General features: G+C 43.2%; 1 protein-coding gene, 4 long non-coding RNA genes, 1 other non-coding gene and 1 pseudogene across 8 annotated transcripts; 5 read left to right on the forward strand and 2 right to left on the reverse strand.

Annotated features, from left to right (window-relative positions):
* The first annotated feature begins 13,128 nt into the window (after positions 1-13,128).
* LOC114672011 (small nucleolar RNA SNORA72) lies at positions 13,129-13,257 on the forward strand. The gene has a single exon (XR_003722214.2). It is a non-coding gene; the product is annotated as a small nucleolar RNA SNORA72 (small nucleolar RNA).
* A 28,726-nt stretch (positions 13,258-41,983) lies between these two features.
* Positions 41,984-45,077, reverse strand: LOC114671891 (uncharacterized). Its single transcript, XR_013402615.1, has 2 exons — positions 44,981-45,077; positions 41,984-43,412 (listed from the first exon to the last, which is right to left on the reverse strand). It is a non-coding gene; the product is annotated as an uncharacterized LOC114671891 (long non-coding RNA).
* Positions 45,078-50,942: 5,865 nt separating this feature from the next.
* LOC106993107 (high mobility group protein B3 pseudogene) lies at positions 50,943-51,639 on the forward strand (annotated as a pseudogene).
* Positions 51,640-87,631: 35,992 nt separating this feature from the next.
* On the reverse strand, positions 87,632-133,839 carry LOC106993104 (uncharacterized). 3 transcript variants are annotated; one of them, XR_001439262.3, is made up of 4 exons: positions 133,737-133,839; positions 92,762-92,908; positions 92,486-92,671; positions 87,632-87,903 (listed from the first exon to the last, which is right to left on the reverse strand). It is a non-coding gene; the product is annotated as an uncharacterized LOC106993104 (long non-coding RNA). The 3 variants fall into 3 exon arrangements; XR_001439264.3 differs by lacking the exon at positions 133,737-133,839 and adding an exon at positions 131,919-132,062 and having other exon boundaries at positions 92,762-92,865; XR_001439263.3 differs by lacking the exon at positions 133,737-133,839 and adding an exon at positions 131,919-132,062.
* A 74-nt stretch (positions 133,840-133,913) lies between these two features.
* LOC144333684 (uncharacterized) lies at positions 133,914-215,085 on the forward strand. The gene is made up of 2 exons (XR_013402613.1): positions 133,914-134,196; positions 209,428-215,085. It is a non-coding gene; the product is annotated as an uncharacterized LOC144333684 (long non-coding RNA).
* POU3F3 (POU class 3 homeobox 3) lies at positions 134,742-149,512 on the forward strand. Its single transcript, XM_077958957.1, has 2 exons — positions 134,742-148,755; positions 149,104-149,512. Exon 1 carries the CDS (start codon positions 136,133-136,135, stop codon positions 137,633-137,635), a length of 1,503 nt encoding a protein of 500 aa, XP_077815083.1. The 5' UTR covers positions 134,742-136,132; the 3' UTR covers positions 137,636-148,755; positions 149,104-149,512.
* Positions 215,086-231,643: 16,558 nt separating the features above from the next.
* LOC144333932 (uncharacterized) lies at positions 231,644-233,478 on the forward strand. The gene is made up of 2 exons (XR_013403082.1): positions 231,644-231,910; positions 232,871-233,478. It is a non-coding gene; the product is annotated as an uncharacterized LOC144333932 (long non-coding RNA).
* Positions 233,479-288,358: the final 54,880 nt, after the last annotated feature.

Consider the following 288,358-nt stretch of genomic DNA (forward strand, 5'->3'; position numbering starts at 1 on the left):
AGGTAATTTATTAGCAGTGTGAGAACAGACTAATACAGTAAATTGGTAGTGGTAGAGTGGGGTGCTACTGTCAAGACACCTGAAAATGTGAAAGCGACTTTGGAACTGGGTAACAGGCAGAGGATGGAACAGTTTGGAGGGCTCAGAAGAAGACAGGAAAATGTGGGAAAGTTTGGAACTTTCTAGAGACTTGTTGAATGGCTTTGACCAACATGCTGATAGTGATATGGACAATGAAGCCAAGGCTGAGGTGGTTTCAGATGGAGATGAGGGACTTTTTGGGAAATGGAGTATGTCTTTATTAGCAGCATGAGAACAGACTAATACTGTCTTAAAAAGTAGTATCATCATACTCATCAAGAATGTTGGCAGGACATGCTGGTACTACATTTTCAGCCTAACTTTGCTCCAGGTACTCTTCTGAGAGTTTTACAAGTACCCGTTCATTAATCCTCACCACAACTTTTTAGTAGCTGCAATATTTCTTCCCATGTTACAGATGAGAAAACTAACAATTAAAAAGATGTAGTACTTGCTGGAGACCTCACAGTATAAATCCTGGCAGAGCCGGAACCCAAATGGATGAGTTTCTCACACAGCTCATACCCTTAATCATCAAGCATTACCACCTCCCATATTCCTAAGAAAGAAAACATCAAATATGTATGGGTTGATCCACAGTTTTTGTTAATTTCCAAATCAAAATACTGATGGAATTTTTAAATTCTTGACAAAAAATTCCTAAATTGCATTGACACGAGTTAACCTATTAGTATAACCACAGCACATTTTAGAAACAAGAATGCTAAAGTGTGATACGGATCCAGAAACAGAAAGATCAACGAAAGAGAATAGGCGATTCAGACTCAGGTGCATATAGGAATTCAGCATATGATAAAGTAACACCTTCAGTCAGTGATAAGGAACAGATGATCCAAATAGTGTGAGGATGATTGGATTACTATTTGGAAAACACAAAGTTGGACTCTGAATCCATATTATATTCCAAAACACATTACAAATGGATTAAGTCCTTAATGTAAAAATAAAGCCAAAATCTGCACCCAAAAAATTACTGAATATTTCCATAATCATAAAGTAGAGAAGAACCTTTAAAATTAAACTCCAAAAGCAGTAGCCATGACAGAAAAAAAGTAAAATGTTTGAGTATGTAAAAAAAATTTAAAACTTTGCCACGACCATCTTTCAAAAAGATAAAATATTTAAAAAGCTTTTATAAATCAATATGGTAGAAATAGACACACCTAAATAGAGAAAATGAACAGAAATTAAAAAAAAATAAGAAGAAGAAACACCAGAATTGGATAAAGCATTCAACTAATAAAGTGCAAGTTAAAATAACAAGAAAATAGCTTCATTAACTAAACTGACCAAAATTTAAAGGATGCTAATATCTAATAAGGGGAAAGTTTGAGGAAACCCTAACTTCCAAACCCAAGGTAAAGACTGTTGTTTGTCTCTTTCAGTATCCATGTCAACTCCCTCCTAGTGTTCCTTCCTCTACTGCAGAGGCTGCAAAGCTCAAAGTTGTGTCACCCATATTCCTTGTAGCTAAGATATGAATGTGATTTAGGATCCACCAATCATAAACACTCATCAGGTAAAGACATTAACCTGTGTGGCACCGACCTGGTTGTTGAAATAGACTTTGCTGCAGTGGTAAAAAAAATTACTTTCTCAATCACAATGGAAAAATGGCGATCCTAGACCTTACAAATTATTCCTGGGAGCTTAGCTGGAACATCATCCACCGCCATTATAATGATTTTGAAAGACACTTAACACAGTGATAAATACAATACCCTTCAGATTAATCTACCCGAGATGGCTTCTTTTGTCTGTAACTAAATGCTAATCTGTTGAGTAACTGGTCCCCACCAAGTACTGAGTAACACGCAGAGAGTGGGAATCTGGGATTAGATCCTGTTAATATAAAAGGACAAGACACTGTAGTTCACAGTAAGCAATGACAAAACATTCACATAAATTGTCATCTGTGGTCACCTGGGAAGGCAAAGCTCTGGACAACTGAATGCCTATTTACACAAGCCAGTGCCATCAGAAATAGGAATGCAGGGGCTGTGGGGTAATGGACTAGAGCCTTCTAATCAGCTAGAGAGCTTAAAGAAAGACATGCCGCATTCCGGGCATGGTCAGAGGACCCTAAAATAATCTCTTTTCTTGTAGCAGGCCTAGAATAACCCAAAATTGGAGCAGAATCTGGGCCTGATGGTTGTTAAATTATAGTAATTGACAGCCTCACAATGTCTCTTATATAAGTGTTAGAGAATTGACTGCAAATGGAGGAATCCCAAGAATCGGCATAGGGAATTTTGGGTGGACTTGAATGACTCCAAGTTACCTCAATCCCGAGAACCCTTGCCAAGAGATGTAGGTCCTCCTCCACTGTGGAGGGAGGCGGTTCCTGCCTTGATTGAGGACGCTGTAATGACCTCTCCCGGGGTTGTTATTTTGTAAGAAGATGCCAGTTCTCCTCGCTCCCTGCCTACTATCTGTATTCCTTCCAAGGCTGTAACTAGATAATGGGGAAGAGTGGAGATGAGACGGGGAGCATCATCCCACCAAGGAGATGGAGGTTTACATGCCAAACGAATGGAAAAGAGTTAAAGAGTTGTAAGGTTTTCTAACTGAGACAATCAGAAACTTGGAGAAAAGTGTGGAAATGAACTGTGAGAGGGCCAGACCGTGGAGGGAGAGATAGCACTTGATCTTGGGCCAGATTTACTAATATAAGTGCACTTGCCGAAGATTCATTGTGCTGTCTCAAGCAGCTGGGCTGGTTGGTTCAGTCGTATACTAGGCAAAAACAAAAACAAAATAAAAACAAAAAAATGATTTTTGGTACACTGTGGAAAGAAATAGAAAGACATAAAAATATGGTAATCATGGAGTGGATTTATTGCATGAGACTCACCCAGCTCCCCTTTCACTACATTTCCAGAGAAACCCAGCAGAGTTCCCACTCACAAAGGCATTCAGACATGTATTGCCAAGGGACATTTCCAAAGCCTCAGAAAATGCTATATTGTAGTGACTGTATCTGCATGCGAGACAGAAAAGTGAGGGATGCTGCCAACAAAATGGGCTAGCTGGTTTCACCAGGCATCATGAGATCTCAGATTTACAGAGGCCAAGCAACAGCCCTTCAACTGCTAAGTAAGAGGCGTGGCCACCATGATAACCAAATACAGCCAAGATGACAATCAAATTACTGTGACATGATGGGTTCTTTGGCAGGAGCTCATAAAGAAGGGGCCCCTCAGACTGAAATGAATTGGGAGCCCACTATGATCCTACTTAAACTGTATGTCACTCCTCCTCAAGCTCCAAGAAAACCCTCTAAATTTGGTTAACAGATGTCCAACTGGAGCAGCAAGATGTGGAGTCAGATCAGCTTTTTCCACTTTCAGACTAAATTTGTTCACAAAGCAAGAACCCTTGTATGCAGAGAATCTGGATACTCTGTATGCAAGAACCCTTATATGCAGGGAATCTGGATGCGGAAAGAGGCTATCATAATACACAAACATATGCTGTATGCATTCTTCTTGCATCCCTTTGAAGAGCCTATAACTTCTGATTTAGTTGGCTGTGCATTGAGGAAAGAAATATCCTCAGGCCGAGCATGGTGGCTCATGCCTGTAATCCCAGCACTTTGGGAGGCAGAAGCAGGCAGATCACCTGAGGTCAAGAGTTTGAGACCAGCCTGGCCAACGTGGTGAAACCTCGTCTCTAGTAAAAATACAAAACTTAGCTGGATGTGGTGGTGCATGCCTGTAATCCCAACTACTCGGAAGGCTGAGACAGAGGAATCTCTTGAACCTGACTGGCAGAAGTTGCAGTGAGCTAAGATTGCACCACTACATTCTCGCCTGGGTGACAAGGTGAGACTCTGTCTAAAGAAAAGAAAGAAGAGAAAAGAAAAGAAAAGAAAAGAAAAATACATCTTTCAAGGATTATGAGATACTGGATCTGAGCGAAGATCAATTCCTGGAGACCCAGAATGCCATTGTGGTCCACCAATCAACTGAAGTGTAATGAAGATGAGGTGAGAGTAGGTCTTTAAGCCCATCCTGTGGTTAGGATCTCTATTCCCAAGTGTATAGCTGGAACAGATATGCTGGGAAATTGAACCACAGCATAAAGAAGGGCCAGGTGGGAACCTTTGGAACTGTATTCTCAAGCCATGTCTTCATGGAAAATAACAAACCAAAAGTAATGCTACCATACATGACAGGTGGAATGATGGAGATAGGACCCACCATTACAAACCCAAAAGGTTCAAGAGGGTTTATTCTCACCTCATCCTTATTGAATTCACCTATTTATTCTATAAAAAAGGAAGATAGGCCTTGAAAAATGATGTTGGATTATTGCAAACTTGATCAGATGGTAATGTCAACTGCTCTTTCTGTTCCTAAAGTCATCTTGTTACTGAAGCAAACCAACAGATCCTGGTACCTAGTATACATCTGTCAATCTGACAAACTTTTTCTTTCTCAATAACTATAACTAACTAGAAGCAATTTGCTTTCACCTGGAAGAAGTACACCATCACCATCTGATCTCAGGGTTACGTCTGTTCTGACTTTTTCATAATTTATCCCACAGATACCTTGATCATTTCACCATGGCATAAGATGGAATGTTGATAGTAGTTGATAGTAGTTATCCTAGGTCCCTTGGTAAGACACAGGAGTACCAGAGAATAGGAGATAAAAATCCAAAGACTTGCCCCCATATCCAAAGCTCATCCGCTCTAGTTTTCTGGGACGTATCAGAGAAGCCTCTCCCAAGTGCAAGAAAATGTGCTGCATCATGAACCCATTACCCCAAAGAATGTGGCTTCTTTGAACTTTAGAGGCAATAGATACCATATTCATTTGTGCTGCTTCGATCCATTCACCATGTAACTCATAAGGGCACCACCTCTTAGGGAGGCCCAGAAAGAGAGAAGGCTCTTGAGATGGCCCAACAGCTGCAAACATTTGGACCTTCAGATACAGCAGATCCCATTGTGCTTGAAGTGTCTAAGGCAGAGTGGAATATTGGACAGAGCCCATGGCAAACCCTGGTAGGGAAATAAACAGTCAAGGTTCATAGGACTTTGAAGCCAAGTTACATTCCCAAGAACATAATTACTGTTCTTTTGAGAAACAGATCTTGGCTTCCTTCTGGATCCTGGTAGACAAAAAACCTGATTATGGGGCAACAAGTAAACATGTGCCCTGAGTTGACCATCCAGAACCAAATGTTGTCTGAGTCATCACACCATGAAGTTCCATGTGCCCAGTCTTCAAGTATGTCAGGCTCAAGCCTCATGGGGAGTTCAGTATGGACAGTTGGTTAAAAAGAAAATAACAAAAAAGTAACTTGGTTTACAGTCCATTCTACATGATAATATGAGTAACAATCTTGAGTCAGCTTTTCCGATTGCAACAGCACCCCCAAAAAATGATGGAAAAGGAAGCCCCCCATTAGGCAGAACTTCAAGTAGCACTTCTCATTTGGTTTGGTTTGGTTTTGCTTTGTACCTTGTCTAGAAAGAGAAATAACCAAAGGTACAGATCTATACTGATTCATGGGAGATGGTTAATGGTTCTGCCATATGGTCAAAAGTTTGGAAAAACCAAGAGTGATGGATTAGTAACAAGGGAGTTTGGAAAGCAGGTATAGGAGTGCATACATTACAACAGACTCAGTGTGAGAAGTGAATCTTCTTCAAAAGGTCTTCTTGAGAAGGATGTTCTCAATAATCAGGAGAAAAAGATGAGTATCCTGTGGGTGTCCATGATGCCTTTCCCCAACTACCCTAATGCTTTGCCATGGACTCATGAATTAAGTAGCCATAGTAGCATGAATGAAGGCAGCATATAGATTGCCTTTCCCAAGGCTGATCTAGCTGGCCTCATAGCTCAAAGGAAGGGTCCAGCCAACCACTAAGTAGCAGATCAGTTAGAACTGGATCCCTTCCAAAATGGCAGGGGCAGCAATGTCTTCCCTGGCATGGAGACATATGGATCTGAATGTTTACTTTGCTGCCTACTTTGCTTCTGCCAATAACTCTCCATGACTTAATGAATGCAACAGTCACAAACACAGTGTCCAACAATGCTTCTGATTAAGGAATTGATTTTATAGTAGAGCAAGTGAGACAATGGAACGCCACTTAAAGAATACCAGAATGTCCTATTGAAACCTCAGTTGTGGCACTAACTGATAAACAACAACCTTGTACAGTTAAGGTGCTATCCTACAGTTGCATTGTGTGCTCTGAACCACCAACTAATATAGGGCATTCTTTCTTTCTTACTAGAAAACATTGGTCCAGAATCCAAGGGCAGAAAGTAGAGCTGACATTCTCACTTTTCCACTGAAAAATGCCCCCCAAAAATCTGCTTCCTGTGCCTGCAGCTTTGGGCTTTACTTTTCCAAAGCCTTTAATATCCAGGAATGAATGCTTCCAGAGGGTAATTTAGCTATGGCATAATGCTGTGGAACTTGAGACTGCTACCTTGCCACAACTCCAGGGGCCTCTATGCACCATCCTTGGTGACCATGATAAGGTATTTGTTTGGTGGTATCGATTTTAGTGGAAGAAGTTAGGGTTTACTACCAGCAGCCTCCTGATATGGCAGAACTGGCTGCTTAATCGTGGCACAGGTAATTAAATTCCAAGGACTAGTTGTTTCCGTAGAAGCTTAGCCTAAAGACAGGTCCTCTAGCCCTCCAACAATTGTAAACACCAAACAATTAGTAATAAATTCCTTTCCGTTTAAACTGGCCATGTTGGTTTTGGTTATTTGCAACTGATCAATAATCAAATGGTGGAAGTACATGTTCTAATATGTATCAAAAAACCCTTAAAATATGTATGCTTTTTATTGCAGAATTCTCTTCTAGAAATTTATCCAAAGAAAATAAGTGGACAAGCACACAAAATTCACATGCACAAATGTATCTTTTTCTAATTCCAAAAAAAGCTGAAGTCACTACCAAATGGTAATTGATAAATAAACAAGGGTAATCAGTATGATGAAAACCATCCCAGAAATGTCATAATATTTTACCTTTCAATAAAGAAGAAAAATCTCATGGAATGTAGAGTGAATATGTGTTTCTCAAAGAAGATGCAATCCATGAAGACATGTAGCTTAGCATTTAACTTTCCATAAATGGTTATTCTTTTGTCTTATATTTGGAGAAGAGGAGAAGAAATAGTGAATAGCAGGCAAGACTCTAAAATGCTTTGAATACAGCTTGCCAGATTCCCAATTAGAAAGTGAAATATGCATTTTTTGCCATTTAAATTAGGAACTAAAATTATAGCACACATTTTGGTCATTATCTATTTCACAACCACTTATTGAGTGCTGGGACGACCAAGATGAAAAAGACATGGGCCTGTTTTCTGGAGAGTAGGAGGGACTGAACTTAATGGTTAAATTTCAAAAGTTGGTCCTAAATACACTGGTGCTCTCCTGGCTCTCACCCTTTCTGCCCAGTGGGCATGTTATAAGGAAGCTGCAGGTGATATCAGATGTGGTCACAGTTCAACTGTAGCACATGACAAATGTCTTCAATTATTTTCCTCCTGCTACATTTTAGATCTAGTGATGTTGCCACATAAGACCTTGAAATATTTTCCTGGTCTTTACTTATTCATTATTTTTATAGCTCAGGACTTTATTCACATGTTTATAGCCCCAAACCCCCATCTTGTCTCACTCTGGAAGCTGACTGCCTTGGCACAGAGTAAATGCTAGTGCAATTTGGGCCATGTCTCCAGTTGTGAGCCCTTGGTCCAAGCGGGTTAGTTTCAGCTGACTGAAGCCTCCAATGCTGTATTCCATGGAATACATCCTCAACTTCCAGGCATGCCTGAAGCTGAGCTGAGAGACACTGAAATCTACCTGTGCATTTGAAGGTGTAGAGGACCACTATAAATAAGGATTTTTCTAACTATTTTTAGGTAATAAAGTCTTCCTGGGTCAGATTTCCTCAGTCACTGATTCACAACCAAAATTTTGTGAGATGAAGAAAAGAACTATGTCATCACTCTGTATTTGATTTTTTAAAAATTAACACTAAAGAGTTGGAATGTGATATGGTTTGACTGTTTCCCTGACCCAATCTCATCTTGATTTATATAGCTCCTCTAATCCCCAGGTGTCATGGGAGGGACCTGGTGGGAGGTAATTGAATCATAGGGGTGGGTTTTTCCCATGCTTTTCTTGTGATAGTGAATAAGTCTCCTGAGATCTGATGGTTTTATAAAGAGGTGTTCCCCTGCACACACTCTCTTGCCTGCTGCCATGTAAGACATGCCTTTGCTCCACCTTCACTTTCCACTATGATTGTGAGGCCTCCCCAGCCATGTGGAACTGTGAGTCTATTAAACCTTTTTCCTTTATAAATTACACAGTCTCCAATATGTCTTTATTAGCAGCATGAGAACAGAATAATACAGGATGTATCAGAGAAGAGGCTGGTGCAACCATCCACATTCTCCTCACAAGAATTTGAGTGCTTCCAGAAATAAAAGTATTTCCTCTACGTTCATAGCTCTATTTTTTTGAAGGACAACCAATTAGTATTTATTTTTCACATAGCCTGAACCCTGCCCCATCCAAGACATTATTTCTATGCTTGAAGACATTCTAGCAGCTTGAAGAGGACTGAGACACAGATTCTAACATTGCACACAATTATTAAATTCCAGGATAAGAAGGCTCAATCTAGATGAATCACAGAGATAGAGATGGAGAGATGGGGAGAGAGATCAAGAAATCAATATGGAATAGAGATAAATGGGCTTGAGGGATAGACAAGGTATAGATAGGCAAAGAGAGGAAAGATGTCCAAGGCAGAGGGAGACAGCAACCTCAAAGACCCTGAACTGAACGTGATGCAGGGAGCAAGGAAACACATTGAAGAGAGTCTTCATGACTTCCCTAAGTCTCTAAGCTTGAGACTCTGTCTCAAAGTCCATTATTCAGAAATAGCCAGTATGCTGTAATTATGCCAGTCCCTGTGTTCTGTGCTTTACCCTTGTCCTAATTAATCCTCATAATAACACTTTGAAGTTGGCATTAGTACAAAAGAAAGAAACTGAGGCTCAGAGACACGAAGCAGTTTAGCCAGAAGAACTGAAATTCAGATGGGTCCTCCTTCAAATCCTGGGCCATTTTCCCCTCTCTTCACTGCCTCTCTAGTGGCACCCTAACTTTCCATGCCATAAAACCCAAGTGTGAGAGGACTCTTTCTTGACTGTCATGGCAGAAATCAGAACCATCCTACTTTCACAGAAAGGTCAGGGTCTGCCCACATGATGAGAGTCTGCCCACTGCCAAGGTTGTCCAAGGGCAGAACTTGAAGGAAACACACCTGCTGATAATGGTTTCTAGGTCTAAGCCTGTCTCTCAGAGCTCAGTGTGGAAGTTGGAGATGCCTTCAGAGACACCTGCTTCAGTCTCTAAGCTACAAGAGAAGAACCATTTCACTGCATCTCCCTCGGCACTTCAGGGAGCAAAGGAACCCATTAATGTTCATCGTTATGGTTGATACAGTTGTGGAAGTGCTAGGCTGCCAGCTACAACTCTGGGCTCTAATGCTGATGTTTACTTAGGAACTCCATGGGCCAAGGGAGCCTTATGTCTCTCCGCACAGACATCAGGAAGGAAAATATTACCACATAGAGGAGATGTAGACAAGTTTAGTTATCTTATCACTCACTTTCAAAAAAGGACTCTAGTCCCCACCCTAAAAATCTGCAAAATGAGACAACCTAAAATAAATTGGTAGGATTTTTACTTTTAGCTAGTATGGCCATAAGACTTTTCCAAAGCTGGACACTTCTAAGAGTGAAAGAGGGTAGCATTAATTTAAAAAACAGGTGTAAAATAGTCTTCCTTCTACTTCTCAGATTCTCTAGGAAAATTATCTTTAAAAAATGCACTCACGCTTGTAATCCCAGCACTTTGGGAGGCTGAGAAGGGTGGATCACAAGGTCAGGAGATCAAAATCATCCTGGCTAACATGGTGAAACCCCATCTCTACTAAAAATACAAAAAATTAGCCAGGTGTGGTGGCTGTCACCTGTAGTCCCAGCTACTCGGGAGGCTGAGGCAGGAGAATGGCATGAACCCAGGAGGCAGAACTTGCAGTGAGCCGAGATCGCACGACTGCACTCCAGCCTGGGGGACAGAGCAAGACTCTGTCTCAAAAAAAAAAAAAAAAAAAAGTATTAGTTGGCTACCTGATAACTGCTATTAATGCATTATAATGTGACTTAAAAGAAGGAATAGGATTTGGATAAAGGAAATGGAGATAGGATAGTTCAGCCAAGAGAAGCAGCCACACTAAAGTTATAGTTCATGCATAAGTGTGTGATAGGTCTAAACAGCAGTAACATTGACAAGTGCAAGGAACAGAACACACAGAATAACTGATAGCACAAACAAGTATAATTTTGTCCAGATTCCTTTGCAAAGAGAATCTATTTTCACATGGGATGGTGGTTGCTACACTTCTAGGTTTTCATTATTTGCAGGTAATACAGCAGTCAGGTTGCCAACTCTATCAGCAATCTACTGCTGCATAACAAACTGCCCTAAACTTTAGTGGCTTAAAACATAAACATCTATTATTGCACAGGTCAGGAATTCAGGCCCAGCTGGATGGATCTGGCTCAGGGTATCTCATAAAGTTGCAGCTGAGATGTTGGCTGAGGCTGTATCATCTGAAGGTTTGACTGGGGCTGGAAAGGTTGTTTCCCACACCCACTCACACAGCTGTTGGCAATGGGCCTTGTTTCTTCCCTAGCTGTTCTTCACTGTGTGAACTTCATTATAGGACTGCACACAAAATGGCAGCTGATTTCTCCCAGATCCAGTAATCTAAGAGAGGGTGACCTCAATAGGAAATAATGCCTTTCAAAAACCAGTCTCAGAATTGACTACCATCACTTCTGCTACATTCTGTTGTTCACACAGACCAGCCCTTGTACCAATCCTACGTCCTTGGGCAAATACCACCACATAGGGATCACTGCAGACAATCTTGGAGCCCAGCTACCACACCAACTTTTAATTGTGCTAAATTTTTAATCATCATCTGATATAACAATTATAAATAAATATAAATAAAATTTTGATTCTAAAATACTAAGAAATATATAATGTTGGCATAATGGCAATTTTTTACTTTAAAACTCCTATGATTATACAAAAAATATAATACATTTTCCTTATTTTTAAAATTTCACGAAGAATAATCATGTATCTATTTGTTTTATTTACCATTGCTTATCTCCCCCAACTGGAACTGACATTTTATCTGTCTCATTGATATCCCCAGTGACAATAACAGTAACTGACATAAACTAGGAGACATGTAAATATTTGTAGAATAAATGAATGATGAACACTTCACTTGGATTGGTAATTAATAGCAGACTAAGGCTTGGACATAAAGATCTTGGCACCCAATCCTGAAGACACGCTTTTTGTTCAAAATGGCAGAACTGGTCCAGTTGAATGTAAACATGAATGGCAAAACCATGGCACACAGCCTCTATTTAGAGGAACAAGCTGCAGCAGAGGCAGAAAGAAAAGCCAAGCATGAGGTAACAAGAAACAGAAACTTTTCTATGGCTTCAAAAAGTGAACCCCCTTAGGAATAACGTTCATGAGATTAGTCTTTAGAGGGAACCGGGGTTAATGACAGGTGGAGATATTGAGAATGACAGTTTCTTGTCGTTGGCTGAATTTCCATGCCTGATGGTACAATTGAGGCTAGAATGGGTTTCAATCTTCACCCAGGGTCACAGAGCTGGATTCCAATGAGGTCAATGGTTTCTCCCCCTCAATATTCTTTGATAGTCTTCACCACTGGAATAATGACCATCCTCACCCCACCCCACTCCCACCTTCATTACTCCCACTCCAAGACAGAAAGGCTCAGCCCAGGACGGCCATGGGCTCCACAGTACATTCGACATCCCCTTGGCCCCACTCCCCAGTGGAAACCCAAGGAAGCTCATACCACCAGGACTTCCCTGGAGGCCCAGCCTCTTATTCCAGACAGGAAATGGAGCCAGTGCAAACATGAGCTCAGCATTTTTTGCTGACTAATTCTTCCTCCCATAAAAAGGCTTGGTAAATATGAGTTCTAATGTAACCTAAAGACTTGCTTAACAAAGGGGAAAACCCACCAGCATTTCTTAATTCTAACACACCTTATGTTATGCAACAGGTATGTTTCTTTAAAAAAAATGAACTAATTTTAAGACACACACACTAGTAATTTAAATTCACTAGAGAGTTAGCTATTTAGAGGAACCCTGTTGTAAATCCTTTCACAAACTGAAGAACATTTAAGTAATTACCCTCTAATTTATGTGCTCTGTAAGGTCAACTATTTAAATGTCTGGTTTTCTTAATTCGAGGCACACCCGCATTTATAGAATGTCTTTAAAACTCATTATGGCTGACAAATGTATTTCTTTGTTTTCTTTAACAGACAAAACTGTATTTTGGTGAAATAGGCAGAAGATACTTATTATTCTGGAAACAGTTTAAATACTCACTTATTGCAAAAAGGACTTCTGTGGAGGTGATGGAGAACTGATATGATCAAGAATCAAATTGTCTTACATTTAAGAACATATCGCGAACACATACATGTGAAGTCCTTGTAATTTGCATGCAGTCTGCAGTCTTTAAGTCTCTGTAATTTATATTCAATCTAGTCATAATTTATTTGATGGTTAACTATGTGTTTTTAATTCTCAGTGAACTTGACAAAAAAGCTATCAACTAATATAGGTTAATAACAGGAATGTTTTTAATTGTTTGAAATATTTTGATATTGGAAAATATTCTTAAAAATATTTAATGAATAAGTTGTCTTTTACATGTTGTTAAGCCAAGATAAAAAGACTCAATGAAAACTTTTCTCCTTATTGGAGACAACATGGCTTTACATGCTTAGTGTTTACTTGGTTGAAGCAAGTGTGCTGGGGAGCGGTATGCCAGAATTCACACGCTCAAAAGGAACACACCGGCGGGTCGGAGGAAGCTCCTCCTGAGAATATCTTGCTGTTCTGACTTTGTAATGGGACAGGCTCTAAAGATTGGCTATATTAAGGCCACGCATGTGTCCCCAGACCTAATTCTTTCCCTAGGTCTGGTTTTACAAACTCTGGTAATAAACCAGGTCAAGAAGAAAGTGTTGCGCTATCAGTGTGAATAGCTTGGAAAGAATGTCAACAGATAAGAGGCGGTGCTCCCAAGCTCTGAGAGCAAGGCTGCAAGTGCTGGGAGAGCTCAAATCTCACCTGTGACCTGGCCAAGGGGCAGAGCCCCAGGCAGCAGACCAGGGCCACCACGCATGCCTACAGGAACCCCATTCACCCGGAGTCCAGCACGAATGGCGCCCTCTAGAGCACAGTGCAGGGATGACCTCTCGCATAGGTAACCCGTGTCCCTGGATGCCCACCACAGCCTTGCTAGTCCCTCCTCACAGGTTCACTTCCACAATACTGTGGTCTAGATACAAGCTGAGGAAAGAGGATTGGCTTGACCCTTCCCAATTCAACCTGGCCATACTTGTTAACATAAAATGCTGGCTACCCTAGACAGTGGAACTTTCTAACTCTTCTATGCCACAAGCAACTTCTCCACGCCAAATGTCAGGGCTGCCTAGTAGATGTCACCTTCCAGGGTGAACCCAAGAAGTAGTTGGCAAGGCTAGAGATCGTAGAAGGAGTAATAACCAAAGGCACAGTGCCTGTAATTTATATTAAATCTAGTCATAATGTATTTGATGGTTAACCATGTGTTTTTATTTCTCAGTGAACTTAACAAAAAAGCTATCAACTAATATAGGTTAATAACAGGAATTTTTTAAACGTTAGAAATATTTTGATATTGGGAAATATTCTTAAAAATATTTAATGAGTAAGTTGTCTTTTACATGTTGTTAAGCCAAGATAAAAAGACTCAATGAAAAATTTGCTCCTTATTGGTGACAACATGGCTTTGCATGCTTGGTGTTTACTTGGTTGAAGCAAGTGTGCTGGGGAGGAGTATACCAGAATTTACACGTTCACCTGACTCAGGCAAAGCCATGTATTTTAAAAGTCTGAACTGTGCAGGGACCAGATTCAAACTAGGGGTTGCCAAAAACCGGCTGGTATCAGGGGACATCAGGGGTCCATCTATAATACATGACAGCTTCCTAAGAGAGAGACAAACATACTCAATCTTGTAGATGAGTATGTAGATGGCTGGTTGGTTCTTTTTGCTCCATATAATAATAATAATAATAATATCATCATCATCATCACAGTTGACAGATCTTTAGCGGTCACATATATCAGCAGTGTTCTGAGCACTTTACACACATTCATTTTGTGTAAAATGCAAAATGATTTGCACACCAACCCTGTGAATTTCTACCTCTAATCCCCCCAACCTCCTGTCTCGTTCCAACCACTGCTGCATGATCAGCTCTGTACGGGCTGCAAGCATTTCTGCATGGGTACAGCCCTTCATGACAGGCTCTGCTTCATGACTGCTCCTTGTGCTTCTTACCTCCTGCCCCAGGGATGCCCTGGTGTCACATGGAAACCCACGGAGTCCTGCTCAGCACTCCCACGTGGAGCTGGGAAGTGCAAGGGTATTGCCCACTGAAGATGAAAGGTGCACAGTTCTGAGGCATGTGTTGTAAGGTCTTAGGCACCAAGCAGCCCAGCCATACACCATGGTCACCTCAGTTAGTCCCTCCCTCCCTCCAGGCTTCTCTTTCCCAGCTCTTTACTCCTGTGCACTAAGATCTCATTCCCATAAGCTACTCACATGTTAACCTTTGTCTTGTCCTCTACTTTCAGGGGATCTAAGTTAGGATAGCTGGCATTATGGAATGAATGTTTATGTTACCCCAAAATTCAGGTATTGAAGTCTTAACATCCAACGCGACTGTGTTTGGAGACAGGGCCTTTACAGAGGTAATTAAGGTGAAACGAGACCATGGGTGGGGCCCCAATCTGATAGGATTAGTGTTCTTATAAAAAGAGAACTCAAAAGGTGAACTCCTCTCTCTCTCTCTCTCTCTGCATCTCTCTCTCTCTCTCTCTCTCTCTCTCTCTCCCTGCTCCCACACACATGCACCAAAGAAGAGTTCATATGAGGACACAGTGAGAAGGCAGCTGTCACAGGAAACCAAGAAACCCATCCACCCTGGTAGCACCTTGGTCTTGGATCTCCAGCCTCCAGAACGGTCTGTTGTTTAAGCCACCCAGTCCGTGATATTTTGAATGGCAGTCCTAGGAGACTAAGGCAATTGGTAAAAGGATAGCCCTGGAAATAGCATGCTCAGAATAAAATACTAGAGCTGGGTCACTGACCAATCAATCAGATGGCCATAAAGATGTCACTGCTGGGGTGAGTGGGTTTGTAAAGTCAGTCTCTGCGACTCTTGTCTGTGATTGATTGGGATGGGGGACAGGTGATGGTGAAGCATCAGGTTAGTGACAATCATTAAAAAGGAAACCACACATGTCATTCATTCTGCATTTATCACACCCATAGAATGAGCAGCATCAACCTTGAACCCTGATGTAAAGCATGGACTTCAGTTCCTAACGATGTATCAATATTGGCTCATTCGGTTGTAATGAATGTACCCCCCTAATGTAAGGCATTATTAATAAAAGAACTGTGCATGGGGGTAAAGGGAGGGGTACATGGGAACTCTCTGTGCTTTCCTCTCATTTTTCCTGTGAATGTAAAATTACCCTTAAAAAAGTCTATTAATTTAAAAGATAAAATATCTTTGAATATGAGGAAGTTAATAAGAAAGAGAATGACAGGCTCAGATGAGTCAACTCTCACCTCAATGTAGGCTCAAAATCATAGTCACGGCCTTGTGAAGAGAGGCAGAGGTGCACAGCAGACTGTGTTCACAGCCAGGACGGGTCTGCTGTGTGGAAGTCAGGGCACTCATAGGAAAGCACAGGTCCCTGAGACCTTGTAGAGGCCAGGGAGGCTGGTGGATAAGCTGAGTCTGAGAATTTTGAACATCAGATCCCCTGAACTCTGCACTGGTACAAGCAATGCCCTGGTCTGTGGTGGAAGAGAGCAGCCTTCCCCACCTGGATCCCTGCGGACATCTCACCTAGAGCATGCTTCTCAGATGACAATCCCTGTCCTCCTCAGGATCTGTTCCCACCCCACTCCCTTTGCCTCAGCAGAGCCTGCGCAGGAAAATAAAGTCTTTGATGTGAATGGAAATGACTCACACACTGAAAGGATGGCAGGACTTGGTGGATATGTACCAGCAGAAACCAGAACGTAGAGGCACAGGGCAATCGGGTTGTAGGGCTGGTTGGGGAGGAATTGTTGATGTGGGCAATCACTTGTGAGTTCCCCTATCTGCTTTTGATGATTCCTTGAAGTTAGGACAGGGTAGGTAGTGACATTCAGCAAAATAAGGGAAAATGACCCAGCGCGGTGGCTCATTCATGCCTGAAATCCCAGCACTTTGGGAGGTTGAGAAGGAAGGGTCACTTGAGGCCAGGAATTTGAGACTAACCTAGGCAACATAAGGAGACTCCAACTCTACATAAAATAAATGAGCTGGGCAGGGGTGGTGCACGCCTGTAGTCCCAGGTACTGTTGCAAGCTACTCGTGAGGCTGTGCTGGGAGGATGGCTTGGGCCCAGCAGTTCAAGGCTGCAGTAAGCTATGATTGTGCCACTGCACTCTAGCCTGAGTGACAGAGAAAGGCCCTGAGAAGAAAGAAAGGAAAAAGAAAAAGAAAGAAAGAAAAAAGAAAGAAAAAGAAAGAAAGAAGAAAGAAAGAAAGAAAGAAAGAAAGAAAGAAAGAAAGAAAGAAAGAAAGAAAGAGAAAGAAAGAAAGAAAGAAAAGAAAAAAAGAAAAGAAAAAAAGAAAAGAAAGAGACAAGAAGACATGGCAGAACATGTGAAAAGGACACAGTGAGAACATTATGAAAGATTGATTAAAGTGAACAGCCTGGTGCCATATGCAGTGTCTTCACAAGACAGACCAAGTCCTCAACATTGGAGCAATCTGTCTCCCACAGCAGTGGCCATCCTAACACACATCCTTGAGTTGGCCTTCCTTCTGACCCTGTCCCACCTCCCCTGTCCCTCTCTCCTGCTATCTGGGATCCCTTTCTAAGATAAGCAACTCAGAGGACAGATCCCTTTGTTCACACTCCACCTTGGGGAGAACCTGGGCTATGACAGATTCTGTCGTTATCCCCATTTTGCCAATGAAGAAGCTGTAGCACAGAGAAGCTGAATAACTTGACTGAAGTCACACAGCTAATGAGTGGCTGAGCAGGGCTATGACTCCAGGCCACCTGATTTTCAAATCTATACCTTTCACCATTATGCTTAGTTAGTCAAATAAGACAGGACAAGTTGGAGAAACATAGATCTCATTCCTGCATATCCTAACTCATAAATTCTGAAGTCTTGAAACAACTTTCTCAATCATCCCAGTCTAAAATTTTTCAACTAATTTTTAAAAAGTGGAACTCGTCTTAAATCATCTAAATAATTATTCCTTTGCGTCTCTTCTCTTTGACTCTATAGATCCGGTTTCTCTTATCTCTCTGATACTTTACCACATTCTCCTCAACAATGACAAAGTCATTAAAATTATTGCTAAAAAATTAGAACTTTAAAGCAGCTTGGAAAAAGTACTATTCAAAGAGGCAGAGCAAGTATTTGGAGCAACTAGACCATCACAGGTAGCACTGGGTATATGACATGGGTATTTATTGATCTAAACCAAGCCCTAGGATCAAAGAATAAATTAATTTTTTTCATTGAATTCCCTTTGAAAACTTATTTCATAAGAAAAAGTCTTACAGAAGAAAAATAAGAATTACTCTCATTTCAAAAAAAGACAGCAAAAAATGTAGTGGCAACTGTCTGTATCAATTGGAAACTTCTTCTTTGGCTTCCTGATACCACTTTCTCCAGCATTTGCTCCTTCATTATTTTCCTGGACTCTTTCCCTCCCTTACACTGTCTCTGACCATGACCATCCCTCAAATATGGGTCCACCTTGGGAATCTGACCCCAGTGCTTGTCCCTATTGTGCTCACTAAGAAGTCTTTCAGCTGGACGAAATGACTCACACTTGTAATCCCAGCACTTTGGGAGGCCGAGGCAGGAGGATTGCTTGAGCCCAGGGGTTCAAGACCAGCCTGGGCAAAATAGAGAGATTCTGTCTCTATCAAAAAACAAAACAAAAAAAAAATTAGCTAGGCATGGTGATGCACACTTGCAGTCCCAGCTACTTAGGAGGTTGAGGTAGGAGGACTGCTTGAGCCAGGGAGGTTGAGGATGCAATGAGCTATGATCAAACACTGCACTTCAATCTGGGTGACAGAGTGAGACCCTGCCTCAAAAAAATTTTAAATTTAAATTTAAAAAAGACGCCTCCTGTAATACACAAACACACACACACACTCTTACACACCCTCATACGCTCATTTCAGCCAAATCCAACTACTTACTAAGACACCAAACTCCTCCATGTCTCGGTTCTACGCAAGAAAACAAAAAGAGATTTCTTTTCTTCTTCCTCTTTAATTCTTATGTATGAGCCCCAAGGTCTACATGCGATTTCAGGGAAAAAGTTCATTTTAAGGACAAAGAAGGTTTTTCATCTCTCATACAGTAGTCCTGCACCTGCATGCTCAAAGCCAGTTGGTCTCCGGCTGCTCTGTAGTTAGGCACCAACTACAGGGAAGGCTGTGTGTCAGACCCGGGGCCTAGAAATGTCTCCTGTCCCTTCTGCTCACATTCCATTGGAAGGAACTCAGACACACACCTGCAAGTGGCTCTTGAAACACAGTCGCCAACTGAGAGGTCACATATTGGGCTACAGCTAGATCATTACCTTGAGAGAATGGGAAGATAGATTTGCTGGGTAGCCAGCCATCTGGCCACTGGGATATGTCTACAATTCTCGGGTTCATGGTGCAGCAGAAACTTTAGTCCACTTCCCACAAAAGAAATAAGGAATAAAGGGGAAAGGAAGACCTGATTAATTCAAATACACAATAAACAAAAACTATTTTACCTATGTACAAGATTGTGAGCCTGAATGTTCCACATATTTTCTTTCGATCTCTGTTTTACTTAGAACCACTTTTTTGAGAATGAAAGGCACAACACCTTTCTAAGCATATGGCCATGGGACTCATCTAAGAAGAGTAATAATGGATAACGAAAATGTTTCTGCGTGACACAGAGGGTCAAGGACATACCCAGGATGCCTCCAAATCTGAAAATGATGCCAAGTTGGAAATCAAAACAAAATCTAAGACTCTCCAAGGCAAAACAGAAGGGCCTTAGACACACATATGGTTTCCATCTCTCGCTGAAAGAGCTGGATCTAAACGGAGTTTCAAAGCACATATGCAGTTTCATAAATAGAATTAGGTATATCAGGATACCTTCCAACCCAGAAGTTTAGCAATGTCCTTTGCACAACTAGAGATCTGCTGTTCTGAAATCTAGTCTTTACTAAAGTTTCCTGGCTGGTCTTGAATCCTCATAAAATTCGGTTTTCACATGTGTTGGGGAAGCTTTAAAGACTTGCTTTGTGAGAAGGCTAATGAGAATGCCAGAATTTTCATTTTGGGGCAAAGGGTATACACTAAGCCATCCATAATTTGAACATTTGAAAAAGATATCCAAAACATGTCTTTTGGGGGACTAACCTGTCAATAAAATGTCCTTTCTGTCCAAACAGTTTGACCAATGAGACAGTAATCACAGTTAAAACTAAGCCACCGCCATAGTCAAGAAGAATTTACAAAATCTAGAGTTGTAGCTGCTTCAGATTCTATTGTCAAAATGCAATACCTGGCCTGCATTATGACCACAAATTTGAAAACATAAAAGAAAATTTAAAAAGTGTGAATCTGAAGGGAGAGCCTCATTGTTTCTGTTTTCTCCAAATTTATTGAGCCACTGGTCGAGTCTCAGTTTTATCAAGGTAATGGCACACACATGGGGAAGGTCCTCATTGAGAGATTTTTGTTTTCAGAAATTTCATATCCTGCCTATTTCATATTATAAGATGTGCTATATATACACACTGCTTCCCGTTAAACCTGTTTGAGGTGGGGTGTTGTGATGGTTTACTTTTCAAATACTTTCGGTTTGGGATTGGATGACTTATTTGCTCAAACTCATGATAAAATTCTTCTAATTGCTGTGGTCCTAGGGAAAAAAAAAAGAAGAAAGCTGGAATCATGTTTGTCCTTCAAATTGGTCAGTTGACCCAACTTTTGTAATTTTTCTAATTTTTTTTACCCAACCAGCACTAGATAAATAGAATAGTTACTTACATTATTCATGAAAACAATTCCACTTGAGGGCTCTCATTTTAATATATAAATTGTACAAAAAAAATAAGTTGTACAAAAAAAAAAAAATTCCTCCAAGAATTTCCAACCTGCTCCTTTGTTTGACAGTAATTGTCTGGATTAGTTAACCTACTCTGTGAGGAGAAGGCTGGAAGTCAGCCAGTGTGCAAGCCTTGCGGTTAACTTCTTGAAATTGTGTTTTCCATATGAAATCAAGATAGTGCAATTGCTAGGTGAATTCAAAATTCCTTCAGACTCATCTACAAAAATATGGTGAAGGATGTACAAATACTTTTTTTGCCAATGTACATGTTCTTCTCTGGAGCACAGCTTCTCTTGACTTACAGGGTTTGACAGCTGGAAGCATCCTTCATTCACTCTCTCACTTACAGTTGATGACAATGAGGTTGAGAGAGGTGAAGTCACTTGCCCTGTAGCGTTCACAGTGCTTTCTGACTCCCATTCCAGTGCTCCTTATCATACAGTCTGCTGCCAAACTAGTCCCAATATTCATCCTGAGGAAAGCTAGTTGTGGGAATCCTGAGATCACATTGCTAATGCCAGAATAACTTTAGTTTGCAGTTAAGCATTTGAAAAGCTGATAGGAGGTCACAGAAATGGAAAATGTGGCCATCACAAGACACTAATGAAGGAAGAGGAAATTCTCAAGGGGAACAGGCTCATACACAGGCTGCTCTTCTTCTGAGTTAAGCTAGCAGGAATTTTCCTGGAGAGCATCCTGGAAAGAAAAGGAAAGATTTCTTTGCTCATTTTTTCCTTTCTCAATAAGACTAGTAAACGTTGGCAACCCACCAACACGGAAAATTGGCAGAATAATTCCAGGACCCCTCACATATTCACCTGTCAGAGATGGGTTACTGAACACAGTTGGTAGTACCTGAAGTTCCTTGTTGAGGGAACAAGTCACGACCAACCTTTCCCTTTCCGAGAGGTTTCAGATGAAGGAGGATCCTCTCAGTCTTTGAAGATGAAGCTCCAAGAATCAGAGAAAGGTGGCATTTAGTTAGACAGGACCTCGGGCCCTTTGGTTGGGAGTATTAGAAAGAGGTTTTCTTTTAACAAAGCACATCCTCTTATATCCCAACGCTGGTTTCATGCTGCTTTCTAATAAAGAGGTTTTCTAGAAGCAGCACCTGTAATACACCAGAGCAGGACTTTCACTTGCATTTTCACAGTCTGGTTTCTTCAGGAGCCTCCAAATGTGAGCTGCTGTTCTGTGACTGGAGCGTCCGTGCCCACAGGAATTGGATCAGAGAATATGGAACAGAAGATTAAACTACACACATCATATGCAGACTTAGCTGCCCCAGACCTTGCCATGTGTGTGTCAGGTGGTGAGCTGCACTGGATGGTACTAACCAACTCTCTTTAGAGCCAGAATCTCCACTGACAACTAGTATATTCAATATCTTAGCTTATTGTCACCATTGGTTCAATAAATATTCACTTTACACTTTATTAGGCACTCTGTTGGGCACTCATTAAGCTTCCAAGAGTAGAATACGTGAACTCTCTGCTTTCCAAAACTTGTTGGGGGTTTCCTTCCCTTCTCCTTCTTCTCCAACCTCTTGTCCCATTTTACCAATATTACGAACAGATTCAGAGTAAAACAGAATGGACACAAAGTATCTTCCAGGGATTTTTGAGCCTGGTGTGATATATGTTTAATTGTTATGTCTGGTGATTACTAACGGAGACAGAGCCTCAGATTCTCTGCTGCTTTGAAAGGTGGAATGGTAGCATATGGATTCCGCACCGCATTCTCCTTTTAACTAACCTGCGGGAGCACCTGTGTCAGGCTGAATTGTTCCAGAACAGCATATCAATTAGGCAAGCAGAGGCTTGAGGGGTTTTATGCAAACCATCCTACCGAATGCTTCTCTCCAATTTTGTCTGTTGGCATTTCTACTTCAGTACCTGTCACTTTATTACCTAGTCTTTTTGAAATAATGACCACTTAAGAAAAAAGCAACAGAAATAAGTAAAGAATACAGAAAATCATCCCTTTCTTCTTCCAAAACACCCCTTAACCAGCAAACCTTTGGAAGCTACTAAATATCCAGAAATATCCCAGTGGCAGAGCTGAGTAAAAGCTATATATATTTCCATATTATCTGTGTTTGTTGGAACACACTCTGCTATGCTATAGTAACAAATAAAGTAGCAGGGGTCCAACCTAATAGAAGCTTATATCTTGCTCATGCAAAGTCTGATGCAGGTCAGCAGGGCTCTCCTCCGTCTGGTGCCTCAGGGATCTAAGGTCTTTCCATTCTGTGCTGCTACCATTTCAATACCTGGCTCCCAGGGATACAGCAAGCATGGGAGACTCTTAACTGCCTTAGAACAAAAATGATATGCCTTTTTACTCAAAGTCCACTGGGCAGTGTTGGTTAATTGATCTTGAACTACTTTCAGGGCAACTTGAGTCTTCCCATGTGCTCAGGAATGAATATCCAGATGTGGTAAGCATTAGGTATCTCTAGGGCTTTCATCAATGGCCCAACGCATACACTGTGAAGCAGGTGTTTTCATTACAACCATCTTCACAATTGTTAGCAACTGCCACATCTGACAAGTAGCCAGTCCCATTGCTTCAGAGCCAATGACCTCACCATAATCTCAAGGCCCTGCCTCCCAGGCCCACATGAGGGACCAGCGTTTCTCATCACCACTTTCAACAGCATCATGGCATTGCTATTTGACCTGGAGATTGAGATTAACTTCTGCTGTACCAATACAGTCACCAAAACGTCAAGAGTAACAAGAAAAGGAAACTTAACTCTCCAGGATCTCTTACAGTGTAAGAAATCAGGTCTTGGTGAGAAAAATACTTTCATAAATTGGTTGCGTATAAAATTCACAAGTGTTGAGGAATCATGTGTTAGACATAAAACTGAAGTTATCCCAGAGGAGGGAGAGAAAAGGCAAAAAGGGTGGCGTTTTCTAGTAAAAGACTGGGGGGATTCTAGAAGGGGGTCCTATCTCAGAGAATGATTCTCCGATAAAGCTGCTAAACTGAGAAACAGGCTTCAGAATGACCTTTCATGAAAAAAATGGCGTGGACTAGGGAGGTGACATTCAGGCACTGAGGCGAGGGGAGGCTGAAGGAAGAACGTACTAAGGAAAAGAAATTGCAGGAAGGACTCTGAGTTCTTCCAAGGCCATGGAATGAGGATTCTAGTCAAATTTGACCAGATCCTCCGGGGCAGGAGACCAGCTGACACCTGGCTCACATAGTAAGGACCTTAACTCGACTGGGTGTGGACTGGTGAAGCCCTCCAGCCACGCCACAGGAAAGGAGGGGTAGCTGGGGCAGAGTAGTTGACTCGTTTCATGCCACCCTTTAGGTGTCTCAACCTTACATCTCCTGAACACCTGCAGTGAAAGTAACCTACTTTCACCTCTTAGAAAACATCCCAGTTGGCCTTATATCATAGGAGAATTGTGTGTAGCTTCCTCCAGCTCTCCTCCCCTCTGCTCTACACACACGCCTTGAGAACTAGGACCTAGAGAAATGTGCCTTCTCCCCACGATTCAGCACCGTGTCTGGCCTACCATGGAAACTTACTCACCTTCTTCCCTAACCTATAAGGTGGGGGTGGCGACAGAGATCACACAGGATACAGGAGAGGTAGTGTGGCATAATGGTTGGCAGCAGGGCTAGAGCATAGGATCACACTGGTGTGTACCACAATTTTGACCCTAATTTCTAAGAAGAGCAATCATCTCAGGACTGTGCTAGAGACTACGTGAGAAAAAGAATATAAAACTGAGTGTAGGAGCTGGCATATTGTGAGCCTCAGTGACTGCTGTCTGCTTTAACAGGTAACGCTCTCTGAGAGCGTGGACAGCAAAAAAAAAAGTATCTTGGAGGTGAATCACCCGGAAATCAGCTCAGCTCAACTGAGGAAATACTGGGAAAAAAACAAATCAGCACTGGGAACCCTCCAAGTGACCTGGAGCAAGAAGGTCTCGGCACGAGAAAGTCCTCTTCGTCTTAGTGAGAGACTTAACAACTGTTGAGAGATGCAGGGATCAGCTAAGTGGACTGGGAGATGTGGGAAGGTAGGGGAAGGCAGAGGCACTTCCCAGAAATCTGGAAATTACACAAATGGCAGAGATCATCAGTGGTAGCCAGCATGCTTCCCACTTCTTTCATAGTACTTGTTTTTTGCAGGCACTGGCTGACAGAATAGAGACAGCTAGGTATGGCCCTAGACCAAGGCCCAGCCCATGGGATGTAACTGAAAGTGTGTGATGCAGCTTCTGGGAACCTTCTTTAAGAGATAGCAGGTGTCTGCCTTTTGCCACATCTTCCTCATTCCTCTTTCTTGCTGGCGGGAATGCAGGCGTGATGGGCAGCGCTACAGCAGTCTTCTTGGACCTAGAGGTGTCCTGGGGAATAGAAGCCCATGTGCAGCCACAAGAAAGAAGAAGCAATGAGCAAGGGAGGCCAGACACCCCAGCGTGCAGGGTGTTAGATAAGCAAAGTCGCCCTTACTCCAGAGGAGACAGAGAAAAGAGGGAGGGTGGTGTCCAGATTTTTATGTGAGAAAGAAATAAACCTCTATCTAGTTAAAGCCACAGTTATTCTGGATCACATTTTATGCACAGTCCAACTCAATCCTCAAAGGTAGTAACTTACTCTACCTATGTGGCTGTTGATGATATTTCCACTTACCAGCCTTGGCTGTTCATTATATTCCTATTCAATTGTTCTGGGATGCTAGCATTTATTATAACATTAATCTTATTTTAACAGTGTTATAATCTCACTCCCATTTAACTGCTCTTCAAAATGAAGATTAAATGTCAGTTCTACTATTTGTCCATCTTGCCTGGATATTGTAACAGTTTTCACAGACCTTTTTTTTTTTTTTTTTTTTTTGAGACGGAGTCTCGCTCTGTCCCCCAGGCTGGAGTGCACAAGGTCAGAAGATCGAGACCATCCTGGCTAACACGGTGAAACCCCGTCTCTACTAAAAAAATACCAAAAAAAAAAAAAAAAAAAAAAAAAAAAAAAAAAAAACTAGCCAGGCGAGGTGGCGGGTGCCTGTAGTCACAGACCTATTTTAAAACAAGGGGGGATTTGGGGAGCTGAAACAGAGCTTCACAATTTTGCCTAGAGCTGGCCTAAGGAGCACCTTATTCAGCAGTGGGAACACATACAAAGAAAATCTTATTTTAAAAGGACTCTTGCTTCCCTTCACCCAGAAGAACTTCATCTCCTAACACGAAGTTGGCATTCTCTGTTACTCACCCAATGTAAATCGGTTTTCCTTCTGGATGAGCACTGATTTGCAGAGATCACTGGGTGCAGGGCAGCTCCTGATCCCGAGCCGCGTTGGCAGCGGCCGCTCTGCACCTTCAGACAGCTCCTCTGCCTCCGCACACTGGGAAAGGGCGTCTGCTGGCTCTCCGGACCGTGCTACCGACCCAGGCCGGGGAAGGAGAAAGGAAGGCAAGAGAACTGATCCCAGCCAGGTGGTGCTCGGCACTGCCACATGCCATTGTCCTCCTGACTGATGGGAGGTCACCTGGTAAGGGCTGGGGCCCCCACCCCTCTGCTGTGACTGCTGCTGTCCGTATGCTTGGGATTCGAACTCATCTACTAATTAGTTGGAAGGGAAGTTTTTTAACACCTTGTGTGTTTCCGCTGCTTTATTCTTTCACCAGCCTTCACAGGTATGAGTCTAGGTAATCTTCATAACAGCTTTTAGAAAGTAGGCATGGAAGACACTGTTCTCAGTATTTCAAATGCAGGAAATCAAGGCTCTGAGAGTCGCCTCCTATAACTTCTGTAGCTGGAGCCCTGCTACCTCTTGCCTGGCCCCAGGACAGCCGGGAAGCTACACAAGTGCATGGATAGCAGCTGGGACGGGAGGCTGGCAAGGGGCTCTGGGTTTCTCCCCGCAGGCTGCCTTCCCTGGCCCCGCCTCTGCTTGGAGTCCCCAACAGGCAACGTCAGCCCCACGCAAGACAGAGATCTGGGGCCTCACACTTCACCTTGCCTGCCCCTCCGAGGGCCCAGCAATTACTCGAGAATCTGACTTTGGTAATTTAATTGCTTTTCCCTTAAATATGAGAAATAGATGTAATTTCTCCTTTTGTTCTTTTCCTACAGCCGGAGTGGTAAAAGCTACCTACTGCCAACAAACACGGGCATCCACTCTCTCTTCAATGCCTCTTCCATGACACATTTGAACTACAATAAGAGGTGTATCATGTAGAATGAATAACCAAGGGGGCCAAGAAAGGCCTAGACTGAAGAAAGAAGTCAACATGTGAGTGTTCTCCGGCACAGGCCCCTCCATGGAGTCGGCAGTCGGCTATGCAGCTAGTGGACACAGATCCACAGCTCTCGGGCGGATTCAGGACTGCACAAGCACCGCAGAAGCCAGGGGGGCTGGTGTCCTGGGCATCCTGGCAGTTCTTTTCATGTGGGCACAAATGAGCAACGCGCACCAAGCTGCGCCATCTCCTCTGCTGCGATTTCGCTGCCGAAGAGCCGAGGAAGGTTTAGGATGCAATTAACAGAGCGGAGTGACCTGCGACGGGGTTAACCTGCGGAACAGAGGCAGCCATAAATCAGCGTCCCGGCCTCACGCACGCGCCAGCAGAGGAAGTCACGCAAGGGCTTTAAGTCAGCCAAATCGACGCGTCAACAGATCTAGACGGTGTTTTCTTTTCTAGAACCTAGAATAGGTCTTTAGAGACAGATGGACGCTTGGTTTCCGAAAACTGCAAAGCGGGGAGGCAAGATGCAATATGCACAGAGAATTAACGTCAGTTGTGTTTATGGCTTTTTTTTTTTCTTGCCAAAAAAGAGTAGATTCCTTATTCTCATGTGGTGAAAGATGTGCTCTGTTTTCTTTAAAATCTAATCATACTTTTGGTAACAAAATGGAAAAATATGAACATTCCTTTGGGGTTTTTTGAGAATTGATAAAAGCTTATCTATGAACAGATATTAAATAACCGTGATGTCAAAAAAGCAAGCCCATTTGTTGAATGCTTATTATGTGCCAGGTATTAACCTACCTCACCTCTTTCATTTTTTCACACTTTTCAGAGGTAGGTTTAGTGGGGACCATTTTACAGATGATGAAACGGAGGCCCATAAAAATGAAATAGGTTTTCTAAAGTCACACAACTAATTAGTGTAAGAAATAGAATTCCAAAGCTCAGAAGATACAAATTGAAAAGTTACTATTTACCATGGAATTTTCATACTAGTTCACATCAGTATTGGTAAGAATTTTACACAGGGTAAAGGTGTCATGGTATAAACTACCTAACTGTTTTTTTAGTTAGTTAGTTAGTTTGTTTGTTTGTTTTTGCTACAGGGCCTCACTCTGTCGCCCAGGCTGCAGTGCAGTGGCACAATCTCAGTTCACTGCAACCTCTGTTTCCTGTGTTCAAGTGATTCTCCAGCCTCAGCCTCCTGAGTAGCTGGGAATACAGGTGCCCACCACAATGCTCGGCTAATTTTTGTACTTTTATTAGAGACGGGGTTTTGTCATGTTGGCCAGTCTGGTCTCGAACTCCTGGGCTCAAGTGAGCCACCCACCTCAGCCTCCCAAAGTATTGGGATTACAGGCATGAGCCACCATGCCCGGCCATCCTGACTGTTCTTGAGGACTGATCCTGTGTGGATTATCTGACTTGCACTGTTTGAGATAGTCATCAAATCATCCCGGTGAGAACTCAGCATGTATTGTTCTTGCTACTCCTTCATGAATCCCTCTTAACACCCCTGCTGCCTCTGTATTTCCATACCCACTGTAGAGGTAAAGAAAGTAAGGCTCAGAGTATGTAACTTACCCATTATCTCATACAGCAAAGAAGTGCCAGAGCCAGGGACACACTGAAATGCTCTCGAATTCTAAAGCCCACATCTCTCCCACTTCTTCACACAGATTCCATCAATAATTAAAAACAGAAGAGAGCCTGTAGCTATGCGTTCCAGACTCCTTTATTTACTTATTTTAAAATAGAGTTAAGCCGGGTGCAGTAGCATGCACCTGTAGTCCCAGCTACTCAGGAGGCTGAGACAGCAGGATCGTGTGAACCTAGGAGTTCAAGGCTGTAGTGAGCTATGATCACATCACTGCACTCTAGCCTGGGCAACAGAGTGAGACTGTCTTAAAAATAATAGTAATAATAATAACAATAATAATAATAATAATAATAGAGTTGACCAAAGTCAGAAGTAGGTAGGGAAAGTAGACTCCAGTCTTGTGAATGCCCGGTGGCTGAATGTCCAGGAGTTTCCACCACAAAGAAGGGAGGCCAGTACCTTGGGTGTTGAGGCTGCAAAAGGAATATCACAGCATTTCATGCAGAAAACTACACATGGATTTAGGGAAAGAAGATTTGGATAAAAAAGGATTGGACCTTTGACGTGAAACGTGAGCTCCGAAAGGCTCACAAGTGGCCAGGGTTACTAAATAATTAATCGAGAGCAGGCGGGTGGCAGTGTGAAATGTAAATGGGATGGAGGAAGGTGTGATGCTGTCATTCAGCAGAGGCTCATGTGGCTGGAGCACTGAGCCACTGCACCAGCTCCCGGGAAGGCATGGGCACAAAGGAGCAGCGAGGCCGTCCGACAAAGGGCCCCAGAACCCCTAATTCTTGCCTTTGACCTGCGGTTCACTTTCATGTCCCTGTCCCCAAAGAGATGTTAAAAAATGATGAAGAACTGGCTAGGCATGAGGGAGGGGAAGCGAAGCCATCTAAAGAAATGGTACTTGTGTCAGGCAGCTGACACACTTGTGAACACCTTCTATTTTCCTTACATTTTCCTGCTTCTTGAAAAAAAAAAATGCACCTTTTGTCTGTCCTCTCCCCCTTTCTTCCCAAATTCTCTAGAGTTCTTCCTGCAAGTGGTTCTGTGTGACTCAAAGGCAGACAACAGCTGCAAGCAAAGGAACCAAAAAGAAGATTGACAATAGGAAAAGGGGCAGGTGAGAGAGACTCCCTTTACCTTATCAAACCAGAAAATGCCGTGGCTTAAATAGCAAGAAAATAAAGTCTGCAGAAGATGAAATATCTCTCTTCTGACTAAACAGTGATCAAAAATCTCTGTTCTAGAAAAAATATGACTGCTTGGCATTCAAATCACAGCGTCTTAGATCCGGAAGTAACGCTCATGCCTAGCATAGCCTGATACTTAGTGGGTGCTAGATGTATATTCATTCTTTTTCTGTGTCCCTTTCCTTGTCTATTACACCTTCCTGCACAGGCCAGCCAGCCTCCCCTTAAATCGGCTAGTCTCTCCAAGCTTCAGTGTAAGCGCTGGAAAGCAGAGACAATCCTGGTGCCCACCTGGTAGGGCTGTGCATGTCAAGGGCTGAGCCCATGCCTGGCACGGGTGCGAGGTGGAGTAGTGATTGTTGTGTGTGTTATTCCAGACTTAGGAAGCAAGATGTGCACTCCTTGGTTTTGGGGGGGAAACTGCCAACACTTCTGGGCAGCAAAAGCACAGGGTTCCAGGCAGCGGGGGCAGGAGAAGCAGCTAGTGAGGAGAGGTGAGCCAGGGCATCTGCTGTGTGAGAAGGGACTTGCTGAGGCCTGCGGAGGTTGGAGGGGGAGGCAAGGGTGGCACAGCCCACGCTGGAGAGCAGGCTCAGGAGGTCCTCACTAGGTGTCCTGAGGATGGGCATGGAGGGAGGGAGTGGAGAATGTAAAGGACGCTGAGGAGTGGGGCCATTTATGCTCCCCAGCGCCACCTCACTGCCTAGACCAGGTGCAAGGGGACTGGGAGGAGTAGGGGCCACACTGCCAGCTCCTACAGGGGCTGAGTCTACGGAGGAGGTTTTTAGCAGCCCGGAGGTAGGACTGGTGTTTACTGCTTCTTCTCCCTCCTGACAGCTGCTCCCTGCCTCCTGCCCCTTTCCTTCCTCTCCATTCCTCTCTCTCCCCGTCTCCCTTTCTCCTCTCCCTTGCTTTAGCTTTCTTACCTTCTCTTGCAGAACAAAATCAGAAATGAGTCCCTCCCCTAGAAATCCCCACCCACCATATGGGCATTTCCATTCATTTTCCTGACATTTCTGCATTTTGCAGGAGGTTGTGACCATGCAGGCCAGGGCCGGGGGCAGGAGCAAGGGCAGCTAAAAGGAGGCAAGGGTAGCTCTGTATGGTTCCAAGGGGTTCTGCTCCCATCCCACCTCCCTCTCTTCACCCTGCTGCACCCATGCCCATTACTTCAGATATTGGCCAAATGGAAACCTGTTGACTTGCACAGCTCTGGCTCCTTTCTGAATAGGATCTCATAGAAACACACAAAAGTAATCCATAATGGAAATAAAAATAGAATAGAGCCAAGTGCTATAGCTTCTCCTATTATGTAGTACAAATTGCTATGATGCAAACATTGTTCCAAATTTAAAATCCTAGTTCTTAATGCCTTTCCATTCAGGGAGACAATATCACCTAACTCTTAAGCTCACGGACACTTCCTTTCCAAGAATTTATTACATGTGGTGTTTATTGCTTTAGGAAGTTTATCTACTTCATAATTTTAAGAGTCTATAGGCCAGGACTTCTAAAACTCAGTAATTTAACTATTTCTGCCATAAAATATACATACAGAAATTGTATCAGCTAGAAAAATATTAATTTTGAGAAATTGAAAGTTAAGTTAGATTTGATTGGGGGAATATTTTCCAAACAAAAGAAAATAATCCTGAAGTCAAAACTCTGAGCTTTTTATTATATAGCAAGGAAAGCATGTAGAGGAATTGGGTTGTTTAGTGTGTGTGTGTATGTGTGTGTGTGTGTGGGTGTCTACTCAAAGAAGTGTAGATTTACACACAGAGCATTGTAACCAACTTCATCCCCATCTAGTATGCAGTGAGAAGTTTGCAGCTTAACCTTGAGTGAGGAGGATTTAAGTTCAATATCAGAAAAAGAGTTCCTGGCAATGAGGGTTGTAAGGACATTTGTAGAGGCTGCCTAGAGGGACTGGCCCACCCTTCCTTGGAGAGCTGTGCCACTTGTGTAGATTCAGTCTAACGTGAAAGCCAGGAGAAAATTTCCCAGGTTATCTTAACCCACAAACCCTCCCCAGGACCGCCTGGACTTCCACGTGGTTTAAAGGGTAGATTGAGTGCACCAAGGCCAAAGGCCAGCCCAGACACTTGCCAGCATGGGATCTTGAGCAAGTCATATGCTCAAAATCAATTTTTCAGTTACAGGAGAAACATGGTAAGAACCGTACATACCTCCTAGGTTCGTGGTGAGGCTAACGAGGGTGGAAAAGTGCCTATCAGGGTGGAGCCTCCTGCAAGTGTTGGTCACTAGTAGGTGCTGCATGAAATTCACAGATGGAAGGTTGTGATGCCTGCCCCCAAAGGGATTAAAAATCTGCAGAGGTCCAAGGTGGGCGGATCACAAGGTCAGGAGTTCGAGACCAGCCTGGCCAATATGGTGAAACACCATCTCTACTAAAAATACAAAAATTAGCCGGATGTGTTGGCGGGAGCCTGTGGTCCCAGCTATTCAGGAGGCTGAGGCAGAGGTTGCAGTAAGCTGAGATCGTGCCACTACACTCCAGCCTGGGCGACAGAATGAGCCTCCATCTCAAAAACAAAAACAAAAAACCTGCAGAGGTACTAATAAAGTTTGCAAGTCCTTGGTCTAAGTTGCAAATTTTTTCCCCACACCTGAGAAATCTGTTAAGTTGTACAAATAAGTAATTCAATGGCCGAAGTACCACATATCTCATCTTAAGTGATCGACAAGTTCACGCCAAACCCCAACAGCCCAGCGCTAAGGAAGGCCACAGTGTCCATGTGAGCAGTGACTCCCAGCTAAACTTAGACTCAGTATCTGTCCTTACAGAGGACAGAGTTCCACCCCAGAGTTCCACCAAACTTCCCTGACTGACCCCATGAGTAGGACCCCTCGGTGACATTCCCGCTGTGAGAAAGCCTGCCAGACCCATCAGGGTCTTCATGCCAGAAAGGATGGAGCTCCAGGAAGTCCTGGCTCTCGTGGCCAACTCTGAGGTGGCAACCCCTCAAAATCTGACCAGAGAAAAGGCCAGTGCAGCAGTGCAGGCCTCATGAGCAAACACCACCACCGACTCGCCTTTGGAATGCACTTCCTCTTTCTCCTCAACATCCCTGTCGTTAACTGACTGAAAGCCACACTCACAATGAGAACAATATCTAGGTGTCTCTGGTCATCATTTCGCTTTCCTCTGAAGCTGGAATAATTATCCTACAGGTGTCAGCTGTGGCAGAAGGTGCAGGAGTTTGTACTACAAGAATATTCCCAGGGATTGCAGTGAGCCGAGATGACGTCACTTCACTCCAGCCTGGGAGACAGAGCAGGACTCCATCTCAAAAAAATTAAAAATAAAAAAAAGGAAAGACAAATATCACGTGTTCTCATTCACATGTGGGAGCTATAAAGGCCACCTAATGGAGGTAGAGGACAGATGACGGCTACCAGAGGCTGAGGCTAGGAAGGGTAGAGAGGAAGGAGGGATTAAAAATGGGTTGATTAAGGGGTACAAAACCACAATTAGATAGAAGAAATTAGACCTGGTGTTCCATAGCACAATAGGGTGACTATAGTTAACAATCATTTATTGCATATTTTGAAATAACTAGAAGAGTAGAACTGAATGTTCCTAACACAAGGAAATGATAAATGTTTAAGGTGATGGATATCCCAATTACTATGATTTGATCATTACACATTGTATGCTTGTATCAAAATATCACATGTATCCCATAAATATATACTACTAAGATGCATTCATAAAAATTAAATTAAAATAAAAGAATATGTCCAGGGATAGAACCTCAGAGGTAAGGTAGTATCTGGATGAGAACTTACTGGGCGCAATAAGTTCCCCGCCCATCTTGAGGATGGAACTGAGGACAAAGCTGACCTAGCTTGTCCCCACTGACCATCCCTTCCCTGTTGCTGGTGTCTTTCCACCACATAAGGCTCAGGCCCCTGAGATGGCAAGAAACCTCCAATTTACAGGAGCCACAGGACACCCCTCCAACACCCAGTGGAATGAGCCCCCACCAATTCCCAGTGCATAGACACAGGGAGGCCTCACTTTCTGGAATCCAAGTACGGTACACCTACCATCTTCCACCAGAGCCATCTCAGGTATCTCACTCTCATCACTAAGAATTTAAAGTATGATGTCTTTTTTGCATAAAGTAAAATTCAGGACAAATAAAAATATTTACGGTCTACATATTTTTAGGAGTTATATGTAAAATACACATATACAGAATGTCTTCAGTACATAGGAAGGAAGGGTAGCAAAATGCTTCCTTGGTGGCATTGCCTCCTCCACCAACTGCTCACAAAATAGTGAAGAATGAACATCCTGCTAGATCCTTTCCTGAGGATATGTGTGGAAAGGATAGAGGACTATGTCTCTCTCTCAACCCCAATCCAGGACACCAGCTGCATGCACATGGCCTCAGATGCCATCTCTCTGGGTCGGCCTCTGTCTGTCCTGGGCTGGTAGATGGTTCCTCAGCCCCAGCCTGGCAGGGTCAGCTCCAGCTGGAGACACAGTTACTGCTCAAACTTGAACGAGGGCTCCACCACCTGAACTGAGGTTTTTGCCCCTGAACTTACTAGATCGATGTTTGCATTCCTAAAGCTTGATGACTGCATGTTGCCTATCACTGTTATAGACAAAAGATATTCCTGACACATGCCATAACCTACTTGAATGTGAGACATTTCCGTTTAGAAAGAGCCCATGAACTCAGCCCTGGCCCTCTCTCTACCTGGTACCTCTTCCTTGAGCTTCCCCAAAATTCACACTCCTTTGCCAAAGTGCCTAAAAAGAGTGGAAAATGAAATCATTAAAACTCAAGAACTCAGGAAGAGGTCGTGGGCCAGACTATAACGTGTTCTGTACTCAGAATCCAAATATCAGAGCTCAAAAACCACACTCACCCATGACCAACGGTGCAATCAGGAACCAGCCTTTTTACCTGAGTCCCAGTTTTCCACGCTCATAGCACAGATGTTCCCAAATTCTCTCTGCCTTCCAAGGATCTAGGGGTAAGGCTTAGATAAGGTAAAGCACTTGGTCTCCAGACCAGGCCACACCCCTGCACAAAGTGCTCAGTACAGGTTGATTGTAAAGTACTGAGGGAGCATCTGCTAAAATCACACCACCGATGACAGCAATCAGGGGTTTAACGCTGCTAAAAAGGCCGCACCAACCTGTAAAAGAGATGGCAAGATCCTCGCTCTTCTCTGAAGCCACACACTTTGCCTGTCCCTGGAGCTTGCTCTCTGCGGGGGAACCTGGAGCTGGTCTCCAGAATACAACTTCTCTTAGCCTTTAAAGCCAGGGCGCAGAGAGGCACTACCAGAATACCAGATTACTGGGGAGGCAGGGCAGCCCAGGCTCCAAAAGGGAGGAGGAACCCCTTGCTCACAAACCAGGACCTGCTGCCTACCTGGAAGGGCTCTAGCAAGAGATGAAACCCCTTAAGCCACAGTTGGGGAAAAGGATCAGACAGTAAGTTCCTCTCTGGCCCAAAGCGCAGTGAGGACAGGGACCACACACGGATAGGAGTGCTCTCCTGTGACCAGGACAGAGCTTGGCACTAGGAGGTGCTCACCAAGTACTGATGAATGCCTGAATGCCCTAGGTAGAGGACGAGTCGCTTATGCCAGCCCCAGGGTACTAATGGAAGAGCCACAGAGAGCCCCAGGATCCAACTGTCCGCAGCAGTGGGCAGTAGAGGGAGCAGGGCCTCCAGGGGAGAGAAGTGGCCAGAGAGCCTCTGTCTGCTTCCTGCCACTGCCCACAGCCAGCCTTGCAGCAGCGTCCCTGGCTCCCTTCCTCAGCCACATTGCTGAACAGGCAGGCCCGGCTGTGGCACAGTCTGAAATGCCCAGGCGCAGCACAACTGCTAAATTCTCGCACTCCCTGGACTCAGCTCAGCCCCACACCGCGCGTTCTTACTCTCCTGTTCTGGGGACAGATTTTACAGCCCGTTCGCGTCTTCCCAAGCCTCGCTCAGATCTGGGCACACGGCACAGGAAAAAGTGCCGCTGAGCGGATCTAAAGAACAGCGGGTGTCGGGGAGCCGGAAAGCAGGAATCATCTCAACAATCCGTCTCTGGATTGGGAGGAAGAACATGTTCCTAAACACATTTGCTCACTGCTAGGGAGGCGGCGCCTCTTCTGAAGGAAGCCACTCCCTCTTCCCTCAGCCTGCTGCTGGCTTTACTGCTCCTCTCAGTCACTGCCGTTGCTGTCACCTCTCATCAAAATCTGCCCCCTTCTGTCTCCCTTATTCTCTCCCCTCAGTCCTGCCTACCTTATTAACACTTTCCAAACGCGTCTCCCAACCACTCCTCTCCCTCTCCCCAGCTCCAGGACACCCTCACAGCTGCATCTGTGGACTGCCTCAGTGTCCTCCCTGCTGCTCCTGCGGCCCACAGCTCGCCAGCTTCCGTCCTTCCTTCTCATCCGTAGACCAAGATGTCCCAAAACGTTCTTTGTAAACAGTGAATCTAACAGTGCCTTCCGACGACTGAAGACCATTTGCGACTTTCCACGGCCCCTGTTCTCAGCCCAGGCTTCCCTTCCCCCAGCAACACCAAACTATCACCTTCTGAGCACTCACCAGAAACCCTGCTAAGCGCTTTCATGAAACTTCCCATCGAATCCTCGCAACATCACTGGAAGGAGGCATTGCCGTCTGCATTTTACTTGTGAGGAAGCTGAGGCTGGAAGGGCTCCATCATTTGTAGACAGCAAGGCAGTAGCCCAGCTGGGATCCTCAGCCAGGCAGGCCCAGGCCTCCGGGCACTGGCCCTTCCCACCTCCAGTGGCTCCCAGGGCCACTTAGAAGTTTCAAGTCCTCCCCAGCTTCCCAAAGTGAACTGTAAGGAGTTCCTCATTCCCTTCCAGGTGTCCCCATAACTAAAGCACGTGTCCCTCTGCAGCTTAGTTGTACGTCTGTTTTTCTCCCCAGGCTGGATGCCTTGAAGATAAGAATCATCTGGAGTCCCTAATGCTTAGCACAGAGCTGTACTCAGGAGGGTGAATCGAATTAATTAATGGTCAGCAAAATGAATGAGTGGATGAATGAATATCACACATTCAAGCGATCACATTTCCCCATCTCTTCCACAATCAGGCTCAACTGATTGGCTTGGCCATGTTAGGTATGTTGCAAATAGGTTTACTGGTTACAGAAGAGTATCAGGGCAAGGTGAAATTTTCAACATTTAAAGGTGGAATCGCCCTTACAATAAATGTGTTGTGTTTTTGTCAGCATTGTCACTGTTGTTGTTTACTACGGAATGTCACCATGCTTGAATCTTAAGCAGATGGGCTTGGGTTCCATTCATAATTTTCTTGCTTTAGAAAAACTTACGATCACAGAAGGGGACCTTAGCGCTTGCCAAGTGCAGAGCCCAACAGCGGCTTTGGTCTCAGCACAGGTGGATGTGATTTTCTTTACCGGTGACCTGTCCACGAACTGCCTGTGCAGTTTGTCCCACTGACAATGTGGGTGAAAGATGAAGCCAGGGCTCACCCTTCTAAGGGGGACATTGAGATTCCTGGGCATTGTACCAATTCAGCCATATGTCACCCCAGAAAGTAACTGCTTTTTCCATATATGATCATAACTAATGTTGCAAAGCCTGTTTTGCCTGGATCCTTTTACAGAACCTATGCAAAATATGCTGTGCGCTTTCACTCCAGATTTCTTTCTTAGGATGAATGGCTCTGCGCATACACGGGAACAAGCTCTTATTCTGTTCATCAGGAATGATCATTATTCCATAGGCTAATTCCCTGTGCATTAGTTATACGGGGTGAAGTTCTGGCTTATACACAGGAGCTGATGGAAACAGAGATCCTAGTGGCCAAATACGTCCTAATATTCTCCTTTCAATTCTTTCATTTATTCTGTCTTTACCTTTTAGAAAATGTTAATGTATTCCTGATGAATTCAGTGTGAAAAAAATATGTTTATCAGCTTGAGTTTAAAATTTTTATTCATAATAAGAATATAGTAGCACTGCCAAGACCCTCCAAAGTCAATCCTCAGATCTTCGCCAGCTCTTTGGGGGCATCGTAAACAAGCTGACCATGCAGAAGAGTTACAAGAAAGGGGTTCCCATGCCAAAACAATAGCAAGTGTGTTTTCTTTAGGTATTGATGCTTTGTTCTTGCCATGAGTGAGGGCTGAGGGAAGTGTGCTGTGGTGGCAATAACCCTGCAAGTTGTCACGTGGTAACTGCATAAGTTGTGCCTTTAGCCAGGGCCAAATGGATGATAAACTTGTCACTGTTAACCGGCTCTAGTTATTTGGAGCAAACCACCCTTTTTCTTGCAAAATCACACACTCGATTTCTTGACTACGTTTCCTCGTCTATAAAATGGGAGAGAGGTAAGATAAGCTCTGTGGCCCTTTTGCACTCTGCGATTCCGTAAGTGCCTTTGCACTTCCATCCAGCCCCGCCCCACCCCATCCCACCCGGATGGTGGATGCCCACAGTCCCCCACCCCAGCTCTGCCAGCATGGCAAAGCCTGCTGAGGATTTGCACAAGTAACCCCACCTCAGCAGCCTCACTGCTCCCCTTAGTAAATAACTGCATACAGAAACACTGCAGGTTCTCAGGCTGAAGCCAGCGCCACAGCTGGGTTCTTTAGTTTGTTGTGAAAAGAATTCCAGCATGACACAGCTCCTCTCAGCACAAAGACATGCTGAAGCACTAGGAAAAAAATTTTTTTTAAAGAATGCTTCTGAAAGCCAGGCAGCCAGGAGAGAGATGTAGGCTCGGACCAGCCTCCTCCCTCCCGGGGCCTGGACCTGTTGCCTGGGCTCTGCTCCTCTCAACGGTAAACAGAGCCGTCCACAAATCACCGAGGCTCAGAACGGCAGGTCTGGCCACAGGGGTGCCTCGGACGCCTCCCAGGCATCTGCGGCAAACAGTGCCGCCTGCACTGTGGTCAGATCGGGGACAGTCAGTCCCCCCATTGTTTGATTTCTAAACCTGCCTCCACCTCCCCAAGGCCTCTGAGAGCTCAGGGCTTGCAAATCAACACAACATTTAATTAACTGCACATTAAAGTTTCCGTCTTTCAAAGAAGGGAATTAGGGACATTGCACTTTCTGAAGCACTCATTAATGAAAAAATAAATTGTAAAGCCTCCCGAGTTCAGGGTGGTCCTTACCATTCTAGGTGGCTTCCTGCCTTAATGCTCAGGGCTGGGCAAGTTTCCTCAGATGAGCTGCAGTCTTCAGGGTCCCCTTCCAGACAGGCGTTTTTAACCCTCTGAGAGCCAGCCTTGGTTTTCCCCACACCATGCAACTTGAATAATCCTTAAGAGTTTTCAGGAAATAGCCAGAAATATTTCCAATTATATTGAATTATGAATACTTTTTTAATACAATAAAAGGTATACAGATGTTACTTTTAAGAGAGGCATGAAAAATATAATTAAACAACTGTCTATACTACCTATGGAATGGTTGTAAGTTGCTATTGCCCTTGAGAATGACGGAGGCACATGCACTGCTGGCATGGAGGGACATGGCCATCAGTTTGACAGTGGGGAAGGAGACCAAGTGAAAGACAGACCTAGGCCAGGTGTGGTGGCTCATGTCTGTAATCTCATCATTTTGGAAGGCCGAAGTGGGTGGATCACTTGAAGCCAGGAGTTCGAGACCAGCCTGGCCAACATGGTGAAACCCCGTCTCTACTAAAAATATAAAAGTTAGCTGGGTATGGTGGAACATGCCTGTAATCCCAGCTACTAGACAAGCTGAGGCAGGAGATTGGCTTGAACCTGGGAGGTGGAGGTTGCACTGAATCGAGATCGTGCCTCTGCACTCCAGCCTGGATGAAAGAGTGAGACTCTTTCTCAAAGCAAAAACAAAAACAAAGACCCAAAGAAATCCAGTGCAACTCATCTCAAGCAGCATAGCTCTCCATGTGCCAATTCAGGCTGTAGCTAGACACACACACACATACACACACACTCTCATCACTCACTCACACATCCTGCCTGGAGGCAAAACCAAAAAACAAAACAACAACAACAACAAAAAAAAAACCCCAAAAAAAACAGTGAATGGGAAGAACTTTGCTCATGAGGCCATGGGTGCTGCTCCTGCTTCTACCACAAATCTACTCCCCGATTCTTCTACTCATCTGAAAAATCATGGTACCCCCCTGTACCTGTATCAAGATCATCTGCAGCTCTTTCTAAGAGTTGCATCATTTTTCAAAGGAATTACGTTGCAATGCTTTCTTTTGTTACTTATCTGTGTACATGGCTCTTCCCAATATTGCCAAGTTTTGAGAAAAAGAAAGGGATCTGATTTCATCTTGTATTATGCCTTGTGTGTATTTAGTCATGCTACACATTTTGCTTCACTTCTATTATGTGCCAGACACTGCACGAAGCATCAAGGATATAGATGCTGGTCCTGCCCTTCTAGAGATGGCAAACAAATAGCAGATAAATGAATGGATTGCTAATTAGAATTATGGTTAGGTAGGGACAAGGTCCTGAGATAACAAATGATAGAGAAGAGACCAACTTCCAACGAGATGCTTCAGGGCAGCCTCTGGAGGGAATGTTTTGGGTCATCCCATAGGAGGAAGAGAAAGTGCTAGCTATGCAGCAAGGACAGTGGCATCCCTGGTACAGGTATCTTGCACATGACAGACACACAGTCACATGATTTGTTGGTAACAGTTAATATAATGCATCTAATACATTCAAATTACTAACACAATCTAACCATGGTAGGCTTGTGTATAGAAAAAGCACCCAGTGAATGAATTCTTTGTTATCCAGGAGGTGACAGAGCCTTGTGTAAACAATGGCCTCCCTCAAGGAAAGGGATCACTTAAGATCACTTAAGATGGGTTCACTTAAGACACCAAAACTCACCAAGCTCAGAGCCCTTGTACCCTCAACCTTTTCCTTTTCCTCTCATCTCAGCTCTCCGGTCAGTGCCCAGCCTTAATTTACGCAGTAACTGGAACACCAGAGGATTCTAGGTGTTCATCCATAATTCCCTTAAATTCACTATTTCTATCCTGTCTTTGGATTTTTCTCTCCAGTGTGATATCATGGAAGAGGCAGCATCTCAATTTCTTACACGTATTCCTCAAGTAGCCCGCAATGTCATCACACATTGCAAGAACACAGAGCGAGGGTGTGTCCTCATCAGACACCATAGCTTGTGCAGCTGGCTGTGGGTCATTGAAATGTGTGTCCCATCTTGTGATGAGAGAGGGAACTGAATGAGTCCAAACTGCTCAGCCACTTGGCTCTCAGGGCACAGGTGCTCCATTTCCCCAGCCTCCCATTAGGCTTTGTCAAAAGGGGAATGTAGGTGGAGGCAAGGCAGGAAATATCTAGTGAGGTGAGTTTTCCTGGCTGGACCCTGACTGATACAGCCACCCAGAAGATGAGAGCTCTTCTTATCTTTTCTCATTACTTAATAATTGTTGCCTGTGTGCCCAGGCTGTCATGTAGCCTTTGGGGTAGAAGAAGGAAGGCAGATAAAGACTAAAAAGTCTGTATCTGTAGTCACCTGATGTGCACAAGCAGCATCTGGCTGGAAGCTGTGCCCACCCACCCCTGGAAACAATCTGATGCTATTGTTCTCCTTCCCCATACCTTCCTTCCTGTCTGTCACCAACCCTTCCGGGGGCCTTCTCTGTGTCAAGCCCTGTGTTATACTGTTAGAACCACACATATGATGATGGACACAGTCCTTACTCTCAAAATTCCAGTCTAGTGGGGATGCGTGAGCAGATGACGGGGACAGATTGAGAGCTACTGTTATCGAGGTGGGCAAAGGGTATGAAGGGGACACAGGTAGTGGTCTCATTATGTAGCCCAGGGGGAGCTGATGGTGGGCTTCTCAGAGAAGTAGAGGCCAGAGTCAACTTGTGACTGATCAAGAGATAAGACTGACACTGAGTAAACAACAGGAAAATGTAAGAGGTGCTACATCAGCAGGCACATTACTGAAATGTATAGTCCTTATTGGTTCCCACACAGGCCTGGGGATTGGTGAAATGGATTCTGATGACTGCATCGGAATCAGGGAAAGTCCCCACTCCCATCCAGAGAATCTAGTCCAGTGGGTCCATGTTGAAGCTCAAGAATCTATTCACTTGTTTTAAGTCTCTAATAGGGGTTGTATAGGTGCCTGGTTATCTCATACTCGTAACATTCCTTTGAGAGTCAGGGAACTACTTCTCCCTATTGAAACCATGAGCAGGGATCAGCCAGTACAATGAATATGAGTCATTCAGACACCGGAATAGTATGATTGAACCCCACAAATGGTAGGCCAAATGCTTTCTGCTGCAAAATTTTGATGGATGATACTTCTTTAGCCTGGGCAGAGATTTAATTTGTGTTGCAACGGAACACTTTCAATTGTCAACGACAAAAAGCAATATTTCCAATACTCCTTGAGAATAGACTTCAAAGGCATCAGCTCTTTTTTTAAAAAGCATTTCAGCTTTATTTTGATGTGGCAGAAAAGTTTTGCATGCATCCTCGCATCCACTGTTGTGACAGCTGCGTTTAATGAGTGCAAAATGATCAGAAAAACATCCTTTGCTGTGGGTTGCCAGTTGGTGACAGGGGAGAGGTGATGCTGTAATCGGAGCAGTAAAGTCAGGTACACATCTGCGGAGGTGACATTCTGCTGTCTGGTCTGTACTGGGCGGCTCAACACATGGCCTCAAATCCAAATGAGACCCATAGACCCACGTCCCATGGTCCCCTTCCTCAAGCAGCAGGACAAAGACTCAACTGGACCACGTCTGGCTGTTTTTTCTGGAAGTTCATGCAAAGTCAGGTGTTTCTAAATCTTCTACATACTTTTCCTAAGGAGAGAAGATCTTTCTGGCTACTCATAACAAACTCAGGGGAAAACCAAAAAAAGCAGGAAGGGGCAAACTTGAAATAATTCATGTGTAGAGGCCTACGTCAGAAAGTAAAGGACTTTCTTTAAATATAGTTGTGATAGATTAAATGATTGTTTAACAAATATTCAGTACCTCTCCTGCCCCCAACACAGAAACATACTGGCCTCCAATGGCAAGAGTTGACTTTCTCACCCTATTGATGGGACTCTTTTGGCCAGTGAAATGCGGGCAGAAACGACCATACATCAATTTGGAACCTAGGCCTTAAGGCATTGCATGTTTACACATACCACTTTGAGAGCTGCTACTCGCAACTTAAAAAGGTTGTAAATCAGATAGCTCTATGCCCTGTGATGATCACTGCAGAATGAGACAGATAAAATAGATCTGAATACAAACTGTGGCTTGAAGGAGAGTTTTTCCAACTGACCCGTGCACCTGCAAGGCATACCTGGAGGAGAGGTGCCTAGCTGTACCCACGTAGATCACCCACGCCACAGCTGACCTGCAGCCCAGGAAGCATGAGCATAGATGATGGTTAATTTAAATCACTGAGATTTAGAATTGTTTGTTATTCAGCATCATTGTGTTGCTTCATAAGCTTTTGATAGAGATTACCAACAATGAATGCCTGATTATGTGCCAGAGAAATTTTCCCAGCTGTGCTAAATTCCTCCTACAGCTCTGTCGACATGGTGGGAGGGTGCTTTGGGTTAAATGCTTGTGTCCCCATCAAATTGTATACGTTGAAGCCTTAACCCCCAATGTGATCGTATCAGGAGGTGGAGACTTTGGGAGGTGATTTGGGTTAAATGAGGTCATGAAGGTGTCACTGTCACTATGAGATTAATGACCTATAAAAAGGGGAAGAAACCCGTCTGTCTGTCTGTCTCTCTCTCTCTCTCTCTCTCTCTCTCTCTGCAAACCAGGAAGAAAGTCCTCACCAGGAACCTTGATCAGCCAGCATCGTGATCTTGGACTTCTCAGCTTGCAGAACTGTGGAAATAAATCATCGTGTGAACCCCCACCCCGAGTCTGCAGTGTTTGTTATAGCAGCCGAAACTAAAGCAGAGGGAAAGTAGAAGGAGCAAATACTCAAGTCAATCCATCAGATTTACACAAAGCAAGACAGGTAACAACTCCATGCTGAACTACATTTTTCAGCTTTTGGTTCCATTTTGGGGTCATGGAGTCAATCACACTTTACAATTAATGAAAGTGCAGCTTCAGGAAGGTTGCCAAGGCAGCTCCTTGGTACCAACATTCCTTACTGGTTATTACCTTCTTGCATCTTATCTTTTTAAATATTTTATTTAGAGACAAGCTCTTGCTCGCTCTTACCCAAGCTGGGGTGCAATGATGCAGTCCTGGCTCACTGCAGCCTTGACCTCCTGGGCTCAAGAGATCCTCCAACTTTAACCTCCTGAATAGCTGGAACTTCAGGTGCACACCACTGCGATTAGCTATTTTTTTTTTTTTTTTTTTTCATAGAGACAGGGTCTCTCTATATTGCTCAGGCTGGTCACAAACTCCTGGTTTCAAGCGATCTTCCCACTTCAGCCACCCAAAGTGCTGGGATTACAGGCGTGAGTCACCATGCCCAGCCCTTCTTCTTCCATCTTACAGGTGAAAACTAAGAGTAACTACTTGTGTCCATCTCTTTCCCTTGAGTCTGTTTCATTTCTGTATGGCTTCAATCTTCTTTTTCTTCAGTCATGGAAAGACAACAAAAATAAACTGTCACTGAGAACCATTATGACAGTTTACTCTTGCAGGGAGAATCCTGTGGGTGTCTAAAAGCTTACGCTAAGTTATATTTGCTTCATGTATGCTTCTATTGACGAATAATTAGGGCAGCAATTAATTTTAAAATGCAAATGAGCAATGGGTCTCACTGTTTTGTTTTGTTTTGTTTGAAATATCCTTTGTCCTCAGTTCTACTGGTATCTGAATGGATTTAGTTTAGCAAAGGAATGAAATTATTTTTTCTAATGCTTTATTTACTTGATTGAATCGGGCTTTTTATCAAATATTGACTACAAATGTTTGTTCAAGATCATATGCCACAGAAGTTAATAGAAATTAAAACCTGGAGTAGAGAACCACCATTTTTTACATGTCTTGTGGGTGATCTGTCTGAATGATGATCAGTGACAGTCAGAAGAGGTGATGGCCTTGTGCCTGGCTATCTGAACTAATCGTTGTTTTGTAGTCAAAGGGAAAATTCTTTATCTTTGAAAATGTCTTATAGATATTTTTTGAGAAAACTTTCCAAACATAATGATAAGTAAAATTATTATTTATTTCTTTTATATCCTCCATTACTGGAAGGATTGGAAACATCATGAGAAGTCCACTAAATACGCCTTTCATTTGCTCATTCATTCAAGATTGACTGATGTGTAGTATATGCTAACACTCCACTCTATGCTAGATTTACCATCTCTGCTTTCAAAGAGTTCCTAGTCTACGGGGAAAGTCAAACAAGAAAAACCTCTGTTGTATCTTTGTCATGGCACTTTCTGGCATCATTTCCCATGAACGTCTATCATCTTTCTCCTCACCTGGAATGTGAGCCTCAGGAGGGCAGGAACTGTGTCTGTATTCTCACCACGTGAGCAAAGACCTACCATGGAAGAAGCACTCGGTAAATATCTGTGGCTGTTGGAAAAGAAAATAAGTGATACTTTAGAGATGTAAATAGGAGAAAATGGAAGCTCAAAAGGCAGATACCTTTCTCAGCATAGACTGTGGTGGAAGGCGGGCTGATTGGAAAGGTATCGAGGAGTTGATGAGGATGGGAGCAGGGAGCCCCATGAGGGCATTACAGTAGGTTGCCCAAGGAACAAAATCTGGAAGCACACAGCAGGTGTGAAGTCACGGAGGAGTGGGCCATCTGCATGAGACTGGGAATGCGGAGGAGGTTTCACTGGAGCATGCGATGTTGTGGGGAATGGCAGGATCTGGGGCTAGATGGGAAGCGAGGCCTGAAGTAGCAGTCATCTTATACCCAGGTGAAGACGCTGTTCTCTGTAATCAGTGTTGATTACCAATTGACTGAAACATTAAAATGCCAAATTATTAACTAGTGTGAGCATTTAAGGAAAAAAAGTCTGGGTGCAGGGATTCATGTCTGTCATCCCAACACTTTGGGAGGCAAAGGCGGGAGGATCACTCGAGCCCAGGAGTTCGAGACCAGCCTGAACAACATAGTGAGACCACCCCCATCTCTACCAAAAAAAAAAAAAAAAAAAAAAAAAAAAAAGAAAATTAACTGGTCATGGTGGCGCAGGGCACACACCTGTAGTCCCAGATACTCAGGAGGCTGAGGCAGGAGGATCAATTGAGCTCAGAAGGTGGAGGCTGCAGTGAGTTGTGAATATGTCATTGCATTCCAGCCTGAGTGACAGAGCAAGACCCTGGCTCAGAAAAACAAAAAAAAAAGTTGTCCACCTTAGACAGAAATCTGAATCCCTCTTTTATAATAAACCTCGAATGCTTTCCACTGACATGGGACTTAGTTTGAGGGTACAGCCAAGACATCATCCACTATCCCAAAGAAAGCACTTGGTCACAAATCACACACATCAGCTGTGGCTGTTTTTGTTCCATTATCTAAATATTTACAGAGAAACCAGCACTTTGGTCTGAATTATCTGAATAATTCCACAACTCACCATTTGTTTTTAGTAGAGATTCAAGGTTAAAATAGTAATAATAGGTATCTTTAAGACTAAACATTATTCATACGAAAGTCTATTTTTAAACAACATCCAAATTATTTGCCTCTGTTTTTCACCCATGTAAGAAAATATTTGATAATCAGGAATGAATAAAAGACCATCACATGGGTTGTTGTTTTTTTTGTTTGTTTGTTTTGGTTTTTTTTTGGATTGCTTTTTCTTGTTGTTTCATGGATTTTTCTGGTTTTTTAGGAAAAAACAATTTTTAGGAGCACATATGCAGATCCAATCACTGCCTCCCGCCTGCTGCAGGTGGAGGTCGTGAGGAAGTGGTGGCAGGTTACTTCTCATTTCATTACGAATTCCTCTCATGTGGACACAGACCTCAGCCGGGGATGACAAGGATTTTTGAACTTCAAAAAAAAAAAAAAAAAAAAGAGGAAGAATCATAATAAATATTTTACTGTCTAGTCAACCCAATTTATGAAACCTGATTATCTAGCTCAGCCTCCGGAGATTGCTACCGGAAATCTCCCCAGATGTTCCCCCTTCTAACCCAACTCTCCACTGTCTGGCAGGAAGGCGGCCGGGCATCTGCATTCCGGAAGCCCAGCTGCCTCGGAAGAGAGAGGGGCCTGCACGTCACTCAACAGCCCTGCCTGCTAACCACTTAACCAGTTCTCAGTTGGGTTCACGGACCCATGAGCAACCCAACTTTCTTCCGCCCAGGTTGATACTGTGCTCCAAGCTGGGGTGCCCAGGGAGAGTGCCTGAGGCAGCAGTGAGCTGATCACCCTCACTTCTGAAGTCAACCGGTATCCTGAAATGGCGCTGTTTGAACCACATTGGGCAAGAACATGACGAGTGCTTCTGGGGTTCTTTGTATGGTCCCAGACACGCTCATTTCTGTTTCTAAGTTACACAGCCCCAGGATTTTGAGGAACGATGGGATTCTGTTTATTTGTGTTATTTTTTGTTGGTGTAACTTTGACAATTCAGCTTATAGTATAAATTTCATTATATTATATAAAATATATAGCATAATTCTTTTTATATGGGCACTTGTTCTTCCTTTTTGGAACACACCTATATATTTTAGTTTGCCCTTCCACCATCTAGCCCTTGGCTGTGATCCCAGCGGCTATACTACAGTATACACTAGTGCCATGAAGAACTTGGACCTCATGTGAAATTCGGCAGAACCTATTACCCTTAGGAGGGATCATCCAATCACAAATAGCCCTTGGGAGTCAGACCAACCAAACTAGGATTCTTGAAAGAGCTGTTCCAGAAAATCTCTTGTTTGGGATTTTTTCAAGCCACAGAGCCAAAAGTTTGAAGGTGAATTTGATACTCTTATTGCCTGGCTGCATGAAATAAGTGCACAGTGACCTTGTGACAAAGAACATCATCCTTGCAGTGCCTCAGCAGGGTCTCTGAAGGCCATAACTAGAATCTGAAGGGCAGGTAACCTGAATTCACACTGGAGATCAGAGTCTCAGCAAATTCAGAGGGTTCACATTTGCTTGGCAATCTCTGAAAAGATGAGAATTTGGGGTTGTCCTGCATATTTCATTTTTTTCTAGCCCAGTTTTCAAAAGATGAGGAGATTTTAGTGCTGTATGTGATGATATATCACATATCATATACTGACCAAGGCTTCAAGGTACATTTGTGTCTGCTAATGATCAAGTTTCACCAAAAATAGAATTGAAACATGAATGAAATATAAATCATTTTATAAGACACTGGATTTCTGTGTGTGTTTCTCATAAGAAATTCTGCATAGACCCCATAACTTCGAATTATCAAAACCAGAATTTTATAATACTAGTACAAAAACTGAGCTACTTTACCCACAAAAATAAGTGTAAAGTAGACATTTATGTACTTGGATATTAATGAAGGGGAAAAAGCTTTTGATTAACAACAACTAAAAAAACCTTCTCAAAAGAAAAAGGTAGAAAAAGATCCAATTGCCAATTTACCTAATTAAAAGATGTCCAGGCCAGGCACGATGACTCATGCCTGTAATCCCAGGACTTTGGGAGGCCGCGGCAGGCGGATCACCTGAGGTGAGGAATTCAAGACCAACCTAGCCAACATGGTGAAACCTCCTCGTCTCCACTAAAAATACAAAAACTAGCTGGGTGTGGTAGCAGGGGGCTGTAATCCTAGCTACTCCAGAGGCTGAGACAGGAGAATTGCTTGAACCTGGAAGGCAGAGGTTTCAGTGGGCCCAGATTGTGCCACTGCACTCTAGCCTGGGCAACAGAGTGAGACTCTGTCTCAAAAAAAAAAAAAAAAAAAAAAAGTCCCAACTAGAGTTTTGAATTTTTTCAGCTAGCATTCACGACCCTCTGATACAAAACTTTATGCAAATTTTTGCTTTTAGACATGTCATTTTCATTAATACCACTGTGATATAAACCTATTAACAGCGAAATGTGATGATGACAGTATTTAGAAAATAATTGTGATGAGACAGCATTTCGTGGTTGACTTCATGCTACTCCTTTTGTGTTGCACGCTTTGTCTCTGCCCACTCACGACCTCTCCAGAAAGCAGAACTTAGGAATCACAAGTATTAGAAAGGACAAGACATTTCTCATGCTTTGGGTTCTTTCCATTTTGTTCCATGCTGTTTTCCCTTCATTTATGATCTAATTCTTTAGACATTTCTCTCTGAATGGAACTGATTACACCTATAAATAAAGCATTGATAAAATGGCCTGAAGTTTTAAAAATATGATTTGACTTTTAAAATAAAACTGCTACCCTGCCAAGTGTCTCCTAGGTCCAATTATCATTTTGTTCTGTTTTGTTGCTTGACTTTTTTTTGCACCAGTAACCAAGGCTATTCTTACGGCCTGCATCTAAGTTGCATAGGCTCAGAAAATATTCAAGATGAAGAGATGATATTGGCATGCATGAGAATGTTGAGTTCTGGTTACTATTGTTTTAACATTGGCTCACTGTGAGTCATCATACTGAGAAATTTCACAGAAAAGAAAAAGGTTTCTGAATAAATTTTCTGGGGGACACAGAGGAGTTTACCTAGGGATTTAAGAGGAGGCTAAAAATAGGAAAGAGGCAAAAGAGAACTCAGAGAAAAGTTTTATAAAATAAGGGCTACATGATCACACTTCTCTGAAACAAGGCTTAGAATGATGGGTGCTGGAAATATCAAATCTGTTCCAAAAATTAATATATCACAACGTATAAAATACTGATAAAAATCCTTACTGGATAATGAAATTATTGCCAAGGAGCTAAAGATTAGAAGGGAAAATTTAACAGGATTTAGGAACTATACAAAGAATGGCAGAATTATACCACATTAACAGAATGAAGAACCAAAAAGTTATTATTTTCTTTAATGATGCAGAAAAAGTATTTGACATATTCTGTACCTTTTCATGATTAAAAAAATACTCAACAAACTAAGAATAGAAGGAAACTACCTCAACATCATAAAGGCAATATATGAAAAGCCCACAACTAACGTCATACTCAGTGATGAAAAACTGAAGTCCTTTTACCCTGAGATCAGGAAGAAGATAAGGATGGCTACTCTTGCTACTTCTCTTCAATAGTACTGGATGTCCTAGCCAGAGCAATTAGGCAAGAAAAATAAACTAAAAGCACCCAAATTAAAAAGGGAGAATTAAAATTATCTCTATTCACAGATGGCATCATGTTACACATAGAAAACGCTAAAGATAATACCAAAACTCATAACTTTTAGAACTAATAAACAAATTCAGCAGTTGCAGAAGGCAAAATCAACATACAAAAATCAGTTGCATTCCTATACACTAACAACGAACAATCTGAAAAGGAAATTAAGTAAACAATTCCATTTACAATAGCATCAAAATAATAAAATACTTAGGAATAAACCTAAATAAGAAGGTGAAAGGTTTATACACGGGAAACTACAAAACATTAATGAAAGCAATCAAAGAAGACTTTCAAATAAATGAAATGACACCTCATGTCCATGGATTGGAAGACTTAATATTTTCAAGATGTCTGTACTACCAAAGCAATCTATGTATTTGACGGAATTTCCACCAAAATCCAAACGGCAATTTTTGCAGAAATAGGAAAAAAATATTCTAAAATGAAATCTTAAGAAACTTCAAATAGCCAAAACAATTTTAAAAATGAAGAACAAAGTTGTTGTATTCACATTTCCTGATTTCAAAACATATTACAAAGCTACAGTAATCAAAACAGTATAGTAATGGCATAATGACAGACATATAAACCAAAATAATAATAATAAAAATAATAATAGAATAAAGAGCCCAGAAATAAGCACTTGCCTATATGGTTAAATGATCTTCTGCAAGGATGCCAAAACCACTCAACAGGGAAAGGTCAATCTCTTAAACAAATGGTGCTGGGACAACTGGATATCTACATACAAAATAAGTAAGTTGGACTCTTACCTTATATCTTACGCAAAATTAACTCAAAATGGAGGAAAGACCTAAACATAAGATCCAAAGCTAATAAAACTCCTAGAAGAGAACATAGAGGAAAATCTTCATGAAATCAGATTTGGCAATGATTTCTTGGATATGATGCTAACATCATAGACAACAAAGGCAAAAATAGATAAATAGTATTTTATCCAAACTCAAACAAAAACTTTCATGCACCCAATAATACAATCAAGAGAACAAAAAGGTAACATACAGAATGGGGGAAAATATTTGCAAGTCATATATCTGATAAGGGGTTAATACCCAGAATACATAAAGAACTCCTACAATTCAACAACAACAACATCATTAAATAATCTGGTTAAAAATAAGCAAAGAAGAGGCTCTCATGGAGGCAGCCAACCCGAGGCTAGGGAGCACTGAGCTGCACGTTGTGCCCTGCGCTGCCCAGGCTAGTGAGCAATACAGTCAGGATGGCTAAATGTGATCCCAAGAAAGCAAAGGGCAAGATGTCTGTTTATGCCTTCTTTCTGCAGACGTGCAGAGAAGAACATAAGAAGAAAAACCCTGTCAATTTTGCAGCATTTTCCAAGAAGTGGTCTTAGAGGTAGAAGACAATGTCCGGACAAGATAAATCTAAATTTGCTGAAACGGCAGAGGCGGATAAAGTGCACTGTGATTGGGAAATGAAGGATTATTGACCAGCTAAGGGAGACAAGAGAAGAAGAATCCTAATGCCTTCCAAAGGCCACAGTCTGGATTCTTCCTTTTCTGCCCGGAATTCCACCCCAAGATCAAATCCACAAACCCTAGCATCTCTATTGGAGACGTGGCAAGAAAGCTAGTGAGATGTGGAATAACGTAAGTGACAGTGAAAAGCAACCTTACATCACTAAGGCGGCAAAGCTGAAAGAGAATTAGGAGAAGGATGTTGCTGACTACAAGTTGAAAGGAAAGTTTGATGGAGCAAAGGATCCTGCTAAAGTTGCCCAGGTAAAGGTGGAAGAGGAAGATGAAGAAGATGAGGAGGAAGGGGAGGAGGAGAGGAGGAGAATGAATAAAGAAACTCTATCTGTCTCCTTGTGAATACCTTAGAGTAGGGGAGCACCATAATTGACACATCTCTTATTTGACAAGTATCTGTTGCCCTCATTAGGTTTAATTATAAAATTTGATCACAAGCCTATTGTAGTCTCTCAAAGTGCTCTAGAAATTCTCAGTGGTTTACGTCAAGTGGCCATGGGTGTCTGCAGCACCCTGAAACTGTATCAAAGTTGCACATATTTCCAAACATTTTTAAAATGAAAAGTCACTCTCATGTTCTCACTCTGTGCACTTTGCTCCTGGTGTGACAAGACATTTAAAGATGTTTCTTGCATTGTTTTTTATTATTATTTATAAGGTGGTGTTAACTACATGGTTATTGGCTGGAAAACCTGAGTTATCACCTGTATATATCTATCTATAGTTTGTAAAAATAACAAAACAAGCAAGACAAACTCTCGATGGTCCTTGCTCTGCGTTGAGGCTATGGGGAAGATGCCTTTTGGAGGGGCTGTAGCTCAGGGCGTGCACTATGAGGCTGGATCTGTTGACTCTGCAGTGGGCATCCATTTAGCTTCAGGTTGTCTTGTTTCTGTGTATAGTGACATAGCATTCTGCTGCCATCTTAACTGTGGACAAAGGGGGTCAACTGACATGAAAGGTTTTATTTTGTTTTTGTTCTTAGTTAAGTGCATTAGTTTTTAAACTGTTTGTTTTTAAACAAACTGTAGAACTCTTCATTGTCAGCAAAGCAAAGAGCTACTATGTTAATGAAAGTTCAAGAACCTTCTGTACTTAAACATGATTTGTAATGTTCTGGTTTTTTTGTATGTTTAGAATGCCGAAATGTTTTTGAAGTTAAATAAATAGTATTACATTTTAAAAAATAAGCAAAGGACTTGAATAGACATTTCTTGCAAAGATGATATACAAATGGCCAGCAAGCGTACTGGGGTTTGACGTTGCTAGTCATTAGAGACATGTTCACCAAAACCACAATGAGATATCACTTCACACCCATTAGGATGGCCACTACCAAAAACATGGAGGAGGAGAATAACAAGTATTGGGGAGGATATGGAGAAATTAAAAACTATGTACACTGTCAGTGGGAATGTCAAAAGGTACAGCTGCTATGAAAAATAGTATGGAGGTTCCTCAAAAAATTAAAAATACAATGAAATATCACTTCACACACATTAGTATAGTCACTACCAAACAAACAAACAAAGGAAAATGACAAATGTTGAGGAAGAATCCTTGTGCACGATTGGTGAGGCTATAAAATGGTGCAACTGCAAAAAATACTATAGTAGTTCCTCAAAAAAATTAAAAATACAACCACCATATGACCCAGCAATTCTACTTCTGGGTGTATATCCAAAAGACTGAATTAAAAGCAGGATTTTAAGACACAGTTGCACACTCATGTTTATTGCACCATTATTTACAATAGCCAAGAGATGGAAGTATCCCAAGTGTTCATCAAAAGATGAATAACTAAAGAAAATATGGCATATATATACAATTAAATATTATCCAGCCTTAAAAAGAAGGAAATCCTGGCACATGCTACAACATGGGTGAACCTTGAGGATATCATGCTAAGTAAAATAACCCAGTCACCAAAGGACAAATATTATATGACTCTACTTCTATGAGGTGCCTAGAGTAGTCAAATTCACAGAGACAGAACGTAGTACGGGGGCTCCCAGGGGGAGAGAGAGTTGTTCGATGGGTGCAGAATTTTAAGTTTGCAAGATCACAAAGTTCTGGAGATCCATCTCACAACAATGTGAATGTAATTAACACTATGAAACTGTACGCTTAAAAATGGCTAAGATTGGAAAATTTTATGTCATGTATTTTTCACCAATTTTTTTTTAATTTTTGAATTTCCTTTTTATAAAAGATGGATGGCAGTGGGGAGAAAACCAGAGCAAGTGAAAGTTCATTTGTGGCAGCAGGGAGGGGGCCAGAGGAACTGACAGATTTTGAGGCAGTAAGAAAAAAGGAAAACTTGTGTCCAGCAATGAAGAAGCACCATGATGAAACAAAGTCCCAGGAAGGCTGGACCTCCTGCTGGGGACTAGCAAGGCTCCAAGTGTGCTGGATGGAGGAACTGCTAGAAATGGCATGAGGATGTTTTTGTCCAAAACTTCCAGTTTTCAATTTGAATAAATCAGTGAGACAATACACAAAAGCTGAGCCTTGGCTTCCCTCTATCCCTTCCCCCAGTTTGGAAGAAAATCCACCTGAGTGTGCACTAAAGTGCTATTTCAGACCCAAAAGCAGTGGAAGAGGTCCTCTGATTGGTACCAATCCACGACAAAATTTGTGTCACTCATTCATTCAACAAACCTTTCATCTGTGCCAGGCACTGCCCTCAGTGCTGGTGTAGGGGTTGGTTGGAAGACTCTCTTCCCCCATGGGACTTGCATCTTAGAGGCGCCCATCAGGTGGGCTCCATTCTGTCACACATTTCTGCTGTGCAGATACACACTGGTTTAGTATCTCTGTCTCCTTGCTTTTCTGTACCTTTAAAGAGTTGGAAAAGGCCTGGCACGGTGGCTCACATCTGTAATCCCAGCACTTTGGGAGGCTGAGGCAGGCAGATCAGGAGGTCAGGAGATCGAGACCATCCTGGCCAATATGGTGAAACCCCGTCTCCACTAAAAATGCAAAAATTAGCCGGGTGTGGTGGCACATGTCTGTAATCCCAGCTACTCGGGAGGCTGAGGTGGGAGAATCGCTTGAACCCACGAGGCGGAGGTTGCAGTGAACCGAGGTCGTGCCACTACACTCCAGCCTGGTGACATAGTGAGACTCTGTCTCAAAAAAAAAAAAAAAAAAAAAAAGGATTGGGAAACTCCTTGAGACCTTGGGTTCATCCTTTCATGACCATTCACTCTTGGCTATAAAAACCAAGTTTGTACAGCTGTGGGCAAAGAAGTCCAAGTCTCCAATGACTGAGGATGCTGTGGACTTCTAAGCAGGGGCCTAGCCCATGAAAGAGAGGAGAAGGGCTGGAACTTCAGGCATCACTTAGGACTTGGTCAGCCAAATATGAGTCCTAATCAAGAAACAGAGATCACAGGAGGGCAAACAGAAGAGCCTGTCAGTGAAGAAAGACATGAAAGAAAGAGTGAAAGAAAAAAAAAAATCTTTCAGATTATTTGCAGCACCACCGTATCTCCTGTGGACCTGGTGGGCAGCTAGCTGAACCTGGGCAGATCACCGTGGCAGGAAGCCTTGTCCTTGAGCAGGGCCAAAGAGTTTGTAGTGCTCTTGAGACTTTTAAAGTTAGACTTACGAAGCCTTCTCCATTTCTGGTCTACTAGTCATCAAATCACCTCCACGAAATGCAGAAAGAAAATATTAGAACTTCTATATGTATTTTTTAAATCTCATCTTTTTTAGTTTTTTACCTTTTGTTTATTTCATAACATATATAATCTACTAATACAATAGGAAAGGTGCACAACTTATAAATACATAAATATGTAAAATACATATGCACCTAGTTGCCAACCTAGTGAAAATGATGGACATTACATACCTTCAAAAATTTTACTTAGTTTTACTAGTTAGAGATATTAAATTTAACATTATAGCAATAAAGACTTGAAACAAATCCATATTTCAGAGCCATGGACTTAAGTATGCATAGGTTGGGACTTCATGATCAAAATATTTCAGTGATAAGGGTGAACAATCAGAAAAGTTTGGCAATCACAGCTCTAGGCAACTTATTCTTTCTCTAATTAACTTCTGTATCTGTAAGACCAAAAGCACCCAGCATTTTGAAATCTCCATTGCCTTTTTTATCAGACCAGCAGGATGGAAAGAGGGTGGATGTAAAGTGGAGAGGGGGTAGGCAGGCAGGCAGGGGCATAGTTAGTGGGTGGAATTGGTTCTGAAGGAACAGAAGCAGTGGACAAAGCCCCAGGAAGAATAGGAAAGGAAGTGTGATAATTTGCAAAGTGTTTCGTAGTAATTGTAGGGTTTGTTGCCAAATAGCAAATTTCATCAGACTTATCTGGTTTCCCTTGGCATCCACATCCCATGCTGTCCCATTCAGAAGATAAAGGGATCCTACATGTGGAAAGGTTTTATCCTTAGGGAGAGAAAGATTATATCCTTACTTGCTTTATTAATTCCCTGAGTCTATCTTAAAAGGAAGCAGTAATTTCTCTAATAACTGGGGTGTGGCTGCATCTTCAGCTGGATGTTAAGTTCTCCTAGGATATTATGCTCACACACAGGCACTCACACATGTGTACATGCATACAAACATGCATCTGCATGCATGCATATGTGCACATACATATGTGCAGGCACACATAGGTATACATGCACACAGGCTTATATATGTGGACACAAACTTAAGTCCATGGCTCTGAAATATGGATTTGTTTCAAATCTCTATTGCTATAATGTAAAATGCAATATATTTAACAAGTAAAACTAAATAAGTCAAATGTTGAAAGTATGTAATGCTGGCCAGGGATGGTGGCTCACGCCTGCAATCCCAGCACATTGGGAGGCTGAGGCAGGCAGATCACCTGAGGTCAGGAGTTCGAGACCAGCCTGGCCAACATGGTGAAACCCCATCTCTACTAAAAATACAAAAATTAACTGGGTATAGTGGCACACACCTGTAGTCCCAGCTACTCGGGAGGCTGAGGCAGGAGAATCACTGGAACCTGGGAGGCGGAGGTTGCATTGAGCCAAGATTATACCACTGCACTCCAGCCTGGGCAACAGAATGGGACTCCATCTAAAAAAAAAAAAAAAAAAGTATGTAATGAAAATCATTTTCACTAGGTTGAAAACTAGGTGTATTATTTTACATCGTAATGGATCCAGGAAAAGTGTTTTTAATAAAAGAGAAAAGCAAACATATTCACCAGCCTGATTAAGAACAAGGAGAGTACTTATAATCTATATTAAAGTTGAAAATTCTACCTCTTTTGCAACGGCTTCTTTGAGATTCATTGTATGGCTATACCACTACTTGTTTCATCAAACCTACTGATAAACACTGAGATGGTTTCCAGGTTCTCACTGCAGCGAAAAACACCTTTATGTTAGTTTTCTGTAAGTTAAATGTCCAGAACGTGAAGCCGTGTGGTCAAAAGTCATATACATTTCAAAATGTGATCTCTACTGCCAGATTTCCCTCCAAAAATATTGAATCCAACAATGTGGGGGAAAAAAAAAAATCCCTTTCTCCATATCCTTGCCCTCACTGGGGATTCTGAATTTTTTTTATTATCACCTCAGTCAAGTCAACAACGATAAAAATGACGTCATGTTTAAATGTACAGTACATTTGTATCAGTTATTTACTAGATTGAACATTTATAGTATCATGCTTACTGCTCATTTGCAATCACTGCATTATTGCCGGTTTCCACATTTCCCCCTTAGTTTGGACTTTTCGGAGTCTCATTCACTGAGAAGAGGTTTTTACTGTTGAAGACACTAATTTTTGCCTACAACAACAACAGCAACAAAAAAATACTTTTCCCAGGTTCATTTTGTTCTCTTTCAAGTTTTACTTACAGTGCTTTTGCCATACAAAATTTTACATTTCAAGAAATTGTATCAAATGGTAGCCATGGTAATAAAATTTTTGCTTTTTATTGTCTTTTTTGTCAAACTTAAAAGCATCTCTTTATACAAGATTATTAAGACAGTCATCAGTATTTTTTCTGGTATATTCACAGTTTCTTTTTTAAACATTTAAATATTTTATTCCTCTGAAATTTATTTCGAAGGAGTAGAGTAATCCATATCTTCTCAAATGGTCAGAAGCACCACCTCTGTCCTGCGTTTCTGTGCATTTCTCAGCCTTCCCATCATTTCTATGACCTGCCTGCCTCAGCACTGGTACCATATTCTTTCACTTTTATTGGTCCATGACATACTGTACTATCTCATAGGGCAAATCTTCCCCAATCACTCCTTTTTTTTTTTTCAAAATCTGTGTAGCATTTCTATCATATGTATTCATCCAGCTGAAGCTTAAAATTATATCATGATACAAAATAAATTTTTTTGAAACTTTAGAACTTCCACACTTTCATAATAAAGTTCCCCAAAAATATTATTTATGACAGGGATCAACAAACTTTTTCTGTAAAGGCCCAGACAGTGAATATTTTAGTCTTTCTTTGCAGGCTGTTATGATTTGTGCCACAACTACCCAACTCAGCCATTGAAATGCAAAGACAGCCATAAATAGCATGTAAGTTAACGGGCATATCTACATCAAAGAAACTTTGGAGAGGTTCAATGGCCTATTACTCAGCCACAAAAAGAAACAAAGAAATACGTTGGTGCAAAACCCGCAATTACCTTTTCACCAACCTAATACGATATGAATGAACCTCAAAAACATTATGTGGAGTGAAAGAGGCCAGATACAAAAGGCCACATGTTGTATGGTTTCATTTACATAAAATATATAGAATTGGTAAATCCATACAGATAGAAAGCAGGTTAGTGATTGCCAGTGGCTAGAGAGAGGGAAGAATAAGGAGCAATTACTTACTATGTATTATACAAAGTAGTTTTCTGGGAGAGGTGATGGTTACATATCGTTGTGAATGTACTACTGGCTTATATACTTTAAAATGGTTAATTTTATGTTATATAAAATTCATTTCAATTAAAATGAAACAGCAGAGGGCTGAATTTGGCCCATGCGCCTTACTTTACCAACTTTGATTTATAGGATAAACAAAATAATAGAACTTAAAAAAAGGAAGTTTCATAAAGAAGGAGCTTGCATTTGACAACATAATCACGTTGTCAAAAAAAATCATTTTTGTGTCTAATTTTTGCCCCATGGAAAATACAGCCTACCCGAAAAGGAGCTGACAGGAAGTTCCAGGTGAGAGTAGAGGTAGACACAGTTAAATACAAACATCAGTGTGGATTCGTTAGGATAAGATAGGCTGAGTAACAAATAAACCCCCATGCTTTGGTGGCTCAGCACAACAGAAAGTTAGTTCTTGTTCATCTAACTGTCATGTAGAGGTATTCAAGTTGGTAGGGCAGTTCTCCACCACGTGGTCATTCAGGAACCCAAATCCTTCCATTTGATAACTACACCATTCTCTGGGACTAGGCTATTTCTTCACAAACTTCAATGTGCGTCTTTTTAAAATGAAGACAATGACTCAGTAGGTCTGGGTGGGACCTGAGAGGGTGCATCTCTAACACAATCCTGGGTGGTGTGGATGCCTCTGGTCTGGGAACCATACCTGAAGTAACAAGATAACAAAGATGTTATTGCCAGCTGCATCCTAACAGCCGCAAAGAGAGCAGGACGACACACCTGCTCTCCTAAAAGGCTCAGCCTTGAAATGCATGCTGCATTTACCTTTACATTCTGTTGGCCAATCTGCATGATGCCACCTAACAGCAAGGGAGGCTGAGCGACAACCCCGACAACAGTTCTTTAGTGTGGAAAGAGAAAGCTAACTTCGGTAAACACTTAGCAGTCTCCACTCTACACATTTTAAATACATTAAAAGATAAAAGGCCGGGCGCAGTGGTTCATGCCTGTAATCCCAGCACTTTGGGAGGCCGAAGCAGGTGGATCACCTGAGGTCAGGATCTGGAGACAGGCCTGACCAATATAGTGAAACTCTGTCTCTACTAAAAATACAAAAATTAGGCAGGCGCGATGGTGCGCGCCTGTAATCCCAGCTACTCAGGAGGCTGAGGTGGGAGAATCGCTAGAACCTGGGAGTTGGGGGTTGCAGGGAGGCGAGATTGCGCCACTGCACTCCAGCCTGGGCCACAGAGGGAGACCCTGTCTCAAAAAAAAGACAATAATGCTGAGATTTAACCAGATTAGCTAGTGCTTCCTATCAAAATAGAATGGGTTTTTTGAGTTACAGGACCTTAGAGAAGTGCCAATCAGACCCCTGGCTGTATTAAAAGAACTGAAAATTACGTGGTGGAGGAGACGCAAACTACAACGAACTAAGATAAATAAAACAATAAAAAGATTTTATTTTGTTTTGTTTTTTCAAAGAAAAATTGGTTTAGGCAATAACTTAAACAAAAGAGGGTAAATGGATCCACAAGTAAAGATTTGAAAAATGGGTACATTCAAAGAAAGATCTGAAAACAAAAATGATGAGTAAATAGTAACTGAGTCTCAGAGAGGAAACTGAGTAAAAATTTATCCAAGATTTTTCTGCACAGAGCCCAAAAGATACCAGCCAAACAGCCAAATCAGCAGGGCAAATGTATCCTGGGAGGGCATTAGCTTTCACCTGTGATAAAAGAAATGAATGTTAGACTCAAAAAGATCCCCTGCTTGAGAAGGGTACCAAGAGTACACAATGAGTAAGGTCAGTCTCTTCAACAAACAGTGATGAGGAAACTGGATATCCACATGTAACAGAATGAAGTTGGGCCCTTACTTTAGACTATATACAAAAATTAACTCAAAATGGATTAAAGATCAAAATGTACAACCTAAAATTCTAAAACTCCCTAGAAGAAAACAGGGAGAAAACTTCATGACATTGAATTGAATAATGATTTCTTGGGTATGACACCAAGAGCACAGAAAACAAAAGCAAAAATAAAGCAAATGGGACTATATCGAACTCAAAAATTTCTGTGCATCAAAGGAAACAGTCTACAAAGCAAAAATGAAACACACAGAATTGGCCGGGCACAGTGGCTCACGCCTGTAATCCTAGCACTTTGGGAGGCCCAGGAAGGCAGATCACGAGGTCAGGATATCCAGAACATCCTGGCTAACATGGTGAAACCCCATCTCTACTAAAAAATACAAAAAATTAGCCTGGCATGATGGCAGGTGCCTGTAGTCCCAGCTACTCAGGAGGTTGAGGCAGGAGAATGGCGTGAGCCTAGGAGGCGGAGCTTGTAGTAAGCCGAGATTGCACCACTGCACTCCAGCCTGGGTGACAGAGTGAGACTCTGTCTCAGAAAAAAAAATTTTTTAAATAAAGAAAAATAAAGAAACATACAGAATGGGAGAAAATATTTGCAAGTCATATATCTGATAAGGAGTTAATATTCAGAATATATAAAGAACTCCTATAACTTAATAATAACAAAAATACACTTAATTTTAAAATGAACAAAGGGCTTGAGTAGACATTTCTCCAGAGATTATATACAAATGGCTAATAAGCATATTAAAAGATGCTCAACATCACTAATCATCAGAAAAATGCAACTCAAAACCAGAATATCACCTTACAGCCATTAGGATGGCCACTATTAAAAAACAAAACAAAACAAAACAAACAAACCAAAATAAAGTGTTATGAGTGTTGGCAAGAATATAAAGACATTGGTACCCTTGTGCACTGTTGGTGGGATTGCAAAATGGTGCAGCATGGAGGTTCCTCAAAAAATTAAAAATAGAATTACCATATGATCCGGCAATCTCACTTCTTGGTACATATGCAAAAGAATTGAAAGCAGAATGTCAAAGAGATATTTGCACTCCCATGTTCATTGTAGCATTATTCACAACAGCCAAGGGTGGAAGTAACCCAACTGTCCATCAAAAGATGAATGGATAAACAAAATGTGGTATATCTGTATAGTGGAATTTTATGTAGCTTTAAAAAGGAAATAAATTCTGACTCATGCTATGTGGATGAAACTTGAAGTCATTATGTGAGTAAAATAAACCAGTCACAAAAAGGATAGATGTATGATTCCTGTGGAGAAATAGGAACACTTTTACACTGTTCGTGGGACTATAAACTAGGTCAACTGTTGTGGAAGACACTGTAGTGATTCCTCAAGGATCTAGAACTAGAAATACCATTTGACCCAGCCATCCCATTACTGGGTATATACCCAAAGGATTACAAATCATGCTGCTATAAGGACACATACACAAGTATGTTTATTGCTGTTTATTGCGGCACTATTCACAATAGCAAAGACTTGGAACCAACCCAAATGTCCATCAGTGATAGACTGGATTAAGAAAATGTGGCACATATACACCATGGAATACTATGCAGCCATAAAAAAGGATGAGCTCATGTCCTTTGTAGGGACATGGATGCAGTTGGAAACCATCATTCTCAGCAAACTATCACAAGGACAGAAAACCAAACACCTCATGTTCTCACTCATAGGTGGGAAATGAACAATGAGAACACTTGGACACAGGTCGGGGAACATCACACACTGGGGCCTATCATGGGGTGGGGGAAGGGGGGAGGGATAGCATTAGGAGATATACCTAATGTAAATGACAAGTTAAAGGGGGCAGCAAACCAACATGGTACACGTATACATATGTAACAAACCTGCAGGTTGTGCACATGTACCCTAGAACTTAAAGTATAATAATAATAATAAAGATAGTGTATCATTCCACTTATATGAACTTATATGAGGTACCTATGAGAAATCAAATTCAGAGGGAGAAAATAGTACAGTGGTTCCCAGGGGCTGGAAGGAGGGAGGAATGAGGAGTTGTAGCTCAGTAGGTACAGAGTTTCAATTTTGCAAAATGAAAAGTTCTAGATCTGTTGCATAACAATGTGAATATACTTAACACCACTGAACTCTACACTTAAAAATAGTTAAGATGGCAAATTTTATGTTATGTGTCCCTTTACAATTGAAAAGAAGAAAGAGGTTGGGTGTGGTGGCTCACGCCTATAATCCCAGCACTTTGGGAGGCCAAGGCAGAAGGATCACTCAAGGCCAAAAATCTGAGACCAGCCTGGGGAAAATCGCAAGAGCCCACCTCTACAAAAAAGAAATAAATTATCTGGGCATGGTGACATGCGCCTGTAGTCTCGGCTACTCCAGAGGATGAGGTGGGAAGATCGCTTGAGCCCAGGAGGTGAAGGTTGCAATGAGCTGTGATTGTACCACTGCACTCCAGCCTGAGTGACAAAGTGAGACCCTGTCTCAAAAAAAAGCAAAGAAAAAGATAAAGAAGAAACTCTTCAGGTCTTGGTGGATCAAAAATCTGTCCTAAGTCTGGATCATGAATATGAAGAGGACAAAAGAACTTAGGCAGGTACTAGAGCCAGACCTGTGTCCTTGAAAAGGAAGGGCCAAAACCCATGTTCACTGCTGTGTTGCCTGATGCCAGAACTGGGGTCTAACGCAGAGACAGAACAAGTCAACCAAGGTCCCCAGTCAATGAAAGGACTGAAGAGCAGGGCACAAGGTAGTGGGAAAGAATCTTCAGGAGAAAAGAAAGTATAGCAGGGGTTACAAGGGAGAAAACTCCACCTCTCTGAGGACCAGCAATGGTGATGGGTTCTCAGCTTCCTACCTCTGCCCACCCCAATCACCAGGGGAGCTCCTGAAACCGCTGCGCAGGCCACAACCCAGAACAAATCAATCAGCGTCTCTGCCAGTGCGGCCTAGGCTTCAGTATTTGTCAAGGCTGCCCTGGTGATGATTATGTTCAGTTACACTTGCAACCCTGGGGCTTTAAAAATCCCATCCTCGGCGGGGATGGAGATGGATTTATTTTGATGGGAATAAAACATAAGCATCATGTCAGGGTCCCTCACTTGCATGGGTCCCAGGAGTGCTAGCGATTGCCAGGGGTTGGGGCAGCCAGCATGTGAGCAGGATGTGTCTTCATACAGGTGGCTCAGGCCAACTGCTCACCGAGAGAGAAAGGCCTGAGGGGACTGATTCTCAGTGTTCATTCCAGACCTACCGACTCAGGGAAGAGGCTAGCAATCAGGGAATTAGACAAGGTCCAAATTATTCTTATCAGTAAAGGTTGGGAAGCCCTGTACTAAAAATAGTTTACACCCAAAAAGCGAACATTTCCCTTAGTGTGTACGTGTCTGTGAGACAGAGAAAGAAAGAGAAGAGAGCGAGAGAGAACTGCCTCTGTGCTCACACTTGGTACGGGCCGGGGATTACAAAAGACACATAAGGCATGATGTCTCCAAAGAGGACTGACCCTCATACAGCAAAAGAAAAACTCAAGCTCTCATTCACCACTGCACTCATTGCACCACTGCACTCCAGCCTGAGTGACAAAGTGAGACATGCTTGCTCTCCTACAAGAGAGCACGCTGCAGCGTCCCTGCCATCTTGCTCCCCTGTGGCCCAGCTAGGTTGGGAGGGCTTTTCCAACTGCAGAGCTCAGAGCGTGTAACTAACTTGCATTCATTCCCCTAGTTAGTGGGTCAGCCAGAATCACACCCTGTATTTCACCTCCCGGACCAGTGCTCCCTCCACAAAACTGTGATATTTGGAGCCACAGTCACTGTACAGGACCTGGGCTCCCCTAAAATATTTTGCCATAGTTGAAATGAACATCAAAGAGAAACTTGCAGTGGGGAGAGCAAGCATGTACACACAATGGCTGGGGGCTCTTGGTGATGGTCTGAAGTCTGCCTCAGGGCACAGATGCAGTGGACCCACCATTCTCCCCAACAGCCACTCCCCAGCAGCACCCTGATGGCTGTCCGCCCAACAGCACAGGGCCCAGTGAGGCAAGGGGCCAGTTCAGTGGCCAGAAGCTTCTGATCCAATCCAAAGTAAAACAGGAGACTGTGGATGCCCTCTGACCACGGGATCAGTACTCCTGGCTCACTCCTCTCTCAGAACACGCCGCTTGCATTCATTTATGCAAACACAGGGTAACTGTGCACTCTGAGCAGGGCTGTGAAGACTCAGTAAGCAAAACAGGCCAATCACGGGGCTTCACTTAGCTTATAGTCTGAAGCCTGGTTTCTCCAGCCTTGCTACACTACCTGAGAGCTGTCGGAAAGACAGGATCCAGGCCCCATGCCATATTTACTGAACCAGAATCTGCATTTTAACACAGCTCGACGAGATCTGAATGCACATTAAAGTTAGGGAGCACTGATTTCAATGCCTGTTTCAATGAGTGAGAATCAGAGCATGAACTCCGAGGAAACGCCATGTGAGTTCCCTTCCCTGGGCTTTCAGTGGGGGTGGGTATTGAAGAAAATAACTCTTCAGCTGTTAGTTCTCAAAAAGATCTGACAGTTCACCTAGTAACTTCGTCCTTTTACAGATAACTAAGTCAAAACCCAGAAAGGTAATACTGTTTCTAAGAGGAAAAGCTGGGATCAGAACCAAGGATTTTATTCCCAAATTCAATGTACCCATCACATGCAAAGGCTCCTGCAGACCATCCAAATCTTGGGAAGGCGGACGATGGTCAGGTAGTAGTGTCTGTGAGAACAAGGGAGACGAGAATGAACCAGGGAAGATGGGGGGTTGCACCACTGCATATCCTGAGGGATCCCTCAGAAATGGAGGTGGGGTGGGGACAGGTCTGCTCCGCAGCCCATTTTCAAGTTGGCTTTTTCACTCACAAAGTTGGTCCTGATTGGTTGGGGTTTTTTTTGTTTTTGTTTTTTGTTTTTTTTTTTTGAGATGGAGTCTCGCTCTGTTGCCCAGGCTGGAGCACAGTGGCACGATCTCCACTGCGACCTCCGCCTCCCAGGTTCAAGCGATTTTCCTGCCTCGGCCTCCCGAGTAGCTGGGACTACTAGCATGTGTCACCACGCCTGGCTAACTTTTGTATTTTTAGTAGAGACAGGGTTTCACCCTGTTGGTCAGGCTGGTCTCAAACACCTGACTTTAAATGATCCACCCGCCTCGGCCTCCCAAAGTGCCGGGATTACGGGCATGAGCCACTGCACCCAGCCCCCGATTTTAAAAATACTGAACAGGAGATCGAGACCATCCTGGCTAACACGGTGAAATCTCGTCTCTACTAAAAATACAAAAAAATTAGCCGGGTGAGGTGGCGGCGCCTGTGGTCCCAGCTACTTGGGAGGCTGAGGCAGGAGAATGGCGTGAACCCGGGAGGCGGAGCTTGCAGTGAGCTGAGATCCGGCCACTGCACTCCAGCCTGGGCGACAGAGCGAGACTCCATCTCAAAAAAAAAAAAAAAAACAAATACTGATCCCCCTTGGCTTCCCATCATGAAAGTGCTCTGACGTGAAGGAAGGTGTTCCAGCCCCTGAAACCCACAGCAGCACAGGAAGATGACCACCGAGTATCATTCTGCACACACATTCCTCCAGCTAGGCTGGACCCCAGAGGCCAAGACATACTTTCTAAGGTTCACCCCAGGCCTTCAAAATGCTTGGCTGGATCGTTGAAAACTAAGCAATATCCACTTATTCAGAATGTGTATAAATTATAGCCCAATGTGTTAAGACAAGCTTCCCCACCAAAAGCGCCCCTTTAAGTCTAAGCAATTGAACAGATTGTCAAGGAAGCTGATGACTCCGTTCCTCCTCCTCTCTACTCATTTTAAATATTCTGCACTGCACTGCTTTAAAACTCCAACTGAAATCAACTTGAAAGATTCTTCCCCAAGAACCAGCACATTTTGTCAAAAACCAGAGAGATTTAAAAGGAACACACACGCCCACTACCCCTCGAGTGGTACCCAAGCACAGTTGTCTGAGTCTCGGAGTGAGAGACGGGCAGATGGGGGCCAGGGGTGTGTGATCGGCCAGTGACTTCCTTTTCTTCCCACTCCAATAATAAATAATCAATTTCATAAAGTTGATAGAAAGAGGCAAGAGTGGAAAGTATGCATGGCACATTTCTAAGATGGATTTTTCCTGGGCTTCTTAAGTATAGTGTCTTGATTTTTCTCAGTTGTATTAAACATAGGAGAGAACACCTGTTTCATGTTATCTACCCACAACTCGGCTGTGTGACTAGATGGAGCACACACTATCAAGAACAAAAAATATTTGCGCGAAAGAATGGCTTGACAAGTTAACAAAATTTTTTATGTTCTTTCCAATTCAGAGAGAGAGAGAGAGAGAGAAAGGAGCTGAATTGCCAGAGGATAGAAACACTTTGTTTCTAGTTGAACTCTCATAAAAGGCTTCTGAATGCGGTTTTTGACATTGGAACGGAGGGTATTTTTATGATGGATTTTTTTAACCTTTTCCTCAAAAGCTGAGATTTTGCAATCACAGCCCTCTGTTTCCCAATGGTGATGACTTAAATAGAAGTAGCATTTCTCAGCCCCACAACCTGATGTTTCCACTGAAGCCAAAGGGGTTAAGGATTTGTTACTTGATCTAATGGCGATGACTTTCCAATAGACATGCACGGAATCATTGATCAGTGTGCCCTCTCCTTGTTTGCACTGGAACACTGTTCAATTTACACCAATTAAAGAATGCTTGGTTTGGGTATTGAAGAATAATTAAGAGATGCAAATCCCCAAGGGCTTCTAAAAATGACATCTGACTAGAATGGTGATTATGGCATGAAGCCGGCATTAGTATTTAAATAGTTTGACTGATATACAAAATCATTACAACGTCTCTCCAGGAAGAGTGACATTAGGTCAATGTGTGTACTTGCCTGGTCACCCTAAACAAATTTGACAAGTCTAATTTTAAGTAATTGCTCAGAGTTTAGTGGCAGCCTCTGTCCCCACAAGGGCAGCTGTCCAGACCACATCATGTAATTGAGATGTGTCTTTAAACTATATGTGTCAACCCAACATGCAAATGTTCTCTCAAAAAAAATATTAAGGGTTAGTGACACTCCAGTGAATTATTTTCCAGTCAAATTTCAACTTTACTGTAGCTTTTTGAACTTTACTGTAGCTATATGAAAACTTTACTGTAGCTATTTGTTAACTTATCAAGAAATTCTACCTCATCCCCCTATAGGGACGATTGGGTTTTCTAGCTAGATTGGGCTCTAGCGTTTATCCAGGAACCATTTCAAGGTGTGGTCCCTGGACCAGCATCCCGGGCAGTACCTGGGCACTGGGTAGAAAGGCAAAGTCCTTGGCCCCACCCCAGGCCCGCTGAATCAGCAGTTCTGCAGATGAGGTCCCACAGTGATGCTTTAACAAGTGTCCCCAGTGACTCTGAAGCCCACAGATTCACTATCTGGGTGATTAAATGGAGGCCCAACAGTTTAGGTAATTTGCCTGAACCACACAGCTCACTTGAGAGTGGAGGCTGGGGTTGATCATATCATGTTCAAAATGTTTAATTCTTGAACCTTGGTCCAACTGAAATGTTCACCTTAGATTTGTATTGTAATAAAACTCCAGCCAACGAAGTAAGATTGATTTTTATTATTCAGCTAAAGTCTTGAAAATGTTTTGCTCGTCTGGTTCTTATTTAACTCCCTGGGTATCCCTGAGAAGGTGCGCAGCATCTGTAGCGATGGCTGGTTGTCGTCTTTCTCCTGGTCATCAGAGGCTGAGCCTGTGCGCAGGTGTAGTCATTGGATTTGTTGTAAGAGGAAGTATCTCCAGAGCCAGCGATTTGATGACCAGTGTGAGAGCCTCATGAGGTCCCCTCTTCAGTCCTTAGAGATCATCTATGCATATGTAGAGAGTGGTCCTCCCTTGCTCCAAGCTCCTGCATGACACTGATGAGCAGGGCCCTTGCTGCCCCTTACTGGACATAGAGTGAGAGTGACAGACTTTGGTATATGAAGCCACTGATATTTGGGGAATGTTTGTTACCACTTTACAACCTGGTATATCAGAGGATCCTTTGGGACCTCCAGACCATCCCTTTGCACCATTAAAAACAGGCAATGGGTAGGACAGAGGGTAGGTGGAAGAAAAAAACTTCCCTATGTAGAATATAACTGAAGAGAATGATATATCCAAGAGGGCAGAAGAAAGTGAACTAAATTTGAGTTACCAACCAAAAGATTTCTAATTTAATTTTCTGTTTTTCATCATCATCACCGTATCTTTTGCCACTTACCCCAGCCTGACAATCCTTGAGCCACATAGAGCCTGTATTTACCTAACTACAAGTGAGTGAATCACATCAAAACTGAAAAATAAGAGTGGTCTCATTTGCAAGCTGCACAAGTTCGCCGTTTCCAGTGTCCTGCCAAGCAGCTCAGCCATACAACTGAAGTGTACAAAAAAGGCTTCTTCCCCTCTTGCCCAGACTCCCAACAGATGGAGAAAGCCTATCTCAGATGCCTGTCCCCCTCCCTCTCCCTACTCTCCTTTTCTTCCTGAGCACCCTCACCACGCAGGTGAGCCTGTGGACCCAGCACACCCCTTCTCGCCCCCCTTCCTCTCCATCTCTCTCCCTCCGTCCCTCTCTCGGCAGTGATGATGAGTCGTTCAGCCATTTCATCCCTGGGTTCTCTGTGCAGGGCGAGAATGTGCCTCTGAATGGGGAGGAGTAGACAGGGTGGATTAATGGCAGCAGCAGAAGAGTGATACAGCCGAGCAGAACAAAACGAGGGCGACCCGGACAAAACAAAGCGCCACAATAGATCATTTCTGAAAAGTCATCCGGGCAGCTTTGAAACCCAGGGTTGTGTGTTCCAACGCAGTGTCACATCCACCGGCTTTCAAGAGACATGAATGGAAACGGAACAGTAACTCTTTTTCATGCCCCTTTTCAGGGCTCTTGTCAGCAGAGAAGGATTTACCATTCAATTCCCATACTTTATGTGGGAAATTAGGAATTTGCTCCTTAAAAAGAAATTGCCTTTTAAACTCTCATAAATTGTGGCGATTTTATAGATTTACCAAAACTTCTTCCTCCTTTTCCTCTTTCCACTTATATTTCAGTTTTAAAAATACTCATAAACACCAATATGCACATACATACACACAATTCCTATCTTCTCCACTTTTCTTAGGAATCTTCTATTCAGAAAATCTTTAGCTAAAGAGCTATTTCATCTTTCTGCTTGATAAAGTACTTGGTTTCTGTCCTTAATGATTTCATTTTGTCACATTTCATCATACATTCAACTTCTTTTCAGAATGAAGAGACATGCGTTAGAAATTATTTATCACTGTGTATTGGAAAGATTGGCATTTGTTGGGCTAAGGTGGTGAAAAGGTCAGAGGCAAAATAAAATATGACCCTCATTCATTCACTGATCAGCAGGAGTTAACTAAGTAGCCACTGGTGAAACTTCCTCTGACTAGCCCTGAATACATCCTACTTTTGAATTGTCTAATAAAAATAATCAGGTTTTACTGGAAGAGAGCTCGATAAAACGTCCCCAGCTGGAATGGACTGGCCCGTAGTTTCCCCGTGGACAGCACGTATCTGGCCCCTTCCTTCTCAGAAACGCACAGCGTTTTGCCATGTTAATCTCATTAACCTTCCCTATCAGTTTCAACGGGACAGAAATGAAGACTTGAGAACGTAGAGTTCCTGGCCGGAGAAGTCAAGCTTTGGCTCGGAGCCAGTACATTTGATCTGGCTCCCCAGGCCTCTTCCAGGGGCTTTTTTTTTTTGGAGCAGAGGAAGAAAGCACAAACAAGGGAACCTTGCCATAGGAAACCCAGCCATGTGTGATTCCTCGCTGCCGTCTTCCCTCTGCCTGCCCCCAGGAGAGTCCCCATTCCCGTGGAAGGGAGCAGAGCGCAGCTGAGCTGACGACGGGCCATTCTCCAGGGGCGGTCAAGCATGCCCAGACCCCCGGCCCATTCCCTCCGAGGAGGCTTTGGGGCAGGCAAGAGATAGAAAGGAGGGACAGGGCAGGGGGAGGGAAGGGAAAAGAAGGTTTTCCTCCTCAGCAGGTCTGTAAGGCGAGACTGGGGCACGCTAACCATTTCCTGATGTGCAAACGCAGAAACTTGGACTTCTTTTCTTGTTAGATTTCGTAGATATGCAAAAACCTAACCCAACAAAAGCAAGTCTTGAAATAGATTTAACTTGGACCGGTTCAGACCGTGGTGTCACTTCTCTGACCAAAAAAAAAGATAAAAATCAATTTCCTATTTCTAAGGGCAATATTTAAAACCTTAGAAAGAAAACCCCAATACTAACTTCATCAGACTCCGCAAATCTGGGAACGGCGTCATTTCCTTCCCTGTCAATAGTTATGTCAAAGAGAGTCAGGATGTTGCTCTTTAGGAAAGCAAATCCCCGTTAGGAATTAATATTTGAAGGGATGGTGGTTCTTAAACACGGACCTCACTTGTTTGAAAAACAGAGGCAGCTTTAATGATCTGGGAAGGTTTACTTTATAATTAAAATATTTAACTATATTTCATTTAAATGTATATTTAAACTATAATTAAGTATATATTCAAATTACATTTAAATATTTAATTTAAAATTAAAATATTTCCAGTTCCTTCTTTGCTGTCTCTAAATGAAGAGCAGAAATTCCAAAGACCAGGCCGCTCACAAGCTTTCTAAAGCCCCATGGCAACAACTCTTACAAGCCCCAGAAAGAGCTGTGCCCAGTGCCTCTGGGGAGACGTCCTTTTCAACAGCCTCACCCACAACCAAAAACTACAAATACTGACAAGATGACAGCACTAACCTCCAAACCAGCGATTCCCAGCCTGTTTGGAATTAGGGCAGCATACTATTTAAGAAACTCTCTTCCTGCTTAACTCTTCAAAAACAACTGACTTACATTTATTTTTAAAAACTTAAATTGCTTTCAAATATTATTACGTGATTAGAAAAATGTTTTCCGTGATTTTTCTTAAAACCTGTTCCAACCTCCACTGCCAGGATCACTAAGGCCTGTGGCAACTATATAAACTCTTACCTTTTCCCTGTCCTTTCTCCATCAAGCGGTGAAAGTTATCCTGAAATAATTAAGTGAATTATCCCACCTCCCACCTCCATCACTGGCTTAAAACTCTTCCACCAGGGAGCTTCCTGATGCACTGAGGGTGAAACTAAGACCTGGCTCCCATCTACAATGTCAGTCTTCTGAGGTGCTTCTCTCCCCGCTTCATTCTTGTGTTCAGTTCCTTGTGCTCAACTTGCCCCAGGACCTTTGCACATGCTCCCCTCTGCTTGGACTAGTGTACTCCCACTCCTGGCATCCCTGGCTTCTTCTCTTCCATTAAGGCTCAACTAAAACACCACCTCTTCACAGGGACTTGCCCTGACTGTGCTATCTAAAGTAGCCTTCTCTCCCCCATTCACATCTGTCCCAGCCCAAGTTTTTGTCCTTTGCAACACATATTCCAGTCTATAGATGTTTTAATTTTATGTGTGTCTACTTGTTTTTGTCTGCTTCTTCTTACTAGAATGTAGGCTCCATGAGAGAGGAACGTGGCTTTTTTGTTTACCATCACCGGCAACTAGCATATTGCCTGGTACAGAGTCGATGCATGTAAATATTTGTGGGAGGAAGGAAAAAAGGAAAGAAGACAAAATAGTGACTTGAAGTCAGTGTTCTACTTTCTAGCCTGGAGCTATTGTGCATTATTCAGGGTCAAACTTAAGCTCTTATATTAAACCGACCCCAAAATAGAGTAGCTCATAAGGTCAAATTGAGTTTGTTTGTTTGTTTGTTTGTTTGTTTTGAGATGGAGTCTTGCTCTGTTGCCCAGGCTGGATTGCAATAGCGCAATCTTGGCTCACTGCAACCTCTACCTTCCAGGTTTTAGTGATTTCCTGCCTCAGCCTCCCAAGTAGTTGGGATTATAGGCACCCACCACCACGCCTGGCTAATTTTTGTATTTTTAGTAGAGATGAGGTTTCACCATGTTAGCCAGGCTGGTCTTGAACTGCTGACCTCAAGGGACCCACCCACCTCAGCCTCCCAAAATGCTGGGATTACAGGGTGAGCCACCTCGCCCAGCCCGAATTGATTTTTCTTTCACATATATTATGGAGTTGTTTGCTTTAGGCTGGCAGGATGTTCTGTCACACATAATAATTAAGAGATCTAGATTCTTTCTCTTGCTCCTCTGTCCTGCGGGGCAGTACTCATCTGCTTGGTACAATGGGATTGCCAGCACATCAGGTGCCCACCTGTTGGAGGGAGAAAGAGAGCACGTCCAAGAAGAGTGATTTCCATTTCAGAGGGGAAACAGGAGTTGCACATATCGCCTGTGCCCACATTTTAAAAGCAACAGTTTAGTCTCATAGCCTGCAAGGGAGGCTGGGAAGTATAGTCTCTAGCCGAATCGTTTCATACCCAGGAAGAAAGGAAACATGGATTTGGAGGAAACTAGCCATTTGCCACATATTCCTAGACTTCTCTTTGGGTATAAAACATTCTGTGACCTGCCCCAGAGGACTGGAGCCTGTGCATAGACTCTGTCCTTAATTGGACAAGGAAGACGTCCACCCAGGATCCTCTCTAGCACACTGCAGAGCTCATGGAGCCAGAAAGGCAGCATAACTTAAGGGTGGCAAATGGTTGCAGCCACCTTGAATACTGAGACTCCAACATACTCAACCTTTCCCTTCCTCTCTTAGCTCTAAGCTTAGAAAATATCCAGATGCATTTTTGTCTTAGCACCTATATTCTGCCAGTCAGTTCTTCACTCACAGTGTAAGAAGAACATGCAAAATGCAATTGCCCAGAGTGCCAGTGATTTTCATTTGTAAGGAACAAAACAGATAGGCAGACCTCTTCCGCATCCCCAAAACAATCCCAGCTCAGTGGTTTCCTTCTGGGTGATCTTCAACAGATTACCGAATGTCCTTAAGACTCAGTTTGCTCACTTCCAAAATGGGAGCCAGAATACCTGTGTCATATGGTTATTAAAATGTAAAGTCATGAATGCATGTAAAGTTCTTTGTTTTTTAAAAAGAAATGCATGGCCAGGCTTGGTGACTCATGCCTGTAATCCCAGCACTTTGGGAGGCCAAGGCAGGAGAATTGCTTGAGGACAAGAGCCTCCACAACATAAATGAGACCCCATCTCTACAAAAAATAAAAAAAAAAAAACATTAGTTGGGTGTGGTGGTTTGAAACTGTGGTCCTAGCTACTTGGGCAGGAGGTTGAGGTGGGACGATCACTTGAGCCCAGGAGTTTGAGAGTGCAGTGAGCCATGATTGCTCTGCTGCACTCCAGCCTGGGAGATAGAATGAGACTCTGTCTCTAAATAAATAAATAAGTAAATAGAAATACCTGAGAGATATGTATTTTCTTACAATTAGTGACTTTTCTTTTGCCAATTTCCAGCCTGGTAAACTATCTCTCTTCCTCAAACTAATCAAATTCCTCCGCACTATATTCAATTCCCCTGCTGCGTAAAGTCTTCTCGGAAGTAGTCCCGTAGTCCTTGTCTCTCTCTGTTTACTCAATTCCTGTCCCATGAATGTTCACATATTTATGCAATGTCCTGGGCTATCCTCTGATTGTTTCATAAGTATTTACCTCATTGCCAAGACTGCACGGTCTGTGAAAGTAGCAGGAACCACGTTGGTGGATTCTGGTAGCTCCTAGCGTCTAACACAATGGGGGCTACATCATATCCATGCAACAGACACTCTGTTGAGTTATTGAAATGGAGACATCAACAAATTAAAGTTAAGTCTACATGATCCTAGAGAAACAAATTAATTTAGCAGATTAGTCCCAAATATTGGTTGATTCCAGATTTCTTTTTTTGAATAGTTAAATCTGCTGCTTATCTGAACTGAATGACTAACTTACTATCCCAGTGCAGAAGAAGCTGAAAATGTTGCCTAAAATTATATTACACACGGGGACTTCTGGTAACTCACGATACTGCCTTCTGGGTGGTGTTTATTCTATGCCACAAACACCTGAATTACTGAAATTGAAATCCATCCAGGTTCTCTGTTTGGGGTTCCAGCACTTTGTGGACTGGCACACGTGTCTGACAAAAATCTGGGGAATGCTTGGCCTTTCATTCCTCTGAGAATTATGCCATTTTCCAAGAAAAGCTAAATAGCTCATTCATGTTTCACCCTCTGTTCTTCCAGGCTGGTTTCCTGAGGATATTTTTTAGCCAGACTGGTGTGTTTTCTTTTTTTTTTTTTTTTTTAAATAGGCTGCTATACATTGAGAATTTTCAACTTAAACTGATACTGAATGGTTCTTAAGTACATAGTTAAATGACGAATATTATCCTTATTTCATCGATTGCAGATGAAAACAATATACACATTCGTGGTGTCCACTCAGTGACGTATGTTGACAAATTCTCCCAGAGTATAACTCAAAGGCACATGAAACCTCTCAGTACTGCTTCTGAGGGAAGCTAACTCATAAGTACCATCAGGTAATGAAACTGTTATTTTTTTCTTTCTGCATCACTTTTATCATCAAGAGAAGTGAAGAATTTCACGTTTCAAGGGCTTTTTGCTCAGGAAATTCTAGTGTGGCCTTAACACAGATTGACGTCTCTAGGGGGGAAGTAATGGAGTAACCTGAAAAACTTGAACAGAGGAGCAAAGCTCCTTGACCGGATGGCATCCATCTGGGGCTTCCAGAAGGAAACTGGTAAGTCTATATACCACCCGCAAACATGGAGCAAGCTCTAGACCATCTGAATCCTTGGAACGTATTTTCAAAATGGGGAGATGCATGAACTGCAGAGCTCTGAGCCCAGGTTCACTCCCCAAAGCTAAGCAATAAGCTTAAATGCAGACAAGGAAAATACTGGGTTTGGCTTACCTAGCCGGTTCAGGCCAGTGTGACCTGGACAGGGGAAATAGCCCAAGAATCTATAAAAGTTACTTAGAAAACAAAAAGGCCATCAACTGAGATGGCCTGGTGATACACAAATGTGTGTCTCCCAAAGGTAAAGGGAAAGGCCCCCCACTTCTTTGAAATGATGAAACCAACGGAGGTTTCAGAGAAGAGGACACTTGAACTGGGTCTTTACTCACAGCCAAATAAGATCACGAAGTAGACTAGGAATGTACTACCTCGTGGCCCCGTGAGCACAGAGCAAGGGCTGGGCTGACAGGGACAGGAAGCAGAGCTGGGCAGGAAGGTTCTCGGGAAACATGTTAAGGTGCTGGGACACCACCTTGTATAGACTGCTGGGAGTTTGTTGAACTGGGCTGTGGATAAATAGGTCTTTATCTCCCCTCGCACTACATGAGGAGCTGAGGATTCACCAAGCGTCACAGAACATGGTTGCTGCCTTCAGGACGCATTCAATGAGGGTTCCCTTGCTTTAGAATGTACGATGATGGTGAATTGTGCAGCTTATCAGCATGTAATTGAACCACAGGACAGCAATGCAACCTGATGCTAGATGACACTTAGTCCAAACGTGGCAGGTAAGAACAAGTAATATTACTGCAAAACTGGGGGTGGGGGGACAAAATGACATTTTTCCATAGCATTTATCACCATCTAAGCTACTGTGGCAGTCAGCACCCCTGTGGGAAACAGGTGGCTCATTCAAATGGTAAACTGGGGTGACACTAATGAAGGATCTGTTTACAGAGGTGGAGTGAGGGTTAAGAACACCAAAACGGTGGTGAGCAGTTATCACTCCTAAGCTGGAAGTACCACTGTTAAGGGCCAACTCCCTCCATTGTGGAGATTGAAAGGAACTGGCCTTTCCCAGTGGCACTTCTCCACAATTGGAGAGGGCTGACTTCCTCCACTGGGAAGGGCTGATTCCCACCTTTGGGGAGGGCAAGTTTCCACCATTAGGAAATACCAATTCCCACCATTAAGGAAAACTGACTCTGACCATTCGGGAGGGTCGATTCCCTAAATTGCAGAAGACTCATTTCCTCCCTTGGGGAGACCTGATTCCCTCCACTGGCGAGGGCTGATTCCCACCACTGGAGAGAGCTGATTCCCACCATTAGGGAGGACTGATTCCTACCACTGGGGAGGGTAAATACCCACCATTAAGGAGAGCTGATTCCCTCCATTAGGGAGAGTGGATTCCCACCTTTAGGGAGGACTGATTCCCACCACTGGGGAGGGTAAATACCCACCATCAGGGAGAGCTGATCCCCACCAATGGGGAGAGCTAATTCCCACCAATGGGGAGAGCTGATTCCCACCAATGGGGCGAGCTGATTCCCACCAATGGGGAGAGCTAATTCCCACCAATGGGGAGAGCTGATTCCCACCAATGGGGAGAGCTGATTCCCACCAATGGGGAGAGCTAATTCCCACCAATGGGGAGAGCTGATTCCCACCAATGGGGCGAGCTGATTCCCACCAATGGGGCGAGCTGATTCCCACCATTAGGGAAAACAGATTCTCACCATTAGGGAGAGTTGATTCCCACCACTGGGGAGAGCTGATTCCTGCCATTAGGGAGGGCTGATTCCCACCACTGGGGAGAGCTGATTCCTGCCATTAGGGAGGGCTGATTCCCACCACTGGGGAGAGCTGATTCCCACCACTGGGGAGAGCTGATTCCCATCATTAGGGAAAATGGATTTTCACCATTAGGGAGAGCTGATTCCCACCACTGGGGAGGGTAAATACCCACCATTAGGGAGAGCTGATTCCCAATATTGGGGAGAACTGATTCCTACCAAAAGGGAGAGCTGATTCCCAACACTGGGGAGGACTAAGTCCCACTATTGGGGAAGACTGATTCTCATCATTGCACAGGACTTACTCCTAACTCTGGGGAGGGCTGATTCTCACCATTAGGGAGGGCTGACTCTCAACATCGGAGAGGACTGATATGCAACATGTGGGGAGAGCTAATTCCCAACATTAGGAAGGGCTGATTCCCAACACTGGGCAAGGCTGACCACACCGTTAGGGAGGACTGATTCCCAACACTGGGGAGGACTCATTCTCAATATTGGAGTGGGCTGAGTTCCTCCCAAAAAGGAGGCAACTGTGTTACCCTTAGGCCATCAAGAGGGACAGAGCCATCGGGAGGCTGAGCTCACTGTTGTGCTCTTCAGTCTCAGGTTACTGACCCAGGTGGATTCTGAAAGGCAAGGAAACCATTGATTCCCTCTTTAATGACCTATGCCCCACAGGTTCTCTACAAAGCAGGGCAGAAAAGGATATAAAGGAGGTATGGGGAGGCAAATGGAAAATGGCCGGCCCACATGCTGTGTACTTTACTTTTAGATGTTCATTGACTACCTTCCCCTATTAGAAAATGAGATTCTGGAGGACAGCAATTTAGCCAGTTTCATCCCCTGCTGTGTCCCAAGTATCTGCAAGCCGTGAGCATGCAAAGGATATTCGTTGAAAGACTGAAGAGGAGCAAAGAAGAAAACTGTTTGCCCAATATTTAACAGGAATTAAGTAATAAGAGACAAGCAGTATTTTTTATAATGAAAATATTTCTTAACGGAATGTTTCCCTATGGTATACTGGGTCTTATTTTGGCCATTCTGCCCAAAGCAATATAGCCAAGATATATAAGAAGGAAAATATAATGGGGTACCAAATTTGCTGAAAAGATTGTATTTATGCTTTGCTTGGAGTGAAGAAATGTTGAGACTGAAGTATTTTAAATTGCCTTTTAAAAAAATACAAGAAATACATCTTTCTCCCAACTTTTCAGACCTGTGGTCTAAGAATGAGAGATCGTTGCCAGGATTATTAAAGAAACTGTGTTCAACAGGAGAAAGATGTCAGGTTGTGGGATTTTCTGCCAGGAGAGGTTTTAGAGACCAACATTGTCTGGATTTGATGACAGGTAATGACATTAACTAATTACAAAACTAATCACATTTGGAGCAGTGGAAGCTGAGATCATGATAAGCGTAATCAAATCCCTGACTTCAGGGCTTTGGGAATCGGAGGATAAGCTTTCTTCTATTGCAAAGCTTGACCAGATGACTTTCAGGGCTGTTGGTCTGAATATTTTGGAAGCTGCTGATACCAATGGAAGTCTGAACGAGGGCGCTGAACTGCAGCACTCCGTAGCCTGATTGGCAGTCAGCGAGGGGACTGCGCTATAGGGACTCTGCGTGAGTCCCCACTGGCTGAAGATGAGTCCTGCTGACTCCGTTGTCAGGAGTTCCATCAAGGTAAATTCCTGGCCCCATTTCTCTTCCCCTAAAAGGTACAGGTCTTTCCCCTGAAGACCTGTACCTCCACACCCATATCTCTGGTTGGGTTGCCTCGAACTAATACAATCCGCAAGCAGCTCCGTTTCTACCTCTACAAGTAGACAGATAAATATCTTTCCCATTGGCCTCAACACATGGATGTAAGAATCTGGTGAAACGTAGTCTACTTCCCATGCTATAAACCTCTCTAAATAGAAAACATATTGTGAGTCTTAAGCCAAAGTAAAGGCCCAAGTGCCTATATTATGGGTCCCTCAATCACCAAAAAGGTAGGAAACTATTCCAGTTAAGAAGCTGGCTACCTTCTAATGGTCAGTTCCTCTGCCATGTTGTCCCCTCTTCCTTCTTGTTGTCTCTGGCCTCCTGGGAGGAAAGGGATGAAGTCCAGCTCCTTCAAAGCCTTTCCAGCCCTTTAAGGAGACAATAAGGCATGGAGCTGTGCTGTGGAAATGCCCTGGTCATTCTTCCCGTCTACTCACATTCCTTCAGCCCCTGATGTAAAACTTGAAAGGAAATGAAATCCTAAATGTAAACATTATCTTTCAGTCACTTGGAAAATTATCTACCTCTCCTTTCTCTCTCTTAGCAATTCACTCACCCTCAATTAAAGCCGTCCTTTGAGTTCAGCCTCACTTTTCAGAAACCAAGCAATCACTTAAGAAAGAGAAAAACATTAAGAGATCCAGATTTCAATTAACTCTGCCATTGATTTTTGTGTAATTCTGGGGGAGGCATTATTCTTTTGGCAAAGTGGGGGCGAAGAACTCAAAGATTAATGAAGGTTCTAATGACAGCAGTGGGCAAGGACTGAGACATTTGCAATCCTGTCCCTTAGGCCCTGCTGAAAAGCAGAAGCAAAACGAGGAGGAAAATGGCCTGGAAGTGAGGCCTGTGAATAGTCCACCACAATGTCTGTCATTCAGGTGGAAAGGCTTCGGTGGTCAGTGCATACAGTGTTTTCTTTCTTTCTCTCTTTTTCTTTTCGTTTTTGTTTTTGTTTCTTGAGATGGAGTTTTGCTTTCATTGCCCAGGCTGGAGTACAATGGTACAATCACTGCAACTTCCACCTCCCAGGTACAAGTGATTCTCCTGTCTCAGCCTCCCAAGTAGCTTGGATTACAGGCATGCGCCACCACGCCCAGTTAATTTTTTTGTATTTAGTAGAGATGGGGTTTCACCATGTTAGGCTGGTCGTGAACTCCTGACTTCAGGTGATCCACCTGCCTCAGCCTCTGAAAGTGCTGGGATTACAGGCGTGCACCACTGTGCCCAGCTGGATACTGTGTTTTCTTGTACTTTTTCATTTTAATGTAATTTGTGTATTTGGTGTTTTACATAATTGTGCCTGGGGTTTTTTTTTAACTGATCAATAAAATATATATATCCAACTTTGCCTTTTTAAAAGCTGCAATTATTTCATAATTTTGAATATATATTGATCATAACCAGGAACCAGTGAGTTAGCACAAAAGAGCATGCATGTACACACACACATACATACCACATAAATACAATGGAGGAAACCACTGATACAGATATAATTTTTAATGTGTTATGTCATTGGATGTCTATCAGAGGAAAAATTCTCTGCGAAAATAGATTTAAAACAACAGGCAGTTTAATCAGATAAGTACACGGCATTCATCTTTGTCCACTAGCAATATGATTGTAGCATAATGAATGAAGGGTGGGAGCTCATCGGAATATGTCTCTTCTGAGCAACAGAGTGAAACCAACTGTCATTGAGAATCCTTTCCTGTGGTGGGAGCTGGAGTAGAATCTGCTGCTGTGATCATTATCATCATCATCATCAATAGCTAAACTATTAGACTTGAACAAAGAAAATAAATGATGCAATTTGGGATTTTATGTTAAAAGGTTTATTCCAACTTTATGCAATGTCCTAATGGGGAATTTAGGGTTGCAACACAACTCGCCAACTTTTGGAAGCCCCAACTAAGGTGGAGCAAGGGTTCCCTTCTGTGGGGAATCAGTGAAGAGAAACTACCTTTCAAGGAAGTGTAAAGGGAGTGAATTGGAACAAACATCCTCCTCTCAAACCAAATGCAAAGAGTGAGGTTATTCAGTTACAAGGCAGCCTAGGTAAAGCTATGCACTTGTTGCTTGCTGCTCTGCTGCTCTTGTGCAGAATAAATAAATAAATAAATGTTAGATTTGTGCCTGGCTCTGTAGCTCAGTCAGAGTAAGGCTGATGGCCGCTGTCTCCCAGGGAACAATAGGGTTGGTGAGGGAACCTGAGGGAGCCAGCACACCCCGTGGCCCATGGGAATGCCCATGCATTCATTGACTACCTGCTATGAGCCAGCCCCGTTGAGGGCTTTACCCCTCACATGACCTTGTGACCCTGTGAGGCAGGTCCTGTTATTCCCTCCATTTTCCAGACAACGCAGAGAGACATGAAATGGGTTATTGGGTTTTAAAGATGCATTCAAAGCCACACAGCCAGTACTGAGAGTACCAGGTAACCACTACGTAGCTGCTCAAAGGAATTGAATTTAATGGAATGAAAAATCAGAGAAGTGGTGGGCTGAAAAGAAGACAGGGAATGATTTGGCTTAATTGTAATCATCTCCAAAATAAAAACTGATTTGCCCAGTTCCCCCTCCATATCAGCAGTGTTCAGCAGCATTTCCATGAACGCCACCAACAGACAAGTGTCCCGTCCCTGCCCTGCCTTCCAGAATCCCTTTCTACCACCATGCCTCCAGAATCCACCTGCATGGTAAAACCAGTCCCAGGACTGACACATGCCTCATAGATTGCTAGAGAGAATGGGGGCCAGGAATGGAGGTCAGTCAAGACCCTGGAACTGTGAACCCAGCAGCTACGCCCCATCACCCAGTCCTCAGGCATTGGTTCACTCAAACTGCCTTGGACACCCTCTTGTTCCACCCATGTGGCCTTTGCCCTGGTATCTGGAGAACAAGGACAAGGCTGTTTCTCTCTTGAGACCCCACAATCATGACCATCACTTCCCTGCAGACCTGCCTACTGCCCTGGGTGTGTGCTCTTATGTGCTCAGCTGGGCTCTGAGTCCTCTTTGCTCCCCTAAGGACTGGGACTGTTACAAAACAATGTCTTGGGTAAGGCTTGCCTATGGATGACTATATAAGAAACCCCAACAACAATGGCTTGACCAATAACATTTATTACAGGACATAAAAATATCTGATACAGTGCTCAAAGACACAAGCAAGGAGCCAGGCTCTTTCCATCTTTCAATCAGGTCAGCTGTGCCCTGACCACTGCCTACCTTGGGAGCAAGAAGGAGCTGGACCTGGAAGAACAGCCGCGATGGACTGTGGGTGGCCTGCAGCTCATGGGGTGAGCTACTGTGGGCATCTGAGCACCCCAGTTTGTAGGGCAGATGGGAAAGGGAGCTTTTGGCTTTCCAGCCTCCACAGCAGGAGGCTAGTTAGAGTAGGGATATTTAAATGCCAGTTAGAATGGGAATTGCAGAGGGGACTGAGGGAGTCAACCTAAAGAATCTGTGACACACAGGAGAAGACTCATTTTCCAGGGAGTTTCCCTCCCCGAAGCCCCGAGCAGGCAGTGGCCAGTTGCTTGAATGAGGTAGAGGTGAAAAGAAATACTGAGTGGTAAAAAGGTGGATAATGCTCATACAATATTATGCCACCTCATGGGTTCAAGAACACTGAGGTCTGGGTAGGCGGCCCAGAGAGAGCTCACAAGCTGTGTGTGGGTCCACCACAGAACCCAGACTGGGAGTAAGACACCAACACCTCCGATTCCAACCCCTGCCACTCACTCATGGGCACCACGACCTACACCAAGGGTCTCTATTTTTGCATTCTGACCCTGGCTTGGCCTAAAAGACCCAACAGGCACTTCGTGAATACATGCCAAGCCAATGAAGCTCCCACATTTGTGAATGGAAGAGGCTGGACCAGAACACTGCAGGGCCTTGCTTCCCTGACATAAATGACTCCAGGAGGCCTAGTCACCTAGCGGAACCACAGAGGCCCAGCCATTCTGTAAAAACTGTGTGCTACTCAGCTCTTTAAGGGACTTCAGAAGGGTCAGTTCCAGGTTCGGTTCAACTGCAGAGATCCAAGGCGCCCTCCAACCCCTTGAGCTCCACGTTCATTCTAGCTGCTACCTGGTGTGGCAGAAAGTCTGACATGCTGAGCCCATCTCTTCATCTGTAAAATGAAGACAGTAATGCCTACCTCACAGGGCTGTATGAAGATGAGAGATGATGGATGCCTGCCCACCCAGGCCTTTTTAGTCTGCAGTATTGGCTCTTCTCACAGAAGACCCTGGGGACTTGGACTGGACCAAGAACAGAATCCAAATCAGTGCTGACTGCTAGAGATGTGAAAGGGAACATTCCCACCTGGGTAAATCTACCTCCAGAAGCTCCTTCAGAAGTTGGTTTTTTATGGGGAAGGGTTGGTGGTAGGCAGGGTTGACTGAGAATGCTCCCCAGGCTGGCATGGCTGATTGGTTCCAAACTGTGGGAATTGCCTACTGACCTCAATTCAGCATAAAACTGTGAATGTTGATGTGCCCTGATGTGGGGTGGCATTTTCATCTTTTACCTATAATGATAGCATCTGCAAATAGATTGACTCTTTCAGGCTCTTTGGGTACCTTTAAAACTATGAGCTTCTATATAGGTATCTATACCCAAGTATAAAAGAGCATTTTAATCAACACTCAGCATAAAACAAATAAAAATGATGTGTTTGGCAAAAATAAATAAAATAAAATAAAATCCATCTCTGGCAACATTCATGAAGTCAAAGTACTGTGTGTTTGAGCAGACCATACCCGAATTTCTGGTGCATTCTGTGAGCTGCCTTGTAAGGTGAGAGGGAGGCAAACTACAGCTTATCCAGAGCAGGGGGCTGGTGTGGCCACCAGACACAAAAAGAAAACTCCTCCACAAAGCCAAGTTGAAAAAACTAGGACTGTTTTGCCTGGGGAAAAAAAAACAGATAAAAACAATCTTCAAATATTTGGAGAGAGCTTTCATGTATAAGAATGAGCCTTATTTTATGTACATCAAGAAGGAAAGCTACGCCTGTAATCCCAGCACTATGGGAGGCCAAGGTGGGTGGATCACTTGAGGTCAGGAGTTCAAGACCAGCCTGGCAAATATGGTGAAACTCCATCTCTACTAAAAATACAAAAATTAGTTGGGCATGGTGGTGTGCACCTGTAATCCCAGCTACTAGGGACTGAGGCAGGAGAATCACTTCAGCCCGGGAAGCAGAGGTTGCAGTGAGCCGAGATCACATCACTGCACTCCAACCTGGGCGACAGCAAGACTCTGTTTCAAAAAAAAAAAAAGAAAGAAAGAAGGAAAACTAGAGTCAATCATAGAGCTACAAGAAGACAAGTTTTTCCTCCAGTGGGAGTTGAAAGTGCAGCCCTGAGGGGCAGCAGGATCCACAAGCTAGCAGGATTCAAGACTTTAAGATGAAAGCCTGTTGAAGACATCATATCCCCCTGCCTTGTGGAGTTGTGGTGCCAACTAAGAAGACCATTGTCTCAGACCCCCCTGCCAGCTATCTCTCAGGTGCCAACTCTGCCACATTGCCCAGGGCCATTGACCAGTTGTTCACCGCAGCTGCCTTACAATAGACTGTAGAGCACATGATCCCGCAGAGCCTCTCCTTGGGTACCTTGCCTGGCTTCTCTCCTCCCACCCTGGGGCTTCTCTGTTGCCCCTGAAGCATGAGATATCCCAGCAAAACTCAGTGCACAACCATGCTCAGTCCAGAGGTAAGAGGAGGAAATAAAGGAAGATTAATAACCCATGGCAAAAGCCACTTACCAATCAATCAGAGGCTGAAGCTGGCAAACAAATTCTTTTCCCTTCGTCACTCTCCCTCCACCCAATCAGTCTGTCCTGAGATTTAGTCACTTATGCTCTGGGAGGATGGTCCCTGTATTAGTTTCCTGTAGCTGCTGTAACAAATTACCACTAACTTGGTGGTTAAAAACAATATAAATGTATTATCTTATAGTTCTGGAGGCTAGAAGTGTGAAATCAGTATCACTGGGCTCACAGCAAGGCATTGGCGGGGGGTGTGCTCCCTCCAGAGGCCCTAGGGGAGAATTCCTTCCTTGCCTACTCTGGCCTCTGGTGACTGTGGCTTGGCTTATGACCACATCACTCAGATCTCTGTCTCCTTGATCACACTGCCCTCTCCTCTTCTGTGTATCAAACCTGCCTTTGCATCCTCCTTGCAAGGACATTTGTGTTGGGCTGTAGCAATCACCCAGAAAACCCAGGGTAATCTTGCATCTCGAGATCCTAAATGGCATCTGCAAAGTCTTTGCCATATAAGGTAACATTCACAGGATCCAGGGATTAGGATGTGGATATTTCTTTAGGGGCCAATGTTTAGCTTACCACAGCCCCAGGTGATGGAGCAGTCAGCTACATGTCATTTGATGACAGCTACATGTCATCAAATACATCAATAACACACCATTGTATTTGCTCCTTGCATTTCAGCCACACTACCCTTTCTTCCGAACTCCTACTCCTCTGGGATGGAACTCTCCACGAAAGAGGCAGCACATGAGATTTTCCTCAAGCTCTACTTTCTGGGAAACTCAGTGTAATAGACTTAAGCCATTAAGAACAGTGCACACAGTAATGATAGTCATAGTCATAGTAATAGTAGTAACACAATACAGTTTTCAAAGAGGTTTAACTTTCTTCCACAGTATTGCGCAATCATTAAAAACAGACTTACACACATTCCATTGCAGTGGAATCTTACACTCTGTTGAAAAATCTATTTCCCCTCTACAAAACGTTGCCAATGTGGTGACAATTTTTTCAGTAGAATACCTGCTAAGTGAATAGAATTAGAAAGAAGTGTGCTCCACAGCAAATGGAAGAAAATTCACTCTGTTAGAAGAAAGTTAAATAAATTAATGTTGATGACTTCCTTACAGACAAAATGTCTTATCTGTAGCAGCACTAAGTCCTGCTAAGGATATGCCTTTTGCATGATGAAACAAATTATGTTTCTTAAAACAGCAGTGTCCTGGGTCCTAGGAATATCTGAGAGGTGGCATACTTTATGGATGAATCACAGAATTGATACTATCACCTCCATATTCAGTCAGCAAAGCTGAGACTGCCTTTTGTGGGGGAAACAAGGAGAGTAAGGCAGAACTTTCTACAGGACCGCTCAGAGGTCTTTGTAGGTGACAACTGTATAATGGAAGATTCTGGAAGGTTGTTTTTTTCATTAGGCAACTTCATTGGCACCTTTGTTTTAGAGAATCATATGACTTTTAGGTTCACCAATAAATCTGATAAGAACAAGTGATACAGTTTATGTCCCCACCATAGCCCATTGTAGTTCCCATAATCCCCATGTATCATGGGGGGGACACATGGTGGGAGGCAACTGAATCATGGGTGCAGTTACCCTCATGCTGTTCTCATGATAGTGAGTGAGTTCTCATGAGATCTGATGGTTTTTAAGGGGCTTTTCCCCCTTTGCTCAGCACTTGTCTCTCCTGCCACCATGTGAAGAGGGACATACCTGCTTCATCTTCCACCATGATTGTGAATTTCCTGAGGTCTCCCCAGCCACGCAGAACTGTGAGTCAATTAAACCTCTTTTCTTTATAAATTACCAAGTCTGGAGTATCTCTTCATAGCAGTGTAAGAACAAACTCATACAACAAGTATCTAGTAACATTGAGTATAAGGAAAATATTGGCAAACTTCCCCCACTAAAAGGGCAAATATCAAAATCAGAAACCTTTAAGTACTTCTCTTACTATGACAAGGCAAATCCAATATTTTGGCCGAAGCTGCTTCCTCCAGCAGGTTATCATCTCATCTCAAAAATTACAAGACACATCATTGAATAAATATAATCTGAATGAAGAACTGTATTGAACGGTATGATAAAATAAGCCTATATCTGCCTCACTCTTGTTTAATATATGTTGCTTACCTGGGTAATTCACATCTGAAATTTCTTTGATATGGATTCACTTGGACTTTATGTACAAAATCTTAGCTTTCACATTTCCCAAGCCTGGATCATTTTCATATTTTAGTTGCTGGAACAATGTGCTATCAACATTTCAGTATCTCTCTTTCTCTCTCCTCTCATGGTATGTGCACTCAAGAGACATGCAGATGCACACAATGTAAAACAAGGTGTCAGGCAACATTTTTAGAACAATAGGATTACTCTCCCTCTCCAAGTTCATCTACTTTCTCTTTCTTCATGGCACAAATAAAAGCCAACTCCTTGGACAGCACAGAAAAAACCAGAAGAAGAATCTATGGACTTCTGGAGGATTCCAGCCACAGGAGTCTAAGAGCAAAACAACTGAAGCGTTACAACTCATCTTTATACAGTCATCACTCCCTGGAAAATTTCAGCTCTTTTTCTAGCTCATACAAGGCTCCTAAATGATGTTAAATAGCAGATGAATGAGTGAACCAGTGAACTAAAAGACTGAACATTTCCAAAACTATAGAAAAAGACATGATGTAAAGAAGCATTATGGTATACCGGAAAGAGCAGTGACTTAAAGCCAGGAGAAGTAACTGCCAGCTGTTCTACTGGCTTACTATATGATCTCGGGCATGCTACCTAAATCACATTTCCTCGCATGCCAAATAGGGATGATAATTTATTCTAAAGTTTTATAGATAGCATCTATACCACAAATACAGTACCTATATGATTTAGAAAACACATGGATTCACATTCTCTCACTTGATCCGCCCAACCACCAAATGGTGGGAAAGGATGTTCATCTTTTGTCCTGGAAGCAGAAGTCCACAATGTTGACCATAATGCCTTGATGTAGTTAATAAAGGTGTGCTCCAAGCTAGAAATCCCAGATATGTGTACACCTTCTTCTCCAGAGAGCAGGCAGAGAAAAAGATGGCCATAATCAGTGATTTACCCCTGAGACAATAATGGCAGAATCTTATCTCTAATCATGACTTCTTACCTTAAATCATTCTTGCTGCCTGTCTTCCATATACCTGCTCCGAATACTCATAAAATTAACTCACAGCCAAAGGCCCTGAGCATTTCTTCAAATAAGTACTACGTAAAAATACCTACAAATTTATTTCTCATTATGGAGAAGGTATTGGTAATGAACTGGATGGAGAACATCAGGAATTGGCAAACTTTTCCTGTCAAGAGCCAGAGAGTAAATATCTTAGGCTTTGTCGGCCATATGGTCTCTTTCACAACTACTCCATGTTGTGGAGCGAAAGCAGCCATAGATAATACAAAACAAATGGGTGTGTCTGTGAGCCAATAAAACTTTATTTACGAAAGCAGGCGACAAGTCGCACCTAGCCTGATTGGGACTTGTTTTCCAACCCTTAGACTGCATCCACTTTGAGAAAAGTCTTGTCAAAAGCATCATTTTAGCACTTTCTTTTAGAGGCAGGGTCCTGACAACTCTTGATTAACACACACATCCAGGCACTTTGTCTCTCTTCCTCCATCGTCCTTTGATAAATACCAACCAGCAGAGGGGACACGGAGCATTTTTCCTTCAACTGCAGTGATTCTGAAAGACAAAGCCGGGGCAGAGATTAAAACCAGACCCAAGGTCTTTATGCCATGCTCAGCATATCAAGTGCCCCTCTTCAAATTGTACTGAGCTAGTTGTATACCTTAATAAAGAAAATAGAACTATTCTTTCACTTAATAGTCTTTTAGTGAGGGTATGGGGGCCAGGTTTACGAAAGCCCTTATAAAATACCGGCTGAAAGGAAATAATGCTCCTTGGCACCACAGAATCTTTTTCATGTGAAGCTACATGATCACTTTTCATTTTGTTTCTCAAGCACTCCGTGGCACCCATCCATGTATTAGGCTAATAACTGCATGAATCTAGTTAAAAGGAGCCAAGCAATTATTTTAATTAGAAGAGAACAAAAATAATGCTCCTGGCTTCTGTTTTAAGGGGCAAGAAGGAAGTAGTCAGGGTTCAAAAAGATCCCACAAAATATTTTTGTGAAAGGAAAAATAATTAAGGCCAAATTTAGAATGTACTTGCAATAAATGGGCCAAATAAAATGAATGGCATCACTGTGCAGCTAGAACCCATTCATAGATAAGAGCCCCAGAAAGTCCGTTTCTACGTGATACCATTTTGAGGGTATAGCCAATTTTACAAAGTGAAAGTGAATGACTAGCCGAGACTTAATGATCCTTGTGAATCTCTCACATGATTTCATAAAGAGTGTCTGTGTAAACTCTTTTATTAATAAGAGATGGGGGGAGGATATTGGTCAATTTGCTTCTTGGGCAGGATTTTTTTTTTTCCATTTAAATTCTTAAATTGCTCAAATTTGTTTCTCTGGAAAAATCTATCTTCACAGCAAATCCTTGTTGCTAATCCATTCTATAAAAAGCAGATTCCACCATAAGAGGATTTTAATCAGCTAGACTGAACTCAGTTATACAGGAAGAGATTGTATCTACAGATCTTCCCGAGCCTTTCCCTTCCTGCCTCCCTTCTGGTCATGGCATTTTGACCATTTTATTCCATCTCAGCCTTCCAAAAAGAAATGAAATTAGATTCAAAATAGTCAATTAGTCACCATTCTTCCTTCTGTTTGGATCTATCATTGTTTATTGAGCACCTGTTATCTACCAGCAAACAGGAAATTATGGGTGTACATAAGTGACTAAAATCCAGACCTTGCCTGCAAAGAGCTCACAGTCCAGTCTGACAGACAGACACATGGGCAGAAAGGAGAGGCAAGGTGCCCAGCTGGGTGGAGGGCAAGGTTACCTACCCTGAGCTGGCTGTTAAAGAATGGATTGTCCAGAAGGATATGGATAGTCTATTCCAGGGAGAAAGGTCAGCACAGGAAAAGGCACAGGCACAGAGAACCACAGGGAGCACACACAGTTGAACCAGAAGACAGAGTTGCAGGAATGTAAAGCCAAAGACTAGAGTGAGACAAGAGAGCAAGAGCCTCTTGCTCTCTTGAAGAGGTGAGCAAGAGCCAGGTACTATGGTCTGAATGCTGGTATCCTTCCAAAACTCATGTTGGAACCGAATACCTGATGGGATCATATTAAGAGGTAGGGCCTTTGGGAAGTGATTCAGTCATGGGGGCTCTCCCATCATGAGTAAGACTGGTGCCCTTATAAAAGAAGATCCAGGGGACTTCCTTGCCCCTTCCACCATGTAAGAACGCAGCAACAAGGTGCCATCTATGGAGTCCTACAAGACACCAAATCTGCTGATGCCTGGATCTTGGACTCCCCCGCCTCCAGAACTACCAGCAATATATTTCTATTGTTTATAAATTACCCAATCTAAGATATTCTGTTAAGCAACCTGAATGGACTAAGACACCAGATCATGCAAGAACCTGCACCACATTGATAAACCTGAACTTCATCTTGCAGAGCAATACAGAAATCACCTAGTTTTCAGCAAAGGACTGAGGTGGTTAGCTTTCTATTTCAGAGTCAGCACCTGCATGGCTGAGAAGAAGATGAAATGGAGAATAGTATCCCATAGATGCCATTGCCCAGGCAAGAGGTGACAAGGCCTTGAACTGGGACAATACTAAGTAGAAAAGGAGATCTGGGATGAGGAATGAGATGCATGCTACTAAAGGATATTTTAAAAATAAAAATTAAAAAGTCTGTGGAGCAGTGACTGATAAGGTCAAAAGTCAGAGATTAAATTGGCCTAGAAAATTCTTGGCAGGGATCAGATATTTTATCTGAACACTTGTCATATGTCCAAAAAGGTTTCTCAACTGATGAGCCTTGATTATGGGTTTGAGGATTGAGATGCCGTAACAAATTTCAGCCTTGGGCACATGAACATACTGCTGAGTGCCATATGGAAACTCCTAGAAGATAGCCTAATTCCTATTTATTTTCCCATGCAAAACTCACACAAAATCAGCTTCTTGCTAAAAGTCTAAGTTAAAACACACAGGAACATAGAAAGACAGAAAACTGTAGTGAGTCCTTCTCAGGATAAATTACATATATGTTTAATTACTATATGAGATTAGACTCATTTATGTTTTAATTTCTAAAAGACTATATACTTCTCAACTTGTTTTATGAGCCAATGGAACCTTGATAACACATTTGACAAAGACATTACAATAAAAGAAAGTTACAGGTAAATTTCATTCATAAACATTTCTATAAAATTTTTTTTTAAATATGACCAAAGTACATGCAGCAATACGTAAGATAAGTATTACATCACACCCAAGTTGAGTTTAATCCAGAAATGCAAGATTGGTTTAACATTCAAAAACCCATTGAATAACTCACCATGCTAACAGAATAAAGGAAAAAAGTAAAATGATCATTCTATAAAGAAGTGGATGCTTAATTTATGACAAAAGTGTCTCTGCATAGCAATGGAGAAAGGAAGTCTTTCCCATTCATCATGAAGGGTAAGTAGATATCATGGAGTAAAGAACAAAACTTGATCCCAACCTCACACCATATACAAAAATCAATGCCATGTGGATTGTAGATCCAATTGTGAAAGGTGAAACAACACAACTTACAAAAGATAATATGAAAGGATATTATCATGGCCTTGAAGTAAGCAAAGCTCTGCTAAATAGGACACAGAAAACATTAACCATCAAGGAAAATAGACTATATTAACATTAACATTAAAATCAGCTGGGCACAGTGGTTCATACTTGTAATCCTAGCACTTTGGGAGGCTGAGTTAGGAGGATCACTTGAGGAGTCCAGGAGCTCAAAACCAGCCTGGGCAACATGGCAAAACCCCATATCTATAACAACAACAAAAAAATACAAAAATTAGATAGGCATGGTGGCACATGCCTGTAGTCCTAGCTACTCAGGAGGCTGAGGTAAGAGAATCACTTGAGCCCTGGGGATTGAGGCTGCATTGAGCCATGATTTAGCCACTGCACTCCAGCCTGAGCAACAGTGCAAGACTCCTATCTCAAAAAGCAAAACAAAACAAAAGAAAAAAGTTAAGATTTTCTATTCATCCAAAGACACTACAAAGAGAACGAAAAGTCAAGCTCAGAGTGGTACATATTTTTAACATATATAACCAAAAAGCTATATCCAGAATATATATCTCCTACAAATCAATAAGAAAAGATGAAAAGTCCAATAGAAAAATAGACTTAATATGACTATTTACAAAAGAGAATATCCAAATAGCCACTATACATGAAAAAGATGCTCAATGTAATAATAATCCAAGAAAATGGAATTAAAACCACAGTGAGACTCTATACATACCACCAGAATGACCAAAATCAAGAAGACTGAGAATGCCAAGTGCTAGCAGGGATGTAGAACATCACTCACTGCTGGTAAGAGTGGAAATTGACACAATCTCTTTGGAAAACTCTTTGGCATTATTTATTAAAGTTGAGCATAGTCATGTTCTACAATTTGGTGACTTCCCCTTTAGTCTATGTATAGACTAAACATAATGCATATACACAAGCATTGAAGACATGCACAAGAAAGTTTCTGGCTGTACTCTCTGAAAATAGCCTAAAACTCAAAACAACTCAAATGTTCATCAAGGGTAAAATGGATAAACTGCCGAGCATGGTGGTAATCCTAGCACTTTGGGAGGACAAAATGGACAGATCACTTGAGTCTAAGAGTTTGAAAGCAACCTGAGCAACATGGCAAAACCCTGTCTCTTAAAAAAAAAAAAAAAAAAAATGAAAATTAGCCGGGCAGGGCATAGTGGCATGAGCCTGTAGTCCCAGCTACTCTGGGTCTGAGGATCACTTGAGCCCAGGAGGTCAGGGATGCCATGAGCCAGATCATGCCACTGTACTCCAGCCTAGGTGACAGAAGGAGACCCTATCAAAAAAAAAAAAATGATAAATTGTGCTATATTACTTATATAAGGATATAAGGGAAGAAAATATAACAAGGAAAACATACTATTAGTACACCCAACAACATAGACACAAAAATAATGTTGAGAGAATGAAGACAGACAAAAGAACACCTATCCATGTTTAATGTTCTTATCACAATAAAGATGAAATTTAAAAAAGAATACCTATCATATGATTCCATTTACATAAACTTCAAAAAAAGCAAAACAAATATATGGTGTCAGAAGTCAGGCCAATGGTTACCTTTGAGGGAAAGGGGCCTTCAGGAGCATTGTTCACATTCTCCTTCTTGTCCTGGGAGAAAGTTAGAGGATGTGGTCACTCCAGATTAATTTATCAAGTCACACACTTCTGCTATTTGCAGTTTTCCATATGTGGAACCCCAATAAAGCTTCCATTTAAAAGTTTCAAATGTTGATTTCCGTTTTCCTTTAAGTAAATAAAGAGAATAAGAAAATATTATAGAATATCTTCATTAAAATCAATCAATTTTAATTTGCTAACCAAGCTGGCTCTTACCTGTGTTCAGTTTGCTCCCCTGATGTCAGCTACAGAGCAGGAAAGAGGAAAAACCACACATATGATTTTCAGGCCGCTGGAGGAAGAGGAAGTGAATGCCTTCCCTGTGAGGGAGAATGAATGAAACTGGGACCCTCTGCAATTTAGCTAAGAGGTGAGTAATGCATAGAGAGGAAAAAGAAAAAGAGAGAGAGAGAGAGAGCTGAAGGTCCAATGTATAAAATAATGACAATAATAACGGGCCTGCTGGAGGCTCATATATTTCTAGCCTTATATAAAATGGGATTAAAACGTAACAAATTTAGACTGGCTACAAGAAATGCTTTTGTGTGAAATGTATAATTAACCTGTAGCCAACGGTTTAGTAAAATCCAACTCCTCCCATCCTCCAAAAAAAAAAAAAAAAAAGCTATTTATAGCAGCCAAACCAGCAACATTGACAAGTATTGTATTACAAAGACTCCCCTGCTTCCAGGCAAAAACTGATCACCAGCTGGGGTCAGGAAGAAAATTTTCCCTTTGGTGTAGTATTTCACGGCTCTGTTATCTAATATTGAACAACTCTCCCGGGCTGAGTAGCATTTGCACCTCCATTCACGGCACCTGGCTCTGGGATCCAGGATGGAATATTGAAATAGGCTATTGTTTTAATCCCCGGATGGCAACACCTGTATGCCTGTATTTAGGCAACACCTTGTGTTTCCAAAAAGTAAACACAATGAATATAATCAAAATTGTTCCTAACACTACTGTTTTTATATCAACAATCTATAAATACATGGAAGAACTCAATATATGTGAGAAATAAACAGAAGGCATGCCTACATTGAGGTAATTCAAAAGATGGCTCTATAATTTACCAGCTTGAATTTCAATTGTTGCATTTTTAGGTATGAAACATTACGAAAAAAGAGATACTATTCATCAAAGTGATTGTCCTGTGCACTTGTATACCTTATATAATTTATTTTTTTCGGGGCTTTTTACTTCAAAGAAATCACCAGCTAATGACATTTCAGACTTTAGAAATTTTTTCTGATAGCACATCGGAATTCCCCCAGGGACAGAATTGTGAATAAGTGGATTTTTTTAAAGATCATTAACAGATATTACAAACCAATTCAAACTGAGCATTTTCTTTGCAAATTACCTTTAACTTTTAAAGCCATTGGAAAAAAGAAAAAGACAGTGAGTGATTTAATTTACTTAACCTGTCTACAAATTGCAGCTTTGTGCTCCATCGGCGATTGCATTTTCAACCAAAAAAGAAAAAAAGAAAAAGAAAAAACGTCCCTAACTATCTCTAATAGGGATATTTTTCTAAATTATCACACCCAATGAGTGATATTTCAAAAGAAAGTAATGTTTATTTTTTTTTTCATTTAGCAAGTTGCCCTGGAATTGAGAATGTTTATTCTATTGATATGTTTAAAGTAAAAACACAGCCCTACACTGTCTCTATCTGTTGCTTAATTAAAACTCTCCAGCAATTAGCAGGTTTATCATCTCCAGAGCAAATGGATGGTGGAGCTTTGGTGGTGGATTGTGAGAGGAGGGGAGTGCTCTTTTATTTAATGATCAAACCATAGTTTCTGGGCTAAAGAGCTAATATTTGGGGTGAGAAGCACCTTTATTCCTCGCATACATCAGGCCTGATTCTTACTGGCATCAACACCCCGTTGTGTATGTTTTCCATTCAAAGAGTTCCCATGGACTTCAAAGGGAGTTGCCTGCAAGGATGGGATATGTGGGAGTCCTGACAGGCCCCAGAACAGGCCCAGAGCTGGAAGAAACCATGCCAAGAGTACCTCACATTGGAGCCCCCCCAAACCATGTCACAAAATTAAAGGGTATCCCCTGCCTATGCCATCCCACAGCGCACATGGGAAACGTCCTCAGGTTTGCCAAGCACTGCTCTGACTCTGCAGGCTACTAACTTATACATATTTGATCAGTAGAGCTCCATTTATAAGAAAGTATGTTAATAAGAATATTCTTTGAGAATGGTGTCCAGCGCAGACTTTAAAAGGGTCGTTGTTTGAGGTACCAGAGGTTTCCTTTTTCCCCTTTTAAAGTGCAAAGTCAACTTATTATACACCAAACAAAAGAACTGCACATCCCTTTGGATGTCCCATCAACAACAAATGGGTAGGAGTCTATTCTGAAGAATGTTCTATTTTTGGAGTGATTAATTAAATCATTAAGAGTAAAGGGGCAGAGAAACTAATATTTCTTGAGTGTTTCTTATGTGCCAGGTATTTTAATTCCTCTCTTTTAATCCTCACAAATATATTATGAGGTAGATGATATTATCCCCCATTTAAAAGGTGATAAAAATGGGCTTTAGTGAGATCATGAAAATTGTCCACTCCAAAGTCCTGTGACGGCAAGTGAAAAGCATGTGGAACCCAGCCCTCCCCATATCCAAATCCCATGTTTGTCTCTTTACATTACACTAACTCCTCATTGTCTGCTGATTTCAAATGCCAAGTTCATGTCTTAGGGCAACCGCCATTTTTCTAAATGGCTAGAAGTCACAGACTGTGGGTTCTTTCCATTCAAGCTCAGACAAGAGATACTGTATTCCAAATGCTGAAGATTAAGTTGCAAAAGTATTGTTTTGCTTCAAAGAATTACCAGTGGACTCCTGCCAGGAAACATAGAATGGAAGGTAGTTGAAGATCTACACTAGCTATTCTGAATGTCACACGTGTCCCCAAATGCTGACACACCTAAATGAATCTCACATGATAAGGGGTGATCCTAGTGATCACAGTAGACTCCCTTGGAAACAAGTCCAAGGAGGAGACTGGGCCAGGACTTCAGGATACCAGAGGACCAAGATGCTCATCAGTAGACAGTTGGCATATCCAGAATCATTCCAGTCACAAACATTTAAGTGTAGGGATGGGGGAGACAGCCAGAACTTCCATTGATCTTTTTGGTCCCTCCCCAACCTCAGGACTTCAGAGTCCTAATGAAGTTTAGGATGTGGACACCCAGTGGGCACAGAGTGTGGTTAGGGAGATGGAGTCTCCTGTCCACCTGATGAGCAGGCACCAACCAAGGACTTAACTGTGTGGAAGTGGTAAGGGGAGTGGGGATGGTCTATCAGAGCCACCCTAAGCTCCTTCCCGCTCACCACAGACTCCTCCAGCAAAGGCCTCTGAGGCCACTGCTAGGAGCCCAAGTAATTCTGAATGTGGCCACCGTTTGCCTCAGGCTCACAGAAAGCTCACCAGAACACAGGCACATGTTCCAGAGACCTTGCCAAGTCTTTTCCATTCTCCCAGGCTCTGCATCCTTACTTTCAAAGTGGAGACTATATGAATACCTGCTCAGCCTAGCATGTCTGGTGACGACAAAGGGGACAGATTGGTTCGTGAAAGCACTTCATGAGGTCCAGGCAGTGGGAGGGCATCTCAGGCTGCGTCCCTCTAGCTGCAGGCACGTGGCTACACACCAGACCCTGTTCTCCCCACTGTAGCTTGGTCTTGCAGTGAAAACAAATCTAAATGGAAGTGACTTTTTATATAATAGAAATCGAAACCAAAGTTTAAAAATAAAATAAAATGGAATGTTTCTGAGCATGCAACATCCATCTACTGTATTTGTTTTTTGCTCATTCAGCGCATTTGTAGTAGGCGCTGAGTGGAGGCAGAGGCGCTCCATCGTTGGATTTCTGAGCACACTACCTACCCTTTGCATTTGGGAGAAGGTCAAACTCCTGAACGGGAAGCCAGCCTCTCACACCCTACCCTTACCCAGCAGCCCAGCTCATGGCTCTGCAGGCGAACAGGACACGCGCCAGGCCCACCTCCTGGGTCTCCTTCATCCCGCTATTCACTGTCAGCCCCTCTGCTTCATCCTTGACTTGCCTGAAATATCCTCTGCTCAGAAAGACCTGCCAGAGAGCGCCTCCGGTCCAAAGCGGTCCTAGCCCTGATCTTCACCCTCATGCCTAGTGGGTTTCCTGTGGAGCCGTCACTGCCACGTGTGGCGATGCTCTGTTGGTCCGGGATCTCCTGTACCATCTGTCTCCCCAGCTCAACTGTGACCTTCAGAAGGGCAGAGGCCACCTCAGCCTTATTTCTACACTTCAAGCCCCGGCACAGTGTCTGGCCCATGAGGGACACAGGAAACAGGGTTTTGCCTCAAAGCAGCTCACCTAATATAAAGCAACACAAAACCCCACACAGCCAGGGCTTTGTTTCACCTGCTGCAATGGCAGCCCTTGAACTGAAGGAGAAGAAAGGTTTTTCCCTCCTCCACCAAGCTCATTTTTTTTTTTTTTTTTTTTTTTTTATTGAGACAGAGTCTCACTCTGTCACCCCGGTTGGAGTGCAGTGGCATCATCTTGGCTCACTGCAACCTCTGCCTCCTGGGTTCAAATGATTCTCCTGCCTCAGCCTCCAAAGGAGCTGGGATTATAGGCACAAACCGCCACGCCCAGCTGATTTTTGTATTTTCAGATTTTGTATTTTAGCAAACTCCTGACCTCAGGTGATCCATCTGCCTCAGCCTTCCAAAGTGCTGGGATTACAGGCGCGAGCCACCGCACCTGGTCCCAAGCTCAAATTCTTTCCCCTGCAATTGATTTGTGCCTCCTCCCTGCAAGGTGGCCACCCTCACCTGATCTGGCAGGAAGACCTCTGTTTGCTCCCAGCCCACAGAAATGTCCCACCTGTTGGTCAGGGTCCTTCCTGCCAAGGAGGCACAGCTTCCCTTATTACCTAAGTGTCCTCTTATCTAAGTGTAAGATGGTGATAAGCCTGGTGCCCTGAGAGGCACAGGTGTGACTGTCAGATGGTCCCTAGGACTCCCCTGCCAGAGTTAGCCTGGGTTCCAGTGACGGCCCAGAAATTTAGCTCCCATTGCCTCGTGAATTCCCCACGCTGTGTGCTGCAGAGTGGATGACGGCAAGCAACACTCACAGCATAGTTTACATTCCTTTAATTTTTCTTTATTTTCAAACTAGAGAAGTACTATGTACCTACCATAACAAGCAAAACAATACTTAAAAAGGTGAATAAAAGCAAATATAATTATTTCTTCCTATCCCACTTCATTATCACTATCTCAAGAATACCAAGGGCATGTGTGTATATGCCTGTATCCATGTATAATATATAAAGAATAAGCCAGGCACGGTGGCTCATGCCTGTAATCCCAGCACTTTGGGAGGCCAAGGCTGGCGGATCACCTGAGGTCAGGAGTTTGAGACCAGCCTGGCCAATGTGGTGAAGCCCCGTCTCTAGTAAAAATATAAAAATTAGCCAGGCGTGGTGGTACACGTGCCTGTAATCCCAGCTACTCGGGAGGCTGAGGAGGAAAATCGCGTGAATCTGGGCGGCAGAGGTTGCAGTGAGCCAAGATCATGCCCTTGCACTCCAGCCTGGGCAACAGAGCGAGACTCCATCTCAAAAAACAAATAAATAAATAATAAAATACATATCTAATATATAGCATATATATTATATACTCTACACATATCTTATGTATCATTTTACATAAGTGGGATCATACACAAGCTGGGGGAATTTTAGTGCCGTATTTTGTCTTTATTTAATTATCTATTTTGTGTGCCTTTTGCAGGTGTGATTCCTCCAGGGACTCGTTGGAAAGCGTGGACGTCCTGTGGCCATGGGACAACACCTGTCTTCGGTGGCACTGTTTCCCTATTTGTTCTTGAACACGCCTGCTGCCTTGGTTACACTGGCCTACTGGTGAGTCTTCAGAGAAGTCGCACTGCAGTTTTTTTCTTTTCTCCGTTGGTGGTTTTGGGACATTTGAGATGTCTCCTACTCCCACTCACTCTCTTTTATTTTCTGCAGTTCCTCTGGCCAGTCTTGTTCCTTGCTCTTTCTAACTGGCTCTCATTTCCAGCCGCCAGACCCTGCATTGCTTCTGACCTTGTCTATTTCCAGAGACCTTCCCAAAGTCACAGATCTCTTGACAAAAGGCCCCTTTCCCTTTCTGTACATGTGCCTCTCCCTATCCCTCCTCCAACAAATCTTACGCAAGCCTTCACCCAGTACTCAGCTCATTTGTCAGTAGAGACCATTCTTCCTGACCCTTCCTCTACCAGGTCACACATTTGATCAATACATTTGTGTATTGCTTTGTAGATTTCAAATACATTCAAATAAATTGCTTCAACAAATTCTTACAACAGCCCTATGAAACAGAAAGGGGTAAGTCTATTGCCTCTCCAAATATATAGGTCTTAAAGAACATTAACTGACAATTTGCAAAGAAGACATTAAAATGACCAGACTTTTTAAAAACTCAGTTTCACTATTAGTAAAAGAAATATAAAGTATAAGAACACTGATATACTTTTGCTTATGAAATTAGCAAATATTTAAAAGGATGATAATACTGTTTGGCAAAGGAGGATAGTGGTGGTACACTAGATTTTTGCAAATAGGAGTGAAAATTGGTGGCCCCTCTTTGATTAATACCTTGCCAACACATATTAAATTAGAAAACCATGGAGCCAGGCAATTCCTCTTATAGAAATGTATCCCAAGGAAATAAACAAAGCTACGTAGAACATTTTTGCTACAAGTATAATTTCATACGCAACTGATTAAGTTGAAGTCCAGTCATGCAATGAAATGCTCTAAAACATGTTTTAATGATAATGTGGAAGAATATATAATATCATGCAAAGCATTTTGATATAATGAATAAAAACATTATACAATGACACACACGGTCAAGCTATATGATAGATATATATATGGATATCGATATCATTCACTCCAAAATGGCAAGGAAGGTTATCTCTAAGAGATGGTGTTGTGGGTGATTTTTATCTTCTAAATTTTGTTTTTCTCTACTTTCTAAGTTATTTTCAATAATCACATATGCTTTTGTAAAAAGAAAAACAAGAAAATTATAACATTAAAAAATGATTCTTGTTTAAATGGAACCAGTTCTACATTTGGTTCTTTAATCCACTCACTCATTCATTCGACAAATATTTTTTAACTCCTACTATACACAAAGCACTCTGCTAGATGAAAGGGGTATAGTAATTAAAAATTTTTTAATGTTTTAAAAAAGAACTAGCGTCTACCCTGGAGAAGGGGTTCTTGGTAACTGGGAGAAAGCCAGTGGAGCTCATTAGGCATTACTCTTCCCTAAATCCAAGAAATGGCCTCAGAGGATGTCACTGCATCCAGTCATGCTTAACTGAGACTTGGCATTGGAACTGGACCTGAAAAAGTGGTTTCTGAGAGAGGGTTGGGAGTGCAAAATGGAAAGAATACATGAGAACGAGAATCACCCTCACTCTGAGTGCTCCCAGCTACTGCGTCTCCTGGCAGCTTGAGACAAATGGTTGGAGTGGCCTGGCAGTGGTAGAAATGGCCCCATGGGTTGCATAACTTCAGATGTTAATCAGAAGGCCCAAAATGATTCTTATTTTAGGTAAGTGACTAGCAAAAATTCAACAAAATTCTACTAAAGTGTCCCTCTGAGTCTGCATTTTGAATAAGCATTCAGCCTCCTACTGTTATTAGTTGGCACTCCCCTTTAACTGGTAGGATTGGAACCTCCCACACACGTCAATCAATTTTCCCAGCAAGGAAGCCACCCCCACGAAGTGTGGCACTTGGCACAGTCTGCAAGAAGTCCTTACAGCCTCTGGGGTACCATTTTGTTACCCCATAGGATCGTTGTCATATTCCAAATTAACTCAAGTCATCTGCTTTGAGTTGTTTTTCCCATAAATGGTGAAAAATTTTGTTGATTCTTTCCGAAAAGGCCATTTGTGACCAGTGGCCATTTGGAGACCTGACTGGGGCTTGGAGGGGGACCACGATGAATGAAGCAGCCCTCTTGGGGACTGAACCCATGACCTCATTAGCACAAGGTTCTCATCAACAGAGCCACCAGGCACATACCTCATTTAAGACACTGAGGCAGTAATTTGCTAAATGTTAATTCTTAGATTAACTACAGATGAGTAGAGTTCCTAGGGGGAAAAAATGAGAAAGATTTGTTCATTCTTGAAAGGAAATTTAGGTCATCAGTTTTGGATCCCTTTGGTTAGTTTTATGGTATAGTTCCAGAATCCTAAGATGATGTCCATCAGGGTCTATGCCCCATGATTTTTTAAAAATCGATATCTTGGTCAGGAGACTTTCAAAGAAAATGCAAATCGTGTCACTTCTGCACTCGCAAAACACCACACAATGCTTTTCGATAGACACCTCTACAGCTTCTATTTCTCATGCACAACACAGGTGGCAAAATAAAGAAATGAGATTCATATCTGAGTCAGAGATGGTCCTCCCAGAGCAGGAAGGGCTGGACCCCATTACCACCACCACCGCTCAAAATCCTAAGTCCTGTGGATGCAAGATCCCCCTCCATGGAGAAGGGGAGCCCTGACCTCCAGACCTTTCTCAAGGCATGCAGGAACCCAACCCACTCGCCTTCTTACCTTATCCCCCAGCCAGTCCCTGAGGAGCCAGTTTTACAAACAGCAAATATGGTTTGGAACAAAGTTTTGACACTGACTTGGTATCTTGTGCTCATATTACGTTTCTATGAATATTCCACCGACTTTTCAACTCCAAAGAAAAGTTTCCGCTCCAAGGCTACATTTAACATTCAGACTATTTCAACTTCAGTTGCTCCCACCCCAACAGCGATCTTTGAAACTGATATGGCCCTGAAAGCAGCCAGAATAGCTTTGTAAAAATGTTAATAATAATGGGCTAGGTTCCCAGTCTTTGTAATCTTGTGGAAGAACCTCTGTGAGAAAGCACCCTGGGAATTGAATTGAGTGTGTGCCCACGCTAGCTTTTCCATGGAAAGCCTGCTTGAAATGCATGGTTGTTTTGCAGGAGCATTTCTACCAAAGTGGAGCAGAATGGGAATGTAGCCTTGCATTGGTCACCTTTCATCCCAGGAGCTTTAAGACCACAATGAAATACCCAGGCTGCTGCCTGTTGAGGGAGAGGTCCCCTACATTTGGCGGCAAGACCCAGCCATGCCATGTCAGGAGTATACCATTCTGCCACTGTTGGTTAGGGGCCTGTGGGAAAGCTAGGTATCCTCTCTGAGTTGTCAGTTTCCTCACCTGCAAAATGATGGTAATTGTAGTTACTACAAAATAGGGTTGCTGTCTCCACCCAAAATAATGGACATAAAATCCTTTAGCTTATTGCCTGGAACATAGCACTTAGTAAGCACTCATTAAAACTTAACTATTTCTGTTGCCACTATCTGCCTCCTGAGAAAAACATAGCCATCTCAGTGTAATGGGTTGCATTCCAAATATCCCTTCCTTTATAAATCCAAAATGAAAATTAAATTGGTACTACAGTTGTGCATCCACGAAGAAGTTCCTAACCGTAAGCTGAACACAAACAAGCTTTAATAGCATGCGCTGATCACAGTAGCTAAGAGGGAGCAACCTAAAATGAAAATAGCCAGCTAGCCCTGATTTCTAAATAATTCTTAACATTCTTAGAATGTGTTCTTATGAAACGCATTGTAAAATGGCACAAGGAACTTTCCAAACTCGCATGACCAAAATATATGATCTTAAAATCACAAAGCTCTACAACACAACAATTTTTTAGCCAACCTACATTCACAGGAATTTCAAATTCTGAATGGGTTAAAAAAAAAAAAAATCTCCACTAATTCAAATAATCAAACCAAGTACATTTTTATCTAAAATTACAATCTGAGGCAACTCCATCTTATAATCAAGAAACACTCACAGCATTTAGTAAGCTACGATGTTGAACTTCTATTCAAGTTGAAGTTGACAGTTAGGAGCAAAACAAATAGAAATTAAACTTCTGAATTGTTATCTATCTTGTAGTTACGGGCTCAATTACTACTTTAATCTCCAGCAGGGACAGCTATTAGTTCAATAAAATAAATATTTTTAATTTCCTTTATGCATTTCCTCAAACCATGCCAATGCACTTATCTATGGCTCACTTAAAGAGTTTGATTAAGCAGCCTCCGCTTACTTAAAAGACAATGTTTGATTTCCCTATGAAATGAAGAAATGGACGTGGGTGCTCGTTGTTCTAATGCACTGAGCCCTTAATCACTTCCAGTTTTGATTCATCAGAAAAGTTGTACTCTTGAGGGTTTGGGGGACTTTTTTGGTCACTAAATATTGTCTTTCATTTTGGGATATTTATTGCTTGCCAGAAAATGATACTGTATTTTCCCCTAATGATGAAGGATGAAAGATGGAGCAAATTCCATTTGGTGATTATTGAACCACAGAGAAGTAAACTGATTCAGAAAACAAATCCCCAAAAGAAAAATAAATGTATTATGTGAGGTAGGAGCATGGGATTCTTGGCAAATATTCAATTGGAGCCAGGATTGGTAATTTAATAGCATCCTTGTCTTATTAATATTTGAAGGGGGAAGGGTAAAGCTCTTGGGCTTTTAGCCATGGGCCAGAATCTCCCTATTCTTCACCTCTCCACTGCTACCTGAGCCTGCATGGATGTTAAAGATGCAAATGCCTGGGAGCCTTGCTAAGAGTTGTTAAAACTGCATAGGCCATAAGCAGGGGTCCAAGATGGCATCGCTCCTTACATAAGCCACAGGAAATAACACAGCCTTAACGTCTACAGCTCAATGGGCAACGCGAATAACCTCCAAGCCCACTCTGAACACTGTTTCCAGAGGCCTGGAGCATCAGACCCAAATCGGAGCAGACAGGTGAGTTCATAAAGTGACATCTGCCAAAGATGATTCTGCCAAATCACGCCAATTTGGTAAATGCATCATTCTACTTTCAGCTGGTCCTTCTAGTTTCCCCTTGCTGATTGGCAGAGTTTGGCAGGAAAAAAAAATAAAAATAAAAATGAAGCCCTTCCTTTGGAAATCCTGGCCACATCTTTGCACTACAAAGGGTCATCCCCAAGTGGTATAGATAGGAAAGGGGTTAGAAGTCAGCACTGTAGTAACACACAGCCGCTTTCTAGGACTGCATGTTATGAAGTGTAGCATTTTTGACCTTTGGTTCTCTTTCAAGTTTAAAGGAGGAGAGAAGGATATTGAAAAACAAAAAAGAGGCTGGGCACAGTGGCTCACACCTGTAATCCCAGCACTTTGGGAGGCCGAGGTGGGCAGATTATGAGGTCAGGAGTTCTAGACCAGCCTGTCCAATATGGTGAAACCCCGTCTCTACTAAAAATACAAAAAAAAAAAAAATTAGCCGGGTGTGGTAGCATGTGCCTGTGGTCCCAGCTACTCAGGAGGCTGAGGCAGAAGAATCACTTGAACCAGGGAAGTGGAGGTTGCAGTGAGCTGAGATCATATCACTGCACTCCAGCCTTGGCAACAGAACAAGACTCCGTCTCAAAAAAAAAAAAAAAAAAAAAAATGAAAAAGACAAAGAAAGAGAAAGACAAATTTAGTCCAAACCCAGTCCCCGAGACGGCTCTGAATTGCCAATTTTCTGCCATAAACCTTTTTAATTCTTGGATTATGAAATGTGTAGAAAAAACAAATTTAATTGCCAACAATCTTACCCAATTTTATGGTCCCCATTGGCGTCTGAAAAGAAACATTATATGGGTCACACAAGTGTATGATAGATGGTGGTATTAGTGGTGATGGTGATGGTGGCAGTAGTGGGGTTAACAATGACACAGGTGATATGCTGGTAGTGGTGGTGGTGGTGGTGGTGGTGGTGGTGGTGGTGGTGGTGATGGTGGTGATGGTGCTGGTGATGGTGGTCGTGGTGATGGTGGTGGTGACAGTGATGATAGTGGTGATAATGGTAGTGGTGATGATGGTGATGATGGTGATGGTGGTGATGGTGGTGGTGATGGTGGTGTGGTGATGGTGATGGTGGTGGCGATGGTGATGATGGTGGTCATGGTGGTGATGGGGGTAGTGGTGATGGTGGTGGTGGTGGTGACGGTGGTGGTGGTGATGGTGGTACTGGTAATGGGTGGTGGTGGTGATGGTGTTGGTGGTGGTGGTGATAGTAGTAGTAGTGATGGTGGTGGTGCTGGTGATGGTGGTGGTGACAGTGATGATGATAGTGGTGATAATGGTATGGTGATGATAGTGGTTGTGATGGGGATAATGGTGGTGATGGCAGTCATGGTGGTGATGGTCATGATGGTGACAGTGGTGATGGTGGTGGTGGTGAAGGTGGTCGTGATGGTGGTGGTGGTGAAGGTGGTGGTGATGGTGGTGGTGGTGATGGTGATGGTGGTGGTGGTGGTGGTGGTGGTGGCGATGGCAGTCATGGTGGTGATGGTCATGATGGTGACAGTGGTGATGGTGGTGGTGGTGAAGGTGGTGGTGATGGTGGTGGTGGTGAAGGTGGTGGTGATGGTGGTGGTGGTGGTGGTGATGGTGGTGGTGGTGGCGATGGCAGTCATGGTGGTGATGGTCATGATGGTGACAGTGGTGGCGATGGTGGTGGTGGTGATGGTGATGGTGGTGGTGGTGAAGGTGGTGGTGATGGTGGTGGTGGTGGTGGTGATGGCAATGGTGGTGATGGTGGTAGTGGTGATGATGATGATGGTGGTGGTGATGGCAGTCGTGGTGATGGTCATCATGGTGACAGTGGTGGCGATGGTGGTGATGGTGGTGGTGGTGGTGACACTGATGATAATAGTGGTGGTAATGGTAGTGGTGATGTTGGTGGTGGTGATGGGGATAATGGCGGTGATGGCAGTCATGGTGGTGATGATTGTGATGGTGACAGTGGTGGTGATGGTGAAGGTGGTGATGATGTTGATGGTGGTGGTGATGTTGGTAATGATGGTGATGGTAATGGCGATTGCACTCAAATCCCAAAATATGAATTAAAGACTTTAACTGGTATGTTAGACACTTGAGAAATCTACTCCACCTATCTTCTCTGAGTCTTAATTCCTATCCCTCAAATGTTGATTAATATGATTACAATGATGTTGTTCTTTGATTAAAACTTGAAAGCACATTGGAAAGAAAGAAAAAGAAGTGAAGTTAAAACAGCTGCTTGAGGGATGTATTTCTCTCCATGGGTGAGTTTTTAATTCTTTATTATTATTTTCATCACAGTCCTTGTCACTGAAAGGATTTCAAAGTATCGATAGTCCTTGAGGCTGCTGTATTATAAAATTCCAAGGATGTAGGAATTTCAGTTCATGGAGGCTATTGTGAAGCTAGATGACAACACTTTTTTCTACCAATGTAGAAACGTCTGGGGCAGAGAATTTCACACTAGCAGCATTAATTATCATAAACACAGAGAAACCCCTTCCCTGTGCAGTTATGTCTGAAAGATGGTGGGACACAGAACAGTTTCCCAATGCTTTGCAGTTAGGCCTGGTCATGTGACTTTCTTTGACCAATATAATGTGAGTAGCAGGGACAGGTGTCACTGCTGGACAGAGGCTTTAGGAGCCAGTGTGAACCTCATCATGTTGCCTTCCTCCTGTTATGGTGAATATGGAAGCAGGTGGAGAGGGGGCCTCTATCACCCTAGTTTTCTAAGTGTCTATGACAGGTAAACCCCCTTCCAACCCATAGTGGACATGCAGCAAGAGCAAAAAATAAACTCTTGTTGTTTTAAGCCACTGCAATTTTGGTGGTTCTTTTCTACCACATCATAACCTACCCTATCCTAATAGATACAGATGGCAAAGAGCCAAAACAAGGAAGTTAGAAGTCACCTGTGGTCACTTTGGGGAAAAAGGAATCTACATATCTCCCGTAATAAACCAAATCCTCAAGGCTTCCTGTTATCCAATCACGAATTCCAAGACATTTAATCATTCTCCAGTGAAGATCAAAAAGCGTTTCTGGACAAAAAGTGCCTAGGAAAAAGGTATTCCATGACCTGCAAGGAACTGAAAGTCACTCACCCACACAAGGTCTGCAAGAATTTGGAGATCTCTTTTGGCCGAGTTCTATTTCAGACAATAAACCACCTTCTTACCATTATCCAGGCAGACAGGCATAGATCTCCTTATCATTTGCAGAACTGTTCATTTCAAAATTGCACTGCTGAAGGGATAAGCCTCCTTAAAGAACTCTACTTTTAAGAAAACCAAATCTCATAAAAGTTAGTACATTTCCACATTCGAAGTGGGGCAGCAAATGTGAAAAGCCCATCTGTGCCCACCCTCCCCTCCACCCCACAAACTCTACCACCACCCAGAGCTGGAGCTGGGCATGAAAAATCTAACACATGCAAAGTACAGAGGCTCTTTGAAAATTGGGCCCAGGGTGTCTTATATGTGAGTTGCAGCCTTACAGAGTCTTGCCAAAAACAACAAAGAGGAAAGAAAAGGAAAGGTTTTCTTTTCTCCGGACTTGGGAATGAAACATAAAACTCTTCTTTTCTGCAAGGCCGAATGGCTCCAATTTTCCACACTCAGGATGAGCTCTTACTGGCCATTACCTTCATAATATCCTAGTGGTTTTTCAGTGGGCATTTCTTTCCTCCCAAATGAATCGCGTGGCAGCAGTGGCCCAAAGAGATGCCCCAGCTCCCTACTGAGAAGCCTGTGGTCCTCACACATCCCCCGGGTTGTTGTGAAGACAAAATGAAATGGATGATATGAGTGTGCTTTCAGGTATTCAAAGTGTTACGTTAATGGTATTATTTCTACCATTCCTAGCTTCTGCTGCATCTACCATGTCTATTGGGTCTAACTTATACAGTTTTAGGTTTTTCTGGGGTCTCTACCCAGGTAAGAACATAGAGGATTAACAGTCACTGGCTCTAACTGCAAAATTCCGCAAAACCCTATGAGGTGAGCACTAGTGAGTCCAGGAATGCAGAGAGGTGCAGAGAATTAAGTGGTTTACCCAGGGGGACACAAACAGTGGTAAGTGGAGAGCCCCTGTTTGATCACTGTCTGAGTGCCCAGAGACACAGACGGTGCCAACACACACATGATGCCAACCTCCCGTCTAAGCAGTCTTGCTGCTCCCAGACAAGTCTGCTCCAAAAAGAGTGACTGTGAAGGTGCCACCTATTTGGTTGCTGAGAATGTACTAAGCTCCCAGGTTCAGTTGGGGAGGCAGGACTCTCAACCTAGATTTTCTTAGATGTGACCAAATCCTACCTTACAAAGAAAGAGCAAAACAAGCAAGTAAGGAAGAACAGAGACCTCTGCTTAGGAAGACAAGGCAAGACTGAGCAACTGGGGAAAAGAAATTCAGGAGCAACTCCAATTAGTAAGATAACGAAAACTGTATAAAAAATGTGTTGTTCATCAACATTGGTTTGAAATTTCCAGTAGCTTTATATAGAAATCTCTATAGGAAAAGCACAATGTACGATAGCTACAGAAGCAAAGAGAATAGGGAGACACTAGGGCAACATGGACAAAGGATAATCAGTAGATGCTTAAGAAATAGGGAGAAGTGGACCGGGCGCGGTGGCTCACGCCTGTAATCCTAGCACTTTGGGAGACCGAGGCAGGCGGATCACGAGGTCAGGAGTTCAAGACCAGCCTGGACAACATGGTGAAACCCTGTCTCTACTAAAAAAATAAAAATAAAAATAAAATAATAATAATAATAAAATTAGCTGGGCATGGGGCACGTGCCTTTAATCCCAGCTACTCTGTAGGCTAAGGCAGGATAATTGCTTAAACCTGGGAAGCAGAGGTTTCAGTGAGCCAAGATCGTGCCACTGCACTCTAGCCTGGGCGACAGAGCAAGACTCCGACTCGAAAAAAAAAATCAAGAAATATGGAGAAGGAAAGGGAATGTGAGGTCGAGAAGAAATTCCAGCAGTATCACTGGAAGGAAGGGAACCAAAGAGTGAAGCAAAGAAGAAAAAGCATGGAAATGGGAGATTAGTTTTAAATGCAAAGAGGGAAAAAGGACAAAACAGAAGAAAATCCAAGGAGCAAAGAGCAATAAACCAAAACTGAAAGACTGGAAGGAGTCAACATTATTTCTGCAAAAAGTAAATAAATACTATCTCCTTAGAAAACAAGTTGAAATTGGCATCAGAGGCACCAGAAGAACCATCAAGGACCAGCTCATCTGACTCAGGTTACGAATGCTGATAAATATATTAGCTACTTAAAAAAAAGTGTAACCAAAATAAAAGAAAGGAAAGCCTTTCATTATTCAAAACACATGTAGGCTTCTAAAAAATATTTTTGTTGTAAGCCTCCAGATTTTTACTGAAGACTTTTTCTCCATTTATTTTCCTACTTTATATTCCAAGAAAAGTTACATATTCATCTCAAATAATTACAAAAGATGTTCTGTGACATCTTTGCAAATGGCCTCACAAGAAATTCTTCATTTCGGGGGCTACATCCATATTCCTTTACAGCAATCTTTGATTTTGATCTATCTACTCGAACGATCCAATTCATTTTTTAAAATTTAGAACTACTTAATTCGTTTACTGAGTTAACTGGTTCACCAACTTAACTGGAATTTATAGCTGAATATATCATTCATTTCAGTCCAAATGGGCCAGCCATTTAAGCATACAGACACATAATGTGCTTTCTTCAATATTAATTAATTTGCACTGCTTCCTCACAGCGGATTATTGGCAAAATGGCTTTTCTTAAGATCTGGATCTACAATATGAACATTCATTATTGCACTCACCAACCCATAAATTCCCAAAGTTAGAGGGATAATTTTGTAGCTCATGTATTTTCTTATGGAGAATTATACCTTTAAGAGAACATTTCCTGATCTCCTTCAGTAATTATTTCCATCAGCAAAATCTTCCTATTGACAATATGATGAAAACAGGAAATTTGAGAACTTCTATAGTATTCTTAGAACAACTAGTGAAAAAAAAAAAGGAATTGTTCCTACAATTTAAAATGATAACATTTTCCAGCCCCAAACAAAAATACAGCTTACTGAAACTGTGTTGGCTCATTTTTGTAATGCTGCGGTCATATTTTCTAAATAGCATCTGTAGAAGAATCGTTTAGAGTTCTGGTCTCACAGATTTTGCTAGAGAGGAGAAAGGTGACAGAACATTTAATTTTTTTTTTTCATTCAGACAGGATGTTTCATATTTACTTCATAGTTAGCAAAACTGCCCTGGAATTCACATAAATAATGAATTAATGAAATAACTGTGAAAGTTCATGAGACATAAAAAAGTATTCTCTGGGCATATCCCAAAGTAGAAATCTGAGTTTAAGGCTCTCAATTCTCACCTATGCAAATACATAACCTCTCCAAGGTAAAGTTCCCAGTTCTCAATCATAATATTCAACCAAAAAAAATTATCACGATACACAAATGGTATTTCCAAGTTAAAATAATTTAGTGCAGCAGGAAATGCCAGGGCCCTAGCAAAGGGACTTGGAAAATTTGAATAAGGTGCGTGGCGAAAGAGTGTGTCTGAGATCTTCTTTTGTTTGTTTATTTCTATAATTTCTATATCACCTTCCATTTCATGGGATGTCTTATGATCTCCAGCTGTGGCACAGCAACACTGAGTCACTGTGAAAGTAACAATAGTTTTGACTTATAAAGCAGTTTTTTCTAAGGAGCTTTTGATAAACTTATTTCATTTCTTCTCCCAAAGTCTTTATGCTACTGAAGTCCAGTGGTACTACCCTTGTATACATGCATGTGGATAAAGAGATATATTGTTGACTGATAGGGTCATGGTTAAACCTAAGCCAGCTAACATTATTGATGGCACGCCATTCCACTTTATTGTGGATGCTTTATCAATGATATGCTCAAAAAGCTTCTCAACCCAAGAATATTCCTAGGTAGAAAGCCGGAGTGTAGTTTACACAGCAACAGAAGAGCTGCACTCGTGTTGACTGCCAAACAGGAGAAACTCTGCTGGGGTGGCTGGAGAGAAACAAAGAGCCACAGGACCTAGAGCTCTCACGGGACAGGTCATTTCACATCTCTCCTAATGGAGACAAAATGGCATCAAAAGTCAGCATTCTTTTACTGCCTCTCCTACCAAAGATGAAAATACAGTATCATTACCCAAATTTACTCTGAACTTTTCCACCTCCTCAGGTTGAGTCAATGTATCTTTTCATCAAGGTCAATAATGTAAGAGGCAGATTGGTAACTGAACTGCTTAAGGAAAAATTCAGGGCAGGATGTATTTCTGGTTTTGACAAGGCTTTGGATCATTAGAAATATGGTCCTTCAGGGGAAAAAAAGGTACACATTGGCCGGGTGCAGTGGCTCCCGCCTGTAATCCCAGCGCTTTGGGAGGCTGAGGTGGGTGGATCACAAGGTCAAGAGATTGAGGCAATCCTGGCCAACACGGTGAAACCCCGCCTCTATTAAAAATACAAAAATTAGCTGTGCGTGGTGGCGGTCACCTGTAGTCCCAGGAGGCTGAGGCAAGAGAATCACTTGAACCTGGGAGGCGTAGGATACAGTCAGCCAAGATAGCGCCACTGCACTCCAGCCTGGTGAGAGAGAGACTCCATCTCAAAAAAAAAAAAAGAAAAAGAAAAAGAAAAAGGTATGTATAAGCTCCGGGGTTTTTTTTGTTTGGTTTGGTTTGGTGTTTTTGTGACAGTCTCACTCTGTCACCCAGTCTGGAGTACAGTGGCACGATCTCATCTCACTGCAACCTCCGTCTCCCAGGTTCAAGTGATTCTCCTGCCTCAGCCTCCTGAGTAGCTGGGACTACAGGCGCGTGCCACCACACCCAGCTACTTTTTGTATTTTTAGTAGAGACCAGGTTTCACTATGTTGGCCAGGCTGGTCTCGAACTCCTGACCTCAGGTGATCCACTCGCCTTGGCCTCCCAAAGTGCTGGGATTACAGGCATGAGCCACCACATCCAGCCTCATATTAGCTCTTTATTCTCTTTCCTTCCTCACTGAAATTTGGTTTGTGGTACTCCAATCCTTAATCTTTTTTTTATCATTTCAATTGGTCATGAAAAGTCTTGTCAAGCATTAGAAATACGAATTGGTAATAAATAAATAGATTAATAATTTAAAAAAACTCAGCATCCCCAGGCTCCCAAGGTTCATCAGTATAAATTATAATGTATGTGATTTAAGTTGGACTTCATAGAAAGTTCACGACTGCAAACATCTTAGCCCTATGGAACCCTTTCAGACCATTCTTTCTGAAAAATAGTCTCTCTGGGGATTTGAACTCAAAACGGCACCACCCCTTGTTATACTGAAAGAGTTTTGATAAATCTGCAATATAATTAGATATCTGGGGAAAGGGAAAAGGAAAGAAAGGTGGGGTGAGAGCCTACCTCTGAAGTTAGAATTGAGTTTGTAGCATGCATGTGAAGTTAGTGCATATGCACAACTACCACACAGACATGAAGGACTGTAAGGGTGAGAATCTTTTCAATTAATATCTCTCAAGTGAAGAATTTTTGCACAATAGATCATCTCAGCATTGGAGGTTGGCTCTATATGGCACCCTAATAACTAAGGTGAAAAACTTACAGAGCCTTAGAGATGTTGGAGCTACACCATGTCAAATATATGACAATGTAGAAGTATCTCATAGCCTGAGGCCTGCAGGACCCACCAGAGCAATATTCTACTTGTTAAAGGTGGGTGCCTCCTGGCTGGCCACATTGCCAAAGCCTGTTGAGGTGCTGACACTCCCAGCAGGATAACTAGAGATTCCCTGGACACCTTTGCTATTCTTCATTTGCCCCTCTGAGGAATTCTCTCTAACCTCTGGGGTTGAACTATCAAGCTGAACCTTTTGGAATGTTTCATAAGCCTGTCATCTGTGCTCAGCAGTAGAGCCTCCGAATTCAAAACAGGACTGTTTCCTGGCTCAGAACTTCAGCTCCAAATTCCTCAGGCTCAGAACTGATGGGAAAACAGATCTTCAGCATTCTTCTGATTTAGAAATCATTCAGATAAGAAATTGACAGATAAGAAATTGACAAGGAGGTACAAAATCCTTAATTTACATAGCTGTCTCGCTTTTTTCTTCTCCATAGTAAAGAACAGAGCGTCCTTAACCTTGATTTTCTCACTTCTCTCAGTTTAAAGCACAGCCCATAACATTAATTAAAGTGTGTGTGAGCTGGAGGGTAGAAGTTACATTTCATATGCCGTAACACATGGCATTCTAGAAGAGCTGTATGATTTTTAGGTGTGCTTTTTTTCTCAACTTGATACATATGTAGTCCTATAACTATTCGGCATAACCTCTCCCATACTCCACCCAGGACCTCCACAATAACAATTCTAAGATAAACGCAGTCCCAAAGAACAAACGCTGAAGGCACTGGTGGCTTAAGGATTTAGGTAGATGAAGGTAAATTTCTGACTCAGAGCTCCGGAATGCTAAAGCTGGGAATCGCACTGAGATTATCAGTTTTTAATACTGGTAATCTACAGAAGTTCAGAGATGAGGCTTACAGAAGGTAGGTGGCTTAGGTACTTCAGGGTGAAACAACACATCAGGAGTAACCCCAGGTATTTCTTGTAACTCCAAGTTTGAGGGCCATAAACCACTTTGAGATACTGATGTAAGTTAGGTATTTTCTAGGAGAAAAAAAAAGTCCATACACATATACATGCAATGCTAGCGTATAAACTCAGGGGGCTCGCAGAACCCTGATGCCCATCCTTGAATGTTTAAGAGGTCTCTGGTCTCCAGGGTAAGAACTCTTGCGGCTGAAAAAGCAGCTTTTCTAAATATGAAGTGTTACTTTTAATCCCTTTGGAAACTTACCACCTTCAGCATATAAACTTAGATTTAATGAAGTAATCTATAAAATTCAAAGGAAAAGCAATTCCCACAACTCAAATAGATGATTTAATCCCTAATCAATATTTCCATATTTTTAACATGTGTCAACGAAAAAAATGTGCAAGAGAAATTTAAACCTACATGTATTTTATCACCAATTTCACATATGGACATGGAATATCTTTTCTCCTAATATGGAGATGGCTCAGCAGTATTTAAATGATTCCTTATTCCAAGTCATATAAATATGCACCAGATGTATCTTTTGTAAATGTTATGTTTTTCAACTTCTCAGCATTTGCAAGCAGTTGAAAGCTATGTCAAGCATGCTTTAATGGGGCATAAAAGTGTATTGTATTCAAAGAGATGGCACAGCTCTGTAATAGGTGAAAATACAAATGTTGTCAATGGATACATTTTCATTTTATTGATTTACACTGCATAATGGAATGCCCTGTATTCTTCTTTACATGCAAGTTCTATAACAATTGAAATATAACCAGATATAAAAAATCATGCTTACATTAATGGATTCTCTAGATGACAGAAAATTCAAAACACAGAATTTTATGACTAGAAAGCAACTTAAAGATCAACTAAATCCCACACCCTTATTTTACAGATGAGAAAACTGAAACCAAGAGGGTTATGGGAGGCCACCAAGTCGCTAGGCTGGTTGTGGCAGAGGACACATGAATTTTTATACCCCTAAATATTAGGAACCTTTCTGAGCTCTTCGTATTATCTGCCTCTTGACTACCTAAACAAAAAATAGAGGAGGTAGTAAAACATACCATTTATTGATTTCCTGGGATTTACTGGGAAGAAGCAGAATAGGACCCATATTTTGCAAAGTATCAAAGTAAGTAGAGAAAGTAAAATGCCAATTGCTAGCATTAAAGGTTGTCAAAGAATATCATAAAGACCTTTCTCCAATGTAAAATTCCAACAGACTTCAAGATTGGCTTTCTTATTGTGAATACAAACGATGTAGCAAATTCCCCTACGAACACTTTTCTTTGGGGTTAAAGATATCAAAGATGTTTAGGAAACATTTTCAAGTAACATGTAATTGATAGTCCACCTTGAAAACGGTGTCTTTTTTCTTTTTTTAGACAGAAGTTAGCATAGATTAACCCCTTATTGTTCAGCTTTTTAAAATTTTTTCTTTCTTCTTTTATTTTTTTTCCTTTGGAGAAAACAAAACTCAATCTCACGTCATTTTCTGTGGTTCTGGAATATCTCTAAGCACTTAGGCCCTTACGGACATACAGTGGAGGACGCTCACTTTACGCTGGCTCCCTTTTCCCAACTTCGTTTCTTACCGACCTGCATTTTTATAAACTGCCTCACATTCTTCTTTGGAATGAGGTAGAATATTAATTAATTAATTAGGTGAAAGTTATTTTCTAAAAGCCAAATAACTTCTTCACTTCAACCTTTACGAATAACACTTTGCCCTTTGGGGTCCAGCGGCAGCAGTGAAGATTTCATTTCATATAAAATCACTAGGGAAGTTTTTTCCAACTTTATGTCATCGTTGCCATGAGTAGAGCACCCGTGTCTCAGAGTTCCCTAGCTGATCATTTGTCCTCACAGGCTCAAAGCAAAAGCACAAATTTTTTCTCTTGCCAAGAACCGGCGTTCGCCTGTTCTGCTTGCTTTCTGGTCAACGTGCAGAGTAGCAGTCACCAGACTCCCAGATCTCCCTCGAGGGGCAGGGCCTGGCTTGGAGTCCGGCCTCCCTGATTGATGCTTGGTGTGCCTGAAACAGCTTCATTGTTTTTCCAACAATGCCAACGCCAACGAGAACGTTTGGATGGTGGCCCTGCCTGTGTTCAGTGAGGCATCCACACGGTGCCTTTCTAAGGTGTGCGTGAGCTGAACACAGTGACGACCAAAAAAGCCAAACCAGCCCTCTGGGCTCTTCCCTCAGCACTGACTGGGTGTCCCTCGCAGCCCAGAAACAGGGATAAGCTCCCGAGTCAATAGTCAACGTCGTGGTTAGAACATTACTTCCCATTAATAGCTGTTTTCTTCCCTAGGGTGTTCATATACAGAGAAACAGACATACTCCTATACTTATATTTAGCACAAGAGAGTCTAAAGATACACACACATGCACTTTGTGAGTCCCCTCTCCTAACGCGCCGTGCTTCATTGTAAATGGAGCATCCAAACCAAATTGTAATCATCATTTCAGGTTACTATGTCCAGCCTAATTCTGTTCTCATCCTCATGAAGGGCTGGGAGATGTGGCAAAGAGCGCAGTCATGGGGTGTGAAGAGGTCTTAGGAGCCTTGGCCATCTTTGTTTTCACCGGAGACGGGGTTAGGGAGATGGCAGGGGATGCATTCACCAAATGTCACAGAACTGCTTTGCAAGCCAGCACAGACTAGGCCCTAAAGGGGCAATGTTTGGGGAGTTCCCAGAAAGGTAGAAAGCAGCAGGGTCTCCCAGAGTTTAAGAGACAAGACTCAAGTTCAAAACCCGGTGCCACCATCATGTGACCTTGGGCAGGTGACTCAGCCCCACAGGCCTCAGCGGGCTCATCAACCTAGATGCAGATGATCCTTCAGAGGGCTTTCAGGAGCTTAAATAAGATAACATAAAACCTGAGGGGCGTGTTTCAATACCTGGTACGTGGTAAGTCTTTAGTACAATTTTATCATTATTATTACTTTTGCCATCATCATCGTTGTTACAGAAATTCTCCTTTGAGTTATTACGCTTGGAAATGGAAATTAGAAGAACTCACTTTTTCCCTTCTCCCTACGCTCCGAGAGTGAGTACATCTGCTGAATTCAGGCGGGCAATTCCCCCTCCATCCCATTCAGGGAAGCTCAAAATGGAAAAGAGGAGAGAGTGCCCAGGGCCCAAGCCCTAACCCATGTGGAGTCCAGCCACCTGGGCCTCTCCATGGATTTGGCACCCTGCTGACAAATCTAGGCAGGGTGTGGGGAAGTGGGGGGTATCAACAACATTTTCACAGGGACCTGAGTGAAAATCTCCTGTGAAAATACTCCCTCTGGTTCCCCTCCTGGTTTATTGTGAAGATAGTGGAATTACTTATGTTCTAGTTCCTGCTAAAGTGATGGTAAAGAGTTTTCTGGTGGGGAAAGGGGTAGAATCAGTCCAATCTCATTCCTCTCCAGGAGGCAGCTTCGCATTCCACCCCTATTCTCCCTAAAGAACCCACCCATGCTGAAACTGATGGCCAGTGGCCATGGCTGGTAACACGGTTGTTTCTTTGAAATATCACCACCAACCCCACCACCTCAGTCCTTGTCTTCGCTAAGTTTTTCCAATGCCTTGGGAAACCCGTTCCTTGCTTTCTCAACCCCCGTTGTACAAAACGGTAACATCCTTAATGCGTAAGGCTTGGCTCAGGAAATTTAAAAATAGAAAACAAATTTATCTTCAATGGTTAATGCACCTATCCCTTAAGAAAATATATACAAATTTTTTTTTTTCTCCTCTCCACAAAAAACAATTTGGCCGTTACCCAATGCCACTGACCTTCCTAAGACAGCAAGCTAAAATCAGTTCATTGGCACACTGGACCTGCGCCCAGAGTGCAAGCAAATGTGCTACCAGGGGCCTGTGTGGAGCTCTCTCTGAGTAAGGAACTTTCTTTAACTTGCACAGCGGCTTCCCCCCTCCCACATACGGAGCTGGAGCTGGGCCTGGTGGGCTGGTCATGTTTAATGTGCTTAACAGAGGAGGGAGCTCTGTACGGCCTGGGAAAGGGGAAAAAGATGGAGACCTGGTCACACTCAAGCTCTCTGAAGGGGTTTGGATGCAGCTGCAACTTATTTCTCCTTGTGCACTGATCTTACTACAAAAGTGTCCCATTACACTGGGTCTAAGAGCCTCACAAGTGGGACCTTTGCTTCTGACTAATGCATAGCTGTTAATGTACCCAGTTCACCAAAGTCAGTATTGGAAAAGAGCATTATTTTCAAGATGCTTTTATATTTATAATTAAGGGCATTTCTTAAGATCCCATCCCAACTGTTTTGGATGTCTTGGTTTTTTTTTTTTTTTTTTGGTTTTGTTTTTTTGCGTTTTTTTCTTTAAAGACTCTGAGTTTTGAGCTAAGGGCAGTTAATAGTAGCCAGTCCTGATTGGCCAACATCTGTTTCTTTAGAGGAACCTTACTTGCCAAGTAGCTGGACAGCAATACTCATTTGGTATTCATGGGAAGTACTTGCCGAACAATAATGACAATAATTGCCTCTGATTCTTGTGTTTACAACACTGCCAAAGTATCATTAGGGCCTTATTTATAGATAATAATGCTTATTAATCACAAGTATTTGAATTTTGGAATGTATTAGATTAATATTCTTTTGTACCTCAGTTCTGTACTAATGCTGTGAAAAGACATTTACTGAATGCAACTCATTGGGAATGCTTATTTTGAGCTGCAAAATAATGTGTGTAATTTGTAGGTGAAAGATAAAGAAATTACATGGCTACCTCTCAACAGCCTCCATCAAGATCAACGGCCAACATGGAGAATTAGACCCTACCTCTAAAATGAGGAAGGAAAAAAGCAAAATAAATGTCCCTATAGGTATTATTTTTTTAGAAAATCTTGTAAATACTTATGCCAGGAGAAATTCCTGATAATAAGTCTATTATTCTGTTTTGCCTTAAATCTTCTATGGATGGCATCGCTTTATTGAAAAGGGTCTGGGGTGAAGAATAATTAGTGATTCTGGAACAATTTCACACTGTATAAGTTTTTTAAGGCTCAACGAAAAAAAAATAGTATAGGGTGACTAATAGTTGTAACCAGCAAAATACAATCTTAGGACTAAATGCCTAGTTGTTTAACATCCTTTATTCACTTATTCACTAATATCTTTGTATATGTTTAATTTCTGTACAAACAAACATTAAAGCTATTAAGTAGTTTTCTATTTTTATGTGCATCTAGAAATAGGAATCATTAAAAATTTCAAATATTTAGCATACTTTTTCTAAGGTTAATCTGGAAATATAATTTCTGTTAATATAATAAAACAACTTTTTAAATAAATAAAAACCATTACTAACCCACAGGTTTCACTTAGCTACTCTCTCTCTTGAAATTATAGAAAAAATGAAATCAGCAAATTTTTTAATCTAGCACACATTTTTACTTATTCTTGGAATACTCATGCTTTATGTTTTAGAACAATATTTCAGCTTATTTAATTAGATGAATATAAAATGAAGTGACATAATTTGCCAGAGATTTTCAAGCAAAGAAGAAAGTTTATTAATATAAAGTCTAGGTGCTCTTTCGAAAGTCATATTTGCAACTAGGTATATTTTTAAATGGCCTGTAATTATTGTTTACTGTTGTCCTTTAGATTAAATCCAAATGATGTTCAATCTTATCTTGTTCTACCAAAAAGACTACTTTAAAATAGTCAACGGGCCTAATTACCACCTATAATTTTTAATCTTGTCCTTTCTTATTCTCTTTTGCCCGCCACAGAAAGTAAAGAGACTGCATCTTTCAAGCCACCAAATTACACTGAGAAACTTGTCCTCCCTAAAATACTCATGGAGATTTGTTCAGCAAATGTTTCCAAGTCAGAGCACACAAGGAGAATAAGATCCTAATTCAATAAATGTATAATGCTAACATTTTAATCCATTGCTAAATGTAAATAAACTTTAGTGATCCCAGTTGGACTATTTAACATGTTTAAAGTATTTCATAATATAGCATTGTCTCCTCTCATGGGGCAAAGCAGAAAGGTGAAAAATTATCTAATAAATTCTGTCAATGTACTCAGCAAAACCTGACAAGTCATGCCCCTCAACTCCCTTTATTTAGATCTGGGGTAAATGTCTTAACCCATATAACGACCTCCACTGGAGGTCCATTCAGGTGTGCACATCCATCTCTGTTAACATCGATAGAATGAAGAATCAAGCAACAGCTTATAGAATTAGTTGATATCTTACGCATTTAATAACAGATAGCCAGTCCAAATTGTTCAAATTTCAATGTCTTTTTTTTTTTTTTTTTTTTCTTAGCAGCTAGAAGGGAGAGCAACAATGCCTGGATTATCCAAATGATTAATTCAATTCTCTATTTTGCCTTCAGTAGACATCGTCTGCCTTTCTCTTTAAAAGAAACTGGTATTTGCATGAGGAAAGGAAATAAATGTGTTTTAAGAGGGCACCAATATACCTCAGTACACTCGATGTGTATCATTGATAATGTCTAACCACTGAGGCTGAGGACCTTCAATCCCCCTAGGGTGTCTCTCCAAGCCTTTCTAAATAGCCTTGGCCAACTGCTTACACACTTGGAGGTGGGGGAAAGGAAAGAAAGAAGGGAAGGAGGGAGGGACAGACATGGAGAGAAAGAAAGAATGAGGGAAAGAGAAAGAAAGAAAGAGAGAAAGAAAAAGACAGAGAAAATGGTTAGTCATGAAGCTGGAGTTTAAATTTGAGGGTATTGAAAAAAATAATTAACTACGAAAAATGGTTTGACAGAACAACTTATACTCCACCAATATCCCAGCAGTTTTCTAAGAGCCTAGTTGGATATGAAACTTGAGATCTGTCAACATTTTATAGTTGCCCTGATTTAATAAGCATTTTTCCTTCTTTTCTTTAACTGCCAAATTTTTTAATGAAATTGAATCTTGGATGCCTACATTCTGGGGAGTTTTATTTGCTATATTATAGTTCTGTCTGCTTTTAGGCCACAGAATGCCAAAGTATTTATTCTTACAAATCTTTCTACATATGTAATTTGAGTCTACTGAAATAGTCCTTTACCCACTTCATTAATTAAGTTGACAGAAAAGATTATTTTACAATTTTGTAGCAAATGACTCTTCATCCAAATTTTTGAATCAACGTTGTGCATTTTTATGTTATTTTATAGCCTATGCCTCCTCAAATCACTTCACGCCATCAGATATAAAACTTTCTAACATAAAAGATTAACTTTTGCAGTTGATCTGAAACCTCAACTACAGTAAAATATTTTTACCTCTTTCCAAGTAATAGTTGTTTTTGTTTTGTTTTTGTTTTGTTTTGTTTTTTAATTTTCACTTGCGGTATTTCTATCAATTCAACCTCAGACTTTTAGGAGATTAAGAAACAAACCTCAAAAAGTAGTTAGGCTAAACTGATTTCTATTTTCACAAGTTCATCACTAATATTTAGACACCACCAATGAGTCATCAGTCTTTTAAATACTCTCTGAAATCAACAAGCAATAAATCAAATGTAGGAATAAATGTCATCATAAACATCATGTATGTTTTTTGTAAAGAAATATACATTTACATAAACATGAATAAACAAAATATTTTATAATTCAGTACAAATAACTCTCATTACATGAAAGAGCCCCTTTTATCATGATCTTCCATAAAACTTCAAAATTTCATCATTTTGATTCCTTTATCAACTAGGACAAATAACACTTAAAGTATAAAATTCTGGTATATCATTTCTTTGCATTTTCTTAAAACAAATGAGCATTTGGACTCTTGCCAATGAATGCCAATGTATTCATTTTAACTGTAGTTCTTATTTTAACCAGAAAAGGCCTCTGAAAATCCAAAGATTCAAAATACCATTTCAAGAAAGCAAATAAGTAACATGGCATCCCATATTATACAAATCAAATACAATATATGCCTCAAATTTGCTTTTATATTTCAAATTATCACTAGATTACTGAATGTCTTTTAATGCATATAGAGGACCATAAGATCAACTAGTTAAAAATACTTTCTTTACAATAGAACAGAAAATAAAACTACTGATCTCTTTCATTGCCTCTAAAATTTAATTTTTGTTCTAAGACAGCAGTATGTAATGTGTGAAAAAAAAAGACAAAAAAAAATAGGTACTCGGCTGTAGATGGAACGTTTATATTTTAAATATGCTGTCCATTTTATTTTATGTAAAACAAGTTATTTAAGTTCATATTACTTTTAAAGGGGGTGTGCATAAAATATTAATACTATGAACCTATTATTTACTGATTTCTGTGGTGTCATCTACAGTTAGCACAATTCGGATTTCAAAACAAATTTTGAAATTTTTTCAATATGAATAAGATTCACTCACTTCTTATTTTAAGACTATCTGTTATAGAACGTATTGTTAATCATAGAAGTTTGCTATATTACACATGGGCATGTTATATGCAAATGTATTCAGTTGGGGTATGTATATATTTTGTTATGTTATGTACATAAACATCTACCCTTGTGCATATGTATATTTACATCATGTATAAATATGTGTAGTATATTACCAAACTGTACTATACTTAAGGAGGAGGAGGAGCTTCCAAGGATTGCCATACAATATTTTAGTTAACTGAGTACTGTTTCCTGTGAAAGTAATTAGGTTGTTTTTTGTTTTTTGCTTTTCACAGTCCCAAAGGTGGGTGTTTACAGACATAGTTTAGTAATTCGCTGTTTTCCAAAAGGCTAGTTTTAAAATGTTATGTCAACATATGCTTTAAATAAATAAAAGTGATCTCCTCCTCTTCACCTTTCCCTTCTTTTAGGAAGGCTATGGGCAAACAGCTTGATAAATAATTCAAAGAAAAGCTAAACCTTGATTCTAAAAACAAAAGCTCATCGAGTTAAACACTCACATTTTACCATTAACATTCTTGGCTAAAATTTACCTGCCTATAAATTATCTTTTGAAAAACAGTGATTGAAATTGTGTGAAGGCAGTAGCTGGGGAGGGCCTTTGGCAGAAGCTAGTGAGTGTGTCTAAATGTTACTTAGAACCTTTCTCTAGGACAACAGGTCCTATAAAGAATTATGGCTAACAGTAAAACCATCTAATATTAATAAATCCAAGACAGAAAAAATACATATCACAGGTATTTCCAAATTCGTGAAAATCATTAGATGCAAACAGTAGGGTAATCAAGGGGACAACTAAAAGCATGTGCTCTGTTTCTTTTTAGAATCCCTCTGAATCTCAGGTTATCAAAAATATATTTTGGCAACTGGGTTCATGGTCTCAGTGAGGGAGAGGAATGTTTAACCTTTTTCTGAATTTTTCTGTCCTGTTTCCCCTTGAGAGCAGAACAAACTTGGTGGGACCAGGGAGGGAGGGAGGCCTTGGTTAATGTTTTAAGAAGGAGGAATTTAATTTGGTCCAAGTTTTCTTCTGCTAGTTGCCTTTTCTCTTACAGAGAGCTCCTTGACAGCCCTTGTTTTGTATGAAATTATGGAAATCACAGACTGGGAAAGGGGAGTCATTTTCAGAATTGAAAAGGTATGAGTGTCTTTACTGGACCCCCTCCCCCCAAATTTCCCATCACTGGAAAGAAGCCAGTAAGTTGGAAAGGTGCATAGGAGGGCTAACACTGGTCAGGTAAATAAGGAGAAGCCCCAAAAGTGATTTGCAGTTGGTTCCTACCTCCTTCCTATCCCTCCAAAACTAAAAACAGCCTCTGCGCAGCAATTTTTAAGGCCAAGACAGAGAGAAAGCAGATACCCAAGTCCCCAAACGTGGCTTCCTGGTGCGTGAAATCCAGACTAACTAGCAGGTTAGATGATGGACATGCCCTAGGCTAACATTGTCCCTTCCAGCCTGGCTCACGTGGGTCAGGGGTGTCCATGAAAATGCCCGGACCACAAGGGGGATCTCTTTGGGAATCTGATTGGGAAGACTCAGGCGAAAGAGGGAAATGCCTGTGTAGAGAACCGAGGAGGGGGGCTGGGGGAGAGTAATCAGCTCTAAGGTTGCAGATTTAGATCTCAAGGCTGAAAAGGATATGCTTCCACCAGAGCATCCTGTAGCGCCTCCTGTCCTGCCCTGCCCTGCCCTGCGCGCGCACCGCACTCACACGCACACCCGTCCTCGCACGCGCACACACTCACACTGCTCCCCGCCGCTCTACCCTCTAGACTGCACGGGAAACGGCTTCTCCGGGGCGCGCTCACCGGAGGTGAGGCGACCCAGCCCGGCCCAGCCCAGCCTGGTACCCAGCGCTGGTCCCTGCCCCTGTGGGGAGGCAGCGCGGCCTTCTGGGCTCCGGAGCGCGCGGGTCGGGAACCAGGCGCGCGGCCGCTGGCACATGCGGGGACTGCCCAGGGCGGACCGGAGAAAGGGCGCGAAGGGGTTGGGGAGAGGGTGACGCCGGCTGCCCCCACTCCGCTCCGCGCCTCCCTCTGTAGCCCTCTTTCCCTTCTTCCCCTCCCACCCTGCCGCTCCCCGCCGCGTTTGGAACTCGCGTTTGGAAAAGCCACCGAGAGCCTGCAGGCTGGCAGCTGTGCGTGTGCGCGCCGGCGGCCTCGGACGCGGCCAGCGAGGGGACCTCGGCGCGGCGGGAGCGCCCCGGCCGGCCCTCCAAGTGCCTGCCTGCAGGGGGCGCCGGCGCGCTGGCGCCCCTCGGGGTCTCCGCCGCCCGCCTTCGCCCGGCCAGGAAGGGTTGGAAGGAGGACCCGGACGGGAGCTGGTTCCCCGCGCGCCTCTCTGGAGGGTCGGCGGGGCCCTGAGGCTGGTGCTCACCCGTAGGACCGGGACGGTGCTGTCACACTTGTCACCGACGACGGCCGGCGGGGCGTTGCAGTCCGCTTTCCAGTCTCCGAGGCTGGAGGAGGCCTCGGGGCGGCAGGGGGAGTTTGCCTCCCGGCGGGCTGGCTTCGCTAAACTCAGTCATTACTAAGGGGTTGGGAGGGGGAGCTTGTATCTTCTTTCCTGGCAGAGCCGCGGGAGGCGTCGGGAAGTTTCCTACCACTCGAGGGACGAAGGCGGATGGATCGAGAGCCTTGCCTTCCCGCTGGGATGGCCCGAAAGTACCAGAAGTCTCGCTGCCGAGCAGCGCCCTCGGCTTCCCGGGCAATCATCCCAAACGCACACCCTTCCCCTGGCTGAAGGAACCCCAGGCTGCCTAGGAAACGGCCCGGCGGACCTGGCGGGCCCTAGGGTGGAGACCCGGGCGGGGTTGGGGGCTACTCGCGAATCTGCTGCGGGCGCAGCGTCGGGGTGTCTGGTCCCTGCCCAGCCGGTAGGCCGCGTCCGCCTTCCCACTCGGTGGGGCTTTGCGCCCCCACCCATGGGAGTTGCCTGTTCTGCAGCAGAGTTCGAAGGGGAAAGTGGGGACCACGTTCCCAGAGGAACAGAGTTCCAGACCTCTCAGGGCACTAATGGGGACTCCGTCGGACCCACGGGTTCCGCAAATACTCCAGAGGGGTGCCCAGGGCCGAAGGTGCCTCCTGAGCAGACCTGAGCTTGTGAAACTCCGAATGGGTGTCCAGCTTCTTTTCTCACTTCAGAAGTTCAACTGAGCTTCGTGTAGTGTCTGTCCCCCACCCTGACCCGAACCCACCAGCCAAGCCGAGGCCAGACGTGTGCGGATTTTTTTTAAGACCCACATCTTGTAAATGTGAGATTTTTATCAGGCAGCACAGATTACTTAAAGCGTTCCATTTCTTCGCGATCCAATTTTATTAGGATTTACTCTCATTTGTGCTCCGCTTCTCTGGGGAAATAATGCTTTGATTAATGTAATCCTGGCCCGGGATCCGCCACATGCCCCTCGACCCTCTCCCAAGAGAAGGACCCTATTTGACAAACAATAACAGAGCAGTAACTCTTGCAATCTGCCCACACCTTTGGGGGTGGCTGGGGAGAGGGTGATACACGTTCACACGGTGTTTGCTAAATGCAATGGCGAGAGGAGGGAGCAGGGTCTACGTGAAGTGAACTTTTCAGGCTCAGAGCCCTGACTCCCAGCCGCGGGGGCTCACCGGGAGGGGCCCGGGCGAGAGAGCGCGTGGGTGCGTGGGTGCCTGTGCGCGCCTGCCCTTCGGTTGTTCGGGGTGTCCGCCTTTGTCCCCCCGCCGCAGGCCTCCACGGCGGCATCTGCGCGCGGCCGGTGGGCAGCCTCGACCCGGGGCGCGTCCACAGTGCCCACGCGAGACCCCAAACACCTCGAGAGCAGATCTTAGGGGTTAACCAGGCACCGACCTGAGGCGCCCTGCAGCTGCCAAAAGCTCGACCGGAAACCTAGAACATGGGACCCAATTCACCGGTTTTCCTCATCCATACATGCATCCATCCATCCCTGCATGCGTACATGCATGCAATACAAATCCCGGGACGCCGGCACGGAGAGCTGCGCCTCGCCCTTGCTGCGGGCTGAGAGCGGGTACCACCCTTCCAGCTCTTCCTCCTCCCGCGCAGCCCCGGCCCCCTCCCCGAAGGGAGAACAGCTCAATTACGAACAGGAGCCAAGGAACGAAATCCCAGGCTCAGAGGCGCCCGCCGTTGCTCCTCTGTTCCCGGTCCCTGTCGCGCAGTCCCCACCCCCACCGTCCCCAGCTCTGGGAGGGCGGGGACGCGGCGGTGCGAGGGGTCCTGCCCTGCTCCGCCGGAACAAAGCCCGCCGCGGGAGCCCGCGGCCGCGCACCGAATCAGTGACAAAGACAAGCGGGCGGCGCCGAGCTCCAAGCCTGCGCTCCTACGGCTTGGCGGGAAGGAGGCCCAGAAGATGGGGTGCGATTTGCACCCGGATTTTCCTGGGCTGCGGCATCTCGCTCCTGTGTACCCAATGACCTGTTAGGGTGACTCAGCGTTTATCTCCTCGCCTCCCTGCTGCCCCATCTCCTCTCTTGTCCTTTTCTGTCCCCAGTCTCCTTCACCGCTCCCTGCATTTTTTAATCCCCCTCACTCCTTGTACCTTACCCGCTTCTCACTTTGCCCTGTTTACCTCTTTCCCTTTTTCTTTCCCATAGAAAAGCAATGCTAATTTGACTTCTGAAGGCCGCTCTAGATGTTCAAATAACAGTCTGAAAGACCTTGTTGGGCAGTGCTCAGGGAGAAAAGGGAAGTAATGGGATCCTTTTAATTTTATTATGCAAACTGTGCTCTAAATAAAATAAAACGCCGTTAGAATGCTATCTAAGGAGGCCGAGCTTAGCCCTGGGGCCCCCAAAATCGCCAGGGATTCGGAAGAAGTCGCTTCTGGTGCCCACAAATCACAGGAACGGGGGCGGGGGAGGTGAGAGGAGGACCCAGCCGCTGTGGAATCGGGACCTCAGCGCTGGAGACTCCAAAGCAAACCTTTCTGGGAAAAGTTCTCCTCTTACTTTCTAACCCTGAAAAGGAATTGCTTGCCAGATCCCTGCAATATAATCATAGTATTTCTGAATTTAGGATACTTTAATAGTCAGTGTTTTTCCAAGTGAAGTTTTACTTGTTTGTTTTTGTGATGTGAATTAAAAATGAAGGGAATGCAGCCATTTGAACAATATATGCCTTGACTTCTAGAGGCTTTTTGCACCCTGATTTAATACTAAATTGACATTTGACGTGTATTAAATGGCACTGAAAGCCTGAGCTCCTTCCCTTGGGCTTTATTGAGCAGCCAGGCTCCCTACCAAAAATTCAGGGAGAGAGGTGAGCCTTCAAAGCAACATCAGACGCGTAACTTTTAACTTGAGACTAACAAACTCCAAGCTGCCTGAAGCTACAGTGAGCAAGGTCACTTAGCTCTACCACCAAAGCATCTACCAGATATGTTTATGCTGAAAGTGTATCACTGCAAACCATGGTATTCGTAGTATCAAATATCAACGAATACATTCGGCACTGTATTTTCAAGGCGAACAACAATAAACACATTTTCTTGAAAACACCCCCGAGGCTGGCCATCCAGGGCCGGCACTGGGGTGTCTTAGGGCCTGGGGGAAGGAGCGAGATAGTGAACTGGGTGTTTCAGCATTCACTGGAGAGAAGAGACCACAGAAGAACAGTTTGAGAGGAATGCCGAAAAGAGCAGCCGTCAGCCTGACATGCTGCATCTGCACCCAGCTTCTCAGACAATAGCTAAGTTCAAATGTCAAAAAAAAAAATCTAATAATAATAATAATAATAATAATAAACAGAGGTGCCAAAGTGCAAGAATTGTTTTCTGGGATGTATGCCATATGAATCTCTTATCCACCTCCAGACTACCCTGTTCGACCCAGAAAGGCGATGCTGTATAATAATGTATGAGGAATGTTTGGCATAAGGAGCGTCCTCAGGACAGAGAAAGCTGTTCAGTTCTGTTAGGACCACCACAACCTCAAAGAATCAAACCACTTTCCTGGTAAAACTGAGTTCGTATTTCTGGATGTTGTTTTTACACACGTACAAATACACACAAAACCCACCAAGCTGACCTTGGAATATTTTTCTAGCTAAGAAATGACCAAATTTTGTTAATGAATCATCATCATCATCATCATCATCATCTCTGGTCAATCAGCCCCGCTGTATGTTATCTAGCCCTATGAATTTAAATTTGAAGAGCATTGCACTCAGCAGGGAGGCAGAGAGGGTGGTGAGGGTACAGGCAGGAGCAGTCCATCACACTATGTCAGCTCCAGCTTCCCTGGCAATTGGTAGCTTTCATTACCAGACTTGTCAGGTGCACGCCCGCATGCAGCTCGAATGGGCAAACTGTTGGAAATGGGTTGTTTTAAAAGCATTCACTCGATTACCAACTTACTGTGCTTTCTTAGTTTATTTCCCCCAATCTGAAATGCCCTGTAGTTTAAAGCTGTCCTGTAAGTATCAGAAAGAAAGCTTCTTGCTTTCGGGTGAAAAATCATAATGTCTTTGAATGTATTACTCTTTGAAACCATTTAAAAACCTATGTACTTGCTCCTTTCCTGCAGATCAGACAAATCAGTTATCAAAATGATACAAATAATTAGGGGAAGAAACACTTCAGAAAACTTAGCAAGACCAAGAAACAACTCATCCACTGCCAAGACGACAAATACTTTTTTCCACCCAAAAGCTACCGTGGAAGAGTCGTCCCCTTTGTATATAACACAGAGTATGGGTTGACAGTATGCTTAACATTTTAATTTGTAAATGCTAATGGCAAATGTGCTTCTGAACTGCAGCGATATCAGAGCTCCTTATCATTCTCAAATGGAAACAAATGAGTAAATACCCACTTTGTGTTTTGCACATTTGACCCAGGTAATGTTCTTCATTCTCTCGTTTGGCAAAAGCAATTTCGCCATCCCCAACAATTAAAAGTCTGTAGCTTCGCCCAGCACTTTGAATCTTAATTCATACCCAGCTTGATCACTTCCACCCTCAAATCATTATAAAATACTGAAGCCATCTCTATAATACGTTAGTTCTTGTCAAATTAACTTGTTGCTCTACCCAGATTTCTTATTTTCTGTTTCTTTTACATTAAGGAACCTAGGACTATAGATATCATGAGGGGCAAGCATTTTATCTTTCTGTTTATTGTTTAATTACATTTTCAAAAAAAGGAAAGTAAGTAGCAGCAAGACAGGAACAATCACAGATCTCATGAAAAGTGGCACACAAAAATTATGCTCTAAATATATATAATGATTGCCTCACCAATGTTTTTTGCAGAATGTCTGGCTGAATTGAAAAGTTTCCTTTCTCCTTAATAATTTTTAAATGCATTCGGCAGCCCTGGGCATGCAAAGTAAGCTAGAGCTTTGAGACATTCGTCCACTTCATGTGGATCTGCCCCAGAAGTCTTTTGTCTGAAATGTCCCAAAAGCCAAAGAGAAAGCAATGTTTGGGCTCAAGTTACAGTTTTCTCATTTCTCCCTGTTTTATTAGCGCAAACCTGAGAGTACCTTTCCTGACTCTAAATGTGAGAGCTTGGGGTGAAAATCACAGATTAAAATGTGTTTGAGTGTGCCCCTTTTGCTTATACTGTTCCCAGAATCTCTTGACCCTCCTAGAAAACACACCACTTAGATCCAAACTCTGACTTACTAAAGTTAGTGTCAAAGAAAAACTTCTCCTGGTTGGAACCCGGTTGACTTGGAGCTGGGTTAGAAAGAATAAAGTGTCTTTTCCTCTCTTGCACAGGAACCTGAGAACCATCACATAATGTGGCCCTTACTAACAGGCTCTGTGACACATTCACAGGTGTGTTCGGCTATTGAACCGTGGAAGCCAGCTTCTCACTTCCAGTCACTCCCGGCTTCCCTTTCCTAGTCACACTCTCTGAATCTCCTTGGGAAAATTCTTAATGACAAACTGACTAATTCTGAACCAGTCAGGATCTGCCCTTCACTACTTTAGGAAGTTTTCCACGTATCTTTTTTGTCCTTTACCACAATAAAGTTTAGTCTTCACTGGCAGTATGTAAATATCTTTGAGGCAGAAACCTTGTGGCTCTGTTGAAACTTTTCTTCAACTGGGTTAAGTAATGCACTAAAAAGTTTCAAGCCCACAGTTACCTCTAACCCGTGGCTATTTTGTATTTTCTTTTCCCTGCCAAGTCTTTCAAAGATAAATCCAAAATCTTTCTAAAACCATAAGTGGTAACAAGAATGAAAGTAGCCACTACATATCAAATGGAGTAAAAGTGATCCTGGGCCAGTGGACTAAATCTCTAGGACCCAGAGTTGCATTTAGAAGTCAAAGCATGTATCAGGTTGAAGAACTTTCATTATTTAAACAGATAATACCTTAGGATGCATTTCGTTTTCTTGACTGTTAAAACAACAACAACAAAAACAACAAAAAAACCCTGAAAGGTAGCTTCTTAAGAGTAGCCTATTAAATCCCCTTAATAATAATTTTCAAAAACTATTCTTGCCTTCACATCTCATTTCTGTTTTCCAGCCCAGAATACACTTCACTGAAATGGAGGAATAGTTTTTGAACTGTATTTCTTTCTGGGCCATTTCACAGACGTGGGCAGGTGGGGGATGGGGAAGTCATTGTCCTCATATTTTAAAACCCTGTGTTATGCAATGAATTCCCTCCTCATTGTGAATATGCATAGAAAGGTAGGGGTATTTGTTCCTTTGGCAAGTTTGGAAGAGCAGATTTGCTTTTGAAACAGCTACATTTTCCTCAGTACTCGCTAAGATGAGTCAGTGCGCCCCCTGCTGACGAGCCAATAGTGCGACTCCTGAGCAAAGTTTATTTTGTTCAGTAAACCGTGTCATATAAAATTAACAACAGCCAATAAAATTAGCTTATATGTTTCAACTGTAAAAGTCCAAAACAAAATAAAGCTAGTTTTAGTGGCACTAGAAATCTCTAGTTTGGCTTCTTCTCTTTGGCTGAACCAAGGTTCTTTTATCTAAAGCCCAGTGCACAAACATATAGCTTAATGTGACTAGTGTTCTTCCTTTTATTTCTTTCTCTATGGCAACCAATATGCTCTGCTCAGAAATGTTCCCCATCAAGGAAACAAATGATCTTCAGGGAGCAGCTCTATATGGCATCTGGTCCAATGGAGCACACAGAGTTAACCCCAGTCAAAAGCAACGCTGCCAAGCACGTAAACAAGGAGTGGAAAACTGGCGATTCTTAGCCCCCTCCCCAACTGAAACCTCTTCCTCCCTCGTTACAAACCGTTTCATTGATTCGGCATCAACTGTTTCCAAATAAATTACCAATTCTAAATTGCAAGGTGTTCTGTGTAAAAAAGTGCAATAAAATTCCAGCCATTGGATTCTCCCCCCTCATCATCACAGACGCAGCTTCCTTTAAAAGAACAAAACCAAGAAGATTTTAAAATTTTCTCCGGCCTATTTCACTAAGGTAAGGCACTCAAATGGGCCTGGACTTGGCCTAGCTATGTCCTCCGGCCATGTTTATCTAATTAACTGCACCTAGCAAGTAACTGCACCCTCAATTTTTACAAAACCCAGGAACAGTGGCAAGGAGGGAACAAGTGAGGCTGTCAAAAATAGAAAACAAAGTGAAATCGAGTCTGCGATGCTAAAGCTCCAGCCTCCATTGGGAATGAAGTGTAGGGATGTCCTGGTTAGTTTTGATTGATCACCCTCTTTCTGATGGGCTTTCACTACCGAGCTGGGAGGCTGCAGCTCCCCGCCTGCTCCCCAGACACAGCATTAACCAGGGGTGCCCTGACTTCCTGCCTCGCTTCCTCCTCCTCCAGCTCTCTGCCTTCCCTTTGCCAAGTCCCCCTCCTCACTCCATCCTCCTGCTCCCAGCATGAGTCCCCCCACCCCAATCCAGGCAGGCATACACAATTCAGGACATCACCACTGGCTACAGAAATAGGGTTTCTTCCCCTCTAGTCCTGATTCTCTGGGGAAAAAAAAAAAATCCCAATCAAGAAATATTTATATACTGCATGCTTAATAATCACTTCTTTTCCAAGGTTTCTTCCCCCCCCCACCCACACCCCACCTTCACGATCAACAATTACAATGAATAGCATTTCCCCCCCACCCCTCCAAAGTAAAGTGGCTTTTGCTGTGTGGGGCTTTGGACTGAGTCCATCTTTTTATGTAATATTTTAGCAGGGTTGGATTTTTTTAACTCCCCCCCCCAACATATCTTCCCTTCCTTCCTTCAAACAGTTGCTCTGTGAACCCTCTCTTGTCCCAAGCAATGAAAATAAGCTCCCAAACCTACAAGGACATAAATAAATAAGCCAAAAAGGAGGGGGAAAAGAAGAGAAAGCAGGGAAAGAAAATGAAAAAACACTTACCGAGCAAACTTCCAGGGTTAGGTTTTTAAATAAAATGTGTTTTTTAATTTTTTTTTTCAAATAAGGTGACTGGGTTGGGAGTGGAGGGGTAGGCATATTCTCAACTCTCCAGCACCGATGCGTCCTTAGCCTTCCCTTCACACTGACGCCTCGAAGCCCAGCTCTCCACTAGTCTATTATTTTCACCAAAATATATGAAAATGTATGCAAATGAAAATCAGCACTAACTGTTCTCCCCTTGTTATATACTTTGGATTTTTTTTTTCCAGACAAAACAATCACACTCGCAAAGGGAGGGGGCGGATGGGGTGGGGCAGCGTGGAGGGGGGAGAGAGGCCGGGGAGCGATTCGAGAATTAAGTACGACGCAAGGGGGGAGGAAGAAGGGGACAGACCTCAGAACAGAAGTGTATTTCTGTTATCGAGGAGCACAACGTTTTGGGGGGCTTCCCATACGCGCACACACACCCTCCTTGAAAAGAAAGAAAGTGGATCTGTTTGCAGAGGCGCTATCACGTTTCATCAGGCCACCTGAGACTGCTTTTGAAAGCGTGTACTGTGAAATTCATAGCAGTAATTTAGACAAAATCCTCACTGTATATTAATGAAAGGCGGCCCCATGGCTCTGTTCCTATCCTCCCCATTCAGTGTAAACAAAACCACGAGACTCTCTTGGTTTTTGAGCCGGATCCAAGCAAAATCGGCAGGAAAGGAAAACATGGGGTGCTGGCACCGACTATTCAAACGTCTGCACCTGGAGATCTCAGATTTATTCAATGAAATCTGTGTTCCATCTTTTATATATACATATACGCATACATAAATATAAAAAGCAACCTTTGGGGGACGCAGAGGAAAAAAATCCGTTCTGTTTGGGGTTTGGTTACCACCGCCTTTGGTATCTATACCTTGGCAATAATGGCTTTGCTAAAACCTACCTACGACGGTATCTCACCCGGCAAGCAGGAGCTGGACGAGAGCCTACATAAATTCTACGCGTCTAGTGTTAATCTTGAGATCACGCAGGGGCTGCCTGGCTGAGGCTGGGCAGGAGAACTCCTGCTTTCACTGAGTTCACTTAACTGCGCTCGGCAGAGGCACGATACAGCGGGAGAGAAGGGCAGGCCCGTTCACATTTTAATCGGAGCGCACCGGCGGCTGCTCCTCGTCTGCGTTCTGGGCCGCCGCTCTGGCTCGGGACTGCCAGATGCAGGCGCTGGCTGGGGGCGGCGGGCGCAAGGCGAGCGCACCCGCAGCTAGGGGTGCGGGGTGCACGCACACGCACGCTCATTAAGAGCCATGTATTTATTGAATGTCCGAGTTGGGTTAGTTCATTGGAAATCCCCGAGGAGGGTTCAATTTGCCCTTGTTTTCGTTGCCACTTTCTCTTTTTTCTTGGTTCGCTGAGGTTCCTCTGTGCAACGTTTCCGCTTGGCCGCGTCCCCCCACCCCACCCCACCCCACCCCCGCTTCTCTCGCCCACCGGGTGCACTCCCCCTCCCGTCCCCCTTAACTCTTTCAGCTGGGTTGGAGCTGAGAAAGCGTTTGTCGCCGCCAGCCCCATCCACCACGCAAATCCATCTGAGACAGAAAGGAAAGGGAAAAAAAGCACCACCATGCCTAAGAATAGAGAGCGGGCAAACCCCCCACCGCTAATAACACACACACACACACACACACACACACACACACACACACACACACACACACACGAGGAAGCGGTGGAGCAGAGAAGGGCGCGGCTAGCCGATTCCGGTTCTTTCGCCCGGCTTCTGCTGCCGCGGGAATTCCTAAAGCCATCGGGGTCGAATACACTTACGATGAATCTATGGGGGAAGGTCGGACTGATTGCTTTTCAAATACATCGCACGGCTCCGCTGACCGGCACCCTCCAAACTCACAAGGGCACGCACGCTACTTGCACGAATCCCAGAGGAGGGAGGAGGGAGGAAGGGAGGGAGAGCGAAGGAGGGAGAGAGGGGGTGGAGGAGCGAGCAAGCGGCGGCAGCGAGCGGTCCGTCTCGCACGCGCGGGCACCGCGCTGGTCCTGGACTGCAGGTTTCCCAGATGATGGCATCCGAGAACTTAAACAAAGGGGGCCGCCGCCGGCGCGCAGCGGCTGCGGAAAGTTGCGGTGGCGGATTTCCAAGGAGCGCGGCCACGACCCGAGCTCTTGGCGATGCGAGCCCCCGCTTCCCACCCCCGCCGATCAGAGATGGGGGCCGGCTGGTGAAGGGAAGAGGAAACTTTGAAACCACTGGGGACACATCTGTCTATAGGTATTAGCTTGAATGGTACATCCGTGCCGCGCGCTTTACAAATCTCTGGCGGGGCGGGGGTAAGGGGGTGAGCAACCCGACGCGTACTAGGTGGGGTGGGCAGGTTGCTATTTTTCATGTTTCCCTCTTCGTTTTCCTTCTGATTCTCTTCCCCTCTCCCGTCCCTCCCTCCCTTTTATCTCCCCTTTCTTCCCCCCGCCCAGACCTATTGCGAACACCCAGAGCCGCCGAGGGAACGCCAACGTCTGGGCCGGACACTAAGAGTTAAGATGTGGCGGAGGGGGCGGCGGGGGAGGGGCGGGGAGGGGAAAGTGGCGAGGGGGAGGGAGGCTGGGGGACCACAGATTTCCAGCTTCTACGACGCTCTGCCTAAATTAAAAAGCAACCAATCGGAACGGCCGGAAGGGGGGCCTCGCGTCCTGAGCCCGTCATTCCGAGCCTGCCAATCACCCAGCGGGTAGCCAATCAGCGGGGGCCCTGGTGCTCGACTTCCTTGTATTTGGGAAAGTGTGGTGGTGGGTGCGCGCTCGCGGCGGAGGGTAAACATTCGACAGTCCCCGCTCGAGAGGGAGGGACAGAGAGCGAACTGTCAGATCGGAGCGAGAGCGGGCGCCCGAGAGAGGGAGAGAGAGAGAGGGAGGGAGAGGGAAAGTGAGAGAGGGAAAGAGAGCGCGAACGAGGGCACAGAGCGAGCTCCTGCTGCAACTCTGCTCCAGCACGGCCAGCGCCAGCGCCCGCCGTCGGTGCACTCTACGAGCAGTGCAACGTGCCCACTGGAGTTGTTGTGTATCAAGGATCGATCCCCTATATGCACACACACACCTCCACCTCCACCAATGCACTCTTCTTCCTCCTCCTTCTCCAGACAACTGCTGGGAAAAAAATAAAACACCAACCCCAACCGTCAGCAACAAGGTAACAGAGCGATTCGACATCATTTTTTTTCCTGTTCAATTTTTTCCTTGTTATATTTGTTTCCTAATTTCTGCCCAAAAGGAAAGATGTCGCATCAGACTGTGACTGTTGCGAGGAGAATGAAAAAGGACTCTTGTTTCAGAGGCAACCAAGAGCTCGGGCAATAGCAACTTCAGAGAAATGCACCATCGCAAGAAGTTTTCCTAGGACAGAACAAAACTTGAAACGAGAGGACCAGAGGGGGAGAGCAGGAGCCAGCCTCCCCTCTCCGCATTCGCGAGCAGCCAGCAGCACCACGCCTTCAAGGACGAAAAAGTTTTACTACTCTAAGGGAAAACGAGTGAAATGTGTTCCTGAGGAGGAGAGGAGAGAGCGCACAAGGGAAGGAGCGGACCGGTTGCTGGTCATCCGTAATTTGGCTAAGGAAAAAAGGAGCAGCTTCTTTCTTTGTTATCTCCCGTGAAACCTTCATTTAGCAGGTGGACGGAGCCCCGCGACCGGGCAGAGTCCGGGCTCGCCCGAGGACAGGAGGAGGAGCGGGAACCCGCGCGTCCCGGGAGAGCGCCCCGAGTGCAGGTCCCCGCCCCGCCCGGAGAGCCCCGCTGGAGCGAGCCCAGCGCGCCAGGGCTGGGGGGCGGCCACGACCCCCCCTGAAGGGGGTGGCCACGGAGCGCACCCCGAGAAGCGAGCCCCCCTCCCCAGAGCGCTGCTCCTGCGGCTGCGGCTGCTGCTGCTGCTGCTGGTGACCAAGGCCGGCCGGCGACCCCCGCGCCCTGCCGAGCGGCCTTGCAGCTGCAGCCGGGGACCGCGGCGGCGGCGGCGGCGGCGGGGGCGGAGGCGGCGGCGGAGGAGGCGGCGGCGAAGGCGGCGGGGCCGGCGGGGGCCCGGGGCGGGGGCGGGGAAGGAGGGGGGGAGGAGGCGGGAGGCGGGGGGCGCGGCGGCGGCGGCGGCGGCGGCGGCCGCGGCTGCTGCTGCGGCGGCGGCGGTGGTGGCGGCGGTGGGGTGGCGGGAGCGGAGCGGCATGGCCACGGCGGCTTCTAACCCCTACCTGCCGGGGAACAGCCTGCTCGCGGCCGGCTCTATTGTGCACTCGGACGCGGCAGGGGCTGGCGGCGGCGGGGGTGGCGGCGGCGGTGGCGGCGGGGGCGGCGCAGGGGGCGGGGGCGGTGGCATGCAGCCGGGCAGCGCCGCCGTGACCTCGGGCGCCTACCGGGGGGACCCGTCCTCTGTCAAGATGGTCCAGAGCGACTTCATGCAGGGGGCCATGGCCGCCAGCAACGGCGGCCATATGCTGAGCCACGCGCACCAGTGGGTCACAGCCCTGCCCCACGCCGCCGCCGCCGCCGCCGCTGCCGCCGCCGCCGCCGTGGAGGCGAGCTCGCCGTGGTCGGGCAGCGCCGTGGGCATGGCTGGCAGCCCCCAGCAGCCACCGCAGCCGCCGCCACCACCGCCGCAGGGCCCCGACGTGAAGGGCGGCGCCGGGCGCGACGACCTGCACGCGGGCACAGCGTTGCACCACCGCGGGCCGCCGCACCTCGGACCCCCGCCGCCGCCCCCACACCAGGGCCACCCTGGGGGCTGGGGGGCGGCCGCCGCTGCCGCCGCCGCCGCCGCAGCCGCAGCCGCCGCCGCGCACCTCCCGTCCATGGCCGGGGGCCAGCAGCCGCCGCCGCAGAGTCTGCTCTACTCGCAGCCCGGGGGCTTCACGGTGAACGGCATGCTGAGCGCGCCCCCAGGGCCCGGCGGCGGCGGCGGCGGCGCGGGCGGTGGAGCCCAGAGCTTGGTGCACCCGGGGCTGGTGCGCGGGGACACGCCGGAGCTGGCCGAGCACCATCACCACCACCACCACCACGCGCACCCGCACCCGCCGCACCCGCACCACGCGCAGGGACCCCCGCACCACGGCGGCGGCGGCGGCGGCGCGGGGCCTGGACTCAACAGCCACGACCCGCACTCGGACGAGGACACGCCGACGTCGGACGACCTGGAGCAGTTCGCCAAGCAGTTCAAGCAACGGCGCATCAAGCTGGGCTTCACGCAGGCCGACGTGGGGCTGGCGCTGGGCACGCTCTACGGCAACGTGTTCTCGCAGACCACCATCTGCCGCTTCGAGGCCCTGCAGCTGAGCTTCAAGAACATGTGCAAGCTCAAGCCGCTGCTGAACAAGTGGCTGGAGGAGGCGGACTCAAGCACCGGCAGCCCCACAAGCATCGACAAGATCGCGGCGCAGGGCCGCAAGCGCAAGAAGCGGACCTCTATCGAGGTGAGCGTCAAGGGCGCGCTGGAGAGCCACTTCCTCAAGTGCCCCAAGCCCTCCGCGCAGGAGATCACCAACCTGGCCGACAGCCTGCAGCTCGAGAAGGAGGTGGTGCGGGTCTGGTTCTGCAATCGGCGCCAAAAGGAGAAGCGCATGACGCCGCCCGGGATCCAGCAGCAGACGCCCGACGACGTCTACTCGCAGGTGGGCACCGTGAGCGCCGACACGCCGCCGCCGCACCACGGGCTGCAGACGAGCGTGCAGTGAAGCCAGGGCGCAGCGCGAAGAGGGCCGCCGCCGCCGCCTCCGCAGCCGCCGTCAGCACCGCCGCCGCCCCCGCCGCCGCCGCCGCCGCCGCCGCCGCCGTTGCCGCTGCCGCTGCGCCGACCCTGCACCTGGGCCGCTCCGGGCTCCAGCCCAGGCCCATCCTCCGCCCTCCCCTCCACCCAGAGACAGGCATGCCCGCCCTTGGAGGAGAGAACGCGGGAGAGACAGACCAAGGAGGCATTTTTGCAGTGCAAGGAAGGAGGGGCCAAAAAGTAAAAAGCATAATAAACACCCAGACTGTTTTATATACATGTATAACAAACAAAACCGGAAGAGAAAAAGGGGGCGATCATGAGATCTCGTTTATACTGTGGTGGTGTTTCGTTTTTGTTTTTGTTTTTAAAGAAGGGTGAAGATGCCTGACGCACCAAAACTGCACTCGTGAGGTTTTACCACCCTGAGATGACCTACACGGCAGCGGTGGACAGCACCTGCCTCGTCTTCTCCTCTTTGATAAAAAGAGAGAGAAAGTCCCCTTTCCTTTCACTTTCTCTCCCCAAAATAGCTGCCTAAAGAGATCCACGAAAACTTTATTTCCTGGGAGCGACCTGAGAGAAAACAGAGGCACCAGGTTCCATCAGGGGACGACACCGTGCTCTGGGACCCTGTTTTTCTTGGCCATATTAAAGTCATTTGGAAACAAACAAATCAACTCTGAAATGGGAAGGAGGGGGAAAGAAAACAGTCTCCAGGAAAAAAATAATTATATTGACAGCTTCTGAAACTAACAGACTGAATAGCAAAGCCAAAAGAAAAGTATCCTCAAAGTAACCTTGGAAATAAAAGCATCGGGAAGGAGCAGAGGGAGAGGGGGACGTCCGCTGAGGAGTGGCGAGAGGCCCCGGCCGAGTCGGGTCGCGGGCGGGCGGGCGGACTGGGAACAGATCGGGGACCCAGCCAGCAAGGCCGCCGAGCCAGGCCCGGCCGCGTACCCAGGCTTTGATGGCTGCCATTCAGGGTGGACGATGCCTAAAGATTCCACCGCTAATATTTTTTTTATTAATATTTTTATTTTTTATTTCTGGACTGACTCAGATAAAGGAATTTAGAAAGACTGAGCACCAGCCGCTGCACTTCTCTGGACTTCTCTCCTCAATCCGTTGCCAACTTTGATTGAATGGGTGCTGTGGATGTGATTATATAATACTGCCATTTCCAAGCAGTGTTTTTGGTAGGTTTTAATAAACAGACTTTTCAAAAGACGGCAATATAGAATTGTTAGATCCGTTGTTGATCTAAAAATATTTGCTTTATATTTTCATTAAATGACTTCTTTTAATATTTTATTCAGAATACTTATGAACTGCTGCAAAACGGTAATTTATTTTTCCCCAGATCTTGTATTACGTGTTTTTTTCAGACGAGCACAAATCAAAATGAAATGAAAATATGGACAGTTGTTAGGTAATAAGGGTATCTTTTGATGTGATCATTTGATTGTAATTTAATTTGAGTAGTGATTCCGTAAGAGCTGATCGAGAAAATAAATTTGTTAGAATGAAATAGTCTGTGTCTGATGCGTAAACACTGTGTGGGAAGAAAAGAGTTCTTTAAGAAATATTTTTTTACTAATGAAAATCCTTAAGTAATAGCGTTGAGGAAGTAGAGCCTGCTCCACTTAAGGTACTTTTGGAAATCTAGAGTAAAGCATAGGCATTGCTGAGACAGCTAGTATTTTAACATCGTAGTCACTCCTCGTTAATCCATAAATTCACAATATTTTTCTCTCCCTTAATTTTAGTGGATGTCTTTAGTGTTTTTAGGTGACATTGCCTAAATATTAACCCTTTTCTTGGAGATACCTGTGTTTCTTATCGGAAGATTGAACGATATCACCAGTAAAAATGAGCCAACTGGTTATTAATGGTTAATACAGCCCCTCCCCCCAAGTTCAGCTGCTTTTTTCTTCTCCTGCCCCCCTCCCAACATGTTCCTCTTTTCTCTTTTTCTCAAGACTATAGTTGTTAAGAGTTGCCTATAAGTCTTATAAAATATTTTGATATCAATTACTTCCCGTCAATAACTATATGTAATTAAATTTAAATTATTAAGCTTTTGGGGATTTTTTTTCCCCCTGTAATGAAAGAATATAGTTCTAAAATCCTGATTATGGTCCACACTGCATATCGTCTGTGCAATCACCAACTCAGACTTAAGGTTCTATATTTCTGTGTTTTTTTCTCTCCCCAGTATGATTCTAGATCTTCTTTACTGGTGCTGGGGATTTTAGTTTTTAGGTCACCTTTTACCTAAACCCTGCAGAGTGGTCACATTGATCAAGTTAGTGTTTCAATATTTACAATGTGGGGAAATGAAAGTGTGATGCCTCAGGTTGTGAGTACTTAAGACGCTAAAGGCTCTGCTTAGTTGAGTCCCTATATATTGTACTTTAAAAAAAGAAGTATTTAGCAGTGATAGAGCAATGATTTTATAGACCAATTTCCCCCAATCTCACTTAGCTGTCACTCACTTTTTTTCCTCCTTCTCTCATCTTCACTCCCTCTCCCTGTGATACCAATGCAGGGGTTAAAAAACCCTGAAAACTGTGAGACCAGCAAGGAACAGTTATTTCTCCCAGACAGGCCCTGTGTCACTTTCATAAATCAAGCCCAGCCAGATGGCCATGTATTGGGTTGCATTATTTTAAACACCAAATCCTACTAAAAATCACAATCATTTTGATTTGTGAAATCTGAAAAAGGCCACATATATTAAACAGAGAGAAGAAAAAAAATGAAGACCAGAAACCACAATTTACTTTTCTCTGCCTTCTTGTTCCCTATTTCTCTTGCTGCTGTAATCCCTATGCCCAGCAAATTTACAACCTGGAGTGGGGGTGGGGGAGAAGTTCACCATTTTGGGGGTGTCTAGAGAGGCAAGCAAAAAAGTCCTCGTGGAAAGCTGAGGACTGGTCAGGTTGTTTTTATGTGGTGGATACTACTGGCACGTGAGATGGAATCTTGTTTTTCCTATGGGAATGGTGGTGGTTGATTAGACAAGTAATGGGTCTATTAAAAAAATTTTGGGAGGTATCTACTTACTTGATTTAGCTGACAACAAAAGAGCTAACATTAGATTTCACACTGTTTTCTATTAAAAAGCAAACTTTGCTGATTACTTTGGAAGAATCCCTGATTTGAGGGTAGCAGAGTAACTTTTAATTGGAGAAGCTAGGAAAGCAAACCCATTTTGTTTCATTATTTGCATTTTATAAAGTGAGCTAATGCTTGCACTCCATTTTTTTAATCAACCCTTTGAATGTAATTACAAAATGAAATGCATGGTTGAAAAACAAAAGAGGGCAGATATAACTGAGAGGTTTTGTGCTAAGGCTTATATTGTTACACATGTAAATAATGAAAATATTGTTATATATCACCAGATCTTTTTAATGAATTTGGTCATTGTGTTCCTTTGCAGCGCAAGTGTCTTGTGCTTCGTAAAGCGCCCATTTGTTTCCTCCATTTCAATCCAACCCCTCCTCCCCTTCCAACCCAAAGGAAAGTGACAAAGTTCTGTTCCATCAGCCTTGCTAATCCCAAGCTAGGCCCACTTACAGTTTACAGTCTCCTGTGGCTCTTGATCAGTTGTCCAAGCCTCCGTCGGTCACCTCACCGCCACAACCATTTTCCCCTGGCAAGTTTGTGCGATAAATCATTCAAGGTGTATTGAAAATAGTCACTTTGCTGTTGTTGCTCTGAATTTTTTTTTTTTTTTTTTTTTTTTTAGTACTTAGCCAAGGACTACTTCTTTGTTCCAGGTAGAACTGTTCATTATTGATCTTAGCGATTGCCTCTGCTGCCCTATAGCCTCCAGTGTTTGCTCATGACCATGCTCATAATCTGTTTTGTATGAATGGTTTTGAACATTCAGAGAATAATTGGTTCTAATATTAAATGCAGTATATACTATTGATAGTTTTATCGATAAGTGTAATATTTTAAATAATTTTAACAATTAAATTTGTTTTTTAAATTATATATTTGTAAAGTATTTATCCTGTTGAAAGCAACAATATATTGTTGTATTTATTCGTTTATTTTTGTAATAAATGATCAACCTCTTCAAGCTAAATCAAAAATGATACTTTTATATATTTATACAAAAATGTACTTTAAGAGATGGGCATATTTGCACTAATTTGTATGTAAATTGAGTAAAATCCATTAATAACTTGTAGCTTTCAGTACTAAATTGAAGGAAGAAACATTCTCTCCACATGGAGTGTAGTTTGCCCAAGTTCCAGGGTAATTAATCAACTCTAAAATGGATGCAACAAGTATTGGCACTGGATGCAGACTTGAAATTAATTATTTAAAAGGTGGACCTGATTGTTTTTTTAAGGCAGAAAGACAGAAATTAAAGAATTTGCTTCTTTCATGAAATGCACGTGGCTGGCTGCAACGATTAGAGCAGATGCTGTGTTTCAGTGATATCCTAATACCTGACTGTGCTCAGACATCTATGTTGGGAAAGGGAGTTGTAATAAGAGTTGGGAGTTTGCGGTGACCCAGAAGCAAGGTGATGTGAAAAAAGAAGAGTTGTGCTATACTGAAGAAAAAACTTTAGATGATCCATAAAATGACTGTGAGTGGAGAAGCCCTTTGTCCTAGTCCAGCTACTAACAGCATAAGCAATCAGCACAGGTGTTGTTGTTGTTGTTGTTGTTGTTGTTGCTGCTGCTGCTGCTGCTGCTGCTGCTGTTAAGAGTGATGCATTTGAGAAGTGTGAGGCAACCCCTCAGGCTCTCCAAGTTCTGTAGGTCAGTTGGTCATCTCAGCTCCTCAGGGCTGCTGGTCTGAGGGCCTGAAGTTCACCCATGTGACCTCCTGGGTGCGGGATCCCCATGGCAGGCTTGACATTGATTTCAATAAGGAAAGCAGAGGGCTCTGCGTTTGCATCCTGAACTTTGTAGCCTAGGAAAGGAAATAGTGCGCAGGCTGGAGGAGCTGGGGGTGGGGGCGGCGGAGATAGCAGGACGGGTACTTGTGTAATCAGATTCTTTGATTTTGTTAGCCTGGCTCATGGCCTATTAATTAGATTACTCTCTCTTTCATTCTTGATTTCACATCCGTGTTTGTTCCTGTATCCTAAAATGTGGGCGCGAGCTTGGCGAGCAGGAGCCTATGATGTCACTGCCGGCCAGAGGCGGCCGCCTGGCCTTCTGGCGGGCTGTGGGCTGCGTTCTTGATGAGTCCGGTCTTCCTCAAGGAAGAGTTGGCTCTGGAAGTGACCTCAGAGGGGTCTGGGAAGAGGGCAACAGTCATTCTCGTGGCGGCACGATGTGTGCGCTGGTGTGTGCGCGCGCGTGCCGTGTGCATGTGGGTGCGCGTGAGCGGAGGGGAATGCGGAAATTCGCAGTCTGGACCCCGAAGCCCTAGGGGTACGGGCGACTGGGTCAGGTGGAAGGCCTGCCTCTGGTGAAAACCCGGGATCAGAAGAGGCGGAGGGGGAGGGGGACCCGAGGCAGCCGGGTGTCCAAAGCTCGCTTCTCTCCGGGAGGGAGGGCAGGGCTGGGCGCGGAGGTGGGGCGGTGGCGGTCGCGGTGGGGCGGCCGGGTCCCTGCTCGGCCCGGCACGGCCGGGCGGCCAGACTGTGGCAGCTGCTGCGGGTCCCACAAGTTGTTTTCCTCGTGGCGACCATTCAGCAAAACGCACGAACCTTTCTCGAAGATTTAAATTTCGCGGATGAATTACCATACACCGGTTGCTTAGCAACTAAATTCAAGCAGGGCTAAGAATATGCAAGCTTTTTGTATTCTCATTAATAAAAATGCCACTCTGACACAGCAACCCGACTTTGGATCACTGCAACTTCTGTAAAAGCCGTAGGAGAATACAAACCGATCCTGCCTTTCAATTACAGATCAAAATGGCTTGAAACGCGATGTTTTGTTCATCTATCTTCCTAAAAAGCGATGTAAAAAATAACGGCTTTCAAGAGCAGTAGTAAATTCTTTTTTTTTTTTTAATGGAGTTGTCTATCGGGGTTACTGATAATTGTCAACTGAACCCTTTTGAAACACAGGTTTAAATAAACCTTTTCATAAACGTTTCCACTCTCTCCCTCAGTCCCTCCTACCCTCTGATCCTGTTCTTCCCCAGCCTCGTAATAACAATTATTATTATTATTATTCTGGAAACACTCGGGCCTGGGGAACCCTAGAGACTAAAGGGCAGCCAGCAGAGTAATAAGCAAACCTGGGGGCTGGAGAAAGTCCAAGGAATTGAGGAGCCAGGGAAAGGGAAACTTCTGAAAGTTTCCTTGGAAGGTTGAGGGAGTTGCTGGAGGCTGGAGTCGGCTCAGGTCCCAGAGGTTCTGGCGATAACTTTCTGGGGGGCTTGTGGAAAGAAAGGTAGAAATGCTTGTGGTTCTCTGCGCGACGTTTGCGGATTTTCCGTTCTGGGGGTGCATCCTCCTCCCGGGAGAGTTGAGTTGCCGCCCCCGCTGCTGACGGTGGAGTTCAGAGGGGCTGAGTTCAAGGCCTGGCTGACCCGGACTCTCTCTGAAATCCACCTCTTTGCTGCCCAGGGCCCTGGAGTCCTGGAGCGGAGGACCAAGTGAAGACGGATCTGGACCCGTGACCCCTTGGGTCTTCCAGGACTGTGGCCCAGCCCACAGACCAGGGCCTGAAATTGATGTGGGGGACGTACTCTGTTTGTCTTCCCGAAGGATGCGCCGCGTGGAAGGAGATGCGCAGACTGGTTCCAACCCGTAACCTTTCGCTGGGGTCCCCATGTGCGGGCAGAAGAAGTCAGAGCGGAACAGTCTAGTGCACTGGCTGGGCTCATTGTTTGGGAAGACACCGAGGTCTAGGCAGCTGGGATTGCGTAGCGGAGGCAAGGCCGGAGGCGGCCGGCGGCTTTGTGGAAGTTTCGCGCCGCCAGGCCCTGCGCGTCTCACTGGGCAGTGGTGTTCTTGGGTAGCCCCCGGCGCTTGGCCCACGCCTCCGCTTCCCGCGTGTGGGAAACTCGAGCACCCTACAGGCACCGGGGTAGACTGCCTGTGCCTGGCCCGGTGACGGTCCCTCCCCCAGGCCCCGTCTCCGCCCGAGGACTGCAGGCCTAGGCCTACGGGGAAATCCTGAGACCGCGATGTGCGGGCTCCGGCAGCTGGGCAAGGCAGGGACTGTGCCCAGTCCTCCCGCCAAGGAGATCGCACGCCAGCTTCGCTTCTGAAGCTGCAAACGGAGGCAGTGGTCAGCCCTAGAAAGATCCCGGGACAAAGACGAAACCCCAGATTAATCCCCATAAGATTCCTGGGGAGCTACTTCCCCTTCCCCCCTCACTTTGACAAACAGGAGAACTTTAGAGGTGCCGCGTCCCCAAGTCAGCCTGGACTTTTAAACCCCATAACTGACTCCATTTAACCCGATTTCTTTCTAGTGTGTACCAAGAAACAGTGGAACTTAAACAAACCGTAAGTGGAGATATTTAATGTATTATAACATGCTCAGAGGCGTTAGAGTTCCTTTTTTTTTTTTTCTTCCAGTAAAACATACATAATAAACAGGGAGCCATTTATTTACAAATACAAATGTCCTAGACAAGCCACATTCCATGTATGTAATTCATCAATGGAATTTGTTCCTTTTTCTTCCTTTGGAAACAGAAATTTTAGCTTTTAAAAATGGCTTGGGTCTTGGGGAGGGGGGTGGGTAGGAGAGTAGTTTACCTGTTCTTTGAAAAGGGAGCAGAAGTGTCCAGCCAATTCCTGCTTTGAAAGAATGCTAAACAATATAAAATAACCTTTTAAAATAGAGAGGTGTTTGTTTTCTTTTTTACTCCTCAGAAAAGAAGTTTCTTAGTTGTAGTTGCTGTTACCAGAATTGCCCAGTGGAAATGGGTTGGTAATATCCCCCTAGTTGACAAGTGCGTGTGGTGTATGTGTGCACGCACGTGCATGTGAACAAAATTGCATTTTAAATGCCTTAAGCTGGATGGGAATATACGAAAACTGTATCTGTAAAATGTATTCAGTTGTCACAGTTTTAGAAATGTCTGTGGAAATGTGCCCACCAGCCTGCCTCCTTCCTGAGAGTTTATATCTAGGTAGAGTGTTAGGTGATGACTTTCTAGTCACCGGTATGGCCAGGATCAGTTACCTGGTGAAACTGAGTCTGGTTTTTAATTCAAGAAGTTTTCTCTAAGGGAATCCCCTTTCCCTATAAGTTGATAGAGGGGCGTTGTTTGAAGGAGAGTTGTCCAGAGGAAGGTGGAATCAAGTGTGAATTATCTGTGTGACCCAATGAGCAGTGAATAAATATGAAAAGTGCAGAATACACCTGAGGTATGTCTGGGGCTTTGTAAGGTCCCAGCACTAGACATGATTACATAGTACAAAAAGAATGATCGCTGCTGCCCATGTTTCATTATTGTAGCTACAAAATAATGGAATGAACATTGAGAGGGAAGCAAAAACTTTTTTAAATTGTTTTTTCTTTTAAAGAAAAGGAACAAGAGGTGTTCTGATGAGCTTCCTGGGAGACCACCCATTAGCTCTGTCCTCCAGGACTGCCTCTCCGCATAAGGCAAGCCCATTTAGTCGGCTGGAACATTGCACACTGAAATAGAATAGGTGTTCTTTTCAAAGAATTTTCCTTGAGCCAGCAAGAAAATAAACGGTGTCAAAACCCACCACCCTCACTGTATCCAGGTTTAGACAGGGAAACTTTGAGGTGTGAGTGGGGCTAGCCAGATTTGTTCCTTTCTGCCCCTATCAAGGTCTCAGAAGGAGGGTGAGTCTGTTTCACTTACATTTCCAAGGTTGAATACTCTCCTGCAGAGTTAAAAAATAAATTAAATAGGTCTAATCAGAAAGGATAGTATCACCCAGAAACTGACCAAATGAAAAGAAATGTCTTAGTAGCTTAGTCTTGAGAATCTTTAGGTGACAATAGTGAAAAAACCATCGTAGAACAAAACAACATCTACGAACTATTTTAAATTACCATTTCATGGGGAGAAATCTTTCAAATTTCAAAATCGCTCAGGCAAGCCTACTGATTCGACTTTGTACGCCTTAAAGATTTCTGCCAAGCAGGGCTTTAAAAACGTTTCCCTACTGAAAGAAGGTCTTTAACTCTTCCAAGAACTATTTAATAGTTGTCCTGAATGTTTTTAACGAGAGAGGGAGGCTAAGTGAGCAGCCTTGAGTCCCACACAGCCTGGGGGAGTAGAAGTGGTGGACACTCAAAGGCACGGAGCAGCCTGCACCTGAAACGGGCTTTCTGCTTCTCAGTGAGGAGGGGCGGCCAAGGTCAGCAGTATTTACATATGTACCTGATCCCAAAGGCTTTCCTCTATTTATCAAAGAGGAGGGACTGCAGGTGAGGGGGTGGAAGTGAGGGGAGAGAAAGACCAAAAGAGAGATCAGTTACCTTTCCCCTTTGTTCCTGGGCCTTGAACTGGGGCTTCAAGGAGGGGAATAAAAGCCCCCAGGGAATGAAGCTTCCATCTCCATTTGCATCATCCTGACACCCCCGCCAGAAAACCAAGTGCTGGCTGATTTGGGGCAAAATGGTAACTTGAGGAATCCCAGTGTGAGTGTGTTACATAACATACAGAATCCTCTGTGGGGAGAGGTGCACTCACTTGATTTTCTCCAAATGACTGTGTGCAGGCGGAAAGCCCTAGAAAGAAGGAATGAAGACAGGTTAAATAGGAAGACTGTGGGGAAATGGGGAAACGTGTAGCCATATATGACAGGGCACATGTAAGCTTGTGTGCAGGTAAAGTTATACCTCCACCATCCGTGTGCCAGAGCATCCTTCAGAGATCCTGCCTAGAGCTGCACCTTGGCTAAGTAGGACTCCGTACTTTACAATGGTGGTATGGTGGGGGCAGTGGTACCCAAGACTACTGGGACCTGGTTGTCTTGTGGTGCAGTAGGAGCCAGGTCTGTTCACGACTGTGTCATCCTCAACCAGCTCTTTTTGTCAGAACCCTCAAATCCTTAGCCTGGGCGGGCAGGTTACCCCCTCCTCTGTGCGCCCTGCTGTGCCCACCGCAGTCGCCCTGCGGTGGCAGGAGAGCTACTCATTCAGCAGTAGCAGTATTGCGCCGCTGCAGCATCCCGAGGTCACATTCAGAAAGCCGGTTCTTCCAGGACAGCATCGCCCCAATACTGCAGGCGGGGCTAACCGTGCTTATCTGCCCCAGGCACGGAGGGGAGATTGTCACCAACGGAAAAAAGCCTTGCAGAAGGGGAGCTGAAAGAGGGCGGTTGATCCTGGGCAGATCCCCTGCGCCAGGCCCTCTCCGCTGGGGGCGAGCCGGGAGGGAATCGAGGGGTCCGGGAGGGGGAGCTGCTGAAAGCGCGCAGGCTGACAAGGCTATAACAAAGGCTTCCTGCAAAACTAGTACTAAGGATCTTTAAAGGATCACACACCTTGCAGGCGTGTCCCCAGCTCCCGGGACGCAGAGCCCGCTGATTGTTCTCCCGGGCTCCGCAGATGTGCCCGGGTCGTCAGAGGTGTGGGGCTGGATGTCCAGAGTCTCGGCCTCGGCCCCTGCGCTCCCACAGGCCTGCGCTGGTAGGGGTAGGTGCCCGCGCCTGGGCCCGCGGGTCTTTGGTCATGGCTGTTCCCCGGGAGGCTCAGTTACGCGGCAGCCTTGCTGGGCAACATGCCTCGCCCTTGGTTAATCCGGGAAGGTCGCGGGCTGCAATCTGGCCTGACGAGGCAGGCCCTGAAGTTTCCCCGCTGGTCGAGCAGAAGAGCGTTCGAGAAGCCGGGAGCTGGTGGGGCTGGCGGGGCGTCTGAGTCACCTGAGCTGCAGAACGGACGCCCCCACGACAAGCTGTGAGCACTCACAGCGGCTAGTTGGGCATTTCCCAGCAGCCAAGGCTGCGCACTCCGCCCCTGCTGAGGTCCCCTTTGGTTCCCGAGGACCCAGCTCCTCCCGTCCCTCTACTCGGCGCCCCTTGCCGCCATAGAATCCTGGGGCGACCCTGGGCCAGGACCTCCAGCTGATGGGTAGGAATTGGTGGGAAAGGATTGGCGCCCCAGCACCGGGAGACTGGAAGAGTTGAAATCAATGCAGGAGAACAATTGGGAAAAAGTAAGAAAAAATCACCCGGATGACCTCCAACTTCACCCCCACACCCCCACGGGATTCTGAAGGCTCCTGCGCAGGTCCTACAGGCGTCTAGAAGTTGGTGGGAGAGGCGCTGTTCTGGCACCTCGCGGTCTCAGGAGTGGGGCTCAGTACAGAGCAGGCGGCAGTGAGGAGCTCAGGGCCCGAGTTCAGGTCTAGGAGCAGGTGCAGGAACCCATAAGGCAGGAGTGTTTCTCGTCCGCCGACAAAGTGGGTGGTGAGAACACAACTCTGGGAAAGGGGTAGGCGTGGATGTAAAATATAGTCAGTGACTGTTCCCCTACTTCTTGGTGTCCCCTTTCTTGAACTCAGCCCAGGAGAAGCTCAGAAGCATGGCTGCAGACCTGCAACTTCCAGCCGCGGGCACCCACCGGCCAAGCCTCTCAGAGCCCAGGTCTGCCAAAGCTGGTTCAAGCCCTCAGGCCAGACCTCCAGACAACTTCCCTATCCACCCCCTACCCCCGCTGACCTGGGGTGGGCTAGGGCTTCCACCTCCCTAATGGCTGCTGCCTTGGGGCCTGCTCTGAAATTCCAGCCGGCTGGTCTGGCTTCGGCGGAGGAGGGGGAGGCAATGAGTGACACAAGCCCCCACCCCTGGCTACAAACAGTGCAAATGAGATGCATTTAGGCTGATCACGCTACTGTATTTTATGCAACTTAATGTGTCTATGTCTTGTCAACTCTTCTAGTCAGGAAGAATAGCAGAAAAAAAAACTTCAAAGATTTTCTATGTGTGTGTGCTTTCCAACTATAATTCCATATAGGGCGGTGGGGTGAGGGTGGGGCTGCTGACATGAACAACATTATATAAACCCTCCTAAAATGCGATCTTAAGACACAAAGAAAGAAGTGAAAACAGGTGGGAATGGTGGTAGTATTACCTTAGACACCTAAGGGTTCAAAAACCTCAGTGGAGTGAAATGGGCCTGGGGTATTCTCCCCTTGGTGCCTCCCTAGGGACAAGCCTCTTTGGCCTGGGTTATGGCTGCTGGCAAGAGACCTTGATGAAATTAAGTGGATTCTGGCTGGGAAAAGTTTAAAGATGTAATATTTCTTTTAAAGAAACAAACTCATTTATATTTATTTGGGGACAGGGAACAGGTCCTGAACAATGTGTAGGTCCACCTAGGGGAGTGTCAAGGGTGCCCTGGGAAAGGATAGGTTTCCTGACACAAAGGAGGCCCTGTATGGGCGATGGAGTGTCTGTTCTCCTCTTTATGTCCATTTTCAAACAAGTTGTAAGTAGAGGAAGCTTGCCTCCAACTCTCACCAGACTCTCCCACCAGGTGTCCTGGGAACTGAGTGATGTGGGTCTCCTGTAAGGTAAGTGGAGCGGGTGCCAGGTTCTAGGAGACAAATAACTTCTGGTATTGTGCCCCAGTCCTGCTTGTGCAGTTCCCCATGCACTTTGGGAGAGCTCTGGAACTCCCTGTAGGACAGCTGGACAGGATCACAGAGTCAATAAACCCAGAGCCAGCACCACCGCCAGCCCTTCAGGCTTCTTTGCCTCTGACACCAGAAAGGGGAACAACGGATTGTCTCTGCCCTGTTCAGGAACTCTGCCTCCCCCCACCCCCATAAAGGCTTAGTGGTAGGCAGAGCCCAAGCTGAACTTGTTTGCTGGGAGTCCTTGCTGGAGGCAGCCTCTTGTCCCCTCTTTCAAGGGGTGTCCAGGGTCAGCAGAAAATTTGCTTGGGGGGAGCCTCTGGGTCCTCTGAGTTCTCAGGGTGCCTCTTGGTGCCCCAGAACAGAAACGAAATTGTTGTGGACACCTGAGGCTCTCCTCTTTAGAACTGCCTCTGGAGTCGACTGTCCACTTAGAGAAAGTGACTAGCTTCACCTTCAGGACTCAGGGCCATCATACATAAGCTGCCCACAGTCTGGGCCAGGCCAAAGAGGCTTGTCCCTAGGTAGGCACCAAAGGGAGAATACCCCAGGCCCATTCCATTCCACTGAGGTTTTTGAATCCCTATGTGTCTAAGGTAACACCATGCCATCCTGTTACCTGTGCAGGATTCCTTCCCTGTTGTATTTCTTGGCACTGCCTGAAGTGTGAGCTGCTCCACTGCAGGGCAATTAACTCTGACAAATAGAAATGAGGAGGGGGGATCATGTGCTTCACATCAAGAGAAGAGGCCACCCAGTGCTCAAAAAGTATCAAAACTTTTCGCTGCTTAGCAGAGGAGTGTGCTTGTCACTAGCAGCTCAGGTTTCTGCCATGCAGCCTGGGCATTTCCATACCAGCCTGGTAAACACATCAGAACCAGATGCTGCTGCGCTGCTGTAGGCTTCCACCTAGGAGGGAGGTGAAGGGGAAAGATCCCAAGCCAGGGACTTGAAGTTCATTGTTCCAAACACTTCTTGTGTCCTGAAAAGCTGAACTATGGGACAATAAACAGAGATGACCTACATCAAGATGAGCTGCTGGCTCCTCCAAGAGCCCAGCTGCCCCCAGCCTGCTTCATGGTGACTAAAGAATTCCTACTAACTGCCCCCTCTTTCTTCTCATGGACTCCAGCAGGAATTTATTCCCTTCCTCCCTCCAGGCCTTCTCCTCCTATCCCAGAATGAACCGGACTTCCATGTGGGATAAGAAGGGGTGTCAATCAACAGGCAAGGAGGGTTGGCAAATCATCTTCAGTAATAACCCCAGCTACACAGTAGCCTTTACACCAATATACTGTTCTCAGTAACCTTTTCTTTTCAGTCACGTAACTTATGGCAAGTTAAAGGCATTTCAACTCATGAGCAAAAAGAAAATTCAAAACATAGGCCTAATTCCTTCTTTCTCTTTGCTGTCTGGATTCCCCATTCTTCATTTCCTCACCTTCGAAACATCCCAATAGCCATTACCCCATCTGAAGAATTAAAACACTTGTTCCTTAAAATCTTCCAGGGTCTGCCAGATTGTCAGAGTAACTGAAGAAAGCACCCCTGCCCCATCCCAGTTCTGCATCCAAACCAAGTACCATATATTGTGTAACCACCATCATCAATTACACTTTGCATAACTTGGCAGAGCCAGAAAGGAAGACTCCATTATTTACTAGCAGTAGCAATACACTTTACTGAGAAAAATAAGTTCAACATTGACCATGAATACCTACTGGAGAACTCTTTGAAAACATAACTTCTGTCTTTTTTAACCTCTTATTTTGGGGAAGGAATGCGGTAAAAATCTCAGGTAGCAGAATTTTAAAACAGCTTGATTACCTCAATCGGGTTTGGAGTCCTCAACTCCAGTCATTAGTAATAAAGTCATTAATAGTCATAATTGGTATTTAATTGCTTGATCTGATTGGTGCTTTATTCCTGACTCCATTTAGTTTCATGGAGAGGTACAGGTGGTGCAGTCAGTAAACGGAAGCCAGCCATTTGCAGGCAACTTTTCAAGCACAAGGGAAAGTACTTTTGTTATATTTGCAGACATGAGTCTCACACATTTCCCCCCTGCTTTTGGTAAACTATCTAAGAATAAACATTACAGATCTGGGTTTTAATTTCTCCAGATGGGATCATAAAGTACCTAGGAGGGGTGTGTGTGTGTGTGTGTGTGTGTGTGTGTGTGTGTGTGTGTGTGTGTGTATCATATAGAATTGAGGTCACATGGCTGCTGTTCACACTGCAAGTCAAAAAGAAACTCAGTGCTCAATGCGAACGCAGAAAGAACTGAACAATTGAACCGCTAGTGGAATCCAGTATCTGGGCAAGTTCACTTTATTCCTTCGCAGGAAGAGGGTCAGCAGCGGCCAGCGAAAGTTTCCCCCGCTCTTTGAAGAGGGAGATGAGACCTGCCAGACCTTCCCACGCGCGGGCCGCCTGGGTTCTGGGGCTTTCGTGACCTCTTCCCTCATCGTGTTCCCCACCCCCGAACACACACACACACACACACACACACACACACACACACAAAATCTTCCTTACTCGAGAAACTTGGTTTCAACCTGGCTTCCCTTTTCAAAACCCCCCCGAAGAACCTCCCCTGCAGAGATGCCCCGCGCCCATCAGCTGCGCCCTCCCTCTCCTATGCCCTGAGCCTCCTGTCCGCTCCCCAGTGCTCTGGACTCACCCGGCACGGTCCTTCCATTCCACACACAGACAGGAAACCGGCCTCTTCGGGACAACATTTGAAACCACATTTTATCAACATCATCAAAGACCAGAGCACACACTTCGGGTTCTGAGCTCCGGAGCCCGCTTCTTGCAGAAAACCGGGTATGGGGGAAGGGCCGCAGGGGCGAGAAATCCTGCTTCCAACTGCGATTTCAGCTTTCTTATGGAAATGAACACGACGGCCCGTTCGCCCCGAGCCCCCCTCCCGTTCCCAGCTCCTCTTCAGTCTACCCTTTCCTCCCGCTAACCCCCGCCCTCCCCGTCCCCGAGTTCCCGCGGCGGTCAGGCTGGTGGGGACGCCCTCGCTCTGCGCCCGGGTCTCGGCGCGCGCGGAAACACGGACCGTGGGCTCCCCTCCGCCCCGCTGGCCCGCGCACGGTATTAAATATTCATAGGGATGCTACTTTCTTAAAGGAGAACCTACCGCGCAGGAAAGTTCACAGCCAAGGAGAGGCACAAAAGAAGGTCTCCGCGCTGGTTCTCGAGGGAGAGGAGACGCATCCCTTCTCCTGGACAGTGCGCGTCCAGACTGGCATTAAGGAGAGGACTAGGGGATGGGATCAGTTATCGTCAAGTCACTTATTTTAGAGGGGGTGGGAGAAGAGGTGAACTTGGTGCTGGAGAGAAAGCGTGCTCCTTAATCACCCGTTATTTTAAAATTAGCTGTCGCATCTGACGCCCTAGGGTCCCCAAGGGCCTTTTCATAAGAGAGTCTGTTTAATGTAATTGGCTTTGGGAGCCAGAAAGTTTGCCCTGTGTTTCTGGAAACACGCCCACGCAGTACGCTTAGGAAACTTTACACTGAACGATTGCCTTGGAGCGGCGAAAACCGCTACAACCAAACCTGCACCTGCCCAATTCTCTTAAAAACAGAGCAGCGGCTGTGAGCGCTGGGGCGGTAAGGGTGGAGAAAGGGGCTGTCGTGTGCGTCCCAGCTCTCCAACCCGCACGTCCGGGACCCCTTTCCGCCCGCGCACCGCGGTCACTTGCAGCCAGCGCTGGCTGCTTGAGCCCGCGGCCGGGTCGCCCGGCTTCTCTCCGGGATAGTGGCCAGGGCCTAGGCGCGAGCCCAAGAGGGAGAGCGAAGGGAAAAGAAGGAAGTTCTCCGCCGGCCGCGCAGCTCCTCCCGTGAGCGCGCTCCAGCCCTGGGCCGGGCCGACTCGCGACGGGGCCAAGCGTAATGCCAGGCGACTCGCGTGCCCTGTGCCCAGCCCCGCGCGCGCACTCGCATTCACACACATTCAGACTCACACCCCACAGTTCTTTTTGTTCCGGGCCAGGAGCACTTTCACAAGTGGTTAGAAAGTCTTGGGCGCCATCTAACGGGAGCAGCAAAAAGTTGACGCTGGGTGGAGGTTAGGATCAACCAGGAGCCCAGGATGGGCGGAGGAGGTCCTCTCTCACTCTCTGCGCTCCCGGTCTTGACCCCCTGCCTCCCAATTACCACCACCAAAAACATACACACACACTCGAGAACTGCGGAGCCTCGGAAAACCTCCTTGCCAGGGCCTGGGGGCAGCTCTGACTGCCCGCTCAGGGACCCTCCCCTGAGCCCCAGGCTTGCCTGCCTTCAGCAGTTCCCTAAGGCGCACAGAAGAGGAAGGGTCGTTTTGCGCCTGTCTGAATACGGCCCCGGTGTCCTGCAAGCTCTCTCTGGGTTTCCTTTGGCCTGTGATGGAAAGTCCGAAGAGGCCCGGGGCAGGCGCACCTGCTTTTGGAAAGGAGCAGTCACGGAATTAAGGAGTCTGCAGCCAGAGGGGCTTTTAGAGGAGAGAGAGGGAGTTCAAAGAGGATAATGGCAAGGAAGCAATTGAGGACTTGGTCCAGCCGTGGCCCCAGGAGAGCTGAAACCTGCGGGTCTCCTGGGAGGAAGGGGTTGTGTCCTGAAGAGCTGTCCTGGGGATTGGGAGCTGCTATTTGGAGGAGCATCACCAGTGGTGAAGCGCAGGAGGGACCTCTGGAGAGGACAAAGGAAGCTGGACACAGGACAGAAGCACCGAGGGAGTTACTCGCCCATCCAGAGGGGGCTGGAGCTTGAGGAGGTGCAGGCCGCCCCACCAGGATACCCAGCCACTGTGAGGGCCAGTGGTCATGGGAGGGAATCGCGACCATGCACTCCTGTTGGGTCAGCGTGTGGAGTCTGAGAAGTTAGCAGAACGGGAGTGTCCCTGGCCAGATGTGAAAGCAGGAGAAGGGCGGAGAGGTGCCAGTAAGGCCCAAACCCTTTCTCCTGGGACCCCGCAGCTGCCATTGGCCCTGGAGTTGAACACTATGGGGGACTTATCTTTATACCTCCAAGCAAAGGGTGAGGCATCCGGAGGTAGCTGGGCAGGTGGTTTATTCCAGGGGAAGATGATAGATCTCACCAGTCCATGCTCAAAGCTGTTAGAGGACTGAGGCCTTCTATCTGTCTTCCTGTGTTTATACACAGATTAAAATACCTATTCTTCCTCCGTCACGAATGTTATGGAGGTAGAACACGATGTCAGATGTTCAAAACACTTTTTTATAGTAGTAAAATATATATGACATATAATTTACCATTTTTACCCTTTTATGTGCATAGTTCAGGGGCATTAAGTACATTTACATTGTTGTGCAACCATCACCGTCATCCATCTCCAGACCTTTTTTGTCTTACAGATCTGAAACTCGCTACTCATTAAGTAATAATTATAATTCCCACTTTCCCCTGCCCCCAGCCCTTGGCAACCACCATTCTACTTTCTGTCTCTGTGAATCTCACTACTCTAGGGACCCCATGTTAGTGGAATCACACAATACTCATCCTTTTGTGACTGGCTTATTTCACTTAACATCTTCCAGGTTCATCCATATTGTAGCATGTAGCAGAATTTCCTTCCCTTTTAAGGCTGAATAAGACCTCATTGTGTGTATTTACTACGTTTGGTTTACCCATTCATCTGTCCACGGACACTTGGGTTAGTTCCCACCTTTTGGCCATTGTGAATGATGCTGCTGTGAATGAGGGAGGGCAAATGTCTCTTGGAGTTCTTGCTTTCCATTCTTTTCAGCATATACCCAGGAGTAGAATTGCTGAATCATAAGGTAATTTTTTTTTGTTTTTTGAAGAACTTCCTTAGTTTCCCCCAGAAGCAGCACCATTTTTCATTACCATCAGCTGCGTATGGGAGTTTTAATTTCTCCACATCACCAACACACCAACACTTGTTAATTTTTGTTTCTTTAGTAACAGCCATTCCAGTTGGTGTAAAGTGATATCTCATTGTGGTTTTGAAACATTTTTTTTTATAAGAGCAAACGTAGGCCGGGCGCGGTGGCTCAAGCCTGTAATCCCAGCACTTTGGGAGGCCGAGACGGGTGGATCACGAGGTCAGGAGATCGAGACCATCCTGGCTAACACAGTGAAACCCCGTCTCTACTAAAAAAAAATACAAAAAACTAGCCGGGCGAGGTGGCGGGCGCCTGTAGTCCCAGCTATTCCGGAGGCTGAGGCAGGAGAATGGCGTGAACCCGGGAGGCGGAGCTTGCAGTGAGCTGAGATCCGGCCACTGTACTCCAGCCTGGGCGACAGAGCGAGACTCCGTCTCAAAAAAAAAAAAAAAAAAAAAAGAGCAAACGTACAAATACAATGAAATAAGACTTGGCAAATTAGCTACAAGTTTTAGCAGAATGGATATATCCCAATACTTACTATAAATCTCTTTTAACTTTTGTTTTGTTGCATTGTGTTTTTGTTTTGGTTTGGTTTGTTTTATGTTTTTATGAGACAGAGTCTCACTCTGTCATCCAGGCTGGAGTGCAGTGGTGCAATCTTGGCTCATTGCAACCTCTGTCTCCCGGGTTCAAGCGATTCTCCTGCCTCAGCCTCCCAAGTAGCAGGAACTACAGGTGCACACCACCACACCCGGCTAATTTTTTGTTTGTTTTTTTTTTTTTTTTTTTTTTTTTTGAGACGGAGTCTCGCTCTGTCGCCGGGCTGGAGTGCAGTGGCCGGACCTCAGCTCACTGCAAGCTCCGCCTCCCGGGTTCACGCCATTCTCCTGCCTCAGCCTCCCGAGTAGCTGGGACCACAGGCGCCCGCCACCTCGCCCGGCTAGTTTTTTGTATTTTTAGTAGAGACGCGGTTTCACCGTATTAGCCAGGATGGTCTCGATCTCCTGACCTCGTGATCCGCCCGTCTCGGCCTCCCAAAGTGCTGGGATTACAGGCTTGAGCCACCGCGCCCGGCCAAATTTTTTGTATTTTTAGTAGAGATGGGATTTCACCATGTTGGCCAGGCTGGTCTGGAACTCCTGACCTCGGGTGATCTGCCCGCCTCAGTCTCCGAAGTGCTGGGATTACAGGCATGAGCCACCGTACCCAGCCACTTTCAACTTTTGAATCTAGCTTTAGAAACAGGAAGAAGAGAAATGACAAAGAGATGGAGGGGTGCACAGAACGAACACTATTGGATGATTATATCTAGGCCCCTGGTTCTAATCAGAAGCTGGAAGTTCAAAGGGCTATATTAATAGTGAGTGCTCTTCCTTTATTTCTAGAAAGTGACCAGAGATTCACCCTCTCTTAAGTGGAGAAGAGAGAAAAAAAACTGTTCCTTGTCTTCTTCCTGGATTCCTTGTTGTATTCAAATTGAAATGGAAAGAAATACTGGTGCCTTAGACAGTGGCCATGTGGGTGATTGGTGGAAATCTTTGAAGTCCTTTTTCCTAGAAAAGGGCCGAGTAACAGCAACTGTGCAAGCAGGAAGGTTGTCATTCTATGCCTGGAATTCCCTGGTTTTGGAGCTCTCTCAGGGACAAAGTGCCCCTCTACCTCCTCACATGGCTGTATTTGCCAATACCCCACACCAGGCTTACTTAGGATTTATGGGGAGTGTATCTACAAAATGCTCTATGATCCTTTTTCCCCTTTTTTATATTAGTCATTGCTTTTTATAGCCTTGGGAGACAGGTTTGTGTTTTTATTTCCCACATTTTAAGTGAAAGTATCCAGAGCGGGCACAAAATAATAAATGTAAACGACTGTGGAGACAGGGTCGTGGCTGCGGCTCCCAGCCTGAGCTTTGACTTGGCGCATGGAACCACACTGTTTCTTTCATCTGACAGGATGGTTGGCACAGGCCAGAGATGAGAGAAACCAGAGCAGCAAGCCTTGGCAGAGACCTCGACCTCCCTTCTGCCACCAGGCCAGCTTTGCCACTTGCTGAACCACTAGAGCTCTGTGCTGCTTTCACTCTTCGGGGTTCAGGGGGCTTGAAGGAAGGGGATTGGGAACACCCTTGGACAAGGTGTTGCAGAAACAGCACTCAGCACCTCAGTCTGGCCCTCCCCTGTAATTGTTGCATCTGCCTCCAAGGGGGAAGGGTGAACTGCACATCAGGAGGGCCATAACTTAAGACAAAAGGAAAAATCGTGACTGTGGCATACACACACATACACAGTCATTGCCTCTTCCCTTGTTAAAGCTACTTCCACAAGAAAGAGAACCACACAAAAGGGTTACGTTTGGGGGCACTGGGACCCGGAGACCCTCTCAGCTTTCTGAAAGGGCTTTGTAGTGCTTGGATCCAAGCCATTTGTTTCTAGAGAGAATCACGGTGGGTAGGAACTTGCTTTTTCCATTTGCAATGGCTTATTAAGTATAAGCATCTCTCTTCTCTCTGTTTACTGAGCGATTAGCTCTCCCTCCAACTGACCCTGCCAGGGGAGTGTATCCTTAACACACAGTTACCCTGCAAAATGCCCTTCCCATAAACCCAGAGACCACAGGCAGGACTTTGCAGTTCATTTTGGTGTCTTGTTTTCATATCAGTGGAGGATCTCCACCGATGGTGGAGTGTGCACTAATGCCACCCATATTTATACAGCTCCATTCTAGTCACAGTGCAGATAGAGTGGGACCTAGCTGAGACAAAACCAAGAGAGTGATGTGCGCAGTGTGTGTGGCCTGGCTTTTTTTGTTGTTTGTTTTGAGACGGAGTCTCGCTCTGTTGCCAGGCTGGAGTGCAGTGGTGCAATCTCGGCTCACTGCAAGCTCCGCCTCCTGGGTTCACACCATTCTCCTGCCTCAGGCTCCTGAGTAGCTGGGATTACAGGCGCCCACAACCACGCCCAACTAATTTTTGTAGTTTTGGTAGAGACGGGGTTTCACCATGTTGGTTGGGATGGTCTCAGTCTCCTGACCTTGTGATCCGTCCGCCTCGGCCTCCCAAAGTGTTGGAATTACAGGCGTGAACCACCATGCCCAGCCACCGATTCTTTTCTAAGTTGTACAATGACCCTTCTTCCCGCAGGAGACTGTCCTTCCTGTCCTCATGGGAATAAGGACAGGTTCCTTCACCCCCCCTGGATGCTGGCAGTTAAGTAATCTGGGAATTTGTAAGCAGTACAGATTAACCAGAAGCTGGCTGATTAGTAGCTGGTTGTGGGGTTGAATTGGCTGGTTTCTAGCAGGTCAGCTTGGTGGAAGGAGAGACCAGCTGTGCTAGCAGACCCAGCCTTAATCAGCCAGATTCCAAAGGTCAGAGTGGAAACAAAATCATGCAATTTACCCAAATTTTAGAGGCTGAATTCAATTGTAGAGTTTGGTCTGGAAATAAGAATGAATTATTTCCAGTGGAGTGGATCCTTTTTTCCTCCCTGCCAATTTCTCTACTATGCTATAGGGAAAGCCTAAGATATATCATTTATATTGTTATATAAATATTGTCTACCTGCACATACTACAGCATAGGCTGTAATGAAATAATTAAATTGAACTACTTGCAACCTTCTGCATATCCTCAATGGAAACTTGGTGCTTTTATTCCACATTATGCTTTTGTGAAAAGGCTGCACTCTTACTATTCTAGTTAGAATTACTGTGTGACTGTTATATTTATTGTATGAATTTAGTGTTATTTAACACTTGGTAGACTACAAGGCTGAGGCAAATCCTGTATATAGAAGTTGGCATCTTCCCTAAGTGTTGGGATTATTTAACCTGCCAGTCACCCCATCCTTGCCACCTCCTGGTGAAGAATGAACTTCCCCTGTGGAATTACTGAGGGGGGCATTCTGGGTGGGTGGCAAAGATAGGTTAGAGCTCTGTTTGGTCCTAGGATTCACTGCATTATGTCCAGATTTGTGTTTGTGTGTCTCACACAATACACAGCATACAACCCAGCACACAAATGCAACACACACACAGCACACAACACACTTACAACATGCACACAGCACACAAATGCAACACACAAATACAACACATAACACACTCACACGACATGGCACACACAACACACAACATACACAACACGAAACATAGACAGCACACACAACATATACATACAACCCACATACAACACACAGCAGATCCAGCATACACTACACACACACACACCACACAGAGCACACCACACACTCAAAACACACATAATCTTCAGTACATACTCACACAATACACACATGGCACACAACATATGCAGTACACACACCACACACATATAGATGGAGAGAGAGGGACAGAGAGAGAAGAAATTGAGAAAGGAGCCTATGTCTTAAGCTGCGATTGGGCTCTGACCACAGTTCCTTCTTGGGGTGTTTGGGAGACCAGCCCTGGCTCGGGCATGTGAGCTGGTGCTGGGTAAAACAGCTGCACAGCCTTCCAGTCATCTGAGGTAACGTGTGGCTGTCACAGGGGAGGGTACATGGAGAGGGAAGAAAGCTGGCTTTTTATTTTCCTTGTACTTGTTTTCCTATTTCTCCTTATTTTTTCCCCAATTTCTTTGAAAAAAAAAATTACCTGTCTCAGCTAGGTTAAGAGAAACAACCAGAAGTAAGTTGTTTCCACATTTGGGCTGGGGCGTGTAAAGATGGCTGGTGGTTGAGTCCTCTGGTAAGCAGAATGGGGTGGCCCTGAAGTGGGGTGCCCTGAGGGGCAGGGCACTGGCTGCATTGATCTCCCCTCCTTCCTTGCTGCGTGACCTCCTTCTGCCACTGTGGCCTCTCTCTGTTTGTTTCAGGAGGAGATCTCCTGTTCCCTAGCTGTGCTTGTGAAATTCATACCTACCAAGAGGTGCAGGGGATGTATCCAGGTTGCAGAAACCAAGTCACAGAACTAAGTATGGGGTGTCTTCCCGGAGCATCTCTTTACCACGTGGTTCTTTGGGGAACAAGCTAAGTAACTTAACTGAGAACCTCAAACTATACCTTTATATTAAAACAATCACAGATCTACTATACAATAGAATACAAAATCACCATATGATTTAAAAACAAAAACTAAGACTTCGCACGCATTTTGTGACTAGAGAGGGTGGCTTTGGGCCAATACCTCCTCCTTCTTATCCAAGCGTAAGCAATTTCTTCTGATATTTCGGTGGAAATTTTTGGGAGTGCTACCTTAAAGCTTATTCTTTCTCCTTTATGTGGTTCAGATTTAAGCTTCAGGACATTATATTTTCAGATTCATCCTCTCCCTACCCGCCTCCGCCCCCCACCACATAGACAGATTTGGGGCCACCTGTTCACTCCACAGCCAGGACGGTAGAAAGATTCCTCGTGCCAGATTCTCCTTCATTCACGTAGTCTACAACAATGCCCTCTCCAACGTTAGAGGAGGAGAAAGCCCTCCCTTGGCTCCACTTCCAGGTTCTGTGCTTGGACAGAGTGCAGTCTGTACAACGATGAGCTCAGCTGGGGCCAGCTGGAGCGGAGACGGTGAGACCTGTTCTTCTTGGGGAGCAGCCTAGGGCTCCCCAACATGCTCACAAATCCTGCCTGATCCCAGATCTGCCCTGTGCCCAACCATGCTGCCGTGGAGATCCTTGGCCGCATCTGTAAGTGTTGCTGGTGACTGCCTCCCTGTAAGTGTCCACCTCAGTCCACTCTTACTTTCTCAAGTCCATTCTGACTTGTTTGCCTTTCCGTGCCAATGGATAGGTGCCAACACACAGAAGAGAGAAAGACCCCTTCACTCCATGTTCCTCTTCTGTCCTAAAGGTCAGAAGGTTGTGTTTTGTTGGCCCAGTCCTCTAGGGGTTCTGTGCTGTCCCTGTGTTCTCTCAGCAATGCCTGAGAGCACCATGTCATGTCTTCTGTGGGCCAAGAGTTTGGGACAGGTTTTCTTTACCCTGGGCAGGGATGCATTAGGAATGGTGGGCTATTCCACTAGATAAACCCATTCAAGGCTGCCGTGTACTCCTAGGCAGAACTTGTGGAATTAGATTCATCACCTAAATGCTCTAAAGAGTCCATAAGACAAAGACAGTGTATCAAAAATAACTTATTACATTCATCAGGTGAACATATTATTTCTTAAAGACTTTAGACCCTTAGAGGGATGAATAACATACCATTTATTTCACATATAAACTTCTTTTACTCATATATATTCTTTTCTTTCTCTTTCTTTCTTCCTTTCCTTCCTTCCTGCTTTCTTTCTCTTTCTCTCTCTCTCTTTCTCTTTTTCTCTTTCTTTCTTTTTCTTTCTCCTTCCTTCCTTCCTCTCTCTCTCTCTCTTCCTTCCTTCCTCTCTCTCTCTTTCTTTCTTTCTTTCTCTCTTTCTCTCTTTCTCTCTCTCTCTTTCTTTCTTTCTTTCTTTCTTTCTTTCTTTCTTTCTTTCTTTCTTTCTTTCTTTCTTTCTTTCTTTCTTTCTTTTTTTCTTTCTTTCCTCCTAGATAAGGTCTCTCTCTGTTGCCCAGGCTGGAGGGAGTGGTATAATCATGGCTCATGGCAGCTTTGAACTCCTGTGCTCAAGCAATCCTCCTACCTCCACCCCTTCAGTGACTGGGACTTCAGGTGTATGCCACCACACTCACCTAACTTAAAAAAAATTTTTTTTTTTTTTGTAGAGATGGGGGTATCACTAAGTTGCCTGGGCTGTTCTTGAACTCCTGGCATCAAGCAGTCCTCTTGCCTCAACCTCCCAAAGTGTTGGGATTACAGACATGAGCCCCCACACCCATCCTAATCTTTTTAATATGCAACGGTTACACAGAGGTTCAAAGCATTCTCTCTCTTTCTGTCCTCTCTCTTTCTCTCTGTTGCTGTCTCTCTGTCTCCATTTCTCTCCCTCTCTCTCTACACACATACACACACGTAGGTGTTCTTTCAAATCAGCTTTTCAATGGATTGTCTTGATTTTCATTAGACATAGACATTGGTGTATCTATAAAAACTAATACATTTACCTAAATTCAGGAAAATAATCTTGATTAAAGTTTTAAACGATGGTGATTTGTTGGGAGGGTTCCGATGGAGGGTTCCATGTGGCTCACGGGAACCCATGTGCTTCTCTGCAGCTTGAGCTGGTGCTACATGAACACGTAGCCAGTGAGAACTGTCCCTTGGCCTCAGACGTGGGTGATCCCACTCTTCTACCCGGATATCTGTCACTAGATAATTATCAGTGTTTCCACTCTACCGCCTCTCTTGGTTGCTCTTCTTTTCTTCTCTCTTTGAAAATGGAGAAAGATGAGTAAAACCTGGACTTTAAAGAAAATAATGAAGCAAGTTGTTATTTTGCCTATTGCCTAGTTGGTAGAGTTGGGAGAGTTATTGACTTACTAAAAGATTATTACAGCAGATAAAATCTGTTAAGGAATAGGTTTCTAAAAATACATACAGAGTGTTACAAAGTGAAAGGTTGTTTGTATGTTTTTCAAGTCTTATCTGAGTTTAAAATTTCAGGTATTGGCCTGACAAAATCAGCTTTCTGATTGGAAAATATTTCTGGTTGGGAAGAAAACCTGATTTTTTTTTTTTTTTTTTTTGAGACGGAGTCTCGCGCTGTCGCCCAGGCTGGAGTGCAGTGGCCGGATCTCAGCTCACTGCAAGCTCCGCCTCCCGGGTTCACGCCATTCTCCTGCCTCAGCCTCCCGAGTAGCTGGGACTACAGGCGCCCGCCACCTCGCCCGGCTATGTTTTTGTATTTTTTAGTAGAGATGGGGTTTCACTGTGTTAGCCAGGATGGTCTCGATCTCCTGACCTCGTGATCTGCCCGTCTCGGCCTCCCAAAGTGCTGGGATTACAGGCTTGAGCCACCGCGCCCGGCTTTTTTTTTTTTTTTTTTTTTGAGATGGAGTCTCACTCGGTTGCCCAGGCTGGAGTGCAGTGGCGTGATCTCGGCTCACTGCAACATTCGCCTCCCGGATTCAAGCAATTTCTCCTGTCTCAGCCTCCCAAGTAGCTGGGACTATAGGCACCTACCACCATGCCCAGCAAATTTTTGTATTTTTAGTAAAGATGGGGTTTCACCTTGTTAGTCAGGCTGGTCTCGAACACCGGACCTCAGGTGATCCATTGCCTCAGTCTCCGAAAATGCTGGGATTACAAGTGTGAGACACCGTGCCCTGAATATATTTAACTGTGCTTTTCTTCCTTCAGCCTCACCGAGGCTCTCCATAGAGTGGATATTGGAATTAAATAAATATCCATAGAGTGAATATTGGAATTAAAAGCTGTCCTGACTTTTAAGATCTCAAACATTGATGGTCAGAGTAATCTATGAATTCTATCATCTTCGTATCTGACACTGTGTGACTAAAACACTTGAAATCTGAATTCAGAAACAAATTTACACTCTAAGTGTTTCGAGAGTTATGTACACCTTCCCACATGATTATTTTCTTTCCTCTTTAAATTTTAATTTTACTTTCTTCCTCCAGAAAGAACCAAGAAATATCAAAGAACAAAGTGGAAGCTTTGCAAAGAGTATTAGGATTAGAATTGAATACCAGAACAATAGGTGAAAATGACAGGTGGTAGTAAGAGGAATATTGAATATGAGAAAATAATAACCATCTAAATGTAATTCTGCACCTAGATAGGTCCTAGGGGGGAAGTCATTCCCACAGCAGTTTGCAAGGCAAACTCTCCTGGCAGAGAGAGGAGATGACCAGCTTGGTTTCCTTGTGGAAAACTAGTCTTCGCTATGGAGAGTTGCCGGGATTAAGGAGAAGTACTGCAGAAAAGGAGCCTACATTTCTGATCTGTGTTCAGGGAGAAGCCCACTACAAGTGCCCAGGGCCATTAGCAGGGTAGGATTGTCCTGGTGGGTAACACAGCAGCACGACACCATGTGTGAGCTGCACCTCTCCCCCAGGCACATCGCAGCCTTGGCCGTGGGGCTTCATGAAACAGCTTAAGAGCCTGGATTTGCTTTGGGCAATAGAAGCCGCACAGCTGCAGTTTTGGTTGTGTTTTTTGTTTTTGTTTTTGTTTTTTTCCCTTCTTCTTCAAATTGGCCATGCACACACGTTGGTCTCTCATTAGACAGGGCTGAAACCAGCAGCTCTTTCCTCTGTGGGAGCTCTGTGCACAGTGTGCTATCCTACATGGAGGAGCTGGCCAAGGAAGAGTCAGAGAGATTACACAGCAGCTTTGGACTCTGTCCAGCTCACCATTCTCAGCCCATTTCTCTTCTTTTAGCACCTGGGAGACTCTGACAAACGCAATTCCCTACTCCCAGTACAGAGGGGGGAACATATTTCTAGAACTCTCTCATAGCCGTTGGTGTGTTTAATGTCAGAAAATCAGTGTGTTGTGTTCTAAAGTTGCAAACATCCAGAATAAATATCATTAAGGTTCTGAATGCTGGGAGGCTATAGAGGGTAGGAGTAGGGGGATGTTTTCAAAAGGCTCCTTCACTGGTAGGAAGTCAGCATGTGCTTGGGATAGTGAGTAGCCTGGTTCCTAGGGAGATCCCTTCTCAGAATGGCTGAGCTTGCCAGTAGCTTATGGACAGAACTGGGAAAGGGCAGGAAATGGGAGGAAGATGGAAAAAAGAATGTTTCTGCAACTCTCGCTTCCCCGGGTGAGTTTCCAGGGGTCCCTTTCAAATTGCAGCAGACGAGGTAGAATTGGTCTTACCTGTGGGGACTGATAAGCATAGAGACCATGCTCATTAAGTTACAGATGACACCAATCTGGCGTGATCTGTAGAGTGGACTATGGAACAGGGGACAGGGAAGAGTGTGACTCTACCGGATAGAATGTGACTAGAATTCAGAATTACTTTGGAGTAGTGGTGAAATTCAAAACACATTTGTCTGGGGGTGGTATCAAAAGAAGTCTTTCTGAACAAACACAGGGTAATACCAGAGGTTAGATGCACCCAGCAGCAGCGGATGTCTGATCAAGTGTAGGATGAGAACTCGTGGAACTGGAGCTGCTGGCAGACGAGCCCTTCCCTCAGCCCTGCACTGACTCTCTAAGAAGGCTGGGCTCACGTCGACACCGCAGGGGACCACTGTGATCTCCCCAGGCATCCAACTAATGGCTGTACATCAACTTAAGAAAAGCTTCTCTGTGAGCCTCAAGCCAACTGAAGAAGAAACCTGGAAGCTGGTTTTCTGAGGAAGCCAGAATGCCCCGCTCCACTTCAGTACATCTGGCACTGCGGCTAATGGGGATAATTGCAGGGCACCCACGTCTCAGTTGAATTAGGCAAACCCTCTAGCCCTGTAAAAACCCACCAAAGGTGTGGTGTTGTAAACTTACAAGGACCCTTCTCTGACTCAGAAGGACCCACAGCAGTCAGTCATGTAGTCTGGTATTGTGGCAGAAGCACCAAGCCCCTTTGTGAGATGAGTTGGGCTTGAAGGTTGGACGTCTTAGTGATCCTCTTATTGGAGAGGGACTTCTGTTTTGGAAAACCTAGGTGTTCCGAGGGACAGATAAGGAGAAAAGAAGAGGTTATTTCATAGGGAATGTGGAGGTGTGGGGTCATTGAAAACAGAGCCACTCAAGGCGTCTGATATGGCTCCTCACACACTTAGTGTGCACTGAGACCTGTCTGGTGGGACGGGCAAGGGGCAAGAGGGCAGCATTTTTACACAAAATGTAGGACGCACATCCCAGTCTGTGACAAAAAAAAAATGTGATCGTCCATCCTTAACCAGGGTAGAAAGGGGGAAATTGACTTAAACATTAAGCATAAGGATTTTAGGTTAAACTCTGTTACTGAAAAAATGTCTGTCCAGTGATCGGAACAGTAGAATACTCTCAGCTGTGCAATCAATCCAAGCATTTTTTTGGTGAACACCACAGTTTATATGACTGAAGAAAGTCTGCCAGCTTTCCTTCCTGCTACTAATGGTATAAACAGTTGTTAGAGGCGTTTGAACCAGAGTGACTCCATCTTGAATAGAGGCTGGATAAAGTAAGGTTGACACCTACATTGCTGCATTCCTAGGAGGTTAGACTTTCTAGGTCACAGGAAGAGATAGGAGATCAGCACCAGGTACAAACCACAAAGACCTTGCTGATAAAACGATGCAGTAAAGAAGCCAGCCAAAACCTGCCAAAACCAAGATGGCGATGAAAGTGACCTCTAGTCCTCCTCACTGCCCGCTATATGCTAATTATAATGCATTCACACGCTAAAAGACACTCCCACCAGCACCATGACAGTTTACAAATGCCATGGCAACCCAAGGAAGTTACCCTATATGGTGTAAAAAGGAAAGGAACCCTCAGTTCTGGAAATTGCTCACCCCTCTCCCGGAAAACTCATGAATGATCCACCCCTTGTTTAGCATATAATCAATAAATAACCAAAAAATGGGTAACCAGCAGCCTTTAGCTGCTCTGCGTATGAAGTAGCCATTCTTTTCTTTTTTTTTTTTTTTTTTTGAGACAATGTTTCACTGTTGTCCTCCAGGCTGGAGTACGATGGTGCAATCTCAGCTCACTGCAACCTCTGCCTCCCGGGTTCAAGCGATTCTCCTGCCTCGGCCCCCTGAGTAGCTGGGATTACAGGTGCCTGCCACCATGCCTGGCTAATTTTTGTATTTTTAGTTGAGACAGGGTTTCGCCACTTTGGCCAAGCTGGTCTCGAACTCCTGACCTCAGGTGATCCACCTGCCTCGGCCTCCCAAAGTGCTGGGATTACAGGCGTAAGCCACCGTGCCTCGCCTCTTCCTTTACTTTCTTAATAAACTTGCTTTCACTTTACTCTAAGGACTCACCCTGAATGCTTTCTTGTGCAATGTCCAAGAACAGTCATGTGCTGTGTAACAATATTTTGGTCAACGTCAGGCCACATATACAATATTGGTTGTACAAGATTATAGTATATTTTTATGGTACTTTTTCTGTGTTTGGATATGTGTAGTTAAACCCTTTGGTTACTGTTGCCTACAGTATTCACTACAGTGACATGTTGTACAGGTCTGCAGCCTGGGAGCAACAGGCCATTCCATAGCGCCTAGACGTGTAACAGGCTATACCATCTAGGTTTGTGTAAGTCCACTCTGTGATGTTTGCACAACAAGAAAATCACATAACCGTTACAGAAAAGGGGTCCCGATCCAGACCCCAAGAGAGAGTTCTTCAGTCTCGCACAAGAAAGAATTCAGGGCAAGTTTGTAAAGTGAAAGCAAGTTTATGAAGAAAGTAAAAGAACAGGCCGGGCGCAGTGGCTCACACCCATAACCCCAGCACTTTGGGAGGTTGAGGCAGGTGGATTACCTGAGGTCAGGAGTTCGAGATCAGCCTGGCCAACATGGTGAAACCCCATTCTACTAAAAAATACAAAATTAGTTGGGCATGGTGGTGCATGCCTGTAATCCCAGCTACTGGGGAGGCTGAGGCAGGAGAACCACTTGAACCCGGGAGGTGGAGGTTGCAGTGAGCCAAGATCACGCCATTGCACTCCAGACTGGGTGACAAGAGTGAAACTCTATCCCCAAAAATAAAAAAAAAATTTAAAAAACGAAAGCAAAGGAACAACAACAACAACAAAATGGCTACATCACAAACAGAGCAGCCCCGAGGGCGGCTGGCTGCCCATTTTTATGGTTATTTCTTGATGATATGCTAAACAAGGTGTGAATTATTCATGCCTTCCCTTTTTAGACCATATGGGGTAACTTCCTGACATTGCCATGGCCTTTGTAAACTGTCATGGCACTGGTGGGAGTGTAGCAGCGAGGATGAGAGGTCACTCTCATCGCCATCTTGGTTTTGGCGGGTTTTGGCCGGCTTCTTTACTGCAACCTGTTTTATCAGCAAGGTCTTTACGACCTGTATCTTGTGCCAACCTCCTATCTCATCCTGTGACTTAGAGCACCTTAACTGCCTGGGAATGCAGCCCAGTAGGCTTCAGCCTCATTTTACCTAGCCCCTACTCAAGATGGAGTTGCTCTGGTTTACATGCCTCTGACATGATGACACATTTCTTAGAATGCATCTCCATCATTTGATCAAGGCATGTCTTGAGTTGCGTAGATAAGGCTTAAAGGAAGAATCATGGAATAATGCAGAATCTCTGGAAACTTTCTTCCAAGAGGACTTTAAACTTACCCTGGCGTCTACCAGTGTGGGGTGATTTTAGATGCGGAATTGCTCACTGTCCCCAGCCCAGAGCGGGGGACACTTGGATGGAATGGTTCTACCTGCCAAAAAAAAAAAAAAACTTTAAATTTCTAAAGTTTGGGCAGAAAATCTCATTCATTTGTGACCTCTAGAGAGCTGCGAAGCATGCCAGCTCGTAAGGCCTTGCCTAGTCCCAGGTGCACTCCAAAGAGAGTAGCGTAAGCTGTGCAAGAGCTTCGGAGCCCACGCCCAGCCGCAAGGACGGATGCCTCCATGGTCATGAACTTACAGCAACCCATTCACATGCAAAAGCATTTTATTTTCAGGCTTTAAATGGAGGTACTAAAAACAGTGTTAAAAGCGGGGAACACTTAAGAAGTGCAACCTTTTATTCTGAATAACAATTAGGAGCAGTTAGGTATTTAAATCATCTCAAATTTTTCTTTTGTAGAAACACCGCAAATGCTATACAGCACGTGCTTTTAAGAAGAGTGATGGGTGGGTACCAACAATAAGGAAGTGCTATCATTCATTATCTTTCAAGAGTGCATCCATTTCAGATATAATGCACCTGTAGTAACAATGCTGCACTTAAAAAAAGACATCTTTCATCTGAAAAACACACACCTCGCTCTTTCTGGAGGCAGCCTTGCTCTGTGTGTGTGAAATGGACATATTTTTACAGGTTCTTGGGGGGCAAACATTAGATACTCTTTAAAGGGTTAGCATTTATTATGAAGGTCTGACAGAGTAGTTTCTGTTGTGCAAGAAATCGAGAAGCTGGTGTGGGTTTTGAACAGGGTGCATGTGAAGCTCTGAGTGGTGAGATGAGAACATTTCTGGATAGAAGGGCAGCTGGGACCCCAGGCTGGTGGTAGGGTCTGCCATCTCCTCGTTCTTCATTCTGCCGTGCTTTGGAAGGCTTTCAGAACACGGTGAGGACATTTTCTGTTGTTGTTGATCAAGGATCTCTGAATCTTGGAAGGTACCAGCCTTGATTATGGGCAGAAAAAGTGAAATGTCTTTCAAGGCATGGTTTTGTTATCTGGACCCAAGAAAATGCTTATGTAAATCCCACCCCCAGGAGAAGGAAGGAAATTTGAGGGAGTATCTGTTAAGATGCATCATATGGAGTCCTTGGTTTCGGGCCTGATTTTGCCACTCCTACCCCACCCATCCACCCACTCACTTCCTTCCCCACTCTCAGGAGAGTCACAGTAACCAATTTGGGGTTTGTATTTAACACCTGCAAATCTTGGCTAAGAGGCCTCCCTCTTTTCTCCTTCACCACCACCCTCCCTCTCACCGATCCAAACACTTTAGTCAGTGCTTCCCAAATCATACCACTGAAAAGAGGGGAAACCCTTTTTGCATCCATACTGCAAAGACCTAAAATGTTTGTTTTCAGCTGTCCTACTTGTAACCTTTCATCACATCTTGATGATGCTTTTTAAAATAAGCTGAACCTAGCTTCTCACCAATGTGTTGAGCCTTGCTCTGCCACGCACGAGTGGAACTCCATGTAGAAGGCCCACCTCCTTAGCTGCAATAACAGTGAGAGCCGACTAGGAGCCAGAGGCTGCGCTACTGAATGTTTTCCAGGATGCGATTTAAACTTCAAATGTACTCGCAAAAAAGAGATAGTATTGTAGGACTTTTTCCTTAGTTCAGCGAAGAGCCGGGTCCTTGTCACATGGCCATGAAATATTAGGCTCACAGACACTTTGAAGGGTGAGAATAATGGAATTTACAGAGCAGAAAAGAAAAAAGGCACACAGGGACTCCCTGCAAAGCCAAGGTCCTGCTAGTGCGGCTTCCCGCCCCGCAGATTGAATCCCAGGTTCCACCCAGGAAGAGGACGGGCCAGGCTCCTCCCAGCTGCAAATAGGGAACTTCCCCATGCTCCACCCCAGTGCGCATTCCTCCCAGTGTGCCCATCGGTTGCAGGTTCTGCCAGGGAGCCCCTCCCACCTGGCTGTCTCAGTAGCATTTATATACCTTACAAATAGGAAAACGGAAAGTTAGGGGAACTGAGTAACTCAGCCAAGGTCCCGGAGCTGGTCAATGGGGCCAGCACCTCCAAAGCCTACTCTTCCCCTCTGATAAGGGCCACCTCTTTAAGATGACACAGAGTGTCCAACCCTGAGACCCACGGTGGAAGGGGCACTATCGTAGTTAAATTGTCAGGTAACAGTTCTTCATGTTCCTACCTGGCATCGTTCAAGAAGGCACATAGCAAGTGCCAGGCAAACGCTTGTTAACTTGAGTGAGTTTACAACTTTCATAAACATTATAAAGTCTGGCATGAGGAAGAAGTTCAACATGCCTAATTAACAGCTGTTTCTGATATATAGCAAAACTGTTTTTAAATAATCATTTCTTGTAAGCTTTTGTTTTTACTCACTGGCTTATCAGAACCCAAAGGGCAAGGAACAAATTGAACCTGGGTGGCCTGCCTGGATGACAGGCAGGCAGCGCGTGGCTCTGCCTTTCCTTCCTCATCCTGCAGCTCGCGACCTCAAGGTTTAACCCTCGGTATCTTACTGTGGCTGACTCTCATGGAACTCTCAGGTCCCAAGTGAGAGAGCCAAGTGAAAAGGGCTCCCCGCAGAATCTCTGACCAGCCTGCGCACTGGGAGGACGGGGTGGAGCCACGGGAAGTTTGCACCGCTTGCAGTGGGGAGGAGCCTGGTCTCTCCTGTCCCTGGGTGGGGACCTGGGATTCAGTCCGTGAGGTGCAAAGGCTGTTAGCAGTGCTCCATCTCACTTTGCTGCATTGCTTTTCCTTTTTCCCTCTTGCCCAATAAATTCTTCTCCTCACCCTTCTATGTGTCCGCGAGCCTGATTTTTCTCAGTCGTGTGACAAGAACTTGACTTTTTCTGCAATACAAGGTTTGTCCTTCTTTTAGTCTCTTTCATCTCCATGGCCACAATAACATCTCAGAGGAGAGCGACTTCATTAGCCCAACTCCCCGTGCGAGGAGCAGCCTGTGTCTGATAAGAGAGGGGAAGTGGCATCAAGCATTCCTGTGCACAAGAAAAAGTGCCACCCCCGGAATGTTTCCAAGTACGTAAGTGTTTGGTGAAAAACACCTGCGTTGTTCACTCCTTCTTCTTTCTGGCTATCCTGGGTCTCCTGGCCCCTGCGTCAGTGCTTTTCAATTATGGTGGGAGGTGAGGGTCCTATCATGTCAAACCTGCTGGGCCTTAACAGGCATGCAGGGGCATAGTCCGCCCATCCGATATGTTCCTCCTCACTCGGGTAAAAGAGGCAGAAAGATTCCCACCCCACCTGTTCCACCGCGGGCCACATGGGTGCATGTTCATCATGGACCTTTGGAATTCTGCTTTCTAATCTTGGCAAGTGCGCCCAGTGGTAGAATTTTCCAGGCAGAGTCGGGATGATTACGGGAACCCTATAAGGGAGCAGGTTCGAGGGAGCAAAAAGGGGTGAAGCCACGGCCTATGGAACCAGACTGGTCTAGATTATAACTTTCAAGCTGCTCCGGCTACTAGCTGTGCAGCCCTGAGCGAGTTCCCTCACTTATCTGAACCTTGAGGCTTCCTATCTGTAAGCTAGAGAAAGTAGGCTCTTACCTGCTGAGTTTCTGTGAAGATTAAAAGAGATCATTTAGGAAGCAACTCTCACCACGCCTAGCACCTACTTCATATTCAGTAAACATTAGCTCCTCTTTCCATCCAGGGTCTTGTAGCTCTTTGAATCAGATCATTCTATTTACCCGTATATATTAGCCTTGAGGGATATCATTCAATTTAATATATTTTATATTCTTAATTATACATTCATTTATATCAATATTTTATTACTAGATAACATACAGTAATTATATGTTAATATTTTAGTATATTAAAATTAATAAATATTTAATATTGGTAGAATATATACCTAATGAATATATATTGGGTGTCTATTATGTGCAAATCACGAAATCAGTCTTGCTGTACTTTTTGCAACCCAGGTGACTTAAACATTTTGACCAAATATTCAGGCTTGTTTATTCAAAATTACAGCAGCCAGATAGCACAAATCAATCAGAAGAGTAATTCTAAAATGTGATAGAAGGGTTTGAAGGCGACTGAATCCTGAAGAGGGGATTAGATGGGCAGGTTCCTAGGTGGCAGAGCGCGGCCATGAGTTTGGAAATGGGCCTTTGGTTGGTGTGGGGGCAGAGAAGGCACATCTCTTCCATCACCGAATTTCTGTTCATAGTAATTCAATGAAACATAAAATATTTATAGGAGAAAACTTTTATAGAAATCTTCTTTCCTCAGAGGATTTTAAAGGCGCAGTCTCCCCGACATCAAACATTCCTGTGAAAAATTAAAAATCCAGTCAATCACCCAGCTGTTTCTAAATATACAAAAATATGGCACAAACCATCTGAGTTTTTGCTTCTTGGTTGGAGAAATACATTATTCAGACACAGCCTAAAGCGCATTATGCTTATAGCTCACTGAAGAAGCAACATTCTTGAGGTATAAACAGGGAGATAATTTGTAGCAAAATTTTTCCATCAGGCGACACAAGCGCACACCTGGCCTCCGATCAAACCCCCTGATGATGTGAGCTGGACACAGTACCTGAGGGGAAGACCTGGAGACCTGAGCAGCATGCCCTGAACCTTCTGCACACTGCTGGCCAGGCACCCTTCACCTATCAAGTGACAGGATGGGAGAGAGTGAGTCATACTTTCTAACTCCATGATTTTGTCCTGCGGTGAAGATGGCCCATCACAGAGAGAGCAAGAGTATGGGAATATCTGTTGGCCTCCATGTGGGACAAGGACAGCCAACTGCATTGCCCCGGGATGACGCCCTCAGGCTTATTCACTTCGTTAGTGGCAGAATTAGTGAGAAGCTGCAGCTTTCAAGCAACTGAGTCATTTCAGTATTTAACAATCTCAGTCATGAACATGTGACCATGTGAGATGTTCATCCTTATTTATTTATTTATTTATTTTGAGACAGAGTCTCACTCTGTCACCCAGGCTGGAGTGCGGTGGTGTGATCACAGCTTACTGCAGCCTCAACCTCCCGGACTCAGGCAATCCTCCTGCCTCGGCCTCCCAAGTAGCTGGGACTACAAGTGTGTGCCACCATGCCTGGCTGATCTTATATGTACATATATATATGTGTGTGTGTATATATATATATATAGAGAGAGAGAGAGAGGCAGAGAGGCAGAGAGACAGAGAAAGACAGACAGAGAGACAGAGAGAGTCTCAATTTGTTCCCCTTTGAACTGCCTGGTTTGAAACTCCTAGGCTTCAATGCTCTTCTGGCCTCATTCTCTCAAAGTGCTGGGATTACAGATGTGAGCCACTGGGGCAGGCCGATTCATGCTTTAGATTGAGAGGATGGAAGGTGAGTAAGAAGACTGAAGAGGACAGCTCTCTTTGAGAGGCTTACCTGTACCAAGGCCTGTACAATTCGACTCAGGGGTTGGCCAAGGGCATTCGTGTTATTTCACTAGATTCGACCAGCAGGCTTATTCACAGAAAACCCCAAATGTGTAAGGAGAGGGCAGCTCTGCAAAATGAAGTTTTATGGACGATTAGCAACATATATGTGTGTGTGTGTGTGTGTGTGTATACCATTTTCATGTGCATGAGCATAAAGTTAGAATTTCAGAACCCTCCGAGTCACTCAGTCACTCAATGGTGTGCTCAGGGCCCCAGCTAACATTCTTCTGAAAACAAAACAAACACAGGTTGACAAAGATGAGTTAGAAACTCTCCAATGGTGGGCCGGGCGCGGTGGCTCAAGCCTGTAATCCCAGCACTTTGGGAGGCCGAGGCGGGTGGATCACGAGGTCAGGAGATCGAGACCATCCTGGCTAACATGGTGAAACCCCGTCTCTACTAAAAATACAAAAAACTAGCCGGGCGAGGTGGCGGGGCCTGTAGTCCCGGCTACTCGGAGGCTGAGGCGGGAGAATGGCGTGAACCCGGGAGGCGGAGCTTGCAGTGAGCCGAGATCGCCCACTGCACTCCAGCCTGGGAGACACAGCGAGACTCCATCTCAAAAAAAAAAAAAGAAAAGAAACTCTCCAATGGTGAGGACGGTCCCCAGTGTGACGGGTCCCTTGTCATTGGGCCAGCTTCCTCTTGTGCTCAACGTGGGTCTGGATGTCACCTTGAAAAAGCCTGGGCCAGTGTCCTGAGGAATGAGCTACTTGGATCAGCTCTTTGGACTGCGGAGAAGGCAAAACCCACCACTGGGTTCTGTGGCCGCACAAGGGAAAGGAAGCAGTCTCCGGGTATCTGCAGAGGGCAATGGTTGACCTACCTAAGGAAAAGAAATGTCTTGGACCAGAACTATCTATACAGATGCTGCATTGTTTTCAGTGAGGATGGTAATTGCACTGACTTCACTGAGTTGGATGATGATTAAAAGATGCAGCTGGGCTCAGTGGCTCAGGCCTGTAATCCCAGCGCTTTGGGAGGCTGAGGCGGGCGGATCACCTGAGGTCAGGAGTTGGAGACCAGCCTGCCCAACATGGCGAAACCCTGCTTCTACTAAAAATACAAAAAAAATGAGCTGGGTGTGGTAGCAGGTGCCTATAATCCCAGCTACTCAGGAGGCTGAGGCAGGAGAATTGCTAGAACCTGGGAGGTGGAAGTTGCAGTGAGCCGAGATTGCACCACTGCACTCCAGCCTAGGTAACAGGAGTGAAACTCCATCTCAAAAACAAAAACAAAAAAAAAGATGCAGTGCACGCCAAGGGGTTTGTACTAAGTACAAGTAGGTGCTTCAATCGTGTTCGCTCCTATGGCATAGCTACGTACACACCATATTGTATGAAATTACATAAATATGGCAGGATGGAGGGTGAGCCAATGGGCCTCAGAATTTGGCTGTTGCGGTTAAGATCCTGGTTCTGCCTGTAATCCCAGCACTTTGGGAGGCCGAGACGGGCGGATCACAAGGTCAGGAGATCGAGACCATCCTGGCTAACACGGTGAAACCCCGTCTCTACTAAAAAATACAAAAACTAGCCGGGCGAGGTGGCGGACGCCTGTAGTCCCAGCTACTCGGGAGGCTGAGGCAGGAGAATGGCGTGAACCCGGGAGGCGGAGCTTGCAGTGAGCTGAGATCCGGCCACTGCACTCCAGTCTGGGCGACACAGGGGGACTCTGTCTCAACAAAAAAAAAAAAAAAAAGATCCTGGTTCTGCTAGTCAGCTTCATGGGCTTGGCCCATTCCTCAGCCTCTCTGTGCCTCAGTGTCCTTGTGTGTCCAGTGGGGTTTTGTGAAAGTCTCTGTGAGGATTAAACGGGATCAAATATGCATCGCACACAAGCTGTAGCTGTTGCACAGCAAATGTTAGGCATTATCACTATTAAATTAAGAAATTTTATGTAGAATGGCCTTTTTCTGCATTGACCACACTGACATACCATTTTAATCTAATGGTCTGCCTTTAAAAACTGCTTCCACATTGTTATATGAAAGCATTAGTTAAGCTTTTTCCTATGATTCCTGTGAGATATATGCTGACAAGAACTTCCATTTATAGGTGAAAAAAAACAAGATGGTGAGTTCCGGAGGGTTCCTGGTCACAGCCCCATGGGTGACGGGTCTGCGCCTAACAGTTCAGCTCATGCTCCCTCTTCCTCCCCTGAAGCCTTCACAAGTGCTGGGTCTGCATCCACCATGGGGTGAGGAAAGGGGATTAGTCCACCTGAGCTGTGTGGTCACCTCCTGACCCAGGCGCCCCATGGAGTCAACTGGTAGCCAGGCTGTGCCTTTCAGGACAGAGTTCAAAAGAAACAGATAGTAAGAGTTCCCTTACCAAGATCATCGCTATTTCAGTGAAAAGCAGACTGTCCAAAAAATCTGCATAGAGATCATTATAAATGACCCTACAATATAGACATGCTAAGGGGAGCTGGTCTTTCTCCCGTGTTGTTCTGGAGACTCAGACTCAGCCCTGCTCCCTGCACCCACAGGGGTGTGAACAAGCAGGGAGCTCCCAGGTCTCCCCTAGGGCCGCCTTGTCTATTTTCTGGGCCTGGTGTTCTCTCTTTTTTTCTATGCATGTGCTCATCTTTTCCTTCACTGTACTGTTTTCCTGAGGGATTTTATCTAGAGCTTTACAAAAAATCCAAATAAATCAGACCTCCGAGCCCAGACTGGGTCATCTTCACCATGTGTGTGCGCAGGTGTGTGTGTGTATGTGTGTGTGTGTGTTTTCTCACTGGCCCTATCCCTCAAGCGTCGTCCATACTTCACAGACAGCTGCACCTTTTTGTACTGAGCAGTCCTCAAAGCCTTTGCTGTGTTTATTCCTCTACAGGGACCTGACAATTTCAAAGCCAATCAAGCTTGATGGAAACTTGAGGGGTATTTTTAAAAAATCTTCACTACCAGTTGCCCACATATTTTAGGTAAACAACAAAATACAAGCAAGCTCTGCGACTCTCTTCACCTGGTTCAGTTCCTTTGGATGCTGTAATTTACAGGACTTTGCTTTCTACCTTATGGCTGTTTATTTTCCTTAATAGCCTTTTAGGAAGGACCTTATCAGAAGCTTTCTGAAAAGTACAGTAAATTATGTCTACTGGGTCAACTTTGTCTCCAGTTTTATTAATCTAGAAATTATAACTGTGATATTTCCTGAAAGTGTCTGATACTACGGAAGCCACAAATGCAGTAATTAACATGCAATTTGAAAAATTTATTCCCAGAGATCCAAACACAGTGAAAAACAGAAGAGCCACAAGAGATAAACAAACGCAAATGAGAAATAATTCTGCACCCTATTCCTGCTGCTACTTATGTTACTTTCCACTTCCTACGCCGCAGTTTTTCTATTTAACCTCAGAGGTAATCGTTGGGTCTATTGGATAAAATACTGAAGAGAAAGTTTGTTCATCTGGGAGTTTGGAGCATTTGTGTAACTACTTAGGATTTGTTTGCTGGGTCAGAAATGGGCATAATCGAGCAAAGAAGCATCTGACTTAGAAGGCCATGGGCTGAAGGCCAGCTAGCCCTAGGGAGCATGAGTTCTCTCCAGGAAGCTTCTAGAGTCATCTCCAAGAAGGGCCAGCACTGCCCTGCAGGTGGGCAGCTGGGGCAGATGACCAGGGACTCTGTTTCAGCACACAAGGGCTGGTTAGCTGGGCAGTCAGCACTGGGAAGCCTGAGCAGCGGGGAGCAGGAACTCAAATGTGGAGACCAGGGTTTAGGATCCAAGAATAAGGCAGGATTGAGTAAAAGGGTGTGGTGCTGGAAGCTTCCTCCCAGCTCCAAGGAAGCCGGAAGGACTCCAGAGTCTCTAGTTGTGTGTTGCTTGGCCCTCTCATCCCCATACCTGTTAGACCCAAACCTGGCTGGGTGGCGGTCCCTGCATGGACCTTCTGCTCTCATCCCTGTGTCTTGGGGGAATGAGGGCCCCAGCCACCTGCACCCCCAGGCCACCTGGTGCAATCCAAAGGACGTGGACTTAAGGCCAGACTGGGATCTAATTCCAGATGAACTAAAGAGCCCTGCAGGATCCTAAGCCAAAAATTCCTGAAACCCTAGAAGCTTGTGAGGGAGTTTCCATGAGATAACACGGCATCTTTCAAAGTTCAGCCCAGTTCTAACACCTGCATTGTTCCCCCATACTTTTGTAATAACTCTATTTTAAGTAGGTTTCTAAAATCCCCTCACAACCTCATCCACGAGTAGCACACGAGGCATCTTTAGGAAAGGCTGAGGTTGTGCGGCTGAATCATGTGGCTGAGAGCCTGGCTTGCAGCCAGACCATCCCCTCTGCTCAGTTTCCTCATGACACTCCACTTCCCAGTCCCTTTCTCCTCATTCCCTCATCGAAACTGGGTGAAGCCTGAGTGCTGACACCTGCACCCAGCATCTCCTGGAGAAGCCTGTTTGAGTGAAGATGGACCGATGTGGGATCACGATGGTCTCATATCCCACAGCGGTGTTCCCTTCATCTGTGGGATCCGGATGCCTGCTTGGGTCACCAGGTCAGGCCTCTTGACATGGGTGCAACACAGATTGGTCCTCGGAGCTTCAAATCAAGGGACTCTGGCTGTTGGATGCCCTTTTTCAGGGGCAGTCCTAAATTTGCATTGCACCTTTGAATCCCTGCCCTAAATAGTCCAGTTTCCTCCTCTCTCCTTACAAGCTTACCATTAAAATCCCAGCACACCTGTGTCAGGAATACCTGATAGTCCAGGAGTAGAGGAATTGGGAAGGGGAGTTAACCTCAGATCAGGAGTGAGATGCCAAGGTTGGCGTTGCATTTTAGAGTTGAAAGGACCTGACTTTAGGGCTAAAGAAGGAGAAGCCAGCAGCATAAAGTAAGCTGCCGAAGATCACACAGCTAGTAAGAGTCAGAATGAAGAACCAGACCCTCAGTTGTACTGAGTCTTTATTCCTACAGAAGCTGCCCGGAGCCCTTCCACCCAGAACTGGGGACCCGGGTCTCTGCTCCCCAACCCTGGCAGGTGTTTAGGAATTGTTCATTTTGGTAGAGCCACACCTGGGAGAAAGGAAAACAGAGCATCCCTTTGCTCATCCATTTTTACCTTCCCACCTGGAATAGGGAGAAGAAGGAAGGGGACAAAGCCTCCTCCTCCTACAGCCCACGCAGCCAATCCCCAGGAGCACTGCCAGCCAGCTCACAAGCCCACTTAGTGGTGAGTGGTGCAAACTCCCACTCCAAGGCCCAGGATGAACCCCAACCCCATGCGGGGAACACAGATACCCCTGCTCTCAGGCAAAGCATTCATCAATGCTGGAAAGGAATGGAGAATCAGTCAGTGATGACTCAGAAGTCAGTCTTTTTGTCTGCACACTGCTGAAATGTTTAGATAAAAAGTGAGACTGCACCTCAAACCAGATGTTTATACGCATTTCAACCAAGGTTTAGATATTTGGAAATGCTGGGTGGATACGACATTTCAGTATCCCTTCAAAGACCAACACGTGGAGGCCAATACAGGCTTTCTTTCTAGGGCCTTATGAAGATAGATTAAGAGATAAGCTTGGCTGGGTTCAAAACCACAACTCATGTGGCTACTGAAATATCTGAGAAAAAATTGTTTTCCTAAGTGATATGAGGGACTGAATGTTCTTGTCCCCCCAGAATTCCTGTGTTGAAATCAAATCCCCAGTGTAATGAAATTTGGAAGTGGGGCTTTTGGGAGATGATAGTCACAAGGGTGGAGGCTTCAAGAATGTTGTGAATGGGATTAGTGCCCGCTTAAGAAGAAGGTGGAGAGCCAGCTCCATCTCTCTCCACCCACTGAGGACACATGGAGAGGTAGGCAGTCTGTAGCCCGGAAGGAGCACCTCACCAGGTCCCAGCCATGCTGGTCCTCTGATTTCAGACTTCTGGCTTCCAGAACTGTGAGAAATACATTTCTGCTGTTTGTACATCACCCAGTCTATAATGCTTTGTCATAGCAGCCTGAACTAAGATGCTTAAATGAACATACCTTTTCCTGGGGATATTATTATTTAGATTAGAGGCACAAAAATATGATTATAGAATAAAATAAAATAAGTCTTCAAGCCAGTGTGATCAATTATGCTGTCAAGTTTAATGGCAATAACTGTTAAGTAAAATTCCCGTGTAGAATAGAAATTCTAGTGTCAAAAATGTAAAATATTTGGTACTGAGGTTCTATTACATATAAAGAGTTAATTAAAGACAGTCATATTTTATGATTATGAAGTAAAGCATACCATTGTGGTCCTTTGGTAAGCCTTACTAACAAAATGTACGGATAAAAGGTGTTTTTAAAAAATAAGACACTTTGAATTTTTCTGCTTGAATTTTTGAATATTTTCCTTAGATGCCAGATTCAGAGTAAGATCACTTCCCATTCTTTTTGTACCTTTTTCTGCCTGAGTTAAAATGCTTACTAAAAGGTAAGCATTTTGAAGGCTGTTACCACAGGATAAGGAAAGAATGTATTCCAGTAGTCCACTTTGGGGAATCAACATTTTTTTTTCCTGTTTAATTTTTCATGGAATTCCTGCTAATAGTATGACAGGTATCTGACAGCAGAACCAGAAGACAAAATAGATACAGAAAGTTATTCGATTAGTGATTGGAAGGAAGGAGGCCAGAGAGTATTCAGTGACTCCTGAAAATTCTCCCTCTAGAGTGAATGCCAGTGAGATGAAACCAATAAGATATGACCAAAGGAAGAAATCTGAATTCTAATCCAAGGATCATGGTGAGCATGAAGTGCCACTGAGACACTCAAAAGGATGACTCCTCCCTGACACAGGAAAATTCACAGAACCAACACATAAGCGACGGATGGGCAGCGTGGGTTGTGAGTGCCTGGTGTGCCTGGGTGTGTGTGTTTCCACACCCACAGAGGAACTCCGGGGCGGCAGCATGAGTACAGTGTGAGCCCAGAGCAGAGCTTCGGGACAGCCCTGCTTCTTTCCTTTCCCCTTTCCGGTGAAGGAGAGAAACTAGAAAGAGATCCATTTTTCCCCTCTGTGCCTGAGGATATGGCATTTCTGGCACAATAGACAGGATCAGATCCTTAAGCCTGAAACACAGCTCTCTCTATAGAATTTATCTATATGTGATGTGTCATAGTCTATTATGGGTTTGTGTGGGGCCGGATCAGATTAATACCCTGAATCCAAGTCATCTTTCCAAATGAATCCAAATGCAAATACTGGCTTGGAGAAGATTTCTCGGTAATGAATATAATGCAGAATAATGAACAGTAGCCAAAAAGAGAGAGGATGTAGAACCAATCAAAGGAAGGGCAGATGTTTAAAATGTCTTTTGCTGTTCAGGACTGTGATCCAACAAAAGCAATTATGTTTGTGCTTTCTCAGTTTCCACCACTTTGAGGTTTTCCAGGTTCTCGTCGTATCTACACTTTGGGCGCTGAACAGGGAGGGGACCGCGATGTCATGCTTGGTCAACAGCAATGGATGCCCAGCAAGGCCCGTGGCAAAAGACAGACTTGAGGTGAGGGCACTCCCGACCACGCAGGTGAAATACACACATTCGAAGACTGCCCTTGTGCGTGTGTGTCTAAGTGGAGAAGCACACAGCAGGGAGCCCACTTAAATCCTCCTCTCCAGGATCGCAAGAATCACAAGATGCCATAGTTCCAAATTGAAATGGAGACGATGTCAGGTAGCTTGTCTACACATTGGGGGAGGGAGGGAGGTGGCCTAGGCCTTTGTTGAAAATGGGCAGAGCAGCAAGATAGAGTTTCTAGTGACACTATGATGGGAGACTGGGTGACCTCCAATTCTTTTCACCAGTGGAGGGCTGGATAAAATAAAAATGCTATGGTGTGAGTGTATCTCAGTCAAGGGCCATAAACGATGTACACTGCCCATGTTTCGGTGACAGTTTAACAACTGACCCTTGCAGATCAAGTGAAGGCGTCCTTATGCTGCACAGCGACATGGAAAAATATGGAATGGTAAAGAAGAAAGAAGAACCGTGAGCAGGAGAACCATTCCATTTTATTCCTTATATGTACAAACATGAATAATTTGACATGATGTTTAGACAGTTTCCCCCTAACTTAAGTCTTTTAATTAAAATGAGAGGAAGAAAATACGCTTTAAATATGAATGCGAGAAGGTGTCAGTTGACAGCCCCCAGTCTTCCTACTCTTCTCTCACTGTTGTTAGCGAGCACAATAAAATCTCATCTTCTCCTGTCATCTTTTCATAATGTTTATGGTTGTTTTAGGTAACACGTAAACCATACTGAATGTGATATTCCCCTTATTACATGTCAGGGGCCCATATTAAACTAGAGCCTGTCCCTTATTCTGCTGTTTACTTTTGTGGCAAATCAATGTATTTTCCTTGACTCACCGGGCAATATTGCAGGGCTGCCTGTGGCCAGGAAGGTAAATGCTAACTTTTCAGCCCGTGCCAAGTGGCACACCCTCGGCTCACTACCGAGTGAATGAGAGCAGTATATTCTGGACTGAAAAATGGGCTCGGATGTTGGCCCTAATAAATTACATGATTATTAAAATGCTGTGCAGTTCCTGCCCATATTATGTTATTTTACCTTTTGCTGTCTCCCCTGGTTGCCTGCTCCACTTTACCTCTGTTTTCTGGGTGCTTAACTTGTAAAATGCTAAAGAAGTTTTGATATTTACCTGTTTATGATTAAATTGCAAAATGATCTGCTTAGTTCTGTTCTAAATTAAGGTCTGCATTAAATGTCATAGCATTTATCTTTCATAAAATGAGACAGCAAGGACACTAATTTCCTAGGTATTCAATCACTGCCCTGTGCCACTGGAGAGACAACCCAGGAGCGAGCCTGCCCACAGTTCACAGCTCACTGACAGCCCTGAGATGGAATCATAAAAGTCAATTAATCATTAAAAGCTGTTACAAGCACATATCGAACCAGTCTGGCACAAAATGTTAATCAGTCCAATATCAATATAATAAATTCCTGCAAATTGGAGCGATCGATATGTTTAGGGCCTAATGAATCAATTTGAGGGCACTGAGCTGCTCCTTGGGGTCCCCATGACACGGCAGCCGGGTGAGTGCTACATCTCTAGGCGCACTGCCAACAGAGGTCACCTATCCTAACAGGCTGTTCACTTCAGCCGCAGTTACCACGGTGACAGCATGTCACCGTTGCCCTAGTGTCCTTCTAGGTAAGGTGGAAACCAATGCATCACTGCCCTTGATGGATTTGTCAATAATACTTAGCAGGGGAGGGGGACTGCTCACATAACACTCGCAGGTCTCCAGTCCCCGAGCAGTTTGGTGTGATTTAATTGTCTGAAGAGGTGTGTGCTTCTGCATATATGCAGGAACTAAGCAGTGGTCACAGGCAGAGGGAGTTAGCAGTGGAGCTGACTGCATTTGAAAACCTTGGGAAAACAGTACAGAAAATAACAGGCAGCCAGAGCCATGGCCAGGTTGGTGTTCCATTAACCAAGTCACTGTGTAAGTAAGAAATAACCTGGAGCTTCTCAGATTAAGAATTTATTAGCTACAAAATTTTAATACATTACTCATGAGTGGAAATGGAGTTGCGTATTAATGCCCCAAGGCTTAGACTCAGCAGCAACATTTCTAGACACCTGCTTACAGACTGTAGATGTTCACCAGGAAGAGTCCATCAGGGGAAATTTGGGGAGTCAGGAATGATTGGCGAAGCTCCCTCCCTCTTTCTCTTCTCCTACCTCCCTCTCCCTATCTCTCCCTCTCTTCCCTCTCTCGCCCCCTCTCCCATCACTCCCTATTACCTGCAACCTTCTCCTTGCCCAACAGAGCCACGACTCCGAAAGTGTGAAGCAAATAGGACACTCAGAAGGGGGATTTTAAGCCAGTCTCTTCATCATCTGTTTTTAAAAACCAGAGTTTTCATGTTTTAAAATATTTTATCTTTTGTTGCACCTATTAAAACTGACCAGTGAAGAGGGAGTAAGAGCATTTCGGCATTGCAGAGTGGAATGAAGCCTCTTTAGAGATCAAAGAAATCTCAACTCCCGAGACTCTGGGGAATCCCCGTGTTCCAGAACCTTCACTGTCACTTAACATAAAACATAAAGGTTAACACTGAATAAAATAATACCCTGGCTGATTATTTTAATAGTCTCAAAGTACAGCTTTTTCCCCTGGATTGCTATTACAGAACATGTGGACGGTACACGCTTTGGGGTGGTTTCCCACCGTTCTGCTATACCGATAGGAGAGTAGTGGTCAGTCGAATTCCCAGCAGTGACTGTGTGCATCTCCCTTGCAGTCATTCATTCCCTTATAGCAAAAAAAAAAAAAAAAAAAAAAAAAAAAAAAAAAAAAAAAAATGGCAGCTATGGCAATCTGAAGAAATGTTAATTTCTACTAGCTAGTTATGTTTAATGATTTTTTTCTCACCTGAGAAAAAAAGGGAGAAAAAAACATTTTTATAATGGTGGTCTGAATTATAAGAAACATCAAAATAAATTACAAATTCTCCACTAAAGAAATAACTATTCACCACATTGAGACAGGGTGATGTTAAGGGTGTGCAGACAAAGGTAATCCAGGGCCTCCGCTTAATTGCCCTGACATCGCGCTTAGTTCCTCCAGCGACACTGTGAGAGCTCAAAATCTCTCATTGTTATTAATTGTATTCCTTTTAGAATGTAATGTCATATCGCTGCAGGCTGAGCTAATGAAACATACCCATATTACCAAAATAGGCATATTTCTTTTTGTTCAACGCGTTCTATCAAAACTGTCTGCTAAAGACATTGTGTTAGAGATCCTTTCATAGTGTAATATAAAGAATATCTCAACTACCTCAACATTTCTATTACACAATTACTAAAATGCCCAGGAGGACTAAACAATATAGTGTGAATTCAGTTATCCTATAAGACTTTAGAAATATTGCTAATTCCTGCCTCTGATTTATGTTAATATTAATGCTAGATTACATGCTATGGCTTCTGAACAGCCACTGCATACCAATTTGTACAAAGGCAGGGTGCTCCCATGCACCGGTGCTATATGGCTCTATCATAATGAGAATCTGAATTATTTATCTCTATTTATCCTACAGGAGTTCACCTGACCCTAGTCCCATTTTCTTTTCCTACTGCACATCAATGCGTGTAAACATGACTTCAGAGCTGCTGCATGCTTCATATGTGCTGTTCTGTTTCAGCCACAAGGCACAGCAATAGGCAGTAGACAAAACGTTACACCACTAAGAGAATTCATTTAAGCATTTATTTGAGGTAAACTCTCCTAATTAAGTCAACTTTAACACAGACACGCAAATGGCACCAGGCATACGTGTCTGGCGCCTAAACATTGTCTGGTGAGCCCAAAGGAAGTCAGGCAGTGGCAGGACAAGGAGACGGTTAATAAATTCAGCCTCTCCTTCCTATAACCTTTCTGTTAGAAAAACGTTTGTCTGCGGGGGTTAAGAGGCTCTACGAGTTCTGCCAGGAAGATGGCCTTTTCATTCTTTGGCTTGTACATACATCAGCTATATTAAGATTTGGTTCTGATTTTGCTATGATACTCACTCAAGTTGGTCTGCTGAATGACCAGCAAGTTCCTTTCCTTGCTCAAGGAAAGGCCAAGGTGAGTTGGAATGATTGGAAGTCATAGGTAAGATTCAGATTCTTAGCTGAATGGACTTAGTTTACCGAGATGGGGAAGGTTCCAGAGGGCCTAGAGTATGAAACAGGACTTTCATGGTAGGTACTGTGGAGATGAAGCATTTGCAAAGCACCACAAAGCCGGAATTTCCATCAGGAGAAGAGCAAGTTGCCAGCAATTGGATTTGCAATATTTTAGGTAGCCCAAAGTAGCACATTAAAGTGGCACCGTCTCCTCTGCAGCTGTGGGGAACGGTTGGAGGGTCAACTACTTAGAGCTAATTATCAGAGAGTGAACCATTAAAACCTTCTTAGGTGATCAAATGATGTACCTTTAGTTCATCTGAACCTATTACAGTATAGTCTATCATATGTCACCAACAGGGCCACAGTAAAGTGTACATAAAGTAGGAGTGAAATGGGTATAGCAAAAAGTCCTGGAAATGTGAGTTCGTATTTACATAAAAAAATCAACCAAAAGATCAAGAAATAAAGTATTAATGAGTATGTACTGTAAAGGGCAATCCAGTGGAATGAATCCAGTTAATAACCAATAATCTGTGAAACGTGAATCTCAAACAAGAATATGAAAACATTAGGATGGTGAGACTCGGGCTTTGAGTCATGTAGGATATAATAACATCATTTATAGTGTTCCTTATCTAAATCGTGGTGTAATCTATGATATGGCACCACACTTCTTTAATACACCCTGTAGAAAGGCAAATTCAAATGTATACTGAGGCACATCAGTTCCTGACCTTTACACGTCTGGTATATAGGATGATGTATATCAGTTCCTGTCCTTTACACATTCCAAGCCCTCCAAGGCTGAAGCCCTTAAGGCTGTGGTACCTGGGGTGCAAGAGAGGGGCGTGGAGGGGATGAGACCAGGCAGGTCAATAATGCAGTTTGGGAAGAGAAAGGCAGAGAGTGGGTCTCTGGGTCTGCTGAATTCCCAAGGCCAGGCTTCCCAGTGAGCTCATGAAACACGTAGGAAATGGAGCCGTTATTCCAGAGATGCTAGCCAGCCCCAAGACCCGGTATCAACCCCATGGGTATTTAACCAGCACAGACAACCGCCATCGCAGCAACAAGGTCCAACTGGGATGAGGATGGATTTGGAAATGAGCATCTGGACACCTGGAACTCCTCGCTGGCTGGCTGCTCATGTGCATCCTGGTCTGTTAGCTCAATAACATGACCTTTCATCTCACACAATTGATTTTGTTGGATCCCACTCATAGCATCATGGCAGACTTCTACTACCTATTTTCTTTCTTTTAAAATTTCATTCTATTATAAGAGTAACACATGCAATTTTTTAAATAGACCATAGCATTTAGTACGTAGACTATTTTATAAACTGCATACTTCCACTTTATGCATATAGTGGAAGTCCCCTTATTCTTACCCTCCAGGGTTAACTACTGTAACTGTCTGCTGAATGGTATGTCAGATTTTACTTACACATATATTAATATGGAACTGAAGAAGAGTTTTGTTTTAACAAAGTTAAGTTCAGTGTCTTATTAGACATTAATGTGTGTATTCGTTTTCTGGGGTTGCTGTAACAAATTACCACAAACTGCATGGTTTAAAACAACAGAAATGTATTCTGCAAGCCAGAAGTTCAAATCAAGGCATTGGCAGGGCCACGCCTCTAAGGTTTTAAGAGGGAATGTGTTCCAGCCCTCTTTTCTAGTTTCTAATGGCTTCCAGCGATCCTCAGCCTCCTTAGCTTATAACTTCATTGCTCCAATTTCTGCTTTCCTCTGCAGGACGCCATCTTCCCTCTGTGTGTGTCTGTGTCCAAAATACTCTCTTATAAAGACACTGGTTCTTGGATTAGGGCCCACTCTAATTCAGTATGACCATCTTAACTTGATTGCATCTGCAAAGATCCTGTTTCCAAATGTGGTCACATTCTCAGGTTTTGGGAGTTTGGACTTGAACATACCTTTTGAGGGGACACATTTCAACCCACAGCAATGGGAACATGTTTGGCTGGTGATAGCCTTTGAAAGTCATGAACAAATAGACGGAAGAGTTTTTGGTTGGCTTGCTTGCTTGCTTCATTGGCATACAAACAATTTTCTATATTCATGCAGTTCTAGTTGGCAATCATTCCTCAAACAGCTTCTAATTTTTGTTTGATGCATAGAAAGGTCTTCCTCACTTTAAGATTATAGAAATAGAGCATATTCATTTTTTTCCTGTTGCATCTTTGACCCATTTGAATTTATTTTCATGAGAAGTAAAACAGAGAACCACTTTTATTTTTTTGAAGGGCTAGTTGACTAGTTCACAATCTGCATGTAATACCCCTGCTTTTCTGCATGGAATGCCCTTTTTATAATACAGACAATGGATCAGTAGCTGGGTTTATTTCTAGACTGTCCATTGGATCTATTAATCTGCTTGTTAATTCCTGTCCCTGTACAATGTCTCCCAGTGTTTATTATTGCAGTTTTATGGTGCATTTTAGTGTCTGGTAGAGATTATTTTCTGTTGTTGCTCTTCTTTTCTCCTTCTAGAATTGTCCTGGTTAATCCCAAATAAATGTTTATTCTTCCAGATAAACCTTGGTGTCCTTTTGGTGGCATTAAAACAGGAACTTCTATTGGGATTGCGCTGGGAAGGACTGACTTCTTCAACCTGTCGATATCTGCCCTGTCCCAGCAAAGTTGTTTCTCCATTATGCGATTTTTTTAAGTCCTTCAGCAGATTTTTAGTTTTCTCCATATAGATTTTGGACATTGCCTGTGTAATTTATTCTTAGGCATGTCGTGTTTTTGTTTGTTTTTCTATTGTGAATGGAATCTCTGAATTACTCCTCCTCCTCATTCTCCACATCAATTTCTCCTCCTCCTCATTTCTCCTCCTCCTCGTTCTCCACATCTATCTGTTAGCAAGTACTGGTAGTTCTTTCCGCATCTGAAGTATACGTCAAACCTGTCACCACCCCACCGCCATCTCTCTCTCTCTCTCATCTGGGCCACAGCTTTCCACCAATACTTTCGACAATCTATTTTCTGCGTATCTGCCAGGGTTGGCTTTCTCAGCAGTCCACAAAATCATACCAACACCCCTACCTTCCAGACCTTCGGTGGCATACTGCACGCGAAAAAAGACCTAGCAGGCATCCTGTGGGATCCTGCCCCAGCCCCTCCTCGTCATCCTAGCTCTTTCCCCCATCTCTCTAACATGCCAAGCTCCTGTTCCACAGATCTTTCGCTGTTTCCTTTGTGCTTGCTTCTCCGCCTTCCTCTGACTCTTTGCATGAGTGGATACTTCTCATCCATTACATCTCAGCTCCTATTCCACCTTCTAGGAGAGGCTTTCCTGGGCCACTCTAGAGAATGCAGGACTTCCGGCCGGGCGCGGTGGCTCAAGCCTGTAATCCCAGCACTTTGGGAGGCCGAGACGGGGGGGATCACGAGGTCAGGAGATCGAGACCATCCTGGCTAACACGGTGAAACCCCGTCTCTACTAAAAAAAATACAAAAAACTAGCCGGGCGAGATGGCGGGCGCCTGTAGTCCCAGCTACTCGGGAGCCTGAGGCAGGAGAATGGCGTGAACCCAGGAGGCGGAGCTTGCAGTGAGCTGAGATCCGGCCACTGCACTCCAGCCTGGGCGACAGAGCGAGACTCCGTCTCAAAAAAAAAAAAAAAAAAAAAAAAAGAGAGAGAATGCAGGACTTCCTCAACCATCTGTCCCTAACCTTTCTAATTCCAGCATCCCACTGCTTATTCTCCTGAATTCCTTCACAGCATTTGCCACTGCCTGAAAAGCCTTGTGTATCCTTGTGTATTTGCTTTTTAGTGTATTGCTTATTTCCTTTAATTACAAAGCAACTGATTGGAGAATAACTACTCTCCTATTTTAGCTCTGTCCCTAGGGCTTGGCACAAAGGAGCTTCTCAAGTAAAAAAGCATTGAGCAAATAAATGGATGTTGCCTCTGCTTTTTTCTCCTGTCTTATATTTGCAGAATAAGAAGCTATTATTGTTACTATTTTTTGAAGTAGCTATCTATTCCTTTTGCTTTTGGCTAAGGCTTGGTTTAATCCTTACGGAATTTTCCAGGTATACAATCCTATTACATAATCTGCAAGTAATAAAAATTTTGCCTCCTTCTTTCTACTATTTATATTTCTTATTTTGTTATTTTAATTACTTTGACTAGTACTTCTAGAACAATTTTAAATAATACTGGTGATAACGGGGGCCCTTGACTTGCTATTGACTTTAGTAGAAACACTTCTCTTGTAGGGTTTTACTATAAAGCATGATACTATGATACCGATACTGGAATGAATGTGTGAGTGTGTGCGTGTGTGTGTGTGATTTTATCATGTTAAGAATGTATACACCTGGACCTATTATAGAAAGGTTTCTAGAAGTCAGGATTGGATATTGTCTTTATTAAGACACATTTCAGTACTTGTTCAGGTTAACAAATGATTGGTGATTAATTTATTAATATGGCAAATTGCATGAATAGATTTCTTAATATTAAACTATTATTTCCTTCTGAGGTGAAGTCCATTTGGTCTTTTTCAAGTGTACCCTGCCATTTCTTTTTGCTAATATTTTATTCAGGATCTTTGCAGCAACGTACATGAGTACCCCCAGACATGGATGGTTCACTTTCTGGGGCTGTCATTGATGAAAATGCTTTGGGATGAGGACATCTCTAGAAGCAAAGTTAAAAAAGAAGAGAAAAAAGAAACCAAGATTCAGAACTCATATCTTCACACAGGTTTATAACATGGTAAAACAGTGATAATTTTGTAGAAATAGTTCTGGATGAGAAGATGAGAGAGTACAATCATTATGAGTAAGAAGTAAAGAATTGTAGAAGAAAGATGAGTGAATTTTCAAGAGCACATGACCACCTTGTCCAAGGGGAAAGGAGCAGCTGAGGAATCTCCCACTGTCTTCACTCATCGCTGTGACCTCATGATCCTCTATGATCTAATGATACATAAGCGGAGTAGGAGAAGCTGAGATCAACTCTATTCGAGCAAGAGTGCAGAAGATTTCCCTGTCTCCCAGCTGGGAAACCACTCAGGTTTATTTAAATCCACTTTAAATATGGTTTCATTAATGATTTTCCAATGGTCTACAGCAAAGAATGTTAAGAATCAATCCTTAAGCTAGGCAATGCATGGAGACATCAATTATGCTAAAATATTTAAATTATTTCATAAGAGTAGATAATGATGCATAGTAAATTGTGTCCTGCTGATAATACTAGAAAATACTTAGGCAAGATGGACATACGTGTATATTTTAAAACAATTCTCTTTCTTTCTTTCTTTCTTTCTTACTCTTTTCTTTTTTAAGTACTTGCACTTTTTAAAGATTCCTAGAGAACCAGATGGGTGATGAAAAGTCTCAAAATACCAGGTTTCACTTGAGATACTAATATTGGGAGAAAAAAGTGACACTAGAAATTATTTAGTTATTCTGAAATCTGTCACTTCTTGAAAACAGCACCAGAATTAAGAAATAAAATTAATTGTGTAACATTGTGTTCTCACATTTTCAATTCAACTAGTGAATCATGAGGCCAAAATTCCTTAAGACAGTTACCCCAGGGCCTTAGTCGGCACCCAAGCCTCTGCCTTTCACCTGAGAAAGAATTTCCAAACTGCCTGATGAGAGAGAAAACCATGTCCATGGTCTCAACGGTCCAGAGGATCCTAAGAATCTGGATGGGAATCCAGAAGATATGCCAGAAAAGACCCACAGATGGTACCCTGGGACACAAAAGGAAGACTCCTTCAATGCCAACCAAGGGATGTGTGTGTTACTGTAAGAAGCCAGTGTCATGAGATGAAGCTCTAAGGTGCCCGTGATCCAGGAGTCTCACTTGGTGCTTCCTGCTGCCCCTGTTCCGGCTGGTCATGGCCCTCTGTGTCTGTGCCTGCCCGTCAGCCTCTGCCCATGTCTGGCTGTGCCCCTCACGGCTGCCTGTGCCAGGGCACTGGCTGCAGGCTGGGCCAGGTCAGGTTGCCTCCCAGCTGGGCTCCCCACAGCCACAGTCAACTCCCATTTTGACATGAAGCCATTTAAATGGAAATCCAGTTTTACAAAGCGCAAGTGACTGGTAATGAAGACGTGACTGATGCTTATGCGAATTTTATTTAATTTTAAATCAATTGTGGATTCTAATTCATTAATAAGGGGGAAAAAGCATGCAGGAATGCCTAATCTCTTGTCATTATTCAAATACAAGAGAGCACTTCTTCATATATAATTCTTAGGGAAATTGTCAATTTCCCATTTTCCCTGAAAATCTATTTTTACAGAAAAATGTGGGCCCAACTCATTCTGTAAAAAATTAGATTTGGCTTTATTGGACATTACATAAACAAGGAAAAAAAAAGGTTCAACCAAGCACTTGACTGAATTTTTCACCATTTCATCATTTTTGTTATTATATAGATGGTCTAAAAATCACATTATGATCAACCAACAACTTGGCTTTGGTGATAATTAAGTATCTGAGGAAAATATGGTAGCCCTTATGACAGACTCAAGCACTAAAAATGGGGTACGATAGAGGGGCTTGGGGTTCTTTATGAGGTTCAAGCTCTTCAGCCCATGTCTTCTTTGGGCTGCTCAACTTTCCCTGGGGTCAAATGAAGGTCAAGTTTGGGCAACGGTGATTGTTATAGCTCCCTTTGGCTCCCCTAAGACTTAGAAAAGCAAAATATCTACAAGCAGCGTCTTCTCTACTCTGTAAATTAAGCGGAAAGGAAAGAAATGCTATGTCTGAATTCTCTTTTCCTCCACTCAACGTGCCTTTGCATTCTCCTTATTCCACTGACAGCCATGCAACTACAGGCAGATCGCACAAACTCTCCAGGTCTTATTTCACTCATCTGTAAAATAGCAATACCTACCTCATAGGACTAATGTGAGAGTCAATTGAGAGATGATATATCAACTATTGTGACGGTGAAGTGCTTAGTAAGCTTCTAAAGACATAGTAAGTACTCCAAAACGGTTAGCTAATTTTACTATTGTACTTGAAGGAGATCATAAAGCTCTCCACATGGAAGAATGGTTTCAAATTTACTGAGAGTTTAACAAATAGTTGGAGTTTTTGCAAAATGAGAGTAAGTTGACTTTAAGAAAGAGGATAACTGTATACAGTCGGTCCTCTGTATCCATGGATTCCACATCCACGGATTAAGTCAACTATGGATGTAAAATGCTCAGGAGAAAAAGAAAGAAAAAAATAACAACAAAAAATAAATACAACAATAAAAAAATACAAATTTAAAAATACAGTATAACAACTACTGACATAGTATTTACATTGTATTAGGTATTATAAGTAACCTAGAGACGATTTAAAGTATACGGGAAGATGTGAGTAGGTCATATACACAAAACTGGTAATTTTATATCAGAGGCTTGAGTATTCAAGGATTTTCATAGCCCAAAGGGTCCTGGACCCAAATGCCCATGGATGCTGAGGGACAACTGTATGGTCAAAATGTGATACACGGGCCAGGCACCATGGCTCACACCTGTAATCTCAGCACTTTGGGAGGCCAAGGCAGGCGGATCACCTGAGGTCAGGAGTTCAAGACCAGCCTGGCCAATATGGCGAAACCCTGTCTCTACTAAAAAGTACCAAAAAAAAAAAAAAAATAGCTTGGTGTGGTGGCAGGCACCTGTAATCCCGGCTACTCGGGAGGCCGAGGCAGGGAGAATTGCTTGAACTGGAAGGCGGAGGTTGCAGTGAGCTGAGATCACACCACTGCCCTCCAGCCTGGGCAACAGAGCGAGACTCCGTCTCAAAAAAAAAAAAAAAAGTGCTCCATGGCCACAAACAGTCATAAGACATTGCAAGGGATGTGCTGAAAGGGAGATGCTGCCTGTGATGACCCAGGCAGCGGACAGAGTGGAACAGCAGAGTGGAACATAAAGCTGCACGTTGGGAAGAGAAGTGTGGTGGGAACCATGTCCTGAAAGCCTGGGAGAAGAGCATCTCCCAGCAGGTTCATGGCTGGCTTTGAGGACTTAGAAAGCCCTACATTACCCCTGACACAGAGAAAATGAAAAGCATGCGTTTATCAATGAGTGTTTCAAGTCAAGTTGAAAAACAAAGATAAGGAGGAGAGTGGAGGAAAAGACGTGGAAGAGAAAGGACAACTGCAAAGAGAGGAGCCATCCGAGACTTGGAAGCATGAAAAGCTGATTCAGGAAACTCCACCTACCCCAGACCCAAACAAGTGGTCTCGGCAGAGAGAGAGATGGGAGAGAGGGGGAGAAGCTGTAAGTGACACAGAAAAGTTATGTTGTGTAAATAAATAAGCAAATACAAGCTGATATATAATAATATTATATTAAAAATTTAAGAGCCAATTTTCAAAAAGTCTTTATCCTGAAATCAAGCCTATCAATAAAAGTGTACCTCTGACTGCAACACACCTGTTGATAGCTCTTTGGGTGTTCACGCCACCCACAGGCCCAAACCTGGAGCCCCACAGGCCCTCTCTGCCTCCAGCACCCTGGGTGCAGTCATGGGAGCCATATCCTCCAGGGATTCGGAGCAGTGTGTTTGATTGCTATCACTGCACAGAGCAGTGCCGAGTTTGTTCATGCTGGTCAGGCAAGCATCAGGCACGGAATCTAGGCATTGTAGGAGGTGCTTGACAAGTGTTTCTTGAATAAACAAAGGAAGAGGGAAGGAGGGAGTTTGGGGCTGGGGAAGCCTCCATCATAGCTGATATGACTCACCGGCATCACTGGCCTCTGCACCCTCACGGAAGCCAGCTCTGCTTCTACTCTTGCTTGCTCTTTGCATTTCCAACCCCAAAACTGTTGAGCACCATTTAAAAGCATGCTTAAAAAAATCCCTATGTGGTGTGTGTGGAGGGGCAGGGAGCGGCACAGGAGTTGCTAACAGATGGATAAAGATAATCTGCTCAGATTCAATACCTGAGTAGCTTGACTATTTTCTCTTTCACATTTCCAAAGAGCCACTTTTTCTCTCTTATCTTTAGGGTTTGAAGACAAGACTCAAGATGTGTACTTTACTTATTTTCTTATTTTCTCTTATTTTATTTCTATGTAAGGGTGCTCCAAGCCTGAACATTGAGCACAACCCAGGTCATATGCACAACATGACAGGTTGGGCATCCATGGGCGGCTACTGGTTTTGCTGGGGATGCCTCTTGCCTGCCAGGGTGAGCACACACGGCAGTGAGCAGCCCTGTGCGACCCCACGGGATGAGGATGCCATGATGTCAGCTCCCTTCTGACTCTGAGGTGTGCGACATTCACCGTGCCAATGCCACTGTCACCTTGCGGATCAGTCTGGGTTTGCTTCAGACAGAAGATTCTGGAATGTGTTCAAGCATTACTCATCTCCAGACTTTTTCAACCCAATAAATTTTCATACTGCTTGAATTATTACTCTGAAGATGCGTGTTTTTATTTCATTTACCTAGATTGCAAAGAAGAACGTAGTGGGCTTACTGACTAAATAGCCACAGGATTGCAAACCACTTGGATGCAGGGCAATTGAAAGGCAGCTTTGTTGGGCCTTGTTCTCCAGCCCGCAGCCAATGGCAGCGCTTGTGGCTGTGACAGGCCATGCAGACAAGGGCCTGTTGGGTTTGTTTTTTGTTTTTTGTTTTTTTTTTTAAAGAATAGAATCCTCAGCTGGCTTCTTGCAGGATTACATACATCCCTTGGCTGGTGTTGAAGGAGTCTTCCTTTTGCATCCCAGGGTATCAACTGTGGGTCTTTTCTGGCACATCTTCTGGATTCCTATCCAGATTCTCAGGGGGTCCTCTGGACTCTGTTGGGACCACGGACATGGTTTTCTCCCTCATCAGGCAGTTTGGAAATTCCTTCTCAGGTGAAAGGCAGAGGCTTGGGCACTGACGAAGGCCCTGGGGTAACAGTCTTAATGTTCCCGACATCATCCTCTGTGTCTATCAGAGCTCAAAATGCAGGTCTATCAGAAGACTCAGGTGGCCAGTGCTGAAGTCGCCACTTGGTCCAGGAATCGCGCAATCAAAGGCTCTGCTGTGGGATTTAACACCAGACAGAGCACTCAGGAAAATGTACGTGAATAAGGTTGGTTCACCAAGGCCCAGACGAGAGCTACGATCTTCAGCACTGGCATTTTTAAAACCTTTCCATTGAAGTATAACACACACACAGAAAATGTACCCCTACCTATGCACCCTCAATATAGAGCCTGATATATCTTCACATCGTTATTTTTACATTCTTGTTATTGGGATGAATGGCTCTGTATATACTTTGAAAATAAACAAAAGCTAAGCACATTTGATTATCTATTGTTAAAACGAAAAAAAAAATAACAACATAGAAGTATACATAGCTTTTGCCTTTTAGGGGAGGCTCATTCAAAGTGAATGTCCAGTTGCTGGATCTGGGGAACCCCTGGAAGATATAGAAAAGGCAGTTGGCTTTTCTATTGTCCCTCACGTTCTGTTTTCTTTCCAACTCTCTGTCAAAGCCACATACTTATTTCTACTCTCCGCATATGTTCTCGGGATATTTCTATTTAGTAAGAAAGCAATATCAGTAAGCATCTCTGTTTTATTAAGTGTGTCAGACAACAGAATATCCGGTCTGTTGGCCAGAATTTGTTCATCTGTTCTCACGGCTCCATCCCAATACATCTTGGAGAGGATGTTTTCCAGGACATTCTTGGGTTCATACTTATAAAAGGTGTTAATCCACTTGTTAACTCAACAGAGGACTAATTGTTGATGTAAAATCTTAATGCCACTTTCTGCATGTTCTTACATTTGCCCGGAAAACATCCCCTCCACCTTCCAGCTCCTCTGCCGGGTTGATTTAGGATAGGAGCTGATCATTTCTTCCCAAGCTGCAGAAGCCAAGACTGTGAGAGCTGGAGGAAGAAACTGAGGAGTGAGACTTCTTTTTTCATGAGGACAGAGTAGGGGGAAAATTCCCTATCTTCACCCAACCAAGAGCCCTCTTGGACCTGATGTTTTTAAAGTATTGCTATGAAATTACATTAATTAAGTAGCCAAGATCCCAGCTGGAGCCTGTCAGTGTCCGTGGTGAGGGTGTGGGTATATCTGGTGTGTCTGGCAGTTGGAAGACTGGCTGACTCAGAACCAGACGGCTTAGGGACTTTTGCTTTAGCAGGAGGAGGAGGGAGAGGGTGATAGCATGATGTTCCCTGCAGAAGGGGATGTAGAGAGAAAAGGGAAAGAGACAGTATTTATCTCCTGTCCCGTCTCCCTGCAAGGAGAAGATCTGACCCTGACAGTCGGTGTGCCATTGGCACAAGCTGCAATCTGGGAAAGACTCCCTGAGACCGTGGTAAAAGCAGGGATATTTCAGGGCTAGAGTGACAGAAGGTGACAAAGAGTTGCGGGGAGCAAGGACAGTCTGCCAACCTCTCTGTGGAGCCCTGAAGGCCTCACAGGTGCCTGCAGGACCTATATTCATAGGCAGCAGCAGACACAGCTGGGCATGTGAGGTAGCACAGGATCACTCAGAAGGTCACGCTTGTGACAAGCTGGAGACCTGCACGAAGGCATGGCAAGAGCCTGGAGACCTGAGTTATTTCTAGCAAATTGATTCCCATCAGAACTCTCCATTTGGGGAGACCTAAGGCAAATCGGATTAATTAAATAGTAATTGTATTGGTCTTTCTGAGTTTTGACCGAGTGCCCTGTTTCAGGTAGCAGACAATGTGGCCACGGTAAGTCCTGAAGTTCAGGAAGCGCCTACGGATACTTGCTTTTGTGAGCTAGCCTGAGACAACTGAGAGGTTCAACCACATCAGGTTGTTCAGCTGAATTTGAGTAGTGGCCATGAATTGAAGGTAGATAAATGCTATTCGTCTCCCGCCCCACAACCCTTTGTTACACACAGAGCAAGTCTCTGGCAAAATTATGCCACACGAATGAAAAAAGAATCATGGGGACCCACTCTGAGAAGTTTAGGGAAGTCCCACTCTGTCTTGCACTCTGAATGAAAGGCTGGCTCCGTGGCCCACACAGTGGTGTCTGTGGCAGCCTGGCAGGCCTCCTCTAGTGGGTGGGGACTGGGCCAAAACTACACCAGCTCCTTACAGACATAAGGGTAGTGAGGATCCCCAAATCCCTTAAGCCAACCACTGATCTTCACTGCCGTTTATTTCATCAGTGAGAGGTTTTTTTTTTTTTTTTGGAGACGGAGTCTCGCTGTGTCACCCAGGCTGGAGTGTAGTGGCGCAATCTTGGCTTACTGCAACCTCTGCCTCCCGGGTTCAAGCAATTCTCCTGCCTCAGCCTCCCGATTAGCTGGGATTACAGGCATGCGCCACCAAGCCTGGCTAACTTTTTTGTATTTTTAGTAGACACGGGGGTTTCACCATATTGGCCAGGCTGGTCTCGAACTCCTGACCTTGTGCTCCACCCACCTCGACCTCCCAAAATTCTGGGATTACAGGCGTGAGCCACCGCGCCCGGTCCTAGTGAGAGGTTGTTTCTAACATCTCGGATGCAAATGGTTGGACTCTCCAGGGCACATTTAGAGAATGATATTTGAAGCACTTCCTTTGGAGTGTGGGTTCCTGGTGAAAATCTTTCACCTTATAACTCCTCACCCCTGAGGTGTGGGTTCTGCTTAGGTTCTTTTAGATGCTGATTGCCATTCCTAGGATGTCCTTTAAAGCAAAGGTGAACACACACTTCACATCCATGGTTGACTGTGAAGTATTTAAAGTAAGCAATATGACATGCTGTACGCATCTCCAGCAAGGGTGGCCCTTCATAGAAAATAAAACCATCGGTGCCCTCAGATCACTTCTTAAACATACAGCAAACATACATGATGAACATGATGAAACAATTTTAATATTTGTGCCATCCCTTATAGTTTATAAGATACTCTAACGCAGAAGACCGTCTACTTCTCATTTAAAGATAAATATAACTCATTTTAATAACAAAGAGCTCAAGATTTAAGAGAGCCTGAGAGCTTATGATTAGATAATCCCTTAATTTATACATTATCTATTTAACTAGATTTATCAAGAGCCTACTCTGTGCCAAACATTAGGATAGGTGCTTAGATGCAGTGATGAACACGTCTATTTGTCACTTCTTGCTGGGTAAGAAATGAACCCAGTGCTTAGCAGATTATTATCTCATGGTTCCTATGGTTCAGGAGTCTGGGCGTGGCTTACCTGGGTGCCTCTGATTCAAAATCTCTCATGAGGTTACAGTCCAGCTGTCACTGAGGCTCCATTTGTCTCAAAACACAACAAGGGCTGGAGAATCTGCTCCCAAGCTCACCCCTGTGGGCCTCTCTCCACAGGGCTGCCTTATGACATGGTGTTTGGCGTCCCCCAGCAGAAGGGATCCAAGAGGTATACCCTAGTTAGAAGCCACAGCCTTTTTCTTAGTCTTACAAATGACCTCTGATTCTCTCTCCCATATTCTAGCAGAGCAAGTCAATAAGGTGGGCCCACACTCAAGGGGAGGGGATGGGAGTCCCAGGTCGCACGGATGATCTGGGGCCCTCTTAGAGGCTGCCTAACAGACAGAGCAAGTCCTACGCTGCTGCGAAGGTTAATCTTATGGGCCAACTTGACTGCACTAAGGGATGCCCAGATAGTTGGCAAAACACCATTTCTGAGTGTGTCTGGGAGGGTGTTTCCAAAAGAGATTAGCATTTGGATCAGTAGCCTGAGTAAAGAAGATCAGCTGTCACCAATGTGGGTGGGCACCATCCAATCTGCTGAAGGCACAGATAGAATAAAAAGGCAGCAGAAAGGTGATTTCGCTCCCTCTCTTCTTGAGCTGAGATATCTGTCTTCTTCTGCTCTCAGTCATTGGTGCTCCTGGTTCTCAGGCCTTCAGGCTCAAACCAGAACTTACACCACTGGCTCCCCTGGTTGGGATGAGACCCACACCACCAGCTTTCCTGGGCCAGCTTGCAGATGGCAGCTTGTGGAACTTCTCAGCCTCCATAATTGCATAAGCCATAATTGCATAAGCCAGTGTGCAATCTAAATTTCCTCTATCATCTATGCATAGGTATGGCTCCATTTATCCTATGGGTTCTGTTTCTTTTCTTTTTTTTTTTTTTTTTTTGAGACGGAGTCTCGCTCTGTTGCCGATGCTGGAGTGCAGTGGCATGATCTCCACTCACTGCAAGCTCCACTGCCTCCCGGGTTAACACCATTCTCCTGCCTCAGCCTCCCTAGAAGCTGGGACTACAGGCGCCCGCCACCATGCCCAGCTAATTTTTTGGGCTTTTCAGTAGAGATGGGGTTTCACCATGTTTGCCAGGATGGTCTCGATCTCCTGATCACGTAATCCGCCCACCTCGGCCTCCTACTTTGTAATCCAAAGTGCTGGGATTACAGGCGTGAGCCACCGCACCCGGCAACTATGAGTTCTCTTTCTTTGGAGAACCCTGACTAATACAACTGCCCTGCTCCCAGGAGCTTGAGATGACTATTGTCATAGAGACAACAACTATGGCTGTGGAGACAATTTTTAATCAAATAATTCCACTGTGTTGAGTTAGAATTGATTGATATGCTATAGAGGCAAGGCATAGGATGTTACAAGGGTATATAAGAGAGAGGCCTGAGCAAGTCTAAAGGTAACAGGTTCTTCTGAAGAAGTGATGTTTGCATGAAATTTTGGGGGATGGGAGTTCGAGAAGGGGGCAGCAGGCAAGAGGAAGTGGGCACAGTCTGTGCAAAGGCTCCAAAGTGCAAAGAAATTCTAACTTGGCTTTGTAAAGAAGTGAGGGAAGTTCAGTGTCTTCATGAAACTATCCATTTGGTTTCAGGTAGCATAGAAGTCATTTTCTCTCCAGGAACACGACATGAATAAGCAGCCTGGGACTAGGGTGGTGATTCAGCTCCATGTCCAAGAAGCCAGGATTCTTCTTTCTTATCCCTCCCTTGCTGGGGAGTTGCCCTTGTCCTCAGAGTTTACATCAGCCACCCCCACATCTGTGTTCTAAGCAGCAGAGTTGGGGAATGGGGCAAGAGAAGGAAGAAACATATATTATCCTCTTCCTTTCAGGATACGACCTAGAAGGTGCACCCTAGCCTGAGTTTAGTTATATGACCAAACCTAGCTGCAAGAGAGCCTGGAAATATGGACTTCATTCTGGGCATCCATGTACCTAGATAAAAACTGAAGATTCTGTTCAATTAGAGCATAAGAATAACCTCTGCTATGGTTTGTTCCTTTGTCCCTGCAAAGAGTTCTGCATATCTCCCTTTGGAACACACTCACTGACTTCCCAAGTCATAAAATCCCAAGCCTACATCTGGATACTGCATCTGGTTCAAAGTTTCAGGATTTCTTGCCAGTAAAATTCTTTCAATTTGGAATTCCCTCCAGCAGGCCCAGATGTAGAACTCTATTCTAGTGACCCATGAACTAAGAGACAAATTGTCTATCCTTGACATACCCATTATACAATGGAAGAGAAGGAATCGAGCGTTATGGGTTGAATTGGGTCTCCCCAAAATTCATATGTTGAAGTTCTAACCTTCAGTCACTCAGAACGTGATCTTATTTGGAAATAGAGTCATTGCAGCTGTAATTAGTTAAGATGAGGCCATACTGGTGGAGGGTGGTCCTTATGCAAGGTGACTGGTGTCCTTATAACATGAGGACACCTGGACACAGGTACACACAGGGAGAACATCATGTGAACAAGGAAGACAGACATGGTGTATGCCACTACAAACCAGGGAACACCCAAGGTCACCAGCAAACCACCAGACTCCAGGAGAGAGGCTTGGAGCAGATTCTCCCTCACAGTCTCTGAAGGAGCCAATCCTGCCAACAGCTGGATCTCAGGCTTCCAGCCTCCAGAACTGGGAGATGACACTAAACCACATAGTTTGTGGCACTTTGTTAGGGTTGCCCTAGTAGGCTAATACATAGAGTAATTATAACACTCTCCTGCCCCAATCTGTAAGGAGAAAGATGAAAAATTTCCAGTGACTGCTCATTCAGGAAAACATTTTATGGTAGCTTCCCTGTGGAGTACAGTGTGCATTGTGTGTGTGTGCACATTGGACCGTCTGGTAGCTCCACATCCTGCCCTCTGGGAGGAACTTCCCTGCACATTGTCTTCAGCGTTCCTGGACTTTGCCTTCTGGACTTAATCCATTCCCCTCTTTGGCAACATCTGAGATGAGCACTGGTGGGTTTGTCCTTCTTGGCAGCTGTCCAGCTTTCAGAGCCCATTCCTGCCAGTGCCGCTTCAGAGGCCCAGGAGTGGCTTTAGAGGTTGAGTGTTCACAGGCTTGGGCAGGCCAAACATCCAACTTATTTGGCAATGTAATTGCCTCAAAAACTCAGTCATCTCCTGGCCTATCAATCCCATGTGCAAGTAACTTCAGCCAATTAACAACAGTTTTTAAGCCTGAAGCTTTGGTTTGTATTTACTGACCCTGTGTTCTATTTACTTCTCTTTCTCTTAACTGCATGACAGCATTTGGAGACTCCTGAAACGATAGGCTTGAGAAAGGAAGCCATACAATGTATTTGACACTGGACTGCCATTTACTCTCTCTTCTCCTTCCCTTTCCCCTCGCCTCTTCTCCTCCCTTGTCTCTTTCCCTTCCCTCTTCGCCCCTTCTCCTCTCCTCTTCCTCTTCTTCTTCCTCTTCTTCTTCCTCCTTTCTCTCTCTCTCTTTTTCTCTCTCATTGTCTGGCAAAAAGGAAAAATCACACACACACAGAGGTGGCCGAAAAAGACTCTGGATCACTAACTTATCTCCTCCTAATCAAGTAGCTTTACTTACAATGGCTTTATTTCAGGGCACAGGAACAGCTGAGTTTTTATTTATTTATTTATTTATTTTATTATTATTATTATTATTATTATTATTTGAGACTAAGTCTTCCTCTATTGCTTAGGCTGGAGTGCAGTGGTGCAATCTCAGCTCACTGCAACCTCTACCTCCCGGGTTCAAGGGATTCTCCTGCCTCAGTCTCCTGAGTAGCTGGAATTACAGGCGCATGCCACCATGCCCAGCTAACTTTTGTATTTTTAGCAGAGATGGGGTTTCACCGTGTTGGCCAGGCTGGTCTTGAACTCCTGACCTCAGGTGATCCACCTGCCTTGGCCTACCAAAGTACTGGGATTACAGGCATGAGCCGCCGTACCCAGCCACAGCTGACTTTTTAAAGCAGTCTCTCAGTCAACCTAGATTTTACGCTACAGACATTGAGTTCTGCCCTTTGCAGCACAAAATCCCCTTCCATCACTGCTTGCCAACTGACTATCTCCAATGTGAGTTTCTCTCTCCCTTTTAGGCCTCTTGCAAAAAGCAGCAAGAAGCAGCCAGCACCCAACAGAATTTTAAATTTACCCGACCAATTTTCCCTAGAGCTAAGATGTGGTCAGTATGTGATCTGGCTTCCAGGTTATTGCAGAAGATGGTTTTACCAAGCATTTTACCATACCATAAAAAGGGGCAATTGTCTTCCAGCCTGCAATTTCTGAGTCTTTGAAGCTGGCTTCCACCTTGAAGTCAATACCACATATTTTAGGCACTTCTAGTATCAGATTCTATTTTACTTGGGTATGCTATACATGTAGCTATATGTAAAAGGGTTCTAAAATAAATGTGACATAAAGTAAATAGGTATTCATTTTCACTTATACAACAGTCCAACAGTAGGTCATCCAGAGCTGCTATGTAGCTCTGCACCATTAATTCATTTGCAGTTGTCTTACAATCTCTTAGGTAAACTCTTAGCCCTATGGTTCAAGAAGTCTCCGTCCACATTCATGTTCCAAGCAGCAGGATTAGGAAGAGGGAGGAAGGGCACACCTCCTCCCTTTAAAGTCTTTATTCAAACTTACATCCATCATTTTTGCATACACTCTTTTGTCTAATACGTAGTCCAGGGCCACACCTAGTTGCTAAGGAGGCTGAGAAATCATCTTTACTCCGTGAGATAGGGGCTCAGCTAACAATTGAGAGGTCTACTATTAAGAGAAAGAAGAGGACCACACAATGGGAGCAACCAGCTGTGTATCTGGCCAGCAGTGATGGAGGTGAGGAGGCCATGATATGAGTCTGGTGGTGCAGACAAGCCAGTGTCCAAACTGGATGGTCATATGCATGAAGGGGGTGCTGTCAAAAATCATACCAGGAATAGACAGAATTCTGGAAAGGTGGCAGAGTAGAAAGTCCCAGGAATCTGTTTCCCCACCTAGACAATAATTGCACTGGCAGAATCTGTCTGATGTAACTATTTTGAAACTCTGGAGTACATTTGAAGGCTTGCAATTTCCTGGGGGAAAGCTTGCAATTTCCTGGGGGAAAGCTTGGACAGTAAATTATGGCAAGTTTTGATCAATTTCCACTCATAACAGCTACTCAGCCCCCAGTCCCAAGTCAGGCAGCCATACATGGGTTCCTGGAGCAGCTTGCCAGCAGCTTCTAAGATCCAGGGAGGGCAAAAATGACCCTTTTCCTTTGCCTGAAGCAACTTCCAGGGGATTTAATAGGCTAGTGCCCTCCTCTCACTTCATTTTTCTCGTTTTTCCTATTTTGGGAGCCAAACATTCAGACTCTAGGACATTCAAAAGTGACCACATAGCTGGGCGCAGTGGCTCACACCTGTAATCCCAGCACTTTGGGAGGTTGAGGCAGGTGGATCGTGAGGTCAGGAGTTTGAGACCAGCCTGGCCAATATGATGAAACCCTGTCTCTACTAAAAAATACAAAAATTAGCCAGGTGTGGTGGCACATATCTGTAGTACCAGCTACTTGGAGGCTGAGGCAGGAGAATCACTGGAACAAGGAGGCGGAGGTTGCAGTGAGCTGAGATCGTGCCACTGCACTCCAAATAACAAGACTCCATCTCAAAGAAAAAAAAAATGACCACATATTCAGGAATTTCGAAAGTCACAGTACATGCTCAAGGATAGATGCAGGCCTTTAAAAAGATCTGAAAAGACTTTAAGTTTATACCTCACGCTAATCCCTGGTACAGAGACAGCCTACAACAATCACAGGACAAAAACAAAAATAGAAATCAATAAACTCTGAGTAAGGGGGAGAATCTGATTTCCCGAGTTACTACATTATTAGATTCAAATGTCCTGTTTTCAATTTAATAAAAAATCATAAGGCACACAAAGAAACAGGAAAGTATGGTTCATTCAAAAAGAAAAACCAACAGAAACCATCCTGGAGAAAGACCAGATGACAGACTTGCTAGACAAAGACTTTAAAACAATTGTCTTGAAGATGCTAAAAAAAAAAAAAACTAAAGGAAATCATGGAAAAAGTCAAGATAATGATACATGAACAAAAAGAAACTATCAATAGAAGAAACTAAAAAGACATTCTGGAGCTGAAAACACAATAATTAAAATGAAAAATTTACTAGAGGAATTTGAAGGTAGAAGGTAGAAGGCAGAAGAAAAAAGGATCAGTTAACTTGAAGTTAAAACAATTGAAATTATTGAGCCTTAAAAACACAAAGAAAAGTAAACAGAGCCTCAGAGGCCCATGGGACACTATCAAATGGACCAACATACATCGTGGGAGTTTCAGAAGGAGAAAAGAGAGAGAATGGGGCAAAGAGATTTTTGGAAGAAATAATGGCCAAAAACTTCCCAAATCTGATGGAAGACATAAACATCCAAGAAGCTCAATGAACTCCAAGTAGGATGAACTCCATGAGACTCACATCAAGACATATTATAATCAGGCTGTCAAAGGCCAAAGACAGAGAGAATCTTGAAAGCTACAAGAGAGAAGTAACTTATCACATACAAGGGATCTTCAATAAAATTATCAACAGATTTCTCATCAGAAATTCTGGAGGCCAGAAGGCAATGAGTTGATATACTCAAAGTGCTGAAAGGAAAAAAAACTGTCAAGCAAGAATCCTATATCCAGCAAAACTATTCTTTAAAAGTGAGGAATAGGCTGGGCGCGGTGGCTCACACCTGTAATCCCAGCACTCTGGGAGGCTGAGGCGGGCGGATCATGAGGTCAGGAGATCGAGACCATCCCGGCTAACACAGTGAAACCCTGTCTCTACTAAAAAATACAAACAATTAGCTGGGCTTAGTGGTGGGCACCTGTAGTCCCAGCTACTGGGGAGGCTGAGGCAGGAGAATGGCGTAAACCTGGGAGGTGGAGTTTGCAGTGAGCTGAGATCGTGCCACTGCACTCCAGCCTGGGCGACAGAGCCAGACGCCAACTCAAAAAAAAAAAAAAAAACAGTGAGGAATAAATTAAGACATTTCCAGGTAAACAAGAGCTTAAGGAATTCATTACCACTAGACCTACCCTGAAAGAACTGCTGAAAGGAGTCCTTAAAGTTGAAATGAAAGGACACTGGAAAGTAACATGAAGCAGCATGATTAAATAAAGAACTCAGTAAAGGTAAATACATAGGAAATTATAAAAGCTAGTATTATTGTAATTTTGGTTTGTAACTCCAATTTTGTTTTCTACATAATGTAAGACATTAATGCATTTAAAAAATTATTTGTTTGGTTTTGGCTATGCAATATTTAAGCATTTAATTTTGTAACACCAATACCTGAAAGGGTGTAGAAGCAGAGTTTTTTGTTTTTGTTTTTTAATTGAAATTAAGCTGCTATAAATTCAAATCACACTGTTATAACCTTAGGATGTTAAGGGTAATCTTCAGGGTAACTGCAAAAAAATATGGTTGTAGAGTATACACAAAAGGAAATGAGATGGGAATTTAAACATTTTACTACAAAAAAATCAATTAGCACAAAATAGTAATGCAAGAAGTGAAGTACAAAAAGGCTATATGGCATATAGAAAACAAATAGCAAAATGACACAAGTAAGCTTCTCCATATCAGTACTTACTTCAAGTGTAAATATTTTAAAATCTCCCATCAAAAGACAAAGATTGAGAGAATAGATTGTTTTGAAAAATACCTGATTCAACTATGCACAAGAGACTCGCTTTAGCTCCAGGGACCAAACAGGTTGAAAGTGAAAGGACAAGAAGATATTCTATACAAATAGTAACCAGAAGAGAGCAGCAGTGGTTAAAAACAAGGTAGTCACAAAAAGACAAATACTGTAGGGTTCCATTTCTATGAGGTGGGTAGAGTAGTCAAATTCTGAGAGACAAAATAGAATGGTGCTTGCCAGTGGCTGGGGAGAGAGGAGAAGGGGGAGTTAGTGTTTAAGGGATACAGAGTTTCAGTTTTGCAAGATAAGAATTTTAGAGATGGACAATAGTGATGATTGCACAACAACATAAATGTACTTGATACCACTGAACTCTGCACCTAAAAATTGAAAAGATGGTAAATTTTATGTTATGTGTATTTTACCATGATTTAAAAAAAATATATGTTATTTAAAAAATCACTCCAGAACAAGCAGCACAAACCAGACAGTCCCAGGCAAGCCTGGACACAGACCACCTATGGAAAGATGATGTAACAGGTTTTGGATTTTGAGAATGACAAGAAGCTACTGACCAATTCTAAGGAAGGACATGATGATATTTGAGTTGTTTAGAAAAGCATTTTGACTGCTATGCAGAATTGATGGGGAGGGGAGTAAACTCAAACCCCAATCTTCTGTCTGCAAAGACATTTGGTTACTTAAGGTTATGTAAAGACTCATTTGCTCCCAAGCAGCTCTCCCTCGGCCCACTCTGATGCTTTTGTTCTCGTTACTTCCAATTAATTGCAAGATCTATCTCCAAGAAGTATCACATTTCACAACTTTGGACTCATATTAACAAGATTTTCAACACTGTGAAATAATTATCGATCCTTCTCCTTTATAACCTCTAACCAAAACAGTTTTCAAATTCATTTTCCACTTCCAACTCTTCATAACCTCATCGCTTCATCTTTTGATCTATTCATCCTCTCTTTTTCTGAATTGATTTTACTCTTTGTCTGAAATCTTGCATCTCACTTTTGAGCTTCGTATAACTGTTTGATGAAATGTAACCTCTACTGGCTACACTATTCACTAGTTCCATTAAGCAGTCCCGAAATTTTGCTAGTTTGTAAAAGGTGATTAGTTTTACTTCTTCCTCTGTGAATCTAGGGTACTATGAAAATAGCCCTGTGTATCTATTAATTGCACCAGATTTCAAAAATAAGGTAGGGAGCATTATAGACATGGCAATTTTTATACTGCAAAGATACTTCAATCCAGCAACTTTCAGTGCAATTTAAGGAATCTGCAATTTAGGTTCCATCATGAAGCCCTTTAATGAGAAGACAATCTCTGGGAAAATGAATATTCACTCCTAGCCTACCTTGGAGCAATCTAGTGTTTTCTTATTCACGCCTACAAGTGATTAGAGGAACTGGGAAACCAATTTATCCACCAGCAAATCCAGTCTTCACTTTGATGGGCATTGTTGGATATCATTTGTGCCTGGGAAAGGTAGCCCTTTATATCTTCATTTGAGAACACTTTTGTTGATTTGTATGTCAGATCATTACATGAGAATAAGATGAGAAGGGTATTAAATGGGAATGAACATAGAATTGATTCTAGGTTTGGAAGGATGTGCTTGTGAGACTGGAAATAAGAGAAGAAGGAAACTGAGTGGGTAAGAAATTCCCAAGGTTTCCTCTTACTCTCCTGACTTGTGTCCCTTACAATAACCCTCAAATACAAGCAAAAGAGGGTGGGGAGGAGGCCACTGGACCAACCAAATAGACTCTGTCTGGATTATGCAGAACTGGGTGCTACAACTGTGAGCCATGCAGAACCTAGAGAAGGTGTAAGAGAAACATCTTCAAATGCAAAAAATAGTTTTAAAGTAAGACCACAATGGAAAGCTAAATGATTAGTGATTATTTAGCCTAGAATAAAGGCTAAGGAGAAAAAAACTATTAATTTTCCTCAGAGTTAGAGAGAAGAATAGCTTCTGGCTGAACTTCCACTCTGACAGAATCAGAGAAAATTAGCCCAGCCATAAAGTGCTTAGACTCTGAGCCAGAATTTCCCAGTCGGGAGTTCTTTTGTATATTTGTTTAAGAACCCATTTTGGATGAGTGTCTTAGTCAGTTCATGTTGCTATAACAAAATACCATAAACTGGGTTGTGTTAACAGCACATGTTTATTTCTTACAGTTCTGGAGACTGGGAAGTCCAAGATCAGGGTGCTGCCAGATTTGGTTCTTGTCCTGGTTCATAGAAGATTGTCCTCATCATAGGCATGGGCAAAGACTTCATGACTGAAACACCAAAAGCAATTGCAACAAAAGCCAAAATTGACAAATGGGATCTAATTAAACTAAAGAGCTTCTGCACAGCAAAAGAAACTATCATTGGAGTGAACAGGCAACCTACAGAATGGGAGAAATTTTTTGCAATCTATCCATCTGACAAAAGGTTAATATCCAAAACCTACAAAGAAATTCAACAAATACACAAGAAAAAAACAACCCCATCAAAAATTGGGCAAAGGATATGAACAGACACTTGTCAAAAGAAGACATTTATGTGGCCAACAAACATGAAAAAAGCTCATCATCACTGGTCATTAGAGAAATGCAAATCAAACCACAATGAGATACCATCTCACGCCAGTTAGAATGGCAATCATTAAAAAGTCAAGAAACAACAGATGCTTAAGAGGATGTGGATAAATAGGAACACTTTTACACTGTTGGTGGGAGTGTAAATTAGTTCAACCATTGTGGAAGAAGTATGGCAGTTCCTCAAGGATCTAGAACTAGAAATGCTGTTTGACCCAGCCATCTCATTACTGGGTGTATACCCAAAGGGTTATAAATCATGCTACTATAAAGACACATGTACATGTACATTTATTGCAGCACTGTTCACAATAGCAAAGACTTGGAACCAACCCAAATGCCCATCAATGATAGACTGGATAAATAAAATGTGGCACATATATACCATGGAATACTATGCAGCCATTAAAAAAGGATGAGTTCATGTCCTTTGCAGGGACATGGATGAAGCTGGAAACCATCATTCTCAGCAAACTAACACAAGAACAGAAAAGCAAACACTGCATGTTCTCACTCGTAAGTGGGAGTTGAACAATGAGAACACATGGACATAGGGAGGGGAACATCACACACTGGGGCCTGTCAGGTGGTGGGGGGCTAGGGGAGGGACAGCATTAGAAGAAGTACCTAATGTAGATGATGGGTGGATGGGTGCAACAAACCACCATGGCATGCGTCTACCTATGTAACAACCCTGCACATTCAGCGCATGTATCCCAGAACTTAAAGTACATATATAAAAATTGGCCTCACTATGCCCCAACATGGTGGGAAAGGCAAGGAATCTCTCCGGGGTCTCTTTTATAAGGGCACTAATCCCACCCATTAGGGCTCTGCCTTCAAAACCTAACCACCTCTTAACACCTTCGTTTTGGGCATTAGAATTTCAACACATGGCGTTTGGGGGCACACAGATATCCAGTTCATCACAACAAGGTCAGGAAAGCTTCCTTCTGGTGAGTTTTTAAAGACACACACAAACAAAGATGAGAAGGCAGGGAGAAAGAAAAGGAGAGAGGGTAGAGAGAGAGAAAAGGATGGGGATTTAACTCTCTGATAAATATTAACACGTTTACAATTTTTTAAAAATGGGTCAGTGCGGTGGCTCATGCCTCTAATCCCAGCACTTTGAGAGGTCAAGGCATTAGAATTGCTTGAGCCAAAGAGTTTGAGACCACCCTGGGCAACACAGTGAGACATCCATCTCCAGAAAAATTTTTTTAAATTAGGTGCTGTGGTGTGCACCTGTAAGTCTGAAAGCTGGGGCAGGAGGATTGTTCAAGCCCAAGAGTTTAAGGCTGCAGTAAGTTATAATTGTGCCACTCTACTCCAGCCTGAGTGACAGAGTGAGACCTTGTCTCAAAAAAAAAAAAAAAAAAAAAACAAAGGTGACTGGACAAGGAGTTAGGGGAGGGAAAGAAGAGCCAAGATTTGTTAACTTTCCCCACACCCTACACTAGGCCAGAACTTACATAGTATTCACAACACACTTAGACGTGGAGAAATGAAAGCAGACATTATGATCCTCCTTTTAAAAAGATATCCAGTGAGGAAATTGCTGTACAGAGAAATTAAGCAACTTCCCTAAGGCCACACAGATCACTGATGAACAGACCAATGTTCAACATCAGGTCTGACTGAGCCCAAATCCTATGTGCTTTCATGCCTGCATTAGGGCATGCTGAGGTCAGCAATGGCGTCTGTGGCCCAGGATTGCTCAGTGGCCCAGGATGTCCCAGTGATACCCTAAGGTGGGCCGTGGGCTCGTCTGTACTCCCTGCACTGCTCCTTCACTTTCACCTCCGGTCTTTCAGAATCCTGTACTCCACTAGTTAATTTAAACGTTTATTTCCACTTATGGGTTAATGAGTATTGTAATAGGCAATGTAAAAGACATATCCATGCACAGTAAAAATGCTACAGAAAAATATAAAAGATAAAAGTTTTCCTTCCTTCTCCAGACTCTCCCTTTCCACAGAGGAAATCACTATTAAGAGTTTTGTGTGTGCCGTTCTTGAAAAATATCCTAAGCATAAAACCAGGTCCATATTTAGTACATCTAGCTGGGTAGAGGAACTTGTCTTTATTAATTATGAAGAAAAGAGGAATCTTAATGCCTCTCTTACATTAGAATCTTTCTGATGTTACTATTTTTTAAATGTGTTTCAGGAAAACCTTATGCCTTCACATCTTAAAGAAGTGATCACTATTATGAGAATTTGAGGCATAATAATCATGAGAAAATAATTTATTTTTGTGTTTTTATAATCTTTTAAATGCAACTAATTAATGGTGATTCTTTTGGATTGGGCAATGTAAAAACTTCTTTATATATATATCTTACATAATCTTCACAACAGCCTTACCATTACAGTTTCATAGAGAGGACCCATGGAGTCCTTGGTGAAGACAAGCTTTTCTTTTTTTTGAGATGGAATCTCACTCTGTCGCCCAGGCTGGAGTGCAGTGGCATGATCTCAGCATCTCAGCTCACTGCATCCTCTGCCTCCCGGGTTCAAGCGATTCTCCTGCCTCAGCCTCTCAAGAAGCTGAGACTAGAGGCAGGCACCACCACGCCTGGCTAATTTTTGTATTTTTAGTAGAGACAGGGTTTCTCCATGTTGGCCAGGCTGGTCTTGAACTCCTGATCTCCAGGGAGCCACCCACCTTGGTCTCCCAAGTGCGAGGATCACCAGTGTGAGCCGCTGGTGTCCGGCTGAAGATAAGTCCCTCAAAGTCTTACAGCAATACAGGATTAAGCCAGGAATTGAACCCGGGCAGCAGGATCTCTGATCCTGCATTTCTAACCACAACACAGATCACTATTCATTGCAGAGATGTTACATTCACCTTGGAAAAATGGAGAAAAGAAGAAAAATGACACTCAGAGATTATTCACCCAAATAAAATTCATATTCACATTTACTCTGATCTGTTTCCTACAGTGATTTTCTTTTCAGAACTCCAGATGTAGAAACAGAACCCTGTAACTGATGTAGTTGCCTAGTTTATGAACAGATTCACAATAGGTAAGGAATTCAGTCACTGTCGGTTACACAGCAAATAATAAACTCACCTGAAAAAGGGACTGTTCTGAAAAATCCAGAACTTGCTCTGTCACTAAGTGGAGGAGGGGACTGAGTGGTGCATTTGCTCATAGCTCTCTCCCTAGGGCCAGTTCCAGCAGGAACCTCAAACTGGGGACAGTGGATGAGCCAGCCAGTCATCAGACCTTTGGGAGCTGGGATGGCAGCTGGATGCCAGTGGCCAATCCTCTTTCAGCCCCTGACAGCCAGCTGACCCTGCCCTGCTCCCAAAAGACAAAGAGTGCTCAGTGACACAATCACCAACCACCACCACCTCCTGTTTTGGGTTGACTAAGAACCACAGGGCTGCTGTGTGGCTAAATACAACACAGTCATATTTTGAGTCCTTACCAAGAAAAAAATACTTGTTATACCTGAGCAGCACTGTGTTTATAATTGAATCACTATTCAGGTGGTGGTGGCAGCTAGAGAAATTGATTTACAAACTGTCTAGTTGGGTCTAGGGATTTGTTTTTATTAATTATGAAGAAAACAAAAATCTTAATATCACTCTTAGAGTCTTACAGATGTTACTATTTTTTAAATGGGTTTAAGGAAAACTGACTGAAAAGCGTGAGTTGCAAATAGCATTCTGAGAAAGGTGCTAAGCAATACATATTTCATACCACTCCTGAACGTGGTCAGATATAAATAGCAGCACAAACATTTAAGAGCTATTCTTGCTGGGGAAAAAAAAAAGTAATTAATTGGTGTTACACACAAAGGACTTCTCTATTTATTTATTTATTTTTTTTGGTAACCAGCACAGCTTTAATTACAAGTAATTGTTCTCAAAATCAGGCTGCTCGTAAGTTCTGCATTCTAGACAGTGATTATGCATCAATACCCTAATCTATCACTTTCATTATTTTAGTCATTTGGGTGTGTAAATTTGTATTTAATTCAGACAACAAACTCCGCAGTTCCCACTGTTACTTTCTATGAACATATGCCTTTTTAAGGCACAATAGCGTTGGATGATTTAGATTTACATTCATTTACTTTTACTTAGGAAAATAATGGTACATTATTGTGGGTTTTGCTGACTTCTAGGTAAATACAGTGGCATTAGATGTACAAGGAGCCAGGTTTGTCCCTAGTTAATCAGGAATTTTAGTAGGTGTCTCTATAGAACTGCATTTGTTACTGCGTCGTAATGAGCTGGAGTTTGCAGAAATTCCCCTGCAGAAATCTCCTAGTAAAGTAATAGGGGCCTATTCTTTACCTCATTCAGAATTTGTACATTTCTTCTCTCCCAGGTTAGGCACTAGAAATGTCGCCTGGATTACTGAACTCCAGTACGCTGTTTACTCTCTACCCGGGCTTTGTATGTCTGAGTAAATTTCAAAACAAAACTCAAAAGCCTTGCCAGGACATCTGATGGGAATACATTAGCTCCACCTTGTCCTTGTGGATGACACCACCATTTTGTTTCTGATCTCTTAACGCAGGTAGATATTCTTTATTTCCTATGAAATATGTTTCCTTGAATGCAAAACAAATGGCTATGCCCTTTGTTCCCTTTCTAACTTGCTTTTTGGTGTGATGGTCTAATTGCCATGCCACGCAGTTTTAAATGAAAAACAAAAATTGAGTTAAAAATTCTATCCATACTTATAAAAAACAAAACAATAAAATGATATCTTTGGTAATCACTTATTTGGTTGAATAACTCTCATAAAACACACACACCCACAAATGTTTTAGGCTACACAAATATAAAATTTTGTGGAGGAAGAGATTATTTACAATGTTAGAAAACAATGCCGTTGCCAGAGAAATTTTCTTGGAATTGCAAGGTAGGTCCGATAAGGGAAAATACATTGTATGATGACAAACTATGCTTTATGTATTTCAAAACCTATTTAAAATTAGAAATTTTGAACAAAATTTACATTTAAAACTACTCATTTTCTTTAATTATTTTTAATAAGCTTCCTTGTTAAATGGGTATAATATAGATTTCAACTAGCTCGGAATTATACTGTTTTGTCTGCTCTATCCTATCTTTCTTTCTCAGGTAAAGTTTTTTATTGACATCATGGGAATTTTGCCTAAGCACAAAACTGCCAATAACTTTACAACATTTATTGAGGGACTTCTGCGATTATAGATATTCAGTGAGTATAGGACTCATGATGAAAAGAGAAAAAAAATAAGAAAAAGAAGATGATGACGATAAAGGATATGTCCTCCTGAAAGAATTCACAATCCACACAACAACACATGCACACACAATAACACATGCACACACAATAACACATGCACAAGCACACGGAGCATTTGTTTCAGATAAGTACACGAATATAATAAAACTGGAAAACTGAGATTTTTACAAGCCAAAGGCCCTCTGAAGGTGGAAGGACCAGATTTACATGGAGATTAATTTGGAGAGTTTCTAGAAACATCACAAAATGAATAACATAGATTGTCATCAGATAAAGAAGTCCCAAATTCGATTACATATTTTTTATTTCACAAAGGTTATTTAACCAGTGTTACCAGTGTTTTACTAGTTTTTACTTAAATGAAAACTTTAGAAAGTTGTTTGGGGATGAGGTGGAAGAGACTCTGGGGTGACTGAATGACAAGTAAAGTTCCCAGGCCAGAATGGAGAAATCTAGAGTGAAAGGAAGCTGAGATTGGTGAGAAGACACAGTGCCTGTCTGAACTAGTGAAAACCAAGGCAGGAAGTTCCAGGAGGAGAAGGGATGGAGGAGGGAGAAACTTGTAAAAGCGGGTGAGGCCAGGCGCGGTGGCTCAATCCTGTAATCCCAGCACTTTGGGAGGCCGAGACGGGCGGATCACGAGGTTAGGAGATCGAGACCATCCTGGCTAACACGGTGAAACCCTGTCTCTACTTAAAAAAAAAAAAAATACAAAAAACTAGCCTGGCGAGGTGGCGGGCGCCTGTAGTCCCAGCTACTTGGGAGGCTGAGGCAGGAGAATGGTGTAAACCTGGGAGGCAGAGCTTGCAGTGAGCGGAGATCCAGCCACTGCACTCCAGCCTGGGCTACAGAGCCAGACTCCGTCTCAAAAAAACAAAACAAAACAAAAAGGCGGGTGGAATTGCTCCAATAGGCCACAGGGCACTAGGGGTCTCACTGGCATTTTCACATTGTGATTACTCTCACTTTCCATACCTTCTTGCTTACGTCACTTAAATCCAGTCACCCAAACCAAAGATTAGTAAAAACAAGACATATGATAATATTCGTAATAGGTGTTTAGCCTCTGCCTACAGAACCTCAAAGCACATTAATTTAGAGGAAAATAAGCAGTTATCTGACATATTTGGGGGTAGGGAACCCAAGCACTTATTTACATTTTTAATTTCCATTACCCTGTTAGTGAACATTAGCGTGCTGTCTAAAACTGCGGTAATCCGGGGATGATCCTGCCTTTGAACAGGGAGGGAACCATTAAGGGAAACAGCACCTGAGTTGTGGGAGTGCGACGCACTGACTCTGTTTCCAATTATTTACATGAGCAAGAAGCTGAACACGACCACATTCCCAACTGATGTGCTTTTTTGTGTAGCTTTTCTGTCACTGGTGTTGCATATAGTGGGTACTAAGTAAATGATTTTGTATTAAAGAGATTAATTTGCCTCTTTCCAATATGATTTGTACCATATGCAAAACAAAACAAAACAAAACAAAACAACAACACAAAACAAAAAATAATTCCGGTGACATATCCGTGAACCGAGAGAGTTAACGGGTGAGAGCTTTACCTTTCAAGGCACAGGGAGAGCTAAGACAGAGGTTTTGATTGCATGGGCAGCCCCAGATCAGCCCTTAGCTGGACTAAACACACTTCTAGATATTGTGTTTTTTGCTATTTTGTTGTAAGCAATAGGAGGTCCCTTTGGTAAACATTAAAGAATTATAAGCAAAACAATAAATAGATGTTGTTGGGACTCAGAGAATCTAATTTACAAGTACCCACTTAACGTCTTCAACTATAAAATTCAGATATCCACATTTATTTTTATCATGGCCATGCAAAATTATGTAGAAGGAGAGATGATTTACAATGTCAGAAAACAATGCTGTTGCTAGAGAAATTTTCTTGGGGTTTCAAGATAGGTCACACCATATTTTGGCCATGAAACGAACAGCATGTATAAGTTCTGACAGACACGAAGCAGCTGAAATAATGGTCATACCAAACATAAATGAAAATGATCCATCCTGCATGTACAATTCCAGTGCTTTCAGAGAAATGAGGGTTTTACTACTTTTCCAGATACTGGCAAGTTTTACCCTAATAAAGCCCAGGGACAGTGTGGCAGTGAATCAGGAGAATTGGGGGATAGAAGAATCCAAGTCCCCACACTCTCAGTGGATTTCGGGAACTCCAGGGGAACCGTGGGTCTGTAAAACACATGCTGTCTTTCTGAAGAGGCGTTGTTTCGATCATTCCATAGGTAGAGGCTGCTTTGAGCAATACTTTTGGCGTTACTTTGAGTCATGCCAAACACACTTTGCATCCTTGATTAAGACTTGCACCTCTACGCACTTTCCTGGGCATGGTCTATTCTGTTTCATTATCATGCACCCAGCAACAGACCCATTTCTACTGAACAATTAGAAGGTCATAGACCTGATCAGGAAGACTATGGCCTCCACCTTCAGGAAGCTTACAATCTACTTAGAAACACAACACACACACACCCATAAAGAGATCACAAACCTTAGCAGGGCATGGCGTGCCACTGCAGTCCTGGCTACTTGGCAGGCTGAGGTGGGGGAACAGCTTGAACCCAGGTGTTTGAGGCTGTCGCACCCTGCATCCAACATGGGCAACAGAGCGAGACCCTGTCTTTAAAAACACTAACAATAAATAATAATAATTTTATAAAACTAAAAAGAGACCATAAACTCACTTTCTAGGTGGCCAAGTATATCCACACAAGCAATGGAGAGTACTCACTTTTCAGAGAGCCTCCAGAAAAGGGAGAGAGCTTTTTTCAGACCCAGTGGCTGGGGCACTTTGCAATAGTGCAGAATTTGACACACCACAACGGCTATTATGGATGGACAAGGAGCAGCCAAGAGAAGGAAAGAGGCAGATCTGTGACCCAAGCTGCAGCCCTTGCAATGGGAATAATCCTCATCCTCCCTGTGTGCTGTGTGTGACACGGGCTTCCCCAGCAGGGCACTGGCCCAGCCCCTGCTCTACCGGAGGGGACTGTAGCTTTGCTTCACTCTCCCTCCCTGCTCAATCACTGGCTCAGATGACAATCCACCCCAGGCAAACAATGCTCATGCAGAGAAGACAGCCAGGCCAAGATCAAATTTTTCTAAAAGTTTTCTTTCTTTTTTTTTCTACATCATCTCAACCTTCCTTTTTAAATAAATGGACTTGCAAATAGACCTAACTTCAAAGATCTCATTGGTCAGTCTTCACTGTTTATGTACCCGGGCAGGGAACCATTCAAGATATTATTCTTATTTTTTTAAATCTTCTTTTTCTGTCTCTTCAATAGCATCTGGACGATCTTTCCATTCTTGTCTGGTGATAATGAAATCATTAAAAAACATACCAGAACCCTTTTTGCTTATCTCTGTGCCATTTGGAACATATGTGAATAAATTGAACACCACTTGCTCATTGGTTTTCTTTTTTTTCCCCTCTTCCCTTGTTTTTAAAAGCCCTGTTTGAAATCAGTCTCTGAAAGACCCAGCATCTGAGTTACATCTGACGCTGGGAGGTATGCCTCCACGTCGTCCACATGGCCTTGATCTAGACAGCGAGCCACAATCTACCCAGCACATTTTTGTGGCTTAAGTGACCTGGAGTCTGGGGCTTTTCTTTGTTGAAGATTTTCTTCAGGTTTCAAGTTGATTTTACACCAGTAATGGTCATTCCAGCTTGGGCATTGCACAAATAGTTCATAGATGACCATGGGGAATCCAGCTATGCTGTTGGGACTAGTAGCTAAACTCTCTTGGAGGGCTTGACTTAGATCAAAGAGCATCTTTCCCTTTCTTGGAAACCACATTGCCAGCCTTTTCCAGCCAAGGGCCTGCTTGTGTTAAATGAGAAGAGAGAGACTCTGGCTCACCCCAAAAGAGGTCGCCCTGGAAGAGATGGAAAAGGCTTTTCCAGGAGGAGTCTGCTCAAAAGCATAAAAGGGTCAGCCTCCAGCTTATCACTCAAAAAAGTTTTTAAAGCCTTTTTAAGGAAACAATTTTAACCCAGCTGCACTTGTCCATCAGTGATTTGATTTTGCTTTGTTAGGAGAGACTCGTAATCTGCTTTTAAATGTTTTTTGTTCCTGGCCTTCTTTGATAGCAAGTTCTGCCTAAGGCTACCTCTCAAACCTCGTCACTGGAGCTTTCAAGTCTATGTGAATAACTAGAATAATTTTAATCTGGACCTTTCTTTATCCCCTACTCCCTACCCACTCCTGTTTGCAGCAGAAAATGTTAGGGGGTTGTAAGAATTTTTTTTTTTTTAATCAAATTCTGCCAAACCTAAAACCTATAAAAAGGAATCATTTGTCCTTTAAAAGAGAGAGAAAGCAAGGGAGCAAACTCTATTTACAAAGTCAGAGGGAGTCAGCCTGATTTTATTTTCTCAAGTACATTCAGTGAGTCTCAAAAAGAATGCAAGTTCTCCAGTCTTGTCTCTGCTTGGTATAAGCCACAATTAAAAAATACATTTCAGAAATATATCTGAATCACTGTAGAACGTACTTTTTTTTTTGCAACAGATAGGTTTTATAGAAGCTTTTTTACTTGTAACTTTCAAAGATCGTACCCAGTAATCATGCCTTTCATGACATTGTGAACTATAATTTTATTTCACTAAGCTACCATAAAAGACTACTTGTTTTATTATTATAGTATGCACTAAAAAACAGAACCTATGCTCCTCATTTAACTAATCACTTCTGATATTTCTCAAGCTAATGGGAACCAAAAACACTTACAAGATATCTGTTCGTTGATTTTCTTAATGAAATGCACACCTTTTTTTATAATGTAAGCATATGCGTACACATGTATGAACTTTACAAGTTTATTTAGCGAGAAACCAAATATGTGAGGAAAGCAGACTTTTCAAGTGGCGCTTTAATTGTCATTCATGCATGTTCTACAGATCATTACCGAATGTTTACAGGTCCTGCATGGAATGACTTTACACCAAAGAAGAGGGTAACATATCCTCATTGTTTATAAAAATGACAGCTCCTAATGGACCATATTAGCTTTAACACAAACTATTAAATCTCCTTCATTACTTTTTGCTGTGTTCTGTTTCGGCGTCTCGTTAGCTCTGAGAAGTGGGTGCAAACTCCTAAGGAAACCTGAGCACACATTGAGACGATTAGAGATCATGGTTATTAGATAAGCCTGGGGAGGATGTTTTCCTTGGGTTACTCACAAGCATTTTGAAAGAGTCGTGTTCCAGGTTTGAGGTCCCGTGTTTCTTCCTCTCAAACTATGAGCAGCTGTAGCACATGACCTACTTCTGTAGGGCCCTGTAATGATTTCCTTCCTTCGGAGGCTTCAGGAGTCCTCCTTCTGCCCTGTGAAAAAAAAGGGACAAATATTTTAATCCAAGCAAAATGCTGAAGCAGGTTTTGTTGGTTTCAGGGAAGAAACTCAATACAGCTCCAGCACTGAATGTAGGCCTCAAATTGGAACCATCTGGGCCGCACAAGGGCTCAGAGACCTTTGGGGAAGGCAGAGACAGTCTTGCCTAGGGCCGCAGCCCATACACCTGCAGAGATGGCCGACGTCTGGGCAGGCCCTGGGCTCACCCAGGAACTGGAGCCGCTCCCACGGTGGCAAAGCCCCCAACGCCTGGCATTGCAGTTGGGAATACCACGTAAGAAAAGGTGACAACTGCTCAGAGGACGACTTCCTCCATGAATACTCCTTATAGTGAAAGGAAAACCCCATGATTCTTTGGAACATATTTGACACAAATCAGACATCATTTCCTAATTTTTGCTTTTCAGCAGACTGGCAAGAAAGTCCTCAGGAAACCATAGGTGGGTATACACAATATTTTTAGAGTTATCCTTAACTAGGGAAAGAAAAAGGCTTTTACAACGCAATGCATGCCTGTTCGGTATTCTCCGTATTCTTTTTTTTGTTTAAAGGGTTGTTATGATTATTATTGACTAGTTTTCCTTTTTAACTAAGTGAAAGTGCTTTTCAAGTGTTTTCTAATATCTAAACATAGAAGACTAGGCCAGCTGTTGGAAAGTTATTTTAAACAAAGTATTTTTAAAAATTTTATATTGCGAACTTCCCATGGGTGAGGGATAAGAGTATCAACCCATTTCCAAACATAAAGGATGAGGACTTTTGCCCAAAGATTAGAAATCTTGTCATGTGATTTTAAAACCAGTGCAGAATATGTTTTCTGGAAAGAAAATAGGACATAAAGAACAGATAGAAATTGTACAAAAGTTGTGCATTTAATAAATATATTTTCCAAATATTGGTTGTTGAGGAATATATCATTTCCAGTCTGGGTTTTAAATTATTTCCTGTGGTTAGAAGTGCAATGTGGCCATGATAGAATCCTAAATAATATGACCAAATCTGACATCCTGAGAGTAGAAGCCCCATGACAATCTCAACACCAAGGTCAGAGGATGATTTATTGAGAAAGGATCAGTCCCTGGAAAAGGTGACAATTCAGAAAAAATAGAGGTGCTTGAAATTTTGAGCTTAAATTCCTAGAAGTGTACATTTATCTGGTTTCTTCTAGCTAATCTTTTTCAAGAAGCCAGTGGACCACAGTTTTTTGCTTATTGTAAGTATATTTATTAATTTATTATAATTAAATCTGTTGACTGATGGAAATTACACAGTGAAGACATAGATTATATGTATGATTAAAATGTTTAATTTTTTTTTAAAATTAAGAATTGTCAGCAAGAATACTTTTTTTAAAAAATCCCTGAATAGAAAATAAGTCCAAAAAAATAGTATTTGGACTGAAGGCTCACAGAATGTCTCTCATTTTTAAAAGTTCTAAGGATATATCTGTTGCAAGGTTTCCCAGCACATCGTTAGGGGTGACATGAGTGTACGGTGTTTCGGTTTTGAGCTGTTCTCACATGCACACTTCACCACAAGCCAACTGGAAGGGGTGCGGGAGGGTTGTGTGCGTTGGGCTTACTTTTTTTTGCCCTGTTCCAAATTTATATGCATGAATCTAAATTTTTAACCAAATCTTTGTTCTCTTTCCTCTTGAGGCTGCTTCACACTCCTGCCTACGCACCCAGCTGCACCCAGATAGCTCTTCCTCCCTCCCCACCCCGACAGCCTGCACCGCTGCTCAGCTACAGGGTGAGACTTAATGGAGCTGAGCAGAGCACTTCCTAGCGAGCTTCCTGCAGAGCAGTCAGCCGAGACTGGGAAAGGCCCACCACCAAATGCCAGGAGCCAGGTGAAAATCAGAGGGTCAGCCCTCTGCAGGGGCAGCCTCCAAAAAGCGTCTTGCTGTCATTTAAGGGTATTAGTTTGATACCTTTAGGAAGGCTTTGGGTTTCTCTAGAACACAGCCACTGTCTCATTCATATCGCTCTGCGAGAATGTCTGTATTCAGTATCGGGGCTAAGCTGACCCACCAACTCCATCAAGTTGCGAATTTCTGAAAAGCATCAATACCCAGCCTCAGAAAAGTAAGAAATTCTGCCGTGTCTTCACACGTATTTTTATTTTTACTTTATTATTACTCTTATTATTTTTAGAGAGAGTGCCTTGTTCTGTTGCCCGGGCTGGAGTCCTGTGGCAATATCCTAGCTCACTGCAGCCTCAAACTCCTGGGCTCAAGTGATTCTCCCGCCTCAGCCTCCTGAGTAGCTAGGACTACAGGCGTACCACCATGCCCGGCTAATGTTTCATTATTTTAGAGATGGGGATCTCATTATGTTGGCTAGGCTGGACTCAAACGCCTGGTCCCAAGTGATCCTCCTGCCTTGGCCTCCAAAAGTTCTAGGGCTACAGGCATGAGCCACTGTACCCAGCCTTCCTGAGTATATTTTTAAATAAGGGTTTCGTATCTTCAACATAGCCCCTAAATTAAAGCAGTGATTATAACCATCACACGGCAACTAAAGCCAACGTTCTGATGGTTTTATTTGAAAAGCACCATTCTCTACAAATGGGAGCTAATCAATAAAAAATACACATATATTTGAGAGAAAAGCCCACCCTGTCCTCAGGAAAAGCAACCCGTAGAGAATGGGCAATTTCAGATTGATTTATGAACTGGGAAAGTACTTCTGATTGTGTTTTAATTTTGTCTTTGGCCAAACTGGTCAGGAGGTGATGAAGACTGACTTCCCAGCCCTTGGCTGCCAAATCTTAACTGCCTGAAAACTTACAGAAATGCTTGATTAAAACTAGAATAAAAATCTCCAGTTGCCTTCAGCAAACCACAGCACAAGGGTGGGAAAAACAGTGCCAGGTTGCAGTTTAAGTATAGTTACTTGGCGCCTGCTGAAAGTACTGCTCCCTTCCTGTTTAATAATTAATTCAACTTTAAAGCCCCAAGGATCTGGACTCAGCACCAGCTTCACAAAGCAGTACAGAAACAAAATGCTTCCAGAACTGGAGGGGGGGATAGAGGAAGAAAGAATCTAACATTTCAAGAAACATCACCACATGGGGCCGGCAAGCAGGGGGTGGGGTTTGGAGGTGGAAAGATCCAGGGTGGAGAAATTCAAAATAAAATAAATACACACAAAAGCAAGGTTATTCACGGCCACTGGCACCAGGACCGGGAGCGGCGTAGCGAGCCGGAAGTCATCCATTTGGGAGGCAGGCAGGGTGCCTGTAGGCTAGTGGGGCCGAGAGGGTAATGGGCTCAGTCTCCGGAAAAGGAGACCCAGCCTTGCTCTTCAGCAGTGGCCTCTGCTCATTAGTCAGCGCATCGTGCTGGAAAAGGCATCCAAGGTGGGCAGTCATCCCTGCCTTCGCGCTCCTCTCCCTCCACCCCACCCCACCCCACCCCACCCGCACAAGTCACCCTCCAGGGAAAGGCCAGATAATGCCCGATGTGAGGGCGAAAACCAAGAAAGTTCCCAGGCTTAAATATTCAGCCACAGAAGTTAACACCCAACACAGCAGCAGATAACTGCAAAAGCGTGTCCCCTCCATCCAGTGGGGCACCTGCACTGTGCTTTGTGATTTTTCTAAGTTGTTTGCTTTCTCTAAGCTGGTGAGTCCAGCCAGGAAAGTGATGCACTGTAGATGCCGAAAACAGGCAGAAGCTGCTTAAGAGCTGATCAAATCTCTTATCACACACAAGATAGGAGGAGGAATGTGTCCAGAACGACTGCAGCAGACCCCCCTCCAACCGCACAGTTCAGTATGAAACCACACGGACCGTTCTTCTGTACTCCAGGAAACCTAAGTATCCCAAAGCATTGCCAAGAGATGGTCTCACCAGAAATGAACAGATTAATTAAACAAAACGAAGGCCCAAGTGGCCAGAGGAAAGAGGAAAGCTATTTAAACCCAAATTGTATTTACTTTTTGCTTATTTTTATTATTATAAAGAGTCATGAGATAGAACACTCACACACATCCCCTGAGATTCCGGTTGGGTATTTTGAAATAGACATTCACATAATTAACTGGTTGAGTTGAACAAATAATAACCTGAATACTTTCCGTAATCCTTAAAAAATGGATGTTTTTAATACTCTGCGATTGCTAAAACTAAACAAATTTTCTTTATATTTTACTTTATACATCCATTAGTTATAAAACATTTGAAGTACATTTCCTTTGTATGTTTCCCTCCACTGCAGATTGATGGTGTTGCCTTAAAAATGTAGCAGCTGTATTTTAAAAATAGGGTTTTGCATTCCTCTTGACTGAGTTCTTAAAACTATGCCAAACTCAAGTTTGAAACTAGTTTCCAGTTATTAAACAATTTCAAAACCAGAAGGTCAATATGCTTTTCTCTATTTTTGAGGTAGTGAATGTCTAGTTGCTGCTTTTTTATTTTTCAATTTCAAGTTTGGTTTCAAGCTCATGCCCCTGTTTTCTTACGAAGCTCATTGTCCTAGACAGTGAATCCTTCCTCACAGTAACATATTCCTTTGTGATGAGAATAATTATCTACCAGTGTATCTTTTTTTTTTTTTCTTTTTTTTTTCTGAGACGGAGTTTTGCTCTGTCGCCCAGGCTTGAGTGTAGTGGCGTGATCTTGGCTCACTGCAAACTCCACTTCCCAGGTTCACGCCATTCTCCTGCCTCAGCCTCCCGAGTGGCTGGGACTACAGGCGCCCGCCACCACGCCTGGCTAGTTTTTTGTATTTTTAGTAGAGACGGAGTTTCACCGTGTTAGCCAGGATGGTCTCGATCTCCTGACCTCGTGATCCGCCCGTCTCGGCCTCCCAAAGTGCTGGGATTACAGGCGTGAGCCACCGTGCCCAGCCCAGTGTATCTTTTTTAAAAAATAAATTTGGATATTTCTATGAGACAGTGTGTTGTCATGGAAACAGCACTGGACTATGAGCCAAGCCAGCCTCTGGGCTGGTCCAGCACTAGCTGTACATCCTGGCAAGTTACAAGCCCAAGGACACATCCCTGAGTGTCAGTGTGTACTGCTGCTAAAGGAGGAGTTCTTGGTGCTTCTCTCCCTGCACTGTGTCTGCAGGGAACCCCTTTTCAGGGGTGGGAAGGGAAGACTCACACACACACAGCCCACTCTAAATCAGTCCAGACTGTGATGAGTGCTGAAATGGAACCATGAATTAAATGAACCAGAAGATCTATAAGGCCTGCCCAGCTCCACAGATCTCTGATTCCATGTGAATCATGGATTCACCAACTGGGTTATGCCCAGTCACTGGCCTCACTCACTCAATGCTCACCATGTCCTGCTCGCCCCTGTCCAGCCTGGCCTTCTTTATACAATCCACGGGGATTTGGCGGTAGTAGGTAATTTGGAAGATTAGATTAAATAATTTGGAATATACCCATGGATATAGATGTGCCCTAAAAAAGGGAAAAGGTGTGGCCCCATGATTAAAGAGTGGAAATCAAGCTTAACTCTTGGGTAATCAGCATATGTGTAGGGCAAGTGTATTCTATTCAAGATTTACCCACAAGAGGCAAAAATACTGTGTCAGAAGTTAGCAGATAAAACAGGAATATGAAGAAAATAGCACAATTTTTTTTCTACCTTTTTGTGATCCTCCCTCCCCATGGTTTGGAAGATTTTGTGCTAGTCCTCAAGTGTGGGCCCTAGAGACTGATGGGACAGGGGTGCTTACCTCAGTTTTCTCATCTGAAAAATGGGGATTTCAACATCAGAAGGATGCCTTGATGATTATCTGAGTTAATATATGTAAATCTCTTGGTAGAATGCGCAGAATTTACCAAGTTCTAAGTTGATGTCAGCCATTATTATTGAGTTAGGAGAGCTTTGTATTTTGTTGTTTTGTTTTTGTTTCTGTTTTTGAGACAGAGTCTCACTCTGTTGGCCAGGCTGGAGTGCAGTGGCACAATCTTGGCTCACTGCAACCTCTGTCTCCTAGGCTCAAGCAATTCTCCTGCCGCAGCCTCCTGAGTAGCTGGGATTACAGGCGTGCAGCACCACACCCAGCTAATTTTTGTATTTTTAGTAGAGATGGTCTTGAACTCCTGACCTGAGGTAATCCTCCCACCTTGGCCTCTCAAAGTGTTGGGATTACAGGTGTGAGCCACTGTGCCTGGCCTAGGAGAGCTGTGTTTAACCAAAGAGCTAGTGACTAATAATACATAACTAGTACTACCATACTGAAATGTTTTGCCTCTATATGCATTTGCTAGGGCTGCCATGACAAAGTGCCACAGGGTGAGTGGCTTAAACAACAGAGATTTATTTCCTCACAATTCTGGAGGCTCCAAGTCAGAGATTAAGGTGTGGGCAGGGTCGATTCCTCTGAGGCCCCTCTCCTTGGCTTGTAGATGCCACCTTCTCCCTATGTCCTCACATGGTCTTCCCCCTGTGCATGTCTGTGCCCTAATCTCCTCTTTTTATAAGGACACCAGTCACATTGGATTAGGGCCTATGCCAATGACAAGCTTTAACCTTAGCTTGTTAAAGACCGTATCCCCAAATACCACCACATTCTGAAGTACTGGGGGTTAGGACTTCAGCGTGGGAATTTGGTGAAATACAATTCAGCTCATAATAGCCTCCGCATCAGTAGAAGCACGGCTTCCATCAAGAGTTTTAAAATAACAGAAGTTCAGATTTGTATACACAGGTATATAAATGAAAGGGATCAACCTGGAGGACATTATTAAGTGAAATAAGCCAGGCACAGAAAGACAAATATTGCATGATCTCACTCATAAGTGGAATCTCAAAAAGTTGCCTTAATAGAAATAGAGAGTAGAATAGTGGTTATCAGAGCCTGGAGAGGGGAGGGGTAAGGGGAAACAAAAGAGGTTGATCAATAGATACAGAGTTGTAGTTAGGATGGAAGAATACATTGCGGTGTTCTATTACATAGTACGGTGACTATAGCAAATAGCAATGTTCTGTATATTTCAAGATGGCTAGAAGAGAACATTTTGAATGTTATCACTACCAAAAAAAAATGATAAATGTTTAAAGTGATGAATATGGTAATTACCCTGACTTAATCATTTATACAATGTATACATGCATTGAAACATCACACTGTATCCCATAAATATGTTCACTTATTATGTCAATTATACATAAAAAGTCATTAATTAAAAAAGAAAAAAATGGGAAACAGACTCTATCCAGACCCTTGAATACTTTCACTGAGGTGAAGCTGCATGCTCTGTGACTGTTCCCCAGTGCAGAATAGACACTCACAGTCTGTAGACAAGTTAAAATCAAGCAGAGGTGAGGGCTATTATACCACCAGTGGAATTGATCAGTGTGATATACTTGTTGACTCAACTCACGAAGGTTGGATAACATAGACCAACAGAAATCTGCTTGAACCTGGGATCATCCAGGCCAGAGAGGAGGCTGACGAGTTGCCGTGGTCCTTGGGTGACTTGACCTAGCACTGAACTCTGTGACCTATCAATCCATGAAAAGACAGAAGGAAATATTTCACACACGCATGCCTCCATGAGTTCAGTGACAGATAGAGCTGCCCTTTCCCACTGCCTTCCCTGGGAATTTTCTGTGAAATACCTAGTCCATAGCTGCTTTTTTGCACCGTGGCTATGTCACCCCTGCCCTTGTGCCAGAGCAGATTGAGTTAAATATTTAACTCATTTCTATTTTAAAATGTGTTAACTCAATAAGTTTAGATGCATATTCATGATTCTTTCAAATATTTTCTCTTTTGGGCTCCTTCAGACTCTCGTTTTGGGATTTGCTAAATATGTCAGCCCGAGGAAGGTATTTGAGCAGCATAGTTTCATTAGCTATTGGTCACCACGTCGCTTGAGCATGAAGCTTTCAAAGAAAATTAAAGTGAAAGAAAAAAAAAGATCTAGTATTGGTTATTAACTCCACCTCAGGGTGACTTCTCTTCAGGGGCAATTAAATAGCAGCTCTGGGCTGTTAAGTTTAGTGGCTTTACTTGTAGGTGGCACACTCTTCTTCAAGGACAACCTCCATTCAGATCTGCTTTGATTTTTATCTGATGACACTGAGGCTGCCTCTGCAAAACCAGATTTTGTTTGAAATTGTAGATGTGACCACATCTACGTGCTCTGACCTTTCTTCTTTAAGAATCAAGTTTTGCATTACCAGGTAAATGCCCTTTCAGTGGAATTTTCATGGAACACTGGGGACATCCTGTGGTCAGCTTGGTTTAAGGCAGCCAGTCTTTTCAGCAACAATCGTAGGGAATAAAGAAATAAATGCCCCACACAAATCCTAGTTTATTTTGCAAGAACAAGAAGATAAAAGAAAAAGAAAAGAGAAAAGAAATACATTCTTGTTCTTAATAATCTTTGCAATATAAACCTCTCTTTTTTTGAGCAACGCAGTTTTTCAGTGAACGTGGACTGAGCAATTATTTTTGTTAAGGACAGATATTTTCCTGAAACAAAATACAGCTTCATCAGAATAGAGGAAGAGTGCCATGACATCAGGCGTTGCTCCGCGATCATACCTGGTTCTTACCATCTGCTACTGTAGGTTCCCTGTGCCTTGGCTCAACTTCTGGTCCTCGCAGGAGACAGCCTTCTGCAAAAACGCACACAGCATGGCTTAAAGGGAAAACAGTGGGTATTCTGGCAGTTTTACACCACAGATAGTGCACCAGTGACACTAAATTGAAGTCGTTTAGTTGTAAATGTGATATTACATTTGACGGTTTCCACTGGCAAAGCACTGAGCTGCCCACATTGAACAGAGGCAAAGAAATGGAACTTGGGGAGCAAAGACAGTCACCAGAGTAGCAGACCAAAGGGGCTTGTAAAAGCGTTTGTCAAGTCATTTAGAATCATAACTCAACTCAACACACACGGTACCAGGAACAGCCAGCTCAGTTTCAGCAGTGGAAGGCAGGCAATGGAGTTTATGTTGTTCTTCTGTTTATTAAAGACGGATGGGAGCACTTGACAGAAAAATCAAACTTCTGGTCATGGCTCATTAATCCCTGTTGTATCTGTCAGGGGTATGTGTTTGGAGTTCCAACAAGCCTCTAGAAGGAAGATCACGGCTGAGCTTTGGTATTTTCTCTAATTTTGAATGGAAAGAGATGCCAATCACCCAGAAGGAGAAATAGAATACGAGGTTATTTTTAACTCACCTACTTCAGTGGTTATTAAACATAAGTGAGTTGGTTTAAGATAAAAATGATTATGGTTAATAATTTTATTGCCAATTTTTGTCATAGGGCTTTCTTCAGGAGAAGCAGCAAGGTAAAAACAAATGTGGAATAAAGCCAGATATTATGGCTGTTCTAGGAAAAGCTCAGCTTTTGGAGATAGATCTTTGGGTGAACCTGTGCAGACTCTCTGTGTGTGCCTGTGGTCACTGAAGTGCAGCTTCTATCAAATTGTCTCCGGCCTCCTCAGCTGTAGATGGAGATAAGACCCTGGTCTACCCAGACTGTTTACATCAGCCCAGAAGACAGAAGCAGCGCTATTCTGATCCCTCTGTTGGAAACAATGGTTCTTTGTGAGAAGATGTATGTTTCAAAGCCTCCACTCTGTGCTGGCTGCACCAGCACAGCTGATCAAGACCACAGGACCGGAAGTGTAGGTTTTCCTGCTGACTCAGGGCCTGGGCTCTAAGATCCACATTTCTGATTCTCCCAAAACCTCAGGTTTCTTGTGTGTAAAAGGTGCATCATTGACACTCATTTAACACATACCTTGGAGGATTTCTTAAGGATTAAATGAGATAAGGCACATAAGTACTTAAACACAGCACATGGTCCATAGGTGGAAGCACTTGTAAACGTTGTTCTTGGGGTTGCTATTAGTAATATCATCATCTCCATCCTCAGAGACAGTGTCATTTGCTCTAGGTTGTGATCCTCCACACAATATCCTCAATCCGCTTGGCAGGAGTAGCTGGGAGGGACAAGGAGAGGTTGGAGAAGGGTCCTGCCAGCTCAGCTTATCCCACTGGTGGGGGCAATGACTGAATTAATACTTTTGAACTCCATTCTGGGCTAGGTGCTGTGAATGATACAGAGAAGTTTTAAATGTCATCTCTGCACTCAATAAACTTAAATCTAATCCATGTTAGTGGGTACAGGAAATTATCTGCACAGGCAATCTTAGGTCAATAGCTTTCAAGTAAAGTAGGTGAAACCCCTAAAGGGAGACTAGTGCTGAGTGGATCAAGAATTCAGGAGTAAGCGGGGAATCAAACCAAGCACCTGCTACACATTTGGGTTCACCCCTGGAAGCTAAGGATTAGCTGGAGTCATGCCTCTGAGGGCTTCCAACAGGGTCCAGGCCCTCCTTGCATATTCATGGTTCTTTTCAAATTTGGTTTTTTGTTTAGAAACACACACGGTTGGTCAGGCACAGTAGCTCATGCCTGTAATCCCAGCACTTTGGGAGGTGGAGGCAGATCACGAGGTCAAGAGATCAAGACCATCCTGGCCAACATGGTGAAACCCTGTCTCTATTAAAAATACAAAAATTAGCCAGGCATGGTGGTGTGCACCTGTAGGCTCAGCTACTCGGGAGGCTTAGGCAGGAGAATCACTTCAACCCAGGAGGAGGAGGTTGCAGCCAGCCAAGGTCGTGCCACTGCACTACAGCTTGGTGACAGAGCAAGACTGTCTAAAAAAAGAAATAGAGAGAGAGAGAAAGGAAGAAAGAGAAAGAAAGAAAAAGAAAGAAAGAAAGAAAGAAAGAAAGAAAGAAAGAAAGAAAGAAAGAAAGAAAGAAAGAAAGAAAGAAAGAAAAGAAAAGAAAAGAAAAGAAAGAAAACACACACACACACACCAGGTCCCTTCCTTTACCTAATGGCCTAATGTTCCCTACCGATGAAGAACGGAGACCAAATTGAGCATGAAGCCAGTCTGACATAGAAGTTAGAAGCTCTCATAGCCTCTCCCATTATAGTCTTTTCTTCATTCACGACCTAAACTCCAAGGAAATCCTTCTAGAAATAACTTCTGAGCACCCACAATGATGTGTATAAACCATGACACCAGAACTTGTGGTGTCGTACCCAGAGAGCATGGCTTCTCCATCAGGCAGCCTACATTCCAGGCAGCAAGGAGCTGAGTGTACACAAATGAGTCTGATGTAAGGCAGGAAATGTTAGGTGACGTACGTGAAAAACCAGCAAAACAGGACAGGGTTCAGAGCAGGAGACAGTGCTTCTCTTGAGATCAGTCAGGAAAGCTGTCTGAATTAAGGGATTGTGTTTTAACCGGACCTCAGACGACAGTAAAGAGCCAGATGTGTGATAGAAATGTCTACCAGAGGGCTTCCAAGTGGAGGAACCAGCAGAGCAGAGGCTTGGCACCGAAACACTGTGTGTTAATGCAAGACGGAATACTGGGAAACCTACTAAAAGTCCGCTGGAAATCTTTGCTTGGTAAGGACAAACAAAAATATTTCAAGGAATGCTTTGTTCATCGTGTCCTGCTAATCTTGTCGGGACCATTTCATTCCACATGAAGAGGTGAATCCAGATTTGGGAATCTAATTGACCTTGTGGGTTTTCTTTATGTTGCAGCTCAAGTCTGCTTACGCCCCCACCCTGCTTACCCCCCCACCCCACTCCCACTCTCCCAAAGCCGGGGAACCTGAGGACTGTGAGAGCAGCCGCCTCTTAAAGGAGCATCTCGGCTGTGAGCCGTATTTTCAATTTTTATTAGCGTTTCTTATTTGCCCACAGCCCGATTTCTTTTAGGCTTGACATAATTTGCATGATTGAGTTAATCCAAGTGTGAAATGCAGTAGGGACCCGATTCAATGGATGGTCAGAACGGCAGCATTATTAGGACATAAAAGAGATGGGGCAGGGTGCTGCCCCCACATCTCCAGGTGCAAACAGACTACCACGGGGGACTCGCAGTGATCCTCAGGGCAGGAAAGTGCTCCAAAAGAATGAACTGTGTGCACTCGGCACAGGAGATGCATTCTTCAACGTCCTGCCCACAAAATATTTATCAGGCCAGGTGCCGTATTTGAGATCGGCAACAGACTCCCTCCATGTGGCATCAAAATCTCTCAGCCTAACTCCTCTAGAACTCCTTGTAAAAGAAATATTTGCACATATATATTAAATATATATGTACTTTTTATTTTAAAATAATTTTAGACTGCAGAAGGGTCATACGGAGAATCCCCATATACTCCCCACCCACCTTCCCATGATGAGAACGTCTTACACTACTATAGTACATTCGTCAAAACGTATAAATTAAAATCAATTCAGTGCTGTTAACTAAACTGCAGACTTCGTTCAGATCTCCCCAGGTTTTTCACTGTCACTTTGTTCATTTTGAGAGATGTCACCCTACTCATTTTGGTAATTATCTTTAACCAACAGAAAACGTCATTATTGATTTCATTTTGCAACCTGCTGGCCTTGCTCGACCTCTGAGCTCATCAGGGTGCAAAACACGCTCCCCACACAGCCAAGCGGAGCCTCGGAGCCCCGGTGTGCACTTCACATCCTTGCTGGAATCTCTGGGGAGAACAGGCTTTCTGCTCAGCCCTTCCTGGAGCATTGAGAAGTCCCGAAAGCCAGTTCCAGGGAGCAGCTGTGAATTTGCTGGCAATCAGCAGCTTCTGGCTGTGGCGTGCTAGCTGTCCTCAGAGATCTTCACACCAAAAGAAAGACCTTCAAGAGTGGCACCAGGACATCAGAAACAGGGCATTTGGTGAGGATCTTACCAAGCAACGGTCCTTGCCTTTTCCTTTTTTATTGTAAACTCTTTCAATAGTAATAATTTAATCCCCTAGATCTTCTTAGTAATTGTTCCAAATAGTTCCACTGTTTCTGGTAAAATTTTGTTTAAAAATTTGATGTCAATGTTACTAAAATGTTGTCTTAGAATTCATGTTTAATAATCTTTAAATATCATTGTCCATAAAATAGACCTTATTTGTATCAAGAAATAAATGACATAGGACATTTCATTCACATTAAAGTCATAATTTAGAAAAACTGAATATTTTGTTGGCCAGTTTGCTTTAAAATGATATATTGTCTCATCATTGGAAGACTGAATGTATGTTAACACACAATACAACAATTACACATTACTATGTCAAATATACAAGAATGCCTTTTTTATTCCTTGATACAGAGAAATCTTGCATGTTGCCCTTAAAATATCAGGAGCTTTATTTTTATAATTTTTGCTTTTTTTGTTTCTCAATGACAAACTATGGGAGAAAGTTCATACTGATATTTGTTAAAACTTTGCAACTAACACATTGAGAGTATAGTTTGACATTTTAAATTCCCAATAAGTAATAAGCCATGTTGGATACATTTAATCTTTTTCACATTGAATTTGGAAATACTGGTGACATGGTTGTGTGTGGATCAATGCAGATAGCTTTAAGAGGAATTTGCAGATGTGACCATTTGTATGCTTCTTGTTAACTACTTTACAACATCAGTGTCCTCTGTGCTTCTGTCTCTAGCCAAATGGACACATATAAGTTTAAACTTCACAATATGTAACTAAGAAGAAAAGTAAGTTAAACCACCCAGCGGTGGGGCATGTCTTGTCATTAGCACATCCGTGCGACCCAAAACTTCCCCAGACACACTCACTAGATAACTACTGGAGGGCTCACAAATTGTTTAAGGGAAAACACATTCGAAGAGTTATTTTATCTTTACATCCACTGAACAATCTGGTATTTCACATTCTAGACTGCGGGAAGGCCCGCAGAGAGGGGCCTTTGGACACCAAGGAAGAAGGAAGGGAAGAAACTGAAACAGGAGAGACACAAACTGGACGTTTAATCCCTGGCTGCTGATGCACTCTCTTCGATTTCATCACCTTTGACTCCCTTTACTCCTGTGCTTCCTATATCTGAGCAGCCTTGCCCTCTAAATTTACGAAGGCTTTCTACCAAAACTTTCTGACAGATCACTCCGTGTGAGGAAGACAGGTGGCCAGGTGAGGTGGAAAAGAGAACAGAGCAAAACTGATGTACTCAGGGAAAAAATCCTACCATAGACTCTATTCCATAAGGAAAAAGTATAACCCACTTAGTCTGGTGGGACTAAGGCTGGAACATACGTGGGACTCTGGATACGGAAGATTACTTTATCCCTTGTGATAGATACAATCCTACAACAATAAGCAGGGTTACAGTTTGGCATTTTGATTTTGTTTGTTTGTTTCATTTAATCCACAGAGAAGCCTGGGCTCTTATCTCAGTTCTGCTTTCCTGTTTCCAAAGACACAAATGAATAGTTGATTTTCCAGGTCTTACTGTGATCAAATTGTTAAAAACTATCTGGCATATTAGCATGTGATACAATTGTTGGCAAAAGGTACAATTTATCTTATAGGAGCTTATCTTCAACTTCTAGGGAGAGGAAGTGAATGGGAAAACATGTTTCAGAACAAACTGTAAAAGGAAGTTTTTATATTATGCACTGGTTAATTCTCAATAGACAGGTGACTTTGTGAAGTTCGGGTCTGATGGTCAATTTCCATCTGGTTTCGGAGCTGAGGTTGGGCTGTGGGTAGGAAGACAAATCATGGGCTCTGTCAGGAGACTGATGGGATCTGAACTTCCCAGGACTACCCCGCACTCTTCTATGACCTCCTTACTCCTCCATTACTTTAGGTTTGGGGCTAAAGCATTTTTAAGAGAACACAGCCCTTGCCTGTTAGCAGAAAGAACTATTAATAGCAGCAAGGCCTGCACCCTTCGCAAATCAGTCAACTCATAAACTCAGACCTATAAATGCTATTAAAAATTAAAAGCTCACAAGAAAGAAAAATATTTCCTTTCTTTTTCAAAAACACTACTTTTATCATGGAAATATGAAATATATACAAAATTAGAAAGAGGAACAGGATGAGTCCCCATGTACCCATCTCTCAGCTTCAGTGATTGATTATCCATGTAAGGCCAGACATCTGCACCCCACTCACTCATCAGCCCCCCAACCTGCACTGGATTATTATCTTTTAGTTGTGGCAAAACCACATGTAACATCAAATTTACCCTAGCAGTGATTTTCAAGTGAACAGGACAATATTGTCAACCACACGCACACTGCTGTGCGACAGATCTGAGAACCCTCCATCTTGCGTCTACACCCATGAACAGCGCCCGTCCCACCCCTCCTCCTCCCCTTAGCCCCGGCAGCCGCCGTTGCACTCTCTGTTTATGAATTTGACTCTTTAAGAAACACTCACATAAGTAGAATCTTGAAGTATTTGCCTTTTGGTGTCTGGCTAATTTCACTTAGCCAGTGTCTTCAAGGTTCATTCATGTCGTATGTGACAGAATTTTCTTCTTTTCAAAGGCTCAATAATATCCCATTGCATGGAATATCTCACACACACACACACACACACACACACACACCATCATTTCTGTATCCATTCATCTGAGTATGGACATTTAGGGTGCTTCCACCTTTCAGCTATTATGAATAATGCTGCAATAAACATGGGTGTGCAAATAGGTCTTCGTGTTCCTCCTCCCTTCGATTCTTTTAGGCACATACTCAGAAGTGGGATTTCTGGATCATATGGTAATTCTATTTTTAATTTTTTTAATGTGCCAATAAAATTTTATTTACAAAAACAGGGAGCAACTCCTAACTTAAAAGAGACAAAACAATTTTGAAGAAGAACAAAATTGGGTGACTTACACTAACTGATTTCCATATTTGTTATAAAGATGCAATAATCAAGACTGTGATACTGGTGTAATGACGGACATATGGGTCAGTGAAACAAAATAAAGAGTCCGGAAAAGACTCATACATATGTCATCAACTAATTTTCAATGAAAGTGTCAGTGTAATTCAATGGCAGAAACGATAGAATATCTGCATGCAAAAAAAAAAAAAAAAAAAACCCTCCAATAAACCTTGATCCTTACCTCACATCATGCATAAAAATAAACATGAAATGGAACATAGACCTAAATATAAGAACAAAAATGGCCGAGCACAGTGGCTCACACTTGTAATCTCAGCACTTTGGGAGCCTGAGGCAGGCGGATCACCTCAGGTTGGAAGTTTGAGACCAGCCTGGCCAATATGGTAAAACTCTGTTTCTACTAAAAATACAAAACTTAGCCTGGTGTGTGGTACATGCCTGTAATCCCGGGTGCTTGGGAGGCTGAGGCAGGAGAAGCACTTGAACCCAGGAGGTGGAGGTTGCAGTGAGCCGAGATCACGCCACCGTACTCCAGCCTGGGTGCGACAGGGTGAGACTCTGTCGTCAAAAAAAAGAACCAAAAAAACAAAAACAAAAACAAAAAACAAAAACAAAAAACAGAAAAACAAAAACTGTAACTTTCTAGAAAAAAACCAAGAAAATATATCACTGAAACATGATCCATAATAGAAAAAAAATCAGTAAATTGTATTTCATCAAAATTAAAAATGTTCCTTTTCAAAAGACATAAGAAAATGAAAAGGTTAGCCATTGGCCAGGAGAAAATATTTGCAAAACATATGTCTGATCAAAGATTTGTATCCAGAATATATAACAAACTATTACAATTCAAATATAAGCCCTTTTTCAAATCAATAATAGAACAAAAAGAGGGGGTGGTGGAAGATTTGCATAGACATTTGCTGAAGAAGATATGCAAATGGAAAATAAGTACATAAAAAGATGATCACATCATTAGTCACAGAGGAAATGCAAAGTAAAACCACAATGAGCTACTGGTGACACTCACCAGAATAGCTAATATTAAAAAGACTGACAATAGCAAGTGTTGTTAGGAATGTGAAGAAACTGGAACGCTCTTACATGGATGGTAGAAATGTAATATGATACAACCACTTTGGAAAACTATTTGGCAATATCTAAAAGATTAAATGTACACTTACAATACAACCCATTAATTTTACTCCCAGGCATCTACCTAAAGAGAAGTGAAAATGTATGTGCACACAAAAGCTTCTATTCAAATGTTCACAGCAGCATTATTTATAATTGTAAAAACTAGAAATACTCCAAATGTCTATCAGCTGGGGAATAGATAAACAAAATATGGTCTATCAATATCAGTACAATTTTTTTTCTGTTATGGATCATGCTTTGGATATATATTTTCTTGTGATTTTTCTAGAAATTTATAGTTTTGTTCTTTTTTTAATTATACTTTAAGTTCTAGGGTACATGTGCACAACGTGCAAGTTTGTTACATAGGTGTACATGTGCCATGTTGGTTTGCTGCACCCATTAACTCGTCATTTACATTAGGTATTTCTCCTAATGCTATCCCTCCCCCTGCCCCCAACCCCACAACAGGTGTGATGTTCCCTGCCCTGTGTCCAAGTGTTCTCATTGTTCAATTCCCACCTACAAGTGAGAACATGTGGTGTTTGGTTTTCTGTTCTTGCGATAGTTTGCTCAGAATGATGGTTTCCAGCTGCATCCATGTCCCTGCAAAGGACATGAACTCATCCTTTTTTATGACTGCATAGTATTCCATGGTGTATATGTGCCACACTTTCTTAATCCAGTCTATCATTGATGGACATTTGGGTTGGTTCCAAGTCTTTGCTATTGTGAATACTGCTGCAATAAACATATGTGTGCATGTGTCTTTATAGTAGCATGATTTATAATCCTTTGGGTATACACCCAGTAATGGGATGGCTGGGTCAAACAGCATTTCTAGTTCTAGATCCTTGAGGAATTGCCACACTGTCTTCTACAATGGTTGAACTAGTTTACAGTCCCACCAACAGTGTAAAAGCGTTCTTATTTCTCCACATCCTCTCCAGTATCTGTTGTTTCTTGACTTTTTAATTACTGCCATTCTAACTGGTGTGAGATGATATCTCATTGTGGTTTTGATTTGCATTTCTCTGATGACCAGTGATGGATGAGCATTTTTTCATGTGTCTGATGGCTGCATGAATGTCTTCTTTTGAGAAGTGTCTGTTCATTCCTTTGCCCACTTTTTGATGGGGTTGTTTATTTTTTTCTTGTAAATTTGTTTAAGTTATTTGTAGACTCTGGATATTAGCCCTTTGTCAGATGGGTAGATTGCAAAAATTTTCTCCCATTCTGTAGGTTGCTTGTTCACTCTGATGGTAGTTTCTTTTGCAGTGCAGAAGCTCTTTAGTTTAATTAGATCCCATTTGTCAATTTTGGCTTTTGTTGTCATTGCTTTTGGTGTTTTAGTCATGAAATCCTTGCCCATGCCTATGTCCTGAATGGTATTGCCTAGGTTTTCTTCTAGGGTTTTAATGGTTTCAGGTCTAACATTTAGATCTTTAATCCATCTTGAATTAATTTTTGTATGAGGTATAAGGAAAGGATCCAGTTTCAGCTTTCTACATATGGCTAGCCAGTTTTCCCAGCACTGTGTATTAAATAGGGGATCCTTTCCCCATTTCTTGTTTTTGTCGGGTTAGTCAAATATCAAATGGTTGTAGATGTGTGGTGTTATATCTGAGGCCTCTGCTCTGTTCCATTGGTCTATGTATCTGTTTTGGTACCAGTACCATGCAGTTTTGGTTACTGTAGCCTTGTAGTATAGTTTGAAGTCAGGCAGCATGATGCCTCCAGCTTTGTTCTTTTTGCTTAGGATTGTCTTGGCAATGTGGGCTCTTTTTTTGTTCCATATGTACTTTAAAGTAGTTTTTTTCCAATTCTGTGAAGAAAGTCATCAGTAGCTTGATGGGGACAGCATTGAATCTATAAATTACCTTGGGCAGTATGGCCATTTTCACGATATTGATTCTTCCTATCCATGGGCATGGAATGTTCTCCCATTTGTTTCTGTCCTCTTTTATTTCACTGAGCAGTGGTTTGTAGTTCTCCTTGAAGAGGTCCTTTACATCCCTTGTAAGTTGGATTCCTAGGTATCTTATTCTCTTTGTAGCAATTGTGAATGGGAGTTCACTCATGATTTGGCTCTCTGTTTGTCTGTTTTTGGTGTATAGGAATGCTTGCGATTTTTGCACATTGATTTTGTATCCTGAGACTTTGCTGAAGTTGCTTATCAGCTTAAGGAGATTTTGGGCTGAGATGATGGGGTTTTCTAAATATACAATCATGTCATCTGCAAACAGGGACAATTTGACTGCTTCTTTTCCTAATTGAATACGCTTTATTTCTTTCTCTTGCCTGATTGCCCTGGCCAGAACTTCCAACACTATGTTGAATAGGAGTGGTGAGAGAGGGCATCCCTGTCTTGTGCCGGTTTTCAAAGGGAATGCTTCTAGTTCTTTGCCCATTCAGTATGATACTGGCTGTGGGTGTGTCATAAATAGCTCTTATTATTTTGAGATACATTCCATCAATACCTCATTTATTGAGAGTTTTTAGCATGAAGGGCTGTTGGACTTTGTCAAAGGCCTTTTCTGCATCTATTGAGATAATCACATGGTTTTTGTCATTGGTTCAGTTTATGTGATGGATTATGTTTTTGATTTACATATGTTGAACCAACCCTGCATCCCAGGGATGAAGCCAACTTGATTGTGGTGGATAAGATTTTTGATGTGCTGCTGGATTCAGTTTTCCAGTATTTTATTGAGGATTTTCGCATCAATGTTCATCAGGGATATTGGGCTAAAACTCTCTTTTCTTTGTTGTGTCTCTGCCAGGCTTTGGTATCAGGATGATGCTGGCCTCATAAAATGAGTTAGGGAGGATTCCCTCTTTTTCTATTGCTTGGAATAGTTTCAGAAGGAATGGTACCAGCTCCTCTTTGTATCTCTGGTAGAATTTGGCTGTGAAGCTGTCTGGTCCTGGACTTTTTTTGGTTGATAGGCTATTAAATATTGCCTCAATTTCAGAGCCTGTTATTGGTCGATTCAGAGATTCAACTTCTTCCTGGTTTAGTCTTGGGAGGGTGTATGTTTCTAGGAATTTATCAATTTCTTCTAGATTTTCTAGTTTATTTGCATAGAGATGTTTATAGTATTCTCTGATGATAGTTTGTATTTCTGTGGGATCAGTGGTGATATCCACTTCATCATTTTTTATTGTGTCTATTTGATTCTTGTCTGTTTTCTTCTTTATTAGTCTTGCTAGTGGTCGATCAATTTTGTTGATCGTTTCAAAAAATCAGCTCCTGGATTCATTGATTTTCTGAAGGGTTTTTTGTGTCTCTATCTCTTTTAGTTCTGCTCTGATCTTAGTTATTTCTTGCCTTCTGCTAGCTTTTGAATGTGTTTGCTCTTGCTTCTCTAGTTCTTTTAATTGTGATGTTAGGGTGTCGATTTTAGATCTTTCCTGCTTTCTCTTATGGGCATTTAATGCTATAAATTTCCCTCTACACACACTTTAAATGTGTCCCAGAGATTCTAGTAAGTTGTGTCTTTATTATTCTCATTGGTTTCAAATAACATCTTTATTTCTGCCTTCATTTCATTATTTACCCAGTAGTCATTCAGGAGCGTGTTGTTCAGTTTCTATGTAATTGTGCAGTTTTGAGTGAGTTTCTTAATTCTGAGTTCTAATTTGATTGCACTGTGATCTGAGAGATAGTTTGCTGTGATTTCTGTTCTTTTACATTTGCTGAGAAGTGCTTTACTTCCAACTATGTGGTCAATTTTGGAATAAATGAGATGTGGTGTTGAGAAGAATGTATATTCTGTTGATTAGGGTGTAGAGTTCTGTAGATGTCGATTAGGTCTCCTTGGTGCAGAGCTGAGTTCAAGTCCTGGATATCCTTGTTAACTTTCTCTCATTGATCTGTCTAATATTGACAGTGGGGTGTTAAAGTCTCCCATTATTATTGTATGGGAGTCTAAGTCTCTTTGTAGGTCTCTAAGGACTTGCTTTATGAATCTGGATGCTCCTGTATTGGGTGCATATATATTTAGGATAGTTAGCTCTTCTTGTTGAATTGATCCCTATACCATTATGTGATGGCCTTCTTTGCCTCTTTTGCTCTTTGTTGGTTTAAAGTCTGTTTTTTTTAGAGACTAGGATTGCAACCCCAGCTTTTTTTTTGCTTTCCATTTGCTTGGTAGATCTTCCTCCATCCCTTGATTTTGAGCCCATGTGTGTCTCTGCACGTGAGATGGGTCTCCTGAATACAGCACACCGATAGGTCTTGACTCTTTACCCAATTTGCCAGTCTGCATCTTTTAATTGGGGCATTTAGTCCATTTACAGTTAAGGTTAACATTATTATGTGTGAATGTGATCCTGTCATTATGATGTTAGCTGGTTATTTTGCCCGTTAGTTGATGCAGTTTCTTCCTAGCATTGATGTTTGGTATGTTTTTGCAGTGGCTGCTACCGGTTGTTCCTTTCCATGTTTAGTGCTTCCTTCAGGAGCTCTTGTAAGGCAGGCCTGGTGGTGACAAAATCTCTCAGCATTTGCTTGTCTGTAAAGGATTTTATTTCACCTTCACGTATGAAGCTTAGTTTGGCTGGATATGAAATTCTGGGTCGAAAATTCTTTTCTTTCGGAATGTTGAATATTGGCCCCCACTTTCTTCTGGCTTGCAGAGTTTCTTCCAAGAGATCCACTGTTGGTCTGGTGGGCTTCCCTTTGTGGGTAACCCAACCTTTCTCTCTGGCTGCCCTTAACATTTTTTCCTTCATTTCAGCCTTGGTGAATCTGACAATTATGTGTCTTGAGGTTGCTCCTCTCGAGGAGTATCTTTGTGGCGTTCTCTGTATTTCCTGAATTTGAATGCTGGCCTGCCTTGCTACGTTGGGGAAGTTCTCCTGGATAATATCCTGAAGAGTGTTTTCCAACTTGGTTTCATTCTCCCTGTCACTTTCAGGTACACCAATCAAACATAGATTTGGTCTTTTCACATAGTCCCATATTTCTTGGAGGCTTTGTTCATTTCTTTTTACTCTTTTCTCTCTAAACTTGTCTTCTCACTTTATTTCCTTAATTTGATCTTCAATCACTGATACCCTTTCTTCCACTTGATTGAATCGGCTATTGAAGCTTATGCATGTGTCACATAGTTCTCGTGCCATGGTTTTCAGCTCCATCAGGTCATTTAAGGTCTTCTCTACACTGTTCTTTCTAGTTAGTCATTTGTCTAATCTTTTTTCAAGGTTTTTAGCTTCCTTCCAATGGGTTCGAACATCCTCTTTTAGCTCAGAGAAGTTTGTTATTACCGACCTTCTGAAGCCTACTTCTGTCAGCTCATCAAAGTCATTCTCCATTCAGCTTTGTTCTGTTGCTGGTGAGGGGCTGTGATCCTTTGGAGGAGAAGAGGTGCTCTGGTTTTTAGAATTTTCAGCTTTTCTGCTCTGGTTTCTCCCCATCTTCATGGTTTTATCTACCTTTGGTCTTTGATATTGGTGACCTACAGATGGGGTACTGGTGTGGATGTCCTTTTTGTTGATGTTGATGCTATTCCTTTCTGTTTGTTAGTTTTCCTTCAAACAGTCAGGTCCCTCAACTGCAGATCTGTTGGATTTTGCTGGAGATCCACTCCAGACCCTGTTTGCCTGGGTATCACCAGTGGAGGCTGCAGAACAGCAAATATTGCAGAACAGTAAATATTGCTGCCTGATCCTTCCTCTGGAAGCTTCATCCCAGAGGGGAACCTGCCTGTACGAGGTGTCAGTCACTCCCTATTGGGAGGTGTCTCCCAGTTAGGCTACATGGGTGTCAGGGACCCACTTGAGGAAGCAGTCTGTCCATTCTCCAAGCTCAAACATTGTGCTGGGAGAACGACTGCTCTCTTCAGAGCCATCAGACAGGGACGTTTAAGTCTGCAGAGGTTTCTGCTGCCTTTTATTCAGCTATGCCCTGCTCCCAGAGGTGGAGACTACAGAGGTAGCTGACCTTGCTGAACTGCGGTGGGCTCCACCCAGTTTGAGCTTCCCCAGCTGCTTTGTTTACCTACTCAAGCCTCAGCAATGGTGGATGCCCCTCCTCCTGCCAGGCTGCTGCATCGCAGGTTGATTTTAGACTGCTGTGCTAGCAGTAAGCAAGGCTCCATGGGTGTGGGACCTGCCATGCCAGGCGCGGGATATAATCTCCTGGTGTGCCATTTGCTAAGACCATTGGAAAAGCGCAGTATTTGGGCAGAAGTGTCCCATTTTTCCAGGTAACGTCTGTCATGGCTTCCTTTGGCTAGGAAAGGGAAATCCCCAGACCCCTTGTGCTTCCTGGGTGAGGCAATACCCTGCCCTACTTCGGCTCACCCTCCATGGGTGGCACCCACTGTCCAATCAGTTCCAATGAGATGAACCAGGTACCTCGGCTGGAAATGCAGAAATCACCCATCTTCTGTGTCGATCACACTGGGAGCTACAGACCGGAGCTGTTCCTATTTGGCCATCTTGGGATGGAATCTTCTATTTTTAATTTTTGATGAAACTCCATGTTGTTTTCCACAGTGACTGCACCATTTTACATCTAACCAAAAGTGCATGAGGATTCCAACTTCTCCACATCCTCTCCAACATGTGTTATTTTCTGTTTTGTTTTAATAGTATCCATCCTAACAGGCATAAAGTGATATATCTTTGTGGTTTTGATTTAATTTTCCCTTGTAATTAATGATGTTGAACATCTCTTCCATATGCTTCTTGGCCATTTGTATATCTTCTTTGGAGAAATGCCCATTTAGGTCATTTGCCCATTTTTAAATCAAGCTTTTTGTTGTTATTGGGTTGTCAGAGTTTTAAAAATATATTCCAGTTATCATCCCCTTTTCAGATATGTGGTTGGCAAATATTTCCTCCCATTCTGCAGGTTGCCTTTCCACACTGCTGATTTCTTCCTTTGTTGAACAGAAGTTTTAAAGTTTGATGTAGTCCCATTTATTTTTACTTTTGTTGCCTGTGCTTTTGGTGTCATATTCTTAAATTGTTGCCAAATCCAGTGGCATGAAAGTTTCCTCCTATGTTTTCTTCTAAGAGTTTTATAGTTTCAGGTCTTACCTCCAGGTTTTTAACTAATTTCAAGTTAATTTTTGTGTATGGTATAAGAAAAGGGTCTAACTTTTTCCTTTTACATATGAATATATAATTTTCCTAACCAAATTTGTTAGAGAAATTATCCATTCCCCATTGTGTAGTCTTGGTATCTTTGTCAAGGATTATTTGACCACAGATGTGAAGGGAACATTTCTGGGCTCTCTATTCTCTTATATTGGTCTATATGTCTGTCTTTATGCCAGTACCATACTCTTTTGATTGGCGTAACATTGTAATATGTTTTGAAAACATTATGTATGAGGCCTCCAGCTTTTTTCTTCTTTCTCAGGATTATTATGGCTATTCAGGGTGTTTTGCAATTCCATTTGAATTTCAGGATTGTTCTTTCTGTTTCTGCAAAAAGTGACATTGGGATTTAGGTAGCAATTTTCTTTATGTTTATTCCTACATGTTCTGCTCTTTTTAATGAAATTGTAAATGTAATTGTTTTCTTATTTTCTTTTTTGGATTTTTCATTGTGAGTGCATAGAAATACAACCAATTTTTGTGTGTTGATTTTGTATTTTGCAGCTTTGCTAAATTTGTTTATCTGTTCTAACAATTTTTGTATGTGTGTATGTGTGTAATCTTTAGAGTTTCTACAAATTTGATCACATCATCTGTGAACAGAGGTAATTTTGCTTCTTTTTTTACAATTTGGATGCCTTTTGTTTCTTTTTCTTGCCTAATTGCTCTATAAGACTTCTAGTACAATGTTGAATAGGAGAGGCGAGAGTAAGTATCTTTGCCTTGCTCCTAACCTTAAAGGAAAGTTTTCCATGTTTCACCATTGAGTATGATCTCAGCTTTAGTTTTTTCATATATAGTCTTTATTATATTTATATATTCCTTCCATTCATATGTAAGTGTTTTGTCATAAAAGTGTTGAATTTTGCCAAATGCATTTTCTACATCAATTGAGATCATCATGTGATTTTTATTGTTCATTCTGTTAATGTGGTATATTACATTGATTGATTTGTGTATGTTGAACCATCCTTGCATACTAGAGATAACTCCCACATGGTTTTGATGTATAATCCTTTTAATGTGCTGTTAAATTTAGCTTGTAAATATTTTGTTGAGGATCTTTGCATCAATATTCATCAACAATATTGGTCTGCAGCTTTCTTTTCTTGCACTATCTGCCTAGCTTTGGTGTCAGGTAATGCTGGCCTCATAAAATGAGTTTAGTAGTGTTCTCTTCTCTTCAATGTTTTTTGGAAAAAATTGAGAAGGATTGGTATGAATTCTTCTTTAAGTGTGTGTAGAATTCTCCAGTAAAACCATATGGTCCATATGGCTTTACTTTGTGGGGAGATATTTGATCAATGATTCAATCTTTTTACTAGTTATAGGTCTGTTCAGATTTAATATTACATCATGCTTCAGTCTTGGTATGTTATATTTTTCTAGGAATTTATTCATTTCTTCTATGTTATCCTATTTTGTTGTCATATAATTGTCCATAGTAGTCTCTTATTATCATTTTATTTCTGTGGTATCAGTTGTAATGTCTCTTTCATTTCTGATTTAAATTGGTTGAGTCTTCTCTCTTTTTTCTTAGCCTAGCTACAGGCTTGTCAATTTTGTTGATCTTCTCAAAAAACAAACTCATTTTTTAATTTTCCTGTTGTTATTCTATTCTCTATTTCATTTCTTTCTGCTCTAATCTTTATTATTTCATTTTTTCTTCTAATTTTGGATTTAATTTGCTTGCCTACTTCTAGTTTCTTGAGGTGTAAAGTTAGTTTATTTGCAAGTTTTGTTATTTCTTAATGTAGGTGTTTACCACTATAAACTTTCCTGTTAGTACTGCTATTGCTGCATTCCACAAGTTTTAGTATGCTGTGGTTTTATTTTTATTTGTTTCAAGATACTTCTAATTTCTCTTGTGATTTCTTCTTTGACTCATTCGTTGTTCAAGAGTGTGTTGCTTAATTCTCACATATTTGTGAGTTTCCCAGTTTTCCTTTTGCTATTAATTTTTAGTTTCATTCCATTGTGGTTGAAAAAGATACTTGATATGATTTAAGTCTTCTTAAATTTCTTAAGGCTTGCTTTGTGACCAAACATGTGATCTATCTGGGACAATGTCCTATGTGTGCTTAAGAAGAAAGTGTATTCTGGTTCTGGTGGATGGAGTGTCTGCATAGGTCTGTTAGGTCTAATTGATCTACAATATTGTTCAAGTCCTCTGCTTCCTTATTGATCTTTTGTCTGGTTGATCTATCCATTATTGAAAGTGTGGTATTGAAATGTATAATTATTGTGTTACTGTCTATTTTCTCAAGTCTGTCAATGTTTGCTTCATATATTTGGTTGCTCTGAAGTTAGATGCATACATATTTGTGATTGTTATATCTCCGTGGAGAATTGACCCTTTTATCATTACATAATATTCTTTGCCTCTTGTGACAAATTTTGACATAAAGTCTATTTTGGCTGATATAAATATGTTCACACTTGCTCTATTTTGGTTACTATTTGCATAGAAATATTTTTTCCATCTTTTCACTTCAGCCTAGGTGCATTCTTAAATGTAAAGTGAATCTCTATAGAAAATACATAGTGGCATCTTATTTTTTAAATCCATTCAGCCACTCTATGTGTTTTGATTGGAGAATGTAATTTATTTATTTATTTATTAGTTTACTTTAGTTTTGGAGATGGAGTCTCACTCGGTCACCCAGGCTGGAGTGCAGTGGTGCCATCTCAGCTCACTGCAACCTTCTCCTCCCAGGTTCAAGTAATTGTCCTGCCTCAGCCTCCCAAGTAGCTGAGACTACAGGTGAGCCCCACCACACCCATCTTATTTTTTGTATTTTTAGTAGAGACGAGGTTTCACCATGTTAGCTAGGATGGTCTCGATCTCCTGACCTCATGATCTGCCCACCTCAGCCTCCAAAAATGCTGGGATTACAGGCATGAGCCACTGAGCCCAGCCAATTCATTTACATTTAAAGTAATTACTGATTGGAATGACTTACTATTTCCATTTTGTTAATTGTCTTTTGTCTGTTTTGTAGTTATTTTGTCTCCTTTTTCCTCTCTTGCTGCTTTCGTTTGTGTTTTGTTGGGTTTTTTTAATGCTTTGATTATTTTCTTGTTTTCTTTTGTGTATCTACCATATGTATTTCCTTTGTGATTACTATGGGGCCCAAAAAAACATCTTACAGTTATCACAATCTATTTTAAGCTGATAACAATTCCAGTTGCATACAAAAACTCAACTCTTTTTCATCCCTCCCAACTTTATGTTGTTGATGACACAAATTAGCACCATCATCCCTCTGCATTTGTGGGTTCCACATCTATGCATTCAACCAACTGTAGGTCAAAAACACCTCCACAACAATAAAAATAAAATACAACAATAAAAATAATACAAATATTAAAACAATACAATATAGCAACTGTTTATAAAGCATTTACATGTAGTAGATTTAAGTATGAGTAATCTATTAACATATAGGTAATCTAGAGATAACATAAATCACACTGGAGGATGTGCATATATATGCAGTACTACACCAGTTTAAATAAAGGACATGAGCATTTATGGATTTTGATATCTGCGAGGGTTCCTGGAACCAATTTCCTGTGGCTACTGAGGGATGACTGTATTTTTATATTTTGTGTTTATTAACATAGTTTATAGTTGTAGCTATTTTTTATGCTTTCATATTTTAAATTCTATACCAGAAGTTAAAGTGATTTATGTACCACCATTACAGTGTTATAGTATTCTGTATTTGTGTCTATATTTCTTTACTAGCAAGCTTTATATTTTTGTATGCTTTCACGTTGCCATCTTATGTCCTTTCATTTCAACCTGAAGGATGCCCTTTAGCCTTTATTGTAAGGCAGATCTAGTGGTGATGAACTTTCTTGGCTTCTGTTTATCTGAGAAAATCTATTTCTCCTTTGCTTTTGAAGGACATTTTTACAGTAAATGGTATTCTTGGTTGACAGTTTTATTCCTTCAGCACTTGGACTATAAATCATCCTATTCCCTTCTGGCCTCTAAAGTTTCTGCTGAGAAATCCACTGATAATCTTATGGGAGCTCCCTCATATCTAACAAGTCACTGTTTTCTTCCTGCTTGCAAGATTCTCTTTCTGATTTTTGACAGTTTGATCATAATGTGTCTCAGTATAGGCCTCTTTTGTTCATCTTATTTAGAGTCCTTTGAGCTCCTTCAATTTTAATGTCCATTTTTTTCCTTCAGATTTGGGAAGTTTTCAGCCACTATATTTTAAAATAAGCTCACTGTCTACTTCTCTCTCACTGCTCCTTCTGAAACTCCCATTATTCATATATCTGTCAACTTGATCACGTGCCATAAGTCCCTTTTGCTTTCTTCACTTTAATTTTGTGTTTTGATCTTCTGACTCAATAATTTCAAATGGCTTGTCTTCAAGTTTGTTGTTTCTTACTTATGCTTGATCAAGTCTGTTGTTGACTCCCTCTAGTGAATTTTTCAATTCAGTTATCAAATTCTTCACCTCCAGAATTTTATTTATTTATTTATTCATTTATTTATTTATTGAGACAAGGTCTCACTCTGCCACCCAGACTGGAGTGCAGTGGCACAATCACAGCTCACTGCAGCTCTAACCTCCCAGGCTTAAGCAATACTCCACCTCAGCCTCTTGAACAGCTAGGACTATAGGTGCATGCCACCATGCCTGGGTAATTTGTTTTTTAATAGTTTGTAGAAATGGAATCTTCCTATGTTGCATAGGCTCAGAATTTCTTTTTGTTTTTTCTTCATAGTTTCCATCACTTTATTAATTTCTCATTTTGTTCATGCATTGTTTTCTTGTTTTTGTTTAGTTATCTGTCTGCGCTCTCTTTTAATTTATTGAGCATTTTTACGACAGTTAAGTTATTCATATATCTCTATTTCTTATTAAGTTTTTCTTTTTTGTTGTTGTTGTCGTTATTTGTTTGTTTGTTTTAGATATGGGGCTCACTATGTTGCTACCCAGGCCGGTCTCAAATTCCTGGGCTCAACTGATCCTCCTGCCTCAGCCTCCCAAGTAGTTGGGACTACAAGCATGTGTCACTATGCTTGGTTTATCTCTGTTTCTTTAGGGTCAGTTTCTGGAGGTTTAATGTTCTCCTTTGATTGAGTGTGTTTCCCTGATCTTTGTATGCCTTGTTATCTTCTGTTGAGACCTTGGCATTTGAAAAATCAGCCACCTCTCCTAGTCTATGTGGTCTGGTTTGTACAGTGAAATCTTTCACCATTTGACCCAGCTGGATGTTCTAGAGATCTTGCAAGGCTTTTCTGTGATATGTTCTTTCTGGGCTTGTGCATGTGTGTCATCTCCTAATTGAAGAGGTTTGCTGGTCGTCCTATTGCCTATCTGTGGCAGTGCAGACTCTCATGCTGGACCAAGCCACGATTATTGTCTTTGTTCTCAGTGGTCCCTAACCCAGTGCCCTGTTCCAGTCACCACTTTGATCCAGACAAGACAAAAAGCAGTCTCTCAGGCAGTTCCCTCCAAAAGTCAGACTTGTTGGACACATATTCTGCTCTTCTCTTTCTCTGCCTGGGGAGAACTTGGGATTTGGAAGTTTTCTTCAAATCATACAGTGCTGTGTGGAGAGGAGGGACTTTAGTGAGTGAGTGCCACGAATTTTCCTGCTGTGCTTTGATTCAGTTGGCTTCATGTTTTCCTGGAGTTCAGGAGCCTCTTAAATTGTTTTTGGATTTTTCACAAAGGCAGCTGGTGTGTGTGTTGTTGTGTCAGTGTCTCTGAAGAGGAAGGAGGGCCTGGGACTTCACATTCTGCCATATTGTTGATGCCACTCTTTTGACCTGAATTATTTGAAAGCAAATCCCAGACATTGTTTCATTTATAAACATTTCAGAATGTATCCCTAAAAGAAAATTATTATTGGTATATGCAACAGAATTAATAAAAATTTCTTAATACTATCAAATTTCCACCTACCATGAAAATTTTCCACTTTTTCCACGATTGTTTATTAAAACTTAGTTTGTCCAAATCACACTCTAAACAAGGTCTTAATTGCATTTAGCTGACATGTCCTTTAAGTCTCTTTTGATCTTTTGTTCCCTCCTGACTCTCTTTTTTTCTTATAAAGTATCTACTGAAGAAATCAAATTATTACATAAAATTTACATAATTATGTAAATGTTTATGTAAAATTTCCCACATTCTGGATTTTTATTGCATTCCTATAATGTCTTTTAATGTATTCCTCTGTCCCCTGTATTTTCTATAAGCTGTTAGTTAGATTTAGAGGCTTGATGAAATTCAGGTTTATGTACTACCTATTATATCACATCAGGAGATTGAATTATCTGACTACCCCTCTTTTCTGTGATGTTAGATTTGATTAATAGGTCTAGGCATTGTCAGACAGATCTGTTCATTATAATGTATCCCATCGGCTACTCATCTGATAGTTTAGCAGACATTAATAATCATTGGCTCCACTGATTGTTTTATTTGGGATTTTCAAATGGCGACATGCTACTCTACCATTCCTTGTAGAAGCACATTCATAAGAACAAGGTAATATTCTATAAGCTTCCATCATCTCATATAAAATGGGGATGATAACACCACCTTACCTTACCTTATACCTTAGATGGATGCATAAAGCATTTGGTAAGCTGATATCACTACATAAATGTATGGTAGACACCATAGTTGATCCCCCAAGATGCATTCTGCTTTAGAGGGTGCACAGAAATCAATCATGCTAGTAATTGATCTGAGAATGGGCTTGTGACCCTACCGTCATGGCTGAGTCATGAGGGAATGCTCCTGAGAAGCTCCTGGAGAAAGGTCTTTTCTTGCTAGATAAAGCCATAGGAAGAGACAAATAACTTTTCTTTTCTTGGAATAATGCTGTATCTGGAAATGTCACTACCAACCTTACTACTACACCAAGGAGATATTCAATGACACTAGTAATCTGATGAATCAACTAACTCTAAAGCCCATCATTTTAAGGAATCTCCCGTCATGAGAGGAGAAAATATTCATTGCTGCTAGCTACTTTGAGTTGGGGTTTCTGTTGCAATGGAAAACATTCTAATCAGTACAAAAAATCAAGAATGATAATGGTGGTAATGGTGATGAATATAGCATTATTTTAAAAACCATCAGGGTAGATACTGATATTAGAGATGTTCAGTAAAATTTGAACTGGTAAACATTTACTGTCAGTCAATCCTTCTTGTGCATGTACCCTGTATAAAGCATCGTACAAAATGCTAATGAAATTTTGCACAGAGAGCTTTCTAAGAATGAGCTGTATATGACTTCTAATTTAAAGCCATCAGTTCTGCTTTCTGTGCTGGGAAAAGGTACTAGCTCATTACTTTATGGTCTTTCCCGAATTTGGTTTTCTCTTTTATGTGGGATAATCTTGAAATTTCTTTGTAGGGTAGTAACATTTATGAGTGGAGGAAGCACTGAATTCACTCGCAACTCAGGAAAGTTTACATGACTTCCCAAAATTGTAACTCCCCATACATGGCTTGTGAGACACTGTCAAAAGCATTTTTAAAATGTACAGTGTCTTTCTCATTTGAGGAATATTTTTTGAAACATAAAATAATGTGACGCATCCTAAAAAATACATTTAAATCCCAGCAATATCCTGTATGCATGCAATCTTACATATTCGATGAAGCAGCTCCTCATCTTAGATTTGAATAGAAAACTGCATATTTTGAAAAATGTAAGAGAATGAATCAGAAAGTCTTTAAGATAATTCTTAAACCTCTAAAATGCTACCGAGAGGTATCATTGTTAAGAGCCAGGCTGGATATGGGGAGTGCTAGAAATTACCACCTAGCAGAAAATATTAAAATTTATCTCCTTGTCTGGGGAGGGGAATAGTAGAGACACAGCTCAAATCAAGAGAAAGAGCTGAATCAGAAAAGGGCAGTAGATATCAATGTAGAAAATGGAAAAGAAAGGTGGGAGTGGGAACCAGGTCTTGGCTCCAGAGAATGTCAACCTGCAGGGTTGAGAAACAGGTGAAACATTAAAATAGACATTTGGAGTCTCTAGAAAAAAATCAAACCAAAGACTAAATGCAGGGCACATTACCCAGGATACATCAAGAGAGAAGAAAAGTCTTATGTTTAGTACAGGGAGATAGAGGCAAACAGGGTTAACAGGGTTACAGTGAGAAGGTCGGGGAAACCCAGCTAGGATGAGGAAGTGGCTCTATGATTGGTATGGATTTTACTTTAAACCAGTATGGTGATCCTGGGACACTTAAGGAAATGGCCTTACTTTCCAAAACCCTGGCACTGGGGTGACTAAGAAAAGGTAACGAGTGTAGGAATGGGTGAATCCTGGGATGAGTCAAGACTCCCAAAGCATAAAGTCTGCAGACAGAAAGGCGCTGTCTTTGTATTTAAGATGGAATCAATCCAGTTAGCATGCAGAAATGGGAGTGCTAGCGTCAGGTTCCAGGAGAGCAAGGTATCAGACCAATGTTTAATGGCAGAAGGAATGTGGGTAGGGTCAAGAACTCAAATAACCAACTAGAAGTCAAATCCTTGTAAGAGTAATCTTAAGTAAAGGTCCAGGGAGAAATCTTAAGTCAAGGTCATTAAGCATTAACAAGAGAGAAAGGGCCAGTGTTGCTCCTCTGTCAGAACAGGTAACGGCTATGGATGGATGTCTACCTGCCAGAGGACCTCCTTCGGAAGCATGGTACCCCCTCACGGGTGCCTTCCCGTCAACCCTAAAGTCCTGGGTGTTAAGAAGAGTAGATAGCATTTTGGACCCCTAAATCATTATGCAAAGAACACACATGGGATTGGCCTTGGAAATTCTGGCAAATGTGACAAAGTATCCGGCTAGGACTGGGCAGGGAAATCCTTCATTTGGGCCTCAACGTCCACTCCTCACCCGCCTTGGACCTGCTCGGTGATCAGGGAGACTGCCATCTCTCTGCCAGGCAGGCCCACTCCTTCCCCCAACGCCTGTGTCACTGGCACTGCTGTAGCCAGAACACTGGAGCCCCAGCACTGCTGGGAGCGCAGAAAGCAGCAGCAAGTTGTGAGTGAACGGAGACGTGTTTTGTTGCTGCTTTTACACAACCTGTTAGAGCTACTCTTTGGCAAAACTCTGTTACTGGGAGAGATGGATTCTCTGCTGCCAGCAACCACATGCATTCAGAAAATCAACTCAGGGAAGAAGAACCAAAGGCCAGTAGTGGACCCTGTCTTCTCACAGCCGTCTTCATCTTTACATTCTAGAATCTGGATTTCTGCTGGAGATTGGCACACCCTGACTCCCTGATATTTAGCAAGACTCCCTTGTGTCTCTTCAGTGGCTTCCACAAGAAACTTCATTGCTGTAAAAGCAGATCAATGACTCAGTGGTGAACATTCATCAATAAATATTCCTCAAGCTTAATTAGAAGCAACATCTTATGTATGGATCATTCTACAGTCAGCTTGGTTCTCAAAGATCTGCTCTGAGGATTCCTGTCCACTCTTCCTAACCTAAACTTCCCAACCTAAATTATCCAATCTTTTCAGATAGCCCACATCTACTAGCTGACTGTCAGGTTACTTTACACTATGTAGACCATTCTTCCATCTATCCATTCATTGATTCATTCATTCAACGAATATGCATAGTTTGCTAAGTACTGGGTCTGTATCCAGTAATAAGAAGAAATAAAGCCACTGGTTCCTGACTGGAAGAGCTCCAATCATGTTTGGGAAAAGGACAAGCCAGTAACTGCCTGGAACCCAGGGAGCCTTTGAACAAAGGGCTGACAGAGGAGGAAGCAACTGATTCTGCTGGGTTGGGGATGGGGCCGGTGGGGTCAGCAAAAGCTCACATGGAGCCTGGTTGAGATAGTGTGTCAACATTGGAGTGATGCCATTTGAACTGGGTTATGAAAGATGAATGGGATCTTACCAGTCAAAGAAAGGGAAGAAGAACACTAAAGACAACAGGAATAGCATGAGTGAAGGTGTAAAAATATGCTTCACCAACTCATCCCTAGTCCTTCGCTTCCCTAACAGCCTCCAAACAGTGGTGCCCTTGGGCCTTGGTCCTGGGTTCCTGTGTGTCTTGCATAATGTGTTCTCATTAGTGAACACATCGATCTTGTGCATTAAATCTCTGTGCTGGCATCTCCAGAATGCTCCTCTGTGTTCCAGGCTCATGTATGCAATTGTTGAGTTGCCTTTTCCACTTGGATGTCTGTAGGCATCTTAAGATGATCCTGTCAATAAGGGGTCACACGGTTCTGAAGAAATCTGAGTCTTCTTTTGTTTTTCCCTCAATTTACCTGTGGGTCCTGTTGGCAATACTGCCAAAATATGCCTCAAATCCATTTATTTTCCTTCCACTTTCACTGGCACTCCTCATGTCTAAGCCATCTTCCTATGTTGTCTGGACTACTGAATGAGTATGAAGACTGGTTTCCCCAGTTCTATTTTGTTCTCCATACAGTATATAGGCTGAAGGTTTTAAAGCATAATTATTTTACTCTCCTTCTTAAAACCCTTTAATGACTTCCTATTGTCCTTAAAATACCCCTCAAGCTGTCTCGTGAAGGCTGCAGGATCTCCCTCTGTCCACCTCTGTCAGGTACCTAGGACCTACCAGGTGCTGCATCTCTTCCTCCAGAGCTCTCTCTGGCTGCCTCCTCCTCACCCCTCATGTTTTAACTGTAATATTTCATCCTCAGAAGGGTTTGACCACGTTGCCTAAAATACTGCCCTTTCCACGGACTCTCCATGATATCTCCTTGTTGATTCCTTTATAAGTATCACGTGGATTTTTAGCTTAAAACATGTGTGCCCCGCTCACTGAAATGTAAGCTCCCCAAGGGTGGGAACCCCGACTGTCTAGTGCTCCATCATATTCCTAGGGCCTAGCTCAGTGCCTGGCACAGGGCAGGTTGTACATAGATGTTGGTGAATAAAATGACGGTTTTCCCTCTCTTGGCCAGCCCTAGATCCTCATCACTGAGTCCTTACTCCCTTCCAGGAGCACCCTCCTGTAACTTCCATCCTGCACCAGGTTCCACACAAACGGACTGAGGCAGGAACTAGTTTCTTTCCAGGTTCAGATGTGGGACAAACATCACATTTGGAGCTCAAAAATTCTCCCTTTGCTGCAAATTGAGAAAAGATCCAGTGACCATGGGAATGTCTCCTAGATTTTTTTGAATCTCAATTGAAACTTTTCTCCATTTTTCTGCTCCCCAATTCTCCTCTCTCCCATGGACAAGGGTTCATGATGGCTCAGGGCAGTACTGACCTACTGCCTTGGCTTATATTTCTGACAGGTTGGGTCAAAGTGCTTTCAGTAAGAGAAAAAGAAGAACTGGTGATTTAACTGTCAACTGAGGAAGGCCACAGCCTGACTCCTGCTCTCACCTGACCCAGCTCAGTAGAAAAGGAAGGCAAAAATAAAGATAAAACATGAGTGGGCAGATAGGACGGAGTAACGAATGTTAATATTATTTGCTCCCCTAGCAACACTATGAGTAGCCTTCTGCTGGTTCCATTTCTACTTCTAAATTTTAAATAATTATTTTTAATTTTCAGAATGATTTGAATAGACTTGAGAAGAGGGAGATAGCTGTTTCGGTAACGTGTCATTCAATACCATGTTCACTCCAACCATTAGCTGATATTCTACTTTCTCAATGCATGTTCATCACAATCCATTGACTGTACGTGTGCACAGTGTAGTTTATGGTGGTTCATCCTTTTTATTTATTTATTTATTTTTTGAGACAGAGTCTTGCTCTTTAGCCCAGGCTGGAGTGAAGTGATGTGATCTTGGCTTACTGTAACCTCCACCTCACCAGGTTCAAGCAATTCTCCTGCCTCAGCCTCCCGAGTGGCTGGGATTACAGGTGCCTGCCACCACACCTGGCTAATTTTTTGTATTTTTCTAAGTAGAGACGGGGTTTCGCCATGTCGCCCAGGCTGGTCTCGAACTCCTGACCTCAGGTGATCCACCTGCCTCGGCCTCCCGAAGTGTTAGGATTACAGGCAGGAGCCACCATGGCCGGCCTGGTGGTTCATCCTTCACTGGGTAATATTATATGCTGTGTAATAAGCATAGCAGGCACAAGGGAATTAAGGATGAATTTGACACTCTATCTGTTTCTAAGGAAGTTCAAAATGCAGGCAAACAAGTAAATGACTAATTAAAACAGTATCGTGCCTGCAATGGTAGGAATATGTGCAAGGAAGAAAAAGGGCGAGTGTACTTTGCACACGAGAGAAAGATAAGTAATTTTTGGCCAGAGATCGGACTGAAACACTTTGTAGCATGGTCTCTGAATTCTTTGAGACTTCTCCCCTCGAGAGAGCATGTCTGAGTCCCCTGTCCTTGAGCCTGGATCTTGTGATTGCTTGACTGATAGAATATGACAGAAGTGATGCCATGTTGGTTTCTAAGCCTGGGAAGGCCCAAGGAACTGTCAACTTCCAATTCCTGCTTCTTAGGTCACTCGCTCTTGGAAGCCACCACATGATTGGAGGAAGCCCAACATAGCCCACCTGGGGTGAACACACGGTGAAGCTGAGACATTGTGAAGACAGGGATGTGGCCGGTCTCCACCTGCTCCAGCTCCTCACTGTTCCAGCTTCAACCACTGTCTGACTGGGCCCCACCGAGGCGTTCTTCTGCTGGTCTCACTGGGGTGTCTCGTACAAATGCACTCAGTGAGTGGCAGGGCTGGAGTCATGTGAAGGCTGGACTGGAACAGAGGGACAGCTGTCTTCTCTCCATCTCCATGCAGACTCTGTGCCTTCCATGTGGCTACCCCTGCCTTCCTCACAGCATAGAGGTATCAGGCTAATTGGGCTTTTTCACAGTAGCTGGCTTCTCCAAAGTGAGAGTTGCAAGGAACAGGACAGAAGCTGTGAAGTCCCGTGCCCTAGACTTGAAAGCCTCTCTGCCAGCCCAGATTCAATGCTGAGGGCGCTATACAAGGGCGTGGCTACCACGAGACGTGGTTCAATGAAAGGGGCATCTTGGAGGATTAGGTGGCGGCTAAGCTATTATCCTGTAGAAAATGAGGAGTCATTGAGGCTTTTAAGCAAGAGAGGGATTTGATTTCAGTTTGGTTTCAATCATTCTGGGACTAAGTGAACTAGATTGGGAAGGAATGACCCATTTCCTTTCTGGGTGACACCAAAGATACCTGGGGAGGCCTGGAGACCTCTCAAATGCCTGGAGGGGGTACAGAGCCCACCTCCCTGTGGTCCCAAAGCAGTGAGTCTCCATCCATATAAATAGAGCAGCAAGTGCTACATCAAGAGAGAAGCTTCACATGATTTAAATTCTCTCGGCCACACTCCGACATAACTCCCTAATGTCCCAGAGGAAGCAAAGAAATGGGAAACTATTAAAAACAGGGTTGGGGCCGGGCGCAGTGGCTCACGTCTGTAATCCCAGCACTCTGGGAGGCCAAGGTGGGCAGATCACAAGGTCAGGAGATCGAGACCACCCTGGCTAACACAGGGAAATCCTGTTTCTACTAAAAATTACAAAACAATAGCCGGGAGTGGTGGTGGGCACCTGTAGTCCCAGCTATTCGGGAGGCTGAGGCAGGAGAATGTTGTGAACCCAGGGGGCGGAGCTTGCAGTGAACCGAGATGGTGCCACTGCACTCCAGCCTGGGCGACAGAGCAAGACTCCATCTCAAAATGACAACAACGACAACAACAAAAAAAACAAAACAAAACAGGGTCAGTAGAACGTGAAACCAGCTATATAAATTGTACACCATATGTCTTAGCTCTATTTGTTGCATGACAGTGTGGATGTGGTAATGAGGGGGAGTGGCAGGTCGGTGGAGGTGGCGCTAAACTAGAAACTAAAAGCAAGAAACAACTGTGACTCCTATCCCATGACAGGAGTCTGCACCTCATCTTTACACCAAGCTGGCAGGTTGTGCTTTTGAGGAGGAGTCAGCCCAACTGGGACTTAGGGTTACTTAGGAGTACTTAGCCCAACTGGGACTTAGGGTTACTTAGGAGTACTTAGCCCAACTGGGACTTAGGGTTACTTAGGAGTACTTAGCCCAACTGGGACTTAGGGTTACTTAGGAGTACTTAGCCCAACTGGGACTTAGGGTTACTTAGGAGTACTTAGCCCAACAAGGACTTAAGAGAGCAGACTTTGGCGGGAGTGGAAAGGCTGCCCACACCATCACACACCTGTTGGATACCAAGCCCTGGCTCACTTCATTACAAATATTATTTTGTTTAATTCTCAAAAGAGCCATCCAGGGCAGAAATCACCGTTGTGTTTTTCGAGATGAGGAAGCTGGAACGTAACTCCCCCAGACCACTCCCCTTACAGGAACAGAAGCGCTGGCTTCTGACCCCACATCCATGCTATCGCCTACATGGTTTTGTTATAAGCTCCTTTTCAGCATTTTGTTGTCAGGGTGTTTGCAAATGAAGAATAAAAGGACTTAACAGCTGAGGGTAGTTCCCTGACTACCCTATTGTCACCCTGGCCACAAGAAGTCTAATGACAGCTTTGAGCTACAGGGATGCAAGCCCAGAACTTAAAATTCTTTTATTTTATCAGCTCCCTTTAGGGAAATAAATCCTTCTAATCTTCTATATAAGAATTTTCGGTGGACGTCAGCTGGAAAAACTGGCAAGTGCTACTTTTATGGCTTCGATTTCTCTTTTTTCTCCAAATGTCTCTATTGCGTGGACTTTTGCATAAAACAAAGTTGGCAGGACCAGAGGTTGTCAGTAGTACCAGTTGCACTAGGCTGCAGTGGGTGTTCATCGCCACGAAACTGGGGCATTCACAGCCCAGCAACACTAAGTCTTGTTCAATGCAGCTCAGAATTCTCAGAGAGGCTGGAAAGTCACACAAGTGTCAGTCATTCATAGTGGCTTCAGGGTACCTTGCATATCATTCAGTGTCCAGCCAGGAGACTGAAGCCACACCAGCTATTTTAACAGAGACCATTTAGCATAAAGACCCATTAACTAGAAACTGAGGAACTGAAAAAGCAAAAAGGGAACACTAAGATATCACAGAGGTAACAACAGCAGGAAGCAGCTCCCTCCCCTAGGACTAGAGGTGGAGGTTATTGAAGCTTAGAAGCTTGAAGAAGAGGCCCCACAGCGCTGGGATGCAGACTTCTGAGGAGGGGCACCAGCTGACTGGTGCAGGCATCTCTCACGGGGCAAGATGAAGCTGGTTCTGAGTGCTGGAAAAGCTGCAAACTAGGTCCGGCTGTTACTACTGCAATGAACTGCTGCTGCCTGCGTGAAGAGATGAGGCTGAAATGACATGGCAGGAACAGGAAGCAAACTGGAAGGAAACAGGAAGGAGCCAGGTCCCCTTTTCCACCTCCAAAGCACAACCTCCCTCTAGCATCATCTGTCGGCAAAGTCCATCAGCAAAGTCTCTGGCAAGGTAAAGTGTGGTTTGCAGAGTCCCAGCCCCAGCAACACAAAACTACATAGAAGTGGGTTTGAAGTTGACAGACAATCACCTAATAACTGGCATCTTTAGCAAGATTTTAAAAATAAATTTGACACCATAAACAACAACAAAAAAATTATAGCAGTAAAAGACACTCATGTGGGAAAATGTTTTGAATTTAACCACTTGCTTTTTATATTAAGCTATTGCTTTAGTACTGGAAGGAGGAAAAGTGTTATATTATTATTGGAAACACTGAATTCAAGTAATGCAAATCTGTCTTCAAGTTCATTTAACAAAGTGACATTTAAATTACTAAGAAGAATGGAATAAACTGTTATTTGCACTCTCCCAATATACTGGGATGAAATTGTCCTGGGATCAGCAACTGATTAAGCTGATTATATACTTCATACATGGAGGATGTGGTTTTCAACCGGCCACAATCAAAATACAATTTACTTCTGTTAGTATAATAATGTAGACGCTATAAAAGGCATCTCTCGGTAAGTGTTTTTCATTTACATTTCTGCTACTATTAGCACGTTATTTTCACAGCCTCGCTCTATCTTCTCCCTCCTTTTAACTCCAAACGCTAACCGTAGAATTTTTCAGACTTCTCGGAATAGATACAGCAAGGGAACCCTGACACATGGTGAGGAGGAAGGGGGCCACTCGGGGGCTGCTGGGAAAACAGACATACACATGCTGGCATGAAAAACAGCACTCAGACATGGGTGGCTCATGAAAAGTGTAAGGCAAAATGTCAGCCAGGCCAACAGAGCAGCTGGAAACAGAGCCAATAGAAAGGGATCTACCAACCAAACAAAAGGCATTGTCTGCGTGCACCTGTTGTGAAAAGAAATAATCACGAGGGCAATGGTTCCCACGAGCAGTGGTTCATCCAAAAGGAAATAACTTACTTCCTTACTCACTATTTGGATGCCCAGACTGATGCCTGGTGTCTCTCCTCTACTCAGTGTGCTAGCGATTAACGTACTGCACACCTCCTCAGCCAGATTCTGTAGAGGAGATGCTGCAGGCACTCATGAAGGTGTGAGGCAGCTATTCTGACTCACTTCTTGTGGTCGGGCCTAAACATATGTGTAGCCCTGTGCTTCCTCTCCATTTCTACTGCAACACCTCTGTCCATTCTGTCATCATTCTTGCCTGGGCTTCTGCAGTTGTCTTTCACCTGGTTGTATTACTTAGGGTCTTCCAGAGAAACAGAATCAATAGGAGATGTATATATGTCTCTCGCTATATCTATCTATCTACCTATCTATCTATCTATCTATCTATCTATCTATCTATCTATCTCTCTATCCATCTATCTATCTATCTATCTATCTATCTATCTATCTATCTATCCAGCTGACTAGCTAGCTATATGTCTCTCTCTTTGTGTGTATGTGTGTGTGTGTGTGTGTGTGTGTATACTTATATATATATGGAGAGAGAGAGACAGAGAGAGGAGATGTGCATCTATTTCTACATATATAGAGAGACAGAGAGGATATATATATAAAATCAATAGGAGTATAATCAATAGGATATATATAGAGAGAGAGGGAGAGAAGAGATATCTATCTCTCTATATATAGATAGAAAGGATATATATATAAAATCAATAAGAGTATAATCATTAGGATGTATGTATGTATGTATGTGTATATATATATATAGAGAGAGAGAGGGAAATTTACTGTAAAAGATTGGCTCATGCTATTATGGGGGGTTGAGAAGTCCCACGATTTGCCATCTGCAAATTGGAGAACCAGGAAAGCTGGTGGTGCAGTTCCAATTTAAGCCCAAGTCCTGAGAAGCAGGAGAGTCAGTGGTGTAAGCCCCAGTCTGAATCTAAAGGCCCCCAACCAGGATCTCTAGTATCTGAGGACGGGAGAAGCTGGATGTCTCACCTCAGAAAAAGAGTGAACTGGATCACCTTTTTGTCTTGTTCAGGCTCTCAATGGGTTCAATGATGCCCATCCACATTCGTGAGAACAAATCTTTGTTGCTCGGTCTGTGGATTCAAATGCTAATCTCTTCTGGAAACACCCTCACTGGCACACCCCCAAATGATATAGTACCAGCTATCTGGCCATTCCTTAGCCCAGTCAAGTGGACACACAAAATTAACCATAAGGATGGTCTTTCCAATCCTATTCTTATCCCCTTTCAATCTATTCTCCATAAAGAAGACAGAGTGAGTCCTTAGGAACTCAAATTGGACCATGCCCTTCCCTTATCAAAAAGCTTTCAGAAGTTTCCATTTCACTTACAGGAAAATAAAAAATTGTTTAGCAAAAATTACAAGGCCCTCTGTGATCTCATCTCTGGGTAGCCCAGTAGGTTCAGTTGGCGCCATCCTCCTTGTTCACTCTGCTCTTGCTGGTGCCTGCTGCTCTTCCTCCTTGCCTCTCTCTGAAATGTTCTCTTCCCCATGTCTTGCATATACAACTCTGGCTCATTCTTCATCCCTGGGCTCAGGAGTCACTTCCTCAGAAGATCCCTGCCTTGCTCTCCCCTTCCCTTTTCCCCAGCCTAGAGAAGGTCCTCATATTGTTCATTTCTTTTCAGATCCTAATCATAACTTATAATCCAAGTGCACTTATTTAGTTAATATCCTGCTCCCCTCTAGAGAGTAAGCCCCAGGAAAGTAGTGATACTGGATTTTTCTTTTTGCAACTAGCTGTTGTATTCCTGTGCCTAACACAGGGCCTGACAAATAATACATACTCAATAAAGGTCTGCTGAATGAATTAGCAGTGCAATAAAATGTTGTTAGACATAGCTGTCCTCAAAATCCATTGCCATCCCCTGACATTTTTGTTAGCCAATTTTGTCCCTTTGGGCCCAATTTGTTGCCATCTTTCAAGCCACTTTCCCTCTCGTGTTCCCTTTTCTCTCTCACTACCTGCTGGCTGCTGACATCCAAAGTCACTAGTTCATCCTCTGCCTCAGGTAAGCTTTGCACTGCAGTGGACCCTAAACTAAGCACTATGCCTGCCCTTCCACACTCTTGAAATTCACTGAGGTGATCTGTCAGACCAAGGACTCACTCATCTGGTCTCCACCTTTAACATCACAGGAGGACCTGTCTTTGGGCCCAGGTTCCTCCAACACTAGTTTCTATAAGTAAAGAGAATATTGTTTGTTTAAAGTTATTTTCCTTTTCCAACCTCCTGAACAACTTCTTAGAGCCATTAAAATTTTACTTCCCATCACATATGTGGTCTGTGTGTAATGTGGTCATAGGACAGGGATTTTGTCCCAGAATTGAGAAAAGCTTAGCCACTTTAAGGGGGAGTCAGGTGCCAGACACAATTCTGGCTAACCAAACACGCCCTGCCCTGGTGGTGTGGAGCAAGCGTTCCAGTGGACAATGGAATAAGGGGCGGGGCTTCCCTTCCCACGTACTCAATAAACACTGAAATGCTGATTTTCAGCAAGTTCATCTCATTGGTTAAGTTCCCAAAATATGCCAAAATATTTTAAAATTCAGGGCTGTAGGCTTTATATTATGAATATTTCATTTCTCATTTTCAAATATTCTAGTTAACGTAGATGCTGTAGAGAGTATTTTACACTAGATAAGGAAGGATTACATTTGCATGCATACTCACTGTCTTAGTCCATTCAGACTGCTAGAGCAAAAGAACATAAACTAGGTGGCTTATAAACAACAGGAATTTATTGCTCACAGTCCTGGAGGCAGGGAAATCTGGGATCAAGGGACCGGCATTCAGTGTCTGGTGAGGGCCTCCTTCCTGGATCATAGATGGCACCTTCCCTCTATGTCCTCACATGGAGAAAGTGGTAGACAGACTCTCTGGGGCCTCCTTTATAAGGGCACTAATCCTATTCATGAGGGCTCCACCCCCATGACTTAATCACCTTCCAAAGGCCCATCTCCTAATACCATCACCTTGGGAGTTAGGTTTTCAACATGTAAATTTAGGATGGGGGTTAGGATTTTAACATAGAAATTTTAGGGAGGAGACACAAAAATTCAGACCATAGCACCCGTGAAGAAAAAATACCAAATACGCTCAAGGGAGCCTACATTACCTTGCCAATGATAACAGTTTATCTAGCTCTGGAAAACCAAAAGGAGGTGGCAGGATGACTTTACCTCCAAAAGAAGAGTTTAAAGTACACTGAAAGGTTTTATAAATTAATGGTTTATGCAGAATTAACATTTCAGTGTGAACCAGTAAAAATCCCTTCAGCAAGGATCAAATTCTGCTTTTTTTCTGCCACCCACAATCAGATGAAATCGTCTCAAATGGAAGACACCCCTCCACAGTGACATGAGCAGACCCCTCCATGGGAAATCTGCGGGTGTGACTGCTGTGCTGGGAGCCAGACACTAAATGCAGCACTCACAATGGCAGAAGCCATCAGGCCTAAAGACAGAGAAAAAATACGCTTTGTTGTTGTTGTTGTTGTTGAGATGGAGTGTTGCTCTTGTCGCCCAGGCTGGAGTGCAATGGCATGATCTTGGCTCACTGCAACCTCTGCCTCCTGGGTTCAAGCAATTCTCCTGCCTCAGCCTCCCAAGTAGCTGCAATTACAGGTGCCCACCACCATGCCTGGCTAATTTTTGTATTTTTAGTAGAGATGGGGTTTTGCCATGTTGGTCAGGATGGTCTCAAACTCCTGACCTCGTGATCTGCCCGCCTCGGCCTCCCAAAGTTCTGGGATTACAGGTGTGAGCCACCGCACCCGGCCAGAATATGCATTATTAAAGCACTATCAGATGCGAATGTTTGACACAAGAATGATGGAAAAGCCTGTGAGTTTTCACTCTGGCCAACTATAAGCAGTTTGGCTTAGTTTTTTAGTTTAAATGATTAACACAAAATATAATCCAAATAGAACAATTAGACGTGGAACTTCCATAAGCACCTTCCCTTCATAGCTCTTTGCTATTTGATGTCATGGAGGCATTTTTGCTATGTCGAGCTCTAGGTAGGAAGCAGGAACAGAGAGACAACCAGCAATCCATCCCGGGTCATGCGGCTAGTGGCCAAATTTGAGGCAGGCCCTTGGCTTCTCACAGACCCCTTGGCCACTATTACTGCATCTGCATTCTCTGACCTCCTGCCATTCAGGGAGAAAGGGGGCTTTTCAGGATTAAGCCTAGGAGGGGCTCCATGGTGTACAGAGACTGGCTGGTTCACATTCTATAATTTAAAAGAATTTTTAAAAGGTTTTATTAGGGGGATTCTTGATTTAAAGAGGTACTTCAGGAAGTAATCAACTGTTTTACTGTCATATTGAGATAATAGCTACTTCTCAGCCTGTAGAAGCTCAAATAATATTAATATCTCAGCTGAAGCACAGAAGAATGGAACTTGTGAGAACAGACTGAGGTGGGGGCCTTCCCAGCTAAAACCCACAAGACTCTCTGACCGGGATGGAACACATATTGATTAAGGAGGTGAGATGGGGGCAAATTTTATTGATATCAGTTTATTTCTCATTACTTGATAAAGAGAAAGAGAAAAGGAGAGTAAGTAAAATGAGGCAAGAGAGAGAAAGAAAAACAAAGAATGGGGGTGTAAGAAAACCAGCCCACTGGTGTCTAACACAAAACAGATCTTTGTTGTTCTGGGACCTCCAGTTAATTCACCAATTTCCTGAATTAAAAGAAAGTCATTTAAAAGTAGTTTTGTGGCTGGGTGCGATGGCTCACGCCTATAATCCCAGCACTTTGGGAGGTCGAGGTGGGCGGATTACCTGAGGTCAGGAGTTCAAGACCAGCCTGGCCAAAGTGATAAAACCCTGTCTCTACTAAAAATATAAAATTAGTCGGGCATGGTGGTGCATGCCTGCAAGCCCAGCTACTTGGGAGGCTGAAGCAGGAGAATTGCTTGAACCCAGGAGGCGGAGATTGCAGTGAGCCAAGATCGTGCCACTGCACTCCAGTCTGGGAAACAAAGTGAGATGCCATCTCAAAAAATAAAAATAAAAAATAGTACTGTAAATATGCCCCACTCCTGACACCTGAACCACCTTTCACAAGTAATGGGAAGAGAATGGGGGAGGGGTCAAGGGACCCGATTTAGAATCTCCTGAACCAGGGAGGCGGAGGTTGTAGTGAGCCGAGATTGTACCACTGCTGCACTCCATCCTGCACCAGAAGAGTGAAACTCCATCTCAAAAAAACAAAACAAACAAAAAATACTACTTTTGTTATTATGAATCTTTTGCTGATGATTTAATTTTCTATCCATTTCTAAAACCTGTAAAAATATTGAGACCCAGAGTTTGGGCTCCTATGTTCAGTCATTCATTTAAAGCCAGCACTTTAAGATGGAGCCAGATCACTTTGGTGACCCATTGGGCCATAATAAACACACCACCACTGTCATTCCTAGCACCACCACCATTACCACTACCAGCAGGGTCGCCATCACCACCCACCTCACCTCACCATCACTCTCACTATCGTCACTATCACCACCAACACCACCACCAGATCCCAGCCTACCATGCTGTTTCCGGACCTTTCTCCCAACTCTCTTCAGTGTGTCTTGGGACCCAGAACAACTTCCACATCTCTAACAGCCAGACGACAAATTCTAGGTTATTTCTACTCTATTATATTCTGTTAAGACAGATTCAACTGCCAGGAAGAAAGAACACCTAATTAAAACTACATGTTGCCTGCTTAATCAGAAGTTTGAATATTAAGTTATCTCAGGGTTGGTTCCACAGCTCGACCACATCATGAAAGATCATGGTTATTTCTTCTTTCAACATCCTTAGAGTACTGGCTTTTCACTCTATTATGGGCTGAATGTTTCTGTACCCCCAAAATTCCTATGTTGAAATCCTAACCCCCAAGATGATGGTATAGGAGGTGGGACCTCTGGGAGGTAATCAGGTCATGAGGGGGTGGAGCCCTTGTGAATGAGATTAGTGGTCTTGTAAAAGATACCCCCAAGAGTTCTGTCACCCTGCTTCTGCCATGTGAGAATAAAATGAGAAGTCAGCAGTGTGGAATCCAGAAGTGGGCCCTCACCAGAACCCAGGCATTCTGGCACTCCGATCTCAGGCTTCCAGCTTCTAGAACTGTGAGAAATAAATTTCTGTATTTTATAAGCCACCCAGGCTCTGGAACCTTGTTATCATAGCCCAGCCTTGCTAAGACACACCTTCATGCTGGTGGCCTTCTGTTGCAGGGTGGCTGCTGTGGCTCCAGCCATCTCATCCATGTTTTAGACAAGGAAAGAAGCAGCACCAGGTAACTCTCCTCTTATGTCAATCTTATCATGAAAGGAGAGCTTTCCAGGACATTTTCTATTGGATAGAACAGGGTCATATGACTCTGGGAAACTGTGTGCCTGCCAAAGGAAAGCAGGATTGTCATAACGGCTCATTTCTGCCCTAAACAAAATATGGAATCTAGTAGCAAACAAAATAGGGAGTGGGACAATCACCAATGTTTGGCCTAGGGACTATGCCTTCATCAGCACAAAGGACAACTGGGATTTGTACCAGTCAATACCTTTCATGTTTCCTCTGCCTCTCATTTCCTTTTCCTCTGTGTGTTGCCTTCCTTAGTTCTTACTACTGACCAGCTTCCTCTACTTCATGAAACATGCTCCCTGATTTTACATCTCATGCTTCTGCCACGGGAGAAAGGGACTACTCTCCTCAGAACTAAATAAAACAAATAAAACAAAATAACAGGAAGGACTTGGCTTGGGCCAACCCTAGACCAATCAAGTGCCATGGGGGTGGGAGCAGGATTAAGAGTCAACAGCTCAAATTAGGTGCATGACTCATTTTGCAGGGGCCTGAGAGGTGGGACCATAGAAGAAAGCAGAAGCCCCTGAGATGGGCTTGTGAGAGGGGACCAGTTTCCAGAAGGAGGAGAGAAGGCTGCCAGGAGTCAATCCCCCAGAAATCCATCACAAGTTGCCTTCCACTCCCTTACCTCACAAACCAAAGGGAACCACTGTCAGCACTGCTCAAAATAGTGTCCTGGCCAGGGTTCCCTAGAAAGCAGAGACCGAGATCAAAGCGTTTGAGTAGCCACTTTATTAGGGAGTATAGTCCTAGGGAAGTAAGAGGATGGAAAGAGAGCACGAAGAAAGGAAGATGGAGAGCTGATCTGAGAGGATGCTGTCAGAATGGACTGCTTCATCTCACAGAAGCATCTTCTGAAAATCCCATGAACTACAGTCTCCACCTGGGAAGGGGAGGGAAGGAGAAGAATGCATGCACAGCTCCTAGCTCCTGTCTATGAAGGTTTGGCCCAAGAATGTTAACCACCTGCACTGGACTTTGGTACCACGTGGGTCCTTCCACCTCCCAGGCCTCGGAGGCAGGAGGGGATCAACACTGGGAAGGTAGCACAAAGTCCACCCCTGGGAAGTCTGCAATGTTGGGGCTGCTGGTGGAGCCCCATCTGAGCTGGTGGACATGGCTGCTGTGAGAGAAAACAAGCTGCAAAGAGTACTAAAGGTAGCGGGGAGGCTGGGAGCATCTGAGGAAGTGCCTATGAGGGGTCAGAGGCAGATACTCATCTCTCTTTCCATTTCGAGTCAATGTTCACTATAAACATGCTGTGTGCACAATGCTCCCCAAGGACGGAAATACCAAGAACAGGACAGTGTTCCTGGCCTCAAAAATGAAAATCTAGTTAGGAAGGCCAGATAGGCACTCAAGCAAAGATAAGGAACAATATAGGCTAGCACATGGAAAAGATACATTTACGCAAATAATGAATACAGAAATGCTTGCGCTTATTCATTTGTACATTCAAAAACATCTATTGAGTGCCTATTATTTACCAGATAATGGGGGATTTGAAGATACATGGTTTCAGAGATCTTAGAGTATAATCATACTTTCTAATAACACAAGTTATTTTAAAACATTTCCATTGGAATTTGTGCATCTGTATAAGATCTATGTTCATTTCTCTTGAAGGGCATGAAAAGATGGTTTTTCAAGAACACCAAATAGTACATGTTAATTTTTTTCAGATTTTCTTTTTGAAATATTTAAAATTCTGATAGAAAAAACAGGATAATATTTTATCAATATAAATAGTACTGTAAGGCCGGGCATGGTGGCTCACTCCTGTAATCCCAGCGCTTTGGGAGGCCAAAGTGGGCAGATTACCTGAGGTCAGGAGTTGAGACCAGCCTGGCCAACATGGTAAAACCCTGTCTCTACTAAAAACACAAAAATTAACTGGGCATGATGGCACAAGCCTGTAATCCCAGCTACTCAGGAGGCTGAGGCAGGAGAATTGCTTGAACCCAGGAGGCGGAGGTTGCAGTGAGCTGAGATCATGCCACTGCACTCCAGGCTGGGCAACAAAGTGAGACGCCATCTCAAAAAATAAAAATAAAAAATAGTACTGTAAATATGCCCCACTCCTGACACCTGAACCACCTTTCATGAGTAATGGGAAGAGAATGGGGGAGGGATCAAGAGGCCTGATTTAGAATCTCCACTATTCCACTTGCCAGCTATGTGACTTCACACACATCTCAACCTTGTGAACCCTCAATATCCTTGTGTAAGATATGGGAATATGTCATGCCTGCTTCACAGAATTGTATTATGATAGCATCTCACATCTGTGCAAATTACTTACAGTTTAAAATGCTGCCGGGCGCGGTGGCTCACGCCTGTAATCCCAGCACTTTGGGAGGTCGAGACAGGCGGATCATGGTCAGGAGATCGAGACCATCCTGGCTAACATGGTGAAACCCCGTCTCTACTGAAAATACAAAAATTAGCTGGGTGTGGTGGTGGGCACCTGTAGTCCCAGCTACACGGGAGGCTGAGGCAGGAGAATGGCGTGAACCTGGGAGGCGGAGCTTGCAGTGAGTGGAGATTGCGCCACTGCACTCCAGCCTGGGCGACAGAGTGAGACTCCGTCTCAAAAAAAAAAAAAAAAAATGCTTTCCCAAAATTTAGGCCAACTAAATACAGTCATTATTGCTCTTGATTCTCTCAAGCATGAAAGATATTAATATAACATAAAGTGTTGCATAAATGTTGAGGTCCATTGTCTATCAAGGAGTTCTTCTAAAGTAGAAAATAATTTAATTTAATAATATAATATTATAATGACATAATATTCTACTATAAAGACATATGTACACATATGTTTATTGTAGCACTATTTACAATAGCAAAGATTTGAAACCAACCGAAATGCCCATCAATGATAGACTGGATAAATAAAATGTGGCACATATATACCATGGAATACTATGCAGCCTTAAAGAAGAATGAGTTCGTGTCCTTTGCAGGGACATAGATGAAGCTGGAAACCATCATCCTCAGCAAACCAACACAGGAACAGAAAACCAAACACTGCATGTTCTCACTCATAAGTGGGAGTTGAACAATGAGAACACATGGACACAGGGAGGGGGTGGGGGTGGGGGTGGGGTGAAAGGGGAGGGAAAGCATTAGAACAAATACCTAATGCAAGTAGGGTTTAAAACCTAGATGATGGGTTGACAGGTGCAGCAAACCACCATGGCACATGTATACTTATGTAACGAACCTGCACGTTCAGCACATGTATCCCAGAATTTAAAGTAAATAATTAAAAAAAAAAAGAGAGAAAGTGCATTTAGTCAAAAGAATGGTTGCTATAGTAGATGAACAGTTCAGACATTGTAAGAAGTATGTGAAAAAAGCAAACTGAGGCTTTCCATATTTTCAAAACTTTTCATTAAACTTGTCTGACTATAAGAAAAAAATAATAATATAATACCTTGCATTTTTGTAAAAAATTTTGTAAACTGTACAGATTTGGAGATGGATTCAGGCCTCCCTGTGGACAAGGGTGGCATATGGTGGAGACGTTCCCAGCAGAAGTCTTTGATCATTGTGTTCATGTTATTAGACTCAAAAAGTACCTTTCCATTCACCTGGTGAATGTATAATACCACCTTAAACTTAAACTATGAAAATGTCTAAGCACGGTGGCTCATACCTGTAATTCCAGCTCTTTGGTTGGCTAAGGCAGAAGGATTTCCAGAGGCTAGGAGTTCAAGACTAGCCTGGGCAACACAGCGAGATCCAGTCTCTACAAAAAGTAAAAAAAAAAGAGTTGAGTGTGGTTGCGCGTGCCTATAGTCCTAGCTACTTGGGAAGATGAGGCAGGAGGATTCCTTGAGCTCAGGAGTTCAAGGCTGCTGTGAGCTAGGTGACAGAACGAGACCCTGTTTCTAAAAAATAAAAATAAATACATTGTGAATTCTTCCTCAGATTTTAAAGTACTTTTACCTTAACTGACATTAGTTTATAAAACATGACAATATTCTTGTAAAAGGGTAGTAATTTTTCTTCTTCATATTTCTCAACCTGAAAACAGAAAAGTAATGAGAGTTCCTTGAAATTTCACCGCAAATAATTGGCAAAGGTAGAAGGGGAAAAACCCGAAAAAAAGCAAACAAAAATTCCTTTCCACCAGATCACATTGCTTACCAATTCTTAATAGCATCACTGAAATTCCTTCCAATCTGAATTCAACTCTATATATATGGAGAGCTTTAAAAAATCAAGACACATTTCTTACTAAATTTTAAAACTTCCTCAGTGCAAGGAATTGCAAAGCTAAATATTTCAGCTCATTTTTCATTCAGTGAGTAATAAAAGTAGAAATATGACAAATTGACATAATCAAGCCATTGACTCAAAAATAAGACTTCCCTTGCCTTTCAGCTTCTACAGAAGGCATGTGCCCCTTCAGTTACCCTTCGGCACCTAGGTAAGCAAGAGTTTAGTGCAAGTAAATAGCTTTCTTTCTGTTAAAATAGTGTTTATTTTACATTTCAAGCTGCAGCATAATACGTTGGCTATATTTACAACAATAATCCTTTTAGAGATTCTGGCTTAATTTTTTTTTTTTTCTTAGCATTGGAAAGGTCTTCAAGAGCAGTTAAATACTTATTCCTCATTTGCATGAGGAAGAACTATCACTTCAGAGGGAATGTATGTTTCATTCACTAATCCATCCATTCTTGTATCGGTGGAGTGCCTACCATGTGTTCTAGGCACTGGGGGATACAGCTGCAGGGGTGAAAATCACGTACACTCACAAGTTTCACACCCTACCTTCTAGCTGGGGGAGAGAGACAATAAATACAATGAATAACTGTACTCCAAGAAGGCATCAATACTTTGAAGAAAAGTGAAACGATGAAGGAGGATAAACCCTGGAGGCTGCCAATTAAATAAATAATGTGATCCAGGAAAGCCTCATTGAGAAGGGAACATTCTAACACATTCTTTTTTTTGTTGTTTTTTGTTTGTTTGTTTGTTTGTTTAGATGGAGTCTCACTCTGTTGCCCTTGCTGGAGTGCAGTGGCACGATCTCAGCTCACTGCAACCTCTGCCTCCCGGGTTCAAGTCATCCTCCTGTCTCAGCCTCTCAAGTAGCTGGGACTACAAGCATGCACCACCATGCCTGGGTAATTTTTGTATTTTTAGCAGAGACGGGGTTTCACCATGTTGACCAGGCTGATCTCAAACTCTTGACCTCGTGATCTGTCTGCCTCGGCCTCCCAAAGTGCTGGGATTACAGACGTAAGCCACCTTGCCCGGCCTTGAACACATTCTTGAGGGAATAAACTGGCCGCATGAATATCTGAGGCCAGATGTGAATATCTGTGGTAAGGGGAACTCAGAAAGAGGGAGAGGAGAGAGCAAAAGCCCTGCAGAGAAGCATGTCTGACATATTTCAGAAACAGAACAATAACAACAACAACAAAAAACGAGCATGGCTGGAGCAGAGTGAGTAAGGCAGTCCTGGTAGGAGATGAGGTTGGAGGGTAAGCGCAGTTTTGGGGAGATGGGTAGGTTGATCTCGTAGGGCCTTTGTAGATGATTGTAAAGACTTTTCTTTCACTCTGTGTGAGGTGGGTTTTGAGTAGAAGAATAATATGTTCCGACCAACATCTTGAGACAGCAAGAACAGAAGCAGAGCAGTCACTTAGGAGGTGATGGCAACCGTCCAGATGAGAGACAAGAGTGGCTTAAACCAGATTGGTGAGCAGTGGAGGTGATGAGAAAGGAGTGGTTCCAGATCTACTTTTAAGACAGACTCAACAGGAATTCTTGATGGGCTGGATGTGGGGTGTGAGACAAGGGAGAGGGAGTCAAAGATGACTCCACATTTTGGTCTGTGCACTGGAAAGGCAGAGTTGCCATTACTGACAGGAGGAAGAATGAGGGTTCAGCAGGGATGGGAGAGGGGGCCACAGATCATCAGTTCACTTTGTGTAGTCAGGTCTACTAGGCACCCAAGTGGGGATGGGGGGCTTGCAGGTAATAAGATTTCCTAGTCTGTAGTTCAGAGGGGTAATCATGACTGAAGATTTAAATTTGGAATTTGAAGCTGTAACAGTGCATGAAATTATCAAGGGGGTGAGTGCGGTTTGAAATGAGAGGTTCCATGACTATGCTGTGAGCACTCGAAGATAAAGAAGTAGAGGAGTGCCCAGAGCCTGGGACCCGGTAGTCCTGGGGCTACATTGACATATCATTAACACCCAAAGCTCATAATTTACATAAAGGTTCACTCTTGGTGTTGCACATTCCATGGGTTTTCGACAAATGTTCTAATAACATTTTTAAATAATTTAAAATTAATTAATGTAATAACTTTTTACGGTGGTAAAAACACTTAACATGAGATCTGCTCTCTTAAATTTGTAGGTGCACAATACAATATTGTTAAGAATAAGTACTGGCTAGGTGCGGTGGCTCACACTTGTAATCCCAGCACTTTGGGAGGCTGAGGTAGGCAGATCACGTGAGGTCAGGAGTTCGAGACCAGCCTGCCAACGTGGAAAAACCCTGTCTCAACTAAAAATACAAAAATTAGCCAGGTATGGTGGCGGGCACCTGTAATCCCAGCTACTAGGGAGGCTGAGGCAGAAGAATTGCTTGAACCCAGGGGGCAGAGGTTGCTGTGAGCTGAGATCGTGCCACTGCATTCCAACCTGGTCAACAGAGCAAGACTCTGTCCAAAAAACTAACAAACAAACAAAAAAAGGAATAGGTACTATGTTGAACAGTAGATCTCTAGAAATTATTATTATTCATCTTGCAAACTTATACTTGGTGAACAACTTCCCACATCCTCCTCCACCAGCCTCTGCAACCAGCATTCTATTCTGTTTCTATGAGTTTCACTATAATTTTTAAAAATTATAATAAGTATTGGTGAGAATGTGGAGAAATTGGAATCCTTGTGCACTGTTGGGAGTGTAAAACAATGCCACTGCTGTGGAGAACAGTATGGGGGGTTCTAAAAAGTTAAAAAGAAAACTACTAGATGATCCAGCAACCCCATTTCTGGGTATATAAAAAGTAAAGTAAAATTAGTATGTTGAAGAGATATCTGAACTCTCATGTTCATTGCAGAATTATTCACAATAGCCAAGATATGGAAACAATTTAATTGTTCATCATTGGATGAATAAAGAAAATACCATGTTTTATTGTGCTTCAAAGACACTGCATTTTTGTTTGTTTGTTTGTTTGTTTTTGCAAATTCAAAATGTGGCAACCCTGAATCTAACAAGTCTATGGGCATCATATTCCAAAGGCATATGACCACTTCTTGAATCTGTATCACATGTAGTAGGTATTTCTTACAATATTTCAAACTTTTTTATTATTATTATGTCTGTTATAGTGATTTGTGATCAGTGTTACTATTGTAATTGTTTTGGAGTGCCATGAGTCTCACCATATAAGATGGCAAACTCAATTGATAAATATTGTATGTTTTCTGACTGTTTCAACAATAGGCTGTTCCCTCATCTCTCTCCCTCTCCTTGGGCCTCGCAATTCCCTGAGACACAACAAGATTGAAATTAGGTCAATTCATAACCCTACAATGACCTCTAAGTGTTTAAGTGAAAGGAAGAGTCGCACATCTCTCACTTTAAATCAAAAGCTACAAATGATTAAGCTTAGTGAGGAAGGCATGTTGAAAGTCAATATAAGCCAAGAGCTTGGCATTTTGTACCAAATAGCTCGCCAAGTTGTGAATGCAAAGGAAAACTTCTTGAAGAAAGTTAAAAGTGCTGCTCCAGTGATCCCAGGAATGATAAGAAAGCAAACAGACTTATTGCTGATCTGGAGAAAGTCTTAGTGATCTGGATAGATCAAATCAGACGTACGATTTCCTTAAGCCAAAGCTGAAGCCTTTTCAACTGTATGAAGGCTGAGAGAGGGGAAGAAGCTGCATAGGGGAACTTTAAAGCTAGCAGCTGTTGGTTCATGAGGGTTAAGGAAAGAAGCCATCTCCATAAAAATGCAAGGTAAAGCAGCAAGTGCTGATGTAGAAGCTGCAAGAAGTTATCCAGAAGATCTAGCTAAGATCACTGATGAAGGTGGTTACACAAAACAGCCTTATATTGGAAGAAGATGTCATCTAGGATTTTCACAGACAGAGAAAAAAGGTCAATGCCTGGCTTCAAAGCTTCAAAAGACAGACTGATTCTCTTGTTAGGGGCTAACTGCCTTTAAGTTGAAGCCATCTCATTTACCATTCTAAAAATCCTAGGGCCCTTAAGAATTATGCTAAATCTACTCTGCCTATGCTCTGTAAGTGGAACAACAAAACCTGGATGACAGCACATCTCTTTACAGCATGGTTTACGGAATATTTTGAGCTCACTGTTGAGACCTACTGCTCAGAAGAAAAAAAAAAAGATTATTTTCAAGATATTGACAGTCCACCTCATTGACAATGTACCTGGTCCCCCAAAAGTTCTAATGGAGATGTACAAGGAGATTAATGTTGTTTCCATGCCTGCTAACACAGAGTCCATTCTGCAGCCCATGGATCAAGGAATAATTTTGATTTTTAAGAAATCCATTTCATAAGGCTATACCAGCCATAGATAGTGATTACTCTGATGGGTCTGGGCAAAGTAAATTTAAAACCTTCTGGAAAGAATTCATCATTCAAATGCCATTAGGGTGTAAGGACGGAGAGGATCAGGAAAAATGGGTACTAGGCTTAATGGGTAATAGCCTAATGGGTACTAGGCTTAATACCTGGCTGATGAGATAATCTGTGCAACATATCCCCATGACACAAGTTTATCTATGTAACAAACCTGCACAGTACCCCTGAACTTAAAAGTTTTTTTAAAAAAAGAACATTTGTGATTCATGAGAGAAGGTCAAAATAGCAACATTAACAGGAGTTTGGGAAAAGCTGATTCCGACCATCTTGAATATCTTTTAGGGATGAAGATTTCAGTGGAAGAAGTAACTGCAGATGTAGTTAAAACAGCAAGAGAACTGGAAGTGGAAGTGGAGCCTGAAGCTGTGACTGAATTACTGCAATCTCATGGTAAAACTTGAATGGATGAGGAGTTGCTTGTTATGGATGAGTAAAGAAAATGATTTATTTAAATGGAATCTACTCCTGGAGAAGAGGCTATGAACAGTGTTGAAATGACAACAAAGGATATAGAATATCACATTAACTTAGTTGAGAAAGCAGTGACAGAGTTTGAGAGAACTGACTGCAATTTTGAAACAAATTCTATTGTGGGTAAAATGCTATCAAAAATCACCACATGCTATAGAAAACTCTTTGTGAAAGGACGAGTCAATCACAAACTTCGTTATTGTGTTATTTTAAGAAATTATCATAGTCAACTCAGCCTTCAGTGGCCACCATCCCGATCTGTCAGCAGCTGTCAACATCAAGGCATGGCTCTCCATTAGCATAAAGATTACTAGTCGCTGAAGACTCAGATGACCTTTAGCATTTTTTATCAATAAAATATTTTAAAATTAAGGTATGTACTTTTTTTTAGATATAATGCTATTGCATACTTAAAAGATGACAGTGTAGGGTAAACTTTTATATGCACTGAGAAACCAAAACATTTGTGTGACTTGCTGTATTGTGATATTTGCTTTACTGTGGTGGTCTGGAACTAAATTTGCAATATCTTTGAGGTATGCTTGTGTGTGTGTGTGTGTGTGTGTGTGTGTGTGTGTTAAATGGATGTAATAGATCCACATATATGTAATGGATGTTTTGGTTCAAGCTGCTGTAAGAAATTAACATGGACTGAGTGGTTTAAATAACAAACATTTATTTCTCGTTGTTACGGAGGCTGGGAAGTCTAAGATCAAGGTGCTGGCAGATTCGGTGTTTATTGAGGCCCCACTTTCTGGTTGTAGATGGCCATATTCTTGTTGCAGCCTCACACAGTGGAGAGGAGACAGAGGGAGAGGAAGCTCTCTGGCCTCTTCTTATAAGGGTACTAATCCCCATTTCTGAGTGCTCCATCCTCATGACCTAACCACCTCCCAAAGGCCCTACCTTCTAATACCATCACATTAGGGATTACGGTTCAACATATGAATTTTGCAGGGGGTTGGGAGAATAAAAATTCAGTCCATAACAATGTAATACTATTCAACCTTAAAAAAAAAAAAAAAAAAAAACGAAAATCATACCATTTACTACAACATGGATGAATCTTGGGGACATTATCCTAAGTGAAATAAGCTAGCCACAGAAGGACACAGTATGATTCCACTTGAATGAGATCTAAAACAGTAACATTTCCACAGTAGTTGCTATATTAATCTATTTTCACGCTGCTGATACATACCTGGGAAGGGGAAGAATACACACCCGAGACTGGGGGAAAAAAGAGGTTTAATTGGACTTACAGTTCCACATGGCTGGGGAGGCCTCAGAATCATGGTGGTAGGTGAAAGGCACTTCTTACATGGCAGCGGCAAAAGAAAATGGGCAAGAAGCAAAAGCAGAAACCCCTGATAAACCCATCAGATATCATGAGACTTAATTCACTATCCTGAGAATAGCATGAGAAAGACCAGTCCTCATGATTCAATTACCTCCCCCTGGGTCCCTCCCACAACACATGGGAATTCTGGGAGATACAATTCAAGTTGAAATTTGGGTGGGGACACAGACAAACCCTATCAGTGGCATTGTTTTACATTCTCAGCAGTGCACAAAGATTCTGATTTCTCCACATTCTCAGCAATACTTATTATAACTTTTTCAAAAATTATAGTCAAACTCATAGAAACAGAATAATTTAAAATAATATATAAAGTATTAAAAATAATTTAAGATAGTTTTAAAAATAATAACATTTTAAAAATGGTCATATTTCATCAAATATAACCACATGGACTACTCAGGGTAAAAACTATCAACTGGAGTTGATAGTTTCCCAAAGCAAAGTAGCAGCCTCCAGCCTCTGAAGGCAATGCTTTCCCCATGACACCATATAGAGAGCAGACAGCTCAGAGCTCAGTCCCCAGTGAGCCCATGTATGTCTCCAGTTGAGGTAAGTGCTGCTGGTGAAGCCATGATCAGGAATACGAGTGTGCATTATGGAACATGGAAACTGGTAGAATGTATAAACTAAATGTTTTAATAGTAAAAGAAAAATGTAAAGTACATAACTAAGAGATAAACTACAGATATAAACACAATCATGTTCTAATAGTGCAAAGTAGAGTTATAACAATATCTATGATCTATAACACACCTACTATCTGCTAAGAAATGTACATACCTTATCACTAATTATTACCAACCACTTGCATAGTTGGGACTATTGTCCTATACACAGAGAGATAGGTTCACAGAGGTTTGGAACTAAACAGTGGCCATTACCAAACTGTTGTCATCTGACAGCAATGCCCATGTTTTTTTCCTTTGCACCTTGATACCTTACAAAAAAAGGCCCACAAATACGTAGCTTTATGTTTACTATACACAAAAATATTCCTGGGAAAAATGAGTATTGTGCATCTCAAGAATATGATGTTACTTAAAAGAAATGGATAAAGGTAATTCAGAAGTCTGCAGCATTGAATGCATTCTGTTCTGTCTGAAGAATATTGAGAAAGCTCAAAAGAAGCCCCAGGAACAGTGGCCAGCAAGAGGAGATGTTCAAATACTTTCTCAACTCAGCTGGTAAGATTGTGGATATTTGAACAGGTCCCTTCTGAGATCATTATGAAATGTTACTATGTTGTGGCCAAAACAGCAAGTGTCCTTGTTATATAGTTCTCAAGAATTTGCACAATTCTGTCCTATACTCAGATATACAGACACAGACAATACTCAGCAAATTATCGAAATCTAAACTGGATGGGTCAAGTTTCCATCACCAACTTATATCACATTATATTGCTATTTCAGCAGTAATGTTAGGAATATATATTAGCTACACACCTAAATGCTGGCTTGCATCTATAATTTAAATATATATCATACTAAATAGCGTAATTGTGCAAAAGCCAAGAGGTATTCAGTGATTGGTGCTTTCCCCCTTCCTGAAACACAAAGAGGCTCATTCCATTCCCCAGTATGCAGGTGTAACATTGGAAAATGCCTTGAAAATCCCACCGATGCATTTGCCTGAGAAAAATAACTGATGTTTTAAAGTTATAAAAATATACTTTCTCTTCCATCTGAGTGGGTGGATAAATATGGGTAGAAATGTATCATTTTCAGCTGACATGTTTATGCATTGAAACTTTGAAAACATTTCAACATAAACAGTCCTAGTTAGGCTAATTTCAATTTTGCCCCGAAATCTTTGTCATACTTATTGTTTTGCATTGAACCTTCACTTGTACCCATGAAAATTAGCTTGAGTTTATTTCAGTACATTTTGAACTTGTCTTTTCAAAGAGTTGCTTGCTGCAAAGTCAAGAACATCTCAAATATCTTCTTAAACTCTTAAGTGCGGGCTGGGCGCCGTGGCTCAAGCCTGTAATCCCAGCACTTTGGGAGGTCGAGATGGGCGGATCACAAGGTCAGGAGATTGAGACCATCCTGGCTAACACGGTGAAACTCCATCTCTACTAAAAAATACAAAAAAAATACAAAAAACTAGCCAGGCGAGGTGGCAGGCACCTCAGCTACTCGGGAGGCTGAGGCAGGAGAACGGCGTAACTATACTCCAGCCTGGGCGACAGAGCGAGACTCCATCTCAAAACAAACAAACAAACAAACAAAAAAAAAAACAACTCTTAAGTGCAATAACTTCACGAAAAGAACCTGGATGGGAGACAATAATCATCATACACACACATGTCCCCTACCCACATTGAGTGTCAGATAAACATGGAGTATTATGCAGCATCTGTATGCAGTGTCTGTACACAGTATCTGCAGTTGAACTTGAACTTCATTGTGTTCGCTACTGCAAAATGGCCTCAGTAACAGGTTGGGTTATTTACAGAAAGCCTATTTCAGTTCCCCTGAAGCCAAGTTAAACAGTCCTAGAATATGGTACTTATAAAAGGAAATTTAAAAGACCGATTTATTTCATATTGTTGACAAAGAGAAAAGATATAAATGGCCTTAATTGCCCATCTTTCTAGTCTCACTCCTCTGCTCCAAAGCAGCAGTGTCTCATTCTCCGAACATTCTTACTCTGCATGGGTGTAGGCGGTCAAAGAAGTGATGTTAATGCTCTCTCTTATAGACTGACATGGTGATTGCCAATCCCCTATTTCCTGTTCCTGGCTTATGCCCTGTTCAAAGCATCATGGCCAGTTACTAGAAGTAGGCACAAATTATTTGTAGCTTTTCTCATTTCCCCACCATTTAAATCCGGGATGCCTCATGACCTGCTTTGAACAAGAGAATGCAGATTATAATAACCCCAAGCTTTCCTCTTTGTTCCTTCAGTACTAGAAGTATTAGCTGCCTCCTGCAGTTACTATCTCTGGGTTAACTTGGTGATCACTTTTTACTTTTGCTTTGCCCCAAAATCTGTTTAATCAATTTATTATATTAAATTTGCTGTGCTAAAATAACTGGTGGAGTTCTGTTTTCCCAAGTGGACTCTAATATGAAAATCACCATTCTCAGAAGGAAGAAACACACCCTGAAGGGCAAAGTTCATAGTGCCTGAGGGCTGGTTGATGGAATTTCCCTGGACGTGGATTGATGGGAAGCTTCCAGAAGCAGGAAGGGTGATGCTGGATAGACCATCACACAGGCAGACAACAAGTGCAGCAGGATGTGCCCTAACGAAGTGGGAGGGAAGGAAGGAGGCTCAGCCCTGTGAACCAGCTGCAGTATTTATGTTCATTGTCCAGGGAGAGGTCACATATAAGAGAACACCACACAAAGCTCTCTGTTTTTTGTTGGTGCTTTTTGTTTTTTATTTTCATTTTTATTTCAATAGCTTTCGGCATTGAAAAAAGCTATATATGGGTTTTTGGTTACAAAAATGAATTATATAGTGGTAAGTTCTGAGATTTTAGTGCACCCATCACCTGAGTAGTGCACATTGCACCTAATGTGTTGTTTTCTATCCCTGGCTCCCCTGTCGCCTCCTCCTTCTGAGTCTCTAGAGCCCATTATATCACTGTCTGCACAAGCCTCTCTGTTGCAGGAATTCTTGCCAACCTGGAGCATGACCCTGCCTGCTCCCTGCCGTGTACCTCCTATAGATAACTGGTCCAGGAAGAGCTCATCTTATTTAAAGGAGAACAGAAGTCCAAAGGGAATGTGATATAAATTATATGGAGGTACATGCTATGTCCTAGATGAGGAAAGAATAACATAAGAATCTATCTGAAATTAGCAAATAAACATGGAATGGATGGGAAAATTAAGCAGGAGATGAAGAACCATGAAGCAGAAAAATGTTGCTGCAGAGCAGACGAAAACTGTAACTAAACATTTTTAAATTAGTGATTATATAATAAAAATTGCATTTTTATCATAATATGAAAAGGCAAAGAAAAGTAATACAAGTTCAAGAAGAAGAGACAGTATGAGCTGGCAGTTGTCAGAAATTAAGTGGAGGGAAAATAAATGAAAACAACATTGAAAGCAGCACTAAGGAGATTAAACACTGCTTCAAATACAGAGAATAGACAATAAGACTGTAGAAGGGGAGTAAAATGAGATGGAAATTAACAAGGAGATAAAATAATCAGATAAAAATGATAGATTTCATGTTACTGAAAAAAAAATGGGGGAAAGGCCGGGCATCGTGGCTCACACCTGTAATCCCAGCACTTTGGGAGGCTGAGGGAGGTGGATCACTTGAGGTCAGGAGTTCAAGAACAACCTGGTCAACATGGTGAAACCCCATCTCCACTAAAAATACACAAATTAGCCAATCGTGGTACCCATGCCTGTAGTCCCAGCTACTCAGGAGGTAGAGGCAGGAGAATCACTTGAACCGAGGAGACAGAGGTTTCAGTGAGCCAAGATCATGCCACTGCACTCCAGCCTGGGTGACAGAGTGAGATTCTACCTCAAAAAAAAAAAAAAAAAAAAAAAAAAGGAAAGAAATCAAAGAATATAATTCAAGAAAAACTTTAAACACTTTTTAAAAAGTCAATGAAATCTACAGGTTTAAGAGTTATACAATATCCCTCAAAAAACTAAAAGGAGATTATCAACACACAGACATATCCTAGTGGAAATCACTGAACCTAAAAAGAAATAAAAAAAATAGTTTTTGAATTTTCTGGCAAAAAGGACCAGTCGCATTTAAGCAAAAGAACATAGTTTCAACTTCTTCACAGCTTCTCTGGAATTGCACTTTGGGACTTTTTGCTTATGCAGGATAATATATTTCATCTTTACTGGAGCCTTGTTTTAGTTACTTGTTTATGTCCTGTGATACAAAATGACCAAATTTCTAAGAATAAATAACTAACGAATAATAATAAATAGCCAAAATTCTTTAAAAAACTAGCATACACAATGAAGCAGTATATTTTAAAATGGTATAAAATAACTAAATCGGATGCCTTCTTGCATTAACAAGGTGCTTCAGCATTCAAAAACTGGAAACATAGTATGTTACATTGATAAATCAAAACTAAAAGCCAAATGGCTGGTGGTGATTGAGTTTTTTCAATAGATATAAAATACTTAATAGAATTCTTTTTCCATTATAAAAATGTTTGGTAAAATAAAAATAAAAGAATATTTCTTAAACATTTTAAACACTATTTATCAGAAATTAGTAGTAAACTTTGTGTTAAATTCACAACGTTTAAAAGCATTCTGACTAAAACCAGGAACAAGATAAGTATGCTTACTATTTGTATTATTAAGTACTACTTTGTACAGTCTATAGAATGGAGTAAATATAACAAATAAATGAGGAAAAAAAATTGAAGAAAAGACAGCATTTACCTAAGATATGATTGAAACTGCAAAAATGCAAGAGTGATCACTTTTAAAACTCCATAAATATTTACACATTAGTATTTTTTCTTTCCAACTACTCATAACTAGTTAGAAATGAAATAAAAAATAAAACCTCATTCACAAAAATGGCAACTAAAAAAATTCAACTGCCAGGCACGGTGGCTTATGCCTGTAATCCCAACACTTTGGGAGGCTGAGGCAGGCGGATCACCTGAGGTCAAGAGTTCGAGACCAGCCTGGCCAACATGGTGAAATCCTGTCTCTACTAAAAATAAAAAAATTAACCGGGCATGGTGGTGCATGCCTGTAATCCCAGCTACTTAGGAAGCTGAGGCAGGAGAATCATTTGATTAACCTACACCAGGAGGCGGAGGTTACAGTAAGTGGAGATCATGCCATTGCACTCCAGCCTGGGCAACAGAGCAAGACTCCGTCTCAAAAAAAAAAAAAAAAAAAAACAACCAGAAAATGGTATGTAAAGGTACAAAGAAAACTATGCAAATGTACAAACAAGCATAAAATGAGGCCCCAAATAAATGAGGAAAATACTATCCTCCTAGATAGGAAGGCTCAAATAGCATAAAGAAGTTGATCTCCCAAAAGCAATAGATAAACGTGGTGTTTTTTCAATGAGAATGTCAAAGGAATTTTGAAGGAATTCAATTGATTCTAAACTTCATCTGGAATAATAATGATTGTTGTCAATTATGTGTTAATCTGGAACAGTAATTGTTGTTAATTGCCCCAGGCTCCAGGTCAGCCCCCTTAACTCTAGGCACCAGTCTAATACCTGTGGACCCAAATCCGAACCAGCCCCTGCAGACCTAGACTTCATACTTGCCCCAACACCAGGCTAGTCCGAGGTTCCAATGGGTCCTGGGTCCAGAGTCCAAGCCCATTCCAATAGACCCCAGCACCAGGCCAGTCCTCATGGACCAAAGCTCCAATAACATACTTGTAGATCCAGGCTGTAGACTGTCCTCCACAAACCAAGGACTAAGGCTTACCCCAGCACTAGGCTGGCCCACGGACCCCAAAATCAGGCTAGTCCCTGCAGATATGGGCTCCAGGCCTGTCCTGATAGTCTTAGATCTGACACCTAGCCATATAGCCCTCTTATCCAGGCACATCCCATCAGACCCAAGTTCAAAGCCCACCCCAGTGGACCCAGGCTCCAGGCTCAACCCTACAGAGCCAGATGCCATGTCCTGTCCACACACCTGCTGACCCTGACACTGGGCCAGCCTGTCCAAGGACTCCAGTGGCAAGCCTGCTGATGGATCACAGTAAACAGCCTATGTGAATCTCTGATGAAGGGCTTTCCCTGCCTAAGCCAGTATGTAAAGACTAGGATAAGTGTCTGCTTCTTCAAATGTGCAGATACCAATGCATGGCCACAAGGATCACAAACCATCAGGGAAATATGACACCACCAAAGGAACAAAATAAAGCACAAGAAACCAAACCTAAAGAAATAGAGATTTATAAACTGCCTGACAAAGAATTCCAAATGGTCATCTTAAAGAAGCTCAGTGAGTTATATGTATTTTACATTTGTATGTATTTTTATAAATGGTATAGAATGGAGTACAGAGGCATAAAGAAGAGAAAACATTAAACAGGGGTTAAAAGATATGAAGCAGAGACTAAATATATATTCCATATTCCAAAATCTATGTAAAGAATTTTTTAAAACACCTAAATGATATAATTAATAGAATTGAACTAATGTGTACACATTGAACTCTGTACTCAACAAACAGACATCCAAAGTCACAGAGGCCCTTTCCTGGGCACAAAACTGGCAAGCTACAAGCACTTGAAAGAACTCCAACTTTGAGCCCATTGCCATCCAACAAAAGATAGGGGCCATAGCATAGCACAGGCTAAAGGTAGAGAGGTAGGCATGTAAGACTGCAGCATTGCTAGAAAACAGCAAGAAAAAAACAGAATTAGGAAGAATAAGGGCAGACAGGCAGAAAGCCTAAACGGGTTGTTTAAAATGTTGCATTAGACTGAGGCTTACTAGAGATTTTTATTTTCATTACTTTTAACAAATAAACATGAGAACTATCAAATTTCAATTAGGCTTAAAGGGAAGTGACAGACTAAGAGGCTTGGTCTTTTATTATAAGAGAATTTAAGACATATATTTACTAATAAACTGGAGAGTATAGGTTAAAAGTTTTTCATCGTAAGCAATGAGTACCAATCGTACTTTCAAACAGTATTAATTTACAATATGCAGGCTTTCTTTGCTTTAGAAAATATATGTTTAAAATTAACATCTAATTATAATGAAAAATAAAAAGTCTTATAAAACCAAAAACAAGCTTCTACCTCCTGGACATGATAAAGAATATCTAACTCAAAACAATGCCAACATCACAAACCACCCAGAGAGTACCACTTTCACAAACTACCCAAGAGACTACCATTAAATAAAGAACAGGTCTACAATGGCTACTATCTGTAGATTATTTACACTCTTTTGAGAGTAAAGCAAAGAAAGTACACTGAACAACTCTCCCAAATGAATATACAGATCGTGAACGTTTAAAAGAAATAGAGTAGAACTGGTAAATAAATTTTTCCTTTGTCTTTGAGTTTCTTCAATTTTACTATACTGTATTTAAATGTAAGATTTGATTATCTATCCTGTGAACGCTTTCAACCTCAGGTCTTTGAACTCTTCTCTCTGAAGTCTTTCATGTTTCCTTTATTCTTGGATATAGTTTACTATGTTCTACTTAATACTCTGCAAGTATATATATATTTAAAAAACCAGCCGGGTAAGGTGGCTCACACTTGTAATCCCAACATTTTGGGTGCTGAAGTGTGAGGCTTGCTTGAGGCCAAGAGTTTGAGACAAGCCTGGGCAACATAGGAAGACCTCATCTCTGCAAAAGATTTAAAAAGTTAGCCAGTCACAGTGGCAGTGCCTGTAGTTGCAGCTACTCAGGAGGCTGAAGAAGGAGGATTGCTTGAGTCCAGGGATCTGAGGCTACCGTGAGCTATGATCACACCACTGCACTCCAGCCTGGGAAACAGAGAGAGACCCAGTCTCTAAAAAAAAGAAGGAAAGAAACCAAGTAGAAATACTGATTACAAACTGTAATTAATGAAATAAAGAACTTGGGTTGATGGTACGCACATCAGAATGGATTCCACAGAAGGAAGATTTCATGAGCAGAAGAGCAGGTCAACGAATCTTCCCAGAAAGCATCGGAAATAATAATAAGTCGACATCCAGGTAATAGGAGTGCCAAAAGAAGAGGGGAAAACAAACAGAGAGGAGAAAGCACTTGAAAAAAATTCATAATGACTTAAAATTCCTAAAACTTTCAGAGAGAAAAAGCAAATTATATACAATAGACCAAAAGACATCAGGCTTCTCAACAGTATTATTGGCACCAAGAAGACATCAGTAAGACTTGTTTTTTTGTTTGGTTGGTTGTTTTTGTTTTTGTTTTAAGCAAGATCTGGCTCAACTGCCCAGGCTGGAGTATACTGGTGCATTCATGGCTCACTACAGCCACAACCTCCCAGCCTCAACCAACCCTCACACCTCACCCTCCTTGAGTAGCTCAGTTTACAAGCAAGTGCCGTAACACCCAGTTAATTTTTTAAATTTTTTTGTAGAGACAGGGGTCTCACTATGTTGCCCAGACTGGTCTTGAACTCCTGGGCTCAGGTGATCTTCATGCCCCCACCTCCCAAAGTGCTACAATTACAGACATGAGCCACTGCACCCGGCACAGCAGTGAAATTTTAAAGAGACCCAAAGAGGCTGGCTAAATGGGTCTGTATAAAACATGGGGAGGAATTTCTTCTTGCTTCTCTTCTGAGATACAGATAGATTAAACAGAAGAAAGAAATGGGAAGAGAAGATAGTGTTGGAGAGTGAGGAGGTCTGAGGCTGGAGACTTTATGTGGTGAAATACAGCCACAAGAAATTTCCCAGTGTTGAAGTAGCCAAAGGAGATTTAAGGATAAAAAAAAAAAACGCAAAACTTAATTTAAGGTGATTTATATTGCTACAACATAAACTACTTTCTCATGCTCCCACAAACCTCAGAAACTGATAGTAAAATATTTTGTGCTCCTGAATACTTTCTATGAGTATGTGTAAGAGTGTGTGTGTGCATGTGTGTTTGTGTTTGTGTGTGCACAAAATTCATGGAAGGGGTTAAGTGTAACATGTAGGTTGATGTGTCTGGACTAGAGGCAGTCTCACCAAAATGAGGAACCTGGAGGCAGAGAGAACGGAAAGGATGAAAGTCCAGCATTTGTAGAAATCTTGGGTGGGAGAGAAGGTTACACTTCCACAAAGTTTTGAGCCAAGCCCATCTAGATAGCCAGGGCCTGGAAAACTTCATTCCAGCTGACACCTGGGTCACAAAGTACTTCCACCTCTAGAACAAAACCATTCTCTCCAGGATGCCTCCTGCACCTTGGGTTCTTCCTGTTTGAACCCTCTGATAAATATGCCTCCCTTCCTTCCGGGTTCTCAGACCTCCCCCTCCCCTGCCTTTTACTCAGCCTTTCATCTCCATTAGCATGACTTGATGCTTTTTCATTGTCAAATCCAACATAAGCTTCCCAAGTACATCTCTTCTGATTTCCCCAGGCCACTGACCCTTGGGGTTACCCCCACTACTCTCACAGTTTCATTGTAAGTATATAACACTACCCTGAACTCCAGGTGCCTGAACATCAGCAAACTCATCATGTGCTTGAAAGGAAGGAGCACTTTATTGTAATATTCACTTCATTTCAAACTTTCAAACTTTTTCTGTTACGTTTAGTAACTGTTTTAGATTTTTGCAAGCCATATGGCCTCTGTCGCAATTATTCAGCTCTGCCATTACAGCAAGAAAGCAGCATAGATGATATGTAAACAAATGGGCAGGGCTGTGTGCCAGCAACATTTTATTTACAAAAGGCAGTGAGCAGGATGAGGCACACAGGCCTTAGTTTGCCAACACCTAATCTAAATAAGCACTTGCCAAGATGAATCTGACTCCCCTAGGTGATTAAGTACAGCTAAGGCCTGTGGTCAGCTGGATCTGGGTAACGTTGACCTAATATTCCTGTGAGTGTCCAAATCTCTCCTCAAACTTTGTAAAGATTTTGAGATTTCTTAAAATAGATTTCTAGACTTCTGCTTTGGCCTGAGTTGCCTCTGGTCCATACTTGGTCTACTCTGATTTATTCATGTAAGCTGTGCACTGATTTACACACTTCCTAAACTACTTATACTACATTTTGGT

This window comes from Macaca mulatta, chromosome 13, assembly GCF_049350105.2.
Source record: "Macaca mulatta isolate MMU2019108-1 chromosome 13, T2T-MMU8v2.0, whole genome shotgun sequence".
NCBI classification, from domain to species: Eukaryota; Metazoa; Chordata; class Mammalia; order Primates; family Cercopithecidae; genus Macaca; species Macaca mulatta.

Bases quoted from the DNA above. Each gene is read 5' to 3' on its own strand.
- POU3F3 (XM_077958957.1), top strand. From the start codon at position 136,133: ATGGCCACGGCGGCTTCTAACCCCTACCTGCCGGGGAACAGCCTGCTC.